Source organism: Nycticebus coucang, chromosome 4 (genome assembly GCF_027406575.1).
Source record: "Nycticebus coucang isolate mNycCou1 chromosome 4, mNycCou1.pri, whole genome shotgun sequence".
Taxonomy (NCBI): Eukaryota; Metazoa; Chordata; class Mammalia; order Primates; family Lorisidae; genus Nycticebus; species Nycticebus coucang.
Window position 1 is genome coordinate 59,319,103 of NC_069783.1, and position 224,269 is coordinate 59,543,371.

Consider the following 224,269-nt stretch of genomic DNA (forward strand, 5'->3'; position numbering starts at 1 on the left):
AACAAAGGTTTTTGCCATGACCACAGTTGGAAGGTGGAAAATCAAGCTGGCTAAGGAAATATTAAAGGACCAACACTCTGACGGGCCCACCCGGAACTGGAGACAATAAAGTCAGAGCTATGCAATGTGCAGCTGAGGTGTCGCCCAACCACCTCGCCCACCACAAGAGGAGAGAGAGAAGCTGTTGAAATGACCCAGGATTAGAAGTTGGGAAGATGAGGGGGTAGAAAGTCAAAGGGGCAGAAAGTTAAGGATGCTGGCAAGAGATGGACCACGGTGATGGAGCCACAGGAGGGGACAAAGGAGATGAGCTCACAGATAAAAGGGGGGCAAAATGGCAGTCTCCATGAAGCTGATGAGTTGATGTGATGGGCTTAAGAGTGAGAGGAAGCAGAAGACCCAGGGGAGCAGTTCTAAGTAACCAGGTAACTTGGAGTATGCCCATGGTGCCATTGCTGAAATGGAGTGCCTGCCACCAACTCCTCCAGTCTGACTAAAGCCAGTCTCACAGCAGCCACAAAGGCTTCCTATGGCTCTGTCCTTTTCATGCCTGCCTACTTTGCTCTCCCCGTCCATCCTGGTCTGCCCTGCATCTTTCCCCAACTCATTCCTTTCCGACTTTCAAGCTCAAGCTCATGGTCGGCATCCTTGACAAGTCCTCACAAATGTCCCCGGTCTGAACCAACATCTCCTCACCCTCTGCCCCATGTCATACCTGTTCTACATCAGTGGTTCTCAACCTTCCTCCTGCCGCAATGTATTTTCATTGTTACGAAGGGATCGCAACCCACAGGTCGAGAACCGCTGCTCTACATCGTCACGAAGGAGATGGGGCTTTCTGTTTCCTCCACTGGAAAATGCATCTGTGCAGAGTAGAAAGTGCAGGCCTGGATCCTCAGGGAGCTGACGTGCTAGGAGAGTGACTTTTTCTCAGTTGGTGCTCAATTCTGAACTAGATCAAGTAGCCAAATAATTAAAAGTGAGCTCCAGGGTGAACCAAGCAGACAGTGAGTGCCTGAGGAATTCTGAGACAAAAACATGTGGGAGAGAGCCAGCCACCGAGCACTGGATCCGAACTGCACTCACCAATACTCAGCACTGTGCAAGGAGGATCTTCCACAGCTTTGAGAACTAAGCCCCAGAGGGTCAGACACTTGGCCGTGACTTGTGTCTACTCCTCCCTAGGGTCTGATTCGGTCTCAAGACTACATTTCAAGAATATTCTGCTGACTCCCAGGCCTCACACAGACTGCTCCTGTGCTAAATTCCAAACCCAATTCCCAACTCGCTAAGACGTCTCTCTAATAGGCCTCTCAAACTTCCCTTACCAAAAACAAACTCCTGATCCGACTCAGCATGTGTTGCTCCCACAGTGGTCTCCATCATGGTCGCTGGTGACACGGTTCCACCAGTCAGGGCTGAGAAACTGACTCCTGTCTTCACACATCCACACACATTCTCCCTGTGCTTCCAGCCAGCTCTGCCATCAAAGGGTGTCTAGATTCAACTGCCTGTTCCCTCGCCTCCAGCACCTGGTGGGAGCCCCTATCTCTCCCCTGGATCACTGCACCAAGCTTCTCTGTCCTCTGTCTACCTGGCTTCCAGAAGCATCCCCCTCCCTCAACTCAGCAGCAGAAACTCTTTTCAAAAGTCACTCTTCTGCTTAAAATCGACTGGTGGTGCCTCACTGCCGAGTAAAAGCAAAAATGCTCATGATGGCCCCCCTGGCCCTGTCTGGCAGTCACCACTCTGATTCTTCAATTAGCTTTATTAAGATACAATTCTCACAGCTCACCCACCTGAAATGTGCACTGGTGTGGCTTTCATTATATTCACAGAGCTGTGTGCCTGTTATCTCAGGGACATCATTTCAAAAAGAAACCCTGCATCCCAAAGTCATCGCTCCCCATCTAACCTCTCCCCCAGCCCCAAGCAGCCTACTTTCTGTCTCTCTAGACTTGCCTGTCTGGATACTTCATATAACCTCGCGGTTTTACCTCCTACTCCCGAAACCCCCCTTTCCTGCACCTCCCTCTCTCCTTCCTTGTGTGCTGTGAACACTCCCCGCACACTCTGTTCTCGGGGCCTTTGCACGGTTCCCAGCCACCCTCACCCCCTCATGCCCACTCTCCTGGACATCTGCAGGACCACACTTTCTCTTCTTCGTGTCTCCAGTCACATGACACCTTCTCAGGAAAGCCTTCCCTGACCTCCACACCAAACAGCACTCCCACCATCCTCTTCTCCCACTACAGGCCCCACTTAATTTTTAAAAGTATTGTAAGTCTAACTCACCTTGTATTCTATATTTCCTTTTTGTTTTATTTTTATCCACACTCAAAAATGTGTTAATCTATATTTCTTTTTTAATTGTTTATGTCCCCTTACCACTTTGGGAATGTCGGCTCCAGAGACAAGGGCTTTATCTCTTTAATTCACTATTGTGCCCTTAGTGCCTTGAACAGCACCTGAAATGCTCTATAAATATTGTCACATGAATGACAGAAATGGAATCTGAACACAAGTCTGTTGAACTTCAAAACTTCATACCCTTCCTTGTTATAACCTGCAATCTGGAGTATGGAGAGAGTTTAAACACATCGTAAAAGTAAAGCAAGTCTAACATCTGTGCCCAGAGTGGTGGCTGTAGATCCTCCCTGCACTACAGAGGTGTCACTGCCCAGCTGTCGGGCATGTTGGCAGCTGGAGGGAAGCTGCACCTTCTCTAGGGTTTCCCCTGGGCTGAGGAGAGCCACCATACCTGAGGCCACTGCCCCTGTCCAGGGCAGCCTGCACCAACAGTCAAAGCAGGAGTTGAAAGCTTGCCCTGCGCGCCAACCTCACATAGGCATCCCAGTCCCATCACTCCTGGTGGCACTGGCTGACACCTTTGTTGTGTCAGCATCAAAGTTCAGCTTCTTCCTTTGTCCAACCAGCTTCCTTCCCTCCCTGCACAGGTGTTGATTCTTGTTTTTGTTTTGTTTTGTTTTTTTTGAGACAGAGTGTTACTCTGTACCTTTGGTACAGTGCCATGGTGTCATAGGTCTCAGCAACTTCAAACTGTTGGGCTCAAATGATTCCCTTGCCTCAGTCCTGAGTAGCTGGGACACCAGATGCCTGCCACAATGCTCGCTCTTGTTCAGGGTGGTCTCAAACTCCTGAGTTTAAGCAATTCTCCCACCTGAGCATGCAGAGTGCTGGGGTGTTGATCTTGAGAGCACTCCCTAGAAAGCTTCCCGTGCACGGAAGTCTGTCATGGAGACTGCTACCTGGAGAACTCAGCCTGTGATGCTCAGCAGAATTCAGCCAGTGGCTTTCCAAGGAGCTGGAAGGATCTTTAGGAAAATGGACACAGGACACATAAGCTGGGCCCCTGGAAGCCAAGCCAACAACCAGAGGGACCAGTCCTACCGGTGTTAGCATAACCCAGCTCATCGTATCCTTCTTAACAAAATACCATGGAAAGGAATAGAAAGTGGTGTGCTGGGTCCACAATCACCTCCACAACTCGAATCATCCTTCGTGTGAGAACTGCTCCATTTCTTGGCCAAGCAGACTTGAACTTGACCTCACCCTGCTGAGCCAAATGTACAGACTCATGAGTCATCCAGGGCTCAGCCAAAACTTCCTCTCAGCTCCTACCCCACACCACCCTAAGGACGGTGGTTGTCTCCATTTCTCCCTTCAGGAGCCTGGCTGCTGAGGGGAGGAGGAAAGAGGAGAAAGTGAGTCAGTCCATCAAGAAACGTCAACCCCAAGGGGGCAGCAGCCTCCCTGTCTGAAGTCTAGACAGGACCAGGCAAAAGTATTTAAATCAGACTTGCCTGTCAACCCTTCAGTCAAATAAGAAATTGGAAGGTGGAGCTTTCCCTAGGGTGAGAGCAGCTTGACGACAGGGATCATTTGTCATTGGTGATGAAAGAAGCCAGAGCTCCATGTGCTAAGCTCTGTTCTGAGCATTTTACAGATTTTCCCTAATTTAATCCTCACAGCACCGTGGTTCTGGTTATTCTCACCTTCATGCTGCAGATGAGGGGACTAAAGCAGAAAGCTAAAGAATGGCCATGGGACTTGCTAAGGCCACTGTACTACACAGCCCGTGTGTGTCATTCAGGGCCTCGGGCATGTTGGGCTCAGTGGGGGCCAGTGTCCCTGTGGCCCTTCTCAGAGCTGGTCACGTGCCCCTCAGGTGAGAGGAATGGCCCCCCAGAAACCTGGGTCACGGAGGAGTGGGTCCTGGAGACTGCAGGGCTTTCTGTCAAAGCCTCCCTTCTTCCTGCCTGGGCCACACGAGCCTTGATTCATGGTACTTGCTTTCGGTTTGGGTGTATCATTCTTTCCAGATTTTTTACTTTCTTTCCATTTGTTCACAAGGGAAGGCCTGCTCAGGGCGGAAACATGGTGTATGAGGTAAAGAAGAACAATGGGCTGTGAGGTGCCCAGTGAGTCTGAGTGTGGTGGCTGTATTGTGGTTCCTGAGCTTCCTCCTGGCAAGATCTGATCTTCAGTGCTGGGCCGATGGAGACATTCATCACTTCCTCCCTCAACAAAAGGTACAAAAAAAGAAAGGTAGTTTTTTTTCTTGCCTGCTGGTTGGTCACCGTGCTGACTATAGCAAGATCTCTGTGGACTTTGATTACTTAACCTGTCCTGCCCAATGCAGGAATTTGGCTGTTGGGTTTTCTCTGGGCGTCTGTAGGTTGTGTTGCTTATTATTCCCAATTTACCCTCCTTGACCAAAAAGGACATCATTCACTTAGGTTCTAGATTTGGGAGACAGATGTATAGGAAAATCCACATTTAGCCACACTGATGTTTCTCAAGCTTTTTTCATTATCACTCTCTCAGGAACCTTGTCAGAATTCTGCCCCCATAATCCCCTTTCCCTAGGACATTACCATAGGTCAGCATATCTGAAAGTCATAAACCATTGTAATACCTAAGTTTATTTTTTGCAGTTTGCACCCACCACCTCCAGTATATGGGGCCAGCGCCCTACTCCTTGAGCCACAGGCATTGCCCACCTAAGATATTTTTTTCACATGATCACACACACACCTTAAGAAACAACGTTTGCCTCCTTAGGGGCAATGGCACCCATTGAGAATACATGAGCTCAACTCAGCAGCTGAGTTCCCACCCTGGCACTTGCTTCCTCAGAGTAGAGCTTGTTGGCTTCCTTGTCTAATGCTGTGTTTCTTGCTCCTGGTTATATATAAACCCCTACCTACCTCAAACTTGAAGCCTGAAGAAATTTTGCTCCTAGGTAATTACTCAAGAGAATCAAATGCATATGACTGCTAGAAGATTATTATAAGAATATCCATAGCAGCATTGTTCATTATAGTCAAAAACTGGAAATAATCCAATGATCTTTTATTTTCTTTTGAGACAAGGTCTCACTCTTTCACCCAGGCTGGATTGTAGTAATGCAGTCATAGCTCACTGCAGCCTTAAACTCCTGGGCTCAAGCAATCTCCTGCCACAGCCTCCCAGGTAGCTGGGACTAAAGGCATATGCCATGCCTGGCTAATTTTTAAAATGTTTTGTGGTGATGAGGTCTCACTATGTTGCCCAGGCTGGTCTCAAACTCCTGGCCTCTAGGGATCCTCCTGCTTCAGCCTCCCAAAGTGCTGGGATTACAGGTGTGAGTTACCATGACCAGCTTAAATGCCTGGTTTAAATGATCTTCAACAAAATAAATTTGGATCTGGTGATATGAAAAAAAAAAAAAATAAAAAAATAAATGATCTTCAACAAAAGAACATATAAATAAATGAGGTTTTACAATGCAATTCTACCAGTAACAAAAAGGAACTAGTTATTGCTATACAAATGCAAAGATAAATTGCAAAGACATAATATAAGTAAAAGAAAACAGATGCAAAAGAGTTTATCCTGTATGATTTCATATCTCTGAAGTTTAAGAACAGGTAAAACTAGTCCATGATGACCATCCTAATAGTTCATAATTCTGGAAAGACTTAGAGGGAAATTGTTTTCTATCTTGCTTTAAGTGGTTATTGCACTGGTATGTAATTAGGTTCAGATATGTGTTCTTACATAAAAATTCTACCTATATACCTAATATTTGTGCACTTATCTATACCTTAAAAGTTCAAGCTAGCCCTCTGAAAGCTCCTTTAAAAAAATTCAGCCAGGAGTGAATGCTTAAGATGCAGATTTCAGTGTCCCATCTAGACACCTACTCTATGGGTGAGACCAAGACTCTAACTCATATCCAAGCCCCCAAGTAATTCTGATGCGGATTATCCTGAAACTACACACTCATCAAGAGTTTCGGGGTGGTGCCTGTGGCTTAGTGGGCAATGCCTGTGGCTCAGTGAGTAGGGCGCTGGCCCCATATACTGAGAGTGGTGGGTTCAAACCCTGCCCCAGCCAAACTGCGACAACAACAAAAAAATAGCCAAGCTTTGTGGTGGGCACCTGTAGTCCCAGCTACTCGGGAGGCTGAGGCAAAAGAATTGCCTAAGCCCAGGTGTTGGAGGTTGCTGTGAGTTGTGATGCCACAACACTCTACCGAGGGCGACAAAGTGGGACTCTGTCTCTAAAAAAAAAAGAGAGAGAGTTTCAGCAGAATACAGTGACTGGTTCCATTAGTTTCTTGGTCCATGTTCCCATTTCATGAGCCTAAAGAATTTGAAGGAAATGGAACACATTGAAAAATATTCCCTGAGAAGCTGTGAGAGGCACAATAGAAATAGACTCTCAAGTCCTATGATTTTAATTCAAATCTGTGTGTAGAAAAATTGGCCCTTAAGAGGGAAGGTTGTGATGCTTGAGGCAAGAAATAGCAAAGATAAAAGCCCTTAGACTAAATAGTTTTTAATTGCTGCAGTTGAGTATTCTGGCTCCAGCTCACACTAAATCACTGTGTAGTGGAAGGCAGACAATCATATTTATACCTTAATTACTAGCCTCTCCTGTTACGAACTTTGTAACTTTGGATAAGTTACTTAATAGCTCTAACCTTCAGTTCCTCTTCTGTAAAACAGAAATAATAGAATTTGCCTTATAAGAAGGAAATACACGGGCGGCGCCTGTGGCTCAGTGAGTAGGGCACCAGCCCCATATGCCGAGGGTGGCGGGTTCAAACCCAGCCCCGGTCAAACTGCAACAAAAAAAATAGCCGGGCGTTGTGGCAGGTGCCTGTAGTCCCAGCTGCTTGGGAGGCTGAGGCAAGAGAATTGCATAAGCCCAAGAGTTAGAGGTTGCTGTGAGCCGTGTGACGCCACGGCACTCTACCCGAGGGTGGTACAGTGAGACTCTGTCTCTACAAAAAAATAAAAAAAGAAAGAAAAAGAAAATGTTTTAAAAAAATAAAAAAAAAAAGAAGGAAATACACAATTTCTCACCTAAAAGTTATCTAGAGATAGGAAATAGGAACCTTTATCCTAGGCTGCTTCTCACATTCTCTCTGCCATCTTTTAATGCTTGTTTCCATCTCCAAGTTCTCACTGTCACAAGATGACCACGGTCACACTAGCTATCACATTCACATTCCAAGCAGAAGCACGAAGAAGCCAAAACTTCCAGCTGAGTCAGGCTTTTTTGTTTGTTTATAGAGGGCTGTGATGTCACAGCCTCACAGCAACCTCCAACTCTTGGGCTTAAGAGATTGTCTTGCCTCAGCCACCCAAGTATCTGGGACAACAGGCACCTGCCACAGCGCCCACAAGGCCCCACTATTTTTAGAGACAGTGTCTCACTCTGGTTCAGGCTGGTCTCAAACTCATGGGCTCAGGCAATCCACCCATCTTGGCCTCCCAGAGTGCTGGGATTACAGGCATGAGCCACCACCATGCTGGGCCTGAGTCAGGCTTTTATAAAGGACTTTCCCCAGAAGCTCAGTTAATTACTTTTGTTTACATTTCATTGTCCACCCTGGCTACAAGGGAAACTGGAAAATGTAGTTTTTTGTTGGGTTCATTGCCACTTCCAATAGCCTGAGGAGTCTGTTACTGAAAAAGAAGGGGCAAGTTTCAGATGCCTTTAAGATGCTCAAGAGTAGATACTGGGACAATATTTGGATACACAGGCCTAGAACCTGGAGAGAGGTCTGTGTTGGAGAATGGCTTTAGGACAGCAGATCTCAACCTGTGGGTCTCGACCCCTTTTTTCCTTTTGTAACAACGTGGCAATCAGGAAGGTTGAGAACCACTGCTTTAGGAGGTAATTGAAGCTGTGGTGTGTGTGAGATCTCTCTGGGAGGGAGTCTGAGGGTCTAGATCAGGCGTCCTCAAACTGCGGCCCATGGGCCACATGAAGTGGTGTGAATTGTATTTGTTCCCGTTTTGTTTTTTACTTCAAAATAAGATATGTGCAGTGTGCATAGGAATTTGTTCATAGTGTTTTGTTTTTTTTTAACTACAGTCTGGCCCTCCAACGGTCTGAGGGACGATGAATTGGCCCCTCGTTTAATTAAAGTTTGAGGACGCCTGGTCTAGATGGAGCCTGGAGGAGCTCCAGCATTTGATGACCAGGTAGGAGGCTGAACCTACCTCTGAGACAGAGGAGAGAGAGAGGCCCTGGGAGATGTGAGGCCCCACCATGGCAGGGAGAGAGCCTCTCTTCAGGAAGAGAATTAGCCAGCGAGGACTGTGGGAAAGAGCAGGGGTAAGGCTGTGATGGATTCCCTGACTCCCCCAGCCTTAGTGCCCTGCCTTTCCTGTGACTGGGTTGTTCAACCTTCCTTTTGTTATAGGAGCCTTCTAATAAATCCCCTCTTTTATCTAAGTCATTCTGCGCCTGTTCCTTTCAACTTTACTAACAGAGGTGAGTTCAGGCCTAAAGCGCACGCAGAACAATTCCATCCACTGTGCCTATGAAGAGAGGAAGCAGCCTGCTGATGGCAGATGTGCCCCAGTTCTTTCCAACCCCTTTGATGGACTTGCTTTGGGGTAGGTCCTAATGTGAACTCTCAAGGTCACACGTGTGTCTGAATGAATGAATGTTTGTGGGATGAGACCTCCACCACAGCCTGCTCACTGTTCCAGCACTCCTGAAGACGCGATTCAGTCCGGGTTGGGTTTGTTTAGTCACTCTCTTCCACTCAGTCACTCTTTCAATGACCCCCAGGCCAGAAGCACCATATCATAGACTTAGACAAAGAGGGGACTATTTTCTAGCTCCTATGCTAAGTAGACCCAAAGGCAACAGATAAACAAGGACAAGGGCTCATTGCTAATTGCTGTGTTTCTGACTATGAGTCTAAAGGGTACATGTCAGCCTATGTCCCAGTGAAAAAAAGTGTTAATCATCCTATATATGGCATTCCTGAATTTTAATGGTACTGAACTCACTATTTATACAGTAATTCAACAAGCAGAAGTTGAGGATTTTCTGTGTGTCTGTTTAGAGACAGGGTCTTGCTCTATTGCCCAAGCTGAAATGCAGTGACGCCTCATAGTGCAGCGCAATCTTGAACTCCCGGGCTCCGTGATCATCTCACCTTGGACTCTCAAGTAGCTGCGACCACAGGTGCATACCACCATGCCCGGCTAATTTTTTATATTTCTTTCTTTAGAGACAGGGTCTTACTATGTTCTCAAGCTGGTCTCAATCTCCTGGCCTCACACAATCCCCTCACTTTGGCCCAAGTGCTGGGATTACAGGCAGGAGCCACCAGGCCTGGCCCAGAAGTCATTACTCAGACCAGTTCACCACAAGAGATCTTGGAGGTGAGCATTTCAACACAAGGCAGTCTCCGCCACTAAGGGATTGTTCTATTCCTATCTATTCTCTTGAGAAGGAACTAGGCAACTGGAATGAAACAGGAAAAGTGACCATTTGATTCAGGAAGGGTAATATACAACACTCCTAAAACTGCAGTATTTTTTTTTTTTTAGAGACAGAGTCTCACTTTGTTGCCCTCGGTAGAGTGCCGTGGAGTCACAGCTCACAGCAACCTCCAGCTCTTGGGCTTAGGTCATTCTCTTGCCTCAGCCTCCTGAGTAGCTGGGACTACAGGCACCCGCCACAATACCCAGCTCTGTAGTATTTTTATTCCAGAGAGAATTAGTTGTAAAAAAAACTCTAGGCTTCTCCTTGGCTCAGGTTTAATCTGACTGGTAGGTAACTGTCCATCAGAGATTATCTGGTCTTGACAAGTCTAATCACCTTGCCTCATGTTAGGGGAACTGATCTCACATTTCACAGCTTTGAAGTCTTGGCTCGCAAAGTTTATGGTATTAAAGCCTTTTTGTTTTCCCCCTCAAGGGCTATGAAGCTGTTTGCTCTAGATCAGTCACTGAATTAAAAAAATTCACCTCCTCTGAATAAACCAATTTACTCCTTGAGTCAACTTGAGTAATTTTCACTTATGTCATTAGTAATTGGAAGGGGCAAAAAAAACCCTTCTCATGTGTAACTTTCAGGTGCCTGTTATCCCCTGATAGAAAAGTAAGAGTTTAGTGATTCATACCAACCTTTCTCATCACAAAGATGCATCTGATAATACGAGGTGGTCCATTATATGCTGCCTACTTATGCCCCTTGAAGGGGTACAGGCTGAATCCCTACCCCCAAATTTCTCCTTGCACTCCACTTTGCACATTAGGCTATCCCAAACTTGTTGGACCCTACCTCATTTAAATGAAAAGTCCCCCAAGAAGAACAGTACCTTTGCCCTAATCTGATTTACAGAGGGCAGCAGGCAGAGGACCGGCTATCTTAGGCTGACATTCCCACTCAGATTTCCCACTAAATATAAAGGGACTGCCTTTTCTCTTCTTTTTTTCAAACCATTGGTGGGAGGAAGTTTTAGAAATTATCTCAGAGGTAGCATGGGAGACAGCATTGTGTCAGTTAAGGGCATAGATACTAGGTTGAGTTGGGATCTGCTACATGCTGGCTGGATGATTTGCGGCAAGTTACTAAACCTCTCAGTGCCTCAGTTCTCACATCTATGAAATGGTATGATAATGGAGCCCATTCTATGTACCTGAAGTATTCACTGTGATGGAGATGGTAATCTCTCTCTATTCTCTCTTTTCTGAGCCAGGAAAAATGAACTTATCCGTGCCTTTAAACTCTCTCCTCTGTCTCTCTGTCTTTTTTTTTCTTTTTTGGGATAGAGTCTCGTTATGTCACCCCCGGTAAAGTGCTGTGGTGTCACAGCTCACAGCAACCTCCAACTCCTGGCTTAAGCAATTCTCTTGCCTCCATCTCCCAAGTAGCTGGGACTACAGGCACCCGCCACAACGCCCAGTTATTTTTTGGTTGTAGTTGTCCTTGTTTGGCAGGCCCGGCCAGATTTGAACCCGCCAGCTCTGGTGTATGTGCCTGGCACCTTAGCCGCTTGAGCTACAGGTGCCAACCCTAATACTAACTTATGGAAATTCCTACAGCCATTTCAGTGGCAAGGGTATGAGAATGGAATTACCCTAAGAAGGAATCTTTGCCATCAAATACAGATTTAGTGCTCAGATGTTACTTTCTTGCCTTTAAAAAATTGACAGCATTTCATGCCAACAGCTCAAAAACTACTTATTTCATTTAATTTTATTACCATGTATGTGGTATATTACACTACCAGGATAACAATACCAAGAAGTTTCTTTTTTATTTTAGAAGAGGACAAACAGGAAGGAAAAACAGGAATTGAATCCCCCTAGCATGTAGTCATGTGCTTCTGTTTCTGAGATCCTCAGTTACAGTGAAGAGGTAAATGACATTTACTTGTGAAGCCAGTGCCTTTGGGTCTCAGTCCCCTTTGAAGTAGGGTATTTCCATTTGGTAATCACTGCTCTAAATATGTCCATAGTATGTCATCATTCTGTTAAACAAGCTCTACACCAAAGGAATTTCCCTGGGAGCCCTGCTTCAGCCATCTCCCCAGCCTCTGGAAGATGTTTGTCTGTTTTTTTCTGAATTTGAGATCTTTGCCACTCTTCAGGGCACTTTCCCAGGCACTGGGAAGGAACAGGCTTGGTCCCCATTCAGAGGAAACAGAGGGTACCCAAGGGCACACAGACAAATCACCCCCCAGAGGCACAGAGTCAGGGAAGAGAATGAGACTTTGTTCATGGACAGGCCAAGGAGTGAATGAGGGAGGAGCAGAAGTGACCAACTGAGACTCTTCCTCCTGACAAGTTGACATTGAATCAAAGAAAGCAGATGGGGCAGGAGGGTGCCGGTGAAGCTGGGTGGAGGGGATGCATTGGTAGTTAGCAGAAACCGCTGGAAAGGAGAGGTTGCCAGAGGAGATGCTGGGAACCAAATGTCTGCATTGTGACTTGGAGGATGTTAGAGGCCTCGGGAAGCCTTGGATACATTACCTGCAAAACAGGGTTACCGATACTTGGGGAAGCGTGTGTATCACACCAGGCTAGCACTTCCGGGTGCTGAATAACCGATAGCAGCTGTGATTACTGCTGGTACTCATCTCAGGAAAACAGGAGGCAGAGGAGACCATAGGCAAAGGGAAACAGGGAAAAAATGACTTAGGGTGAAGAGCGGCCATGGGTCCACAACAGAGATACAATCAAAATGTGACCAGATGGCTTGGTGCCTGTAGCTTAGTGAGTAGGGTGCCGGCCCCATTCTCTGAGGCTGGCAGGTTTGAGCCTGGCCTGGGCCTGCTAAACGACAATGACAACTACAACAACAACAAAAATAGCTGGGTGTTGTGGCGGGTGCCTGTAGTCCCAGCTACTTGGGAGCTGAGGCAAGAGTTCGAGGTTGTTGTGAGCTGTGATGCCACAGCACTCTACCCAGGGCTACATAGTGAGACTCTGTCTCAAAAAACATATATATGACTAGAAGGAAGGTCATGAGATAGTGAAGGACCAGCTAAGGTCAGAGGGCAGGAATTCGGGTCAATCCATTAGTAACTCTGAGATCTTAACTAGTAGGGCTGGGAGTGAGATCTCAGTAGCCTGAGAGCGAGGTGGACATTTCCTGCAAGGTTGCTTGGGCATTCACTTGCATGAAGGAAGTGGTTGATTGCTTTATTTGAACAAAAGCTGGTCTTTTGATCGGGGCTTGTACAACAAAACACCACTCCAGTGCCCAGGATTCTAGAGGACTCCTTGTATTTCACACATCAGCACCAGACAGGTTTTCAACTTTATTTTCGTTATAGTCACTACCCTAACAGCTTTCTGTGTGTGCGTTTGGATGTGGGGTGAAGTACTAATGAAGGAAGAGCCAAATAATTGACAAACAGTGGTTTCTGAGGGCCACCTGCAGAATGCCTTTGAGATGTTACCCTACACTGTTTGCTGATCCTTTCACGTTGACAACTTGAGTTTGCAGTTGACCTGCAAGCAAAAGGAGTGCTCTAGAACAGGGTTTCTTAACTTCAACACTATTGTTAAGGTTCAGAGCCAGATAATTCTTTTTTTGAGACGGAATTTCAAGATGTTGCCCTGGGTAAAGTGCTGTGGCGTCACAGCTCACAGCAACCTCAAACTCTTGGCTTAAGTGATGTTGTGGCAACTGTTCTGTGTATTGTAGGATGTTTAGAAACACCCCTGGCTTCTACACACTAGATCCAGTAGCAGCCCTCCCCACCTCCACTCAGTGGTGACGATCAAAAATGTCCCAGGCGAGAGGGCCATGGTGTCATAGCTCTCAGCAACCTAAAACTCCTGGGCTCAAACCATCCTCTTGCTTCAGCCTCCAAGTAGCTGGAACTACAGGTACAAGCCACAACATGCAGCTAATTTTTCTATTTTTAGTGGAGATGGGGTCTCTTGCTCAGGCTGGTCCTGAACTCCTGAGCTCAGGCAATCCACCCACCTCGGCCTCCCAGAGTGCTGGCATTCCAGGCCTGTGATAATCCTTGATGAAAAACATACCAGTATGCACATATCATCACCTTGAACTCTGTGATGATCTCCCACCCCACCCACTAGCAGCTCTGCAAGGACCTCGTTCCTCAAAACCAAATCTCCCAGTTGTTGCATCTCCTCACCAGGTAAGGAAGAGCTAAATGATTGCAGAAAAAGAAAAGCTAAAAGCAAGAGCTACAGAACGAGAAAGGCATTTCATCAGGAGCAGTTTTAGTTTTATAGAGCCTGAAACTTACACACCTGGGAAGTCCTTTTTATGAACACTACTGCAAAACTATAAACACAAAATCGCTAGGGGTCCTCTTGGGGCTTTGGAAGAGGCTGGGGCTAAGGGAGAAGTATTGAGCCTCAGGTTTAATCAGTTTCACTGATGCTTCTATGCATCGTGCAAACTTGCTTCTTTGCTCAGTTTTCTTCTCTTGCCTGAACTTTCCCCACCCTCAGAATGCTTAACTGGATAACCCCATGAATAACATTCAGTCCAATCTATTTTTCTCTTGTAAACAACTACTTAAGATACTATCCCTTATGTTTCTTTTTTCTGCAAGTTATTGAAGATGAAACCATACTGCTCTCAGCAAAAGAGGTGCAAAGTTGACCCGAGACTATATAAGTAAAGAAACCATCTGGATCTTAATTTCCCAGACTATATGGAAAATGAAATTGTTCTACTTATTAAAATAGCCTTTCTTCAAATTCTTGTGACTTACTAAAAATGACCATTAACATTTTCACTTGGTTCCATTTTGGTTTTGGTCAGAGTTTCTTATGAACTCAGTTTCACTGAGAACCTTGGTGACATTTATCCTTCACTTCCTTTTTTTATTCTGCTGCCTTCTGGGACTGAGGCTAAGGGATGTGTTGCCCTTATTGGCCAAACAGCTTCTCCTTTTGGGTAGGATCTGCTGAGATCCACTTTCTTTTTTTTTTTTTTTTTTGAGAGACTGTCCCACTTTGTCACCCTGGGTACAGTGCTGTGGCAACACAGCTCACAGCAACCTCAAACTCTTGGGCTTAAGTGATTCTCTTGCCTCAGCCTCCCAAGTAGCTGGGACTATAGGCACCCGCCACAAGGCCCGGCTATTTTTTATTGCAGTTGTCATTGTTGTATAGCTGGCCCGGCAGGCCGGTTTCAAACCTGCCAGCCTTGGCGTGTGTGGTTAGCACCCTACTCACTGAGCTACGGGCGCCAAGCCATGTTTTTCCTTTTCAAAGCACACTAATGTTTACTCTCATTAATGTGATGTGTAAGATCCTGTAGTGAGTTCAGTGTGAAAAAGGCTTAGTTGGGAATATACCAGTAAATAAGGTCACCTCCACATCCCAAAGAGGCTTACAGTCTAGTAGAAATGACACGTATATATATATATAAACAATAACAATAAGGAAAATGGTAATAATAATCATTTGAGTATCTACTATGTTCCTTCAGTATTCTGCACTTAACAAAATACGGGGCAGACAGTGATATATAATGACAAAAACAATGTTATCTGAGGCCATGTTAAGTATGGCTGGGGTGTGGGGGGGCCCGAAGGGATTTAGTCAGAGCCCTTGAGGTCACCATGCTTTTATACAGGCACAGATGCTCTGAATCATGGTACACACACATATTTCTTATTAGCCCTAGTGTCGTTCAGGACATGATGCCTCCAAAATATGGCCTCTTAGCGTACTGAATATCTTATGGTGAAAGAATTTGAGAAAATAGCAAATACAGGAAGGTTACTCTCACCTTTCCCCTGCTTTTCTCCCCTGAAGCAGGTCATAAGACTCTCCTTAGAGGGGTATCCTCTCCCTATTCAGATGAAAGAACATCCTTGGCTGGCAGATGGCTCATACCTGTAATTCTGGCACTCCGGGAGGCTGAGGTGGGTGGATTACTTGAGCTCAGGAGTTCAAGACCAACCTGAGCAAGAGTGAGACCCCGTCTGTCCTAAGAATAGAAAAATCAGCCAGCTGTGGTGGCTCACGCCTGTAGTCCCAACTACTCGGGAGGCTGAGGCAAGAGGATTACTTGAGCCTGGGAGGTTGAGGGTGCTGTGAGCTGTGATGCCATGGCCGCCTACCCTGGGGCAACAGACTCTGTCTCAAAAAGAACATCCTTTATCTCCGAAGACATGGAAGAATTTGAACAAACATACATTGTGAAGTCCCCCCAGTTCATTGCTGTTAGACCATACCCTCTTTGTCTAATTTTATTTCTCCATGACTATCCATTCTTCTTCAAACCCAGCTTAACACAAGCTTCCTCAGGTGTTCATTTCCTGTAAGGCTCCTGAATCCTATATACCTTATATTAAACAATTTTGTATGCTTTCCTCTTATTAATCTGTCTTTTATTATAGAGGTCTCCCATGTGAACCTAGCGATGGACGAGGAGGAAAGACTTCTCCCCTGCACCCCCTTATATTCTCGCATAATATTTCAAGCTACTTATTAAAAATGCACCCCTAATATGTGGTTAAAACAAGGGTTAAAACACAAAAATCACTTTAAAGAGAAGGGAAAGCTATATGAGAACCTAGACTAAAAATATTTCTTAGAATTAAGCTAAAATGTAAATGTCCTGGCATCTTAGTTATAAGTTATATAACTTCACCTTCTTTAAAAACAAAACAGATGTGCTTGCTCTAAACTCTAAGAACATCTACATGGCAACTCCTTATTCAAGAGGATGGGGAATGGCAGTAAAGTGCTTTTCCACAGATACGAAAAGGTCTTTCACGTGCCTGTTTCTTACACTTAAATTATTGCCATGTGATGGCCCCTCTCTGGCAGATGAGAAACTGCAACCAAGAATGCACCTCTCTGGGGCTTTAATTCTATCTTTATTGGCCCCTACTCCAAATTCCTTTCAAACGTGTGGATAATTCTAATCTGATCTGTGGGAGAGCGCTTAGAGCAGTGCTTTGCAAATTCTAATGTGAAGGGCGGTGCCTGTGGCTCAAAGGTGCCAGCCCCATATACTCAAGGTGGTGGGTTCAAACCCGGCCCGGCCAAAAACAAACAAACAAAAACCCAATTCTTTCAGCCCTACTATGTAACTAATTATAACCAATTATAACCTAAGAATATGGGGAAAGGGAAAAGGGAGGGGAGGGAAGAGGGGAGGATGGGTGGAGGGAGGGTAATTGGTGCATCTTACAAGGGTACATGTGAAACTTATTAAATGTAGAATATAAATGTCATAGCACAATAAGAAAATGCCAGGAAGGCTATGTTAACCAGTGTGATGAAAATATGTCAAATGGTAAATAAAACCAGTGTGTGGTGCCCCATGATTGCATTAATGTACACAGCTATGATTTAATAATAAATAAGTTTAAAAAAAATTCTAATGTGCCTCTAATGTGACCTGTGGATTCTAAGTCAGCGGTCTGGGGTGGAGCCTGAGGTTGTGCATTTCTAAGAAGCTCTAGGGGCTCAGGCTAATAGCAGTAGTTTTCAAACCTGAGCATGCACCAAATCTCAGATCTGAAGGAAGCCTGGATGGCTCCTCCCCACCATCCTCCAGGGTTCTGGATATACTGAGTACTGGGGTGGGGCTCAAGAATTTGCATTTCTAACAATATCCCAGGTGAGACTGACTCCCCCACGGTCCTCCCCCACAACCACATTTTAAGAATCACTCGCTTAGAACATCCCTCATGTACGCAAGTAGTCCCTTTCTGGCTGTGCATGAAAGTTCGGGGGTACAGAATTCAAAATGAAACAAACCATGTGGGTCTTCTGAGCAGATATTTTATGAGCTTAAGTGAAAAGAGATCCTTAGGCTTCAGATAATAAAGATAAAGATAGTTAATCTTGGCCCGGTTCAAGCCTGTAAGCCTAGTACTCTGAGAGGTGAAGGCAGGTGGGTCGCCTGAGCTCAGGAGTTCTAAACCAGCTTGATCAAGAACGAGACCCATCTCTACTAAAAATAGAAAAACTAGTCGGGCGTTGTGGAGGGCACCTGTAGTCCCAGCTACTCAGGCAGCTGAGGCAAGAAGATCTCTTGAGCCCCAGAGTCTGAGGTTGCTGTGAGCTATGATACCATGGCATTCCAGCTGGGGCAACAGAGTTGAGACTGTCTCAAAAAAAAAAATATATATATATATATGTATGTTCACATTTTCTCTGTGCACAAAACAAAGGGTATATAACACATGTTATCTTACTTGTCATCTAGCATGGGCAGCAGGCTGATGTTTGATGTGTGGTGGAGGAGCCAGCCGTTCCCCCCCCCCGAAGTCCCGCCCCCCAACCTCCCCCTCCCCCGGTGCGTGACACCGGGAGGGAGTGTTGCACTTCTGTGGTCTGCAAAGGTACCTGCATGCCAGGCCAAATCATCTCCGAGGAAACACCTTTACGTCTGGACTCACAGTCGATAGAGGCCCAAGTTCTGCTTCACAGAGCCTGCCAGAAACAAAGAAGTTGAGGGCAGGTGCTAACAATCATCTGTCTCAAGCTAAAGTATCCGAATATAGAACAGAGTTTATCAGCCCTGGCGCACATCAGAAGCACCTGGATGCCCAGGCCCCATCCATGGAGAGTGTGATTAAATTGGCCTGGGGTGACACCTCGCACCCCTATTTCTCTGGGGTGAGAAATAGTATAGATTTGATCTGAGGCAAGACAAATGAGGGACAAAAACCAAATTTAACAAAACACCTATTATCAGATGTATTTTTTTTTTTTGAGACATGGTCTCACTATGGCACCCTCAGTAGAGTGTTATGGTGTCATAGCTCACAGCAACCTCAAATTCTTGGGTTTAAGCAATTCTCTTGCTTCAGGCTCCCAAGACTACAGGTGCCTGTCACAACGCCAGGCTATTTTTTTGTTGCACTTGTCATTGCTGTTTAGCTGGTCTGGGCCAGGTTTGAACCCACCAGCCTTAGTGTATGTGGCCGGCACCCTACCCACTAAGCTGCAGGCACTGCCTCTCAGATTATTCTTAAGGGTTTGCCAAATTGGCTAAATTGGTTTGTGCTATTCTTTAGAGTAGTAGTTTTCAAATTATAGAATGAGCCTGAACCACCTGCAAGGCTCTTTAACACAGCTTGTTGGGCCCACCTGTAGAGTTTCTAATTCAGCAGGTCTGGGATGGGCCTGGGAATTTGCATTTCTAACAAGTTCCTAGGTAATGCTGATCCTTCTGATCCCAGAAGTGAAGAATACTTGTATTTTCTATTTTTTAACTTTCTTTTTATGGGAGCAAAAAAGTATAGACAAACAAATGAAAACATTGAAATCATTTATAATCTATGATAGTCAAAATAAACAGCCTTTATTCCTATACAATAGATAAGCATATATCTAGATTTTCTTTCACAAATTATGACAGTCAAATATAGAACATTTTTGCATCTAGAAAGAAATTTCTGATTTGTGTTGCAAGTTCCTCATATGAAAATTTATACAATAAACTTTGAGTTTAGAATTACAACAAAATTTATTTCTTTTGATAATACCTTAATATTTATAATAAAAATAAACAGCTTTCAAGAAATCTATAGCTATTTAAACAAATGTTTAAGAGGCTGCAGTCATGTTAAAATGCTATTTAGGTTAAAGTCTAGAGATATTATTCTGACCATGACTCTGAAGAAATGTTAAAAATGTGGGCTTTCTATCAATCTACATGGCTTGGCCTATAAGGCTTTTCTATTTATAAAATCAGAATAAAGATCAAGGCCAGGCGCGGTGGCTCACGCCTATAATCCTAGCACTCTGTCAGCAGAAGCAGGTGGATCAGCTCAGCTCAGGAGTTCCAGACCAGCCTGAGCAAGAGTGAGACCCAGTTTCTACCAAAAATAGAAAAACTAGCCAGGCATTGTGGGGGGCGTCTGTAGTCCCAGTTTGAAGTTGCTGTGAGTTATGACGCCACAGCACTCTACTCAGGGCTCCAGAGTGATGCTGTCTCAAAACAAACAAACAAACAAAAAAAAAAAGAATGAAGGTCAAGAGGGACTAAAGGGCCTCAGTGTTTAGAACACTTTTTTCAATTGGGAGAAGTTGAGCATAGCAAAGGTTAAGACTGGTTTGCACCTCGAATTTGCTCATCCCTCACGTGCAGGACAAGAGTTAGAAAACCAGCCCACACCCCCTGGCAGATGATAGCAAAGCTATCAGATGTGGTTGCGTAGTTTGTAGTCTAAAAGATTATATATTAAAAGGAAGACAGAAAAGAAAAAGATAACAACTAGGCCACTACAATCAAGCACAAAAAATAAGAAATACAAATGAGGAGATAACATATCCACAGAGGGCCAGGCAAATAAAAAAAAGGTAAAAGCTACAGCAAATGTTCTAAATAATGAGCTTGAAATTCAATTCAGGAATTGGTTCCTAAGAGAGGACAGCTGGGGGCACTCCCAAAGACCAGTGTCCTTGGTGGTAGTCTTCAGTCACTGAAGGATGAGTGAGAAGCCTGTCCTGATCCTCAGAGCTGCCTGCCAACTGTCCTATGGTGCTCCAGCCTAACAGAGCCCCGTCTCCCCAGCCGTTTGGAGGCACATCAGCGCACCCAGACAGGGTCTTCCCTCCAGGAGGGAGCGGACTCAGCCAGAGGGATAGCAGCACCCTCAGCCCAGCTGTGCCCCCGAGAACACCCATGCCAGGACCCACCCCAGGAATTCTGATTTAATTGGTCTGGGGTAGGAAGTAGGTCATAGTTTGGGGGTTTTGTCTTTTTCTTTAGTTTTTGTTTTATAGAGCCAGAGTCTCAGTCTATCACCCAGGCTAGAGTGCAGTGGAATGATGACAGCTCACTGTAACCTCAAATTGCTGGGCTCAGGTGATCCTGAGCCTTCTGCCTCAGCCTTCCAAATAGCTGGGACCACAGGTGTGCTCCACACCCAGCTACATTTAAATTTTTTTGTGAAGACAGGGTCTCCCTATATTGCCCAGGCTGAAGTACAGAACTCTTCGCCTCAAACCGTCCTCTGGCCATGGCCTCCCGAAGTTCTAGGATTATAGGCATGAGCCACTACGCCTGTTCAGGTTTTCTTTTTTTTCTTTTCTTTCTTTTTTTTTTCCAAAGGAACACGAACTGTGGTTTTAGTTTTATAATCTGGGGTAGTTATTATATCACTTAGCACTGCCCCCAACTGAGAAAATCCATGAGAGATGAAGGAAGATGTCTATCTAGGCAAGTTGTACAGTCCTAGTGCTGAAGAAAGGACCTTAAATGGGAATTGGAGGAATTTTTAAAAATATTCCCATTTTAGGGGTGGCACCTGTGGCTCAAGGAGTAGGGTGCCGGCCCCATATACCAGAGGTGGTGGGTTCAAACCTGACCCCGGCCAAAAACTGCAAAAAAAAAAAAAAAAAAAAAGAAAAAAATTCCCTTTTTATTTTTTTAAATTTATTTCAGATTAATATGAGGTACAAATGATTAAGTTACATTGTTTGAGTTTGTTAGGTAAAGTTCAAGTTATAGTTGAGCCCTTCACCCAGGTGGTGTGCTTTATACCCTTACATTGCGCCCATTAGGGGAGAGCACAGCAATCCTCCTCCCTCTTCCACTAGGTTTGTTTGTTAATTGAAATAAAACAAATAGCCAAAAAAAAAAGTGCACAAATCAGGTGCGTAGCTCAGCGAATTATCACAAAATGTATTTTTTAATATTTGCAAAACTGGATATATCACTATTCTGTTGATGAGCATTTGAGTTGTTTCTAGTTTGAGCAATTACAAATAATGTGATTGCAAACATTTTGTACGTTTCTTTTGGTACGAGTGTGCACACATTTTTCTTGAGTATAAACCTAGGGGTGGAATTACTGAATCACAGAATGAGGTTCCATAGATGCTGCCAAATTTCTTTTCAAAGCAGTTGTACCAATATATACTCTTACTAGCAAAGTTTGTAAATTCTACTTACTCCACAGCCTAGCAGGAAAGCAGTGTTTGTTTTTTGAGACAGGGTCTCCTTCTGTCACCTGGGTTGGAGTGCAGTGGAGTGATCATAGCTCACTGCCACTGTGAATTCCTGGGCTCAGGCCATGCTCTGCGTCAGCCTCCTGAGTAGCTGGAACTACAGGTGCACACCACCACCCTGCCGAGAGCAATATTTGTAAAGATCACTGGGTGATTCTTTTGTGCATCAGGATAAAAACCACTAATGCCATCATATGTCACATGCTTTTCAAATGCCATATGGTTTCACATATGGTTGGAGTGCTGGGGGTTTGAGGAATATAGTATAACATTTCGTAACCACCCAAGAAGCAAACAGGCAGATATATTTATTACCATTTTGTTAATGGCTTAAAGTTAATTGACTTGCCAGAACATGCAGTGATAGTCAGGACTAAACCCCAGGATTCTTGATTCCCATCCCCTTGCTTGTTCCAACACACAGCACCATCTTATTCATTAGATGTCCTGGGTATAGAGGTTTTGGGGAAACCAGATGTCAAGGCACCGTCTCTGTTTTTTTCAGAGTTCTTGTCCCAGGGCTGAAGAAAGGAAAGAAAGCAGAATGACTCAGACTTCCCCTGCCACCAAAGTCTCTGGTCACGGTTATGAGAAGAACACAGCCTCTTCCTTCAAGCAGCGAAACAGAATAGTAACTGTGCCCCAGCACTCTCCACAACGGAGAATGGCAGGTGTCTTCAGGAGCAATATGGCTCCAGCTCCCCTCAGACCAGGTGGACTCTGACTCTCAGCTTTTCCCTCTCTTGCGGGGTGACCTTGAACAAAGAGTTCCATTTCTTCAACTCTCAATTTCCTCTTCACATATGAGGCCAGGCACAGTGACTCATACCTGTAATGGGGAGGTATGCACTCTGGGAGGCCAAGGTGGGTGGATTTCTTGAGGTCAGGAGTTCCAGACCAGCCTGAGCAACAGCAAGACCTCCTCTTCAGTAAAAATAGAAAAACTAGCTGGGCATTGTGGTGGACACCTCCCAGCTACTTGGGAGACTGAGGCAAGATCACTTGAGCTCAAGAGTTTGAGGTTGCTGTGATCTGTGAAGCATGGCACTCTAGCCTGGGGCAACAGAGTGAGACTGTCTCAAACCCCTACCCCCCAAAAACCTAATACGATATACACGTTGTACTATGTATTCAATACGATTTCCATATTCTTAATATCACCAGAAAGAGCCTATTAGTTCTAAATCTTTAGTTTTTCCCTCTCTCGTTGATTTTTCCCATCAATATACAAAGGCAATTATTTCTCTTACATTTAAAAAATCCAACCATACTTTATCATCTGTTTTAGTTTTTCTCTTCCATTTATAAATAAAAGCCTTGAAAGAATTGTTTGTAGTCCCTGTCTTCAGTTCTTTCCCTTGATTCATTCTTAAACCTTTTTCTTTTTCTTTTTCTGAGACAGAATCTTACTTTGTTGCCTTCGGTAGAGTGTCGTGGCATCACAGCTCACAGCAATCTCAAACTTTTGGGTTTAAGCAATTTTCTTGCCTCAGCTTCCCAAGTAGCTGGGACTACAGGTTCCCGCCACAACGCCTGTCTATGTTTAGAGATGAGGTCTTGCTCCAGCCTGGTCTTGAACTTGTGAGTTTAGGCAATCCACCTGCCTCAGCCTTCCAGAGTGCTGGGATTATAGATGTGAGCCACCGCACCCGGCCATTCTTGAACCTTTTCAATGAGACTCTTACCCTCTCCACTCCACTGGCACAACTCTTTTCATGGCCACTACTGGCTGTGACTTTGCTATGTGACAGTTGATTCTCAGTCTTCAACTTACTTGCTCTATCCGCAGTACTGTTTTCTCCTTTTTGGTTCATTTTCACTTGCCTTCCAGCACAGACATCACACTCTCCTTATTCTCCTCTCTCTCTGGCTGGCCCTTCTTTCTTTTTGGCTTGGTTTTCCTCTTTTCTCCAATCATAAGCATGCCTTGGAACTTCTCCTTTCCATCTACCATCATTTCATCAAAAAAGCATCCTCTCTTGATTTTAAATGCCATCTTATCTCCAGCCCCAGCTTCTTCCCTGAGCTCCACACTCATGTATCTGATTGCTTGCTTGGTCTTTCTGCTAGGATATCTTACAGGAATCTAGAAGATTAAAAAAAAAAAAATTTTTTTTTGAGACAGTCCCACTTAGTCGCCCTAGGTAGAATGCCAGGGCATCATAGCTCACAGCAACCTCAAACGCTTGGGCTCAAGCAATTCTCTTGCCTCAGCCTCCCATGTAGCTGGGACTACAGGTGACTCCCACAATACCTGGCTAATTTTTTGAGAGACAGGGGCCTTGCTTTTTTCTCAGGCTGGTCTTGAACTCCTGACCTTAACCAATCCACCCACCTCGGCTTCCCAGAGTGCTGGGATTACAGGTGTGAGCCACCATGCCGGCCTAGATGATAAATTCTAATTCTGAATAACAGAATTCCTGCTCTTCCCCTACACCTGGACCTGTGAAGACTTCTTTTGAGTTCCTGACAACTCCCTTTTTCTAGTTGTTCTAGTCAAAAACCTTGACATTCTGTTTGACTCCTTTCTTTTCATCACACCCTGAATACCAATCCATTAGCAATTTATTTTTACTCTATTATCAAAATACGTCCAGAATCTCAGTACTTCTCACCATCCTTATTACGACTCCCCCAGTATAACATATTTTCTCCTCTTCCCTGGACTACCTGACCCGTCTCAGGCTTTTCCTTCACAGCTGGCTCTCAGCACAGCAGCCAGAGTAATGCTGTAAAGATGCAAATGGGATTGCCTCCCTCCTCTGCTGAAATCACACGGTGGCTTCCCCTCTTGTTCAGAGTAGGTCAGAATCCTAACAGAAGTCCTCCTGGTCTCCCACACACCCCACCCCCTCGTATCCCTTTGTGGCCTCGCCTCCCTCTGCTCTTCCCGATGCTCCTCCTCTCCTGGCTCTTCTCTCACTGGCCTAATCCTAAGCTTGCCAGGCGTGCTCCTGCCTCTGCATCCCCCAGCCTTGTCTATTCTCTTCTCTCTCTCTCTTTTTTAAATATTGGTTTATTTTTTAACTTTTTTTTTCCTTTGTTGCCATTTGGCCAGGGTTGGACTCGAACCCTCCACCCTCGGCATATGGAGCCGGCACCCCACTCACTGAGCCACAGGCGCCACCCTATTCTCTTCTCTCTTAGGGTCTTTATTTAAATGTCACCTTCTCAGTCAAGCTTTCTCTGGCAACCCTTTTTTATTTTTTTCCTAGCATTTCTCACCACTTAACACACACACACACACGTATGTGCTTTTAATTTTATTTCAGAATATTAGGGGGTACACATGTTTTCTTTACATACTTTGTTTTTTTATAGATTGAGTCAAAATTGTAAGTGTGCCCTTCCCCCAGATAGTGTGCGCTGTACCCAGTAGCTGTGAGTATACCACCCCCTCTTCCTTTGTTATCCCATTTACTGCTTATTTTCCCCAGTAGAATGTACAGGGCATGAGAGCAGAGTTTCATCATTTCGGTTTACTCCGACTTCCTCAGCACCTGGAGCACTTGCTTATAATAAAAAGCTTAGTAAATGTTGGTTTAATGAATGAATTGGTCCCTATTCACAAATGAAAAATAAAACAAACCTCCTTGGTGAAAAAGAGACCCTGGGGAAAATCCCCAGAAGTTCTTTGGCCTGAGAGAAAGACAACTCATTTGAAGGGGGAAATAGTTATGGTTTTCCCCTGTATTTCTGAAAGTTCTATGGAACAAAGAGTAGCCTTGCCTGGCCCAGTAATCCCTTTTTAATCCTTAATGTGCCGTAAGGAGAATGCAGAGAAGAGTGGGGAGGGGAAAGAGGTGCGAGCCCCAGGAAGTGGACTCGCCTAGGGTCTTTTCAGCCTAGGTAGATCAGAAGGCTTGTTTTCTATCTGTGTCTGCTTTCTGGTCCCTCCTAGGTTTGCAGCTCCTCCTATCCTGAGAATCCTTCTGCCTGGTTGCATTGCTAACAGAGCTTCCCCTAAAAAATTTCCATCATTCAATGGTGGGGGTTAAGAAAATAAAAAACAACTTACAACCTGTCTAAATACTACTTCTCCCATTAAAGGTAGGAGAGGGTGGAGGGGGGTACTGACTACCCCAGTGCCTGGGGAGGGGCAATTTGCTTCGCTCATTTGTGTACAGTTATAACAGAATGGCCAACCAGCGCCCCCAGCCAGGACCAGCTGGCAAAGGCAGATGAGGCAGCCACTTACCTGGTGTGATCTGAGGGCCTCCAAAGACTCTGTTAAGCAGCCGTATTTGCTGTGCTCTGATCAGGATGGCCCTTCCTTTTTGGTTGCAGCTGTCATTGTTGTTTGGTGGGCCCGGGCTGGATTCGAACCCACCAACTCAGGTGTATATGGCTGGCGCTTTAGCCGCTTGAGCCACAGGCACCGAGCCAGGGTCTCACTCTTGTTCAGGCTGAGCTCAAGCAATCCACCTGCCTCGGCCTTCCAGAGTGCTAGGATTACAGGTGTGAGTCACTGTGCTCACCCTGATGTATGTATTTTTAATTGAACCGTTAATCCTACTCCCTAATTCATGACACATTATCATTATTACTATTACATCATTGGGTGGTAAGGGGCCACTCTTGTTTTAGTCATGTATTTATTTCTTTTTGTTTCCATTTCCCACTCCCACCCTGCATTCCCATTGGCAACAATTGTAATAAGGGTATTTTCTATGCAATGTGGCCATCCTGTTCCTTTCTCTCCATCTCTGGGTGCAATAGCCTATCCAATACAAGAAACTGCTCCTCTGCATACACCTATCCTGTGTCTTTGAAGAGGTCACATGTCCCCCGTGTCCAGGACTGGGTCTAGTTGGCTCCTCCTAGCCCTCACAGGAAGACTAATACTATGTAAAAACATCAACATGGCCCTGCTAACCCTTGAATGGATTTTTGCAAAGATTACCCCACTTTGGACCCAATGTAAACTAAGGGCCAAAATGTGGCTCAGTGGGTAGGGTGCTGGCCCCATATACTGAGAGTGATAGATTCAAACCCAGCCCTGGCCAAATTGCAACAACAACAACAACAAAGTCATTTTCTGTTTTTGTTTTTTTTTGCAGTTTTTGGCCAGGGCTGGGTTTGAACCTGCCACCTCCGGTGTATGGGGCCAGCACCCTACTCCTTTGAGCCACAGGCGCTGCCCTAAAAAAGTCATTTTCATCTCTAAATAAGTCTCTGCCATATCTTATTATGTTGTTTTGAAGCCAATGTCATTCTGGGTTGTATTTTACCTGCTAAAAATGAGCTTGGCATAAATGTTATACAGTAGATAGTCATATATCTGCACTAATTTTTTCTCAGACAACAGTCTGTTTTAAGTTTCTGTCTACCATAGTAGTACTTTGATTATGATACATTCTCTCTTATATTGCAGTTACCTCCTCTATTTCCTGGTAATAAATCATTATGATTGTGATTTTGATTACTTTTTTTTTTTTGAGACAGTCACACTCTGTCACCTAGGCTAGAATACCATGGCCCCAACCTAACCTACTCCAGCCTCAAACTTCTGGGCTCAAGCAATCCTCCTGCCTCAGCCTCCCAAGTAGCTGGGACTACAGGCGCCTGCCACCACACTGGCTAATTTTTCTCTTTTTGGCAGAGATGGGGTCTTGCTTTGCTAAGGCTGGTCTTAACTCCTGAGCTCAAGTGATCCTCCCACCTTGGCTTCCCAGAGTGCTAGGATTACAGGTGTGAGCCCCTGAGACTAGCCATTTCAAATACCTTTGAATACCACATACATGGGTAGATTTTCATTAACTTAAAATTGTTGATTAATCAACTCCTAATTATAGCATCTCAAGTACAGACTTTAAAACGTGGCTGTTTGATAAGATTGTGTGTATGTGAATGTGTGTTACATTTATTTTTTTATTTTCTTATATTTTTTTGAGACAGAGTCTAACTCTGTGCCCTTGGTAGAGTGCTGTGGTATCATAGCTCACAGCAACCTCAAACTCTCAGGCTTAGGCAATTCCCTTGCCTCAGCCTCCCGAGTAGTTGGAACTACAGGTGCTTGCCACAAGGTAGTCTTTCTATTTTTTAGTGGAGACAGGGGTCTCACTCTTGTTCAGGCTGGGTCTCAAACTTCTGAATTCAGGCCATCCACCTGCCTCAGCCTCCCAGAGTGCTAGGATCACAGGTGTGAGCCACTGTGCCCAGCCTGTTTGATAAGATTGTGTATATGTGTGTATGTTTTAAAAAAAATAATTTACCCAACTAAATTATCCTGAGGCTAACTCAAAATAAACATTTAGTATATATTTTAATTTTTTCTTTCAATAACAGATTTAAATCTTAATGTAAGGTAAAAGTGCTTTGTGCCTTGTAGTAATATGTTTTGTTTATAAAATTTGATTAACATTATTGGAAAACAAATATATTAAGAAGGAAAACAAATACTAAGCTATCTACTAGATCCTTAGGAAAATTGCCAAATACTTTTTTCCGATTCCACTTATTTTGGTTTTCCAGAAATTTGGGAATAGGATAAATGGTTTCAGAAATTGTAAGAGTATAGTGCTGGTAGGGGGAAGCTTATCATTAAGAAGTCTCTGGTGGTAATATTTCTGTGATAGTGTAGCCGAAGGTTATTTAATTGAAAAAAGATATCATAAATAAGAGTTAAATCCATGATTTTTTGTTGTTGCAGTTTTTGGCCAGGGCCGGTTTTTTTTTTTTTTTTTTTTAGAGATAGAGTCTCACTTTGTCACCCCCTCGTAGAGTGCCGTGGCGTCATAGCTCATAGCAACCTCCAGTTCTTGGGCATAGGCAATTCTCTTGCCTCAGCCTCCCAAGTAGCTGGGACTACAGGCGCTGGCTACAATGCCTGGCTATTCTTTTTGTTGCAGTTTGGCCAGGGCCGGGTTTGAACCCACCACCCTTGGTATATAAGGCTGGCGCCCTACTCACTGAGCCACAGGCACTGCCCCGGGGGCTGGGTTTGAACCTGCCACCTCCAGTACGTGGGGCCGGCGCCCTACTCCTTTGAGCCACAGACGCCGCCCTAAATCCATGATTATAAAAATTGTGTCTGCAGACCTGCTCTTAGAGGATATGGGCTCTGAGAACTCCAGGGAGAGTCTCCCATCCTGAGAATCAGCGCTGCTCTGTTACCTTTGCTTCCTCACCATTAACCCAAAGTGTGGATTCCTAGAGAACCAAGGGGCTGTCACTGTCTAAGGGAGGGTTCAGACATTTTACCAGATTCGAATGTAAGTACTTGGTCAGTTGGTGCTAAAATAGAGACTGCCAAAAAACAGGCGAACTCTCGAAGTGAAGAAGTGCTTTGTTGCTTCTGCCCTGCTATTTCTGAACATGGAGCTGTTTCTGAACCCGGAGCCAGGAGCCAACTGCTTTGCAGGTGACTGCGTGACTTACTATCCTTTATCCTCTTTCTTGTGCACCAGAGTCTTTCCCATCCTGGGCAGTTGTTGGCTCAGGCTGCATCTGAGTACAAATTAGGGGAATGTGCTCTAGGAGACTGACAGAACCCTACACCCAAGGCACCTGGCCTGAAGCAGGACCGGGCTGCTTGTCCCACTACAGCCTCCACAGCACTGTCCTTCCACCAGTTCTCAAACAAACATGAGCCCCCTTACTCTATAAAACCCACCCCTTGGACACCACATCTCCCTCCAGTGCCTACCTAACGCTCAATTCCCCTTTCCAAGCCTTCAGTAAGGTCACCAGGGGTTCCATGCTGCTAAATCCAAGGAACTGCTTTTGTTCCTCATATTACTGGCCCACTCAGGAAACTGACCTCACTGATCACTCTCTCCTTAAAACGCCCTTTCCCGATCTCTGTGACATCACACACCCCTGGGGTTTCTTTTCCTACTCTCTGGCCTCTCCTTTTGATTTCTTTGGCTGGGCAGCCTCTTTGAAACCACATTTAAATATGAGCTTTGCTCGAGCCTCCATCCTGAACTTCCTTTCATCCCACTCTAGACTCTTTCAGTGACCTCAAATACTATTTCCACAGCCACGGAAAACCTTATTCCTCCATCTCCACATCCACCCCAGAGGGGATGATATTGGAGCCCCACCGCTGGCTCTATCAGTCACCACTCTTATCTAGAGAGCAGCAAATGAGCCGACTGGGGAAGCTGGGAAAGGCTAAGCTCTGGTGAGCCAACCTGGACCACATGGCTGGGTCTGGCAACCTCATCAGAACAGCCTCTGCCTCTGCCCAGGGGAGGCCCTCAGCTGGGCAAGGGAGAGTCAATCCAAGGGGAAGGTACAGGAAGCCTCAGGGTAGATGTACAGAACTACCTGCATTTTCCAATTCAACTTCATCACCAATATAATTTGACATACTGATTCCTGGAGGAGGCCTGTTCCTAATTCTGTTATGACTCAGTGGAGGGTAGATAATTTGTACCTCTACTATCAGACCCAACCACACACATGGCCTGCAAATCAAGAAGGCCTGAGGAACAGGCACAAGGACAGAGCTTTGGGGACTTAAGATCTGCCTGGACAGAAGGATGCTTCAGGGTGGCTGGGACAGGAGGTGTTTGTACTTTAGTAAGCACAGGGTTTCTAGGTCCTTGACGTTTAAAGGACAGAGCAATTTAATGAGACTGATGTCACAGGGCCTCAGCAAACCCAAGCTTTTGCAACCTCAATATACATAGGTCACACAGATTTTTGGTAACTGATAGATCTAAGCCGGTGCACCCAACATAGAGATTAGATTAGTCAGTCACTTAAAACATGCAGAGCTTCAGTGAATAAATTCTTTAGGTATCCAGTAGTTGGGATAATTTTTTGCTGTTCCTCCCATGTTTCTCAGGCAGGAATAGTCCAAAAGAAGCTAAGCTCCATGTGGGTTAGAGCTGAGGTTCTCACCCACTAATGTATACAAGTCACCTAGTAAGCTTATTAAGATACAGTTTCCTGGGTTTCCACCCCCGTGTATTTCTAGCAAGTTGCCAGATGATGCTGATATTTCTAGTCTGAGTACCACTTGAGAAGCACGGGTTAGGGTATATGTAGTATTAGATGTGCAGTTCTAGCCTGAGGTGCATTAAAAACATGGCCTCAGATTCTCTTCCTCTTTATGTTATTTTAAACTGGATCCAGTTTTAGGATGAAGGAGAGAACTGTGGTGGAATTAACCTCCTGAGTCTGTATGACTTACCTACAGACTCCTAGAATCACCATCAAACCACCCACCAGATAGATCGAAGTCCTTTCTAGATTTTGTTACTTGAGCCTGGCCCTTGTTTTGATCAGAGATCCAGATTTGGAGGTTCAGCCACAAAGGGTGGTAGCTTTTTATCAATAAAAAGAGCAATAGGGGCCCTTATGTTAATAAGTGGCGGGCCATCTTTTGGTGGCATTAATGAAAATATTAGTAAAACCAAAAGCTAAGAAGCAATAGTAAAAAGCCTGTGCCAGGAACATATTGTCTCTAGGAATCAAGAAAGAGCTATATTGGTTTAGGACAGGGGTGGGGAAACTTTTCATTTTAGAACAAGGGTGGGGAAACTTTTCATGTGGGAAGGCCCTGTTAATTTAGCTGTAATTAACTAAGGCTGCATTCAAGAAACTTCAATTAGATATAAATATACTTTGTAAAAATCTAACTACTATGCTCTTAATAATTAAAACAATGAAAACTATTTGTTAACTTTTACGTTAACCTTTAAATGACTTTGTTATGTCTGCTTTTGGTTGGAAAACATTTGAATATTTGGTTGCAGCAAGGAGGTCCACAGTTTGAGTTGATTGATGCTCTAGACATGTATCAATAATTTGAGATATTAAAGGCATCTTGATTTGGGTTAGGTAAGAGAATGTAGATTTGCAGCAGTAAGTGGTTGAAAAGCAAGAAAGCATTTTGGGGGCATGTTGCAAAGATGTGGGTATTCTACTATATTTTTCCAAATTTCAATTGGCTCTTCCCTAGCATCAAACAATGACTTTAAAATGTCATCTGCTGAGAGTTCAATTCCATCTGTAATGCCTTGGTGATTATCAACTTGGTGAGGCTGAAATGCTAATTTGAGTATGATGTCATGATTCTCAAAATCTGTGAACCTTTCATTATATTTATATTCTCCAATTAATAGGTCTATAACAGCTGTGTATTCTTCAAACGAGTCACATATATCATGCTGCTTATCAATGACCTATATCATGCTGCTTATCAATGACCTTTGCTAACCGGAGAAAACGTTTATCCAAAATTTCCTTTAGAAGTGTTTTGAAAACACATAGCTTTAGCACAGAGATTTTGCTGTTGCGAGATACAATAAAAAGAAATAAAAGCATTTGGATCTATTAATATTTTTTATCTATTCAATAACCCTTCATATTTTCCTGTCATGGAAGATGCACTGTCTGTACTGACACTCACTACATTTATCAAATTCATTCCAACTTCACGAAATTTATCTTTTTTTTTTTATTATTTAATAGAGTCTCACTCCGTCACCCTGGGTAGAGTGCTATGACATCATCATAGCTCACAGCCACCTCAAACTCTTGGGCTAAAGTGATCCTCTTGCCTCACAGCCTCATGAGTAGCTGGAACTACAGGCTCCCACCACTACCACTGGCTAGTTTTTCTATTTTTAGTAGAGACAAGGGGTCTCACTCTTGCTCAGGCTGATCTTGAACTCCTGAGCCACCGTGTCTGGCCGTAATATTTATCTTAAAAGTTTTTTAAGGTATCTATTCCCTGTGTTCTGTTCACAAGAGTGCCCAAAGTGAGTAACACTTTGTAGCAGAGGAAATCTTCTGTTATGACCCCAATTGAAGTATAAAACCTGGGCCAAGACAGTAATATCAGTTGATTCATCCAAAGTGATTGAATAAAATTTATTTTATTTTTGAAATATTGCATGAAGTCATTTTGTTAAGTTGAAGGCTAATTCATGCTTGCAGGTAAGTTATGATTTCTCCTTGAAATTTACAGTAGCTTACACTTTAAAATGTTATGGGGTCTCGGCATGCTACAACTTTGACAATGCATTCTTTCACAATTTATACATCACTGAATGTATATAAGCTACTTTGTAAGCTGCTTCAGTGACATTATTCCAGGTCTTATTGCTGCTTGAAAGAATGGTCTTTGCTTTAACTTTTTATCTTTTAATTTCTGCAATACAAACATTCACACTTCTCTCTCTAATTTAAAATACTTGTAGTTCTACCATTGGACTAGATGGTTTATCACAGCTCAATTTACAATCGCCAAGATGTGGAAACAACCCAAGTGCCCATCAACCCATGAATGGATTGTTAAACTGTGATATATGTATACCTCGGAATACTATTCAGCCATAAAAAGATGGAGACTTTGCATCTTTTGTATTAACCTGGATGGAGTTCAAACACTTTCTTCTTAGTAAAGTATCACAAGAATGGAAAAGCGAGTATCCAATTTACTCAATGCTAATATGAAGCCCATTGATGAACTAATTCACATCCACACAAAAGAAAAACTCAATTCAAGTTGAGGAGCAGGGAGAAGAGAAGGGGATTAGTGTGCTCCCATGTGATGGGCAGAATGTAAGGGTATATGGCTCTCCTCCTGAGTATGGGACACAGGGACCTTACTTAACAATGTAAAATGTATGCAATCCTTATGAGTGTTATAATGCTGATGAACATTGAATTTTCTTAATGTTGATCTTGCCGTATCACAAAGCAAGCAGAAACAAGATAATATGGCAATTCCCAATCCTCATTAAAAAAACCTGTTTTCTTTCTTCCGCATTCTCTTGGTCTTCTTAACATGATGGGCTATTAAGTAAATGGAATTATAAAATAATGTCAAGCTGTGCAACTACCCACAAATTCTGATTCAAAAAGAAACACAGTACACCATCATCGAAAGCTGATAAGAGAGTGGCATACTTGACCCCCGTACACTCCCGCCAACCAGCCTCATGCGGTAGTGACACCAGTGGGGAAGTTAGAACTAAATCATGAGTTTAGCAGCCGTCAATTTAGCCCTTATGGTTTAATAATATTCTCTTGTGCTGGTCATTTGGGGAGGATTATTTCATTTTATTTATTTTATTCTTTGGGATTTTAAGTATGCTCATTTTAAAAACAAAATAATAAAAGATGAATGCAAAAATATTGATAAAAATAAAAGGATTTGTTCTGTAAAAATTGGATTCAATCAAAAGGTAGCACTTAAGGACCTCGAAGGCCATAGTTGCCCTTTGGCTGCAGGTTCTTCACCCTTGGTTTAGAAACTTTGATCTTGAAGTCAGAATGAGAACAGTGGAGAGAGAAAGATAAATAAAGGAGCCAGACTGATATTAGCAGAGACAGCAGGTTCAGAAGCCTGGGGCTTAGCCTGAGACACTACAACCAATGTCCATCTAAGAATGGGCCTTGCCACCACAGCCATGTAGAGGGAAGGGTTTCCTTTAGAGAAAGGGTCTGATCATGGAAGCCAGGCTAACCCAGTGGGAAAGGTGAAAGGAGATATACTTGAACCTAACTGCTGTCAAAAAAGGTTTTAGAAGCCCTTTTGTGCTAGTTATGACTAGACCAGAAAGGATGAGTAGAGTCCAAAGAATTCTAATAAAAGGTGGAAAGATTTCAGAGAACAAACTGGAATAATCTATATATTTTCTCCACCTTCAGTCAGGGAGTGCACTTCCAGGAAGCTCTTGAGAAGTACCCTCTTAAAAGGTCAGATAAAGAGTCAACACTAAGTTCAATTGGGGAATCACCCTTTAAAGACTGCCACAGTTATACCAGGTTGTCACGCAACTGTGGCCAGATTTGAGGAGGGAAGATGAATATAGAATGCTTCTATCATCACCACTGAGTTTCGGGTCAGCTCAATTATTAATATCATAGGTGGGGATGCAGGCATGGTATATACCTTGAGGGAAGCGACCCAGGAAACTTTTGGAGGGGGACTTTCGGGGAAGGCTACAGGTGAGCCAGGCAGGACAGTAGTAGGTAGAGTCCAGGCCCAAGTTAGATATTGGTCCAACAGGACGATACCATCCAGGAGGGCTAGAGGACAAGATTTGTTTCACCTGTCATGTTTTTGGCAGACTGAAAACTTCCTAATTTCATATTGCTCACTGTGGTAGACCCCACAAAATAGAATCTAAGGAATATATCAGGAAGACAAATGTCTGGACTCAAAAGCAAAAGGAGATGAGGAGGAAAACACTAATCAGTACAGCAAACAGTACTAGCTGACATAGGGTAAGAAGGAAATGATCAGTTGAAGAAGGTAAAATGTTAAAAACTTGGCGGAGTCTTCCTGAAAAGAGAAGTGGAACAACAGAGGCAAATGGACAATCAGCGTCGTGTTCCACTTTGCAGGAAAACACAGCACATAAGGCGAGTTTTGGCTGCCTTTGACACAGATGGAATACTCAAGGAAGAGAAAGGCAGTGCTCTCTGTGGACCAGCACACAGCAGAGATGTTTGTCCTTGCCCAGTCCCGGGCAACACCACCACAGACAAACACATACTAAGAACCTCCCATGCCAGGTGCTGTTCTAGGCACTGGGAATGTAGCGGAGAACAAAACAAAGACCTCTGCTCTCTTGGAACATATATTCAATAGCAGCCTTAGCTGAGGAATCCACTACAAGTGATTCTCTGATTTAAAATGAGAAAACTGCTTCAATAGGCAGGTATCACGAACCTAAGAAAATCCAGACAAAAAGCGATGGCTTATAGGGCCGCACACTATCTGATAATATTTAGGGATTTTGTAACCCACAACTTTGACTGCTTGAACTCTCCCACAACGGGATTATCTACACCAAGGAAATTGGCAAATGCTACAAATTTAAGTTATTTTGTTGTTGTTGTTGTTGTTGTTGTTTTCCTTCTCAGAGAGCCAGTTTAACAGCACACCATTGCAATGGCTACTCACAAGAGAATGCAGGGCTATGTCCTTGGCTTGTCAGGGACTGAGGGGAAATGGACATCAAGGGGTTTTAAATATACAGAATGGGGAAGAAAGGATTCTCCAGTTAAGTTTTGGAGCATCACTGAAAATTTCAAAGTTTTGCAAGAGGCTAGGAGGTTTCAATTTCCAGACATGATATGGTAAACCTAAGACATAATTAACCACTTGATGAAAGACTTCCCTCAACAGTGTAAAGTTCACAGGTCAACAACTACAGAAATGTCAGTAAGACAAGCCTATTATCTGGAAGATGTTCTCTTTTGTATTTTTTCTGTCTTCCCTATTTCCTCAAATCCTGCTGGGACCCTGCCTGAGATGTTAGCTGGTGCCAGTACTATGTATGTATTCTGGGATTCGAAAGACTTTATTTTGGTTGATGAAGGAGATGTTCATATGATTCTTGGCTTTTCATCAAAGGAACCGTTTTCCCTTCCTTAACAGTCCTGGTGGGAGGCAGAAACTATCTTCTTTTATAGAAGCATGAAATGGCACTACTTACCTTTTTTTTTTTCATGGAGACAGAGTCTCACTTTTTTGCCCTCAGTAAAGTGCCATGGCATAACCCACAGCAACCTCAAGCTCTTGGGCACAAGCAATCCTCTTGCCTCAGCCTCCTAAGTAGCTGGGATTATAGGCACCTGCCACAACACCTAGCTACTTGTAGAGATGCGGTCTTGTTCTTGCTCAGGCTGGTCTCAAACTCCTGAGCTCAAGCAATCCACCCACTTCAGCCTCCCAGAGTGCTGGGATTACAGGTGTGAGCCACCACGACCACCCGTCACTCACTTTCCCAACTTCCCTTGCAGCCATCTAATCAAGATGCAGCCATGTGGGCGGCGCCTGTGGCTCAGTGAGTAGGGCGCCGACCCCATATGCCGGGGGTAGCAGGTTCAAACCCGGCCCCGGGCAAACTGCAACAAAAAAAATAGCCAGGCATTGTGGCAGATGCCTGTAGTCCCAGCTACTCAGGAGGCTGAGGCAAGAGAATCACCTAAGCCCAGGAATTGGATGTTGCTGTGTGAAGCCATGGCACTCTACCAAGGGCAATCAAATGAGACTCGTCTCTACCAAAAAAAAAAAAAAAAAGATGCAGCCATGTGACCAAGGCTCTGCCAATGAAAGGTACCCACTCTGAACTTTAAATCAGGAGACGACGATGCACAGATGTGGCCCAGCAGAGAATTCCCTGTGACAGTGGAAGTCAGCTCAGCTGCTGACAACTGTGTCTTCACTGAACTGGTTTGTAGGTCATACTACTCAAAGCCAGGTTTTCCAGTTTTCCCCGCAATTCCCTCAACTATGGATAAATTCCTTCTCTGCTTAAATCAGGCAATGTTGGTTTCTATGGCTTATAACCTAGAATCCAGACTGAAATAACTGGTCTAGCTGCTGTAGGAACCAGCAGATTTGCTCATGTTTTCTAAGTTTCTTGGGTGTGGAGCTGGTGCTAGGATAATCCTCTATGTCCTGTTAACCCTTTAGACTCTAAAAGTAGAACACACAGGAGAATGGCTGCAGCCACCGAGGAACCCCACTCTTCCCAGGCACTGAGTGGGGGCTCTGGAGTGAGGCTGAACAAAATGAGAGTTTGGCTGCTGAAAACTACTCTGTGAGTTTTGATGCCCATGCACAGACAGTGACAAATCCATCATAACTGCAGCCTGGTTGATGAGGCTGTATGTGAATTCCAATTACAGAGAGGCTAAAATGTGAAGGGGGAAAAAAACGCACATCTTAGAATCAGTGAAATACTATAAAGGAAGAAGGCTATTGGAGACAATTTAATTTTATTGGCATTGTATCACAGTCAAATATACTGTCATATGTTTCTATTATCATTTGATCCCATTTCACATCTTCTGGTGAGCCAATCAGACAATACAGCTGAGGAAAGGCGAGACTAGGAAATAGGATAGTGACGAGTTTTCACCCCAAGATACAGTTGGCAGGAATAATTTAATAAAAGACTGTTCGCATTTCAGTCTTCTTTTATTATTATTATTATTTTTTGGCCGGGGTGGGCTTGAACCCACCACCCTGGTACATGGGGCCAGTGCTCTACTCCTTGAGCCACAGGCACTGCCTGCATTTCATACTTCTTGGAGCAAAGGCTAAACCACTCAGCAGTGGTTGGAGGAGGACCCAGGAGCAGTGGCTGGAGGTAACCATCATTAGGATAGGAGCAGGGCAGCAGGTGTCCCCTCCTCACCTCAGGGACATTCACTGCCAGGACAGCAGAGTGACCCCCTGTCCCTTCTCCACCTCTTACTGCCCATGCTGGCTACTTTCTGAGGGTACATTGTCTATCCTTCTGTCTCGTGCTCTATGCCTGGGCAGGCTGACTGCCACCGACGAGGTTCCCTAGTCATCACAGTCCTCTGGCTTCTAGGGGGTTTTCATTGATGGGAAGGAGTTCAGAAAGTGGCAAGAGCAAGTAGATAGGATACTTACCTCCCGACACAGCCCACCCTTACACCTGGCCAATCAGGGCCACAGTCTCAGCACTGGCTTCCTTCCTCTACCACGGTCCTGTTGGGCAGCACCTCTTAACTACAGCCCTCGCAGAATTCCGGTAACAGCATCCTCCCCTTGGTCCCTACTAGAATTTCCCAATATCTAGTTCCTGTCCCTTCTTGATACCTTAATCATTGTCCACACCTCTGCAAATTATCCCTTCAGCTTATCCCTGAAACTCTCTTCAGTTACCACTTGGAATGCACCATCTGTTTCCTGCTGAAACACTCAGTCCTTCCCACAGGGAAGTGACTCAGAGATGGTTTGTGTGACTCTCTCTTCTACTTCTCCTCTCCCTCCCTCTCTGGATGCCTGTTGCAGGCACTCAGTCCTCTCTCCCACATGACACAATCTTACTGGGCCCTGCTCTGTCTTGCAATAGGGAGGTCTGCAGCTGGGGCCAACAGGTGACACCAGGGGGAAGGTATTAAAAAGCCCATTTTTTCCCTACAGATCAAAGCTGCATTCTACAATTGCATTTAACCAATAAAGAAGTAGAGATTTGAGGCCAGGCATGGTGGCTCACCCCTATAATCCTAGCAGTCTGGGAAGTTGAGCCAGGAGGATGGCTCACCCCAGGACTTTGAGACTGCAGTGAGCTATGATGACTCCGCTGCGTTCTACCTGGAGTGTTAGAGTGAGACTCTGTCTCGAACCAAAACAAGTGGAGATTTTGATTTCCAAGATTGGTGCCTATTTACTTTTCAATTGGTTCTGAACTCAGAAAACAGGGGGCATGTTTCATTGGTCCCTTTAAATACCAACAACCACTCTCAAGTTTATATTTCCTGTTTCAGACCCATATAGCCAGATGTCTTATTTCACAAACTGCTCACATTGTAATGTACCCACACCAAACTCATAATCTTTCTCTTCCTACCTCTAAACCCGGGGCTCTTATTTCATTCCATGGGACTATTCTATACCTATTTGCTCATGCCAGAAACCTCACACCTTCTTTTCTTAACCCTTATCTGCATGAATTTTCAAATATTGCATCTCCTGTAAGTGAACAGATCATTCGTCCATCCCATCCATGTCTCTCATTACCACAGGTACACCCTGGTATAAGCCACCATCAACTCTTGTTGGAACCACAGTAGTAATTTCCAGCCATACGATTGCACCTTCCTTCTGCCCTGCTCTCTGACCCAGTGATTTTCACGCAGCGTGCCTCAGCACTCTGGGGAGCTGTAAGAGGATCCTAGGTGTGCTGCGAAAATTTTTAAAGAACATTAATGAAATTATTTTCAAAAAGTTCAAAAATAATTTATTAATTAGTAAGTATATTCTTTTTCTAACTTTTTTTTATCAACAGAATTTGAATGTGCCATGTAAGTTTAAGTGTAGGTTTACGTGTGCCGTGAGATAAGAAAGGTTGAAAAACACTGCTGTAACCATTTGTCATTGTGTCCTAGACCTTTTACATGTCTTAAAATAAAATCTGACCATGATGCTCTCCTGCGTAGAAGTTTCTAGAGCTACCAAGTGTTCTTAGGATAAATTTCAAATGCTCACCATAGCTTAAAAGTCCCTTCAAGATCTGGCCCCTGCCTACCGTTCCTACATCATCAAGGAACATCTTCACACATGCCACTCCAAACACTCTGACCGTCTCTACTCCTTGAAAACACCTTGCTTCTCTGCACCTCAGACCATTAAACATTCCTTTCCAGCTCAGTCTGCCCAGAAAGCTCCTTCAGCTCCCACATTCTCAGTCCAGCCTTCTCATTCCTTGTCCTGGGCCCAGGCCCCGCGCTTAATCTGCATAACACCTGTCACACATACCTGTGTGAGTGGTTGCTCATTTTCTGCCTCTTGCACTAGACCTGAAGCACTTCCAGCATGGGACCCTGTCTCCCTTGTTCACGTGTCTCTCAGTCTCAGGGCCTAACACACATCCTGGAATGTAGGGGTCGTTCAATACACATCTGTTGAATGAGTAATCCTGGGTCAATCATTTTCCCACTTTGAGCCTGAATTTACTTATTAAGTGAGGAGAAAGTGAGGCTATTCCATTGTGAGCATTTTAAGATTTCATGATGTGAAGCACTTCTTTGAACTCTAAAGTTGCTCAGTTAAAGATAAAGTGATTAGGCAGCGCCTGTAGCTCAGTGGGTAGGGTGCTGGCCACATATACCAAGGCTGGCGGGTTCAAACCTGGCCTGGGCCAGCTAAAACAACAATGACAACTGCAAAAACAAAAAAAAAGATAAAGTGATTAAAGAGGAAATTCTTGGGAAATTCTTCTGCAGCTCCACCATCCACCATCCACTGGGAAACACAACATGTGCAATAGGCTTGCAGGTCACAAAGCATCTCTACTTCCAAGAGTCTGCACTCTCTCTCAAGAAAGTTAAACTACAGGCTTGGCCTTATGTTACTAGCTACACATCAGACATGCCATTAAACCACCAAACTTCACCTTAGTGAAATGTCTCAGGATCTGAGGTGCAACCAGGGAAGGGTTTCAAATTGTGAGCTTTATCATCTCATTTGGTGGTGGTGGGTGTTAGTAGAATCATTATATATCATTATAAAAAGTTTAAAAGTCAAATTGAACTAAAGAAACAAAAATTAACCCATTTTTTAGAATCTCAGAGGTATTATGAAACCTCCCAGAAGTCCAAAACAGCTTAGAAACATTCATTCTAGTATAGAATAAATTTTTCTTTTTTTTTTTTTTTGAGATAGAGTCTCACTATGTTGCCTTGGTAGAGCGCTGTGGCATCACAGCAACCTCAAAGTCTTGGGCTTAAGTGATTCTCTTGCCTCAGCCTCCCAAGTAGGTGGGACTACAGGTGCCTGCTACAACACCTGACTATGTTTTGGTTGTAATAGTCATTGTTGCTTAGCAGGCCCTGGCTGGGTTTGAACCTGCCGGCCCCTATGTATGTGGCTGGTGCCCTAACCACTCAGCTACGGATGCCAAGCCAAGTATAAATTCTAGCTTTTTTATGTTATAAAAGTATATTTTTATAGGAAAGCACCTAATATCTGTGAGCCTTAAAACAACAAAAAAATAAGTATCCTAGTGTTTGTTAACTGTGAGAGCCATGAAAGGTGGCATGCTCTTTAGTTTCCCTAGGTTTGCAGGTACTCCCTAGAATGAAAACTAGGCTAAAGGTGGCAGTTATAATAGCATCACTATCCTGAGAGGTATATCACAAGAGGGATACCCTTGGCCTGAGGATTCCCCAGGGCTCTCTGCCCAAGTCCATTGCTATTATGGGTTGAACTGTGTTCCCTCAAGATATGTTCAAGGCCAGCTGAAGTGGTTCACGCCTATAATCCTAGCACATTTAGAGGTCAAGGTAAGAAGATTCCTTGAGTTTAACTTTGAGCCCAGCCTAAGCAAGAGTGAGACCTTGTCTCTATTAAAAATAGAAAAATTATCCACACATGGTGGAGCATGCCTGCAGTCACAGTTACTTGGGAGGCTGAGGCAGGAGGATCACTCAAGCCCAGGAGTTTGAAGTTGCTGGGAGCTGTGATGATGCCACTGCTCTATAGCCCTGGGTCATTGCAGATGTACTTATTATATACAGAATTAGAGTATAACTGGTGTCCTTATAAGAAGAGATGAAACACAGACATAGGCACAGAGAGAAGGCGGCCATGTGAAGATGGAGGCAGAGATGTGAGTTATGCTGCCACAAGTCAAGGAATGCCTGAGGCCACTAAAAGCTTGAAGAAGAAAGGAAGTCTCCTCCCCGCTGAGACTTTGGAGGGAGTAAGGCCCTGCCAACACCTTGATTTAGGATTCTGCTCTCCAGATCTGTGAGAGAATAAATTTCTATTATTTAAAGTTACCCAGTTTGTGGTACTTTGTTACAAAAGCCCTAGGAAGCTGATACATCAGCCACTAGAAATTTATCCCTTTGGAGCAGAGGTTGGCAAACTAGAGCCTACAGGCCAAATTCCACCCACTGCCTGTTTTTGTATAACCCATGAAATTAGAATTTTTTTGCAATCCATGTGATAACAGGGAACACTAACTTTGAACATCAATTAACTAAGATATTATCCCTTGAAAGAGAATTCCATTCTTCTCATTAGTAGACCCGTATTATAAAAAATTGCATTTAATTATTATAGCTTTAATTTCATCAATAAAAAGGTATGCAGTTTGTTCTCTCTCGTTATATGAAAGCCTACATAATATCCACAATCTTGTGGCCCACAAAGCTGAAAATGTTTTCTACCTGGCCTATTACAGAAAAAATTTGCTGAACTCGGCTCTAGAGGAACCTTAGCATCATCTTCTCATTTAGCTGGGGAGCTTCTAAGCAACAGTGAAACATTTTTATTATGATAGAGGCTTTATTTTTTTTAATCTATTTTCATTCTACATAAATTTTTTTCCAACTTACTTCTTTTATAATAACTTCATTGAGATAAATATAACTCACCCACTTAAAGTGCTCAATGGTTTTAGTATATTCAGTTTTGGAACCATTGTTGCAATAAATTTTAGAACATTTTCATCACCCCATAAAGAAATTCCTCAGTAGTCAGGCCCTTCGCCCCCCCCACCCCCGAGTCCTAGGCAATCACTAATCTACTTTCTGTCTTTATGGATTTGCCTACTCTGGACAAAATCTCATATACATTTTCCAGGTTATCTTTCTGTACTTACTTAGATCCTTTTAATCCTTTAAAACAAAACAAGAACTAATACCAGAAATGCAAGCCTCAGGAAGCTTTAGTTTCTCTGACATTCATCATTTCCATCTTGAAATGTAGCCTACAGATTCAGCCCCACTGGCTACATTTCTCTTGCAGAAAAAAAAATTTGTTTTTTTTGGCCATTTGTTTTATTAACCATTACAAAAGACTTAAAAACAGGCTCCGTTTTAATAGAGAAACAGCAGAGTGAAACTGATGAAGGATTAATGTTTTGCTATTTAGAAATTATTTAGGGGGAAAACTACAGAAAATTTTAAAGCAAGAACCCCACAGAAATCCTTGAATCTTGATTGAATATCCTAAGACCAAGAAGCTGGTACCCAGTGCACAGGGGTCTTCAACCTCCCAGCTTGTGGCTTTCTGAATTGCTGAATTATGACATGCCAGAAATCAGCCCAAGTATCTGTTATCATTTGTCGATTATACAAATCTCTAAAATGGGGAGGAAAGTGTTAAAAAGACAATTATATACATAAAATACCTTTGAGAAATATGACATAATACTTAAATATTTCATATTAACTATAGTGTTCTTTCAGAACCAAAACTCTTTTTTAAAAATCTCACTTGACCTCGCCAATTATTTGCTTTTATCACATTATTTGCAACAGGTCTTCTGACTGGAAACCACCACTTCACCTAGCTTGTCAGAGTAATTAGTTATAAAGACATCTAATGGGCCCTTGGGCTCTTTCCTTATTCAAGAGCAGTAGCATGTAAATCACCTCATCTGTCATTCTGGTTACTTATGGCTGTATAACAAGCCACCCCAAAGCTTATTGGCTCAGAACAATAGCAATTATTTTATTGTCTTCTGGTTTCTGTGGGTCAGGAATTCAGAAGAAACACTGGGTGGTTCTGGCCTAGCATCTCTCATGCAGTTGCAGTCAGACAGCTGCAGGAGATGGAAGGGCAAGCCCTGGGAGAACTTGGGATGTCAGGGCCTCTCCACACCATCAGTCTGCCTGAGTTAGTCTGTACCACCTCCTACCCCACAGTCTCAGGATAGTAATGCTTCTCACACAGGCACAGAATCCACAGAACCAGGGAGAATCTGCACTATCTTTTATGACCTGTCTGGAAAGTCACATGGAATCACTCTGCCACACTTTACTGGTCAACTAGTCACTAAGATTTGGCTCAGAAACAAAGGGAGGGACCACAGAATTCACCTCCGCATGGGAGGAGGGTCAAGGAATTTGCAGAAATGTTTTAAAACTGCCACTGTCTTTAGTTTATGCAATAATAACTCCAGCGAGGAACACTTCTCTCTTCACGGTACTTCCTTATTTATTTTTCCCTTGTCATGATCCCTTTTAAGTGTTTACAAATGAAAGATTTCAACTCAAAATATTTTGTTTGGTTCTTATGTGTTTTGTAGCTAGACTAATTCTTGTGCCAGGCCCAAATATTTCCGGCTGTTCTGTTCTGCTCTGCCTACTTCCTGTTTGGTTGACTTTTATTTCCTGTACTCTGTCAAAGGGCTTCATCAAAGTTGAAAACTTCCATTTCAACCTAGGCATTGTGTTCTATTTCTGAATCTGCCAGTGGTCTTGAGCAAGAACATGCATACAGTAACCGTGAAGTGTAATATAGGAAGTGAAAATTAAAGTTCTATGTCTTAAAATTGACAGAATTAAATGCTCAGTTTAAGGAAATACATATTTTATTGGAGGCCATTTTCCAGGGGTTCAGACCTCAGTCAGTTCACCTTGTCAATGGTGAACTGCTTTGGGCTATTGGTCGGATCACTGAGAATCCACACCAAAGTTTTATTTACAAGAGATTACAGATCTGGCTAGGAGGATCTCTTTTAAGGATAGTTCTCTTTCACTTAAGTTGTTTTGGGCTGCAAATGACAGAAGCCTCAACTAGTTTAAACCATAAGGGAATATTTATTATGTCATATAACAAGAAGTTTGAGGAGGGCCATTTCACCAAAACTCAGATTCCTTGTAGTTCTTTCTGCTCTAACATTTCAACACGCTGGCTTTATTTTTAACTCATGATCTTAAAATGTCTTCTATAGTTTACATGCAGACACAGCAAAGTCCAGTGAATTCCTGGGTGTCTCTTGATGAATGAAAAAAAAAAAGTCTTTTTTGCACTACCAGAACAGAATACTGGAGACTAGGTAATTTACCAAGGCTAGAAATATATTTTCTCACAATTCTGGAAGCTGGGAAACCCAAGATCAAAGTGCCAGCATCTTCCAAGGACCTCCTTGGTGTGTCACACATGGCAGAAGGCGGAAGGGTAAGAGCATAGGATAGGTTTCCTTTCAACTTCAAGCCCTTTCATTTGTTTATTTACTTACATATTTTCTGGATCGACAGTGTAGCTTCTGAGCTAGCCCTTTCACAAGGGCTATCTCATCTACGAGGGCTCCACTTTGTGATTTAATTACCTGTTAAAGGCTCTGCCTCCACTATTACACTGGGAATTAGGTTTCCAACACATAAATGTTGGGAGACACATTCAAACCATAATAAAACCCTATCCCAGAAGCTTTCCATCAAACTTCCTCTCATGTCATATTGGTTAGAATTGCATCATTTATCTATTCCTAAATCATTTTCTGGCTCAAGCACGGAATCATCATGATTGATTTAGAGAAGCACATAGTTTTATAGCAATATGAATTATCCAAAAAAAAAAAAAAATCAAGGTTCTGTTAGAGAAGAGAAAGGGGAGAAAAAATGATAGGCAGTGCGTCTTATAATATTCAGTTTAATACAAAAAGAGAAATTCTTCTCTCCTGGAATTCCTAGATCACTGAATGGCATGACAGTTAATATAGTAGCTCAAAGCAGACACTCAGGAATATCTCTCTACCTGTATCTCCCAAATAACTATTCCACAAGTGACTGTCTTAATTCAGGCATTTAAACCTTCTCTCCTCTACATTATTATAATTATTCCCCCTGCCTCTAGTCTTGCACGTCCCACAGCACATCTTCCACACTGTTGAGAGAGCGAGCTTTCTCTCCTGGATTCTCAGGGTGTTCTCATTGGGCCTTGGATGCTGGGAAAATGAAGTTAGATGCCACTTGTACTGTCCACTCTCTCCAACATGAATTTGTTACATGGAAAATTTTGTTTTCTGGCTGCAGAAGTATGAAAGCGTCCTGGTGCAAGGGTGTTCAAGAGACAGATGGGAAAGCAAAGACATTAGAGGTGTTGGGATGGCATCTGCTGTACCATCAGGCTGAAGTTTGGAGCCACAGTAAGGAAGGAGTTAGACCCAAAAGACTAAGGAACTGTATTCGTGATGGATTCTGTGGGACTTGGGCACAGGCAGTCCTATCTGAGGCCTAGCTGACAAAGCTGCCAGGCTGTGCTGGGCAGAAGAAGTCTTCAGGGCTCAGGAAAACAGGAGAGAAGACCCCATGCTCCATGGCATTCTATTCCTCTTAGTTCAGCAAGAATTATCTTGTATTGGAATGGCAAGTCTGTGTCCCCATTAGACTACAAGGCCCTCGATTCTGGGACATAAATTTCTCTGTTGTATTCCTAGTGCTGAGGACAGTGCTTGGCATGAAGTTAAGCATATTGATTAACTTAAAAAACATTTATTAAGTTTCAATTTCATTTATATACACCGCACCCATCACTTATAGAAGCAACATGACCAAGATCATCATATCAAATGTCTAAGCCAAAGAAATAGATTTGAAATATACTCAGTGATGTGAGAGTGTAATTTTGTGATTTATAATACTGATCTATTACTCTTAATAAGTACTACATAAAAATAATAGTGTATGTATATGTATATGAGGGCTGTCTGGAAAGTGTCCAGCCACTATTAATATAACAATAAAATATAACACAGCTGGATACTTTCCAGACAGCCCTCATACACACACACATAAATTTTTGCAGGGGTCTTGCCATGTCACTGAGGCTGATCTCTGGTCTCCAACTCCTGGGTTCAAGTGATCCTCCTTCCCTAGCTTCCCAAGTAGCCAGGATTACAAGCACAAGCTACTGTGTGCCCAGGTAAGGTGTATATGAAATGAAAATGAAAAAATTTCTTCTGGAGTATCCAAAATTAGATTTAATATATTTTGAATCTCATTAGGGTTTTTGATAGTTCACTATAAATATTATTAGATGAAAGTTATGTTTGTCTTCAATCTCAGTTGTTAGATATCTAAATACAACCTTTTTTTTTTTTTTTTTTTTGTAGAGACAAGAGTCTTACTTTATCACCCTCGGTAGAGTGCCGTGGCATCACACAGCTCACAGCAACCTCCAAATCCTTGGGCTTAGGCGATTCTCTTGACTCAGCCTCCCAAGTAGCTGGGACTACAGGCGCCCACCACAACGCCTGGCCATTTTTTTTGTTGTTGTTGCAGTTTGGCCGGGGCTGGGCTTGAACCCACCACCCTCGGCATATGGGGCCGGCGCCCTACCTGTTGAGCCACAGGCGCTGCCCTAAATACAACCTTTTTAATGCAATAACTTAGCTTAGAATGCCCAACCTCCTGGTTATAATTTCCAATTTTCCCACTCCCTGATTATACAAAATCCATTGTTTAACCTGATTAGAAACTACAATCCTTACAATGATTCCCAGTTTCCTATGATATCCATTCTCTAACCAACTTTCTTCCTTATAGACCTTAATATAAAAACTATGTGGTATCATGGAAAATTGTAAATAAGTATAAAATAAACAGTATTACCAAATTTTATGTATGTATAGCATTCATGATTGTAGTTATGTAAAATATGCAATGAAATTTATGTGAAGATATATTCCAAATCATTACTCTTGGATATTTTTTTGCACAGTTGCAGGAATGAGGTCATTTTAGTTGACTCTCACTTTCTCTGCTTTACTTTTTAACCGTGATCAAGTTATAACAGCAGAAATAAATCAAAGCCTTCATATGAAAAATCTCTAGAAGGGAATATATAGGGTCAGGTATGGTGGCTCACACCTGTAATCTCAGCACTATGGGAGGCTGAGGTGGGTGGATTGCCTGAGATCAAGAGTTCGCAACCAACCTGAGCCAGAGTGAGACCTTGTCTCTAAAAATAGCTGGGTGTTGTGGCAGGCACCTGTAGTCCCAGCTACTTGGGAGGCAGAGGCAAGAGAATCATTTGAGCCCAAGAGTTTGAGATTGCCCTGAGCTATGACACTATAACACTTAACCCAGGGCAACTGAGTAAGACCTTGTCTCAAAAAAAAAAAAAAAAGTTTGAAACCAGTCTGAGCAAGAGTGAGACCCAGTCTCCACCAAAAATAGAAAAATACAGCTGAGCTCAGTGGCACAAGTCTGTAGTCTCAGCTACTCAGGAGGTCCAGGCAAGAAAATCTCTTGAACCCAAGAGTTTAAGAGTTTGCAAGTGAGGCAAGAGGTTGCAGTGAGCTACAAGGACACCACTGCATTCTAGCTGGGGTGACAGAGCACGACTCTGTCTCAAAAATAAATAAATAAATAAATAAATAAATAAAAAGAAAGAAAGAAAGAGAAAAAAGAAGAAAAAAAGACAAGATACAATCAATGCCTTTAATTTAATAAGTAGAAGTACTGATTTTTACTTCCCACAGAGGTATTGAATTGAGAATTTTGAGGAAAATCAAAGTCTTAAAAGATACAGAGCCTGCATTTAAGCTAAGCTCTCATATGTTAGCATTTTTATTAGTAAGATGATAGCTGCTAGTGATCACATGAGTATTTTTATATTGCTTTATATTTTAGGTCACATTTTGAAATGTGATGTAACATGGTGGAAAAAGATCCAAACCAACAATCTGGAGGTCTAGTTTCAAGTCTCAACTCAGCAACTAGCTGTATGAATAGAAACAAAAGTACTTAAACTTTCTAAGCCTCATTTTCCTTATGGGTAAAATGAGGGAGATAGACTAAATGATATAGTGTTCCTCCCCAACTTACAATGTAACTATCTTCCACTGAGACATATCAGAGTCATCATCTGACTTTAAAGTGATGACGACTTTATTACCAGTTCTGAAAAATGCAAATTTATAAATCTGAACAAGTAATGATTGGATCTCAGGTCCGTGAGACATCAGATATTACCACTATTATAGAAACTTCCAAGCAGTGCTATACACGCAAAACCAGCACACAATACAATAGGGCCTATATAACATAAATATAATGATTTAAAAGAGAGAAGTTGTTTCTTTCTTTCTTTCTTTTTTTTTAGACAAAGTCTCACTTTGTTGCCCTGGCTAGAGTGCTATGGTGTCAGCTGCTTAGTTCACAACAACCTCAAACTCCTGAGTAGCTGGGACTACAGGCACCTGCCACCACATCTGCATAATTTTTCTATTTTTAGTAGAGACCAGGTCTCACTTTTGCTCAGGCTGGTCTCAAACTCCTGAGATCAAAGGATCCTTCTGCTTGGGCCTCCCAGAACACTAGGAATCCAGGGGTGAGCTACCACACCCAGCTGAGAAAAGCTCTTTACCAATGAATATTCTGTGAAGGTGCTTTGGAGTTTTAATGTACTAAGATTTCCTTTCTTCAGGTGTTCACTAACCTTATATTTCAGTTCCTCAAATGGAAATAGTTGAGTCAAGCAGAGTTCCTTAGAGCTACAGTTTTAGGGATTGTTCCTTTCCCCTAAAGTTTGCTTTAGAAATGGTGGCACATGGACCTGATTTGGACATGAGGGAGAATAGGAAAACCGGATGATGACATGATCTGGGTCTGCTACCAAACCCCAAACTATGAATTTTTTATATATTCCATTTTCCTGAAAGCAACTGTATCACAGTTTTTAGGATTAGAAACCTGGGGCTTTTCTTTGTTTTCCGAGCCACCTTAATTCCTTGTATCTAGTTAGTCACAAAAGCATGTAAATTCCTTCTTCTTTTTTTTTTTGGGGGGGGGGGCTTTTTGTTGTTGTTGTTTTGTTTTTTGGAGACAGAGTTTCACTTTGTCACCCTGGGGTTGAGTGCCATGGCATCATAGCTCATAGCAACCTCAAACTCCTGGGCTCAAAAGATCCTTTCGTCTCAGCCTCCTAAATGGCTGCGATGGTAAGCACCCACCACAACGCCAGGCTAGTTTTTCTATTTTTAGTAGAGATTGGGGGTCTCACTTTGCTCAAACTGGTCTTGACCTCCTGAGCTCAGGCAATCCACCCACCTTGGCCTCCCAGAGTGCTAGGATTATAAGAATGAGCCACTGAGCCCAGCCTTTTGGAGGTTTTTATTTTTATTTATTTATTTTTGGCTGGGGCTGGGCTTGAACCCGCTACCTCCGGCATATGGGGCTGGCGCCCTACTCCTCTGAGCCACAGGCTCCACCCCTATTTTTGGTTTTTAAAAATTGATACATAGGTGTACATATTTTGGGGGGTACACATGATAATTTGACACTCTCACATAATGTATAAAGATCAAAGCAAAAAAAAAAAGATCAAAGCAGGGTAATTGAGATATCCACTAGCTTAAATATTTAACTTTTTAATGCTAAGGCACATTCAAATTAGCCTCTTCTAGTTATTTTGAAATGAACAGATTAATATTATTATTGTTTTTTTTTTTTTAGAGACAGGATCTCACTTTATTGCCCATGGTAGAGTGCTGTGCCATCACAGCTCACAGCAATCTCCAGCTTTGGGGTTTAGGTGATTCTCTTGCCTCAGCCTCCTGAGTAGCTGGGACTACAGGCACCTGCCACAATGCCCAGCTATTTTTGTTGTTGTTGCAGTTTGGCCGGGGCTGGGTTTGAACCCGCCACCCTCAGTATAGAGGGCCGGTGCCCTACTCACTGAGCCACAAGCGCCGCCCCTGAACAGATTGATATTAACTGTAGTCATTTGATGGATCTACCAAACACTGTCTTACCTCTTCTAAGTGTATATTGTACCCATTAATATAACCTCTCTTTGTAATATCTCTTGATTATTTTCCTTCCTCTTCATTTTGCTTCATTTCCATGCTCAATATCCTGGTGTCTTTTAAGGCTCACATTTGTTTCACTGCAATCATCTTTTAGTGAGGGCTTTATCTGCTATCTGATGCCCTGAAATACAGCTCCACCACAGAAAATGTAAGGACTTGCAAAATTTCCTTTGCTTATGAGAGTAAAACCTCCTGGCATTCTAACCCCTCCATTACCAGATTTTGACCTTATTTCCTCTGTTTCCTAATATACACACATAGTAGTTAATATAATACTAGCTGTTACAACGAAGACACCCAAATGCAATGGCTAACTTAACTGACACTTTACTTTCTGAGTTCCAGGCTGCTCCACGCAATCCCTTGGATTCCTTCCATCTCATTTCTCAATCATAACCTCCAGGACACTGTCTTCAATAGTTCAGCTGAATCTGGATCACAGGACATCTTTTTCATCCTCATGAGGGCAAAAAGGAAGCAGGCCCATCTTAAAGGCTCCACCTAGGAGTGAGGACAACACATCTCCTCTTAGGGAAAGCTGGGAGATAGAGCATAGCTGAGCAGCCATGTGTCAGGCTATAATTTCACAGGAAAAGACAAGTCAGCTAGCATTGCCTGCCGTTCACCCTCTGCTTTAATGGTTCTGGTCTCTCCAGTGATTGTATTTTCTTTCTTTCCCACTTCCCTTTCTCTCCACTTACCTAAATGGTATTCATCATGCTTATGTATTACCTCCTGCAGCAAGCATCACAGCCCTTCTCACAGAATGCTTCAGTATGATAAAGAAAAGCAGAAATGATTCCAGACTATTATAAACTAATTTACAGATCCTAATCCTCGTTCTTTGTGAGATGTTTTTCCCCCTTACTTTTGTCTTTTCCAACCTCCTAAGTTATGGAAGTGAATTTCAGGGGTCTCAAACACTAGTCATGCAGTAGTAAACAGCAGAGCAGGGGTGGGGGCCGGTCACTGGCTGAGTCCAGCTATTGCAGCTACTTGTCTTTAGTGGTGGGAGGGACACCTCCTCCTTATAGTCAGTTGTGCCCATTTGAGGATGTGTTTTCCAAAAAGACAGTGTGGCCCAAATTGATGCAAAATATCTACATTAAACTATGTAACAGAGGAAGGGTAGCCCAGATAAAGGGGGTACAGAGGAAGGAAATATGGCTGTTTATTTAGAATTCTCTGGGGGGAAGATATATTGAGAATCTGACGAACAGGATCATTCTGGTTATTAAAGAAGTGTAAGAATAACTGCTTATATACACTGTGTAAGTTTAGAGGAAGTATACCAGTGTCTGAAATTCATTTTGAAATATTTTTTCCCTTTTTTTTTTTTAGAGATGGAGTCTTGCTCTGTTGCCCAGGCTTTAGTTCAGTGGCATAATCATAACTCACTGTAACCTTGAACCCCTGGGGTTCAATGATCCTCTTGCCTCAGCCTCCTGAGCAGCTGGGACTACAGGTAGGTGCCACCCCACCCAGCTAGTTATTTTCACTTTTTGTATAGATAAGAGTCTCACTATTTTGCCTAGGCTGGTCTTAAACTCCTGGCCTCAAGCAATCCTCCCGTCTTAGTCTCCCAAAGTGCTGGGATTACAGGTGTGAGCCACTGTACCTGGCCTAAAATACATCTTTAAAAAATCAGATATTTAATTATCTCTCACCTTCTCTCCTTCATGAGAGGGACCCACTTCCAACTCTCTTTGGAAGTGCTCTAAACTTTCTCTTAATTCTTCCTAAATAAAATGTTACCCTGAAAAATAAATCAGATATCTAAATGGAGAGGCAGAGGGATGGAAAAATGACCAGGTAGGTGATAAGACAAGTATAGTTAAAATACTAGTGGTAGAATCTACTCGATGGGTATCCAGATGTTCCCAGAAAAGTTCTTTCAATGTGGCTGAATATTTCAAAATTTCTATAATAAAACAGGAAGAAAAAAAAAAAACCCTAACATTTTTTAGTGCCTTCCTGTGTCAGGGCTCTCATTTAGTCCTCCCAACAAGCCTGTGAAGTTGGTACCATATTATTACCCACATCACAGAGCAGAAAACAGGCACAGAGAGGTTATGTGATTTGCCCAGTGTCTTTGCCCAGTGTCCCACACTTAATAATCTCAGCCATGCTAAGGTAAGATTCAGATTCTTTTTCACAGCCTCCATTAAGTATTATTCAAGACTCTCTTACTCACTTTCCCTGACTCCTTGTTCACCAAGCAGATTGGCTCTAGACAACTTGGATTAGGAAAGAAGCACCTTAGTCCTAGTGGATGAGCAATATACTCTGTTCACAAAAGAATCTTCTGCTCAAACTCCAGAGCTAAACTTGGTTCTCAACTGGTATGGAAAAACGGACATCATCTACCAGGGATGCCGGGCAGGGTGGCATGCTATTTCCTTTTCGCCTTTTTGTCCATTTGAGCTCCTTGGTAGGCAACAATTAACCTGGGGCCCCACTGTCACCTCCAAGTACTTTCCCTAACTTACTAACACTATCCATTGTTTTTCTGACCCTCCTCCTTTCCCTCATCACACACTCTATTACCACTTGTAAAACTTATTTCTGTTATATAATCATTAGAGTAAAAAAACATACTCAACAGCATTACTATAATTCTGAACTAGTAAAGGCATTTTTAGTTAAGCGACTTTAATAACATTTATTGCCTACACCACTACTGCAATTTTATAGTCTTAAAACACTAATATAGTAAATGAATTTTTCTAAATATACAGGTTCTTAGGGGTAATTTGGTCTCTGCTGAGATTCTTAAGGGGAACATGGTAAGCTAAGTGTCATGGCTGTTGTCTAAAGCAAAGCTTGCTGGGTGAGGTGGCTGTAACCCCAGCACTTTGAGACACTGAGGCTGGAGGATTGCTTAAGGCCAGGACCTCAAGACCCAGCCTCTGTCTCTACAAAAAAATAAAGCAAATCTTGTCAAAGTTGAGTTCTGAAGGACTGAACTCCAAAGGTAGTCTCTAAAAAAATGTAGATTCCGGTTCAGCCCCTGTGGCTCAAACAGCTAAGGCGCCAGCCACATACACCTGCGCTGGTGGGTTCAAATCCAGCCCAGGCCTGCCTAACAACAATGATGGCTGCAACCAAAAATAGCTGGGCATTGTGGTGGGTGCCTGTAGTCCCAGCTACCTGGGAGGTGAAGGCAGGAGAATCGCTTGAGCCCAGGAGTTGGAGGTTGCTGTGAGCTGTGATGCCACTGCACTCTACCCAGGGTGACAGCTTGAGGCTGTCTCAAAAAAAGAAAAAAAAGGAGATTTCAGGGCCCCTCCCCTACTTATTGAATCAGAATTTCTGAGAGCATGATCAAGGAATCTGCATTCCAAACAAGCTCCCAAAATGATTATTACGACCACCAAAATTTAAGAATCCCTGTTTGAAACCATTAGGGATGTTTTGGGAAATCTATGACCAAACTATTAAGTTGTCACAATGATTTTGGGGCACTATTAGCATTCACTGCTGGGTGATAAGGTATGTTAAGATGCCTGCAAGGGACCAGCACAACCAAGAACTGTCCCCCACCATTATGATTTTCTGAAGCCCCACCATTCACATTCATGTAGGTGAAAAACCTACTACAGTAATTTAAGCCTAGGACACAACTCCCTTTTATATATACACACAAAAGATTTTGTGTGTGCTTTTAATATACACTGAATCTCCCAAGAATGCAAATATCGCATTGAGTACAGATTGTTTCATTTAAAAAAAAATTTTTTTTGAGACAGTCTTACTATGTCACCCTGGGTAGAGTGCTGTGGCATCAAAACTCACAATAACCTCAAACTCTTGGGCTTAAGCAATTCTCTCACCTCAGCCTCCCAAGTAGCTGGGACTACAGACCATTAAAATATTTTTTTAAGTTGGAAAACTGCAATTCTTTCTTTCTTTCTTTTTTTTTTTTTGAGACAGAGTTTCACTTAGTCACCCTCAGTAGTGCGCCATGGTGTCAGCTCAACCTCAAACTCTTGGGCTCAAGTGCTTCTCTTGCCTCAGTCTCCTGAATAGCTGGGACTACAGGTGCCCGCCACAACGCCCAGCTATTTTTAGAGGTGAGGTGTCACTCTGGCTCAGGCTGGTCTCGAACCTGTGAGCTCAGGCAATCCAACCACCTTGGCCTCCCAGAGTGCTAGGACTATAGGCATGAGGCAGTGCACCCTGCCAGAAAACTGCAATTCTAACAGCTCACCAATACAACCTGTCAAGCTGTATTTGCAGTACTTGCATTCACAGTGATTCTATGTGTAGGTGCAAACATCTAACAACTTCATTATGTCTTTTAATGCAGTCATTACCAAGCATTTACATGCTGAAGTCAATTTTTAAAAATAAATTGCTTTCTTTTTATTTCTCCTTGATATTGCTGTTAGAGAATTATTATTATTATTATTGTAGAGACAGAGTCTCATTTTATCGCCCTCGATAGAGTGCCATGGTGTCACGGCTCACAGCAACTTCCAACTCCTGGGCCTTGATTCTCTTGCCTCAGCCTCCTGAGTAGCTGGGACTACAGGCACCTGCCACAATGCCCAGCTGTAGAGCATTATTTTTGTTTGAAAATATTCACATAAGATCGTATCTATGCAGTTCACTTCAGGCTAGTAAAGGAGTTGTTACAAATATATGTTGTATAACATGTTATATGTTATATGTTGTATAACAGATTATACAACACACATTTGAAGCAACATATTTGTATATTTTAAAGAATATACCTTAAATGTATGAAATCTTTTTTAAATGATGTATCAAAAAGTCACAAATCCTTCAATAAACAAAAAAATCTGATTAGCAAGTAGATGTGTTTTCAGAAAATGAAAAAGAATGAGAGCTAAGAAGTGAAATTGCTCCATAAGAGAGTTTTTTATTGAAAAAACAAAAGATATCTGCCATTAAACTGAACAATTATAGTGGCAACAAAGTTTCGGAATAAAATCAAACATTGTGGTCCACTATAGGTTCAGAACTAGAACAAATGTACATTCTTTTGGCTGCCTTGAACTTTCCCAGGCAGGCACTTAAGGTGACTGAAGCCACCTAGGGACCTAGAGACATGCTGGTGTGTGTTCAGGGTATGTATGTATGCGTGTGTGTGTTTGCCGGAGGCTGCTGGAGGGGAGATTGAAACTATTTGTGCTCAGACTCTGCAGTAACTATAGGCCAAGGTCGAGGCCTAGTGGATATGAGGGCTCAAACAAGCCTGACCAGAGTTTGGTCAAGCAGAGGGTCTTTGTAACTCTCTACCCAGGTCAAGATATGGAACATTTCCAGCAACTCAGGAGGCTCCCTCAGGGATGCTTCTTGTTCATCTTTTGGTGGATACAAGCACATATTTCTACTGGGTATATATATAAGAGCATTACTGCTGGGTCACAGGGTATTTGTATGTTAGCTTCAGTAGATACTGCCAGTTTTCTAATGCCTTACATCAAATTATACCCCCATAAAAAACTTAAGAGAATTCCATTTGTTCCACATCCTTACCAACATTTGGTACTGTCCTTCTAATTTTAGTCAATTCTGGTGGAGGTATAGCAATACCTCATTCTGGGTTTTATGTACATTTCCCTGATAATTAGCAATACTGAGCACCTTTTTACAGGTTTATTAGTCATTTGGTTATCACCTTTTGCAGAGTACCTGTTTGAGTCTTTTCGCCCATTTAAAAAACTGGGTTATCTATTTTTTCATATTGATTTGCAGACATTCCTTATATATTCTGGATATGAGTATCCAGTTGGGCCCTCTGGAAAGTACATGCCAATATGAAGTTGGCCGTAAAAGAGATTTACTAGGATAACATGTATGAAAGATAATGGGGAAAGAGAAAAGTTATAGGTAGGGAAAATCTTAAGACGCAGTTCTAACGCCTGTGAAAAGAAAGGGGGAAGAAAGGAGATTTGGGTAGAAAGAGAATCAGAATGGAGTGCATCTTTGAGAAAGTCTCAGCCAGTCCATTGGGGAGTTCTGACATAAACAATGTGCATAGAGAAGTCCTGCACTGGCCAGAGACCGCCCTTGTACCACCACTATGCTTATAATTGGCTAGGTGCTTCCAAGGAAATGTGTGGCCTTCACGTGAAAGCTGAGGCAGATACTCTCTGCAAGACTGGTCCAAGCAGAGTATCTCCATGGATGCCACAGAATTCTGATCAGATATACTACCTATGGCATGTGTCTTCTAGTGTGTGGCTTCCCCTTTTACTATCTTAGCGGAGTTTTTAATTTTTTTTCTTTTTTTTGAGACAGAGTGTCATTATGTCATCCGCGGTAGCATGCCTTGGCATCACAGCTCACAGCAACCTCAAACTCTTGGGCTTAAGCGATTCTCTTGCCTCAGCCTCCCAAGTAGCTGGGACTACAGGTGCCAGTCATAACGCCTGGCTATTTTTTGGTTGTAGTTGTCACTGTTGTTTAGCAGACCCAGGCTGTGTTCGAACCTGCCAGTTCTGGTGTATTTGGCTGGCGCCCTAGCCGCTGAGCCTATCTTAGTGGAGTTTTAAACTTAATTTTAATTAAGTCCAATTTCTTTTAATCGTGTTTTTGTGTAATGTTAAGAACTCTTTGCCTGGCTCAGCGCCTACAGCTCAAGGGTTAAGGCGCCAGCCACATACACCAGAGCTGGTGGGTTCAAATCCAGCCCGGGCCTGCCAAACAGCAATGACAACTACAACCAAAAAATGGCCAGGCATTGTGGTGGGCGCCTGTAGTCCCAGCTACTTGGGAGGTTGAGGCAAGAGAATTGCTCAAGCCCAGGAGTTAGAGGTTGCTGTGAGCTGTGACACCACTGCACTGTACCCAGGGGCAATGGCTTGAGGCTCTGTCTCAAAAAAAAAAAAAGAACTCTGCCTACCCTAAAAGTATGGAGGTGTTTTCCTACACTTTCTTCTACAATTTTATTTTACTTTTCACACTTAGGTCCATGATGATCTACTTAAAATAATTTTGGGGGTATGATGTGAGGTTGCAGTCAGATTTCATTATTTTCCATGTAGGTATCAAATTTGTTCCAGCACCAGTTATTAAAAAGATGACCTTTCCCCCCAAAGAATTGCAGAGGAGACTTATGAACAAGGCTTATGAACATATATGTATGTATAAGTCTGTTGCTGGATTTTCTAATTCAGCTCATTGTTCTATTTGTCAATGGATACAAGTAGAGATTTGTCAGTTCAGCCTATTGGAACCTTGTGCTAATACACTACCTTAATTTTTGCAGTTTTACAATAAATTTGAATATATGGTAGTATATGTTATTGTTTTGTTGTTTTTTTCTTTTTGAGACAGACTCTCACTTTGTCACCCTGGGTAGAGTCTCCATGGAGTCAGAGCTCACAGCAACCTCAAACTCTTGGGCTTAAGCGATTCTCTTGCCTCAGCCTCCTGAGCAGCTGGGACTACAGGCGCCCCCCACAATGCCTGGCTATTTTGTAGAGATGGGGGTCTCGCTCTCACTCAGGCTGGTCTAGAACTCGCGAGCTCAGGCAATCTATTGGCCTTGGCCTCTCAAGTGCTGGGATTACAGGCGTGAGCCACCATGCCCGGCCTTATGTTATTGCTTTGTTCTTCAATATTTCCTTGCTTATTTTCAGACCTCTGCATTTCTATATACACTTAAGAATCACCTTATCGATTTCCATAAAATACACACTAGGGGTTCAATTAAGATTCAATAAATCCACAGATTAATTTGGGGAGAACTGATGACTTACACTATTGACTCTTTCGATCTTAGAATATGGCACATCTCTCAGGAGAAGCATTCTAGGCAGAGGGAGAAGCCTGAACAAAGTCAGAAAGACAAAAAACAGACGGCCTACAGATATGAGGCACTCTAAAGCAGTTCAATGAGGCGATAAGGTGTAAAGTGTAAGGCAGGGAGTGCAAAAGATGAGGTTGGAGAAAGAGGCAGTGGCCAGATTAGGAAGGAATTTGGAGGCCATGCGTAAGAGTTTGGATCCAAGGCTAATGAGACCAGATGGTTTTAAAGCATGAGTGGTATCACCTGGCATGCATTTATATAGATGACTCAAGCAGCAAATAGGTGTAAATTTTTTTTGAGACAGAGTTTCACTTTGTCACCCTTGGTAAAGTGCCATGATGTCACAGCTCATAGCCACCTCAAACTCTTGGGCTCAAGAGGTTCTCCTACCTCAGCCTCCCAAGTAGCTGGGATTACAGGCACCTGCCAATTTTTAGAGATGGGGTCTTACTCTTGCTCAGGCTGGTCTCTAACTCTTCAAGCAATCCACCCACCTCAGCCTCCCAGTGTGCTAAAATTACAAGTGTGAGCCAACATGCTTGGCTTATGAATGGTTTTTAAAGGGCACAAACATGTAGACAGATATAATAGTTAGGAAACCATTACAGTATTTCAGGTGAGATATGATGAAGATTTGAAAGAGGACAGTGGCAGTCAAAATAAAGAGGGATGGATTCATATATAATTGGAAAAGCCAACAGGATACGGTGACTTAATTTTGTGGGATACATGGGGGATGATGACAGAGTCAAAGATGGTACCCAAGTTTCTAGCTTGTGTCCAGGCAAGTGGTGATACAAAAAATATGGGAGGAAGAGTAAACCTGGGAGACAAGACGGTAGGTAGGTTCAGTTTGGGATGCCTATGGGTCTCCCACAAGAAGTGTCTAGCAGACAATGAACACATAGGTCTGAATCTCAGGCAAAGATCTGGGCTAGATATATGATTCTGGAACCATAGGAAAATAATGAAAATTGATGAAATCACCAGAGAGGGGTATGAGTTGGGAGATATTATGCATCCCCCTCACACATTCCAATTTTATTAGTTCTTTATTTTCTTTTTCAGGATACTATTGCCCATTGGTATCTGGCTAAAAACCATATCGGAAATACTGTTTACTGATATGGCATATATTATGGGCATTCAGTATAGCCAGATATACTTTCTAAAGTTCTACTCTAGGGCCATGCTTATCACGTTTTCAGTTTCTTCTCTTCCTCAGCCTTCCATTCATTCTTTGCCCTCTACTCTCAGGTTAACTTTACTTCACTTAAAAAAGAAAAAAAGAAAAAGAAAAAAGGCAATTTGACTGATTGTCTTCACAGCTCACAGCAACCTCAAACTCCTGGGCTCAAGTGATTCTCCTGCCTCAGCCTCCCAAGAAGCTGGGATTACAAGTGTGTAGCACCCACCTAATTTTCTATTTTTTTTTTTTTTTGTAGAGATGGAGTCTTGCTCAGGATTGCTTCCTCTTGGCCTTAAGCTGCCTCAGATTGTTGAATTGAATGAAGAACATAAAAGACTGGCTGGGCATGGTGGCTCATGCTTGTAATCTTAGTACTCTGGGATGCCGAGGCAGGTGGACTGCTTGGGCTCAGGAGTCTGAGACTAGCCTGAGCAAGAGGGAGACCCCATCTCCACTAAAAATAGAAAAACTAGCCAGGCATTGTGGTGGGTGCCTGTAGTCCCAGCTACTCCAGAGGGTGAGGCAAGAAGATCATTCAAGCCCAGAGTTTGAGGTTGTTGTGAGCTATGACGCCAGGGGACTCTATCCAGGGCAATAGAGAGACTCAGTCTCAAAACAAACAAACAAACAAATAAGAAAACAGAAATAAAACAAAGACTGTATGTGCCCTTGGGGAAAAATGCAATATGCTATTCTTCTCTATAATACTCAACAACTGGCTGCCTATAAGGTGTAATATTTTCTTTCCAGTATAAGTCCTCAAAAAAACCCAAACAAACAGAATCATTAATTACATTTGCTGTTGGTTTTATCCAGCACATTATCTTTTAATTTTCTTTTTTTCTAAATAAGATTATTCTGAACAAGTGAAATATTTCCACTTTTTATGATGAGCTGAATCTTTGAAAAAAGGTTCAACTAATTAAAAAAATAGTGAGAATTACAGAAAAAGCTTTAAAAAAAAACTATAACATAAATCCATAGGTTAGTCATGTGACAAAAGCAGCCCTGGAAATAAATATAAACATGCAATGGCATTAGTGTGGAGATTTTAACTTAGTCTTTGAAAAATAAAAAACCAATTAGTTCAAAATTCTGTAGTTGTACTAAATTTCATAAGATAAAGTATGTGATTTCATAAACTGGAGTGGTTTTAAGACTAGTCTGGGGTTCTGCAACTAGTACTGCTTACTGTTTGGTCCAGAAGTCCTCAGTAAATAAACATTATTAATCCCTATTAAGTTCAAGGAGCACCTTAAACCAATCTGTTTTTGGAGGTTTAATAAACACATGCAAAATATTTCCCACTCCTATTTGTTCCTTATACTTCCTAAAAGCTTCTTAAACATCTGTGCTCAGTTTGCACTTCAGCTCTGGCATTTGGGAGTGTAGGGTAAACAGGAATCTAAAAAAATTAAAAATTTTCCTGGTGCCACAAAATACAAAGAACATTGCTCTTTGTCATTTAGCAACAGCTTTAGAAAAATTGAAATTGTAAACGTTTTCTCTGTCTCTTTGAAATGTATGTGTATTTTTCAAAAACTTAAATAAGCCTCCTGCCAGTTTTGCATCCACAGGTCTTCCTTGAGAGCCTTGGAGCCATCTCTTTGAAATATAAACATCAAGGAGGTGTGCCCCATCTCTCAGTCTCTATGTTTAATTAAGCATTGGCTTTTAGCTCCAAGTTGTAACTTCCCATTATTTTTCCATTAGATAAAGACAATTAACAGGTATGTAATACCTGGTTATATGAAAGGATGAGATTTCTATTTTGCCTTTGCAATGTCTTTAGTGGATTGCCTGCGATGCACATCCCTGTAGGGTTTAACAACACATCCAATAATAAAATTTGTTTCATTATTTTGTACATTGTGCATTTTGTGGAAATGCTACTTTGAGGTTATTTTCTTTTTTAATCATTTTCTTCTACTTGGTCCTCCAGTTTGGGACCCCTGTCTCAGTCTGATATTCTCCACTCTCCTTCCATAATTATTTTTGGCAATCAGGTACAGAGGAAAAAGCACGGAGCTTTGGCGTCAGACAACCCTGGGTTTAAATCGTGCTTTTCTGTCTACCAGCATTCTGAAGTTCTCTATACAAGCTACTTCTCTGAATCGGATTACTTCACCTATAAAATGAGGACAATCGTACATACTATATGAAGCAAAGGTGCTAAGCAAATGACGGAAACCATACGGGATGCTTTTCACGCACCAACGCTGGTGCACGCCCCCTTTCATCTTCCTTATCTGTGAAGTCACAGGACAGAATATCCACTTCGCCAAATGTGAGCACACCGCGTACTGAAGAGGCAACGAATTCGTAGTGCCGACCTTTTGAGTTTAAAAGTTTCTAGTAGGTAAAATACGCAAAGTTAAGAAAGCCTTCGCAATTTAGATAGAAGGAGGGAAAATCAGACCGGAGGGGGGGCTCCCCGTATGCAAATACAGGAATTACGAACGTACCTCCGCACAGGGCGCACCGGCACGGAGGTGGATATTTGCATGTGCGAAATAGGGAAGGGGAACCACCCATCGAAAACCCCGGCCGTCCTCCCGCCGAGCCCCGAGGGTCGGCCCCGCTCCGACGCCCTCCCGCCCCCGAAGGCGCCCGGGTGGCCGGCCCTCCAGACGTCACCACACCCTGCCGCCCTCTCCTGAACTTTAAAACTACACTCGGAAGAACAACCTGGAGGAGGGGGATTTCTCGGGAGCAGCGGCCTTGTCACGCGCGGAGCCTTCAGCTCCCGGCTGCCGCCGAGCCCGGCGCTCCCGAAGACCCCGCGCCCCGGCTCCGCCGACACCCCCAGCCCCCGGCCGGCCGCGACTCCGGGGGGTGCGCGCGCGGGGGCCGAGCCGGTCGCGAGGTGCGGACGCGCGCGCGCCGCCACGAGGACGCCCCGCCCCGGGGGAAGGCGGTGGCGAAGGGCCTACGTCAGCCGCGGGAAATCCCCCTCCCGCCGGCCGCCCGCCTCCCGGCCCCGCCGGCCCCGGGCGCTCGCCGCGCTCCGCCCCCTGCCCCTGGCTCCGGCAGCGCCCGGCGACCCGGAGCGCGAGAATTCAGGGGGTGGGAAGGTGTGAGCCGCAAGCCCAGAGGAGGGCGGGAAGGAGGAGGAGGCCCAGGGGTGGTCAGGGGGACTGGGGGTCCCGCCGGCAGAGGTCCCTCGGGCTCCTGACTTCTGCGGCCACCTCCGGCCGGGACGCTTCGAGCTGCCAGAGGGACGGCGCGACGAGCGGAGCCATGGCCTCCGGTGAGTGTTCCCGGCGCGGTGGCCGGAACAGCGGCGCGCGCGGGCCCGCACCGCGGGGAGGGCGCTCTTCCGAGGGTCTGGCTGCTCTGACTTTAGGGCGCTCTCTTTTGGCTCTGGAGCGTTCTTGTCTTTGAACTCATCTCATCTGGCAAATAGTCAGCTTGTTAAAAGTTACCTGCTTCGGGGTTTGCGTGCGAAATTAAAGCCGTGCTCTGTAATAGGATCCTATTATCAGAGCCGGAACCTTAGAAATTCCCAACGGCTTGGTTTTTAGGATTAGAGAAGTAAGCTAAATAAAGGAGGATGAGGACCTCTCATATTTAAAAATTGATTGATATTGAAATGGTGGTTTTATGTTTTGGAACAAGAATGAGGAACTTTCAGAACTCGAGCGAGTTCTACCCTTTTTTAGTTAAATTTCGTCAAATGCCGAGAGGTGATTGCGCTCTCGTGCTGACAGTTGTACGAAACGAGGCGCGGCTTTAATAAAAGTCATCCATTGGGATTTTAACATATCTTAAGTGGAAATGTTGCTTCCACAAAGTCGGTAGTTTTTACTGTAAAATAAAAACGAAGCACAAACTTACAGATTTCCGAATCGAGTTTTTTGTTCCCGTGACGGAGGCAGGGAAAGGATACTTTTTAGAATATCCATCCCTTAAAATAATAGGTAAGAATGAATTATTTTCTGTTAATAAATGCTCAGATCTCTGGCTTTGGGAGAAATGAATTGATCAAAAAACAGCTTGCAGGACGAGGTGGAGAGTCTCCTGTTCACAGCCAAGGTTTTGGGCTCTCCGTAGCCTAGGGGAGTAAATTATGTAGACCGGGTTTGAGTTGGACCCTAACTCGGATTTTGGCGAGGTGAATGACGGGCGCTTTCCGGGCTGAGGATCAGCGAGAGCTGAGCCAGGGAAGGCTGAGGGTTTGTTAAATGCTGTGCTGGGAAGCTGAAGAAGGGGCGCTTGCTTAAGCTTGACCCGCATCCCCCCAGCTGCTCGGTTTAGTGACGCTCGGTAGAAGGTTGTTGTCTTAGTCTAGTAGGGAAGAGGAAGTAGAAAGCGTAAAGAACCTACAGAGGGTTGAACAGAACAATGCCATGGCTACTGCTGTAGGCTGAAAAGGAAATTGGGGTGTTTCATATGACATTTGATTTCAGTTTGTCTGTGGCTTTCATGTGAGAATACAAGTGTAGTTAAAAATATTTCAACTTTCCCTTTACCTACTTAAGTGACCCCAAACTTTCAAATAATCCTGTAAATATGTAGATTAAAAGTATGTTTAGATTAAAAGTTACTTCAAATATTTGGTGAATTTATCGGTTATTAGAAGGAGATTTTGTATCAAAGTAGTGAAGAATGGCTAGCATTATACGTAAAATAAGATCAGGCACTTGGTTATTTTCTCAGATGCCCAGACACCATTAAGAGCTCTTGGCTGTTCAATTAAACTTTATTAATATATTGCTTGAATGTAATACTTAACGATTTTTTCACAAAAGAAAACAACCATTTCTATACCGAATATTGTAAAATCCACATGATTTTAAAATGTGATACAATTTAAACTTGTTTAATGACTGTATTTTGTACTGTTGTGAAGACCAAGGATTCCCTAAATAAAAGGGGGGAAAGTCTGAAAGAATGGAAAGTTTTAAAGATTTGAAAGTTGTAGCGTGATTACCTTTTTGTATTTGTTTTTTTAATCTTTTCTCTAGAGTTGTATTAAAATGGGACTATTTTAAATGTAGCAAGCTATTTAAATTATAATTTAGTAGTTTGAAAAAAAGTTTAAAGGAATCTGTGTCCACTTTTCTTAATCAGTTGTAAAGACCTTAGAGAAAAACATTCACTGAAGAAGTTATAAATTCCCATTCTATTTTGAAACAGTAATTTAACCGAAAGTGACAAAAAATGTGCTTAATTGGTTTATCATTGTCTAGATTCTGTTTGTAGTAAGGTAGTTTTAAAACCTCAAAAAGTATTTTTGTTGATTACCAAGCATTTAGGACCATTTTTTTCATTTTTCAGCGGATGTCACATGTAAATAGGTAGATGTGGTATCTTTAATGTAAGAGTAACATAGGTCATAATCTCATAAGCAAAAGTATGTAAGTACCATGAGTAACTGAGAATTAATAATTTGTTTAGGGAAATTACCATGTTTAATAATTTAGTATTTCATGGTTTGAATACTTTTGTTACTTTTTAAAAATTACACCTTGAGTTTAATCTTTTGACATGAATCGTTAGAATAAGCATAGTGAAGAAAAAATGTTGCCAAACCTGTCTAAGGTGTGCATTGTTAGGTAGTCATCACTCATATATACTTATGATTCTATTTTATTTAATATAAGTAAAATTACGTATTTTATATCTGAATTTAAAGCTTCTTTTTGTTTCAGTACAAAGAGTAAAATGGCATTGTGTGGCACAGAGCTCTGTTTACTAGTAACTAGTACTGTCTTTGGTAAACTATGTTTTAAAATTTAGATAATTCATTTTTATTTACATTTCTCTTTGGTATGGTGTGCTATGTAACGTAATCCGCAGTACAGAAAGAAATTGCTTTTGTAAACTGCACTACTTGCCAGCTTTCTGTAGTGTGAATTTTTTCTCTTGAGGAAGGGGGGAAAAAATGGATGTAAGTGTGATGCAACTTATTCTTTCATAATAGAGTTGGAAGTAAGGAATAGAGAAAAGAAAATGATTTCTTTTTTAAAAACTATACACATCAGCCAAATGTTGTTTTAGGAATGCAGCACATGAAAAAGCAGAGATACAGCAATATAAAAGAATGAAGGTGATATATGGTAAACAGCAAAGGGAATGAGTGAGGGAGGAGTCAGATAATGAATCATAATTAGGAACATACAAGGTGTGTACAGTATCTTTCTCAAATAAGATACAAGGGACTCGGAATTTCCTTTCATTCTTTCTCTCATCTGTGTTTTCTGCAGATGATTGTGTATGTAGCCACATGACCCAAATGTTGCTTGGGATATACTTATACTAAAAAAAGATCTGAAATTCATATTTATCTGGGCCTCCCACATTTTTATTTTTAAATCTGGAAGTCTTAATCAACAGAGCTAATTTGGTCCTGCCATCTATTTTTTTTTTTAATTTTTTTTCTGCCATCTATTTTTAATTTAAATACCTGTATTATCTAGAGAGGATTTAAAAATTTCTCTACTTTTTCACCCTGGCAGATAAAAAAGTTTTTTCAAGACTTTTTTTTTTTTTTCTTCATGACAGTAGAATGCCTATTGCCAAAATCTTTAACATTTTAAAATTTATCTTTCAGTGCATACGTCAGTTGAATACTTAATCTGGAAATTCCTTTTCTTGGATTCATAAGGCCCAATTGAAAATCAGTCTGATGTATTGGAATAAACTTTGATTTTAGTCCTTGATAAACCTGGGTTGAGGAAAAAAAGAATGAATTTTATTTTCTTTTTCTCCAAGCTGAGTAGAAGTGACATTTGGAAAAGTATATACTGTTAGATTTATTTGCTCCTTTGGGTCTCAGGCAACTTGTTTCTCAGGATCTCTCTGAGAGAGATGAATTCTAGTCAGCTATTCTCAACTGTGGCATTGACACATCGGTATGACAATTACTTGTGTGCTGTATTGCAAGAAGTATGTTACTGACAATAGTTAAAGTATTTATTCTGCACACAATATACTTTTTTTTTTTTTTGGTAGAGACAGAGTCTCACTTTATGGCCCTCAGTAGAGTGCCATGGCCTCACACAGCTCACAGCAACCTCCAACTCCTGGGCTTAAGGCGATTCTCTTGCCTCAGCCTCCCGAGTAGCTGGGACTACAGGTGCCCGCCACAACACCTGGCCATTTTTTGGTTGCAGTTTGGCCGGGGCCGGGTTTGAACCCGCCACCCTCGGTATATGGGGCCGGCGCCTTACCGACTGAGCCATAGGCGCCGCCCCACACAATATACTTTTTAAATAAATTAGAGCAACTTAAGGCTATCTCTGTAATGTCTTTTTCTCTTCCTTGTATTTGAATAAACTTTTTTTTTGAGTAGGAGAGCAAAAAAAGTTACAGGTAGTTAGAATTGTTTTGTCTAGTTTGTTCATGGCGGGGTCCATACTTGTAACTGAATATTTCCATTACTTCTCTGGTATGCACATTGTTGTTTCCACTTCATGTTTTAGGCCAGTGGTTCTTAATTAGGTGTGTATTAGAATTGCTTGGAAGGCTTTTTCAGAAACATGTATCTAGGCTTTACCCTGGACGATTTCTATTTCTCTTCAGATTTCAAGTGGGGTGAGGACATGTATGTTTTGAAAAAGCTACCCAGGTGATACACACCCATTGTGTGAACTCTGTTGTAGAGATTTCATTGGACCTAAATTCTCACTTGGCTATATCAAGATACATTATCTTCTTGAACTAGGTTGCATTTTAGATTGCAGGTTATATGCTCTGTCAATAATTGTGACTTTACCTCCAGTTGCCTTTACGCTTTCTGTTTTTTATTAAATTTACCTCTGGAATCCTAGCCGTCATATTAGCTAATAGCATTCATAATTTATTTTTCTTATAACTTCATATAATTTTGAACTTTAATCATTTGTAAAGTGAAATAATAGTTACTGTTCAGTTTTTTATGGAGATTCAAGTTAAGAGGAAAATGAGAAGGGTATTTAGAGAGACTTTAAAATGATTACAATAATTAACATGTTTTCAAATACATTTTATGCTGGCTCCTAATTCTAGTAGTAAGATTTTAGTTATTAATGTATTATCTATTTGTGACAATTTCTGCTCCAGTTCTAACTTATTTCAATGTAATTTCTTTTTTTGATCTCAAAAACTCATACTTTATTAGATAATCACTAGATCTTAAAATAGCACTCTTTTTTGCCTAAGTGTAAATAAAGACATATCTTGCAGATATTTTAGTATATTTCAAATGTTATTCTAACCTATATTAGCTTTTTACAACATTGTTTAAAATATAGGGGTCAATCCCAGCTTTGTATAGTATTGGTTAAAGAAAAATATAGTAATCAACTTATTTACAAACAATTTTGAAGACATTACATTGCGTTTCAAAACCGTAGTGATTTGTGGTAATCTTAGTTAGGAGTACTCATTTTCTGTACAGCTCCCTGATTTATATTATACCCTTTATTACTCCTTAGATGACTACGTTTCAGCACTTTCTATCTTCAGGAAGAATGGCTCTACAAAACACAGTACTGAGGAAGGAAATAACTGATGCATTATATAAATGACTTATAGCTGGGGAGTTTCTTAAAATCGTAAACACAGATAAGATAACCAGAATATGAATGGGTATGAGGAAGTCTGAAGGTGTAGCAATTCTAGTGCCTACAATTCACTATTTTTTTTTTTTAGTAGTGAAATCTAATAAGGAGAGTCTGATTTATCATTAATATAGTTCTGTAATGTTTGAATAACTTGCATAAACAATCTTTAGACTTTTATTCATTTAACAAATATTAAATAAATGTGTACAAGGCACTGATGAGCTAGAAACAATTTCTGCCTTCAAAAAGCTTAAAGAGGGCGGTGCCTGTGGCTCAGTGGGTAGGGTGCTGGCCCTTTATACCAAGGGTGAAGGGTTCAAACTCAGCCCCGGCTAAACTGCAACAAAAATAGCCAGGTGTTGTGGTGGGTACCGGTAGTCCCAGCTACTCGGGAGGCTGAGGCAAGAGAATCACCTAAGCCCAGGAGTTGGAGGTTGCTGTGAGCTGTGATGCCAGGCACTCTACCAAGGGTGAAAAAGTGAGACTCTGTCTCTTAAAAAAAAAAAAAAAGCTTGAAGAAATAAAACAAGTAGCTGTACTTTAAGAAGAAAAAAAGACAGTGAGTCTTCCCAAAATTAGTTATTTATAATAATTTCTATAAACAAAATATTATGGTAGTTTATGGGGGGATTATTTCCACCTAGGACAATGTAGAAATTATAGTACCCTGTTACTTAGCTGTTAGTGAGACTTTTTACCAGTTAAGAGCTTCTACAATAGGAAAAATAGATTTCAAGGATTTTTAAGTCCTTGATATGGTATGCTAACTAATTATATTATTTTTACTACTTAAAAATCTTTAAAATATTTAATCTTAAACAACTGCTTTCTGCTACTTTGATTTTTCCTAACGTTTTAAATAGATATACTATCTAGTTTAAAGAAGTGTCATGTAACCAGTGAAATATTTGAATTTTCACTTTAAGTGCTTACTATGAGCCTAGCATTTTTTTTCTTTATTTTTTATTAAATCATAGCTGTGTACATTGGTATGATCATGGGGCATCATTCACTAGCTTCACAGACCGTTTACCAAGTGAGCCTAGCATTTTATTCACACACCCCACTAGTGGTAAAGTTAACCACTTAGCATAAATGATGTCATTCTATATCAGTTTCCCACCAAGACACCTTTAAATAAGCAGTGGGCAGGGATTTATTTGACCTTTTGTTCAACCACACAAATTATTTAATGTCACTTAAAGTTGTCACTTAAAAAATACTGTTGATTTTTAACAGCTATTGAGAGGACAGTGTACTTTTTCTTAAATGTCCCTACAGGAATGTGTAAGGAGGTGAAATATTTGAAATTGAAATGTGAATTTGAAATATTTGAATTATCCAAAGATATATAAATTATGAAATACTCATCTGCGTGCCTTATGTTTTTCAGTAAATCTGACTATTATGAACTTGATTGGGTTATTAAGTTAGTTTTCCCTGGCTCTTTTGTCTGTTGAATAATAAGTAGTAGATTCAAACATAAGGAGTGTGAACCAAACAGAATACAATTAAAAGTCATAGTAATACTTTATTTAGTGACCTAAAGTAGAAACTGTGGAGAAAACATCAGTGATTATTTTATTTCTGAGCCATCAATGATTCTTTAATTTCTCTTAACCCTTATGTTCAGGCTCCAAATACTGTCAATTTTATCCTTCACTACTGTTACCAATGCCATGTTGTAGATACACCCTTATCATTGTCCACATTATGATAGTAGTGTCTAAACTGATCCCACAGCTTTCTCTTTTTTCTTCAATCTGTTCATTGTGACCAGAGTTCTTATTCTAAAATGCCAGTCTTATCATGTGATATCCTTGCATAAAAATATTCATTGATTTCATCACACATAACAGAAATCCTTATTGCTGAGCATGCTTTGATTTTTTTTGGTTCTCTCATTTTCTGCAGAATTTTGTTAGTGCTTTCCTTCTGATAATTTGAGCTGTTTTCCTTACTGTTCTGTAAGGTCCTTTAGAATAGCAGTTGTGATACCATCATAGTTTGTTTTCAAGAAAGCATCTGAAATAATAACAGATACTGTATGTGTGACACTTGGTAAGAATTTAGTACTTGTGATCTCTAATCCTCACAGCAATGCTATTATTTCTATTATTAGTGCTATTATTATGCTCATTTTATAGAGGGGGAGACTAAGAGATTTTATCTATCAAGATAGAGAGAACACATGAAAGAGAGAGAGAGAGAGAGAGAGGGATATAGGCACACGTGGGGTCTTGATATGTTGCTCAGACTGATCGTGAACTTCTTGCCTCAATTGATCTTTCCACCTCAGCTTTCCAAAGTCCCAAAGTGCTAGGATTATAGGCATGAGTTCTGTGCCTGGCCTAAGAGATTTTAATAAAATTTCCACAGTTTTACTGTTAAAAGTGACTGGGATTCTAACAGCTTCTTTCCCATGCTGTTGTGATAAGGCCCCCTGTGTTATGCTTTCTGAATATTACATTCTTCCATGATAAGACTTAGTGAAATGGATATGTAATTGTGGGAATTTAGAAATCACTAAACTGATTGAGGGAGGCTTTTTTTTTTAAATGAACTATATCTTTATGCCCTTAAAATAAAAACATATTGTTAACTACAAGCACAGTTGAGTGTCTTTTTTGAACTTCTGTTTCCACAATTTGGATAATAAAAGCGGGTAAAGATGTTTTAAACGGCTTTCTTGACAAATAATTAACATACAACAAATTGCACATGTTTAAAGTATGCAGTTTGATAAGTTTTGACGTATGTCTACAACCTTGGAATTATTACCACAGTCAAGATAATTAACATATCCATCATTCCCCAAACTTCCCCATCCACCCCCAAACTTCCCCATCCATCCCACACTCCTATTCTTAGGCAACCAGAAATATTTTCCTTTCTATCCATAGTTTATTCTGAGGGTGCTATTTTGAATTATCTTTGTTAATATAAAGTAAATAATCTTTTTTTTTCTCTATTGTGTCTTATACTTTAGAAAAGGTTTACATGGGACGGAATAAAAATTCTGTTGAGCCTGAAGTCCATTCCGGGGCTTGTTTTGATATGCTGGATATGTCTTTTAATAATCTAGTGGAGAAATAAGAAACTTACATATGCTTCTGCAAGGGTTTAAATTCATTTTTATTTTCATCTATCATTAAGCGTCTAATGTAAAATCAAGCAGTTAAATATATTTTACTCGCTTTGGGGGTATAGTATTGTGCTTCCGAATACTATCTTCTTCACCCTTCTGGGGGAATCTTAAGGGAAGCCTTTCTGCTTGATCTCACATGGGTACTGGACATCTTTGAGGTGGTTATGGCGGAACTTCATACCGGCTTCAGCTATAGATATTAAGCTATATAGTGCTATCAATATGATTTAAGGACTTGTGTTATTTAAGGAACTCAATTTGAATGAGGAAACAAGGCGTTTCTCCCACCCAGTCTCCATGATTACATTTTAACCTTGTTACTTAATGTTGGGAGGAAAAATCTTTATTTTTAGTTAGCAGTTTTGAAAAAACAAAATTATTAAAATTCATTATTATTTCTATACTAATCTTACTGCCTGCTCTCTTTTAAAAAAATTTCAGGTGGATATAATCCATATATAGAGATAATCGAGCAACCCAGGCAGAGGGGAATGCGTTTTAGATACAAATGTGAAGGGCGATCAGCAGGCAGCATTCCCGGGGAGCACAGCACAGACAACAGCCGAACATACCCATCGATCCAGGTAACGGACCCTTCTCCTGTGTCTGTCTCCTAGTTGCTCGTGTTGTAGCTATAGCAATTACGTCAGTGAGCCAGTTCCTTCAGAGTTATCACAGTCTTTTCTTCTTAAGTGATGTGTATTACATAGATGTCCAATGACCTTTCATAAGTACAATCTGGGGTCTTCCCCACTGCAGATAGTCATATTATGATTGTGTATTAATTTAAGTAGAGTGATTCACAGAGCTTCGTGCGCATTAGCATCTGTGCACTGTGTTCCCTTTCCTGGAAGACAAAGCTCATGAGGGGAAAGCATTTCTCCTGGAGGTAAGTGGTATTATTCTGTAGATTAAACATGGATTTAAGAATTCAGTCAGAATTCTTCCTACACTCCCTTGGTTAGTACAGGGACTATGGAAAAGAAAAACATTTTTTTTCCTTTTTTCTTATCTTTATTTCCTGCAACTGATACTCTGGGTCATTGACTGATTAGAAATGTTGCCACACTTTCAATCTACTTTTTTCATATTAGCATAAATTTTTGAAAGTTTTTGATCAAAAATGACTTTAGTAAATATACATATGTTTATAAGATATACTGTATTTATAAACTTTTTCAGCTGGGCGGGGTGGCTCACGCTTGTAATCCTAGTCTAGGAAGCCAAGGCGGGTGAACCTGAGCTCACAGGTTCGAGACCAGCCTGAGCTAGAGTGAGACCCCATCTCTACAAATAGTTGGGCGTTCTGGTGGACACCGGTAGTCCCAGCTACTTGGGAGGCTGAGGCAAGGGCCCAAGAGTTTGAGGTTGCTATGAGGTGCAACACCACGGCACTTTACCAAGGGCTATAAAGTAAGACTCTTGTCTCAAAAAAATAAATAAATAAAAAATAAATATAAACTGTTTTTCATTTGGCCTTTAATAAATGTTTTTATCCTTTAAATGCCAATTATAGGCTGGGCACGATGGCTCATGCTTGTAATACTAGAACTCTGGCAGAGGCAGAGGCAGGAAGATTACTTGAGGTTAGGAGTTTGTGACTAGCCTGAGCAAGACCTCAACCTGTCTTTACCAAAAAGAGAAAAAGTTAGCCAGGTGTGACGGTGTGCACCTGCAGTCCCAGCTACCTAGGAAGCCAAGGCAGGAAGATCACTTGAGCCCAGGAGTTTGAGGTTGCTGTGAGCACAGGGACAGAGTACAGATGAGGCCACTGTACTGCTGCACTCCACCGCAGACAGCAGAGCGAGACTCTGTCTCAAAAGAAAAAGCCAATTATAAACCCAGTGACAAAGTGGATTTTGAAAAATGTTACTTAATCTTTTATTAAGAGATCTTAATTCACTCTTTATAAACTAGATCATGTACAGAATTTATTCTATAGAGCTGAAAGAATATTGCTAAATTACAAAATAAGCCAATGGCAAAATTATATATTGAATTCCAAATTCCTATTTTTAACCACATTTTTGGCAATAGTATGGATTTGAGTTATCCAAGTCTTTTATTTAAATGTTAGAATGTGTGAGATACTAATAAAAAGTGAATAAGGAAATACTATTCTTTCAGGGGTTTTTTTGTTTTTGTTTTTGAGATAGAGCCTCAAGCTGTCACCCTGGGTAGAGTACTATGGCATCACAGCTCACAGCAACCTCCAACTCCTGGGCTTAAGTGATTCTCTTGCCTCAGCCTCCCAAGTAGCTGGGACTACAGGCACCCACCACAACGCCTAGCTTGGTTGTAGTTGTCATTGATGTTTTTGCAGACCGGGCTGGATTCAAACTCGCCAGCTCTGGTGTATGTGGCTGGTGCCTTAGCTACTTGAACTACAGGCACCGAGCCTATTCTTTCAGTTTTTTTAGTGATTTTTGTCTCTTCTTCATACTCAACTTACTCTATATATAAATAAAATGTTTCTAACATCTACATCCTTCCCATTCCCAGGGTCCTGAACACTTTATAGCTTGAATTCCATACCAGCGTATTTTATAATCTTGAGTGATTACCTTTCATCCAAAAAGGCAATAAATACTTCTTAGTTACTGTTCAGATTATGTTTAAATTCAGAATTATGGATTTTAGAGCTGTCTACCTGGGAAGCCCTCCATTGTTTCTTAACTACCTTTCTTGTTTATAGTATGCTGGTTTTTATATTCTCTGCTTCTTGCAAATTTACTAGCTTTCAAACCGAACATTACTTCTCAGAGTGCCCTCTTTTCTCCCCCCTGTGAATCTCTCCTTTTTGATGTCAGTGTTCTAGATGTACTTTCTGTGTGACGTTTACTCTTGTTAAACTCAACATGATTTATTGCCTGTGGCACAGTGAATATTTGGGATATACTTAACTGATTAACAAATATTTTTTTGAAATGAAATGTCACATACTAAGTACGATGATCATATTTGTGTGCTATTATTTCCAGCATGGCTTAAATCTATATCTGAGGAATATTTATGTTATGACAGTTCATCTGAGAACAAGGTGTTCCATGGCTTAACATCTCAGTATTTACTTTTGTTGTATGATAAAATTTGGGTATAATTTTACTTATTTTTAAAAGAAAATAAGCAGAGTTAGTTGATAATGACCAGTTGAATATTTAGAGCAGAAAATAATGTCAGGGACCTGAGAGGTAAGTTCTTCTGGTATCCTCTGGAAAATTCCATCTAAACTGCAGTTGCTGGTTAATTGGACTTCAGCCAGAGTTAATCACCTTATGTAAATGGAATTAATTTGATAGATCGATTTGTAATAGATTATGGGTGATATATTTAATTTCCTCATTTTTTCAGATTATGAACTACTATGGAAAAGGAAAAGTGAGAATTACATTAGTAACAAAGAATGACCCATATAAACCTCATCCTCATGATTTAGTTGGAAAAGACTGCAGAGATGGCTACTATGAAGCAGAATTTGGACAAGAACGCAGACCTTTGTTGTAAGTGCACAGTCACAGACCTCTTCAGGAGTAGGATAAGCCTAGGATGCTTTGTTTCCTGTTTATGACCGTCTGTTACTTTTTAGCAGGATAAATTATTTTCTCATGCTACTTCTAGTTATTATAGCATATGTTTCAATTTTTTATCATTTACATTAGAAACTACCCTTTTGCTCTTTGTCAGTAGACATAGCTTATTATGGTAAGAAGAAATACTTCTTTATCATTACAAAAAGTAAACAAAAACTTAATTTATGCTATGATTTTCTTTCTCAGTGTCAACAATTTATGAAATAAATTTTACTCTCTCTTTTCATTTGTAGTTTCACTTAAAAGTTGCTAGATGTGAAAAAACTGGAAAACTCCAGAATTATTTTGAGAGGGGCTGGTTATAAAATTAACATATTAATACCACAGTGGTTCTAGTAGAAAGAAATAAAGAATAAAGAAAATTACTTCATGTTAGTGAGGTTACCAGAAAATGAGTCTATTCATCATGTTAGTGAGAATAAATTAATAAAATCTTTCTGACAGGCTGTTTAACAACTACATAGCAAAAGCCTGAAAAATAATGAATGCTTCTTTAACCAGCAATTCCACTTCTAGAAATTTATCCTCAAGAAATAATTAAACATGTTCAGACATTTAGCTATAAGACTATGTATTGCAGCTCTGTTTGGAATGGCAGAAAGTGAGAAGCACTCCAAATAATTAACATTGGGGAATAGTTAAATAAACCAGTACATTTATGCCATGTGCTACTATATTGCCTTAAAAATAACATTGCTAATATGTCTACTGATATGTAAAGATATTCACAATGTTTTAGATAAATGACATAAGTCTTATTTAAAGAGAATCTGTGAAGAATGGTCTTATTTTTATTCAAATTGATACATATGGTAGTATATATACTAAAACATGAATAGTAGTTGTCTGTGGATGGGTAGGATTGTGGAGTCTTTTGTTTTTCTTTAACATTTAATTTATAATTCATTTATGTAATGAATATGTGCAGCTTTGGGGGGAAATTAAACTAATTAGAAAAAGTTAGTAGTCTCCTAACTAATGGTTATATTACTATTACTCCTATTACTAATGGTTATATATTAGTAATAACCATTTAGAAAAAATGCTTTAAAAATGTTTCTCTTACAGTAACAGCACAAAACATAAAATATCCACTAATAGACATTTGGTAAATATTTTCTGTCTATATCTCCTAATCTCCCAATAGCATTTTACATTATTGACCACTCTTTACTTGAAACATTCTCATTTCTTGATTTCTGTAAGAACAAACTTCTGTTTCACTTCCTACTTTTTCCTGGCTATTTCTTTTTTGTCAGTTATAGGCAGTTTAATTTTTGGATGACCTCAGTTGTTGTCCTAATAATGCCCTTAAAAGTTGTTCCACCTCTTCCCCCAATCTAGAATCTCGTTAAGGAACACATGTATTTAGTATTATACTTAACGTGAATGACCTGAGTGATATTTTCACATTAACATGAAAGATCTAAGGCAGGAAATCTACAGAGTTGATGTCGTATCATTCTCAAAATAGCCCTTCAGGAGACATGTGACATTGTTTTTTTCCATTTTGGTGATATTATTGGCATTCTATTATAAAGAAGAATTTTCCTTCCTTCTCCTTCTCCATTTAAAAATTATCACTGTAGGCTTGGCGCCCATACACAGTGGTTAGGGTGCTGGCCACATGTACCAAGGCTGGTGGGTTTGCACCCGGCCCAGGCCAGCTAAACAACAATGACAGTTGCAACAAAAAAATAGCCAGGCATTATGGTGGTGCCTGTAGTCCCAGCTACTTGGGAGGCTGAAACAAGAGAATTGCTTAAGCCCAAGAGTTTGAGGTTTCTGTGAGCTGTGACGCCATTATCACTCTACGGAGGGCGACATAGACTCTGTCTCAAAAAAAAAAAAAAATTATTGTAAACTCATGAATCCATATATTTAACGTATTATAGTTCATTGCTGGTGTTATTATTTTGATTTTCAAATTGACCCATATTGGACCAATGCAGACCCCTTCAAACTGTGCCCTGTGTCCTTCTGATATGTTCCCTTCTTTCTTTGAGTACTTTTCACTTTCTGACACAGCAAAGTGTTCAAGACTTAGGCTTTTTCTTGCTCCAGGCCTGAAGTCATTAGTGGGGGATGGTATTTGATCTCCTTGCCTTCTTGACATACTATCTTTAAATGTCTCAAAAGCACCTCAAGTAGAATATGTCCCAAAACAAGATCTTACCGTGATCATACTTCTGTCCTCTCAGAGTTGGTCTTCTTTCAGTGTGCCTTGCTGGTTGCTATAAAAGCCCCATAGGTGTCTTCCTTGACACTCCTCACCCAGGCATACACATTGAATCTTTTAACAGGTACCCCTGCATTGCTGGTGAATCTACTCGCTTTACTGAGCAAATCCATCACCACCTCACTACATTTGGGCTGCTGAAATAGCCTGACTGATCTTCTTTCATCAACCCTTGTACCTCTTCCACTCAGTCTTCCTCCACTTAAGCCAGAATGATCTTTTAAAATGCAAATTGTTATCTTCCTGCTTAAAACACTTTAGAACAGTGGTTCCTAATGCCGTGACCCTTTAATACAGTTCCTCATGTTGTGCTGACCCCCAACCATAAAATTATTTTCATTGCTACTTCATAACTGTAATTTTGCTCCTGTTATGAATCGTAATGTAAATGTATGATATGCAGGATGTATTTTCATTGTTACAAAGGGGTCGCGACCCACAGGTTGAGAACCGCTGCTTTAGAGGGTTTACGTGTCTCTTAGAATAAGGACAGCACTCCTTCTGTGGCCTGCAAGGCCCACCTGGCCCACCTCTATTTCTAGCTTTACGTTGTACTGTGCTTCCCTTGTCCTCTACACTCTAGTCACAAAAGCCTGCCTTTACTTTCCTCTGCTGATGATACTTTTCTGTAGGGCCCTTTGCATAACCTGTTTCTTTTGCCTGGAAGTCTCTTTTCTCTCTATTCATAGTAAGTATCACTTCTTACAGAAAGCCCTCTTTGAATTGATCAACTCTCTCCCATCACAAGTTCCTATAAGGTCATGTAAATCTCCTTCCTAAAACTCGTATGATTTCTGTTTAGCATTTTTATGTGTGTGATTATTTAATACCTATCTGCTTCACTAGACCAGAGGTTAGCAAACTTTTTCTAGTTTCTAGCCTTGTAAAAGGCTAGATAGTAAATATTTTAGGTTTTGTAGACCATATGGTCTCTGTTGCTCAGTTCTGTTTTTGTAGCATGAAAGCAGCCATAGACAGTATGGCTATGTGTTCCAGTCATGTTTTATTTATAAAAACAGGCAGTGTGCTGGATTTGGTCCATTGGTTATAGTTTGCCAATCCCTGTACTAGACTGTAAGCTCCGTGAGGGAAGGGATTACATAGCCTCATTATTTTCCAGAAATTTTTGGTACATAGTAGGAGCCACAGAATTTGGTGAATGACTATGAATGAATGAATGATTGATTCAGATAATCTCTGTGATCTTCGGTTTCCTCATGTCAGAATTTCAGAAATTTCTAACATTTTGTGAATAATTATTCAGATAAAATAAAATCAAGTATTGTATAAATATATTAAAATGAAGAAGTCTTTAAAATTTTTTGTCAAAGAAAAAGAACCAAGCTAAGATCCTTTCAAGGAAGTGGAATACTTTTGAGGAAAAGGATTATAGTTGCAGGATCTGAAGAAAAGATTAAGAATTCAAGATTTGTTTTTTAGTCATTACAGGCAGAGGAAGGAAATGTCAAAGATATTTTAGGTGCTAACAAAATCACAAGTGCGGTGACCATGAGACAGCATAAGCAGAGAGAGGCAAGCAAAGCAGCCCCTCGTTGCAAGTACCCTGTGAAGTTTGAACAAATAGTAATGTTGTGATAGTTGAGTTTTGCTTCCTTATTCACACCCACCCAACTTTACTGATGTCATGGTTTTTCCATGTGGGAACAAATATGACTGGTGGTGGTGGGGGAGTTCCCCCTGTCCTCATCTCTACTACACATATGCAAAGTAGTAATATTTGTAGCTATTGAGAACTTTTCCATAAATGACATTTTGAGACTTACTAAATATTGTTAGTATTAAACCTCTTTCTAATAAATAAAAACTTCAGTACTTTTTTACAATGAGTGATTATTATAGTTTCATATGATATGGTACAAAGCATATTCCACTGCTGTTAGCAGTGAAGTCAAAGCTCAAAAATTAAATCTCTGTGGGTCTAGGCAGGCAACCTAAATGAGAGGAGGGATTATGTGAAGGGGATTAGCTGGGACTGTAGCAAACTGGAGAGCTCTGCATAAATGGGACTACAGATGTTCAGTCCAGGACGCTTGTCTGTATGTCAGCCTGGTATTGCCAAATTGTTAAAATGTTTAAGAGAAACCAGGAATGTTCATATGCAGTTACCTGATTTTTATTTTTTTTATTTTTTTCTGTTTTTCTATGTTTTTAATTTTTTATAAAATGTTAATTAACCTCAAAGTGACTAAGCAATTTTTAAATGTAGGTTTCATGATCCTTTTGACTTCGTATTTTTAAATGGAGTCATTCATCTTCAACACATGACCACTTTCAGAATCCATGAAAATCTTATTTGAGTCTTGATACCTGTAGCTCAAGCAGCTAGGGCACCAGCCACATATACCAGAGTTGGTGGGTTTGAATCCAGCCCCAGACCCACCAAACAATGATGATAACTACAACCAAAAAAAAAAAAAAAAAAATAGCCAGGCATTGTGGTGGGCACCTGTAGTCCCAGCTACTTGGGAGGCTGAGGCAAGAGAATCACTTAAGCCCAAGAGTTTGAGTTTGCTGTGAGTTGTGACTCTACAGCACTTTACCCAGGGTGACAGCTTAAGATTCTGTTTCAAAATCTTGAATTATGTTTTCCAAGAGAGAGGAGGGTTCTGTACCAGTCACCCTTGAAAGTTTTCATACAATTTTAGAATCACATTTGCAGGAATGAACATTTCAGAGGGAACTGGTGTCATCTGGGCCTGAGACACAGCAAATGATGGAGCAAAATTGTGGAAGTTGTTCACTATCTTTTGTGTGTCCTGAGTGAATGAGTCATCTGAGCACTGCCTACAGGAGTCTACTGAGCCAGACTGTCTAATAATTACACTGAAATTCCAATCTGAGCAACAGAATGGAGTTCGGACCGTATTCATGGCTTCAAAAGGCTGTTGCTTCCTTCTCCAGCCTCCCTACTATCAAACTGCCAAACGAGGGGCAGTGGCTCCGTTCAGCCAGCGGGGACCCGAAGCCTCTGACTGTGAGTCATGAGGTTACTGCAGTTACCTGATTTTTAAATGTTTTGTTTTTTAAAAAAATTTTTTTAAATTTTATTTAGAGAAAGGAAAGAGAGAGGAGGAGAAAAGATGAGAAAGAATGAGAGAAGAGAGCAGAGAGAGGGAAGATGGTGGGGCAAGAGAGTGGCGTGGTATCCCAAAGAAAGGAAGAATGCCCTAATTTTTAAATGTTAATAACCTCTACATTTTTTTCTTTTAATGTAGGCAGCACTCATAGGGGTTTGGGAAAATATACTCGTGGGCTTCAGCCTGTGGACGTCTTTTTATGGCTTTTGCTTTACATCATCAAATATACAGATTTTATTGATTTTATTATGAATTTGTTTAGGAGATGAATTTTAGCTTTTTGGTGTGCCTTTCCTGATAATCTCTATCTACTTTGGTATATGTGATATGGCATATTAGTAAGATGTAATTATAAGATACTATATGTAAAAGTGATATAATATGTACTATTTTTCTTTTTAACAGTTCTCTTAGAAATACAGCCCCATGTTTTTACCCTCTCATCTTTATCACACCAGTTGGTGGTGTATTCATGTTCTGATGTATCCTCTGACAGCACAGTGACTTTTCACTGTTAACCTGAAAAGTTGCAGTCTGGCTCAGTAGACTCCTGTAGGCAGTGCTCAGATGACTCATTCACTCAGTGAATGCCTGATTTCTCTACTATTCCTCATGGTTAAGTAGAATGCAATTTTGAAAGTTCTGTTTTTTTCTTCTAGTTTTCAAAATTTAGGTATTCGATGTGTAAAGAAAAAAGAAGTAAAAGAAGCTATTATTTCAAGAATAAAGGCAGGAATCAATCCTTTCAATGGTAAGTATGTTTGGTATAATTATTTCTATTATTTGGATATTAACTTACTGCGTGACTTCTATTTATATCTTGAACCTGTCTTTTAAAAGTTATTTATATCTTTAACCTGTATTCACTTTTCTACTTGTTGTCTTGTACCCATATCTGAGGGATGAAGGTATAGTATTTAAAATCAACCTGTTAAAAATATTACACATACAAAGCTTTCTGGTATCAGTGGAGAGTGTTTTTGTTTTCTATAAGAAAAAACCTTCTCAAAATGTTCTGATTTTCTTGCTCAATCTCATCTGTTGGATGCTAAGCGTGATCAGGCCTGGTTAGTACTTGGATGTGAGACCACCTGGAATACCAATGCTGTAGGCTTAAAAAAAAAAGTTCTGATTTCTTTTTTTTTTTTTTGTAGAGACAGAGTCTCGCTTTATGGCCCTCGGTAGAGTGCCATGGCCTCACACAGCTCACAGCAACCTCCAACTCCTGGGCTTAAGCGATTCTCTTGCCTCAGCTTCCCAAGTAGCTGGGACTACAGGCGCCCGCCACAACGCCCGGCTATTTTTTGGTTGCAGTTCGGCCGGGGCCGGGTTTGAACCCGCCACCCTCGGTATATGGGGCCGGCGCCTTACCGACTGAGCCACAGGCGCCGCCCAAAAAAAAAAAGTTCTGATTTCTTTAAATGAGGCCTTCCTTATGCCACTTCCAGTAGACAATATACATCCCCCTTTTCTGAATGTTGAATAGGTACTGTATTTATAAGGTATTGTAACATATTTTACTCAAGGGAATATTCATCAGCAAAACTTAATTATAATCCCAATGTAGAAGTGTGGAAATAGTAGAAACTACACAAAATATTTCATAGTGTATTTGTGTATATGGTTATATGTTTACTGTTTAGCAGATTTTATTGGTGATAGACTTTATTAAGCATTTATACTTTTGGCCGTATCTGGTGTGGCACCTGGTACTTGTAAACACTTTATATTGGTTGAGTAGATAAATGACAACCAAGCTAGAAGCTGGCATCCTGTACTTTCAGTAATCTTCATTCTAGAGTCCTCTGCAGCTGCTTAAATTGCGTTAATCAGGAATTGAGTGACTATAAGGTTTTCAAAGATTAGATTTCTTTGTCATATTTAAGACATCCTTATATTGTTGGTTTGTGTTTTTCCTGGATGTTTAAAAATAATTTAGGAAAAGCCAGGCACAGTGGCTCACACCTGTAATCCTAGCACTCTGGAAGGCCAGTGTGAAAGGGTCAATTAAGCTCTGTCACCTAGGCTGGAGTGCCCTGGCCTCAGCTTAATTTACAACAACCTCAAACTCCTGGGCTCAAGTGATTCTCTTGCTTCAGCCTCCCGTGTAACTGGGACTGTGGGTGCATGCCACCACACCCAGCGAAGTTTCCTATTTTTTGTAGAGACAGGGTCTCACTCTTGCTCAGGCTGCTCTTGAACTCCTGATCTTAAGCAATCTTCCCACCTTGGCCTCCTAGAAGGTGGGAAGTGCTAGGATTACAGGTGTGAGCCACTATGCCTGGCCCACTTTGAGCTCTTGTGTGATTATTTCCTTAGGATAAATTTTCAGAAGCAAAAAATTTCTGGATGGAGAGTATGCTCACTTAAAATTTTGATTCATTGCCATATTAAAATGAGAGACTTAAAGAGGCCATCCCTATCTAGATACAATATAGAAAAAGGAGATTATAAATAATGGCCCTCATTTATTAAGTGCTTCACGTATGTAGGGGAGTAAATGTAACTGCTTTATTTACACTATTTTATTTAACCTTTGAAACAATGCTGCTTTACAAAAGAGAAAGCCGAAGCTTTTGTTACACAAGTGTCCCAAGTCATGCAGCTAATATAAGCGACAGAGTTAGAATTAAAACCCACGTCTCCAGTGGTCAAGGCATTTAAAAGGAGGTGCTATCTGTAGAAGTTTTTTTGTTGTTATTGTTGTTGTTATTGTTTTGTTGTTGGCATTCCACAACTAGGCATGATGTTAATAATAGACACTCATATGGAGCTTAAAATAGTTGCCATAGATAGTAAGTGATTTACATTTTTTACTTCATTTAATCCTTATAACAACCTATGAGGTAGGTAATATTTTTATCTCCATTTTATAAACAAGAAAATGGAAATGTAGAAAAGTTAAGTAATTTGCTCAAGGTACGATAGCTAGTGAGTGGTGAAGTTAGGATTTGAGCACTAGCTAGGATTTGTCTGGCTCCAAGGTCATAGTCTTTAACAACTCTGGTATGTTGCCTAGATGAATATTGATTTGGGGAAGGAACAGTCTTTTCAGCTGATCCTTCACAGTATTAATGCTTTCTGTTGTTTAGTTAATACTTTAACACTCATTCCCTCTCCTCCCTTTTGCTGTCTCTCTAGTTTAGGAACTCGTCACCTCATGATTTGAGTTGTAGTTTTTTTACCTTACAATAATCTTCTTAGAATAGAGCTTTAGCATATTATTATGATCAAGAACTTGAAAGGACATTTTATATAGCTTAAAAAGTAAATGGCCCTACATTCAGTGTCATCCACATACAGCTCCAGATATCTAACTTACCTTCTCTTTCATTGTTCCCCCTCATGAATCCTTCACCACGCCAGAAACACTGTATTGTCACCCTCCCTGACCATCTCAGTGCAGCCCTCTCCCTTCTCTCACTGTGTAAGCTCACATCATTTTTACCTGAACCATTGTTCAGGTTAAAACTTGTTTAAACTTGTGTTCTTATCTCTATTTTTGGTCGGTCTCCAAGCAGTGTATACACTCATTTCAGAATTCTGTTTATTATCCTTCAGATCTCCAAATAAACGAAAACTTTCACAGTAGTTCTCAAATTCAACATACAAAGCAGTGTACTTGCTAAGAACATAGATTCCTGGCCATACTCCACTGATTTGGTAGGGCTAGTATGAGTCCTGGGAGTCTACATTCTAACAAGCATCTAGATCAGTGGTATTCTTTGACTGTAACCCACAGTAAGAAACATTTCTCAGCTCTATCTACACACCAGCACACCTACCACACCCTTACTACAATAATCCCCTTACTATATGCAGTGCACTTTGTATTCTATTCCATTCTTTTCTTTTTCATTCCCTTCCTGCCTTTCTTCCTGTGTTTCTTTGTTAGTGCTTTTTCAGTCCATTGAATTAATTTTATTTTTATAATATCTGCCTTAGATGATTCTGATACATGTGATCCACGGACCACACTTTGGGGAACTCTGATTTACTTGCCAAGATCAACTTCTCAAGCATGCTATTCAAAGCCCTTCATGATCTGATCCTTGTTTTCCGTTCCAGTAATCCTCTCCCTCAACTTCCTACCCTTCCTTCTCCTACCACTGAGTGCACATATGCACATTTGTTTTTGCCATTCTGAACTATTTGCACTTTAAGGAAAGCTGTGTTCTTTCTCACCACTATGCTTTTTTTTTTAATTAATATTAAATCATAGCTGTGTACATTAATGCGATCATGGGGCACCATACACTGGTTTTATAAACAGCTTGACACATTTTCATCACACTGGTTAACATTGCCTTCCTGGCATTTTCTTAGTTATTGTATTAAGACAATTATATTCTACATTTACTAAGCTTATATACCCAGAAGACCAAAAATCACATTATAACAAAGATATTTGCACCAGAATGTTTATTGCAGCCTAATTCACAATTGCTAAGTCATGGAAAAAGCCGAAGTGCCCATCGATCCATGAATGGATTAATAAATTGTGGTATATGTACACCATGGAATATTATGCAGCCTTAAAGAAAGGTGGAGACTTTACCTCTTTCATGTTTACATGGATGGAGCTGTAACATATTCTTCTTAGTAAAGTATCTCACGAATGGAAGAAAAAGTATCCAATGTACTCAGCCCTACTATGAAACTAATTATAACCACTATGCTTTTATATTTGCTCTTCACTTGCATGGAAGACCCTGATCTGCCTGGTAAAATTTTCCTGCTCAGCTTTCAAATTTGAATAAGGATCACATTAAGTCTTCTTTTACTTCCTAGGCAGAGCTAAGTAGTCCCTGTTTCCCCAGAGCACTTGTACATATTTCTAGTGTGGTTTGCTGCAACTTTGTTTACATGTTCCTGCTTTACTAAATTGTGAGACTTTGAAAGGTGAGGAGTGTGTTCTGTGTATCTCTCTGGCACCTAGCCCAGTGTCTGGCATGTGCTAAAGGCTTAATTAAAATGTGTTGGAAGAATAAATGAATGGATGAACATGCCTTGTTTGTACTTGTCTGCAAAAAATGTTCAAGTTGTTTTCCTTACCCCAAATGTCCTGAAAGCCCTCTGAGTTTTCTTAACACCAAGAAAATATTCTCCTAATTATACTGTTTGTTACTCATCCATTAATCGTGAAAAGCTTTGTGACATGTATTGGATCATTTCATTCTCCTTGCAGACAGGCTCTGTGTTGTTTACATTTCTGTTTGTCACTAAACATGTATTTGTATTAGTTACATAAATATCTATCTTTACAAGTAGGTGCTGTGAGCTGTTGAGTTTTCTACCTGCACACAACTGGTTCCCTGTCTTAACTACTCAGCCGTTCATTCCTTCAGCAGCTTTTTACTTCATTTAGCCTTAGAGTCCTGGGTTGTTCTAGGTGCTTGGGATAAGTCAGTGATAAAACTTCTGTCTTTGAAGAGTTTATATGCAATGGAGAGAGACCAACGATTAGCAAATCTATAAAACAAGTAATTTATATAATGTATTAGACAAAGTGCTAACAGAAAAGGGAAAAAAAGCAGTATAAGGAGGCATGAATGCTGTAGCTAGGGGACAGGTTATGAATTTAAATAGGATTATTAGAATAGCTTTTATTCTATATTCTGACACAGTTTTTGTAACAGAAACATGTATATTATTTTTTTCCTAGAATATTGAAATAAGACCTAGTCTATTTCAGAGGTTTTGTATTTCTCTTACCAAGCAAAATAAAAAACATCTAAGCACTCTAAAAAAACTCAAAACACTAAAAACCAACTAAAATAACCTGAACTCTACGGTAGAATTATCTTCTTTCTTTGATTGTTTTGTTATTTGAGGAGTATACTAGATGTATGTATTCTATCACTTACAGGAATTTGTTATAGCTAAGTTGGCATTTTCTTAAAGATACATCACTTCACATAGAAAAATGCTACTGGTAAAGAATTACAAGAGACTAGCTGACTTTGTTTTTGTGTTATATTTTTATGACATTAGAAATAAGGGAATTAGAAATATTTAGTAGAATAGGATCTGCAAATTCTGGTCTACAGACTATTGTTATCTGATTGTGACAGTCTGTTTTCTGAAAATCAAATACGAGGCAAAAGTATAAGGAATTATTCCTACTTTGCATAGAATCATTTTGTGTACTCCCTTATTTAGTATGTTTTAAGCCAGTCCTTATCTTTCTTGCCATTAGTTCTTTAAAACTAAAGAACTATTTCTTGTCAGTGGTGATATACAGCAGTCTAATAGTGTCAAACTTGTGGCTTCATGTTTATTGTTCAAATTGTCTCATGTGGCTCGGTGCCTGTAGCTCAAGCGGCAAGGGCACCAGCCAGATACACTGGAGCTGGCGGGTTCGAATCCAGCCCAAGCCCGCCAAACAACAATGGCAACTACAACCAAAAACTAGCCGGATGTTGTGGTGGCACCTATAGTCCCAGCTACTTTGGAGGCTGAGGCAAGAGAATCGCTTAAGTCCAAGTGTTGGAGGTTGCTGTGATGCCATGGCACTCTACCCAGGGTGACAGCTTGAGACTCTGTCTCAAAAAACAAACACACAAACAAAAACCAAATTGTCTCATGTATGGCACTGTCAAAACTGAGTGAGGAATTTAATAATCAAATTTTTACAGTATCTGGTTAGCTATAACAAGAGTGGCAGAGAATTATTACTGCAAAAGCTGAAAAATTTTTAAAAATTATTTATCATTTTCTAGCTATGTATTTGAGTAATGACATGCTAGGAATTTTACACTTGATCTTAGCCAAAAGGCCGAGAAGTGATGCTGCTAGGAATTTTAATGTGTGGTGATTCAACTCCATGGGATGTCTAAACACTATATTAAATTCTGTGCAAAAAGATTTATTTTGACAATAAATAATTTGCAATTCAGTTGTATTAGATATTTTACTATTTTTCCATGTTTAAAGGACATTGAGTTGTTACAAAAGCAGAGGACTGTGTTATGTAGTTGAGTGTGGGAGAATTACATTTTTTGGCAGTCTTGATAGAGAATACAGTTTAATAAGACAAGCAGTCTCTAACAAAGATTCTCCTCTCTGAAGTCTCGTTTAATACAAGAAAATAAGAGCCTTTCTCACAACTGAAAACTTGAAGCTTAAAAAATAAGAATAAAAAAATGGCCCGTGTATATTCTTCATTCTTCATTCTTCATTGCAGTCAGCGTTTTTCAAACCTTCTTTCATTAGCCTAGGTAGAACTTAGGTACTTTTTGATTTCAGTCTTCCTTGAACATATTCTCCTTATGACACTTTTCATGTTGTATTATATGTTTTTAGTTTATGTACCTATTTCTTATCCAGATACTCATCTCACTAAGGTCAGGCATTGTCTTTTCTTTTTTTTTGAAACTGTCGCCCCTTGGTGGAGTGCTGTAGCGTCATAGCTCACAGCAACCTCCAACTCTTGGGGTTAAGCATTTCTCTTCAGCCTCCCAAGTCACTGGGACTACAGGCACCCACCATAACACCTGGCTATTTTTTGTTGCAGTTGTCATTGTTTAGCTGGCCCAGGCCAGCCTCAGTGTATGTGGCTGGCACTGTAACCACTGTGCCAGGGTCACCGAGCCCAGACATTGTCTTTTCTTATCTATATCTAACACTTAGTGTGTGGTAAATACATTGAAAGGATGAGTAAATTAATGACACATTGCTGGGACCAGTTACCTTTTGCCTGGTACATACACAGTCAAATGTTAACTTTTATTATTATACATATAGGATAGTTTACACATTTTAGGTAATAGATGTGAATTAATTATAACTAAGCTTTATATTTTTCTTTAAATGAGAAATAATTCTTAAAATTATTAGTCCATATATTTTATATTTTTGTTCTGTTTTTATATCCTAGTATAGTTAACAGTGTCAATATTTTACAAATGTCTTACCTTTAGAACTACCCTATTTCCTCGAAAATAAGACATCCTCCGAAAAGAAGACCTACTCACAGGAAAGATAAGACGTTCCCTGAAAATAAGACCTAGCGCGTCTTTGGGAGCACACCTTCATATAAGACACTGTCTTATTTTCGGGGAAATGGGGTAGTAGATATTATAATTGATTTAAAAATTTAATTCCTACTTCCAACAGAAATACAGCATGATAATATCTTTTTGGTTAAAAATGAAATTCTCATTACATGCTGATTTTAGAGATAAGGGGTAATATTTATTTCTACAGGTAGTTTGGATGTTTAAGGTAAAAAGGAAGGAGAACAACTGTAAGCTAGTGTTTTTTTGTGTGTGTGTAGAGACAGAGTCTCACTTTATGGCCCTTGGTAGAGTGCCGTGGTGTCACAGCTCACAGCAACCTTCAACTCTTGGGCTTAGGCCATTCTCTTGCCTCAGCCTCCCGAGTAGCTGGGACTACAGCCGCCCGCCACAACACCCGGGTATTTTTTTATTGCGGTTTGGCCGCCACCCTCTGTATATGGGGCCAGCGCACTACTCACTGAGCCACAGGTACCACCCTACCTAGTGTTCTTTTGAAATTGTAACTAGTGTAAGAGGAACATAAGACAATTTGGTCTCACGCTGCCTTCAGTTAGATTTTACATGTGTTACAACTGAGTATCATTTCTCAAATTACAGGATAAAACATCATGTTTTATATTATGGAATGTAGGTATCTAATAAAAAGTCTAACAGCAAGCATTTTTCTAAATGAGGGAACAATCAGAAGCATTAGCTTTAAAGTTAGGAGTAAGAAACTGAGGCATACTTTTACCACTTAGAGTCAGCGTTCTAATCAAGATTATGACCAGTGCAGTGAGCAGTGTATTGTAGTAGATACTGTAACATGTGCAGTGACTCACCCCCTCCCCCAAAAAGCAAGGAATGAGGATTGAAAGTGAGGAAATAAAACTGGAGCTATTTGAAGCTATTATTTACAGTGGAAACTCCAAAGGATATACAAACATGTTATTAAGATAATAAGTTTAGAAGAGTAAGCAGATATAAAATTAATATACAATTCAGTCATATTTTTATCAGCAGCAAATAACAAGATAAGATTAAAGCAAATATTGTCAGAAAATGTAAAGTACATAGAAAGAAATCTAAGAAATAAGATTTCTAAAAATAAAAAATTAAGGAAAATTGTAACATTTTGAAATTATAGAAAACAGCTATATAGGCTTGGTGCCTGTAGCACAGTGGTTATGTTGCCAGCCGCATACACCAAGGGTGCCAGGTTCGAACCCGACCCAGGCCAGCTAAACAACAATGACAACTACAACAAAAGATAGCCAGGCGTTGTGGCAGGCTTCTGGAGTCCCAGCTACTTGGGAGGCTGAGGCAAGAGAATCGCTTAAGGCCAAGAGTTTGAGGTTGCTATGACCTGGAACACTACAGCACTCTACCAAGAACAATATAGTGTCTCAAAAAAGAAAAAGAAAACGGCTATATAAATGGAGTAGTATACCATGCTCTCTGATAGTAATATTGTGAGGATGCCATTCTCCCCTAATTGACTGATAAATTCTATGTAACTGAAAACAGTACCCCAGCAAGATTTGTCATTAAGTACAAGATAATTTTAAATAAGAATAGGAGGATGCTTTATAGAAGAACAGTGAGGAGACACTGACCTTATCAGATAGAAGTGTAGTGTAGTACTGGGGTAAGGATAGACATGTCAATGGACCAGTGGAGTAAAATTCAGAACCCAGAAACAGAGCTAGGAATATATGGGACTTTAATGTATGACTGGGTGGCATATTAAATGAAGAGGAAAGGAAGATATCGCTGATAAATGAAGTTGAACAAAATGATTATTTAAGGATTCCCTATCTCACATTATAGTATACAAAAATCAGCTGAAAATGGACTAAAGACTTTAGTGTGAATCAACATTGTAAAAATTTGTGATAAACTATATTGGTAAATATATTTTAATCCTTAGGGTATATAAAGACAAGACACAAAGCGTTTTCTATACAACATTTGATAAATTTGATGTTATTTTTTTTTTTCACTCTGTGCCCTGGGTAGAGTGCTATAGCATCATAGCTCACAACAACTTCAAACTCTTGGGTTCAAGGATCCTATTACCTCAGCCGCCCAAATAGCTGGGACTACAGGTACCTGCCACAACACTCAGTTTTTCTGTTTTTAGTAGAAATGGGGTCTCACTCTTGCTCAGGCTGGTCTGGAACTCCTGAGGTTAGGCAATCCACCTGCCTAAGCCTCTCAGAGTATTAGGATTATACATGTGAGTCCTTGTACCTGGCCAATAAATTTGATGTTATTCTTAATTTCAGTTTATTATTTTTTCAGTTTTAGAATTTCTTTGGTTCTTTTCTTTTTTTTTATTAAATCATAGCTGTGTACATTGATATGATCATGGGGCATCATTCTGGTTCTTTTCTTTATAGTTAAAAGTTCTCTCTTAAACTCATCTTTTAACTCTTTGTATATATTAAGTATAGTTGTTTTAAATCGTGAATCTGAAAGTCATTATTGGATTCTTTGCTATCTGTTGTCTATTGTTTTCTTTTTTTTTTTTTGAGTCTAGTGAAGTGAAGCAGTGGGGTGAAGAAGGAACAAATGTTTTCTTTTTTAAAAAAATTAATTTGTCTTCTCTGTCTGGTTATTTAAAATTGAATACCAGATATTTTGTATGAAAAATTAAAAGAGTTGGGCGGCGCCTGTGGTCAGTCAGTAGGGCGCTGACCCCATATACTGAGGGTGGCGGGTTCGGCCCCGGCCCTGGCCAAACTGCAACCAAAAAATAGTCGGGCGTTGTGGCGGGCACCTGTAGTCCCAGCTACTTGGGAGGCTGAGGCAAGAGAATCGCTTCAGCCCAGGAGTTGGAGGTTGCTGTGAGCTGTGTGAGGCCACGGCACTCTACCGAGGGCCATAAAGTGAGACTCTGTCTCTACAAAAAAAAGAAAAATTAAAAGAGTTTCGGCCTTGGTGCCTGAAGTGTGCACTAGAGTGATGATGTCCCCCTGCAGAAGATTTTCTTCTGACAGGTGGCTAGGTGCACTAGCAACCTTAGATCACCTAAAATCAGTGAATTTAATTTAATGGAACATTGTTTAGTGGAGTAGAAGGGGCATTTATTGTGATTATCATGTAAGATAAATACTTTCAGTGCATAAGAGAGGTGTTAAGTGCTGCACTGATTTATAGAGAGGATCCATTTCAGAGAATGAGATTAGACTTTGTAGGAAAGAAGCATTGAGCTGAGTCATCAGCGTTATGCTGAATCTTGCATTGTGTAAAACAGGTATCAGACATGATTCCTGCCAGTCAGTAGTTTTAAACCATGTTGTACAGAGACAAAATTAATTCTGATGCAGTGATAACTATATTTCCCCACATTAAGAAGATTTAAAGCAAAATACCATAAAAAGGATTTTTTGAGAAGTAGGTAGAACTTCTTCCCTTTGATTGTGTGACTAAATGTTTTTATTTTCATTCATTCGTTTATTCATTTGAGACAGAGTCTCTCTCTGTTGCCCCAGGCTAGGCTGCCATGGCCTCATAGCTCATAGCAACTTCAAACTCCTGGCCCATAATCTCAAGCTCAAGCTGTCCTCCTGCCTCAGTCTCCCAAGTTAAGTGCTAGGATTATATTCATGAGGCCAGGTGCCCCTGGCCAACTAAATGTTTTTAAAGTTTGGTTTATTAACTGGTTTCTTTGTTTTCTTTTTAAAAGTATTCATTTATTTTTCTTCTGTGTACCATTTTACATCAACTTTTGAATCTAATAAAACCCACCCCAATGTATCCATCCCATGTACACACAACAACAATCCAGATATGAAACATTTCCATGACTGTCCCAAATTTCCTTGGTCTCCTCAGTCAGTTCCCTCCCCAATAAACTGCTAATCTGTTTTCTGTCACTACAGATTAATCTTTTCTAGAATTTTATATAAATGGAATCACACAGTATATATCCTTTTGTGTCTTTTTTTTTTTTTTTTCTCAGCATACTGTTTTTGAGATACATCTATTTGGGGGTACATATCCATAGTTTGTTCTTTTTTAGTACTGAATTTATTTATGACTGTGCCACAGTTTGTTTATCTACTCACATGATTTTGTTTTTAAACTTGTCAGGAGCATTCAGCTACTAATTTTTTTTGCATATTGATTATTCATCTTTGGAATTAAGAGACACTAGTATCTTGAACTCCAAATTTATACTGCTGTAAAAATTGACTTTGATCTCTGATTGCCTACATAGCAGTGCTGATAAAGTGTGCTGCCCTCATTCAGGGGTTGATAATCATAACATTCTGGCCTTCTAGTTGCACAAATGTGTACTTTGAGATGATAGGCTTAAGAATGCTGATACTGGGATAATTTTAGAAGTCATATCTACTGAGACTATGAATATTGTTCAATAAAAGTAGTACAAAATACAGGCCAGAGCGGTGGCTCACGCCTGTAATGCTAGCACTCTGAGAGGCCGAGGCAGGTGGATTGGTTGAGGTCAGGAGTTTGAGACCAGTCAGAGCTAGAGTGAGACAGATCCCATCACTACTAAAAATAGCCAGGCATTGTGGTACATGTCTATAGTCCCAGCTACTTGGGGAGCTGAGGCAAGAAAATCGCTTAAGCCCAAGAGTTTGAGGTTGCTGTGAGCTGTGTTTGATGACACAACCAAATTCTACCCAGGCTGACTGAGTGAGACCCCATCTCCAAAAATAAAAATGTCCGGGTGCAGTGGCTCATGCCTGTAATCCTAGCACTCTGGAAGGCTGAGGCAGGTGGATTGCCTGAGCACACAGGTTCGAGGCCAGCCTGAGCCAAAGCGAGACCCCATCTTTAAAAAATAGCCAGGCAGTGTGATGGGCACCTATAGTCTCAGCTACTTGGGAGGCTGAGGCAAGAGACTCGCTTAAGCCCAAGATTTTAAGGTTGCTGTGAGCTATGACACCAAGGCACTCTACCCAGGGGGACAAAGTGAGAGACTATCTCAAAAAAAAAAAATTATCATTTTTTATTAGTTATTGCCTGTAAAACTAAGGAATTTGGACTCTGTTTTCAAATTTAGTATTTCAAAATTTAGCATTTTGTAAAATAAAATTTTCATACAATTTAATATGTGCATTTCATGCCTTTTAAAAATATGACTGTGTTATTTATTGCTACAGCTTATTATATTTGAAAAGCAATACTATTATCTTTTGAAACTGGAGGGTTTTTGTTTTTTCAAATGTCAATTTAACAAACTTTTTTTTTTTTGCAGTGTTTTGGCTGAGGCTGGGTTTGAACCCACCACCTCTGGTACATGAGGCCGGTGCCCTACTTCTTTGAGCCACAGGCACTGCCCACAAACTTTTTTTTTTTTTTTTTTTGAGACAGTCTCAAGCTGTCGCCCTTGGTAGAGTTCTGTGGCATCACAGCTCACAGCAACCTCAAACTCTTGGGCTTACGCGATTCGCTTGCCTCAGCCTCCCAAGTAGCTAGGAGTACACATGCCCACCCAGCTATTTTTTTGTTACGGTTGTCATTGTTGTTTAGCTGGCCCAGGCCAGTTTCGAAACTGCCAGCCTTGGTGTACGTGGCTGGCTGTGTAACCACTGTGTTACGGGCGCCGAGCCTCATCTCTAATATCTTGATCTGAATTTTAGTAAATACTCCTGTGTATGCCATTTTTTTTTTTTTGTATTTAGCATATGTAAAGTGTTCTATACCAGTCAGTTTTTAAAAGCCACGTAGACTCTGGATTTAATTACCTGAGTTTCAATTTCTACTTCCTAGCTGTGAAACTTTGGGCAAGTAATTTCATCTGTTTAAAATCAGTTTATCATTTGTAAAATGGGGATGAAAATAACTTTTTTTTCCCAAAAAATAATTCGTATACAAATTTAGGAGATAATTCACAGGGTCCTTAACACAATGACTGAACCAAATACATATTTGCTGAATGAATGAAGGCATGAACGCCTCTTCTTTGTTATGGACAACCTGCAACCATTTTTAAAAATCGTTACGTCTATTTGAGATCTTTCTTCAAATCCCAAATGATTGGGATAGTTACTTCCTGAATGTTGCTATAATTTACCAAATACTGTTAGACAGTAACTACTTGATTATAATAATTATAAAAGGCATTCTTGAGATTGTGTATCACTTTGGTTTTGTCAGTATGTATTTGAATGTTACTCAAGGTTGTTGGCTAAAATGGGCAGGGAGGAGGATTTAGCAGGGTTTTAGTTCTGTGTGAGTATTTTGCTTTCTTAAAAAATATGTACTATTCAGTCCCTGAAAAACAGCTGATTGATATTGAAGATTGTGACCTCAATGTGGTGAGACTGTGTTTTCAAGTTTTCCTCCCTGACGAACATGGAAATTTGACAACTGCGCTGCCTCCTGTCGTCTCTAACCCAATTTATGATAACCGTAAGTACTGTATTTTCTTATATTTATAATCTTAGCTTGTTTGCTTAATAGTTTAAGTTTTTAAAAAGTATTATCATTAGAATATGTTCATTAGGCTTGGCGCCTGTGGCTCAAGCGGCTAAGGCGCCAGCCACATACACCTGAGCTGGCAGGTTCAAATCCAGCTCGGGCCCGCCAAACAACGACAGCTGCAACCAAAAAAATAGCCGGGCATTGTGGTGGGCACCTGTAATCCCAGCTACTTGGGAGGCAGAGGCAGGAGAATCACTTGAGCCCAGGAGTTGGAGGTTGCTGTGAGCAGTGATATCACAGCACTCTACCCAGGGTGACAGCTTGAGGCTTTGTCTCAAAAAAAAGAATATGTTCATTATAGGAAAAATTCAAACATTAGAGAAATATTACAAAGAGTAGTTCTCCCATAATCTCATCCTCCACATAGAGTCACTGTCCTCAAGTGCTTATTTTACCAGTTTGTTCTGCATATATATATATAGTACATTATTGTCATTATCAGTCATACAATATAATTTTAGCAACTTAAAAAAAATCACAGATACATGATTGCAAGAGGGACTTTACCTAACAATTGCAATCAGTGTAACCTGGCTTATTGTACCCTCAATGAATCCCCAACAATAAAAAAAAAAAAAAAAAAATCACAGATCGTTTTAAAGCATTTTCCCTTAGCAGTAGATCTTGAATGATTTTTCTTTTCTTCACCTTATTATTTTCAGTGGCAGCATATAGTTGTATCATAATTATAATAAATCATTGTCCTATTAAAGAGCATTCAGTTTGTCACTTTTTTCTTTTTGCCCTAACAAATTATATTGCAGTGAATATGCTTATATGTGCATATCTTGTGCAAACATTTCTCTAATGTATTATAAGTTTCCATTAGTAGAAATGTAGGCCAAATGCTAGATCAAAGGATATGGATGCTTATAATTTTAATAGATTATAAAACCAATTGTGTATGACTCTACTTGTTTTACATGTAGACATAAGGCTATAAAGGTACCTCAGAGTATCCTTCCTCACAAAGAGCCTTAAATGCCAGGGAGAATTATTGGAATCATATTGGCCAGATAATAGGAAGTATTAAAATTGCATTGCCATAGGATATGGTCATGATTTAAGAAGATTAATCTGGTCATAGTGTGTAGGATGGAGTGGAATAATCAGAATTTAGAAGCAGGGAGATTTAATTAGAAGGCAAATGATCACCTAGAAATGAAGTCACAAGGCTCTAAACCAAGTTAGGTAAAGCAGTTTGAAAGGAAAGAGGCAAATGTAGATGAGTAACATGTTTAGTGTCCGTTATCTGTGCGCTACAACTTTTATCTATTCTGAAAGTAGTTTTTTATCTCTTCTATAAGTGGTATTCCTCCAATTCTCCCCTTCAAAAAAGAACAAAATAAATTACTAAGGTAGCAACCCCCAAATCCTTTATATTTAGGTGCTCCAAATACTGCAGAATTAAAGATTTGTCGTGTAAACAAGAATTGTGGAAGTGTCAGAGGAGGAGATGAAATATTTCTACTTTGTGACAAAGTTCAGAAAGGTACTTGTTTTGTTTCATTAATTTCTAAATTATTTTAGATTAGTAGAATCATTTTACTTCATTTTCTCATTGTTATCTCTTTGGTTTCTTATTTACTAGATGACATAGAAGTTCGTTTTGTGTTGAATGATTGGGAAGCAAAAGGTATCTTTTCGCAAGCTGATGTGCACCGTCAAGTAGCCATTGTTTTCAAAACTCCACCGTACTGCAAAGCTATAATGGAACCAGTGACAGTAAAAATGCACCTTCGGAGACCTTCTGACCAGGAAGTTAGTGAATCTATGGATTTTCGATATCTGCCAGATGAAAAAGGTATGACATTTTCATGGTCATGATTTATGTACTTCTTTCAAAAAATTTTTTTAAATATATACAGTATATCTCTTAAAGTTGGTCCTTCGGTTTTCTTTGTACGATCTAATTGAATACAGTCATGTGTGTTCGTGATTTACGTTTCTTTTCTTGGACATTTTCAGTTGCTTTTCCCTTTATGCTCGCTGCATCTCTTTCTTAGGGAAGAGGTTTGATTCATCTAGAAGAATTTTAAAGTAAACTGTTTATCAGAATTTCTGTTTCCTGTTTAAAGATCTATTTTGTCCTTATTATGTCTATGCCCTCTTTAAAGATGGGAAGCTTCACAACTCAGAGAGTGGTTTCTATTAACTTCTTATCTCATTAAACCTTATTGCATTAGTTGGCATTGTTGACTTATGTGTTATAAGACAACAAGATGAATATTTTAAACTATATTTTACTAAGAGAAAAATACCCTTTGCTACTGATTTGGGACATACTTACAATACTTAAATCCACATTATGTACATTTATTTGAAGCATTTTTTGTATATTAATAAATAACCTGTTAATAATGGAAAGGAAACATAAGCCTATGCTGATTCACCTGCTCTCTTGGTTTCTTTCTAATCAGATACTTATGGCAATAAATCAAAGAAACAAAAAACAACTTTACTTTTCCAGAAACTGTGGCAGGATTGTGGTAAGATTATTTTGGATTGATTCATATTTAAACAGATTTTGTTTTATTTGCTTAATTCAGTTTTTCAATTTTAACTGATAATATTATATTCCAAATTACATTTAATAATGAAAACTTTATCCTAACAGTCAATTTTCCTGAGAGACCAAGACCTGGTCCTGTAGGATCAATTGGAGAAGGAAGATACATCAAGAAAGGTATTTTAACTCACGTATAGCATTCCTTGTAATCAGAAAGACCAGTGCTTTGTATAATATATTAGAATTACTAGGACTAAGTAACTACTTCTTTGATATTTTCTTCTCTATAATTTTTTTCATGCTTTCAATATTAAATGAATCGAGCTCAGGCTTTGAAGACTATATTGAAAAAAACAGATTATGTTTGGAGGATTTATTGGGTTGTGTATTTTTTGTTTGTTTGTTTTTTGTTTTTATTTATTTATTTTTTTTTTTGAGACAGAGTCTCATTTGTTGCCCTTGGTAGAGTGCTCTGGCGTCACAGCTCACAGCAACCTCAAACTCTTGGGCTCAAACTATTCTCTTGCCTCACCTTCTTGAGTAGCTGGGACAATAGGCACCCGCCACAATGCCCAGCTATTTTTAGAGATGGGGTCTAGTTCTTGTTCAGGCTGGTCTCGAAACTGTGAGCTCAGAACCTGTGAGCTCATGCAGTCTCCCTGCCTGGGCCTACCAGAGTGCTATGGGATTTATTGTTTTAAAAATTACATTGTGCGGCCAGGTGCAGAGGCTCACACCTTGTAAACCTAGCACTCTGGGAGGCCAAGGCGGGTGGATTGCCTGAGCTTGCAGGTTCAAGACCAACCAGAGCCAGAGCGAGACCTACTCTTTAAAATTAGCTGGGCATCCTAGCGCCATGGCTCAATTTGTCCGTAACCTCGCAGAGAAGGCCCCAGCGCTTCTCTTATTTGCAGCCTCGATTGGCCACATTTTGGTACTACGCCAAGGTTGAGCTGGTTCCTCCAGCCCCTGCTGAGATCCTTAGAGCTTTTCAGAGCCTGAAAAAAATAGTCAATAGTGCTCAAACTGGTAGCTTCAAACAGCTCACAGTTAAGGAAGCTGTGCTGAATGGTTTGGTGGCCACTGAGGTGTGGATGTGGTTTTATGTTGGCGAGATCATAGGCAAGCAGGGCATCATTGGCTATAATGTTTGAAAACCAAGCTTTAACATCTGATTACATGTGACTTATTTGAGAGGACCATGTGTGATCAGACTGTTACCTGAATAAAATAAAATGTGTCCAAAAAAAAAAAAATTAGCTGGGCATTGTGGCAGGCACCTATACTCACAGCTACTTGGGAGGCTGAGGCAAGAGAATCACTTGAGCCCAGGAGTTTGAGGTTGCTGTGAGCTGTGACGCCATGGCACTCTACCGAGGCGACAAAGTAAGACTCTTGTCTCAAAAAAAAAAGTTACCTTTTGTTAATATGGTAGTAATTTTACTAATTATACTGTGTCATGGAAGAAATAGTTTAGATTTAGTCACCTATAAATAAAGTTGGTAGAGTACAGTGGTGTCATCAGAACTCATGGCAGCCTCGTACTCCTGGGTTCAAGCAATCTTCCTGCCTCAGCCTCCTAATTAGCCAGTCCTACAGGCACATGCTACCACACCCAACTAAATTTTTCTTATTTTTTGTCAATGGGGTCTTGCTATTGCCCAAGTCAGTCTCTAAACTCCTGGCCTCAAGCAATTCTCCTGCCTTGGCCTCCTAAAGTGCTCTAGGATTATAGGAGTGAGCCACTGTGCCTGGCCTCCTCTTACATTCTTAAATCAGTGTTTTTTTCCTTTTTTAGTGTGTATGGCATTTGTATAATATGTAAATATAGAATTAATTTTTTTTTTTTTTTTTTTTTTTGAGACAGAGTCTCATTATGTTGCCCTCGGTAGAGTGCTGTGGTGTCACAGCTCATAGCAACCTCCAACTCTTGGGCTTAAGTGATTCTCTTGCCTCAGCCTCCCAAATAGCTGGGATTAGTGCCACAATGCTTGGCTACTTTTTTGTTGCAGTTGTCATTGTTGTTTAGCTGGCCCCGGCCAGGTTTGAGCCTGGGTGTATGTGGCTGGCGCCCTACCACCTGAGTTACGGGCATCTCCAGAATTAATTTTTTATAACTTTTTTCTGACTGAATTTCGTCATATCTTAGGATCATATCTTAATTTATCTTAAAGGTTATTTGTGTTTGTCATCATTCCTAATGAGTGTTTTCTCCCTCCTTACATTTTACCGTAAAAATGACGAGTTTGAGATAATGTTTGCTGTTTAGATTCCTATTGATTGAGATTCTCATATCTATCTTTCACTTTTTAGAAATACCTTTATAGAGCCTCAGATGCTAGATTTTCATATTTAACTTGAATGAAATTATATCTACCAAACTAACTTGCCAAAGCCATCATTTTACCTGTGTTTATAAAACAGCGTATGTCACAGAATTCAGTTTTGGACTCATAACTTCAGTTCATCTTAAATTATTTATTTGAAATCTTACATTCGTTTCCTTAAAATTTTTCTTTATTTGTGTGTTTATGCAATTCTAATTTAGAAATAATGCTTTTTATAATTTAGTTCATTTTAATTTTGTGAAATACATTCCTCCCCACAGAATCAAACTTGTTTTCTCATGGTGCGGTTTTGACAGAAATGCCCAGGCCTTCAGGAGTTTCAAGTCAACCAGATTCCTACTATTCTTCACCTGTGTCCATCTCAAGTGGATCGTCCCATCATTCTTCAGCCATACCCTCAATGGTCCATCAGCCTTCTTCCAGCTGGTTATTAGAGGCATCTTCCACCTCACGCTCAGTCAATACAAATCCACTGAATAGTTTTTCAGCAGGGACACTTTCCTCTAATTCACAGGGTACCCCCTCATTCCTGGAAATACCTGGAGTAAGTAATTTAAATGCTTCAAATCCTTGCATTTATAACAGTACCGATGACCTAGGCAGAATGGAAACATCCATGTCACCTGCTGACTTATATGGTGGTATTTCTGAGGCCAGCATGCTGCCTAATTGCTCTGTGAATATGATGACAACCAGCAATGATAGCATTGGGGAGACTGATAATCCAAGACTCATGAGCATGAATCTTGAAAACCCTGCATGTAATTCAGTGTTAGACCCGAGAGACTTGAGACAGCTCCATCAGATGTCCTCTTCCAGTATGTCAGCAGGCACCAGTTCTAACACTCCTGTGTTTGTTTCACAATCAGATACATTTGAGAGATCTGACTTCAGTTGTACAGATAACAGCATGGTAAATGAGTTGGGACCATCAAACAGCACTAATCCAAACAATCATGGTTTTATTCAAAATAGTCAGTATTCAAATATTGGCACTATGCAAAATGAGCAATTGAGCGACACCTTTCCATATGAATTTTTTTAAGTATAACTTGCAAAATTTAAATCCTTTTGAATGTTTGCAATCATTTTGATATGACCCATATAGAAGTAGCATTTTGGCTGGGCATGGGGGCTCACGCCTGTAATCCTAGCACTCTGGTAGACCACGTTGGGAGGATTGCTTGAGCTCAGTAGTTCAAGGCCAGCCTGAGCAAGATTGAGAGCCCTGTCTCTACTAAAAGTAGAAAAATTAGCCGGGCATTGTGGCAGGCGTCTATAGTCCTAGCTACTTGGGAGGCTAAGGCAAGAGAATCACTTGAACCCAGGAGTTGGAGGTTGTGAGGTATGATGCCACAGTACTCTAGCCTGGGGCAACAGAGTGAGACTCTGTCTCCAAAAAAAAAAAAAAAAAAAATAGAAGCAGCATTTTATATTTGTCCAACAGTATGATACAGGGTTTTTTTTGTTTGTTTGTTTTGAAATAGTCTCAAGCTGTCGCCCTAGGTAGAGGGCTGTGGCGTCACAGCTCACAGCAACCTCAAACTCTTGGGCTTAAGCGATTTCTCTTGCCTTAGCCTCCCAGATACCCAGGACTACAGGTGCCTGCCACAATGCCCGGCTATTTTTTTGTTGTTGTTGCAGTTGTCATTGTTGTGTTAGCTGGCCCGGGCCGGGTTTGAACCCGCCAGCCTTGGTGTATGTGGTCAGTGCCCTACCTACTGAGCTACAGGTGTCACCCCAGGGTTTGTTTTTTTTTTTATTGTTTCCTTTTGAGGGATGAGAACCCAAAAACTTCTTTTTCAGGGAAGAAGTATAAAACTTAGAGTGTTGTAGAATATAAAATTAGAAATTGTTATAGAAAGAAAATTCAAAAATAGAAACTTAAAAGGGCTCTGCTTCCTTTTTTTGAAAGATACAAACTGATAACTGAGTAGGGTGTGAATTCTCTTGTTAGAGGTCCTCCACATTTCCCAAGGACAGAAAATATTAAGCTTCCCATTTTTCCAAATGTGCTTTTTTTGTACTTCTTTCAGAATATATTAATGTAGTCTTAGTTAAATGAATTAACTGATATTTGCTATGAAGCAAATTTAAGGTAAAACCTGTAATGGCTATGTCATTGAAAAAATCAATTCCTTATTATTTTTGAGGCTCATGGGCCAAGGTTACCCCTAAGGGGTTTTCTGAGGCTTCTTGGAGTTTCTTGTAGAGATGTAAATCACAATTTTTTAAAAATGTTACACTGGACTGAAGGGTGTTAAAGTGAGCTTTCAAGGTATGGGAGATTTTCTACATTTGATACTATTTAAATTCATACCTTTAAAGTTGCTTATGATTTTACCTTTGAACTCTTATTTTTTAAGAGAAAGACGTTTCCTTGGACTTCTTTCTTAGATGCCATCCTTCCCTGTGATCTCATAAAACTGCCTGTTTGATATCTTTATCTAGAAATCTAATTAAAGCTCAAACTCAGCATATCTAATACTGAGTTTTTCATCTTTCCTTTCCTACTTGCTTCTCCGTCAGTCTCTCCAACTCAGTAAATGGCAATGCCATCCTTCTATTGCTCAGGCCAAAAACCTTCGAGTGATTCTTGATTTTTCCTTTATCTCCCATATCCATAGTCCATTAGTAGACCCTGCCTTACAAACGTACCCAAAAGAGCCAACCACTTCTTTGGCCTCTACTGTTTATACACTATTATAAACCACAATCAGCTCTTGTCTGGATTAAAGCTATAGCCTTCAGAAACCTCCTTATATCCTTATTCTGGTGTTCTACAGCCTGTTCCCCTGAAGTAACCAGAGTGCTTACTTTTCAAACAAGTCAAATCATATCATTCATCTACTCAGAACCATCCAGTAGCTTCCCATCTCACTCAGAGTAGAGGTCAGAGTTCTTAAAAGGAGCAGACTCCCTGCCGGCCTCATGTACCAGCCTTGCCTCCTTCCTCATGCAGCTCCAGGCACTTGGCCTTAGTGCACCGAGTGTGCTCCTGTGTCAGACCATTTCCTCTGCTTTGACTGTTCTCCCAGATACATGTACAGCTAGCTCCTTTCCATCCTTCACGTCCTACTCAGCTGTTCCCCATCAAGGCCTTCCTGGACTATGCATCAGCATTCCCTATCTACCCTGTTTTATGTATGTTTCTAGCATTCTGACTTTACTCAGCATTTGCTTGTTTGTACTGGAGTATAAGCTGCATGAGCGCAAAAATGTTTGTGTTTTGTTTACTGTTGAATTTCCAGCTTGAAGAATAGTGTCTGCTTCATATGTACCCAGTAAATATTTATTAAACATTTAAGTATTACTAATAGAACTTATTTTTGTTTGTTTGTTCTTTTTTTCTTCTTCTTCTTCTTCTTTTTCTGCAACAGGATCTTGCTGTGTTGCCCAGGCTGGAGTGCAGTGGCCTCATCATAACTCACTATAGCCTCAACCTCCTGGGCTCAAGTGATTCTCTGATTCTCTTGCCTTAGCCTCCTGAATATCTGGGGCTATACGGTGTGAGCCACCATGCCTAAGCTAATTTTTTTACTTTTGTAGAGCCAGGGTCATGCTCTTGCTTCATGCTGGTCTCAAATTCCTGGCCTCAAGCAATCCTCCTGCCACACCCTTCCAAAGTGGTAGGATTACAGGCATGAGCCACTACATCCAGCCAGAACTTTGTTTTTTGAAAGAAACAATAGCCTTAATTACAGGATGTTTTATTTATTTGGAACATTGGGTTTATATCAAAATCATGTACAGTTAAGTCCAGGATTAATAATGGTAATCCAAATTATTTGAAAGCAAAATAATACCAGTGGCAAAATGGTGGTAGAATCTTAATTGGGATGGAATGTCATGATGCTGAGTAACTAATTAAAGACCTAGTTCATTTTACAACTGGAACCTACTCTAAATGTTGAGCTCATTCCTAGTTAGAAACAGAGTATCATTTCACTTATATAATGTCCAACCAAACTATAAATTTACATATACCAGTCAATTTAGTCAAATTAGGGAATGTGTGAATGTTATGTAAATAATACTGTGGCCGGGCACAGTGGCTTATGCCTGTAATCCTAGCGCTCTGGGAGGCTAAGGAGATGGATTGCTTGAGCTCAGGAGTTTGAGACCAGCCTAAGCAAGAGTGAGACCCTGTCTCTACTAAAAATGAAAAAAAAAAAAAAAAAACTGAGGTAAAAGGATCTCTTGAGCCCAAGAGTTTGAGGTTCCTGTGAGCTATGACACCACAGCACTTCTTCCAAGGGCAACAAAGTGAGACTTGGTCTCAAAAATAAAAATAAAAAAATTGCTGCGTTGAATGATGCTGGGAAATAGGAGAGCAAGGAAGGCTATGTTAACCAGTGTGATGAAAATATGTCAAATGGTCTATAAAACCAGCGTATGGTGCCCCATGATTGCATTAATGTACACAGCTATGATTTAATTAAAAAAAAAAAAAAAAAAACCACCTTGGGTCAGGATAGTCCAGGAAGCAAAAGATTAAAGACCCCTAACTTAGTGCCATTAATATTTTTCAGAAATTATGATTTCAAAAGGAAATATTTTTATAATGTAAATTTTAAAAATCATAAGCATATAACATTCTTTAGTAGAGCTTAAGGGGGAAAGAAAAACCTAAAGGCATAATTTCTTTACTGTTGAAAATATGAACCCAGGATGTGTCCAGATGGTGAATTATTATTATTATTTTTTGAAGGCAGCATTTCATAAGTTTGTATCAGTTAGCACTGATGAGATTAAACACTGGCTATTAGAATACCTAAATGAATTTTTTTTTTTCGAGACAGAGTCTATGTTGCCCTCTGTAGAGTACTGTGCTGTCACAGCTCACAGCAACCTCAAACTCTTGGGCTTAAGCAATTCAAGATCTTGCCTCAGCCTCCAGAGTAGCTGGGACTACAGGCATCTGCAACAACACCTGGCAATTTTTGTTGTTGTTGCAGTTGTCATTGTTGTTTTAGCTGGCCCGAGCTGGGTTCGAACCCGCCAGCCTTGGTGTATATGGCTGGCAGCATAACTATCATGCTACGGGAGCCGAGCCTGAATTTCTTAACTAAATAAAGGCTGACTTGCTTTTCAGTTTTTTCCTGTGTAAGCTGAACTAACATAAGTGGTATATCAGTTTTTCCAATGGATTTTTCATTTTTCAGTGCTATTTACTGACCTTAGAATTTATTTTATAATTTAAAATGAATTTGGCAACAAACTTCTCCTCCATGTCTAAATGTACTTACACTCCCACATGCTCATATGACACCCACTTTTGGTTTCTGAGGAAAAGACGTTGTCCTTTTCCAAACTCTACTGGTGCCTCTTCGGTTCTCTTCTGTTCTGTTTGTCCTACACTCTGGTTGCCGTTTTGTGCTTCCTTTCTTTGTGGAAATGTGGTAAATGTCTTCTCTAGTCTAAAAGGAAAAACAATAGCAAAACCCTTTGCTGCCACCCTGGCCCACCTCCCCTTCTCACCTGACTCTGAAGTCCCTCCAGCCTCCATTCCCTCACCTCCCCGTCCTGCCTGAGCCTGTTGGTCTCTGTCTCCAGCCCCTCCTGTTTTCTTATGATGTTCTGGCCTGAGACCACCCTCTTGTCAAATGGAGTGTCTTTGCCCCTCTTCACTCTGCTTGGCCTTTGAAAACTCCCTGTCAGGGTACTGCTCTGGGGTTTCTGTGGCAGACAAGGTTTCTCTCTGACATTTTTGTGCCTCAAGTCTCAACCCCAGCCCTCAATATGTACTCTTCCCAACTCCCACTAATCTCATCAGTGATTTTTCTCTCACACTACCTGAAGGCCATTATAAACTGGCTCCTTTTCTGGCGTTCTTTACTTTTCTTAATGGCATTACCATTTACCTGTCACCCAAGATATCTAATAGGGGCCTCAAAATCATCTTTTATTCTCTCTCTCCCTCATGCTCATACCTAACCAAATCTTTTTGAGTCTGCCTCCTCTTGAATCTTCCCTTCTTTCATTGCTGTTGCTTTCAACAATAATCTTTTCAACATGCTGTAGTAAAAACTCCCAATTTTCTTTACCTTATTACATAGCATTCCTTGAAAAAAAAAAAAACATTCCTTCTCAGGCCTCCGTACTCTTAACATGTTACCCACTCTGCCTCTACTCCTCTCCATCTAAAACACTTAATCCCTTAAGATGGAACTTCTCTGTGAAGGTCCGTCCTTCTACCCTAGCAGAGGGGTAATATGCCCCAGTATCACACAGTTCATCTCATGGAATTAAAGTCATGTGTTTGTCGTATGCATCTTTCTTTTTTTTTTCTTTTTCTTTTTTTTACAGTGGATTGTTTTGTATTGATATCTCATTTATCTTTGGGACTCCAGCATCTAGTACAGTCCCTGTCATAGTTGGTGCTGAATAAATGGTAGCTGTTATCAGAGAGGGAAGGTGAAATTGACATAGTATTGTAAAAATGTGGATAAGGATATGATTTTTATTTTATTATTTTTTATTTTTATTTTTTATTTTTTTTTTGAGACAGAGTCTCACCCTGTTGCACTTGGAAGAGTCCCTTGGTGTCACAGTTCACAGCAACCTCAAACTCTTGGGCTCATGCAATTCTCTTTTCTTAGCCTCCCAAGTAGCTGGGACTACAGGTGCTGGCCATAATGCCCAACTATTTTTAGAGATGAGGTCTTGCTCTTGCTCAGGCTGGTCTTTAACCTGTGTGCTCAGGCAGTCCACCTGCCTCAGGCTCACAGAGTGCCAGGATTACAGGCATGAGCCACCTTGCCCAGCAAGGATATGATTTTTAAAGGTAAAAGTACTTAACCTTTAAAAATTGCAAAACACTGGCATGAAAGCAGCTTCCTTCACCTGCTGTCTCCCTTTTCTTTCTCTCTCTCTTTTTTTTTTTTCCCTAAAACTTTTCTGTTTTTTTGTAGAAACGGGGTTTCACTATGTCACCCAAGCTGGTCTTGAACTACTGGCCAGAAGCGATCTTCCCATCAGCCTCCCAGAGTGCTGGGATTATAGGCATGAGCCACCACGCCTAGCTTTCTTTTCTTCCAAAAACAGTCCTGCATCTCTTTGAGATTGAAAGCAGCTCTGTTGAGAATAGTGGTGTCAACTGAATTAGGTAGAAATTCAATAGTTTTAGGTTATCTCAGACCCCTGACCTTGCCTTATGCACTTCCTCAGCACCTTACCCTTGCATGACTCTCCATTATTACATTATTCATGTAATCAATCATATGTCACACTTTTTTAATGTCTGATGTGCAAAGCGCCATATTAGGTACTGCAGTTAATCAGAGGTGAATGGGACACAACTCTTGCTCTGAAAGATACCCGTCTTTCTTTTGAAGGATAAGACATATAAAGGAAAATGCATAAAGTGAACTAATTTTAAGTGCACAGCTTAATGAATTTTTACTTATATAAAAGCACCGATGTAACTACCATGTTTAGGCACCCCAGAAGTTTCCTTCATGCCCCTTTCCAATCTCATCCTTCTCCTCTAAACCATTATTACGATTTCTGTCATCAGAATCTACTATTTTAATGGCTTTTTAATTTTGGTAACTGGGTTTCTCTATTTACAACTATAGTGAAACAGCTGGGTTCTCAATTTCTAACCTAATATTTCGGAACAACTAATTATAGTTTTTGTATCAAGAGAGACTTGGAATTGGTGATCCAGGCTGCTTAGCAGCACCAAATAATTTGTTATAACATAAATCAACTTTTTAAAGGATTACCACATGCTATTAAATGGAAAGAATAAGGTTTTTTAGTCAGAGAATACCCAGCCTACCTACCTCATGGGGCATACTGACTTGTGAAAGAATGCGTAAAAGGGAACACTGTAAATTGGGCTAATTGATTATCAATAAACCTGTGTCTATCCTAAGGCTAATTAATCTCTAATCTCTAATCCAAATGCTTTTTCTAGTTATCTAAAAGACAGTACAGGAAGAAAAATCATTATGAATTAGATTCTTTATTGAGAACCCTGATGTGGATTTCTCTTTAGAGTGATTAGCTATTGCCCAGATCTGGAGAACTTTCTTTGGCCTTATTCTTTCCAGTACCATTTCCTATTGTATAGTGAAGATATGGTTAATTAATTAATGGTTAATTAATTACTTCAATTTTGAAATTCTCAGATTCTCAGTTCCTTTGCCAAAGTAGATTATGAATTGGGAGTAGTTTGACTCTTTTCCTAAAAGTGAATCTTATCTTAGCTAATGAAGTTGGTCCTGAAAGGTTTCTTTCTGTTTTGTTTTCAGAGATTGAATGTGAAAAGATTAAAATTAGAATACTTTTTTATCACGTTATAGAAAATTTCACGCTATTTACCACGATAAGTCCAGAAGTAGGTGGCTAATGAGAGATAATTATATGGGTTGTTTGTATCCAGTTTTATGCCTTATTTGTCTAAGACTTAGTCAAATTAATATTTTTATTAATATATCTTAGTATAGTCAAGCACAAGCTTAACAGTGGATAAGAGTAAACCTCAGTAATCATGCCTGCATTTTTTTAATGCATGCAGAAAGCACAGGTGAAAAAGCACCACTCATGTCCCCACTACTTCCATTAAGAATCAAAATACGAAAAATTCAAAAATTAATTACTCCATTTATTCTAAATGTCCATATCTACTACTAATTGTCTATTTAAATGTCAGAATTTATCATCATTCTAGTATTCTTAGTTTCTAAGACTTCATTTTACTGTTGGACTGTGAAAAATTTAAAGAATTACAAATTTCATTGAATACCTATGTGTGAAGAGTAACAGTAATTAGTAATAGTAACAGTAATCATTCATCTTGCCCATTTTTCTTAATTATCTAATCAAAACATTATAGATAAGTCAATCTCATGACACTTCATTGGTGATGCTGATTTTTTACTGGGTAATTAGCTAATAATGTTGGTCACTATTTCACAGTTAGGTAGCTTTAAGATGACATGGAAAGGAAAACACAACGCTTTTGGATAATGAGCTTTCTGACATGGATTGTTCAGACCATGTGAATCATTTAGAGATGATTTGTTTTAAAAGTATGCACTTGAAAATACTGTTGGTTTGATGAATCCAAATCTTAGCAGACTAGCAAAATCCTATTTTTTTTTTTGGTTGTTTTAAGTATTTTTATATGCTTCTTAATAATGGATGAATTTGGAGGCAGTGATCGAAGTTATATTTTTAAAGTTCTCAAGTACTGTATTTAATGTTAAGCTTGGTTAAGATACAAAAGTTTTTAAAATGTCAAGATGCTTTTATTGTACAGAATATTTTATTGCCTTTGTAATGTCTTTGTATACAATGATTTTTTTCTTGGTAACATAATAAATGGAAAACATTCTAAAACCTTTTGTTAAAATCTTATTGCTATACTTTAAAAATATCCATCAGATTTTCTTCATATTTATAACATCTTTCTTACAGGAAAAAGTAGTTTTCGTTGCTTAGAAACATTAGGCATTTTTATGGAATGGGATGTCTAAACATACCATACTTGCGTGTGTAACTGTCCTTTGAAATGATAATTTGTAGAGTACTGAGGTACCTTTTAAAAAGATTTCCTTTCCTTTCCTTTCCTTTTCTTTCTTTTTTCTTTTGGCTTAAATAACATGAATTTATTTTCATAGTCCTGGAGGCTTGGATATTCAAGATCAGGGTGCCCTTGAGGTCGGGTTCTGGGGAGGGCTCTTCCTGGCTCTCACATGACTGCCTTCTCACTGTGTCCTCATGGGGGAGAGAGAGAATGGTTGAGCTCTCTGGTGTCTCTTCTTTTTTTTTTAAATTTCCAAAATTGTATATTGTGTACAACACGATGTTTTGGAATATATGTATATACATTGTGGAATGGTTAAATTGAGCTAATTAATACATGCATTACTTCACAGAGTTATTTTCTGGTGAGAAAGAACATGTAAAATCTACTCTTGGCAATTTCCAAGAATACAATATATTGTTATTAATTATAGTCATTAAGTTGTATAACTTCAACTTATTCCTAACTAAAATCTTATGTCCTTTGACCAACATCTCCCCAACAACCCATCATACCCCCACCACTTCATTCTTCTCTGAGTCCAACTTTTTAAAGAGACTTTATTGTGAGACCATGCAGTTGTCTGTCCATGTCTGACTTATTTCATTTACCAGAATGTTCTTTACGTTCATCCATGTTGTCACCAATGACAAGATTTCCTTTCTTAGAATTGTATATACATACCAGTTTTTTTTTGTTTGTTTTTTTTTTAAGAGTCAGGGTCTCACTATGTTGCTCAGGCTGGTCTTGACCTCCTGGCCTCAAGTGATCCTCCCACTTCAGCCTCCCAGATTAGATTAAAAACATGAGCCACCATGCTCAGCCTCACACTTTCTTCATGCATTCCATCCATTGACACTTAAGTCAATTCCGTATCTTAGCTATTGTGAATAATGCTGCAGTGAACATGGGAGTGCAGATATCTCTTCAACATTGTGATTTCATTTCTGTGGGATATATATACCCAGTAGTAGGATTGCTGAACCATATGGTAATCTATTCTTAATTTTGTTTTCTGTTTTCCATAATGGCTGTACTAATTTACATTCCTACCAACAGTGTGCAAGGGTTCTCTTTTCTCCATATCCTCGTCAACATTTTCATCTTTTTGATAATAGTTATTCTATCAGGTATGAGTCAGTATCTCATTGTGGTTTTAATTTGCATTTCTCTGATGGCTTATGATATTGAGCATTTTTAAATATACCTTTTGGCCATCTGTTTATCTTCGAAGAAATGTCTATTCAGGTCATTTGCTCATTTTTTAATCAGGCTTTTGGTTTACTTGGTATTGAGTTGTTAGAATTCCTTATGTTTTTGGATATCAACCCCTTATCAGATATATGGCTTACAGTGTTTTCTCCCATTCCTTAGGTTGTCTCTTCACTCTGTTAATTGTTTCCGTTGCTGTGCAGAAGCTTTTAGTTTGATACAGTTCCATTTGTCTACTTTTCCTTTTGTTGCCTGTGCCTTTGGGATCATACCCTCAAAATCATTGCCCAGACTGATGTCATAAAGCTTTCTCTCTCTGTTTTCTTCTAGTAGTTTCATAGCTTCAGGTCTTCCATTTAAAAGTCGTTTCAAGTTGACTTTTGTATATGGTGTAAGATGAGAGTCTAACTTCATTTTACTGTATATGGCTAACTAGTTTTCCCAACGCTATTTAATAAAGAGACAATCCTTTCCCTATAGCATGGTTGGCACCTTGGTCAAAATTCAGCTGGTTGTAAATGCATGAATTTATTTCTGGGCTCTCTCCATTGGTCTATGTATCTGTTTTTCTGCCAGTACTATGCTGTTTTGGTTAGTCTAGCATCATAGTAGATTTTGAAATCAGGTAGTGTGATGCCTCCAACTTTGTTCTTTTTTTCTCAATTCCTTGGCTATTTGGGGACTTTTTTGATTCCATATAAATTTTAGGATTGTTTTTTCCTATTACTGTAGAAAATATCATTGAAATTTTGGTAAGGATTGCACTGAATCTGTAGATTGATTTGGGTAGTATGGATATTTTAGCAATATTAATTCTTATAATCTATGGACATGGGATAGCCTTCCATTTAATTTTTCTCCAATTTCTTACATCGGTGTTTTATAGTTTTTAACATAGAGATCTTTTGCCTCGGTTAAATTTATTTCTAAGTATTTTGTTTTCTTTGTAGCTATTGTAAATGGTATCATAGTCTTGATTTCTTTTACTGATAGTTCACTGTTTATACAAATACTACTGATTATTGTATGTTAAGTTTGTATCTTGTAACTTTACTGAATTTATTCTAATAGTTTTTTTGGTGGATTATTTTGGGGTTTCTATATATGAGACTGTCATCTTACAATCTATTTCTCCTTTCCAAATTTGGACACCTTTTATTTCTTTCTCTTGCCTAATTGCTCTGGCTAGTACTTCTAGTACTATGCTGAATAGAAGTCGTGAGAGTGGTATACCATGGAATATTATTCAGCCATTAAAAAAAGATGGGGAGTTTACATCTTTTGGATGGAGCTGAAATACGTTCTTAGTAAAGCATCACAAGAATGGAAAAATAAATATCTAATGTACTCCATACTAATATGAAATCAATATATAATCAATTATATGTTCCTAAGAACAATAAAACATGACTATAGTCCAGTTCAGGTGTAGAGGGGAGCAGAAGTGGGGAGGGGGCAGGATGTATGACAGAAGGAGGGAGAGCATAAGGCGGGATCTCACCTAATGTGCACATTGTGAGGGTGTATAACACACCCCTGGGTGAGGGGCTCTTCTACAATTAGAACTTTACCCTGGAAGTGAGAACAATGTAACCTAAATACTATATACTTGTATTAATTTGAATTAAGTTTTTTTTTTTAAAAAAGAAGTTGAGAGTGGAAATCCTTGTTTTATTCCCGATCTTAAAGGAAAGCTTTCACTTTTTCAGTGTTGAGTATGGTGCTGTGAGTTTGTTACATATGGCCTTTATTGTGTTGCCGTACACTCTTTCTATACCTAATTTGTTGAGCGTTTTCATAATTAAAGGATGAATTTTGTCAAATGCTTTTCCTGTGTCTGTTGAGATGATCATATGGTTTTTGTCCTTCATTCTATTAATGTGGTATATCACATTTACAGATCTGTGTTGAACCATCCTCGAATCCCTGAGATAAATCCGCCTTGATCTTGGTGAATAATCTTTTTAATGTGATGTTGAATTTGGTTCGTTCCCTGTTGAAAATTTTTGCATCTGTGGTCATCAGACATACTGGCCTGTAGGGTTGCTTTTTGTTTTTTTTGTTTGTTTGGGGTTTTTTATTGATGTTATGTCCTTTTTATAGAGGAGGGAATTACAAATAAGGGAAAAAACTAGAATAAGGTTGGAATTGGAAGTACTGGTATAAACTCTCATAGCTTTCAGTAAATATAGATTCAAAGATCTATAGATGTATGTGTAGTGTGGGATGTGTGTGTATATATAATTATTTTTGTTCCCCAGCTCCGTTCCATGAGATAGCTTGAGAGCATTAATGCCACAATAGCAGTAAACACACTACCCATCCCTTGGTTTCTAAATACCATTTTCCCCTAAAAGAGACCAGATTTTTTTAGAGAAATAGTCCATTCCAGGGATAGTACAGAAATGAAGATGAGCATGAAATGTGCTTTTTATTTTTTCTTGAGACAGGATCTCACTCTGTTGTTCCAGGCTACCGTGCTGTGGCATCAGCTTGGCTCACAGCAACCTCAAACTCCTGGGTTCAAGAAATCCTCTTGCCTCAGCCTCCCAAGTAGCAAGGATGCCCACCACAATGTCCAGCTAATTTTTCTATTTTTAGTAGAGATGGGTTCTTGCTTTTGCTCAGACTAGTCTTGAACTCCTGAGCTCAAGTGATCCTCCTGCTTTGGCCTCCCCAGAATGCTAGGATTACAGGCGCGAGCTACCTCGCCCAGCCTGGAATGCCTTTTTGTATTATAAAGCAAGAACATCCTCAGAGACTGATGGGGGCACATCAAAAGGACACAGATACCAGTCAAAGGGGCTTCCACTGGCCAAATTAATTAGAAATCAAATAATGTTAACAAATTACCAGGGCGGCACCTGTGGCTCAGTGAGTAGGGCGCCACCTGTGGCTCAGTGAGTAGGGCGCCGGCCCCATATGCCGAGGGTGGCGGGTTCAAACCCAGCCCCGGCCAAACTGCAACAAAAAAATAGCCGGGCGTTGTGGCAGGCGCCTGTAGTCCCAGCTACTCGGGAGGCTGAGGCAAGAGAATCGCGTAAGCGCAAGAGTTAGAGGTTGCTGTGAGCTGTGTGACGCCATGGCACTCTACCCGAGGGTGGTACAGTGAGACTGTGTCTCTACAAAAAAAAAAAAAAAAAAAAAATTACCATACATCAAATAAAATAGTAAGCCACAAGTCCACAGTGATATGAATAAAGGGGAGAGAAGGGAAAGGTCTACCTTTTATTTATTCATTTTGGAGACAGAGTCTTACTTTGTCACCTAGTCGAGTGCCATGGCATCATAGCTCATAGCAACCTCAAACTCCTGAGTTCAAGAAATCCTCTTGTGGCTCAAAGGAGTAAGGTGCTGGCCCCATGTCGGAGGTGGCGGGTTCAAACCTAGTCCTGGCCAAAAAAAAAAAAAAGAAAGAAATCCTGTTGCCTCAGCCTCTCAAGTAGCTAGGACCACAGGTACCAACCACAATGCTCTGGCTATTTTTAGAGACAGGGTCTTGTTCTTGCTCAGGCTGGTCTCCAACTCCTGAAGCTCAAGCCCCTAGCCTCGGTCTCTCAAAGTGCTCGGATTATAGGCCTGAGCCACTGCACTCAGCCCATGGAAGCTCAACCTTTCAATGGAATCCTAACCAATTAATGTATAAGGAATGGTGGAATTACAAACTCTGTATTTGGCAATCATTGTGGTAACTGCCAGGTGAAAATCTTCCATGGATGCTAAAACTAGTGAGTGAAAGCTTGATGGTCTCTCTACTGGATACTTACACAAACAGAAAAAGGGTAACTATAAAAGTGGAGAAGCCCAGTGGATAATAACTTAATCAACCGATTAAAGCCAAACCATCAGAAACTGGGCAAATCAAATACTATGACATCTTATAAAATGCAAGAGGAAGGTAACATCTCTCCTGTGATATTCTTGCCATAAAGCAGTGGTTCTCAACCTTCCTAATGCTGCGGCCCTTTAATACAGTTCCTGTGGGTCGCGACCCACAGGCTGAGAACCGCTGCCATAAAGGTATAACCTGAATCTAATAAGAAGGAAACATTAGGCAAATCCAAATTGAGAAACAGTTTACAAAATAACTGGCCTGAAATCCTCAAAAATGTTTAAAAAAAATAAACAAAAAAAAGGGCAGGACATGGTGGCTCACAGCTGTAATCCAGCCCTGGGAGGCCAAAGCAGGAGCACAAGTTAAGCCCAGGAGTTTGACAGCCTGAGCAACACAGCAAGACCCCCAAACTTTACAAAAAGAAAGGAAAAGAAACAGCTGGGCATTGTGGCTTGCTCCTGTAGTCTCAGCTACTCGGGAGGCAAAGGGATGATGGGATGATCAGCTCAGCCCAGAAGCTGGAGGTTACAGTGAGCTATGGTTGTGCCACTGAACTCTAGCCTGCGTGACAGAAAGAAAACCTGTCTCTTCAAAAAAAGAAAACTAAAATAGTTAAGTAAGGAAAGTCAAATTCTTCCAGATTGGTGGAGACTAAGGAAACATAACTAAATGCAAATTGTGAATACTTGACTATTAAGGACCTGGGTGAGACAACGGGTGAAACTTGACTGGATTCAGTGGATTAGATAATTCTCATATGCTAGTGTTAATTTTGTGATTCTGATACTTAATACTGTTTTTAAGTAGACAAATGTCCTTGTTGGTAGGAATTATATGCTAATGTCTTTGGGATGATGAGGCATCACTGCCTCAGTGGTTCAGGGAAAAAGATTCTTTTTACTTTTCTTGGAACTTTCCTGTAAATTTGAAATTGTTTTAAAATAAAAAAATTAAACATAGAATTATGAAAGTAATATTTTTTCATAAGAGGGTACTGCTTTTTAAAAAATCAGAAAATCTTATGTCAGTTATCTTAAGTGGACTTAAAAATCAAAGAATAGAGCTTCACAAGAAAAGATCTGCCATAGTAAGATGCTTTCCTCTTACAAAATGGAAATTTGACTTCTAAGTTTACTTCACATAGCTTGCAAATGTAACCATTTATCTTACTTGGAAATTTCTCATTCTGTCAACTTTTTTCCTGGACTCTTCTAGGTATTTAGAGTTGATATTTTTCTTAACATTAAACCGCAGATTGTATTTGGGACAAAGAGATACTAAGAAGTACCAAGGGCGCTTTCTCTGGTGTTATGAAAAAGACTTCTAATTTAAACAAACCTTAAAAAAGGAAATCATTAAACTAAAAAATGTTTACATAGGCAAAAGGGAAACCATAGTACTCTCATTACCTGATGTTCCTGGTTCCAACCTATGTTTCAAAGTTACCTAAATGTTTGGAACAAGTATTTACAGCTAATATTTTCTTTTCTTGAAATTTTATATAATCTCAGAAGTTTAAGGAACAGAAGTCTTCTAAGTTTGCTAACGAGCGGTTTCTGATTTTCCATGTTGCAGATCCATTGGCTTCAAAGCTGAGCCAAAAGAAACATGCAAAAGTCTCCTAAATTAATTAAATCTACTTTGTAGTAAAATTTTCCCAGAAACTGAAAATCATCCACACAGAAGTTCTTACCTTTTAAATCAAAAGTTTATTTCTGTTATCCCTTTCCTACTTTCTGACATTGAAAATAGTGAAAAGATTTGCTGTTATTCACATATGAAACACCTGGTTTCAAAGTGGATGGCTGACTTCATGTCAATTAAAACCATTTTCCTCACATCTAAAGTAAATTTTAGTGTCTGTAAACTATGTTTAATATAGAGATGGGAAACAGTGAGTAATCCAATACCATCCACCCCACATATATTCTAAAAAAATCCCTCTAATACTTGAATTAGGGTGATGGAAATTATACTCAAATCTAAAATTTTAATAAGGCTCCTTTCTGAAACTTTCCCCATTTTCTTTAGGTTTAGCCCATTTAATGAGTTTCCTCTTTATAACACCAACTTATGATTAACAAAAGGTAGTTACATGAGATTGTATGAAATATATTTCAGCTATTTTTTGGTAAGCTCCATGATTTGGTATCTAAATTCCAAAAGTCAGTGCTCATGGTTATATGAGTTAAAATGGAAATCTTAGGTGTCCCGTCCTTATGCGCTTAACAGTAGCGTTTAGTAGAAAGACCCCAGAGACCAAGAAACTTGGTCTGTAGTTCTAGTCCTAAATGTAGACATAACTAACAATTTTAGATAAGCATTTAACTTCTACTCTTTGGTTTCCATATCTGTAAAATGGAGATAATATCCTATATACCTTAATAAGATATCAGGATGTTTATAATTGAATATATTTAAGTACTCTGAAATAATCAGTTTACCTTTGTTTGGCAATATTATTATTATTATTTTTTGGCCAGGGCTGGGCTTGAACCTGTCACCTCCGGCATATGGGGCCAGCAACCTATTCCTTTGAGCCACAGGTTGCTGCCCTTGGCAATCTTAATTTTTCAAATTATTACCCCTGGGATTGAAGTTATTAAAGGCACTTGTTTCTCCTTATTTAAAAGTTTTATGGTGATCTCTTATCATAGTATGTTCTTTCCACTTTTCCTCCAAGGGAAAAATGTGTTAATAATTGTAGATTGTCAGAATAGTAATTTGAGATCATTAAGATTTATGACAAATCACATCCAAAAGTACTTATATTGGTAATAGCTTGTTTGAGGCTTACTAGGAAAAATAATTAATGCTGTCGGATTTTCTTTGCTATCTTCGAGCATCATAGGCTACTGTATAAACTAGATATAACTTTTATTCTGATAATTTAAAAAAATTTGAACATGATTTTAAAGATGGTATAACTCTTATGGAGGGAAATCTTGCTGGAAGAAATTACAGCTTCTCAAATTAATAGAAATGTTTGTGTAACTCTCTATGTGAAAGAATTAAGTAACATGATTTCATTATCCATAGTGTGGTTTGTGAGGGTGAGAAAGGGAATGAGAAAAATCATAAAACATCCTAGGAACAATTTAACACAAAACACACATATGTATATAGATCCTGAGATGTTACAACAAATTTTAAAAATGTATAGATCAACATGATCCAAATGGTTTCCAAGTCACCATTTGTGGGTAAACGACCATTTTACACTGTGTGCTCCATGGATGTCCACATCATCCCAGGGAAACCCTGCTCTTTGTCTCCAAATTTGAAAGCTAGTCGTCCAGAGCAGGTGGCCAGTCAACATCAACAGACTAGAAGGGAGAAAACAAGTCAGTAAAACAGATATCACTGTCCTGGTAATCATGTGCAGGTAATGTTGTATAAATTTAATAGTTTTGACATAATGTAACCAAAGAAAGTGCATTTGAAGAAAAAAGGTATTGAATTCCACAGTTAAAGACTCAAATCCATGCTATAAATTCTGGGGTCTGAGAACTTCTGAAATTAAGTACCAGTATTTGGTTTCTCAGCTGGTTATGAAATTGTGCCTTGTGACTGGTAAGATAAATTTAAAATTTTAAAATATTGTTTACGGGTAAAGTAGCAAACAGTAAATTAGCTATATGTTTGCAAGGAACATAAATGAGACCATGAATTTGTTTTAAAAAATAAAATACTAAAGACAGTCCCTCCCTGCAATACAATGTTCCTGTGAGATTTTGTCAATCACCTATGAAGGTAAGTAATGCTATTTGGCTTAATGTGAAAGAGCATAACTTTGGCTGAATTCACTTTGCAAATGTACATTCCACAGTAAAAAGGTTTACCTCAACATCCAGCTCAAGAATGTCTGCAGTCACATTCATCAGAGAGCCAATGTTTGGCTTAGTTCTCCCAAAGTCTCCATGTACAAACTCTTTGATGTAGCTGGAGTTTGTTTAAGGAAAAAAATGAAGATAGCGTGCAGTACCAACTGTTTGGTGAGTTTTGATAAGTGAAAGGGAAATAATAAAGTAGAAATATTACTAAAGGGAGGTCATTTCTGAGCTCTGAGTTGCGTGTTTTAGAAAATAAGTTACAGCAAGCTGGTTCCTACGCTAGGCTAGTGGCCAACATCAAGACCTGGGACTTATATTTACATAAAACTTACCAAAAGTCATGACTTCCTTTTTTTCTTAGCTCAACTACAAGTGCCCAGATTTGGGTATGGATTTTTTAAATTACCTATAGTACAACATTTAAAAAACAACTATTTCGGGCAGCACCTGTGGCTCAAGGAGTAGGGCGCCGGTCCCATATGCCGGAGGTGGCGAGTTCAAACCCAGCCCTGGCCAAAAAAAAAAAAACAACTATTTCTTCTTTCTCACAATTTCCCTTTAATCATCTTTCTGGTCCCATTTTTTTAATAATGGCAACTGGCATCTGCCAGATGGTAGGGTCTATAGGATCACATACAGAGTAACCTCAGTGATACAGCTTTCCCTGTAACATGACCCAGTGGCAACAGGATGGAAGAGACAATGAGAATAATGATTTAGTCTCACGGAAGGCCCTTCAGAAGGATTATCAAAGGACCTATGTTCTAGTATTTGCTAATGTGGTTAACAAGAGAACTAAGTGATTTTTCTCTTATGTCTTATATCTCCTTCATAAGTCTTTAAATTTGGAAGTCAATGACTAATTTTGGAGCCTGTTCTTAATAAGATTATTATTCCTTACACAGGACTCTATTGCAGCCTTGACAGTAGTTATCTAAAATAACATTTTTGCCAACATTCAGTAAAAACACAGCATCATGTTGTGTTACCTATAAACCAGCATTTAGTATAAAATGTTTAATAGAATTTGAATCAGAAAAATTTATTCCCAGATGATAAATAAATCAACACTGTAATAGGTTGATATCTTCACTTTATGATCGTTTACCTTCATCAAATGTTTTGACTCAAAACGTAAAACTTGGAGTTTATGGAGTTTAATGGCTTTTGGTGATTAAAACTTGCTCTTTTTCTTATATATATAAATACATCATTAGTTTTATACCATTTAGAACATGTTAATCACTTTATACTATTGGATCACAAAATAATATAAAACCAAGAAATAAAAAGTAAGAATACCTTTGAAAAGTAAACTAAAGCTAAGACTTCAGGAGCTCCCTGATATACTTTAATCAGCAACTCAGTTCTGATACAAAACTTCACATGACCTGGAACTTACCAATACCATACAAGTCAGGTTAGGGTATAAACAAATTATCGGCCATGGACTGTGGATATGTTTAACTCTGATCTCAGCCTTTCATTTATAACAGTCAAAACTCTGCAGTCTTTGAAAATGGCTCAGTTGCCGGCATAGTATTACTGTCAACCAAGTTTATGTGGCTCAAACAAAGGTTATGTAATCTGAAATGTTTTGTTTTTTACACAAGGCATATAAAGAAAGAATATTCTCTGTCGTACTGGGGCAGTGGCTGAGTACGGCTAAGATGAGGATGTAAAGTAGCACCATTCCCATCTATTGCCTGCATTTAGTCATTTGGGGCAAGTGGTCGAAATGCTGAAGGAACCTAAATATGGAAATGAACATATGACTTACAAAAAATATAAAAACAGCAAATGAATCAATCAAAAGTATTTTCTGAGTATTTATAATGTGCTCAGCACTGTGTAAGACACTATAATTATGTGAAACAGAGATAACTTTAAAGCTGACAATGAATTGACTGTCAACCCAGGGTTTAAAATGTCATTTTGAAAAACAGATTTAATGGGAAAAAACACCTCAAACCAAAAAAAAAAAGGATTATACTCCAATATAATCCTTTCCCTAGTATCTCTTAGACCTGATGGAACCTATTTATCTAGGGCACTATTAACTCTTCCAGTAGGGTTCCGGCTGCAAGGCAGAAGGGGGAAGGATACGTTCCAGCTTGCGTTTTCAGATAGAGGCGGAAATGGTGGGCATCCACGTAGTGTGTCTCCATGAAGTGAATGACCCGAGTTCTCACAGCCAAGGGTCTTCGGTGAAGGACTCGTAGAGGAGTTTTCTGGTCAATCTTTAGGTCCTAAAGATTATGATGCACAACCACAGAGTTAGAGCTTTGTCACCTAGTAAAGCCTGTCTTAGACTTCCTTTGTCATCCAGAGCTTACTACAGATATCTTATTAAAGGACGTCATCTATCATTGTGAGCGTAGAAACTACCTAATATTACAATAAATTGTATTCTCTTAGGTTCAAACTGTGGGATTTATCATGATCTACCCCATAATTACTCATTCTTTGTGCCCTAGTAGGCTCACCATTAAAAAAGGGCCTTGAAGTCAATGGTCCTCGAAGTCTGTCTGGGTCTAATATAGAACAAACTGGTTAGATGCCTGCAGTTCCATCCTGCCCCTTACCTCCGCAGGGCTCTTGTAGAGGGCAGTGTTCTTACCTTTGCTTTCTAGCCCAACAGAATAACCTACCAGTGGGGATTTCAGGCTGGGGAGAGAAATAGTCTCATTGCAGAAGATAGGACATCAGCGCTTGTCCATACGAGCAGTTTGCATGTTTTAGAGAAAGTATACTTGCTCGGGGGCTAGATTTTTTGTTTGGAGGGGTTTAGTTATACAAAGGATATATCTAGAAACACTGCATCGCTAATAAGGATGACATTTCAATACAATAATTACAAATAAGTGTGCACAATAAACCAGGACCTCTCAATATTTATTATCCTAGCTTGTGAATAATATTAATACTGTATGTCTTTTATATTTCAGATTTTTTAGGGACGCAGGTTCTTTTGTTTTGTTTTTTTGAGACAGAGTAACCCTGGATTGAGTGCCATGGTGTCATCATAGTCCTAGCAACCTCAAACTCTTGAGCTCAAGTGATCCTCTTGCCTCAGCCTCCCTAGTCAGCTAGGACTACATGTATGTGCCACCACCACACGTAACTAGTTTTTCTATTTTTAGTAGAGTCAGGGTCTCACTCTTGCTGGTCTCTGAATTCCTGGGCTCAAGCAATCCACCAGCCTTGGCCTCCCAGGGTGCTAGGATTTCAGGCCTAAGCCACCATGCCCGGCCTCCCACCCCACCTGAAATTAGTCTTTATTAAAGATTTTTCTTTATGTCACAAGATACAAATTCTTTTTAAAAAGTGGTTAATACTGCAAAAGGTCAATAATTCCAAATTTTAAAAATAGATATTGGACTTAACTAGAGATGTAGGTTCTTAAGAACTGAATTCTCTGCAGTTTCTTGTTGGAACAACTCTTCCTACAGGATTAGTGAATGCCTGAAGGAAAGGTTTCTGTCTGGTCTCCCACCTATCAAGTTCTCCAACAAGAAAGAAGGCAAGTTCTGACAAACACCACATTTGAAAGTGTGTGATTGCTTTTATCAGCAGTGATTCAGTGGCCCTTCCCATCTCTGTGGTTTTTATGATTCCGTATTACTTTGCTTTTAGAAGCATTTTGTTTTGATGAAATAAGCTATTTCCACAAGCTGTCTTTTTATGGCCAGAAGGACCAAAAAATCAAGGACAAGGCTGAACTCTTAAGAAATCTACTAAGACATGGCCTCCACTTTAGAGTACAGCAATAGCTAGCTAAGAGTGCTCTTCTTCCCACACCTTTCTTTACTTCTAGCGCCCTTCCTAGTACTCTGACCCTGAGCCAGTGGGTGGAAACACCAACTGAGCTGCTATACTGCTGCCAGCATAACACTCAGATCAACACACACACTCACATCTTTTTTGGTCGGTTTTTAGCCAACAAAAGGAAACCATTTATTTGAACATTACACTCTGCTGTTCCCATACTGCTGAATTTTCAGAAATATGCACATGTACTTTTTTTCTTAAAAGTAGGTTGCTCTTAAAAAAGAGGGGACAGGTAGTAAATTTGAAGTGACTTTTTCTTAAAATGGGGAAGTAGGTCAGTTTTCTGTTTTTTTTTTTTTATAGGAATATTTAGAAACTATGAAAGCATTATTAGAAATCAGCTAATTGTGTCTGTCTACTTGGGTGTGGACCCTTAAAATAGACCCTTTCACCACTTAGTCTGTACCTATAAAAATCATCTTTTAGTACTATTTCTCAGTTAGTTCAATGGCTGCCCTCAAAGTGTGAATCTATTTTTTAAAATCAGTTTATTTTCTCCCCATGATATTCTCAATGACTTGCATACATGAGAGGGAATATTATTTCAGAATCTGTTTTGAAATCTTAAAGATATCTGTCCATCATCCTAAAGGCTGAAAAGCCAAAGGACCTTAGATAGAGAACCACGGAAGCTGAGAAGTGAAGGGCCACTGTAGGATAGTCAGACCCACATTTTACAGATGCATTTCTCTAAGCAGGTGAATGACTTTTATGTCATCACCAAAATGCTCATAAACACTATTCTGCACTTCACTTTTTTTCATTATGTCATGGGTGTTACTACAAGTCACAGGTGTAGACGTACCTATTTTTTTCTAACACTTTACACATATATACACACTAATATATTAAATAGGATCATAGGCCATTTCTGGTTTGCAATAGCTCTATAATATTCCAGTTTATTCTATCATTTTCTTATTGAAGGATATTGTTTCTAGTTTTTGTTGATTTTGCCACTTTGAACAAAGTCAATAAACATCATTGTGTATGTATCCTTATGAATGGAATTTTATTTCTATAGAACAGATTGTCAGTAGAAGACCAATATATTTTAAAATTTTATGGTCATTGCCCCATGTTCCAAAAAGATTAGAACACTCTGCATTCCTATTGACACTGTGTGCAACTGTCTTTCTCCTCCCTGCCAATCCACTGAGGTATCAATAATTTAAAGGGAATAAAGCAACGACTTCTAGTTACTTTAACCCAGAGGTGGTGGAACATCTTTTCAAATGATTCTTGACCATTTATAGTTGCTCATTTTTCAGCTGCCTGTTCATATCCTTTGTCCATTTTTATCTATTGTGTGTCTGTATTTTTCTTTATTTATTTTTGAGACAGAGTCTCACTACATAGCCCTTGGTAGAGTACCATGGCATCACAGCTCACAGCAACCTCAAACTCTTGGGCTTAAGCGATTCTCTTGCCTCAGCCTCCCAAGTAGCTGGGACTACAGGCGCCCGCCACAACGCCTGGCTATTTTTGTTGCAGTTGTCATTGTTGTTTAGCTGGCCCAGGCTGGGTTCGAACCCGCCAGCCTTGGTGCATGTGGGTGGTGCCGTAACCACTATGCTAGGGAGCCAAGCTGGTGTCTGTATTTTTCAAGATAAGAAACCCTATTTATGGTATCTGTTGCCATAGAATTTGTTTTCTTCATAATCATCTGTATGTATATACAGACGTGTGTGTTTCAAGCATACCATATCATCCTCTCTATTCTCTATATCCTATTTTTTCCCCCTCTTAGCACTTATTAGGAACATAATTTTTAATGGTTGGATAGTAATAGTCCATTGTACCGATGAGCCATAATATTAAACCAGTCCCTCTCAGTAGGTCCTCTAGATGATTAGAAAATATTGCCAATTTAAACAACATTGTGCTAACTATATGTACCTTTGTGCCCATTTATACACATTGGTTGCATCTGAGAGTAAATTTTCTTTACAGAAAGAGGTGGAGGCAGGTGACATGCTCATGTGAAGGAAAACTTAGTGTGTGCCCAAATGTATGTGCTTTAGGTGTACGATCACATTTTATTCATGTACTTAATCTCATCATCAATTCTATTAGATAAGCCTTATTTTATATTTGTTTTTTACAGATAACCAAATATTATAAAGAGCATTGCTGAATATTTTCTATGTGGTACCCAGCAAAGTTTCATGGGATTTGAAACTAGGTATCACAGACCCCAAAGCCCATGCTCTGTAACTTGCTGGTAATAAACTATAAGATAATGGATTCTTTTATAGGCAATAGAAAAATAAAATAAAGGATAAGAGCACTTGGACTACCTTTATTTCATTTAGGAATTCAATGTCTTTCTTCTGTATTGCTTTATTTGTCCATATTAAGGCACTATAGGTCTTGGTCTTTTCTTCTTCGCCTTCTTTCATATGTCCTATTGCCTCTCTAAACAGAAACATAAAAAAAATTGTCTGAATATGTTAAATACATACAAATTGCCCCAAATTTCTTTCTTTAAAATAGCTTTAAAGACATATAATTTATATATAATTTCCCCATTTTAACTGTCTAATGATTTCTAGCATGTTTTCAGAGTTGTGCAGCTATCACCACAATCTAATTTTATAATTTCATCACTCCCCAAAAGAAACTTCATATCCATTAGTATCACTTCCCATTCTGTTTTTCTCCCCATCCCTAGCCAACTACTAATTGACTTGCTGTCACTATAGATTTCCCTTTCTTTTTTGTTTTCTTTCCTTTGTTTCCTTACTTTGTTGCCCTCAGTAGAGTGCTGTAGTGTCATAGCTCACAGCAACTTCAATGCGCTCAAGTGATTCTCTTGCTTCAGCCTCCCAAGTAGCTGGGTACAGGTGCCCACCACAATGCCCACCTATTTTTGGAGACAGGGTCTTGCTCTTGCTCAGGCTGGTCTTGAACTTGGGAGTTCAGACAATCCACCTACCTTGGCCTCCCAGACTGCTAGGAGATTTCCCAGTTTTAAACATTTTATATGAAATAGAATCATACAGTATGTGGTATTTTTTGTAACTACTTTTTTATTGCATAATGATCTCAAGTTTCATCCATGTTGTAGCACGTATCAGTATTCCATTCCTTTTTATTACCAAATAATATTCCTTTATAGAGCTATACCACATTTTGTTTATCCATAGATATTTGCATAGTTTCTATTTCTTTGCTATTATGAAAAATGCTACTATGAACACTCACATACATGCCCTTGTGTAGACGTATGTCTTTCATTTCTCTTTCAAGTATAGTATCTAGAAGTGGAATTGCTGAGTCATATGGTTACTTTATGTTTAACCTTTTGAGAGAAATTGCCAAACTTTTCCCAAGTGGTCACACTTATAATCCTACCAGCAAGATATGGGGGTTCCAATATCGCCACCTTCTCCCCAGCACTTGTTATTTTCTGTCTTTTTGATGATAACCACCCTACTGAGTGTGAAGTGGGATGTCATTGTGGCTTTGATTTGCATTTCCCTAATGACTTACGATATTGAACATTTTTTCACGTGTTCATTGGTTATTCATATATCTTCCTCAGAGAAGTGAATACTTAATCATTTCCCCATTTTTATTTTGGTTGTTAGTGTTCTTTAAATATTCTGCATATAATCCCCATATTAGATATGTGATCTGCAACCAAAATTTCCTTTCTGAAATCATCTCCAGTGAGTCTATCCTTACCTTGTGACGAGCTGCAAGTCACGTACTTGGATTTTGTTAGAAGACTTATTAATTTTCTGTAGTAGCAGAAAAAGAAAAACAATTAGCACTCTAGCTCAGTTAGAGAGTTGCAGAAACATGACGATTTCCATGTCATGAAGCGGTTTACCTGCTGAAGTTCCTTAATTTCTTGTGAAGTGAAATGTACTCTATGAGGATTCACCAGCTCAATTGCAAAGGGCCTTCCTGGCAGCACACACCCCGTCATGAAACAGAAACGTGTTGATGGAGTTAACATTTGGGCTAATGCAAGAGCGTTAGGAGGTGTGAAAAACGGGTTGAGCTCTAGAGGACTGAAAGTTTAGTGACATGACTACATCTGGGGAAGGGAAGCATGTGTGAAAAGAATCAAGGGGGTGGGGGTTGGGGGCTGCTAACCCCCAGCACAGGCAATATGTGAAAATGACTTTTCCCAAAGGTCCTTAAACAAGCCTGTGTTAATTACAAAATAAAATTCAAATAACCACTAATTAACTCGGTTACACTTATGTAACATTGTCACATGCAGCAATGTCCTACTGAAATCCATCCCCCTACCCTAATCCACTAGGGAAATGGAAAGGCTGTGATCTGTGAGAGGAAGGACTACAAATCTCAAATGGTTCTGGATTAACTCTCATCATCTTGTAATGCAACAAGGTGAAAAAGAGAAATGCAGGCTAAGAGAGTAGAATCACTTTTTTTTTTTGAGACAGAGTCTTATTATGTTGCCCTTGGTAGAGTGCTGTACTGTCATAGCTCACAGCAACCTCAAACTCTTGGGCTTAAGCGATTCTCTTGCCTCAGCCTCCCAAGTAGCTGGGACTACAGGTGCCCACCACATCACCCGGCTATTTTTGTTGTTGTTGTTGTAGTTGTCATTGCTGGTTAGCAGGCCTGGGCCAGGTTCGAACTTGCCAGCCCCGGTGTTATGTGGCCCGCGCACTAACCACTGAGCATAGGCGCCAAGCCTAGAATCACTTTTTAAATGAAGATGTTCATTTTTAAAACTGTACCAGTACCTCTGAAATGTTACTAAATGGAACAATTAATAATCAAACTTTTGAAAATAATCGGGCCCTTTGTTGTTAATACACATAGAAGTCCCTTATAATCTACAGGTATATAAAAAGAATGGCCTATTAAGACATATGTCATACAATTTATATAGTAGCTCCATAATCCACAAAGTTTCCTATCTTGGAGAAGCTTGGGGCCCTGCTCATTTTGGTTTTGCCTAAGTAACTACAGTAAGCCTGCTGTCTGGAAAGGGTGATAATAGTAAAGTTAGTTCTAATGAGGTGATGCTGCTACAATCTTACCATTTCCTAATGTTCTCACATCTACATCTTCTCTTCCAGAGGATGAAAAATTAAAACCTTTAGACAGATAAAGAAAAAAAAAAATCAGAGACATAATAGCCCTAAGACATATTTGTTCCTAACCTTTGGAAGAAACCCAATTTAAGGTCTTGAACAATCTACAAGAGAATCCCAGGGGATAGTCATCATTCTACCTTTAATCCCACTCTCCACGAAAAATAGTAATGATAATAATAAACACCATTTATTGAGAACTTACAGGAAACTGGGTTAAAAATTGTGTATATATTATTTTATTTAATCCTTAGTATAACATTAAGAAATAGAAATTAAATAAAAGAACATCAACCTTCAGAAAGGTAATTTTCTTTCTTTTTTTTTGTAGAGACAGAGTCTCACTTTATGGCCCTCGGTAGAGTGCCATGGCATCACACACAGCTCACAGCAACCTCCAACTCCTGGGCTTAAGCAATTCTCTTGCCTCAGCCTCCCGAGTAGCTGGGACTACAGGTGTCCGCCACAACGCCCAGCTATTTTTTTGTTGCAGTTCAGCCAGGGCCGGGCTTGAACCCGCCACCCTCGGTATATGGGGCCGGCGCCTTATCAACTGAGCCACAGGCACCACCCCAGAAAGGTAATTTTCTAATGATTAAATGGCAAAGCTAGGTGTTTCTGATGTCATAGTCAGAACTCATCATCCCATGTCACAATTCCATGGAAAAGCCAAAGGCAGAGCACTATTTGGAGGAAAGTCCCACCACCACCACCACTATAAGCTTATAGGGAAAACTCATTGTCTTTATTTCTTTCCTTAAAGCAAAACAAAACAAAGAAAAACATTTATTTAAGATTAGAACTTTATAAAGAGGAGAAAAAAAAGGTTTGACTCTAAAAGCAAATTCTTTATATGTATAATCAAACCTAAACTGAAAGCCACTGGCCGGGCGTGGTGGCTCACGCCTATAATCCTAGCACCCTGGGAGGCCAAGGTGGGTGGATTGCTTGAGCTCAGGAGTTTGAGACCAGTTTGACCAAGAGCAAGACTCCACCTTTAAAAATAGCTGGGCATTGTGGCGGTTCCTATAGTCCCAGCTACTTGGGAGGCTGAGGCAAGAGAATTGCTTGAGCCCAAGAGTTGGAGGTTGCTATGAGCTACGACTCCACAGCACTCTACCCAGGGTGAAAAAGTGAAAACCAGTGCACACTCTAAGATAAATGGGTCATCACAGACTAAAAGCTGCAAATATTGGAAGAGAAAATGGTTAAATTAAACAACAACAAAAGTTACACAGCTTTCATAGATATAGAACTAGGTCAGCCAGGTAGGGAGTAGGATTCTGTGACTACGGTCCCACAGAATCTTCTATTCTGTTTATACTCTAATATTATATTACTAATAAACCTATAGCAATATCAGCCGCCTTGAGTCAGAACTAAGAGACTCGAGATGTAGCATTAAAGATGGAAGGCTATAGCTAAATGGCACTTGGGAAGCTGAAGATACAGACTCCCTGGAGGCTATGGTGTGTCCTATCCCTGCCAACCTCCAGCTCCTGATCAGCCATGTCGGGGAACCAGGTGGTCCACAGCAACTAAACCAGAACCCATGACTAGAAGGGGTGAAAAGGACAAACAGACCTCAAAGAGTTAAGCCTACCAGTTATGGCTAACTCAGGCCAGAAATACTAAATTCATAAAACAGCCCATAAAATTTCCCATAAATTCCAGGCTATCAGTAAGAAGGAAGTACAGAAAGCCAGGCTCTTGAGAAGGCCACAGAAGCATAAAATCCAGACTAAGGCAAAAGGGGTATTTACCATATCTTTTAGAAAAATGAGAATTAAGGAAACTTCCTTGGATCCTAGTAAGGAAATGATAAAAATGTGGGGGACAGACTTTAAACTTTATTAGTGTACAATTAAGAATAATTAGCTGACAAAAAAGGAAAAGGAGCCACTGCCCTAAGTATTAATAATTTCAAACTTGGGCGGCGCCTGTGGCTCAGTGAGTAGGGCACCGGCCCCATATGCCGAGGGTGGCGGGTTCAAACCCGGCCCCGGCCAAAATGCAACAAAAAAATAGCTGGGCGCTGTGGCGGGCGCCTGTAGTCCCAGCTGCTCAGGAGGCTGAGGCAAGAGAATCACGTAAGCCCAAGAGTTAGAGGTTGCTGTGAGCCGTGTGACGCCACGGCACTCTACCCGAGGGCGGTACAGTGAGACTCTGTTTCTACAAAAAAAAAATAAAATAAAAAAAATAATTTCAAACTTAAATTCAGCTTAAGATTTAGTTGAGTTTTTTAAACTCACATTATGCTTTGCATTATCCCACTAAAAAACAAAATCTAGGTCAAGAATGGTCAGAAACTATAAGCGGTTCAGCTGAAATGCAGTGGCCTTTGTATGCAGGGCACATAGACAATGGGGCTGAAAGAAGAGCAGAGCCCAGATGATGAAAGCCCCAGAATCCCAGAAAATCAAATTAAGTACTTTGGACTTGATCTTGTAGCTAGTCATTGACTGGTTTTTTAGCAGGGAATTGACATTTATCAATAAGTAAAATAATAAATATATCAGGGGAAAATTTTTTGACACATTTATTTTAAGAATGTGTCAAAATTTATTACTCATTAACTTAGTAATTAGCAAGTGGATCATATGTTTCAGTGTGAAATGACTGAGAAACAAGTCTATATAGCCCACGTAGGGGAAGGACCATTTACATAAGTAGCTAAGCCGCTCCGTATAATACTGGCTTATTATATAGAGCTATAAAATTTAAGGGTACAACATCTAGAAGCATCTTCTCAGAGTTGTCAGACATGAACCATTAATCAAAAGTAATAAGTAATATTATCTGAGAAGTACAAACTTAAGCAAACTGTTGCTATTAGTTAGGGGTTTCAAACAAGGTTTCCTCCCCTGACAAGGAGCCGTTAGCACGGACACCCAGAGGTGTGCTTTTCCTCAGTGGTTCTCAATAAATTACTTCAGCACACATTTCAGATGCTGAACACATAATTTGCTTTATTTTCAGCCTGGGGACAATTTTTCCTCCTCAAATGGAAAAATGACAACAAACCACCTTCATGAAAGACTGCAAGGGGAAAAGCATAGCTCTGAAAGAGCCCTCTAGTAGCCCTGGGGATAATAGGAGATTCCTTGGGAACAGTCTGAACTGAAGGTTTCTTGAATCTTCTTAGAGAAAGAGAGTAAGGTAGCCCCAAGAAAAATGTGAAAGAAACTTTTTTGCTAAAGCTTTATTTCACTTCTTTATAACTTGCATAAGTCTTATGAGATAACCGGTTTGTAAATACCAAATTAAGTAAATGCTCATGGCAATAGCCCAGAGTCTTTACTGCTAAGATTTTGGAAAATACTAGTTTGCTGAGTTACTTCTATTCACTAAACAGTTATTAAAGACCATTTAAAATGAGTGCACCTTCCTGATAGGCTACAAATTATAAAAGGGATATGGTTTGAAGTGCTTCTCTTTCCTCTGGCAAGACAGAGAGTTGGAAGGAATGGCCATATCTCATCTAGACCATCTGCTTGGCATTCTAAAGCACTCTGTCTTAAGTCTTCTAAAGAGAGGGATGGATATCTAGGTGGGCCCTCAGAAAAGGTTTTCTAATTATGCAAGGAGCCCTATTCCAAACAGTGACATCACTTACTGCCTGCACTTATTCCTGACATGGAACGCGATTTCCTGCAATTGAAATCTTAGTTCCTTTCCTCTTATTTAATCCTATGTGAAATCACAAAACTTTATGCTCCCTTTGACTTGAAAAGCCTGTTGAGACAAGGGAAGCAAAGGCTGTACAGGACCTGAGTCATCCCACAAACTTGCCTCATTAATACCAAGGAAATCAAAACCTAGTATGTCTGCTGTTAAGTCTTTGTAAAACGGTTGCTATTGATCTGTCTTCTCTAGGCCTGAACTTTATCCCAAGACAGAAGCAGACATTTGTCAGTGAGACTCTGGAACAAGAACTAGATGAGGAAGATGTATTTTAATTTTCCTCATATTCCTCAAGAAGCCGAGGCTGAGATGTGCCAAGGTCAGGGCTTAGGTGCATTCATTTAAAAGTGTTTCTCACCACTGTTTTTAATTTCCCCAGGAGAAAGTCATCCTGAGAGAGGAAAGGCAGACATTTTTGGATACCATGGCTGAAATCTAGCCCAGGCCAGAGGCACTCAGGACATGATGATGATCCCTGTTCCTGGGAAGCCTACAGCCAAGAGACCCACACTTGGTACTAAATTTTTCCTGCCACCCCCAAGAAATCTATTAATGATAGACAGTATATGTAAATATGAAAATTACGTGCTGGGCATGGTGGCTTATGCCTGTCATCCTAATACTCTGAGAGGTTGAGGCAGAAGGATAGCTTGAGTTCAGGAGTTCGAGACCAGCCTGAGCAAGAGCCAGATCTCATCTCTACTAAAAATAGAAAAAAAAATAGCTGGGTGTTGTGGAGGGCACCTGTAGTCCCAGCTACTTGGGAGGCTGAGGCAAGAGAATCATTTAAGCCCAAAGAGTTTGAGGTTGCTGTGAGCTGTGATGCCCTGGCACTCTACCGAGGGCGACATAGTGAAACTCTGTCTCAAAAAAGAAAAAAAATTAGCCAAGCATGGTGGCATATGCTACCCCGCTACTTGGGAGGCTGAGGCACAAGGATTGCTTGAGCCCAGGAGTTTGAAGTTACTGTGAGCTATGATGACACCATTGCACTCTAGCCAGGGCAACAGAGTAAGACTGTCTCAAGAAAAGAAATAAAAGGACATTTGCACTAGACTGTTTATCTCAGCTCAATTTACAATCACCAAAATGTGGAAACAGCCTAAATGCCCACCAACCCAGAAATGGATTAACAAGCTGTGGTATATGTATTCCATGGAATACTATTCAGCCACTAAAAAAGATGGAGACTTTATATCTTTTGTATTAATCTGGATGGAGGTGGAACATATTCTTCTTAGTAAAGTATCACAAGAATGGAAAAGCAAGAATCCAATGTACTCAATTCTACTATGAAGGCAGTAGATGAGCTAAAATGGGGGGGAGGCGGTAAGGGAATGAGGGATGGGGGAGAAGGGCGAAGGGACAGTTCACGGTGTATGGCACACCTCTTAGGGGCAGGACACAATTATAAGAGGGACTTTACCTAATAAATGCAAGCAGTGTAACCTAATTCTTTGTACCCTTTCTTTGTTTGAATCCCAAACAAGAAAGAGAGAGAAAGAAAATTATAAAACTTACTCTCTGCTTTGAATACTGTCAAGAGATGATATGAAATCAATTCTTCCACTGAAGATTCCAACTTCCTTTCTCCATCAATTATCCAAGGAGTTTGTGGTAGATTTCTGGAGTACTTATTATATCTCCCTGCCAAAGAAATACCAGGTAGCCTGGATGAAATGGTGTGATTAACATAATAGAATAAAAAGAGGCAACAACTATTTAATGAGTGCCAAAGTTGTAGTGTTACGATATAAAACAAGATCTAGCTTTTTAACTAACTTACAATCTAATTTGGCACATAGGCACATAGTAATTACATAAAACGATTGAAGTAATGATAAAATAGATGGTTAAGACATGATACGAATGTGAATTTGGAAGGAATGCTCAATTTATGTATTAATCTGATTGGCTAAATTACATAATATTACAGAATGCACTAAGGATTAAGAAAAACTATTGCTGTTTTTTTTTTGAGACAGAGTCTCACTAAGTCGCCCCCGGTAGAGTGCTGTGGCATCACAGCTCACAGCAACCTCAAACTCTTGGGCTTAAGCGATTCTCATGCCTCAGCCTCCCAAGTAGCTGGGACTATGGTTTTCTGTAAAAGCAAAAAACTATTGCTTTTACACCTGATTAAAAATGCTTTCAATGTAATAGTTATCGGTAATAATGTATTCCAAAGAATCTAAATACAGGAGATTTTGAATTTTTTTTTCCAGTAAAAAAATCCCTAATACAACATGACTCACTGCTTTATGAATAAAGATACACTAAGGCAGGTAGCTTTCATTATCCTACAGCAGGGTATCATAGTCAAGGCTAAAGAACAATTTCATTTTAGCTATTACCATGTAAAACAGCCGTAACTTTCAAAACAAAAACTGCCTGCTAGATTGCCTCCTGGGAAAGTCAACGCAACTTTTTTTTTTGGTAGAAGCCAAGGAATTCAGGGGTGGGGAACCTGCAAACTTAGAGTGTTCTTTTTCAAGCACCAAAAAGGCAACAAAAGTTTAGTCTTGTCTTTCTCTGCTGCATCCTTTTCAATAAAAGGGTTTATGTAAAATTTGGATTCAGTCAAAAGGCAGCACTTAATGACCGGGAAGACTCAGGTTTCCTGAAGGCCACGGGTTCCCTTTGCTTTATGTTATAAAATATCCTTTATGCTGCTTTCTCTACAACAGTTTTGGGTCTCTGCATCCACCCATATTTCTACTTGGCCATCTCTAAGGAAAGCTGTTAAAACCCAGGAAGTATCATTCCCTTTGACATAGCATCTTAAATAACAGATCTCCTGACTGATCCTTAAGAATGCCTATACAACCCAAAATAAATTTGGCTAATAGCTCTATTTCTCAAAAGAGTAAAGGAATCAGAACCTAGTAACAACAGGAAGAATAGAACAGAAGGAGTCAGGTGAGTTTTTCAGGAAGGAGAATAAGTTCACAGTGTCATATATTCTAGACTAAATATTTTACCAGCCACAAAAACAGCACCATGAGCACATTGAATTTCAAGAACAGTGCATACAGCCTTTGGTGAGTTTGGAGGACAAGGAAACTGCCTGTAAAACAAAATAAATTTTACAGCTACTATTTTCCAGACATAATATTGAATCACAAAACTAAGATGAATCAGCATTGTCTGAGACACACACAGCCTGAGTCTTTCAATGACTAAGCCTCTCCCTAACCTTTGGAACAATAAGGGTCTTTCAGGCCTCTGGATTAGCACTTATACAGATGAGAGTGACAAGGCTCTGCTACTACCTTTCAACCTCAATCTTTATATACGAAGTGGAAACCTTCTTAAACTCTTTAACCATTTTGCTATCCATGGTCACTTACTGTTAACTGCTAGCTTACATGATCCTTTATCTTTTAGGTAAAGTTAGTGCATGGTTAGAGACTGGTCATACGAGTAAATTCCACTCATAGGAGGGTACTCTACCATTTTTCTCTCTTTTTCCTTTTCATTCCAACTATAACCTTAGGAATCAGACCAGAGAGCCATAAAAGTGGTATATGGCAGAATATGCCCTTTCAGCTAAGTTTAGGACAGACAGGAAAGAACAACATATGGCTTTATTCTCTGTCTTCAATCTAAGAATTTCCAAAGCCATAGATTGGAGTCTACCTGTATATGACCAGATGTGGATTTAATCCCAAATGCATGGCTTGAAAATTTCATAAGTTTTCCCAAGATGTCTTGAAGAAGAAAGCAGGAACAATTGCTTCACTGAGACTCGTTTTAGTCATTAAATATATGAAATCCTCCTTATAACATCACTGAAATTTATTGAAAGATCTTCTAGAAGGATAACTGTAATGTTTTATTTAGTAAAATGAGTGCACTGAGAATTAAAATATAAGATTTACTGCATTTATTACACTTCAGCATATTTGAACAGGTAAACAAACTCAAAAGCCACCTTCTCCCTCTTCTAAAGATGGACAACACTACTAAGAAGCATGGGATTAGAAATGGAATGGGATTAGCACTAGGCTGGAGCATCAGGAAATCTGGCTTGAAGTCCACTCTATTATCTAGTTGAAATCTCAGAAAAATCAAACCCCACTTTGGATATTAATATCCTCTTCTAAAAGATGAAGGAGTTGGACTTGATTTGTAAATTTAAATATTAATTTTGGCAAACATTTATTGAACACCACTGCATGCCAGGTACTGCACCAGGGGCTGGGGATGTAACAATGGCTAATGCATAGTCCTAGCCTCTAAAATACATCAAGTCTTGTGTTAGAGATAATCCAGCCTTCTCACTACCATTCCCTTGATTCTAAAATTCCATGATGCTTCTTTGTTTCTATACTTCTACTTACTTGCGGAAATCCTCTTCTTTTATTTTATTCAAAGCTTTCATAACTGCCATTCTAGTGAATACCGACTATATAGGATAAAATGAAAAGACACTTTATCACCCAGATGAGAAAACACCAATGGTGCAACATAGAACATGGTGGGAAAAATTATATCATTTTACCTCCTTTAAAGGGAAAATACTTAACAGCTTGAAGAAAATAAATGAAACTTAACCATTCATGTCAGCTCTGCAGTTGGGATACCTCTGTAACCCTTCTCTTCAATATAGTAGTCTATGTCTGTATTAGCAGGTGCATTTAGCAGAACAGGTCTCCTTCACTGTATTCTTTTTTTTTTTTTTTTTTTTTTTGAGACAGAGTCTCAAGCTGTTGCCCTGGGTAGAGTGCTGTGGCATCACAACTCACAGCAACCTCAAACTCTTGGGCTTAAGCAATTCTCTTGCCTGAGCCTCCCTAGTAGCTGGGACTACAGGCACCAATTTCTAGAAAACGCATATTAGATGAAAGTTTAGAACACTGATGATGTTTACCATGGATTTCCTCAAAAGATGTAATGTGGAGGATAAAATCGAAAAGCTGAATTTCCCCAAATGGGTAATAGTAACATCATTGAAACACTGGTTCCAAGTTTAACAACATCAAGGGAACACGCCAAACACTGACACAACATGAGGATGTTTCTATGCGCTGACTTCCTAGCCAGAAATAAAGGTTGAAAACAATTGAAAGAAAAATAAATACAGCAAATCAAAATATTTCAAGATTAATTCTTAATAGAGATGGCCACATTTCTAATGCATTGCCTTTTTATTGTTAATGTGAATATTCTGCTTAGACTAAACTCACTAAAGAAGTGAAAATCCTTACCTGTTTGTTTTTGGCTGGCTTGAAACAATCCGGGCATAACGTACCTCTAAAATAAAATTAAAGTTAAAATAAAAGGTTAATGAGTTTATTTCTGGGTAGAATAACTCAAATATATTTTATATAGTATGACTGCTAAACTCAGGACACCAGGGGTAGGCAAAAGGAATTCCTGTAAGAGCTGCATTAATCTTCCTAGGAAACTTATGTTACAGGGCACATTTTAAACTATTAAGACATGACAAGTTCTGAAATGCACATTAGAAAAAGAGGCAATACAATTTTCACGAACACCAAGGGGCATTAACAATTTTACACAATTGACAATTTACAATGGCAACTTACAGGAAGTGGCAATCCTCAACTGTCTCTGGGTGAGCAAAGACCACACTCACTTCAAACAAGCTCTAAAAATTATAAAGACAGTTTAAAAATGAGCAAAAGGAAACTACCAACAACTTAAGAATGGAGATAGAAATTAACTCTCAAAAATTGGCTCAGAAAAAGTGACAAGAAAAACTCGAAATACTACTGCTTTCATATCAGCTTGTTCACAGGGAAGCTGTAAAGGAAACAGTATTTATTTATTTTAATTTCTACAACTCAGTCACTAGTGATCCTACAAAAAAAGTTCTAAAATAAAATTTTTAATAAATTTGTATGATTTTTGGACCAATATGTAAATTAGGTATGAAGATGAATGAGAATTCAGAGAATTAGAAAGAGATAATAACTGAAAGAAATGAAGTATTGTTCTGTCTATACTATGATTAGAATTATTAGCACGGCAAAAGACCATTTTAGTCACATTCTTAAAAACTATATGAAATTCCTTTTCAAAGTACTCAAATCTCTTAGTGGATTTGAGTTTTAAAAAAGAGATCTTAATGTTTTGTTTTAGTACAAAAGTGATATACATAAAGTATAAAATAATTGAACACAGAATGGTTTTTCAATCCCACTCCACAACTATTAACAATTTTGGTGTTTTTTTTCCTAGCCATTTAATGAAAACATATATATATATACTTTTTGAGATACTATGCATACTTTTGGAAAACTGCTTTATTTAATATTACATCATGGATATCTTTTCAACTCTAGGAACTGTTGGACAGTTAAATTGTAGAAACTTTTTCTGTTATAAAAAAATACTGCAATGAACATACTTGTATACACAATTCACATTCTATATACTTTTTCCTCCATGGAGAATATATAAAATTATACATTGAAAAACAAAAAGCATACTATATTAAAATTTGGTCCTTTTTGAGTTCTGTTTATTGATTTTTTTTTAATTTACTGAATTCATTGGACTGTCAGTAACCCTATTATCTACTCTAGAATCATAATAATGAAAACCTTTTTTCTGTTGTTCCTTATTCTAATCAATAAAACTAAAATTAATAACACATTCCTATTATTCAAGAAAGCTTCACTCAATTTGAATCTATTAGACTATTGCATATTTTGTCTTCTATTTTCCCTTCTCACTGATTCATCATGTAAAATGATTTGTACTTCAAAACTGAAATTTGAGCTAGAAATATTTTGCATTGATGGCTTCTCAAATTTCCACAGTACTTTCATTACCTCATTTCCTCTTCATACGATCTGTGGTTTTATTCTCTATTCTCTCAATATTCAGTTTAAAGAACAGTCAGAGCATATTTTTACTAATAGAAGGAAATACAACTACATCATTCAGAATGGTGAAAAAAACTATTTAGTTTTAGAAGATGGTTTTGTGATTTTACTGGAATAGTGGTATATAGGATATTCAGGGAATTTCCTTCAAGCAAAATGATGAAGCAATGAGGCAATACAATTAAAATCTAATTTAAGATGACCTGGGAATATGTTCTGTTTTCACACACAGAAGCATGTCAAGCTCTTTCCTAAAGTTCCATCCATTCCAGAGACTGGGGCAAGGTCTGCTGTGGAAAAACAGAGTGTTCTTGTTCTAAAGATACTACCTAAGAGTGAACAGTGGGATTTGAGATACCAAAAAGGCAGGACAGAGTGAGCCCACTCTCATAATCCAAAATTAAATAGTCTAGAGTTGACTAAACACTTGCTCATGGTTATTTATATATTGCTTTGTATCAGTAAATCTGTTCTTTCAATTAAACTATAAATACATTAAATGCCAAAATTCATTTCTAACCTTTTAAGGTCAATTATGGGACACTGCACCTGTTACACTAATAAGTGCCTTGGATCACAAAGAAGTCATTGGGGGAGAAAAAAAAAAAAAAAAGAAGAAAGCCTTTAACCTCAATTTAAGACACTTAGGAATTAACATATTAAAAGTTAAAAATTCTCCACTGGATTATTTTAAAAAGATTCTTTTGGCTAACCAAAACTCTCCCATATACTGAAGTAAAACTAGCAAAATCAGAGAATGAAATTAACAATTCTGAGGACCCAATACCTTTCCATCAATGGGAACACCCAGTTCCTCTGAAAACAGGGGGTGAGTTATCCATTTGTAGGCTTCTTTTAGCTGAACTATATCATTTCTTCCCAGCGACAGACTCTGCTTTCTGAATAACATAAACATTAATTCACTGACATGAAAAACTTCACTTTTTCTATTAAAGGCAAGAATTTATGCAATTATTTAAAAATATTGACTGAATGCCTACTGCATGCCAGGCACTATTCTACACATTAGAAAGCAGAGAACAAAACAGACAAAAAATCCTTATCTCATGGACCTATATGCTAGTGGGATTATAAAACTACTTTTTTTAATGGCATATGAGACCATTTTTAAAGCTCCAAAGACAAAAACACACTAATGGGTTCTTCTGAGCTAGAATTGTCAGATTCCAGGATTTATAATCAAAGGACAGAAAGATGGAATAGAGATGATTATTTATTGCTCGCAAACTATAAAACTGTATATTATAATCCATATTAAAGTACTTGCATTTCCCCTCTTACTGAAAATGAGGCTTATTTGGGGGAAATCAATGTAAAAGCTATGCTTTTAAAAAAAAAACTGCTGAACAAGAAACATTAAGTCCTAAAGTATCAATGCTCTGAAATGTTCATCAATGTACTATCAGATAAATTTCTGAATAAAAATCTGATATTCCCCCAAAATCTACTCATAAGCCAACAGTGGGAAGTCTCCATTATGAGTTCTTGCTTTTTAGTTTATAACCTAAAATTGTGACAAAAAGGAACTTGAGGTAAGAAGAATAAAAAACATGCTTATGGTAACACTAAAATTGCTCTTCTCTACTAAGAACACTGGGATATTACTAATAAACCCACATCATTCAAAAAATTAAAACTTCAAACAAGCTTTATGGCTATTTGCAGGGCTGCTTTAAAAAAAAAAATGTTAGGGCCAACTTGTGAATAATCCCTCTTAATGCCTGATTTTCACTGATAAAAAGTACTACTTACAGGCAATATCCATTGTAATTTAATTCTTCCAGACTGGAAGACACTAGTTAACTACAAGTAGAAAATAAAAAGTAATTTAGCTAATGGCTAAATTTAATTGATGAGGAAAAAAAGAATAAAGATCAATGTTCCTCTAAAAATGCAAATTAAGAAATAGTTCATCTACCCACTCTGTATCCAGCTGAGAATATAACTGGGTATGAAGAGTGCTTTCGTATACTTTGGGATTATGGTCTAATAATGAAATACCCAGATAAGCTCTGTCTGACAAATAACCAAATTATAATACTTCTCTACATTCAAGAACTTCTTCAAATATGAAGTGTTTGGCTTTCATAGACTGCTTCTAATTCTCCAAATACCTGAAACATTTTAAGTATTTAAAGGACTATCCTGATATTGTATCGACAGTTTAATTTTTCTCTTTTTTTTGAGACAGAGTCTCACTTTGTCACCCTTGGTAGTCATGGCATCATAGCTCACAGCAACCTCAAACTCTAGGATTGAAGTGATCCTCTTGCCTCAGCCTCCCTAGTAGCTGGGACTACAAGCACCCACCACAACGCCCGTCTCACAACAGGTTAACTATTTCATGATGTTTGCACAAAAATGACATCACCGTTGAAAGTAAATAATGTACCAGAATACATTGTAAAGGATAAAAAATTGAAATGAAAATACAAAAATGAAAACTATTTTAAAACTTGTTTAGCTTTTTCAAAGTCCAAAGGGTTGCAGAAAAGCCAATCCTAAAAAATGAGTTAAAACATTACTCATCAGGTATTTAAGAAAACTGATATTTTAAATCCTTCACATTCTTTGAAATATATTTAGAACATCTTAGTCCAGTTAAAAAATTCAACTACAGGTATTTTTTCCTCTCGATTAGCAGACAGCTTGGAAACCTTAGCCTTATACTTAATCCTAAAGGATTAGTAGTCATGAAGATAAATTCAGTCCCCGTTTACTACTTAGTAACTTCATTTCTCTCCTCTCTGTCAGATAAGGACTGATGAGAATGTCAGTTGTAATCATTTTTGCTATAGATATAACCACTATCCTAAAGAAAAGATGAACCAGAATATGCAAAGCAATTAATTTCTTCCAAATTCCCTGAATCAATCTTTAAAGGCAATTCCTCCACAATCTTTTCAACCCAGAATGTATGAGGGACAATGAAGGAAAAAAAATCAGTGTTCTTTATGTTTTCTGTTCCAGTATCCCTTTATCAATCAGGATCTTTTGGAAGAACTAAGCTTAGTTTAAATTTTTTTGATAAGGAATAAAAACAGTAACTCATAAGCAATGTGGATGTAAACTGGAAACATTTAGAAAAGAGCATTCTCTGACTAACAAATTTGTAAAAGCACAGTATCAAATTTTGTTATTAACTCAGAATCATGCAGCTATGAGGCTAATTTGATAAAACCTAACTAAGCCTCAAAACCTTTGATAAATATGTGGTTATCATCCTTTTAAAAATGCAAGTGTGAAATACAAAACAAAAAAGGTCAAATTAACTACTTTTTCTGTAAATCACTTACTCAAGTATGCAATTCTAATATAGAAATCTATACTTTTTTCTAGACTTTTCTCTCCAGAATATGCAGGAACCTCCAATAGTTATATAGCTCTTTTTATATTGTATAGAATTTTTAGTTACAAACTACAAAAGGCTCTAGAGAATTACAGTTGTTTTATTAAACTCAATTGGCAATCAAATCCTGGCTTAAAAACATGAGGCTATTTAGAGACTTTGTTTTATCAAACTTAGTGTGAATATTCATGTTTCATTGAAGAAATATTAATTTTTTTTTTTTTTGACAGAGCCTCAAGCTGTCACCCTGGGTAGAGTGTTATGGCATCACAGTTCACAGCAACCTCCAACTCCTGGGCTCAAGCGATTCTCCTCCCTCTGCCTCCCAAGTAGCTGGGACTACAGGCGCCCAGTACAACACCTGACTATTTTTTGTTGTTGTTGTTGTTTTTTGGTTGCAGCCATCATTGTTGTTTGGCAGGCTGGGCTGGATTCAAACCTGCCAGCTCAGGTGTTTGTGCCTGGTGCCTTAGCCGCTTGAGCCACAGGCACCGAGCCAGAAATATTAATGTTTGATTGATTATACAGTACCACTCCAGACCCTGGAGGAGAAGCATATCATATATATATATAATATTAAACACCATATGAGATTTTTAAAATCCAAAAATTCTAAATTCCAAAACATATTTGGCCTCCAAAGATTTCAGATAACGGATTGTAAACCTATGTTTTCTACGTCTTATCTATATACAAACTCATTATTGTTCGGTCTTAACTAGGATCTTATTTTTTATTTTTTATAGCATAGTTCTATAATTTAGTTTGTAAGACCAATGTAAAATGTATTCTTTTAAAATAACTCCCCAAACTATATTATATGAGTACCTAATAATGCATATAAAACATGTACTTACATTCACATTAAATCAAAACACATAAAATGAATTTGCTTTAATGGACTACTAGCATGCTATGCAAATAAACTAATTAAACAAGGTTGACACCTACATTTATATAATACATCTAGTCAATTTCTCTAGTAGCTAGTGAATTTACTCTAAAAAACAGATAATAGCAGAAGTACTTTAAGAATCAGCCCATATTTAAGCAGTAGTAAAAATTCCCTACCTAAGTTACTTACCCCATTTCCTCTTTTACCAGCAACCATGCAGCATGCTGTAGACAATTTAGTCACACCCAGAAAGAAAAGAGGGGAAAATGAGTGAAATTAAGTCCCAATATCATTACTAAGTACTTAACTAATTTGCTAACCAAACTCCCCTTTTTAAGAGAGGAGTCAGTGTTCTGAAATGTGGCAATGACTTCAGTCTCATTTAAAATCAGAAATGAGGTAAGATTTCACACTGCAATGCTGGCTTACTAAGGCCTAGGAATTCAATAGGGTATCCCCTCCCCTATAGATTTCCACTTCTCATTAATGAGGTATGAGTGTTTCTTAACATGCAAAGCTTCATTTAAAATATCTTACTATTTCATGAGGAAAGCCCAAAGTGACTTGAGTACATAATTCCTAAAACATAAAATTGAAGGCCCCAGGTTGTTTTTGCTTTTTAAATTAAGGCTAATAGATTTTTAATCTATTTAGTTATGATATCTACACTTAAGTGTTCAAAAGTAAAATGTAGTAATGCCTACAATTCATTTTGAAATACAACAAAAACTAAGATGATCGATAAGTGGATGGGTAGGTATATAATAAGGCAAATAGTTTTTAAAAAGTAACAATTATAGAATCTAAGTGGCCACATAGGTGTTCACTGAGAATTCTTTCAGCTTTTCTATGTTTGAAAATTCTCATCATAAATATTGGGAAAAACATTCTGGGAAGGATTAATAAACTAAAAAATTGCTAAAATGAAGACAATAACATTTACAATCACAGTTGTTATGAGGATTGCATGAAATTTATGTAAAATGCTTTGCACAGTAAGTGTATAATACTAAGATTTCTCAGTTTTCCATTAGTCTGTCACAGTTTTAACACATGTCCTGCCACATTATAAAACATCTGTAAACACGACAGGAATACATTTGTATACATCAATAAAATACCACATGTAGTCTTTGCTCCCACGTCATAAAAATTGCAGTCATTATTATTCACATCCACTTAAGACATGGCTTAATTTAAGTATGCTAGCTCTGAATTCATCCTAGAAAAACTGCTATTACATACCTCATTGCTGAATATCATTACTGTCACTGTCAAAGTACTCCTCTTGGGAAGCTATGCACCAATGCTAGTGCCTAGTCCACCCTTCAAAGCAATTTTGGAACTCTTTCTGGAATAACCATCAGAGCTGTCATCATACAAGGTTTGACCCATTCCTTCATATCCTGAAACTCCTCCGCCATAGGTAACTCTGGAACTTCCCTCTTCAATGATATCTGAGCTTAAAGAACTATCTGTTTCTTCTTTGAAGGACCATAGACTCTCTTGTCTTCTCTCAGTGACCTTTCTTTCTCTCCTTTTGAGGCAAACGCTCATCTCTACAGTCACTTGCATATGATGGCATGGGGTCTGCAATGTACCCTTGCATTCCCTGGTTATAAAGATGGGCAAAACTGGAGATTGCCCAGGGAAACTGGATAACCATATAGAATGTGTGAAATTAAATCAAACACCTTCAGTACCTGAGACTTGCTAAAGGGTTTTTCCTTCCTAATCCTCTGCAGGCTCCCTGCTCAGCATGCCAGCAGGTTGGACAGAACCAATCACACAGCAGGGGCCAGAAGACTGAATCCCAAAGAAGTCAGTATTGCTCAATTATACAATTTTTACCACATGTTAATAATGCCTGGATCTGCTTCTGGCAAGGAAAATGAAGTATATTTCTCCCTCTCAGGTCACCAAGATAATTTAATAAATGTTCTGTTCCTTAGTCAATGGAAAAAATTCATTCTCTAGAGTAAGCAATTAAATTCTTCCTCCCCAATAGAACAAAATGGCATTAAAGTTATAAAGTATAATGTAATCAAATTTGATACCAGAGGCAGCAGTCACCTCCTGAAAATTCGGAAGCACACAAATTATTTCTTTTTTATTTTTTGAGGCAGAGTCTCACTTTGTTGCCCTCAGTAGAGGGTTCTGGCATCACAGCTCACAGCAACCTCAAACTCTTGGGCTTGAGCAATCCTCTTGCCTCAGCCTCCCAAGTAGCTGGGACTACAGGTGCCCACCACAACACCTGGCTATTTTTAGAGACAGGGTCTTAGTCTTGCTCAGGGTGGTACTAAACTCCTGAGCTCAAACAATCCACCGGCGTTGGCCTCCCAGAGTGCTAGGATTACAGGCGTGAGCCACTGCCCCCCACCTGGAACCATACAATTTAATCCTGGACCCTGCCTTAACTCTGAGAATTTTAGGCAAGTTCTAAATAGGGCACTTGAATAAGTGCTTTGCTAACGTGCTTGTGTACACTGGTAATAATCTCACACACACACACACACACCATAGACTGGAAGGTCTATGACTGCCGTTGGCTTTTGAGCTTAAGAGTTCTGAGCTAGAGGTTCATCTATCACCAATGAGAGTGAGTAACACAGAGACTAGGGATTGAGGTTGATTGAAGAAGAGGTGGCAGAGGAAGGGGAGAAAGAGAGAAAGTAAAGTGTTAAAAATGGCATGTTGGTGCAGAAGAATAAAACAGGATCGCTATCTCTTGTCATATACAAAAATTAACTCAAGATAAAGAGTTAAGACCTGAAACCATAAAAATTCTGGAAGAAACTGCAGGAAAAACTCTTTTAGACATTGTCCTAGGCAAAAAAATTATGACAAAGACCCCAAACACTAATAGAGTAACAACAAAAATAAATAAATGGCACTTAATTAATTTAAACATTTCTACACAGCAAAGGAAATAATCAACAGAATAAACAGACAACCTACAGAATGGGAGAAAATATTCACAAACTATACAGCTAATATCCAGAATCTACAAAGAACTCAAACAAATCAGCAAAAACAACAACAAACCATTAAAAGGTAGCCAAAAGACATGAACAGAGTTTTTTCACAAGAAGATATACAATGGCTAATAGGCCATTGAAAACATGATCAACATCACTAATCATCAAGGAAATATAAATTAAAACCACAATGAGATATTACCTAACTCCAATGAGAATGGCTAATGGCACACAAGCTACTTGATGTGTACTATCACAGCAAATTGAACATAGAAACAAATATAAAAATCCAGCTACCTTCTATTAAGACATATATTAAAGAGAGTTGCAAAAATCTACCACAGCATATTCTTTCCAAAAATGTTATTTATGGTAACATGTTATTACAGGTTGTTCCAAGAAAAAAAGTATGTAGAACATATATGTTCCATTAAAGCAAACAAACTGAAACCATGTGATATGTGTATTTCCTTTATTACCAAAATATTACTCCAGGAAATGGAGGGTAGAAAAGAGGAAGAGAGAAACTAATTTTACCTTTGTTTTTTCTTTTTTTCTTTTTTTGAGACAGAGTCTCACTCTGTTGCCCTAGGTAGTGTGCCTTGGCTCACAGCAACCTCAAACTCTTGGGCTTAAAAGATCCTCTTACCTCAGCCTCCCAAACAGCTGGGATGACAGGCATCCGCCTTAACACCCAGCTAGTTTTCGTAGCTGGTCTTGAATCCTAAGCTTAGGCAATCCACCCACCTCAACTTCGCAGAGTGCTAGGATTATAGGCACAAGCCACCAGGCCCGACTTTAATTTTACCTTAATGCACTAATAAGTTGTTTGACACTTTCAGTAAGCACAGACTACTTCTGTAATTAAAAAAAAAGTTTAATGTAATCTTGTGAATCCTTTTGAGAAACTTAAAAATTATTTTATGAACTCACAACAATCACCTGAGTTATCTTTTGTATAATAGAAAGTTTGCTAAAATGAATTACATCTCAATTTATTATCAAATCAATTAAACAAGAAATTAAAAATAATATTAGGGCATAAAAATGTTGAGGTGTTACATTTATTTACTTGTGTACTATTAGAAGAACCCTAATTTAAATATTATTTAATAGGTTGAGATCTATTTTATTTTAAAATGCACTATATTTCTAGAAACCTTGATTCACTACTGCTTAATTCTGACCAATAAAGAAACAGAGGAATAATACAAAATCTTTGGGCTGAGAATAAATTTTCATTTCTGAAAAGTTACAAGCTTTTTGAAAGTATTTCTATGAGGAGCTTGTGTTAAAAGTAGTATTTTTCTACTTTCTTCCTCTTTATTCTCAATGCCTTTTTTGACAGGGTCACATTCAATGGATTTACTCTAGATTGTGTCCGCAATCATTTACAAATAGGCTAAGAGGATTAGAACACCTATTGCAACCAGACTTTGATAACTAAAATGTTATTTGTATTTTTGCATCAGGAAATCTAAAGGAAAACGCATTAAGAATACCTCCTAATTCAGAATGTGTGATGTTTGGAATAGTGATGGGAGGAATTTACCTGTCTTCAACAAATGCTTCCTTCATAGACCGGACAGATTAATAACACAAACTAAACTTTCAAGGGCAATGCTTTTAGTGTATAAGAAAAAAAAAAAGTTTTAAAGGACTCCCATATACATTTTTAAAGACTATATAATTAACATGCTAATTACAAATTTGTTTTTATCTATTCGTTAAAAGATATCCCCAAGGATCCTTTTAAGCTGAAATTTGAGTGAATGGACTCTGTTGACCTAGTTTGTTACTTCATGTATTTGAAACTAATAAAGCTCTACTTGTTTTAAAATATTCTATATTTTACTTTTATCAATTCAAAGAGAACAGTTAATATAAACCTTGTTACCCAAAAATGCAATCGCTAACTTTAGAGGTGTTGTGGTGATAGAATGAACGCTTTGTAAGATGTAAAATGTACACATCAGCCCCTATATATCACAATCCCATTTTTTTAAAAAAGGATCGTTCTAAAAATTAGAGAATTTTATTACAATGTGAAAAATAGGTTATATGTCAAGTTATTGATATTTGGGTCTTTCTACATTTCTTAAAGCAATGCACTAAAAGCTTCAAACAAAATCTTTCAGATATAAAAGATACACTCCTATGATCAGGTAATTGTGCTTGCCGCCTCTTTTTCTTTCCAGGGACTTGCCTAAGTAGTACCAGAACTAGAATGGGAAGGAGGTCATGAACAACCCTGGGGAAAGTATAAGATTCTGAGACAGAACTGGATTCAAGTTCTCTTTCTTAATTAGGAGAAAGTTATTTCCGGCAAATTAAGTACCCCTTTGTTGCTTGTTTCCTCATCTATAAAACAAGAAGAATGAGGTTTCTTATATAACTGGAAGCTAAAATGAGATATTCTGTATAAAATGTTAATTGTTTTTATAATACAGGTCTCCTAACTCCGTTTAGTAATTCAAAAGATAAGCTACTTCTTGAAACCAATTAAAAAGGGGATTTCCTCAAGGCTTGCCCCCTTCTAAATTCTCAGTTCTAGTTTTTATCTAAAAAGTTCAAGGAAGGTAATATTTATTAAATTTTTTTTTTTTGCAGTTTTTTGCCAGGGCCAGGTTTGAACCCACCATCTCTGGTATATGGGGCCGGCGCCCTACTCCTTGAGCCACATGACTCTGAGAATGGAACAGTATCTGCAGTAGGCCAGTTTCTAGCTATGAATGCTTGCTAACAGGTATGCAAGACATACAGCCAAATGACCTAGGCAGATTTAACCACATATCCAACCACAAAGTGCAATAAGACACCTGGGAAAGGAGAAAGGCAAGGGCCTCTGGACCTTAAATCCTATCCAGTTTAAATACTGCCAGTATTTTTATTAAGATACCTTGATGTAATATTTGCAATGAAGGAAGGAAGAAAGGGAGAAAGAAAGAGAAAGTATTAGAGAAAGTAACAAAGAGAGACAGAGAAAGAAGGAAGAAGAAAAAGGAACCACAGATTTCTAAAAATAATTTGGTGACAACCTGTCTAAAGGCAAGGTCTAATGACATAGCTTTGGTGTGTGGGAAATTTTAAACAAAGATCTGGAGAGTGGCAGTGTTATGAGGTATTCATGTACCACCTTCAATTGTATATAATATTATGTAAAAATAGAAGTTAAAATAAAAAATAAAAAAAGACCTAGGCTCATGAGATGTCAAAAAATTATTAAATATAATCATGAGACTAATTAGTAATGAATTTTTTTCTGCTTTTCTCTTCCATCTACCACTCCATTATATAATTTAAAAAATTTACAAACATTCTAAGGGTCACTCTTAGTGTGAATTGCCAAAAAGAATATAAAGTCTACTATAATTTTTTTGATGTGGTTTCTCTTCATAGTCCTGATAGGGTCAAACCCTGCCCAAATAGGGTGGACTCGCCTAAAGAATCAACCCCCTTCTCTCCAACCGGATGTCCCACCTGGGAAAGGTCAATGGGCCAACCCCCACCATTATAACAGATGTCCAACCCAGGAAAAGGAATGTCCTGACTCCCACCTTTAAAACCCCCATCTGCGGGCGGCGCCTGTGGCTCAGTCGGTAAGGCGCCGGCCCCATATACCGAGGGTGGCAGGTTCAAACCCGGCCCCAGCCAAACTGCAACCAAGAAATAGCCGGGCGTTGTGGCGGGCGCCTGTAGTCCCAGCTACTCGGGAGGCTGAGGCAAGAGAATCGCTTAAGCCCAGGAGTTGGAGGTTGCTGTGAGCTGTGTGAGGCCACGGCACTCTACCGAGGGCCATAAGGTGAGACTCTGTCTCTACAAAAAAAAAAAAAAAAAAACCCCCATCTGCCATTGCCCACATGTGGATTTCTTCCCATTGGAGATCCCACCCCACCTGCTCCCAGGTGGAATAAAAGCCATTTTAATTGCACAAACCAGGACTTCATTCTCCTTCCGTCTCATGCCTCAGAATAGTCTTTTATCTTTGGCTCCTTTAACCTTTCAATTCTTCCTTATAATTAATTGGTAAAAGAAAAATTAGATTGGGTAGATTTCCATTAGGGTTGTTAGAGTGCAAGATATTTCTAACCTTACATATGGAAAAAACAAGACGGCACACTTTGGTCTTGGTAATTTGCTTAATATAGTAAATAAAAATATGTAATTACAATGAAAACTAAAATGAGACAAATGCAAAAATAATACCTTAAGAGTAAAGAAATACATCTGGACTTCTTGGAAAAGAGGGACGATCAAACTCAGATATGCACTTTTGCTAAGCCTCTAAAACAACAGTAAAGAGATTTGCTAAAAGTGCATAAAATCCAGGATGGAGACAGTTAGAATGTTGGGAATAGCAATAATTTGGAAGCCGGAAAGAAGGTAGAACAGTGGTGAAGGACCTAGAACTCCGAAAAATGGAATCCTAAATTGGCAGCAGGGAAAACTGATTCTCCATCATCAGCTAGTTTAAGGAATAAATACCACTAAAGAATTCTAGAAATGGGGAGGACAGAAAGAGGAGGAGGGGGAGGATGGTGGGAAGGTTAGTGATAATACTGAATGAGTATCAGGTAATCAATGCACATCATAACACCCCAGCGTCTCAGAAAACTTAAATCCTGACTAGGAACTGATTTCAACATAGCAACCATTTTACATTATGATTCTGAATTTAAGACTAAAAGGGCTGTCTTGACACCTTTGTAACTAGTTCATTATCTCATTTCCTTTTATATGCTTCATGACTATATTTAAATAAAATATATTTTATTTTTTCCCCACTAAAGTTAGTTCCCCTCACATTATCTCTGCCCATCTACTCACAGTTAACATTTAATAATCCCTTTGAGATAAACTGAGATTCCCCCCCAAAAAAAAGAATCAAGAGTTTCAATCATATCCAATACTTCAAGTTACTTATATGAATAGCTTTCAAATTATGACTTAATGAAAACAATATATGACTCTTTAATTTGCCATATATATTTTCTTTTCTTTTTTGAGACAGGATCTCACTCTGTCACCCTCAGTAGAGTGTCGTGGCGTCATAGCTCACAGCAACCTCAAAATCTTGGGCTCAAGGGATTCTCTTGCCTCAGCCTCCCAAGTACCTGGGACTACAGGTGCTCACCACACGCCTGGCTATTTTTAGAGATGGGGTCTCGCTGTTACTCGGGCTGGTCTACAACTCCTCAGCTCAAGTCATCCACCAGTCTTAGCCTCCCAGAGTGCCAGGATTACAGGCATGAGCCACGGTGCCCAGTCTTACATATTAATTTTTAAATAAAATCCTGGCCCTCTTCCTTCTTCCGGTACCTGCTCTCTTGCTGTGGTTGCTCTTGTTGTGGTGTGTGGCCAGCTAATCTCTGACTCACTAATTGTGAAATTAAAAGCTACAAACAGTAAAAAGGAAGTAGCACTGTGAAATGACAATCCAATGTTCAACTAAGGTCTTTTACATTAGAATTGTATAAATTATGAGTGTCCAAACTGGCTGAAAGATATTTATCACATAAAAAAATTGGATAACTATGCATAATAAAAATATTGGGAAGGAGAAAGATATTCAATTTTTCTTAGCAAAATCTCCCAACTAAACATTTCCAACTGGGGCCTCGAATGATGTCTAGTTTAGGAAATAGATTCTACTAATATTGATCTAGTGTTAATATTGGTGAGGAAAAATAGACCAGTTTTATTTAAAAGGGAAGACCGGTAAAAATAACTTTTTTTTTTGTAGAGACAGGGTCTCACTTTATCGCCCTCGGTAGAGTGCCATGGCATCACAGAGCTCACAGCAACCTCCAACTCCTGGGCTTAAGCGATTCTCTTGCCTCAGCCTCCCGAGCAGCTGGGATTACAGGCGCCCGCCACAACGCCCGGCTATTTTTTGGTTGCAGTTTGGCCAGGGCCAGGTTTGAACCCACCACCCTTGGTATATGGGGCCGGCGCCCTACCGACTGAGCCACAGGCACCGCCCATAACTTCTTATATTTGAAGCAGTAAAATCCAATTTTATTTATTTTTTTTTTAATTAAATCATAGCTGTGTACATTGATATGATCATGGGGCATCATTCACTAGCTTGGAAGGAAGAAGAGCAGCTGCAATACTATCAACACTTCTTAACTAACAAACCTGGCCTAAAACTATTTTGCTAGTCCTTCCTTTTATTTAAAGGGATGAAAGTAGGGTGGTGCCTGTGGCTCAAGGAGTAGGGTGCTGGCCACATATGCTGGAGGTGGCGGGTTCAAACCTGGCCCCAGCCAAAAACTGTAAAAAAAAAAGAAAAAAAAGATACATTTTTTAAAAAGGGAAGAAAGTAGTAGTATGTCTTAGGAGGTTTCTGACAGGTGGATAAGGAAATTGGATGTGTCTGACTTTAGGATAGCTCTTGCTACCTAGCCTACTCTTCATGGACATTTTTATACATCCATGACAAAGGATAGCCTAATTGGCACACCACTCCCAATTAAGGGATTTTACCATCATAATTCATCATCACACACACCATGCACCAATATTCTTAAGATCAAAGGAAAATCTAAAGTAGCTCCTTGCAAAAATGACCAAGAATTCCTACATTTTAAGTTATGTGCTGTAACAAGATCCTTAACTCAAAACATCTTTTGCACTTATTCCAGTAATCTAATAAAACCTGAACACAAATGTGGTGGGAAAATGCTAAAAATTATCATTTTATTACCAAAGTTACAGTTACAGAGAATCAAAAAATAAACCTGGTGGTTTATCATCACTCTGGAAAATTATCACACTTGTTAAAATATTATGGGAGCTCTGGTTCCATATTTTGACCAAGGATCCTTTCCCTAACTTTGAAAATACTGCACCATTGGAGAAAGAGAATACCAATAAAGGGTGGCGCCTGTGGCTCAGTGTTTAGGGCGCCAACTCCATATACTGAGAATACCAATAAAGGTCAAAACCTAGGCTAAGTCCCTCCTAAAACCCCAAAACATAATAACCTACTTTTGAAACCAGCCCAAATCCCAAGGTAGGCAACATGGCATAGCAATAGTTAAAAGCAAAAACTCTGGAGTTGGATAGATAAATCCCAGCTCTGCTGTTCATCAGCAGTGTGACCTTGAGCTTCAATTTCATCATCTGTAAAATAGGGATAACAGCACCATTTTAAGGAGTTGTGATGATTAAATGAGAAAGCACATGAACACACTCTATCACACAAACGATAAATGGTAGTGGCTTATTTTCCTAAGAAAGGGGTTTTATCTTGATGTTTCTAAAACATAACTACACATTGTGGTGGGATGGCTGTTTTACACAGAAACTATTACTTTATATGCACATATACATACATATATTTTGTATCATCATCATTATAAATGATTTTTCAAAAACAATCATAATTCAGTAGGTTAGAATTTTCTAAGTTTAAAACACAGTGGTGTTATCAGAAAAGAGGATAGTTGAGCTGATTTCTCTATGCAAAAAGAGAAACCCAAACCTGAAATAGCCAGAGTCTAAACTAGAACTTCCCTTTTTCCGAACTTAGTCTACTAGGCACAGCCCTAAAAATTAACAGGGAAATAAATGTTTGGTGAGGATCTCCACAGTTGGTAGGAAGCAATGTGCTTTTATGTTGCATTTGATGAAGAAACGGTTTTAAAGAAAAAGGATTTGTTCCATCTTACATTCTTTTAAATTCTGTTACATTCCCATTTTTACTGTAAATTTTAAAGATGCCAGATGTGACAATTCACAAGACTAAGACTATACAAATTTAAAAAAGAAACTTCAAATTTTTAACTTTATCTCATGTCCTTAATGTGTCCTGCTATCTCACAGTTACCTGCACTGATGGGTGAGTGTAGGTGACCCTCTCTTTTTTCTCCTCCACCCATACTTAGCTGGGTTCAGGCCAAGAAAAAGGCAATGCCATAAACAGATACATCCTTAAGCATTTAAATATATATCTGAATAATGTGCCAACTGTATTCCTGAACCAATCAATATACTTTATAATACTGTGGTGGTCTTTAGAATTACTGTGGTGGTCTTTAGAATTAGCCTGACTTCTAGTCCTGCTTGACTGTGGCTTCCTACTCCCAGGAATGTGATTCCTTTCTCCTTGCTGTGTGCCACAGTGACCTCAGGGGTTGTGTGCTTGTCTTATTTTTGTATTCCCTATGCCTATACCCCAATAATGAGTTATAAGATCTCTTCAATATCTGCTTTGAATACCTGATAGCTGGACTTTTGATTGCCCACCCTAACCAGGTCTTGAGTTCTATATAGACCTTGACTAATGTCACATCATTCAGTCTTTCTCCCTTGGAACACATCCCAATTGTGTATCAAGTCACAGAATCCTGAACCTGCACCCATGTCTAGTCCCATGTTCCCCTGATGAAGCAGCTCTGCCTGGGTTCATCATTCTAGTGATCTCTTGAGCTTTAGTTATATTCCTGAGTGTATGGCTTAATAAGGTGAGTAGTTAAGATGAGCCAAAGTAGCAGGGATGGAACGAAGTCTAACCAACTAACCTAACCAAAAATGGGTTACAATTCTAAAAACTCCTTAGTAAGCTCAGAAAATACTTGTCAAATGAAGTGGACACTGGGTTGGTCTTAAATGGTGGGTGAGAAAGAACAAACATGGATTTAGGAAGGGTGATTGTCATGAAAAATAAAAATCAAGAAAATATGTGGCTCACAGCTATAATCCCAGCACTCTGGGAGGCCAAGGTGAGTGAGTTCAGGAGCTTAGGAGTTTGAGACCAGTCTGAACAAGAGCAAGATCCCGTCTCTAAGAAATAGCCAGGCATTGTGGTGGACGCCTATTGTCCCAGCTACTTGGGAGGCTGAGGCAAGAGAATCACTTAAGCCCAAGAGTTTGAGGCTGCTGTGAGCTGTGATGCCATGGCACTCTATTGAGGGTGACAAAGTGAGACTCTGTCTCAAAAATTAAATTAATTAAGAAAATAAAAATGGACAAAAAGCAGAAAATATACATACTCAATCAGTTAAGTTAATGATTGAAGACAGCCAGCTCAGGACTGCACACACAATATGAACCTAAAGTGTAGGTTCTCTATACTTGAAGTCAAAGCAATTCTGTCAAATTCTATTCTATGAACTAAATATAATTAGAAAAAAATTTATACTTTAGAAAAAGTAAGTATATCATGTTCTTCCTAAAGAAAATCTCTGTTACCCTGAAAAAGGAAAAGTAAACATATCAATCAATAACAGAGGGGGAAAATTACTTAAGTATCCAATTAAGAAGCATCTTGGTGACTTTAACTAAAATAATTGGCAAGTGGAGGGGAAGGGAAGGCAGGGAAGTTAGTTGGGAGTTAGTTGAAGAGTCTCTACAAGTGTGAGCATTATTTTGAGTATGTGCATTTTTAGTACAAGGGAATTCACTGCTTTCTTTAAATTCTGAGTGAGATCAATGATCTCAAACTAGTTTTTAAAAAAAAAAAAAAAAACCATAGATTTAAGTAAAAATCCAAAGTCTTTTGAACACTCATTTGTCAGAATTTAAGAAAAGTCAATTTCTTGGGCCAGGTGTGGTGGCTCATGCAGCCACTTTGGGAGGCCAAGGCAGGAGGATTGCCTGAGGCCAGGAGTTCAAGATCAGCTCCGGCAAGAACAAGACTTCCCTCTCTACCAAAGTAGAAAAAAAATTAACTGTTTGTAGGGGTGAACACCTGTAGTCCCAGATACAAGGGAGGCTGAGGCAGGAGAATAGCTTGAGCCCAGGAGTTTGAGCTTGCAGTGAGCTATGCTAATGCCAATGCCAATGCATTCTAGTCTGGGTAACACAGCAAGACCCTGTCTCAAAAAAAAAAAAAAAAAGAAGAAGAAAAAGAAAAGACAAACTTCTTAAACTAAAAAGGCAACTTACAGAAATGATACTGCTTTTATCCTTAGCTAATTTTCTGTGTATAATTTGTAGTACTTAAAGCAAAGCATAAAGGTAAACTATATTATAAATAAAAGGAAAAAAGTTTTTATTTGACAAAACTCCAACCACATCAAGTGGTTGCTCAAGCATGTTGAGAAGCAGTTGTTTCATTGACTAATGTAACATTTAAGAGACAATAATATCCACTAAAGTCAATAGACTGAGCAAACTGTTTCCCATACTACCCAGGAGACGGAACTGATAAACCAAACTGATAGTACAATATTGCCCTCTACTGGACTTAACTAGTAAAGATAAACCTCAAAGAATTAAGATTCCAAGTATTAACTTTTAATCAAATGTTCTTTTCTCATAAATGTAAGTTTAGCCTAATAGTAGCATAAGTCTATGGTGGTTTGAGTGTGACACTATAATATAGAAGTTTAGAGAAATCAATCATGAATATAAGGTAATGTAAAAAATAACCACTCTAATAAATAGTTTTCTTAAAATTATATAGAATCTTGGAGTTGAAAAGACTTAAGATCTCTAAACTAGCCAACCATATAGTGAACACATTCCTTCTATATATTTCTGCTAAGCACAGTTGGAGATACTCCATATCCATGGGTTCCACCTCTACAGATTCAATCAACCATGAATTTAAAAAATATTTTTAAATATTTTAAATATTTTTATTTTTTTAATTCATGGGAGGGGAGAAAAAGCATCTGTACTGAACATATACAGAACTTTTTTTCCCCTTGTCATTATTTCCTAAACAATACAGTATACAAATTACTTACATAGCATTTACACTGTATTAAGCATTATAAATAATGAAGAGATAATTATTTTAAAGTATATGGGAGTTTATGTGTAGGTCATATGCAAATAGTATACTATTTCACATAAAAGAGCATCCATGGATTTTGGTATGGGAGCAGGTCCTGTAACCAAAGCCCCCCAGATTTTGAGGGACAACTGTAGTTGCTCTGCTTTGGCTTAAAAAATCTTGGCAATTGAAAACTTACCATCTCTGGAAATGATCCTGTTCTGGATAATTCCTTACAGCTGAAAGCTATTTCCCTCTTGATTCTATCCTTGCAGGAGTCTAATCTCTCACTTATAAGAAAGTCCCTCAAATATTTAAAATTCACCTGAATCATCTATTCTCCAAATTAAGCAAACTCTAAGCTGTTTCAGCATGACTCCTGTAACCAGGTTTCCATCACTCTGAATATACTGAATCCTCTAAATGTCTATTCATTTTCTATTGCTGCTAAACAAATTATCACAAATTTATTATCTTAAAGTTCTCTAGGTCACAAGTCCAACATAATATCAGCAAGGCTACATTCCTTTCTGGAGGCCCTCCAGGGTAAACCGGTTTCTTTGCCTTTTCTAGCTTCAAGAGGCCACCCACATTTCTTTGCTCATGACCTTCCTCCAACTTCAGAATGAACATTACACCTCTCTGACCACTATTTCATAATCACATCTCCCTCTGACCCTGACCTCGGCCTAGAAAGGTACTTTTAAGAACTTGTACTTAGTTCCCTCCTGGATAACCCAGGATAATCTCCCCAACTCAGGGTCCTTAACCTTAATAATCTCCCCAACTCAGGGTCCTTGCCTTTCACACAGGCAAAATCCTATTTTTCATGTAAATTAACATATTCAAAAGTTCCAGGGATTCGGGCATGGACTACAAAAATGCCCTCCCGTTTGTTCTTGTTCCTTTAAAGTAGAATGTGCCATCAAGCATGTCACTCTGAGAATAATCAGTACTAAGTAAAAGGTGATCGTCACCTTCCTCATTCCAGATACTGTATTTCTAGTATCTCGACTAAGATCTAAAGAGTTTATGTATATTAGACTCTTATTTCTTATTGTCCAATTATCTGCTTGTCTTATTATCTACTTCTTAAGTGAAATATCCAAACCTTCTCTATAAACACAGATTCTAAGCCTCTCTTGCCTCATCGGCTTTTTTTTTTAAACCTGAAATAAGTACTTATGTTTATTCTTATTAAATTTCATCTTGCTGGATTTCCTCTATTCTCAAGATCTTTATGGATTTTAATCCTAACACTCAATCTATCTGCTATACTCTCAACTCTGGGTCATGCACACCTATGCACACTTCTGAACACATCAGAAATCTCCCTGAAGTTCAGTGATCCTTCAATTTCAACGTGTAGGGAAATCATCAAGGAGCTTCTATGCTCTATCTCTAGAGACTGTGATTTAGGAGATCTGATACAAGGCCCACCAATCTGTTTTCTTTTCCTTTTTTTGAGACAGAGTCTCATCTGTCACCCTAAGTAGAAAGCCATGCTGTCACAGTTCACAGCAACTTCAAACTCTTGGGCCAAGCAATCCTCTTGTAGCTGGGACGATAAGCCTATGCCACAACGCCCAGCTAACTGATCTGTTTCCAATACCTTCCCCCAAGTGAATTTCACATCGCTAATCTGCAGACATTTAGAGAAACACTGTCCAACGTGATATTAGGTGTTAATCAGTTCCTTTTGAGCATGGCCAATCTGCCACAGTCCAACCATTTTCATGTCCTGCTTGTGTTTCCTGCCACTCTCAAGATGTTACCATAATAAAGAAACCTGGTCAAAACACTTGCTGAAATCTGGTCATGCTGCCACTACAGGATTTCCTGCTCTACCAGTCCTGCCAGGAAAGGAAGAGATGATGCAGATGTGATTTGTTCTTAGTGAACCTGCTTAGTGTACTGAAAACCAATTCTTTTTACACTCAGTGCCCACAATTCACCCCTCTAATTCCTAATTCCTAATCTAGAATCCTGCCAGACTTTCAGGATCAAGCTCACCAGCTGGTAGTTAACAGATCCAACTTTTATCACCTTTGGAAAAATGGACAACTGTATCTGTCTCCAGCCATTTGGAAAACATGCTATTTTTAAAAAGCCCTCATAGATGACGGATAGCTACAAATTCTTTCTGAGTCTATCCTGGAATGTAATTCACCCAGGCTCAAATGTTTGAACCGATTTAGAGAAGTTTCACCACGTGGAGCATTCATTCTTTCTTATCAATGATCATTCTACCCTTTTCAGTATAAAGATCATTTTCCTGGATAAAAGCAAAATAGGATTTTCAGAGTTCTGCTTTGTCAATATCAGCAGTGTAAAACAAATAGCAGACTCATCCCCCATTTCATTTTTTCCTTGCTCAAAACATATCTGTAAGTGCCCCAAATCTTCCTAGCAATTATTGCAAGCTTCTATTCACTAGCGGTTTTAGTTTTCTGGTTGCTGTTCTTATAGATCTAAGCCTCTTTCTTCCATCTGCATTCATTTGACTTCATCTTTCCTATATTTCTTTTGAAACTAACCTCAAATTGAACTGTTGGAGTCATAGGTATGCAGGAGTTCAATAGGCTTCTTTTTTCTTACTACTTTAGAAATTTTCTAAAGTAAGAAGTCAAATACAAGGTGGACATAAAGTTCGTGTGCAATGTACTACATTAAACTATTTTAAATTGTACGCCAATTTTATGTCCACCCTGTCTGTGTGTATATCTATATACACATGTGTACACATATACACACACATAAACATAGAGAAGTAGAGAGAGGGAGGGAGATCCCATATTTCTTCTTCATTGGGATGTATTTTTCCCCCTAAAATTTCTTTTATTCATTGGGATAAGCTGGTTTGAATTAAAGTGTGAATTGAACATTTCTTGACTCTCCCAATCCTTTCTATCTTCCAGTGTAGACTTATGCCTTTTTTTTTTTTTTTTTTTTTTTTTTTACTGCCTTCTAAACTGTTTGAAATCCAACTATCAAGAGTTTAGGATATTTTCTAATTATGCTTGTTTTTCCTTTCCTTCAGGAATACAAATGTAAAAGGTTATCAAGTTTTAATTTAGGACTAGATTAGTTCCCCTATCATCCTTCAGGACAGTGGTTCTCAAAGTGTGGTCCTTGTAACAGCAGAACCAGCATCACCTTTGAGCTTGTTAGAAATGTAAATTCAAGGGTCATGCATGCTAGCCACTACTGTCGAAGAAGAAACTGTTCCCAGCCCAACATTTTCTGATAATGTACTAAAACGTGATTTCCATCAAGTGACCAGACACTGGGAGTCCCTCATACTTCTGTATCTATTACCTTTGTACATCTGCAAATCATCAACCTGCCCCTTGGCCAGATGACCCACAGTATACTTCTACTCTTCTATTCCTGGTTTCTCTCTTTGATGGTCTTCAACATCTTTTCACTCTCAGGATCTCAAATCTCAGTACAGGTATTATAATTTCTTACCATATCACACTATTATATCTTTCCTTTTAGCAAACCAAAGCCTTATAAATAAGACTTATCCTTCCACTGTTACATTCCGATGGTAAGTCCAAACCTAGAAAGTCACGGTGAGATATTTATTATTCTCCCTTATAATCTCAACTTTGTCATTCAAATTTTGCATGCCCTTATACTCTGTGGAGACTGAGCATTATATCACACTACTTTCCATATTGTTGTCTTTTGTGAATCCCCGGATACTTCCTCTATTTATTCTGTACACCATGTCTTACTTGATGTCTAACAATATTTCATCAATTAATCTGCTTATTTGTTTCCTCCTTAGCAATATTCAGTTTACACATAATACTGTCCTAATCACCTCAGCTAGTTCTTAGGAAAACACTCTCAGGAGATAAATTTCATTCCTCCTTTGGTATTCTCCCAAACTCAGTAGAAAATGACAATTATACTAACTGCAGATTTTCCTTCCTAAGCTTTTAAATGCTTTTACAGTGATAATAAACAAAACCTATGACTATAACCAGAAAGAGATTGGGAGGACCAGAAATACGGATGGGTTAATAAAATTTTACAGTTTAATTTTAAAAAATACTTTACTTGAGGTAATTATTACTCCTTTATTTGGTTCGTTTGCAAGCAGAAACATAATAAATGCCATTATATTGATAAAATATTACTTGCTTTAAAATCAATATATCTGGATCAGAATTTACTTCTTAGAAGTGGAAAAAACCAAATTATTCAAATTTAATCAATTGTACATTCCACTCTGAATGATGAGATAACTAGCACCAATCAGCTCCATGTACAGTATACTGTTTGCATACATGTTCTACCCTTAGACAAAAGTTAAAAATATTTACAAGATCTAAATTAAAAGCTATAATGTAGAAGATGATACTAGAGAAGTTAGAGAATTTATACTAAAAATGCACAAATACTCTGAAGATATGTATAACTAATTAAATTGGGATGTGTAACAAATAGTTTAAAGAGCAACTTGTACACAGTCTGACTTGAACAGCATATCTCAACTCCAAAGACATAGTAAAAGATGACAATAAAGCCAACAATCCCATATGTCAATGGGCAAGAAACATGAACAGAACCTTCTCTAAAGAAGACAGATGAGTGACTAATAAACATATGAAAAAATGCTCATCATCCCTAATTATTAGAGAAATGCAGATCAAAACCACCCTGAGATACCATCTAAGAGATGGTATCTGAGATACCCAGCAAGAATGGCCCACATCACAAAATCTCAAAACTGCAGATGCTGGCGTGGATGTGGAGAGAAGGGAACACTTTTTTTTTTTGTAGAGACAGAGTCTCACTTTATGGCCCTCAGTAGAGTGCCATGGCATCACACAGCTCACAGCAACCTCCAACTCCTGGGCTTAAGCGATTCTCTTGCCTCAGCCTCCCGAGTAGCTGGGACTACAGGCGCCCGCCACAATGCCCAACTATTTTTTTTTTGGTTGCAGTTCAGCCAGGGCCAGGTTTGAACCCGCCACCCTCAGTATATGGGGCCGGCGCCCTACGGACTGAGCCACAGGCGCCACCCAAGAAGGAACACTTTTACACTGCTGGTGGGACTGCAAACTAGTATAACCTTTCTGGAAGGAAGTATGAAGAAACCTCAAAGCACTCAAGCTAGACCTCCCATTTGATCCTGCAATCCTATTACTGGGCATCTACCCAGAAGGAAAAAAAATCCTTTTATCATAAGGACACCTGCACTAGACTGTTTATCGCAGCTCAATTTACAATCGCTAAAATGTGGAAACAGCCTAAATACCCACCAACCCAGGAATGGATTAACAAGCTGTGGTATAGGCGGCGCCTGTGGCTCAGTCAGTAGGGCGCCGGCCCCATATACTGAGGGTGGCGGGTTCAAACCCGGCCCCGGCCAAACTGCAACCAAAAAATAGCCGGGCGTTGTGGCGGGCGCCTGTAGTCCCAGCTACTCGGGAGGCTGAGGCAAGAGAATCGCTTAAGCCCAGGAGTTGGAGGTTGCTGTGAGCTGGGTGAGGCCACGGCACTCTACCGAGGGCCATAAAGTGAGACTGTCTCTATAAAAAAAAAAAAAAAAAAAAAACAAAACAAGCTGTGGTATATGTACAACATGGAATACTATTCATTTCAAAAAAAGAAGACTTTAAAGCCTTTGTATTAACCTGGATGGAAGTGGAACACACGTTATTCTTAGTAAAGCATCACAAGAATGGAGAAGCATGAATCCTATGTATTCAATTTTGATATGAGGATAATTAAGGATGCAGTGGGGGTGGGGGAAAGGGAGAGCAGAGAGAGAAAGAAGGAGAGAGAGGTGGGGAAAGGAAAAGCAGAGTGTGGGGCCTTGGTTTGTGCCACACCTTTTGGGGGTAAGACACGATTGCAAGAGGGACTTTACCTAACAAATGCAATCACTGTAATCTGGTTTTTTATACCCTCAATGAATCCCCAACAATAAAAAAAAAAGATGGTGATAGAAGAAAGTAACAAAATATAATATAAAAGAAGATCACAAAGGAATATATAAACTTAATTTTTTGAAGAAATCGGGCATGCAAAGAATATACTGCATACAAAACTGTGTATTTCTTGAATAATATTCTTAGGAAATGAATGGGTAAAAACATATTGCTCACTAATGCAAATAAAAACATTGAAACATACTAAACTGTGGAAGTCATTAATTTTCCCTTTTTTTTTTTTTTTAAGACAGTGTCTTACTCTGTTGCCCCCAGCTAGAGTGTGGTGATGTCATACCTCACACCAACCTCAAACACCTGAACTCAAGCAATCCTCTTGCCTAAGCCTCCCATGTAGCTGGGACTACAGGTACCAACCACAAAGACCAGATAGTTGTTCTATTTTTAGTAGAGATGAGGTCTGGCTCTTGCTCAGGCTGGTCTTGAACTCCTGAATCAGGCAATCCACCTGCCTCTGCCTCTCAGAATGCTAGGATTACAGGAGTGAGCCACTGTGCCCAGCCTATTAATTTTTCAATAATTAGAATAGTCATATATTTCTGCTAAATAGTTTACTAGTTACAAAAAGTAGAGTTAAGCAGAACTCTACTATTTTTTTTTTTTTTTTTTTTGTAGAGACAGTCTCACTTTATTGCCCTTGGTAGAGTGTCGTGGCATCACAGCTCACAGCAACCTCTAGCTCCTGGGCTTAAGCGATTCTCTTGCCTCAGCCTCTCCAGTAGCTGGGACTACCGGCACCCGCCACAACACCCGGCTATTTTTTGTTGCAGTTTGGCCAGGGCCAAATATATGGGGTCAGCACCCTACTCACTGAGCAACAGGTGCTGCCCTTTACTATTTTTTAAAAATAGTATCTTCAGCTGGGCACAGAGGCGAATGCGTATAATCTCAGCACTTTGGGAAGCCAAGGTAGAAGAATTGCTTGAGACCAGGAGTTTGAAACCAGCCTGGGCAATACAGCAAGACTCTGTCTCTGCAAAAAATTTAAAAAATAGGCCGGTGTGGTGGCATGCACCTGTAGTCCCAGGTGCTCAGAACACTGAGGTGGGAGGATCACCTGAGCCTAGGAATTCAAGGTTGCCATGAGCTGTGATCAGGCCACTGGACTTTGACCTAAAAGACCAAATAAGACCCTGTCTCTAAAAAAATCAAACAAACAAAAAGTCCAGCATCTTTGATTTCTAATGTAGACTATAAGTATCTCATAAGTACTCAATAATATTAAATTGATATCATTAAAATCATCATATAAGTGATAAAATGGACAATTTTTAATGTAAAAATACAAGCTCTGAAAGGGTTTGGTGATAAGATATATAACCACATTCACAAAATATACTTCTAATTCCTATTTTTGTTACTTAAGCACTGCAACTTTTTGTGAGTCACTTAGCTTTCTCTCTACCAAAATTGGAAGAGAGACCTAAAGCTGACCTATTAGTGAGAAATGCTTTGATGATTGACCAGAAAATGCCTCTATTTATAAACCCAATATATTGTTATCCTCATCTCTTTTATTCTTCCATTTGCTCCGTTATCTTGTCATGAACAGAGCTACTACTTAAAGTCATTCCACTCTTTTTCGCTTCCTAGCTCTTTTTTTATCTTTCTATCCAGGTTCAACAGTCTGTTTTTTTGTTTGTTTTTGAGAAAGCTTATTAAGCAGTCACCCTGGGTAGAGTGCCATGGTATCATAGCTCACAGCAACCTCCAACTCTTGAGCTCAAACGATCCTCTTGCCTCAGTTTTTCTATTTTTAGTAGAGACGGGGGTCTCACTTTTGCTCTGGCTGATCTCAAACTTGTGAGCTCAAGCAATCCACCCACCTTGGCCTCCCAGAATGCTAGGATTACAGGCGTGAGCCAGTGTGCCTGGCCCAGATTCAACAATCTTCAATCTATTTGGGGCTAATAAACATGCTCATCCAAAGAAAATAATGATTATAAAATAATCATTATAAAAATGATTATAAAATAATTATTATAAAAATAATAATGTACTGTTCTGGTGATACTTTGAGATTGCTAGTGGAAAGATACCTCAAATGTAAATGGATATGTTTAGAATTCATGGTTGTAATTTGAGATTATGGATTTCTCACTATACTTCATTTAAAAGTGTTCAACAAAGGTAGCTTTTTATGTTTTCATGTCAGTTTTGACACATAAGAAGGTTATAGTAATGACTACTTTTTTTTGCTTAAGGAAAAAAGTTAAAATAAATATGAGGCTATTTATTTTAGCCTCCCCCTTTTGTCATTGACTAGAAAAGGTGCCATCTTTTCATATTTTACTCCACAGACTAAGAAGATTCATCATAATTGAAATGATCCTATCCTAGGACTACTATAAAAGGCACATATCCTCTTCAAAAGATCTTTGGAGACCTGGTCAAATCTCTTTTACTGACCATGATGCCTCCCACAGAGCTCAACACATACATGCCATTCAATGAAAGCTTTTAAAGAAGATGACGGCCCTCACAAAGTAATTTTAACCGACAACTCCTTTATTCATCCATTCACTCAAAAAGTTATTTATGAAGCCGCTTCAATTAGTACACAAAATGTAAAAAATAGGGTAAAGAATATTTCTATAGTCTCATTTTTTAAGAAATTCCTGACATTCATTTCACACATGCTTGTACGTGTGCAAAGGATCTTACCTCTCTTACTGATAGCTGTGGTGGGAAGGAGACTGAAAATACCAAGTTGGTGAATTCAAACCCAGAGGCCTCGACCTTCTGGCACACCTAAAAAGGTATTACAGATATGTGAATTCCTGGGAGTTGCTGGAAATATTACTGTAAAAATTCATAACGTCACAAAACTTCTAAATTTTCACATCTGATTGAGGAACTCTCACAAACATCCTGAGATTAAATATTTGCTTCCTATGACCTCAAGGACTATTATCTCATGGGACCAAAAGAGCCAGGACTGACACCTGCAGAATAATCTGTATCAAAATAGTTTTTATTAGGTCATCTCATAATTTTAAGATGTCTTCAAATAACAGAAAGCCAATCACAGCACTCTTGACAGTAGGAAACAAGAAGCAAGCCCATGTTAATTCACCTTCTATCAGGCTGTACCACTTGTCTTTTCTAGATAATAATAGGTATGACTAAGAAAGAACTGTTATCTAACTCCTTAGTTATGTTAAACAGCAAAAGGAAAACTTATATTTTTCTTTAATTATATAGCACCCAGACCTGAAATACATGAAAAAACATTTTACCAATTTTCAGATACATTAATAAAAAAATAAATTTAGTCAAAACCACCCTGACATAGCACCTAACACCAGCAAGATTAGCCCATATCACAAAGTTGCAAAGCTGCAGATACTGGCGCAGATGTGGAGACAGGGGAACACTTTTGTACTGTTGGTGGGACTGTAAACTGATACAGCCTTTTTGGAAAGAAGTATGGAGAATCCTCAAAGAACTCAAATTAGACCTCCCATTTGACTCTGCAATCCTACTTCTAGACATCTACCCTGAAGAAAAAGAATCATTTTATCATGAGGACATTTGCACTAGATTGTTTATCACAACTCAATTTACAATCGACAAGATGTGTAAACAACCTAAATGCCCATCAACTCAGGAACGGATTAACAAATGGTGCAATACTATTCAGCCATAAAAAAAGCTGCTGACTTCACATCTTTTAAATTCCCTAGAAAGCTATCCCAGATGGAGTTCAAACACATTCTTCTTAGTAAAGCATCACAAGAATGGAGAAGCATGAATCCTATGTACTCAATTTTGATATGAGGACAATTAATGACAATTATGGTTATGGGGGGGGAACAGAAAGAGGGAAGAAGGGAGGTGGGTGGGGCCTTGGTGTGTGTCACACTTTATGGGGGCAAGACATGATTGCAAGAGGGACTTTACCTAACAATTGCAATCAGTGTAACCTGGCTTATTGTACCCTCAATGAATCCCCAACAATAAAAAAAAAAAAAAAAAAAAAAAGAATGGAAAAGCAATTATCCAATGTACTCAATACTAATCTGAAGCCAGTAGATGATCTAATGCATATCCAAATAGGAGAAAAAAACTCATTTCAAGGGTTAACAAGGAAGGGGGAGAGGGTGAGTAGCTTTCACTGAATGGGCACAGGGTCGGGGGTGTGTGGCACACTTTCTGTGTGTGGGACATAACCACAAGAGGGACTCTACCTAACAAAATCAAATATTTTGACCTGGTTGTTTGTATCCTCACATTAACTTAAAATAAACATATTTAAGAAAAAAATAATTTCAGATTAGCATGCTTTTGTTTTTTTAAAAACATTAAGAAAATATCTTCATGATCCAGTTGTGTGAAACAAGTTTAAATGAATGACATTGTTCCTTTTCATATAGAAATTCTTGGTCTTAAGACTGAAAATCTCTATATAATTGTACTTGTAACAAAAAACATGACATTGGGCAGTGCCTGTGGCTCAAGGAGTAGGGTGCTGGCTCCATATACCAGAGGTGGTGGGTTCAAACCTGGCCCTGGCCAAAAACTGCAAAGAAAAAAAAGAAAAAAACATGTCATTTACCTTTTTAATGAAATCTTTCTCACAGAATTCTTGAAGAATTCCTAGGCATACATTGCATACATTTAAATTTGAGTTCTCAGAAGCAATAACAGAGAGGCTTCCCTTTCCATTTTGATTCAGATTATCAAGTCTTTTGTCTTCCAGTTCTTGTAGTCGAATTTTCTTGGGTGGTGGGTTTGGAACTTCTAAAATTAATTCATCTTTTTCAGTTTCCAGAAATTTCTGTAGTTCATTGAGCAACTCCTGGAAAGTTAAAAAAGACAAAGTAATAATCCTTTCACAATACCCTTAAGCCTTTCTGGGTAAGATGAAAGTGAAAATTAGGACATATCACAGATTTGTATAATGTTGATTTATACCAATTCTGGAGCAATTAATTTATTAGTCAGCATTAGCTTTCTAGGGAATTTAAAAGAGAATTACCTAACTCTTATATGTGTGGATATTTTTTTAGAAGAGCTCCATGCATTTAGAAGGAGCTAAAGTCTTACATCTAAGGCAGAAAGTCTCCACTAATGAATTTATTAGTTTTGTTTGTAGTTCTGGTGCGAGGATCATTTGCTTCATTTGCTTGCTAACTTCACTTCAGTTGTAATCATTAACATATATAAAAAGCCTTGAATTTCCATCTTTGCTAGTTTATTCATAACTTCACAATCCCTAAAACCTCACAAGTGTAATAGTATGAAATCTGATCATTGATAGTGGGGTAGAAGTCTAAAAAGTATTAAACAAGGTATACAGATGTTGACAATACTGAGATCTGGCATCATAATTACAAACCGTTTATATGTATTTTTTGAAAGAAGTACTCTACTACATTCTGGTTTGCCTAATTTCTATAATTCCTTGTATTAGAATGCAAAAACTGTATTCCTTTGAAATTATTCTCATAGTCCAGATATTCCGTTCTTCTAAACACTCAGAGGACTTTTCCTCTGTTTCATCTAAATTAGACAGGTTTATTCAGCTGTTGAAAAAATATCTATTTAAAATCATTCAGATTACAATTTATTGACTCTAAATGAAAACAATGTTTCACTCAAAACAAATTTAATTCATTTTATTGATAATTAGTTCTTCTGTTTCAACAGAGAAATATACATACATACACGTACATTTGATCCACACAAATGTTTACTGTTACCTAAGATGTGTAGTGTCAGTATAATATAGCACACATGTAGATATACATATATTTATATGACTAGAACAGGTAAAAACTTGAGAACATTTCCCCAAAAAGTCTTCAAATATTCTTATATATTTCTTTACATAAAATGAAATTTAAAGTTGGTAACAGTCTCTTTATATAATACGTATTTTAAATCTTAAATATAGAGATAGATTATAATGAGTACGAAAAAGTATATGAGGGTTACACAAAACTAGTCTTATTGTAGTAATACTGTGTATAAATGAATGTACACATATATTAATTATCATAGCATATGTACCATTTCCAGTCTTTAAAGTGTTTCCACATACTTTATTAGATATTGTCCCTTAAAATCCTGTGAGGTAGATGTTATCATCATTCCCATTTACAGAGAAGTAAACTGAAGCTGGAAGTTGTGGAACTGGGATTCAAATCCATGTCTTCTAGCTCCAAATCCTAGGCTTTGAATTCAGACAGATTGTTCAAATCCTAGCTTGCTCACTTAATAGCTGTGTAACTTTGGGCAGGTTGTTTAACCTCTCTGTGCCTCAGTTTCTTCATCTGAAAATAGAGACAATCATAGTGTGTACTTACCTAAAAGGTTATTATGAAGATTATGTGAGAGCTTGACATATAATAATGCAAAGTGAATACTGGATATTATTTCTAAAATAATAGAAACAACTAATTATGTTTTTAAAATGTCTGCTGTTGCCAACTCCTAGGCAATTTTTAAAATTATAAGAAACTGAGTATGTATATGTGTATACACACTGTTTACACATGTATATTTACATATAGATTACTATCTGCCTCTGAAAAGAACATCACTATTACAATCAAACATGTTTCATAAATATTATATATCTTATGCACAGTCTTTTAAATGTCAAAGCTCTCTGTATATTACCATACATGTCAGAGACCTCTGTATATTACTTTTGTTATTAATAGTAATAATGATGATAAGCATTTACTTCTAGAGGGTTCCAAATACAAATGGTAATGTGGAAAATAGAGAAAAACAACAAAAAAGCAACCATATCCACAGTGTTTCCACTTAACAAAAGATACCAAGACTATTAACCCCTCCTGTTATATCTTACTAATATTGGTGAGAAGCAATACTTTGTGATATTCTGTTTAAATATCCTTTAGGAAAGGTCTATACAAACATTACTAGGGAATTCCTCCACAAAGATCACACTACACTAAATGTTAGATGTAATCACTTAAGAAAGAACTTATATTTCTGAGACTAACTTTTTTAAGGTAATGGAAATCCCAAAATTATCATTACCAATAATTATTTTCTTATAGTTTTTAATTTAAAGAGTGGTGAATATTTACCCTCAAAAGTGTAGGTATTCACTATAAAACATTGAGAACCTCTCTTAACTTAAAAAAAAAAAAAAAAAAACCTTAAAATACCTCATATGGAAGTTTGTAAGGTGCATGGAAATCCACACCACAGAATCTGAAGACACATCTCGGGCAGGTGCCAGTATTGAGCAACAACCGGGCCACATGCTTGTTTTCCTCCATCAGTGGGATCATATTGAACAATTGTAACTAGAAAGAAAAGTGAAACTAAGGAGCAGCTTCTATGTTTTACTGTCACAAATAAGCTATCACTTTTAGGGATTAAAAACCCTTCTGAGATCGTGACCAGCCTGAGCAAGAGTGAAACCCTGTCTCTACTAAAACTAGAAAAATCAACTATGCTGGTACACACCTGTAGCACCAGCGACTCAGGAGGATCATTTCAGCCTATGAGTTTGAGGTTGCTGTGAGCTACCAGCACTTGCAGTGAGCTACCACCACGAAGCCACTGCATTCTACCTGGGGCAACAGAGCAACACTGCTGGTCTCAAAAAAAACAAAACAACAATAAAAAAGCCTGGCTTTTATTTGAAAAACACTATTTTGTACTCTCTAATCATGCCCCTTTCATAATACACATATTCTAAAATATAAACTTGAAGTTATATTATGGATCTTTGTAAAATAGATCAGGAAAGGTTTCCAATTATCAAGGAATTTAGTTTAGCATCGTAGATTATCAAGAACATTAATATAAGTTGATAAAAACATAAAAAATGGTTGCCTTTGAGGGTAATGAAAACAAAAGTACAAAGTGAAATTCTGCTTTTTGTTTTGAATCATTCAGTATTGAGAACACAGTTATTAACTTTTTCTATTAGAAATTAAAATTGATTTTGCTAGAAAAAATAGATCAGTAATAATTGATAATGGTTGACTAATAACAGTTTAGCAGTCAAGTATTTAAAACAAATTGGTGAGTAGTTCTAAAAACATCAACCTTAAGCCTGAGCGAGGCAGCTCTTGCCTGTAATCCTAGCACTCTGGGAGGCTGAGGCAGGTGAATTGCTTGGCTCAGGAGTTGAGACCAGCCTGAGCCAGAGTGAGATTCCCATCTCTAACCCAGTTACTTGGAAGGCTGAGACAAGAGGATCCTTGGGCGCAAGAGTTTGAGGTTGCTGTGAGTTATGATGCCATAGCACTCTAACAAGGGTGACAAAGTGAGACTTGTCTCAAAAATAAATTAATAAATAAAAATTTAAAACATCAACTTCACTTTGATAAAATAAAGGCTAACTGGCAACAATTAGCAAAAATGAGAAACATCTGCTCTTTTCATCCATGGGTATCCAACAGAAACTAAGTGCAAAATATTTGAAGGAAATTATTTGCCTAAGTTGCCAATTTTTGCAAGTTGAATATACTCACATTAAAAAAATACTACATACAGAAAGGGAGGAAACCCAGTATATCTCCTATTGCCAGGAAGAAAGGGTACTAAAAATTCAAAGTACCTAATCAATCTATGTTTGGCAAAAATAGATCTGGACCAGGCAAGGTGGCTCACACCTGTAATCCCAGCACTTTGCGAGGCTGAAGTGGGAAGATCACTTGAGGCCAGGCCAGAAGTTCCAAGTTGCAGCCTATGATCACAGCCACTGCACTCCAGCCTGAGAAACAGAGCAAGACCTTGTCTCAAAAAACAAACAAAAACAAAAAACAAACAAGATAAAACCCCACACAAAAAGATCTGATTAGTGACAGTCCACATTACCTTAAAATGAAGAACTCGAGCTATTTTATAACTATGATCACAAGGCAACCTTGTGGCATGGCACAACTGTGATCATGTAAATAAAAGACAATGGCACCTTTTAATTTGTGCAGTTTCATAATTCAGATGAAACTTGCTTAAAATTTGTGGACCAGTAAAACTCTTAACAGCTTACAATGAAGCTGTGATTCTTAGTCTTTTCCAACCCTTTAAAAGTCACTATTTACTTCAAGTTTCTAAATATTTGGGACCACCTACCAAGAGAAGTAGATCCTTGACTGACATAAGGAGACAAGCATATATCAATAGAACTTTTCAACATAAACATCAGTTCAGCTGCCAATACCATGAAAAACAGGTTGCCTCCAGCTGGGTTCTAATTCAGGTGAATAGTGAGTCAGCAGGGAAAGGAAGAGGAGAAAATCGGGCTTCTATGGATACACCAGTGATAACTTTTTTTTTTTTTTCCTGAGACACATCCTCAAGCCATCACCCTGGTTAGAGTGCTACCCTGGGTAGAGTGCTACGGCATCACAGCTCACAGCAATCTCCAACTCCTGGGCTCAAGCGATTCTCCTGCCTCTGCCTCCCAAGTAGCTGGGACTACAGGCGCCCACCACAACACCAAGCTATTTTTTAGTTGCAGCCATCATTGTTGTTTGGCAGGCCCGGGCTGGATTTGAACCCACCAGCTCAGGTGTATGTGGCTGGTGCCTTAGCCGCTTGAGCCACAGGCACCGAACCACCAGTGATAACTTTTGAGATACTGGGACTGGGAAACATTTAAGATTGCCTAGGTAAATTTGGGGTCCAGGGTATTTTCAAAAAAGTATACAGAATATTTGGATAATGTCCTCTAAATAACAATGCTCTATGAGGTCAAGACAGTATTTGCAAGTGTTCTGAATCCCTTTCCCCAGCCTATTTAATCTGTTTGTCTAATGCAAAAAAGAGATTGAGATTTTGTGAGGAGCTAAATTCATATTAAGGTGCTTTCCTGACTACATTCCCCTCACAGAGAAACTATTTATGTCTTACTCATTATTTTGTTATTTTTTTCCTCCTCCTTTCCATTAATTAAGGTCAAGGATTTTATTTCTATCACAATTAACCTTTAACTCAAAGAGAAATAAACATACCCTCCTCCAAGAAACAAATCAATGTGTAAGTGCTTGAAAAGGACACTTTGTAGCGAGTATTTCCCCAGTTACATTGAAATTTATGCCCGCTTTTCTTTGGTTAAAGACTGAACGGGCCTGGCCCAGTGGCTGAGGCCAGCAATCCCAGCACTTTGGGAGACTGAGGCGAAAGGTTCACATGAGCCCAAGACTTTGACACCAGACTGGGCAACCTGGCGAGAACATCCACATCCACACCCACCCCACACCCCTAGCCCCTGTCTTTACAAAAACTTTAAAAGGAAATAAAAAATGGCTGGGCGTGGTGGTGTGCGCAGGGAGGTAGTCCCAACTACTCAGAACATTGAAGTGGGAAGATTGAGAACAAGGCTTCCAGGTTGCAGTGAACTATGATCTTGCCACTGCACTCCAGCTCGGGGCCACAGAGCAAGACTCTGTCAAAAAAACCCAAATAAAAATTGGAGAATTTTTATCTCTCCAATAGGTTCACTAGAATAAAGGCATCATGTATGGTCAATAAATAACACATTAGCCGCATGCAGTGACTCTCTCCTGTAATCCTAGCACTATGGAAGGCTGAGGTGGGTGGATCGCTTGAGTTCACCAGCTAGAGACCAGTCTGAGTAAAAGTGAGACCCTGTCACTCCTTTAAGAAAAAAAAAAAAAAAAAAAACCTGAAAATCTGAGGCAAGAGGATCGCTTGAGCCCTAGAGTTTGAAGTTGATGTGAACTATAACGCCACAGCACTCTATCAAAGGGGGCCAAAGTGAGACTGTCTCTAAATAAATAGCTAAATAAATAACACATTACAATCTCCTGGCTGAGGTTCCCAACCCTGTTGAATATTACGAAACCTATTCTCAGGAATTTGAAGAGGTCTGGGGGAAAAAAACCCTCTTGAATATATGTGTGAAATAATTGAGCTATGGATTTACAAACTTCTCAACATCATTTTCACTTAGCAACAATCTAGCGACTTCGCAAGCATGTTAACATTAAAAGGAAGACATATATTACGCCTTAAATTTAGTTGTTTCATTTTGATGCAATGTAAGGATTTCGTAAAACATCCGAAATCAGTTGTTCCATATTTTATTTATCTTTTAAAGCAAGCCCCGAGAAAAGTATCCCACCTTGTTAGTTTGCCAATGCTGGTTGCGGTAGTTAAGTTTTCAGACTTTTGTTTACGTGTTGGTTTCACAGAAAGAACAAGTTGCCACAGAACCGCCTATGTGTCAGGGTCCCTACTAGATTGAATCCCTTCTCCACAAATCAGCGATAACTAGCCCAGACTGGTTTACTGAAGAGTAAGGAACATTCATTCCACCTGCTGGACGATTACAAAAACCACTCACGGAAAAGGAAGGGGAAGGTATGAGAAAAACCACCAAAATGACAGATTGACTCTCACATCTTGAGATTTTTTAAAAAATCTCTTTCTATATAGAAGGTTGCAATTCATCCTGTAGCACGGAGGCAGCGTGTAGATTGGGAAGGAGGCGCTCACAACTTCTTTGGGCTCCCGATACACTAAGCTATGGAATTTTGAGAAGTTCATCCTAAAATCTAACCTCCAGCCTCTGGCCAAGCACGCCCTCCCCACTTCGGTCAGGTCCAAGAAACTTCCCACTCACCCAATAGGAGATAAACGGTCCCCTCCAGCCCTACCTTCCAGCATCCAGTCGGTACCCCCACAACCTCAGACCTGCCCGCCTCACCTTCTCCCAAGACGCTGGAGCCTGAGATTTAACCCCTTCTGGCCTCAGAAGGAACAGGGAAGACTAAAGACAACGCACCTATTGCGTCTACCAATTCTGTTCCCCAAGGAAACGAGAGCTTTAGAACGAAAGTACCAGCCACCTTGCGCAAGGACTAAGTGAACATCCCAATACCTGTTTGTAGGGAAATCTGTAAAAACTGCCTGGGTTTCCGCCTTACATCCCACTTAACCTGCTAGTATAGGAATGCGTGGGTTTTGCTCCAGGCCTGACACTTCGCGTCTCAGAGAGCTTCCGCAGAACTCTGATGTCTAGGCTATTGTAGTCGCTAATAGAGATATCGATGAGTCCTTACCATCGGGTTTAGAAAGGAAACACTTTCTGGGGCAAATAAAAACATAGCGTTTTCTCCCATAAATTAGTGGCATTCTCCTGATTCCTCGTCCCTGGTCACAGCTCTGAGCAAAGCACCACAAGTCCTGTCCTAACTGCAGGGATGTGCGGAGTGGAGGACTCGGCATTCTACCTACTGAGCCTGGCGCTCAAGCTGCTTGTGTACTCGGGCCTAGGAGCAGGAGGAGAGAGGAGGTGGAGGAGATGGCGTCCCAGCCGCCACCTCCCCCGAAACCTTGGGAGACCCGCCGAATTCCGGGAGCTGGGCCGGGGCCAGGACCCGGCCCGACATTCCAGTGAGTGTGGGATTCTTCAGGCTGTGAGTTTGGTGGGCCGGAGGGGGGCTTGCCCGGAGGCGGTTGAGGCCGTTGTTGAGGGGAGGTATTATCCCCTCCCCCCTCAGTCCTTCCCCAACGTTGGGGATGGGGGCCCGAGGGGGAGCTGGGGCTCTTACTGTGAGGATTTCGATGCCTGAAAGCTGTTTCTGACCCGACAACTTTAGGCAGCGAACGTTCGGGAGTTCCTGGGTGTCTCTGGGTCCCAGTGTTTGGAAGAAAGGGTGGCAGCTTTCTGCCCCTTTCTGTTTGCGAGACACTGAGACAACTTTCGGTCTGTAGCACTGGGGAGCGGAGTTTGCCCAGCCTCGGCACCAATAAGGAGCAAAGTCTTTGGTAAAAGCTGTTATCAGTCTCTCGTGAAGTTGGTGAAAGCTCGAAAGGTTTTACGCAACTGGAACCCAAGCCTATACGCTTTGTGTTCTTTTCTAGCATAATTCAGTTGATTGTTTCGAATTTGGAGACGCAACTTTAAAGCAGAAGGTCTGAATTTCAGGATTCAGATGGCCTGTGTGTGCAAAATAAGTGTATTTTTCTGAGGCCTATCGGGTTTTGTTTTGTTTTAATTAGTATCCAATGGTTCTACAATTTAACAAGGTTTAAAATATACAGAGATAGAAGAGTTTCATAGCCTCATGTATTTTGTGTTTGATCTAGACATCTTAATTCACAAGAGACTCGAATGTTAAATCACTTGAGGTTATCCTAAGGCTTAAAAATCTCAGATTTATTGGAGCATACTGACGTATTCGGAAATCTTTTATTAAACGTTAAAGTATTTTAACACAGTACTTAAGTTAATAATGATAAAGACGTGACAAATAACCTTTAATGAGTCTGTTAGGGCAGGATGACCTTTTCTGTTACCTTTTTATGAGTGTTTTCCCTTTTTTAAATTTGGACTGTTGGTTGGACAAGAGGTTTTATTTCTGTTTATGTAAACTTAACCATTTTCCCACTTTTTTCATTAGGAACTATTTAAAACACATAGTGATTAATAGTAAAATAATACATGTATTCACCACTCAACGTTAAGAAGTATTAACATGTGCTAAATTTGCTTCAGATTTAAAAAAAAAAAGGTAAACATTCCCATTCTTTCTAGTGGTAACTATTCCTGTTTTGGTGTTCAGTGCGCCCAGTGTTTTAATATTTTAATACTTACGTTTGTGTATATTATGTATATAATATTTAAAACTTAAAAACAACTATGGATAGCGCCTGTAACTCAGTGGGTAGAGCGCCGGAAGGTGGCGGGTTCGAACCTGGCCCCAGGTCAAACTGCAACAACAGCAAAAAAAAAAAAAAAAAAAAAGGGCCGGTGGGCGGTGCCTGTGGCTCAAAGGAGTAGGTAGCTGGCCCCTTATACCGGAGGTGGCGGGAGGTGGCGGGTTCAAACCCAGCCCCGGCCAAAAACTGCAAAAAAAAAAAAAAAAAAATGGCCGGGTGTTGTGGCGGGCGACTGTAGTCCCAGCTACTTGGGAGGCTGAGGCAGGAGAATCTCCTGAGCCCAGGAGTTGGAGGTTGCTGTGAGCTGTGACGCCACTCTACCGAAGGCGATAAAGTGAAACTGCCCCTCTACCGAGGGCGATAAAGTGAAATTCTGTCTCTAAAAAAAAAAGAAAACAAAACTTAAAAACAACTAAATAAATAATTTGTGTATTTTTTATATTTTTCTCTTTTTCTGTTGTCCACTTTTCTATTGGCTTATCAATTTGTAAGAATACTTTATTGTTGATAATCCTTTTAAAATTTTTATTTATTTTTTTTTGTTTTTATTAAATCATAACTGTGTACCTTGATGCATTTATGGGGTTCAGTGTACTGATTTGATATACAATGTGAAATGCTTACATTGAACTGATTAACACATCCATCACAGTTATATTCTTATCTTAATAGTTTTGAAATGTGCCATTGCATCATGCACATTAGGTGAGGTCCTCCCAAATATCCTCCCTCCTCTGGCCTCCCAGCTCCCCAGGATCTCTCTCCTCTTCCCCTCTACTTTCTGGACTGTAGTTATGTTTTACCATTTGTATGAATGTGTAGGTGATGATTATATATTGATTTCATAGTAGTATTGAGTACATTGGATTGAGTACATTGGACTTTTTTTTCCATTATTGAGATACTTTACTAAGAAGAATATGTTCCAGCTCTATCCAGGTAAACATAAAAGATGTGAAGTCTCCATCTTTTTATGGCTGCTTAATATTCCCTGGTGTACATATATCACAATTTGTTAATCCATTCATGGGTCTGTGGACCCTTGGGCTGTTTTCATGTCTTGGCAATTATGAATTAGGCTGCAATAAACATTCTGCAAATGTCTTTATTGTAAAATGATTTTTGATCATCTGGGTATATACCTAGTAGAGGAATTGCAGGATGGTAATCCTTTTTTGTTTGTGTATGTTGCTAATATCTTTCACTCTATGGCTTATCTTCCTTGTATTTATGTTCAGTTTTTTTGTACAGACGTCTTAAATTTTGTTTTGTTTTGTTTTGTCGGGTTTTTTTTTTGGCCGGGGCTGGGTTTGAACCTGCCACCTCTGGCATATGGGACTGGCGCCCTACCCCTTCGAGCCACAGGCACTGTCCGACGTCTTAAATTTTAATACAGCCAACATGGTCATGTTTTTGTTGTGCTTTTTGTCATCATTTCTACCTAGATCAGGAAAATTTTCTGCAAATGATATTTTCCTTTAAATGTTCTGTTTTTTGCATTTATATCTTTAATACACCTGAAACTGACTTTGTTCTACAAAAGACAATGTGAAGTATGGAATCTAATTTTTTCTATATGGAAAACTAATTGTCTCAACACTGTTTATTGAGTAGTCTATTCCATCCTAGCTTAGAATGCCATCTATTTCATATCAAGTTTTCCTAAACGTATGATTCTGTGTTAGTCTATTGGTTGGTCTATTTGTCTATTCTCTAGTTGTTGTAATTACAGAGTTTTGCAACGTTTTGGTATTTAGTATGTCAAGAGTCTCCACACATTGCAGTTCTTCAAAATTGCCTTTGTTATACTTAACCTTTGTAAAAAGGCTTACTGGGCTAGTTACTATAACTTTGATAATTTATAGATCAAGTGTCTTTCCATCCACAAATATTATATAAATTACAGTTGGTGAGAATTTTGATCATCTTTTTTTCGCCTTAAATAATGTTTTGTAATTATCTCTATGAAGTTTTTTTCCCCAGCCTTTATTTTTTATTCTTAGGTTCTTAAATTTTCCACTTGATTATTAACTGATGTGTCAGAATGTTATTGGTTTTTAAAAGCTATATAAATATTATGTACAGCATAATGTCACACTCTTAATTTGTTCCAATGGTTTGGTTTAAATTTTCTCATGTTCTATGTAGACAATTCTGCCATTTGCAAATAAGCTAGCAGAGATAGCTAGCATCTTTGTATTGATCCTGATTTCCATTGGAACGGTTCTGAAGTCTTACTTTTAAGTATGACGTTTGCTTTTTGTTTTTGATAGATATCCCACCAAACTTCTATTTTTCTTTTCTTCTTCTTCTTTTTTTTTTTTTTTTTTTTTTTTTTGAGACAGAGGCCTACTACATAGCCTCGGTAGAATTTTGTGGTGTCACAGTTCACAGCAACCTCAAACTCTTGGGCTTAAGTGATTCTCTTGCCTCAGCCTCCCAAGTAGCTGGGACTACAGGCAACCACCACGACATCCGGCTATTTTTTTGTTGCAGTTATCATTTTTTGGCAGGCCCGGGCTGGGTTCGAACCCATCAGCCTCAGTATGTGTGGCTGGTGCCCTAACCACTGAGCTATGGGCACCAAGCCCAAACTTCTTTCTAACTTGCTCAGATTGTTATAAAGAAGTGTTAAATTTTATGAATGGCTTTTCTGCATCTGTTGAGATAATTATATGTATTTTTTCTTTAATAGAAAAATGCGGTTTACTGCATTAATTAACTTTCTAATGTTGAGTCATCTTTGCCTTTCTGGATGAACTATGCTTAGTTGTGACTTTTTTATGTGCAATCCTAAATTCTCTTCTAATATTTTGAGATTTTATACACACCCACACACCCACACATATATATGTGTTCCTAGGTCAAATTGAAATTTTCTTTCTTTGTACTATACTTAAATGTGATATTTATACCTTTGTAGGTAGACTGTCTTCTCCTTAGTAACAAAATTTAAGATTAAATTTGATACTTCGGTCTTTTATAGTTTTGTTATGCGTTATTAGATCTGAAATGTTTGATTTTGAATCAAAAGTTTACTTTATTATATTTTAAACAAGAAGCAGCACCATTAATCAAAGTATGTGACTAAGCCATCAACACAGTTTTACCATTTTAACAGCAGCTTGTGTGTGCCACTAGCAAAAAAGCCCGGAGAGGGAGTGGCAATGAAATCGCGAAAGGTGTTTTCTACAGCTTTATTGAGAATTGAATATTTTGCCTTGCAAGAATTAGTCCAAAGCCTATAAGAAATGGTGGTCAGTTGGTGCAAAGTCTGGTGAATATGGTGAATGACAGAGAGTTTCCAAGTCCAGCTTTTGTAGTTTGAGCAGAGTTGTTTGTGGGCCAGCATTGTCTTGCAAGAAGATTGGCCTATCTCTGTCACCCAATCTTGGCTACTTAACCACAAGCATCCTCATCGTTTTGTACAATTGGTTGTAGTAGACATGTACTATGATTGACCAAGTTTCATGAAGCTATAGTGAATAATACCAGTGCTGGATCACCAAACAGACACCATTAGCTTTTATTTATGACTATTCAATTGTGTACTGTGTTTCAGGACTTCATCTTTATCCAACCATTGTGCCAAATGTTGGCAATTGTCAAAAAGAATCTATTTTCATCACATGTGACAATACTATGTAAAAATGGCTTGCCTCTATGTCGTGACAGCAAAGAAAGTCAAGCTTCACTGCGATTTCTCTTCTGACATTTATTTGATTCATGCAGAACCCATCTATCCAGCTTTTTTACCTTGCCAGTATTTCTAGTGGTTCAATATTGTTGGAATAGTAATGTCAAACCTTGCTGCTAGGGATGCTGGTATTTTTGAGACAGGAGTCTGCCAGCCTCATTTGCTGGCAAATTAATAAACTTCTCTTTCTTTCTAAAAAACAAACAAACTTGCTGCTAATTCACACTTAGGTTGAGATGGATTCACTTCCACTTACAGCTTTCAGTTCATCATTAGCCACCTATGTCTTGTCACATCACCCACGTGGCTCTTTTTTTTTTTTTTTTGAGACAGAGTCTTACTAGCCCTCAGACTGCCTCAGACTGCCATGGTGTCACAGCTCACAGCAACCTCAAATTCTGGGGCTTAAGTCATTCTCAAGTAGCTGGGACTACAGGCATCCACCACAACGCCTGGCTGTTTTTTTGTTGCAGTTGTTCTTGTTGTGTACCAGGCCCAAGCCAGGTTCAAACCTGCCTTGGTGTATGTGGCCAGCACCCTAACTACTAACCTACGGGCGACAAGCCTCACATGGCTCCTTTTCAACATTAAAATCACCAGAACAGAACTTCTCAAACTATTTATGTACTGTACACATTAGCCACATCCTTCCCAAATACTTTGTTGATATTTTGAGCTGTCTTTGCTCCATTAGTTCCATGATGGAACTCATATTCAAAAATAACATGAATTTTTACTTATCCATGGCTTCACAAAAATTATTCTTAAAAAATTTTGAAAAATAGTCACAAGCCAAAATGTGCATTTGGAAGAATGAGGATGTTCCTTCACAATAAAATTTTAAAAAGAAAACATGAAATGCCAAGACGAAATGTCAGAGATATCAACTATCAAATTTAGTACTTAAGGAAATTGGACATTTCATACTTAATAACCCAGTAGATTTGAATATACAGACACAAACAAATATATAATATTCTTCCTCCTGCTCAGGCCCCATAGTATTCATTCTAAGGATTTATGTCTTTTTGTAATTCAGGAAAATTCTGGCCAGTTATACCTTTAAATATTGTTTGAGCACTTTTCTTTCCTGTATATTCTATTAAACATATCAGGAATAGTTTCTGCTATAAGTAACACTGTCTGACTTACTGTGTTGGACTATAAAGACATTTATTATTAGCAGATCTGCTGTCTCAACAATGAAACAATCTTTCCTGTTTTTTTTTTTTTTTCTTTTTGGTGCTTCTATCAACTTTCTGACAGTGATCAGCCATCTCTGTCTTATTCTTCCTCCTTTAAAAAGAATCTCCTTCCCCTCCTCCCCCGCCCATCTATTTTTAAGATTTTTCTTGGCTTTAGGTTTTCAGCAATTATACTTTGTTAAGCCTTAATGTGGTTTTCTTTGTATTATTCTGGGTGGAGATCTGACTTTGCCTTTAATTAATTTCTGAAAAGTTCCGACCATTATTTCTTCAAATACTGGTTCTGCTAATTGTTTCTTTACTCCTTCAACTCAAATCATACAGAAGCCTTATATTTCACTGTACTTGTATCTTACTCTCTATTCTGTATTTTCCCTTTGTTTATTATGCTTCATTCTATGTATTTTCTCATGAACTCTCTTCTAGTTCACTGATATTTTTCTTTCAGTGGGTCTGATCTGACCAGTCATTGAGTTCATAGTTGTAGGTCTGTTTCTTTTTGGTTTTAGAATTTCCATTTGGTCCTGCTTCATAGGGTCTGTCCTCTGTTGAAAAATTCCAATCTTGAGGGCGGAGCAAGATGGCAGCCGAGTAACAGCTTCCTTGCATCTGGGCACCGTGAGTCTGGGGAGATAGGACTCCAGGCGTCTCTGGCTGGTGGGAACTGCCTATCATCACTCCTATGAGGATACAGGGAGTCAGCGAGAGACTTCTGGACCCCAAGAGGAGGACTAAATCCGTGGAAAACCGGCAAGTGGTCGCGTGTGTTCAATCCGTCTAAACCCGCCCACAACTTCCACAGGCACAAGAACTAAAAGAGCAAGAGGAAGTGAAAGGAAAATTAGGGCAAGGAAACAGATAAAAGAAATCACTCATGAGGAAGAATCAGCAGAAAACTCCAGGCAACATGAAGAACCAGTCTAGAACAACCCCGCCAAGGGACCATGAGGTAGCTACTGCAGAGGATTCCACCTATACAGAAATGTTAGGAATGACAGAAAGGGAATTTAGAATACACATGTTGAAAACAATGAAAGAAATGATGGAAACAATGAAGGAAATTGCTAATAAAGTGGAAAATAACCAAAAGGAAATCCAAAAACAGAATCAAATAAGAGATGAACGATATGAAGAATATAAAAAGGATATAGCAGACCTGAAGGAACTGAAACAGTCAATTAGGGAACTTAAAGATGCAATGGAAAGTATCAGCAACAGGTTAGACCATGCAGAAGAAAGAATTTCAGAGGTAGAAGACAAAGTTCTTGAGATAACTCAGACAGTAAAAGAGGCAGAAAAGAAGAGAGAGAAAGCAGAACGTTCACTGTCAGAATTATGGGACTTTATGAAACGTTCCAACATACGAGTTATAGGAATTCCAGAAGGGGAAGAAGAATGCCCCAGAGGAATGGAAGCCATACTAGAGAATATTATAAAAGAAAATTTCCCAAACATCACCAAAGATTCTGACACACTGCTTTCAGAGGGCTATCGGACCCCGGGTCACCTCAACTCTAACCGAGCTTCTCCAAGACACATTGTGATGAACGTGTCCAAAGTCAAGACAAAAGAAAAGATTCTGCAAGCTGCCAGGAGTAAGCGCCAGTTGACCTACAGGGGCAAATCCATCAGTTACCGCAGACTTCTCTAATGAAACTTTCCAAGCAAGAAGACAATGGTCATCTACCTTTAATCTACTTAAACAGAACAATTTTCAGCCCAGAATTCTGTACCCTGCTAAGCTAAGCTTCAAAATTGACGGAGAAATCAAATCATTTACGGATATACAAACATTGAGGAAATTCGCCACAACAAGACCAGCTCTACAGGAAATACTTCAACCTGTTCTGCACACTGACCACCACAATGGATCAGCAGCAAAGTAAGAACTCAGAAATCAAAGGACAGAACCTAACCTCCACACTGATGCAAAAGATAAAACTAAGCAATGGACTCTCACCAAATAAGACGAATAGAATACTACCACACTTATCCATTATCTCAATAAATGTTAATGGCTTGAATTCCCCACTGAAGAGACATAGATTGGCTGACTGGATTAAAAAACACAAGCCATCCATTTGCTGTCTGCAAGAAACACACCTGGCTTCAAAAGACAAATTAAAGCTCCGAGTCAAGGGTTGGAAGACAATTTTTCAGGCAAATGGAATTCAGAAGAAAAGAGGAGTTGCAATCTTATTTTCAGATACATGTGGATTTAAAGCAACTAAAGTCAAAAAAGACAAAGATGGTCACTTTATATTGGTCAAGGGAAAACTACAACAAGAAGACATTTCAATTCTAAATATTTATGCACCCAATTTAAATGCTCCCAGATTCTTGAAGCAGACCTTACTCAGTCTGAGCAATATGATATCTGATAATACCATCATAACAGGGGATTTTAACACACCTCTTACAGAGCTGGACAGATCCTCTAAACAGAAATTAAACAAAGATGTAAGAGATTTAAATGAGACCCTAGAACAACTATGCTTGATAGACGTATATAGAACACTCCACCCCAAAGATACAGAATATACATTCTTCTCATCACCCCATGGAACATTCTCCAAAATTGATCATATCCTGGGACACAAAACAAATATCAACAGAATCAAAAGAATTGAAATTTTACCTTGTATCTTTTCAGACCATAAGGCACTAAAGATGGAACTCAACTCTAACAAAAATGCTCAACCCCACCCAAAGGCATGCAAATTAAATAATCTTCTGTTGAATAACAGATGGGTGAAGGAAGAAATAAAACAGGGAATCATTAACTTCCTTGAGCATAACAACAATGAAGACACAAGCTACCAAAACCTGTGGGATACTGCAAAAGCAGTTTTGAGAGGAAAATTCATCGCTTTAGATGCCTACATTCGAAAAACAGAAAGAGAGCACATCAACAATCTCACAAGAGATCTTATGGAATTGGAAAAAGAAGCACAATCTAAGCCTAAACCCAGTAGAAGAAAAGAAATATCCAAAATCAAATCAGAGATCAATGAAATTGAAAACAAAAGAATCATTCAGAAAATTAATGAAACAAGGAGTTGGTTTTTTGAAAAAATAAATAAAATAGATAAACCATTGGCCAGACTAACTAGAAATAGAAAAGTAAAATCTCTAATAACCTCAATCAGAAACGATAAAGGGGAAATAACAACTGATCCCACAGAGATACAAGAGATCATCTCTGAATACTACCAGAAACTCTATGCCCAGAAATTTGACAATGTGAAGGAAATGGATCAATATTTGGAATCACACCCTCTCCCTAGACTTAGCCAGGAAGAAATAGACCTCCTGAACAGACCAATTTCAAGCACTGAGATCAAAGAAACAATAAAAAAGCTTCCAACTAAAAAATGCCCTGGTCCAGATGGCTTCACTCCAGAATTCTATCAAACCTTCAAGGAAGAGCTTATTCCTGTACTGCAGAAATTATTCCAAAAAATTGAGGAAGAAGGAATCTTCCCCAACACATTCTATGAAGCAACATCACCCTGATACCAAAACCAGGAAAAGACCCAAGCAAAAAGGAGAATTTCAGACCAATCTCACTCATGAATATAGATGGAAAAATTCTCAACAAAATCCTAGCCAATAGATTACAGCTTATCATCAAAAAAGTCATTCATCATGATCAAGTAGGCTTCATCCCAGGGATGCAAGGCTGGTTTAACATACGCAAGTCCATAAACGTTATCCACCATATTAACAGAGGCAAAAATAAAGATCACATGATCCTCTCAATAGATGCAGAAAAAGCATTTGATAAAATCCAGCATCCTTTTCTAATTAGAACACTGAAGAGTATAGGCATAGGTGGCACATTTCTAAAACTGATTGAAGCTATCTATGACAAACCCACAGCCAATATTTTACTGAATGGAGTAAAACTGAAAGCTTTTCCTCTTAGAACTGGAACCAGACAAGGTTGTCCTCTGTCACCTTTACTATTCAACGTAGTGCTGGAAGTTCTAGCCAATACAATTAGGCAAGACAAGGAAATAAAGGGAATCCAAATGGGAGCAGAGGAGGTCAAACTCTCCCTCTTTGCTGACGACATGATCTTATACTTAGAGAACCCCAAAGACTCAACCACAAGACTCCTAGAAGTCATCAAAAAATACAGTAATGTTTCAGGATATAAAATCAATGTCCACAAGTCAGTAGCCTTTGTATACACCAATAACAGTCAAGACGAGAAGCTAATTAAGGACACAACTCCCTTCACCATAGTTTCAAAGAAAATGAAATACCTAGGAATATACCTAACGAAGGAGGTGAAGGACCTCTATAAAGAAAACTATGAAATCCTCAGAAAGGAAATAGCAGAGGATATTAACAAATGGAAGAACATACCATGCTCATGGATGGGAAGGATTAACATTGTTAAAATGTCTATACTTCCCAAAGCAATCTACCTATTCAATGCCATTCCTATCAAAGTACCTACATCGTACTTTCAAGATTTGGAAAAAATGATTCTGCGTTTTGTATGGAACCGGAAAAAACCCCGTATAGCTAAGGCAGTTCTTAGTAACAAAAATGAAGCTGAGGGCATCAGCATACCAGATTTTAGTCTGTACTACAAAGCCATAGTGCTCAAGACAGCATGGTACTGGCACAAAAACAGAGACATAGACACTTGGAATCGAATTGAACACCAAGAAATGAAACTAACATCTTACAACCACCTAATCTTTGATAAACCAAACAAGAACTTACCTTGGGGGAAAGACTCCCTATTCAATAAATGGTGTTGGGAGAACTGGATGTCTACATGTAAAAGACTGAAACTGGACCCACACCTTTCCCCACTCACAAAAATTGATTCAAGATGGATAAAGGACTTAAATTTAAGGCATGAAACAATAAAAATCCTCAAAGAAAGCATAGGAAAAACACTGGAAGATATTGGCCTGGGGGAAGACTTCATGAAGAAGACTGCCATGACAATGGCAACAACAACAAAAATAAACAAATGGGACTTCATTAAACTGAAAAGCTTCTGTACAGCTAAGGAGACAATAACCAAAGCAAAGAGACAACCTACACAATGGGAAAGGATATTTGCATATTTTCAATCAGACAAAAGCTTGATAACCAGGATCTATAGAGAACTCAAATTAATCCACATGAAAAAAGCCAACAATCCCATATATCAATGGGCAAGAGACATGAATAGAACTTTCTCTAAAGACGACAGCGAATGGCTAACAAACATATGAAAAAATGTTCATCATCTCTATATATTAGAGAAATGCAAATCAAAACAACCCTGAGATATCATCTAACCCCAGTGAGAATGGCCCACATCACAAAATCTCAAAACTGCAGATGCTGGCGTGGATGTGGAGAGAAGGGAACACTTTTACACTGCTGGTGGGACTGCAAACTAGTACAACCTTTCTGGAAGGAAGTATGGAGAAACCTCAAAGCACTCAACCTAGACCTCCCATTCGATCCTGCAATCCCATTACTGGGCATCTACCCAGAAGGAAAAAAATCCTTTTATCATAAGGACACTTGTACTAGACTGTTTATTGCAGCTCAATTTACCGTTGCCAAAATGTGGAAACAGCCTAAATGCCCACCAACCCAGGAATGGATTAACAAGCTGTGGTATATGTATACCATGGAATACTATTCAGCCATTAAAAAAAATGGAGACTTTACATCCTTCGTATTAACCTGGATGGAAGTGGAAGACATTATTCTTAGTAAAGCATCACAAAAATGGAGAAGCATGAATCCTATGTACTCAATCTTGATATGAGGACAATTAATGACAATTAAGGTTATGGGGGGGGAAGCAGAAAGAGGGATGGAGGGAGGAGGGTGGGGCCTTAGTGTGTGTCACATTTTATGGGGGCAAGACATGATTGCAAGAGGGACTTTACCTAACAATTGCAATCAGTGTAACTGGCTTATTGTACCCTCAATGAATCCCCAACAATAAAAAAAAAAAAAAAAAAGGAGAAAAAAAAAAGAAAAATTCCAATCTTGTCTTTTTTCCTTGAGTCTATTAAGCACAGTTGTTTCAAGTCTGTCTAATAAGTCCATCGTTGGAGTCCCATGGAGCTCTTTGTATTGTGTGCTGTCCCTTTATTTAACGTATCATTTTGTCACCATATAAGCCCAATTATTTTTTAATGAGAGCTGTACATTGTATGTAGACAATTTTAAGGTGATTTGAGGCCTAGGGATATCTTCTTCCAGAGAATTTTAGTTTTGGCCTCTGGCATCACTTTAATCGAGTCAAGGATTTAAAACTGGGGTTTTAGATTAGGAGCAAAATGGCAGCTGAGTAACAGCTTCCCTGCAACTGGGCATGGTGAGTCTGGGGAGATAAGACTTCAGGCATCTCTGACTGGTGGAATCTGCCTATCATCATCCCTTTGAGGATACAGGGAGTCAGCAAGGGACTTCTGGACCCCAGGAGGAGGACAGGAACAGTGGAAAACTGGCAAGTGGTTGCGTGTGCTTGATTGAACTAATCCCGCAGGCAGCTGTAAGTACAAGCAGCAGTGAGACTGCAAACCGAAAAGGCCTTACTTGTGAACTGTTTTGGTGTTTTTGGACTTGGCACTCAGTTGAACTGCCTTGCAGAGAGCTTGAGCAGGAGTGCGGAGAACTTTGGGCATTGTCTAGGGCCCCAGACTGAGCCGCTGAGCCGGATGGAGCTAATAGTGTTTGGCTGTGGGCCGCAGGGAGCCATTGTGAGAGAACTGCCCTGGCAAAGTTCTGCACTCAGGGTTGCAGAGCAAGGATTGGCAGGAGCTACTAACCTAGTGAGAAGCCTAATAGCGGGGACTGAGCTGCCTTACAGCCTTAACCCTCAGGCAGAGTGAGACCGGTTTTGGCACACTGGAGCCTCAGGCTGTTGCCCTGGGTAGAGTGCCGTGGTGTCACAGCACATAGCAACCTCAAACTCCTGGCCTTGGCACCACCTGGACCTCCATAAAAGCTGCACAGTGACCCCCAACCTGCAACCCGCACCCGCTGGGCCTCCTCATGCCCTGACCAGGAACTGCAGGAGCTGCGCAACACTGCGTCCTCCCTCCTGTACCCTCCCTGCCTCCACACCAGCCCACTCATCCGGCCAGGGACTCTGGTAGCCGAGTGCTCTCCAGAGCCCTCCCTGCCACTGCACAGAGCCCTTCTCCTGGCCAGAGACTTCTGGAGCCTTGGGCCCTCTGTGCCAAAGTCACTGGGTGCCAGGCACTCCCAGAACCATGTGCACCACCTCCTGCCCTGTTGCTGGATCTGGGTGTGTCACACTCCAGAGCTGCTTCCACAGCCAGAACTCCCTACAAAGATCCAGCAACAATAGAGTTGGGGTCTCATCTTGGAGAGACACCTCCCCAACTCTGAGGACAGCCAGAGGCAACAGCGAAAAACAATCATGAGGCAAAATCAACAGAAAAACTCTGGCAATATGAATAATCAGTAGATCAACTCCCCCAAGGATCAATGGGGCAGACACAGCACTAGATCCCATCCACAAACAAATAGCTGAGATGTCAGAAATCGAATTCAGAATCTGAATAGCAAATAAGATCAAATTAGAATTCCAAGCAGTAACCCTTTTGGTTACTTGATATCTCAAGAATTCAATGAATTCAAAGACCAACTGACCAAAGATTTTGATACATTGAGACAAGAAGTTGCATCCCTCAAAGACCTGAGAAACACAGTAGAATCCATCAGGAACAGAATGGAGCAAGCAGAAGAAAGGATTTCTGACATTGAAGACAAAGCTCTCGAACGCTCCCAAACTCTCAAAGAGTAAGAGAAATGGAGGGCAAAAACGGATCACTCTTTCAGAGGGCTCTGGGGTAATTCAAAGAAAACCAATATTCGTCTTATAGGGATCCCCGAAAGCGGCAAAGTGGCTTCACAAGGCGCAGAGTGTCTTCTCCGAGATTATGAAGAACTTTCCAGACATGGCAAGAGATTCTGAAATTCAGATAGCAGACAGTTTCAGAACTCCAGCACAACTCAACCCAAATAAGACATCCCTCAGACACATCATAATCAATTTCACTAAAGTTAATATGAAGGAGAAAATTCTGAAAGCAGCCAGAAGAAAGAAAATCATCACCTACAAGGGGAAGAATATTAGAATAACTGCAGATCTCTCTGCTGAAACCTTTCTAGCTAGAAGAGGATGGTCATCTTTAAATCTCCTAAAACAAAATAACTTTCAACCCAGGATCCTGTACCCAGCTAAACTGAGTTTCATTTATGACGGAGAAATTAAATACATTAACGATATTCACATGTTGAAGAAATTTGCCATAACTAATCCAGCTCTCCAGGATATTCTCAGACCTATCCTCCATAAAGACCAGTGTAATCCTACACCACAAAAGTAAACCCACTCAGAAAATTTTGATCAAATTCCAACTTCTACAGTCGCAAAAGAATTAAAAATATCCACTGGACTCTTGAAAGGCTTATCAATATTCTCAATAATGTGAATGGTTTAAACTGCCCTCTAAAGAGGCACAGGTTGGCTGGATACAAAAACTCAAGCCAGATATCTGCTGCATACAAGAATGTCATCTTACATTGAAAGACAAATGTAGACTCAAGGTGAAGGGATGGTCATCTATACTCCAGGCAAATGGAAAGCAGAAAAAAGCAGGCGTTGCAATCCTATTCGCAGATACAATAAGCTTTAAACCAACTGAAATAAGGAAGGATAAGGGAGGACACTTCATATTTGTTAAAGGCAATACTCCATATGATGAGATTTCAATTAATATTTATGTACCCAACCAGAATGCACCTCAATTTATAAGAGAAACTCTAATAGACATGAGCAACTTGATTTCCTCCAGTTCCATAGTAGTTGGAGATTTTAACACCCCTCTAGCAGTGATGGATAGATCTCCAAAAAGAAGCTAAGCAAAGAAATTTTAGATTTAAACTTAACCATTCAACATCTGGACTTAACAGACATCTACAGAACATTTCATCCCAACAAAACTGAATACACATTCTTCTCATCAGCCCACGGGACATACTCCAAAATTGACCACATCCTAGGCCACAAATCTAACCTCCCCAAATTTTAAAAAACAGAAATTATTCCTTGCATCTTCTCAGACCATCATGGAATAAAAGTTGAACTCCGTAACAACGGGAATCTGCATACCCATACAAAAACATGGAAGCTAAATAACCTTATGCTAAAGGATAGATGGGTTATAGACGAGATTAAGAAGGAAATCACCAAATTTTGGGGACAAAACAACAATAATACACATATTATCAGAACCTCTGGGATACTGCAAAGGCAGTCCTAAGAGGGAAATTTATAGCACTGCAAGTCTTCCTCAAGAAAATGGAAAGACAGGAAGTTAATTTAATGGGACATCTCAAGCAACTGGAGAAGGAAGAACATTCCAACCCCAAACCCAGCAGAAGAAAAGAAATAACCAAAATCAGAGCAGAATTAAATGACATTGAAAACAAAAGAATTATACAACAGATCAATAAATCCAAAAGTTGGTTTTTGAAAAGATCAATAAAATAGATAAACCTTTGGCCACCCTAACCAGGTAAAAAAGAGTGAAATCCCTAATTTCATCAATCAGAAATGGTAATGATGAAATAACAACAGACCCCTCAGAAATTAAAAAAATCCTTAACGAATACTACAAGAAACTCTGCTCTCAGAAATAGGAAAATCTGAAAGAAATCGACCAATGCTTGGAAGTTCACCACCTATCAAGACTTAGCCAGAACGAAGTGGAAATGTTGAACAGGCCTATATCAAGTTCTGAAATAGCATCAACTGTACAAAATCTCCCTAAAAAGGAAAGCCCAAGACCTGATGGCTTTACGTCAGAATTCTACCAAACCTTTAAAGAAGAACTAGTACCTATATTACTAAACCTCTTCCAAAATATAGAATTAGAAGGAATACTACCCAATACATTCTACGAAGCTAACATCACCTTGATCCCTAAACCAGGGAAAGACCCAACAAGAAAAGAAAATTATAGACCAATATCACTAATGAATATTGATGCAAAAATATTCAGTAAGATCCTGACAAACAGAATCCAACAACACATCAAAAAAATTATACACCATGACCAAGTGGGACTTATCCCAGGGTCTCAAGGCTGGTTCAACATATGTAAATCTATAAATGAATGCACATAAACTAAAAAATGAAGATCATATGATTCTCTCAATTGATGCAGAAAAAGCTTTTGATAATATCCAGCATCCCTTCATGATCAGAACACTTAAGAAAATTAGTATAGAAGGAACATTTCTTAGACTAATAGAGGCCATCTACAGCAAATCCACAGCCAATATCATATTGAATGGAGTTAAATTGAAATAATTTCCACTTAGATCAGGAACCAGGCAAGGTTGCCCGTTGTCTCCATTGCTCTGTAACATTGTAATGGAAGTTTTAGCCATTGCAATTAGGGAAGAAAAGGCGATCAAGGGTATCCACATTGGGTCAGAAGAGATCAAACTTTCACTCTTTGCAGATGATATGATCGTATATCTGGAAAACACTATAGGGATTCTACTACAAAACTTTTAGAAGTGATTAAGGAATACAACTGAACTATAGTGCAAGAATATGGGGAAAGGCCCAAGGGAGGGGGTAGGTTAGGGTGGAGAGAAGGTAATAGATGGGGCCACAGCTACGGTGCATCTTAGAATGGGTACAGGTGAAACTTACTAAATGCAGAATACAAATGTCTGCATACAGTAACTAAGAAAATGCCATGAAGGCTACGTTGAACAGTTTGATGAGATTATTTTAGATTGAAATAATTGGAACCAGCACATTGTACCCCTTGATTACACTAATGTACATAGCTATGATTTAACAATAAAAGTAAATAAATAAATAAAAGTCATGGATCACCCAGTATGGTGATTCACGCCTATAATCCCATCGCTCTGGGAGGCCAAGGCAGGTGGATTGCTTAAGCTCAGGAATTGAGACCAGCCTGACCCGCCTCTACTAAAAATAGAATAGCTGGGTATTGTGGTTGACACTTCTAGTCCCAGCTACTGCGTAGGGGTGCTGAGGCAAGAGGATCACTTGAGCCCAAGAATTTGAGGTTGCTGTGAACTATGACACCACAGCACTCTACCCTGGGTGACAGAGTGAGCCTCTCTCAAAATTAAAAAAAGGAGAGAGAGACAGAGAGATTGTTCTACTTTAGAAGAGAAGGAGTAGCTAAAACCATCAAATGTAATGTGTCAATTTTAATGGAATTATTGTTTATAAAATTTAAAAGATATTTTGACTTTTATAGCTCAATAGTAAAAACAATAAGAAAGACTAATTTTATTTATTTATTTATTTTGTTGAGACAAAGTCTCACTATATCACCCTTGGTAGAGTGCAATGGTATCACAGCTCACAGCAAACCTCAAACTCCTGGGCTTACTGATTCTCTTGTCTCTGTCTCCCAAGTAGCTGGGACTACAGGTACCTACCACAACGCTCGGCTATGTTGTTGTTGTTGTTGTTGTTGTTGTTGTTGTTGCAGTTGTGATCGTTGCCCCAGCTGGCCCAGGCTGGGTTCGAACCCGCCAGTCTCAATGTATGCAGCCGGCGCCACTAGAAAGACTAATTTTAAAATGGGTAAAGTATCTGCATAGACATTTTTTTCAAACATTTTTAAATATGGCAAATAAGCACATAAAAAGATGTTCAACACCGTTAGCCATCAGGGAAATGCAAATCAAAACAACAGTGAGATACCACTTCACACCCACTAAGAAGGCCATTAAAAAGATAATAAATGTTACCAGTGTTGTGGAGAATAGGTTGAATGTGTAACCCAGCAATTTCACTTTTGGCTACATACCCAAGAGATGCGAAACATGTCCATACAAAATCTTACATATTAACTGTTTGTAGCAGCATTATTCATGGTAGCCAAAAAGTGGAAACAGCCCAAATGTCCATCTGCTGGTTGATAGATAAATATAATTTACCAATAAAAAGGAATGAGGTATAGTTGGCCTTCTGCATCTGTGGGTTGAGTCAACCATGAATTAAAAGTATTCTGGAAAATAATGTAACTAATCATATGTATCCTCATGTTAACCACCCCCCCAAAAAAAATGTACTCTAGAAAAATATTGCATACTGAACTTGTCATTATTCCCTAAACAGTACAGCGTAACAACTATTTATATAACATTTACATTGTATTTAGGTATTACAGTAGAACCTCCATAGTTGACTACCTCCCCATATTGACCACCTCCTTAAGTTGACCTAATTTTTATGGATCAGACATGCACCACATATACATATTGGTATGGTAGGCCTAGTTCCTTTGTTGAGCACCTCTGTTACAGTCCTTTTGAGTGGTCAACTTGTAGAAGTCCTACTGTGTAAGTACTCTGAGATGATTTAAAGTATATGAGAACATATGCATAGGTTATATGCAACTTTTATATTGAGGACTTGAGCATCCATGGATTTTGGTACCTTAGTTTGTGTTGTTATAAAGGAATACCTGAGGCTCAGTAATTTATAAAGAAAACAGATTTATTTGTCTCATGGTTGTGCAAGCTGTACAAGGACCATAGCACCACCATTTTCTCCAGATGCTACTTCCACTTAGGAAAGAAGGTAAAAGGGAGCTGGTGTGAAGAGATCATGTGTTGTGAGAGGAAGCACCACAGAGTGAGGGAATGTGGAGGCTTTTTTTAACAACCAGCTCTCATGGGAACTAATTAGAACTCACTCACCTTCTTGCCACAAGGAAGGGCATTATTTATTCATGAAGGTTCTGCTACTTGCGACCCAAATTGCTCCCTTAGGTCCCACCTCCAACATTGGGGATCAAATTTCCTTTTGGAGAGAATCTCATCTTGTTACCCTAGGTAGAGCGGCATGATGTCATAACTCAACAGCAACCTCAAACTCCTGGGCTCAAGCGACCCTCTTGCCTCAGCCACCCAGCTGAGTACTACAGTGCCAGCCACAACGCCTGTCTGTTTTTAGAGATGGGGTCTCTCTCTTGCTCAGGCCATTCTCAAACTCCTGAGTTCAAGCAATCCACCTTCCTCAGCCTGCCATAGTGCTAGGATTATAGGAGTGAGCCACCTCACCCAGCCTGGGATCACATTTCAGCATGAGGTTTGGAGCAGGCATGCGTTAAGGCTATAGCAGCATCCAAAGAAGATCAATCCCTTACAAATACCAAAGGACAACTGTACTAATAATACAAGCTACAATATGGATGAACCTTGGAAACATGCTAAGTAAAAGAAGCCCGTCAAAAAATACTGTGTATTGTATGAGTCCATTTACCATAGATCCTTGTTGTTTGTGGATTCTATATTTTTGAATTGGCCTCTTCACTAAAATTTATTTGTAATCAATCCCAAATCAGTACTCCCAAGCACTTTCATAGTCATTTGTGGATGTACATAAAGTAGGGAAAGATTTCAGTTGTCTCTCAGCTGAAGATGAACAAAGAACACCCTGGCTGGTTATTTCAGCTTTCATGCTGTAAATAGGTGTCCTTTTCATAGTCTTATTTAATGCTAGTTTTTTCACATTTTTGATGATTTTGCTGTTTAATATGACCCCTAACCATAGTGCTGGAGTGCTGTTTTGTATTCCCAAGCACAAGACGGGTGTGACGTAATTTACAGAGGGAATATGGGTGTTAGGCTTTGTTCAAGTGCAGCTTATAGTGCCCATGGATTAATGAGCTCATATTGTTAGTGAGTTAATAGCATACATTAAATAAAATGTCTTTAAACAGAAACACACATAAACAAGTATATATATTGATTGGTTGATGAAAATGTGACACAGGAACCCAAGTTTTTATTTCCCCTGGGAGCAGTGATTCACTATTTGCTAATTCTGAGTTCACAGTCACTTTCTAGAGCATAACTATCTTAAATAACCAGAATCAAATACATGTGAAATATCTAGAATTTCTGACAGACTTACAGAGACAGAAAGTATATTAGTGGTTGCCAAGGGTAAGGGAAGGGGTGAGAAATGGGGTGATAAAAATGTTCTGGAATTAATTATAGGATAGTTGCACACCTCTGTGATTATACTAAAATCTATTGAATTTTAACCTTTAAAATGTTATGGAAGGTGAATTTTATCTCAGTAAACCTGTTTAAATGCATTTGAGGGAGATGGATACGTTTTGAATATCAATTAATATACTAATTTTCAAAGATAGTGGTATTATGGTTTTGTATGAAATGTCTTTATTAGGAAATGCATGTTGAGGTATTCAGGGGGTAATATATGGGATGCAGCAAGGTGTAATTTAAAAGTAGAAAAGATAAATAGTCCTATAACTTTTAAATCAGTGCATGTCAAAATATTTGCATTGATGACTAATACTTTTATAAAATACAGTAAAAACATAGCAGTATCAAATTATTTAAACCCTTATCTTCTGTACTTTTTTTAGGCAGACACAAATGGTTTACAAACTAGTACTGGTCCACAGACCACAGTTTTGAGTGGCATGGTACAAAGAGAAATTGAATTCATAATTGAAATCTTTCCCACTAAGAGAATTACAGCTCTATATGAGTTCACTGGTGAATTTTACAAATGTTTAAAGAAAAAATAATTATACAGACTTTTCCAGAATATAGAAAGGAAGGAAATACTCCCCAATTCTTTTTAAGAGTCCAGAATAAGTCTGATTAGCCCAGGATAAGCCTGCTTAGCCAAATTTGACCAAGGTATTATACAGTAAAAAAGTTACAGGATATTCCCCCCTGTGAACTTAAATACAAAAAATCTTCAACCAAATACTGTATGGCAAACCAAATCCAGCAGTATTTTGTGGCCTACTTGGGTTTATTCAGGGTTTAAGCAGGGTGGCTTTAACATGTAAAGACTAGTGTCATTTATCTTTCTAAGAGAATGAAGGAGAAACAACATATAATCATCCTGGTAGGTGCTAAGAAATCATTTGATAAGGTTTAGCATTCATTTTATGGTAAAAATTCTTAGCAAATAGCAATAGAAAAGGAACTACTACATTTATAGCAAACCTACAAAAAAAATAATAATTCATAGTAACATTGAAATTTTGCCTTTTGAGGTCAGAAATGAGGCATGGATGCCTTCTATCACTTCTTGACAAGGTGTAATACCTTAATAATTAAAGCTGTAAAACTGAAGAAATAAATAAACCTATTGTAAATGCAAATCCTTAAGATTCTAGAATATCCAAAAAGAGGATCCAGCCTGGGCACCATGGCTCACATCTGTAATCATAGCACTCTGGGAAGCTGACATCGGTTGATTGCTTGAGCCCAGGAGTTCAAGACCAGCTTGAGTAAGAGCAAGACCCTATCTCTACTAAAAATAGAAAAACTAGCCAGGTGTAGTGGCACACACCTATAGTCCCAGCTACTCAGGAGGCTGAAGAAAGAATATTGCTCAAGCCCAAGAGTTTGAGGTTGCTATGAGCTGTTATGGCCATGGCATTCTCCCCAGGGTGACAGAGTGAGACTCTGTCTCAAAAAACAAAAAAAGTATCCAGAACAAGATTGCTGGATCTAAGGGCCATATACCAAAAAATTATTTATACATAACAGCAATAAAGTAATTCTAGAAAGACACTATTTACCATAGCATCGAAAAATTATATATAGAATAAATCTAAGGAAAATCCTCCACATGCTAAACTATAAAACATTACTGCAACTTAATAAAGTTATTTTTTTAAACATTGAGATAAATCTTTAAAGACCTAAATAAATGGAGTATTTATTACATTTGTGGATTGAAACTGTCAATATTATAAAGATGTTGATTTATTTCAAATCTGTAGATTCATTGTAATCTCAATGTCAAAAAGGGGGCATGGGGGAAGCAGGGTATAAAACTTGAATCTCTGATGGTAAAATTTATGTGGAAATGCAAAGGGTCAATAGCCAAGACACTCTTGAAGAAGAAGAACAAATGTGGATGGACTGACTTTATTGGATATTAAGACCTCTTATAAAACTATAATAATTAAGGCAGTGCCATTTAGGCACGAGGATGAACAAGTACCTAATTATAACTAACCTTGAGAAAATGAACAAGTGTCTTTAAAAAAGAAACCACAAATTGGAAAAAATACAGTCATGTACTATATAAGGATGTTCAGTCAACAATATCATATATGACATTGGTCCCTTAAATTATAACGCTGTATTTTCACTGTTTCAGATGCATAGAAACTTAACAGTAACTGTTACAGTTGTCAACAGTATTCAGTACAGTAACATGTTATACAGATTGTAGCCTACCAGCAATAAGCTATACCATATAGCCTAGGTGTGAGGTAGGCTATGCCATCTAGGTTTGTGTAAGTACACTCTCTGATCACACAATGATAAAACTGCCTAACAGCCGTTTCTCATAACATATCCCCACCATTGACACATGACTGTTCTAATAATGCCAGGGTAAGTAACAGTTCAGTCAGCTATTTTATCTTACTCATTCGTCTTAACAATGAGATTCTAAGCATCTGAATATGAGACTATTTCGAACTCAAAACTTCTTCAGCAGAATCTTTCATAGCACTAGGTGTGTAGGAGGGGTTTAATAGTTACTTTGAATTGAATTTACTGTGGCATAAGTAACTATTTTAAATATTTTTTGGTTTTAGATCTGCTGATTTGGGTCCTACTTTAATGACAAGACCTGGACAACCAACACTTACCAGAGTGCCCCCACCTATTCTTCCAAGGCCATCGCAGCAGACAGGAAGCAGCAATGTGAACACTTTCAGACCTCCTTACAGTTCATTTTCCTCCGGATATGGTGCCTATGGAAATTCATTTTATGGAAACTATAGCCCGTATAGTTATGGATATAGTGGTTTGGGCTATAACCGCCTCCGTGTAGATGATCTTCCGCCCAGTAGATTTGTTCAGCAAGCTGAAGAAAGCAGCAGAGGTGCATTTCAGTCCATTGAGAGTATTGTGCATGCATTTGCCTCTGTCAGTATGATGATGGATGCTACCTTTTCAGCTGTCTATAATAGTTTCAGGGCTGTATTGGATGTAGCAAATCACTTTTCTCGATTAAAAATACACTTTACAAAGGTTTTTTCAGCTTTTGCATTAGTTAGGACTATAAGGTATCTTTACAGACGGTTACAGCGGATGGTAGGTTTAAGAAGAGGCTCTGAGAATGAGGACCTGTGGGCAGAAAGTGAAAGAACCATGACTTGCCTTGGTGCTGAGGACGGAGCAGCTAACTCAGCAAAATCTTGGCCAATATTCTTGTTCTTTGCTGTGATCCTTGGTGGTCCTTACCTCATCTGGAAACTGCTGTCTACCCACAGTGCTGAAGGAACAGGTAAGGAAACAAGTGGGTTCAAAAACCATATTACAGTCTCACATTTCATGAGTGTATTTGTTAAATTAGCTTTCTTTATATTAACTTGTATTTACTATTCCAATTGAGTTATATTTTCATTAAGATCTTCAAAACTAGAAGAAGAATATGTAGCAAAAACAGGTTTGCTAATTTATGTATTATCAGTTCATTTTAATTATAAGCATTACCTTACTGTTATCAAGGTACTGAACTTGGTGATATGGAGCGTATACACATATACATAGGGCATAATCCCCATCTTTCTATAACTTATTTGGGCATATGTTAAGACACATTATAGGTATTTGTAATGAGGCAGAAAGTATGGTAAGGACTATGATAGAGACTAAGAAGGTTTCTTCAGCTTTTTAAAAGAATTTTAACTTTTAATTATTATGGGTACATAATAGTTCTGTTTTTTTTATTTGTTTGTTTGAGACAGAGTCTCACTTTGTCACCCTCAGTAGAGTGCCATGGCAAAGTAGCTCACGGCAACCTTAAACTCTGAGACCAAGAGTTTAAGGTTGCCTCAGCCTCCCTAGTAGCTGACTACAGCCACCCACCACATTACCTGTCTAATTTTAGAGACGGGGTCTCACTCTAGATCAGGCTGAACTTGAACTCCTGAGCTCAGGCAATCCACCTACCTCAGCCTCACAGAGTGCTAGGATTACAGGCATGAGCCACCGCACCCAGCCTAATAGTTCTGTATTTTTATGTGGTACTTGTGATGCTTTGATACAGGACTACAATGTAAATAAATCAAACCAGGGATATTGGGGTATCCATCACCTCAGGCATTTGATATTTCTTTGTTAGGAGCATTCCAATTCCACTCTTTTAGTTACTTTAAAGTACACCCTAACTTGTTGATTATATTCACTTTATTGTGCTATCAAATATTGTTTATCTGATCCAATTGTCTAACTGTATTTTGCAACCATCCCCACTTTCTCACCCCATCTCCCTTACTTTTCCAGCCTCTGGTAACCGTTATTTTACTTGCTGTATCTATGATATCAATTTTGGGTTGTTTGTTTGTTTTTGAAACAGAGTCTCTTTTGCCCAGGCTAGCGTGCCATGGGGTCATCATAGCTCACAGCAACCTCGAATTCCTTGGTTTAAATGATCCTCCTGCCTCAGCCTCCTGGGTAGCCGGGACTATAGGTACCCACCATAACTCCTGGCTAATTTTTCTATTTTTTGTAGTAGAGACAAGGGTCTTCCTCTTGCTCAGGCTAGTTTTGAACTTCTGAACTCAAGCAGTCCTCTCTCATCCTCCCAGAGTGCTAGGCTTCCAGGTGTGAACTGCCAGCACTCGACTGACATTAATTGTTTTTAATATTTAGCTCCCAAATATGAGTGAGAACGTGCAAGATTTGTCTTTCTGTGCTTGGCTTATTTCACTTAACATAATGCCGTGGTGTTTGATTTCTGGTTGTTTTGTGGTCGTCTCTTTCCTACTTCCCTCCTGTCTTCCCTTGTTCAAAGTGATTTTTCTCTGGTAGTGTGTTGTAATTTTTTGTTTTTCATTCTTTGTATATCTGTTGTAGGATTTTTGATTTGTAGTTTCCATGAGGCTTTGAAAAAAACATAACCAAGTATTTTAAACATATGATAGTTCTGCTTACAAAGAGAACTTAACAGTAACTCTACCCTTTAACTCCATTCTCCCTGCTTTATTGTTGTTTCCATCTATATCTTTTTATACTGCCTCTCAAAATGTTATTTTTGATAGGTTTGTCTTTTAGTCTTCCTATTCAAGATATAAGTGGTTCATGCACCTTAGTTACAGCAATAGAGTATTCTGTGTTTGTGTCCTGTTATCAGTGAGTTGATATGATTTCTTATTGTTCATTAACATTTTTTTCTTTTAGATCAAAGAACTCCTTTTATCTTTTCTTGTAGGATAGATCTGGTGTTGATGAAATCCCTCGGCTTTTGTTTGTCTGGGAAAGTCTTTATTTCTCTTTCATGTTTGAAGGATATTTTTACAGGATATAATATTCTAAGGTTAAATTTTTTTGTTACTGTTTTGTTTTTTTCCTTTAGCACTTCGAATTTGTCTCCTAGCCAATAAGGTTTCTGCTGAGAAGTCTGCTATCAGACATATGAGAGCTCCTTTATATCTTATTTTTTCTCTTTTCTTGCCTCCTTTAGGACCTTTTATTTATCTGTGACCTTTGGGAGCCTGATTATTAAATGTTTTAAGATGGTCTTGTTTGAGTTAAATCTGTTGGTGTTCTATGATCTTCCTGTATCTGAATGTTGATCTCTTTCTCTATGTTTATTTCTTTGACTAAAACTTCCACCTCAGCCTCTCTTTCCATCTCCTTTTTAAGGCCAATAATGCTTAGATTTGTCCTTTTGAGGCTATTTTCTACATCTTGTAGGTACTTCATTCTTATTCTTTTCTCTTTTTTTCTCTTATGACTGTGTTTTCAAATATTCTGTCTTCAAGCTTGTTAATTCTCTCTTCTGCTTGGTTAGTTCTGCTGTTGAGAGACTGATGCATTTCTCCATTTGTCAGTTTAATTCTTTTTTTTTTCTCATGTTCCTGAACTCCGTATAGCAACAGCAGAATGGTATAAGTCAGCTGTGCAAGAGAAAGAGCCAGGAATTCTTTTGCACTAGTCAGTTTAATTCTTAAGCTCTAGAATTCCTGCTTGGTTTTTTTTTTTTGGGTGGGGGGTTTAATGTCAATCCCTTAAATTTCTCTGATAGTCTTCTGATTTCCTCCTTTTTTTTTTTTTGCAGTTTTTGGCCGGGGCTGGGTTTGAACCCGCCACCTCCGGCATATGGGGCCAGCACCCTACCCCTTTGAGCCACAGGCGCCACCCGATTCCCTCCTTTGTGGGAATAAAGGGAATAACCTGTCTTACAGGTTATTGAGCTTCTTCAGGACAGCTATTTTGAATTGTCTGAAAGGTCACCTTTCATCCCAGGTCATCACTCTGGGATTGGTCGCTGATACCTTATTTTGTTTATTTATGGGGTCTTGTCTTTTTGTATTTTCTTGATGCTTGTGGATGTTCACCAGTGTATGAGCATCAAAGAGTTAGGCATTTCTTTTCATCTTCCCAGTTTGGACTAGTTTGAACTAGTTCGAACCTTTCCTTCTCGAGAAGGCTTTTAAGCTACTCAAATAGAATTGAGTATTATGGTCTAAGTTTCTGGTCACTATAACTGTATCAGCACTGGGGCTGCCCCACATCTAGTAGTGCTATGATTCTTTCAGACTTCTGGTGAGTATGGGTAAGATACAACAGAATTCTCTGGATTACCAGGCAGAGTTTCTCAACTCTGTTACCTTACTCTGTGCTGGGCTGCTGGAGTTGGGAAAGGAGTGATGTTGGTATTCCCTAATAGCCAGCAGGGCCAATCATACCTGAAGACAGCCCAGTCTCACCCAAAGCCAGTAGTGACCATTGCCTGGCTACTTCTGATGTTTATTTAAAACCCCAGGACTCTTTCAGCAGGTGGTGAATTCTGCCAGGACTGGGTTCTTTCCTTCAAGGCAGCAGGTTTCCTTATGGCCTAGGATGGGTCCAGAAATGCCATCTAGGAACTAAGGCCTGGACTCAAAGGCCTTAGGAGTCTCCTTGGTACTTATTTTGCTGTAGCTGAGCTAGTACCCACGTTGCAAAATAAAGTTCTCTGAGTGTTTCCGTTTCCCTTCCTCAAGTGGAAGGAGACTCTTACTGAGCCATGCTGCCTGTAGATACAGCATGGGGAGGAGTGACACGGGCACTGGCTTAGCCTGTGTCACTACTGCCAGCTGCTGGAGTCTCACTTAGTCTTATGCACTCAAGTCCACCAGCTGCAAGCCAGGAAGCCACAGGAATTGCCCAAGGACTATATCCCTGTGGTCCAACAAATACGAATTTAGTCCAGGCTGCAAAGCTGCTCCTTTTCTGCCAGTGGTGGGGCTAACAGAAACTCAGGCTCCAGGGGGATAAGATTTTCCTCTGGCTGATCTGGTCAGAATGTTCCCTCTGTGGCATTGGCAGAATTCTGTCCTTGCTGGTTTCCCTGTGCCGTAGTGTCTTTTGAGTTTCAATGCAAAGTCCCACAGTCACTTCATTTTCCCTCCTCTGGGCACACATTCTTTTTCCACTCAGCATGTTGGCATGGCATTGCTGGGGGTTGAAGGGATAGGAGAGGGGTGGTGTAGGCAATGCAAGACTGTTTTTTCTCCCCTCTTTAGTGCCTCTTTTCTTGATATGTTAAAACAAGATAGTATGATTGCTCACCTGATTTTTGTTCCTTGTGAAGGTGCTCACTTGCGTGGACAGTTGTTGAATTAGGTATTGATAAGGAGAGACCATCGCTGGAAGTTTCTGTTCAGCAAACTTGCACCATTCCCTTCCTTAGCCTTTTTTTATATGTTTTGTGTATTTTTGTATCATTTAATTGTTTCAACTACCCAAAGAGATAGGAATTATCCTCATTTTACAAGTTACAAAACTGAGGTTCAGAGAACTTATTTATCCAGTGTCACATCTTTGATGAATCAAAACTATAAATAAAACCAGGACTTTTTGAGTGTTAAGCCCATATTCTATCAACTAGTACAAAAAGGGTTTGGGTTATGTTCACCTGCATATTTCCAAGATCTGACAACCAGCTTGGCACATAGCGGGTACATGCATAATAAATATAATGCTTCTGCATCAAACTGGATGAGAAATAATGAACTAGGGTGTGTGGGGAGCAGGATTGATGTAATAATAGATCCAGAGGGTGTAATCACAGACCAAATGTTGTATGTGAAGGGAAAGAAGGAATTGACATGCCCTAGTCCTTTCAGTTTAGGTTATCAGAGATAATGTTTTATTCATCAATTCAAGAATTTGTTAAGTGCCTACTACATGCCAGTCACAGTTATAGGAGCTAGAGATATAGCAGTGAATAAGACATATTTTAAAAAGTCCCTGGCCCGTGACAATTTAATGGGGAGAGACAGTCAACAAGTAAATAAAATATATAATAAGTCAGAAGATACTAAGTGCATAGGAAGAAACATAAAGCAGGGAAGAATGTTGGGGAGTACCGGAGTAGAAATTGGGATTGCAGTACTACATACAGCATACATAGTATAGTCAGCAAAGTCCTCCCTGCAGGAGATGAGGAATCATTAGATTTGGCTTTTGGGGGTCTTCAAACTCTGGCAAGTAATTTTGGTAGAGTGGAGAAGACAAAAGCTATAGCAAGGGATACGGGGTAAGTAATGTCAGAAGATGTGGATAAAGAAAAGATTAGCAATGAGTGGAAGGAGAGGAAAAAAGAATAGCCTATTTGAGTGACTGTTGATATGGTTGTTACTGGTTTTGTTTTGCCTTTTTTTTTTTAATAAAGTAAGGAGATCTGAGAATGTTTTTAGGATAAAAGAAAGAAGGCAGTAGAGGAGTGATTGTAAATGAGGAGAAGACAGAGGGGAGTTAAATGATAAAGAAGTTTTCTATCTCTCCTATTGTAAGAGAGAAGGTGATCCAAGGAACCAGGTAAAAAGGAGGAGCAGTTCTTTAGCTGAGGCAAAGTAAGAAAAATGTAATGATAACAAAGAGGTGTTTATAAGAAGTGAAATTGAGGAAGCTTATTTACAAAGAGATGGCCAACATAGTATTTTTAAATATTTTGTAAAATTTTGTAACAAATATTTTGTAAAGGTACATTTAGTTAACAATTTCCTATTTTCCTATTTAGTTAACAACTTCCTATGGAGATTTTAGGGGCAACTTTTGGGATACCCTGTAATATGGATTATTTTGTTATTAGATGGCCGAACACTGTATGTATTATGCATGATACCATAGCTGTGTTAAATGAAAGTAATACACATCAACATTACCAAACTGAACACTTGTCATAGAAAATCAAGTCAGAATAATTAGAAAATTTAAAAATGGAAATCTCATCACAGCCGAATTTCCTCATCAAAAAAAAAAAGAAAGAAAAAAGAAAATGTGTTTGCAACTAAATAAATTTCAGAGAGGCTTATTTGTTAGACAAGCAAGGAAAGTTATTTACCAGTAGTGATTGCATTAGCCAAAGAAATGTGTCCAGAGAAAACAACTTGCTTAAGATTGTTAGCCTTTAAGAGAGAACAGTTTATTGAAAAGTTGAAGGCATTTGGAACACCATAGATAGCCAACTTAAAACACAGCAAATGATTTGACTGTTTTTCCTTGGCTCATCATGACCCAACAGATACTGATACTTGCTGTGGTTTGAATATGTCTCCCAAAGTTCATATATTAGGAAGTTAATCCCCAATGCAACAGTGTTAAGAGGTGGGACTTTTTTTTTTGCAGTTTTTGGCTGGGGCTGGGTTTGAACCCTCCACCTCCAGTATATGGGGCCCACGCCCTACTCCTTTGAGCCACAGGTGCCGCCAGAGGTGGGACCTTTGAGAGATGGTTAGGTTAAATGTTATAGCAGGCATGGTTTCATTATCAAAAGGGTGAATTTGTTATGAAAGTTAGTTCATTCTTCTTTGTTCACATTGTCTTGTCATGTGCCTTCTACCATGTTATAACACAGCAGGAAACCCCTTACCAAATGTGACCCCTTAATCTTGGACTTCCCATCTCCAGCACTATGAATAAGTAAATCTATATTGTTTATAAATTACCCAGTCTGTGGTATTCTGTTATAGTGCCATAAAATAGACTAAGACAGTACTGCTCAGTTGTTTGAGGGGTCAGTGATGGATTAGAATTGGCTAAAGAATTAGCCCCTGTGAATAGTTTGTATGGTATGACTGCAGGCACTGATATTTTCAAAGCAGTTGAAAATACTAATTCAGTACAACCTTAGATGGGATCTGATAAGATGTATTGCAGCTGATGGTGGCAGAAATAAAGGTGGAGCAGAAGGCTTAGTTTGACAAAATTTACAAAGCTTTTGAAAATACAGGGAGTTTTTTTGTCTTTTTTTTTTTGATACAGGATCTCTCTCTGTCTGTCACCCAGGCTAAAGTACAGTGGTGTCAGCATAGCTCACTACAACTTGAGACTCCTAGACTCGAGTGATTGTTCTACCTCAGCTTCCCCAGTACCTGGGACTACAGGTGCTTATTACCATGCCTGGCTAATTTTTTTTGTTTTTTTTATAGAGATGAGGTTTCACTCTCTTGCCTGGGGTGGTCTCAAACTTCTGGCCTCCAGCAGTCTTCCCACTTTGGCCTACCAGTGTGCTGATATTACAGGCTTGAGCCATTGTACCCCACACTAGTTTTTATTTATTTAAGTCTATGTTTATTCATTATATTACTTGTCAGCAGGTACATTGCAGAAAATACTCTGTAATATGTTATTGTATCAGTAGTGTCAAAGGCAAACTTTATTCACTCTATGACAAAAGTAAGCATTGTCAATTTTATGAATTTTTGTCAGTTGTAGAAGCTGAAGATCAAGACTTGCCCTGTCACACAGCAGTTCAATGACTTAACAAAGCTTAAGTTTTATTTATTTTTTTTTTTTTAAGATTGAGACCAGAGCCGGGCATAGTGGTTCACACCTGTAATCCTAGCATTCTGGGAGGCTGAGGCTGGTGGATGGCTTGAGCAAGACCAATACCCTGTCTCTAAAAATAGCCGGCGTTGTGGTGAGCGCCTATAGTACCAGCTACTCAGGAGACTGAGGCAAGAGGATTGAGCCCAAAATTTTGAGGTTGCTGTGAACTATGACACCACAGCACTCTACCAAGCGCAACAAAGTAAGACACTGTCTCAAAAAAAAAAAAAAAAAAAAGACCAAAACTAAAATTTTTCTAAACAGAACCACTTTCAACTAGTACTATTAAACATTCTTAATGGCTTTGGAAATCAGATTTTGCTGCAGACTTGGTTATATTTTTAATGAATTTAACCTAGGGAGGGGCCTGTGGCTCAGTGGGTTAGGCGCTAGCCCCATATACTAAGGGTGGAAGGTTCAAACCTGGCCCCCGGCCAAACTGCAACAAAAAAATAGCCTGATGTTGTGGCAGGCGCCTGTAGTCTCAGCTACTCAGGAGGCTGAGGCAAGAGAATCACCTAAGCCCAGGAGTTGGAGGTTGCTGTGAGCTGTGTGACACCACGGCACTCTACCGAGGGCGATAAAATGAGACTCTTAATCTTTACCAAAAAAAAGAATTTAACCTAAAACCATCGGTACTTGTATGTAACAGTATTTATATGTAAACCTATGATTCATAAAATTATTTTGACAACAGCTAACATTGTTTCAATCACAACTAATATCAGTATCACACTGCTTCATATACCTCCTAGGCTGGCAAAACTTAAAATAAGACGCGATGTCTTCCTTCCTGTACAAGTTTACAGGAGATGTATTTTCCCTGCTCAAACCACAATGCCAGAACATTTTTTGGACCTCCATGCAAACACAAAGGAAATTTCCATATTTCAGAATCCATTTAACTGTGCAGTTGAGGAGCTTCCAATTAATCTTCATTTGAAAATGATTAATCTACAATGTAATGACATAGCAAAAAGCAAATTCCAAGAGAAGAATTTAATAGAATTATATTTTAGTCTGTTAATCTTCCAAGTAATGAATGTGCTCAATTAAAAGCACACACTTACTGCGCGCCTCCCCAGAAATGATTGGCTTAATATTATTACCATAGAAAGAAAAAACAAAAACAATAAAAGCTTTTGATGCCAGACATACCTTTAAAAAGCTGCTGATGAAAAAATCTTTTCTCATGTAGAAAGAGATTTCAGTTAAAATAATCAAATGAGATAAGTTAAAGTTTCTGGCTTTTTTGTTTATCACAGTTAAATAAATCTGTGTTAAAAAAAAAAAAAAAAGCACACACTTACAGAAGTGAAATATCCTCCCCCAGAATATTGCATCGAACTGCTAAGAAGTAGACCTGTATTAGTAAAAAAAAAGGATTCAGTTGTTACATTTAAAATTTTATCAATAATAAAGGGAAAAATTTTTCTCATACTATGAGTAGCTATGCAATATCCTTTATTTTATCTCTTGAACTGCAAAACCTAAAATATTTACTATCTAACCCTTTAAAAAAAAATTGCCAACCCTTGGCTTAACATAAGGGAACTGGAAGTTGGAGTTTAGAGAAAAGGAAAAGGTTTGTAATATTGGAGTGAATGTTTGATTGATTTAACATAGTGTTAAAGATTTACTTGTCAGGGGAAGACTTTTGACAGATATAAGATTTACTTGTCAAGGGAAGACAATTTATTTTGACAGATAAATTTATGCAGTTTGCAAATAGCCAATGAAATGTCTGCACTTTTTTACATTTTACTAACCTCATCTTAATTCCTAATTTGGTTTATAGGCAACATCAACTGGGCAAGTGGTGAGGATGACCATGTAGTTGCTAGAGCAGAATATGATTTTGTTGCTGTATCTGAAGAAGAAATTTCTTTCCGAGCTGGTGATATGCTCAACTTAGCTCTCAAAGGTAACAAATTATGAATAAATTGGAATTACCTGTGAATTTTTAACATTTAGAAAGGTAATGTTAAAAACTGCGACAAAGGATGTTGTTCATTATTTGTGGTGGTTACTAGAATCTTTAGATTTCCAAATTTGAGGGAGTCAGGGAAAATATCCCATCAGAGTTGTTGCAATAATTCTTTACTGAGATAAGGAAAATCCTTGTTTATGTAGTCTCTTCTAAACTCAGAACACATGAACTTCAAACTCCATTAAGCCCAACACAAAAATATGAGGTAAGTACTAAATGTAACAAATCTAATCAACCAGAGGACTCTAGCATCATCTAAGCATCCCTGTTTGCCCTTGATAACTGGGACTAATACTACTTTTTCTTATTATTTGAATAGTGTTTACTATTCTATTCAAATAATGGAAATTCTATTATAAATATTTTAGGGATTATTGTTATAAAGGATTATAGACCCTCAGCAAGAAATTTGTACATCTCAGGTTTATTTTTGAGCCAAGTCACAAATAGTTTTTAATGCCTCCAGGCAAGAATGACCTTTTCCTAGTAATGATTGTCAGGATTTTTTTTTTTTTTTTTTAATGAGACAGAGTTTCACTCTGTTACCCAGGCTAGAGTGCCATGGCATCAGCCTAGTTCACGGCAACCTCAAACTCCCGGGCTCAAGTGATCCACTTGCCTTTGCCTCCCCAGTAGCTGGGAGTACAGATGCCTGCCATAATGCCCAGCTAATTTTTTTCTTTTTTTAGTAGAGATGGAGTCTTGTTCTTGCTGAGGTCTGGAACTCCTGAGCCCAAGTAATCCCACCTGCTTTCACCTCCCAGACTACTAGGATTACAGGTGTGAGCCACCATACCTGGCTACAATTTTGTGTGTGTGTATGTGTTTGTGAGGATTCAGATTAATCCCCCCAAATTAACATTTTGTTGATAAAGGTATTAGTAACCATAACAGTTGTCCTTTATAGAATGCTTACTATGTACAAGGTACTATATCCTGTCCTTGTTTTACAAGGAGACTAGACTGTTTTACACACTAAGACTCAGAATGAGTTAAATTGTTTAGTATCACAAAGCTAAGGTGTCGTAGAGCTGGAATCTGAATCTAGGTTTGTCTGACTTCAAAGACTATGCTGTTAATCACTTTGGCTTTTTCATGGGAGTATCTATTAATGGGAACTTTAGCCTTATTGGTTTTAGTTACTCTACATAAGGATAATACCTTCAACGTTCTGAGCATTAATTTTATATGTAAATAATTGAAAATTATGCATCAAAGCCGGGCGTTGTGGTGGGTACCTGTAGTCCCAGCTACTTGGGAGGCTGAGGCCAGAGAATCACCTAAGCCCAGGAGTTGGAGGTTGCTATAAGCTGTGTGACGCCACGGCACTCTGCCAAGGGCAATAAAGTGAAACTCCATCTCTACAAAAAAAAAAAAAAAAGAAAGAAAATTTTACATCCAAATTGCTAAATCTCTGCCTCATCTCTTCTGACATAAAGCCTAGCTTCATATGGGTGCAGTGGCAGAAGGCTAAGGCAGGGGGATTGCTTGAGGCCAAGAGTTGGAGGCTATAATATATTACATGCTTATGAATAACCTCTGTACTCCAGCTAGGGCAAAATAATAAGACCCTACCTCAAGGAAAAGAAAAACCTAGGCTTTAGGTATTATATTTGTGTTTTTCTTTTAGTGAAAATAGTGGTTTACTACTTTGGATTTCAAAGAATGATTTCTTTTTAAGATTTATTGTTAGGGACAGCTAGAACCCAGATAATTAGTTTTAATCTAGATTAAAAATAAAGTCAAGAGTGGTTTCTTTTAATTGTAGTATTTTACTACAACTAATAATACCTCTTAACACTTTGGCCTCTTCGCTTTCCTCCATTGCTCTAGAAAAGTATGTTTGAGCATTTAGAACAAAATCATTCACACCCATGGTTAATTTAAGAGTTTTATTTTTTTCCTTTTATTATGGCATATTAAACATTTTTAAAAAATATTCTGCCTAAATCATAATATTGAACTAAAATTGTATCTGTTGAACAGCTTTTTGAAGACATGGATAAAATAGGAGAAAATGGCAGAGAAAATTGTTATGTTAAGTAATCTTTCTCACTCTAAGCTTAAGAGTATTATTTTTAATTTTTTGTCCTGTAGTTAGAGATACCTGGGTTCTTAAATTTTTTTGCCCATCTTGAATTAAAATTAGCATTCACTATCTATCATCAGGATGTTTATTACAGTCATTTGGGATGAATTTTATATTTTGGCTGAAAGTATGTAAAGAAAGATGATTACAGGCAGGGCACAGTGTAATTCTAGCACTTTGGAGACCAGCCTTAGCAAGAGCCAGACACCCATCTCTACAAAAAAAAAAAAAAAAAAAAAAAATAGAAAACTGAACCCAGGCACAATAGCATGCCCCTGTAATCCCAGCTGCTTGGGAGACTGAAGCAGGACTTTAGTCCATGAGGTTGCAGTAAGCTATGATGATGCCACTGAGGTTGCAGTAAGCTATGATGATGCCACTGATAAATAACTGTCTTAAAAGTGTTTCCTATACTTATTTCTAACTTAGCCTGTTGAGGAGGAATGAGATGTTCGTTCATTGAATTCCAATTTTACTATGAAAGACATTGATGTTTTCAGTTTTAAGAGAACTGAATCTCCTTGTCTTATGTATGAACCAACTAATATAAACTTTATTTTCAAGGTAGAAGAAAATATTCAGGAAGTGTAAAATAAAAAATATAAAATATAAGAATGGACCCTAAAACAGTTAAGTTTACTCAGCATTTGATTTTCAGTACACATGCATGTACTGTTTGTTTATATATTATGTAACACAAACTTTATGTAATAAATTTTACTGACAATATTCTGTTGGCCCTCCAAAGAGTATGTTCTAATTACAAAGCTGTCTTTTTTTCCAATCAGAACAACAACCCAGAGTGCGTGGCTGGCTTCTGGCTAGTCTTGATGGTCAAACAACAGGACTCATACCTGCAAATTATGTCAAAATTCTTGGTAAAAGAAGAGGTAGGAAAACGATGGAATCCAGTAAAATTTCCAAGCAACAACAGTCTTTTATCAACCCAACACTGATTAAAGGAGCCACAACTGCTGATTCTTTGGAAGAACAGGAAGCTGCCTTTGAATCTGTTTTTGTTGAAACTAATAAGGTTTCAGTTGCACCTGATTCCACTGGGAAAGGTGGAGATAAACAAGATCTTTGATAATCTTTCATGTTTGCCTGCAGAAAATTATTTCTCTCAAGGAAGTTAATATACAATCCAATGAAAACTTTGTTATTGGCTATTCCAGGTGTTCTGCTGCTAGAAATTAAAGTTAAACACTAGGATGTTGGTCTGGTGACCTGGTCACATTTTACAAGTTATTAGACCATGAGGACATTTCATCTAAACATTAAGATTATGAAAACTGCCTTTGTTTTCAACTTATTTAAATCCCTAGCTTTATTGGAAGAGTTAAGATTGATGAACTATAAAATGCATAGTTTGCTACAGTAGGGATCACTAATCCTTTTTAAACTTCTAAATTAATTGACTTGGAATACTCAGAAATTGAGTGATAACATAAATATGAGAACAGGCAAAATGTCTAATTTTTTTTACATCCTTAAGTATTGAATAATAAAATTTTCTGATCTCTGTTATATGCAGTGTTGGGTTTATGTTTTCATCCACAATTGATGCTATTATCTTTTATTGTATGTTTAATAATTTATCTTGAAAAAGTCACCAGAAGCATTCTGAAAGAGATGGTTCTAGAACGATAGAGTATTTAGCCCCAGTAATTTCCCCTACTATTAAGTCTGATATTTATCTTTCTTACAAATTATTTCTATTTCTTTTGAGGATCATATAATTCTTGATCTCTACAATCTGACTAGTTTTCATCTTGGACAAATTAGGATATATGAAAGGTTTACTTTCAGGTGGTGCCTGTAGCTCAAGCGGCTAAGGTGCCAGCCACATACATCAGAGCTGGCGGGTTCGAATCTGGCCTGGGCCTGCCAAACAATGACAACTACAACCAGAAAATACCTGGGCGTTATGGCGGGCGCCTGTAGTCCCAGCTACTTGGGCAGCTGAGGCAAGAATATCGCGTAAGCCCAGGAGTTTGAGGTTGCTGTGATGCCATGGCACTCTACCCAGGGCAACAGTTTGAGGCTCTGTCTCAAAAAAAAAAAAAAAAAGTTTACATTTTCTCCAAGACTCAAGTCCTCGGAGTGTGCACTTAATGCTGTCAGTTCTAGAGTAAGGGTTTTTAATATTTTCATAGATTCTGCTTTTACTTAGTTTAATTGTAAAATTCCATATTTGGGATATTCTTTAAACATTGAAAATATGTCCCATTGGACACATTTCTTTTAAATTTAGTTTTTACTACAGAACTGTAAATGAAATGCTCAATTGCCATCTAACATATCATAATGCTATTTGATGTATTGCTTGTTTCCTAATGATTTTAAATGCAGTTAACTTTCAGTGCACTGAATATTTCCCCCCAAAATTGTTGTGATTATACTACAGGAATACAGGTTTATAAAGATACATTTACAATATCATTGAAAACTTTGAATTACTTGATAAAGACTGTGATTTAATATTTTTTTTCTTTCTTGTAGACTTTATATTCACCAAATAAGTAATTCTAAGAACCGTTTGGACTAAAACATACAGAACTTTGCTAAAGGCTTCTTTTGAAATGACAATATAATAAGTAACATATTTAAAATTGAAATCTTGGCATTGTGCAGGAAAGATACTGTAAAATTTATCTTAGGCCTATTTTTCTAACACCCACATATTAGCCTTCAAGTTCAAGAAATAAAGTTTCTTATATGTTATTTTTCACTTGTGTTCTACAATTAAAGGTTCTTTGATTTGTTAGAGAACAATTCATGGAAATTTTGTTCCTAAAGCAAATTTTTGATAAAACATTATTAAATTTGGCATTGAGACATCTAAATTGAATGCTGGAAGTAGCAAAGTAGAAGTGAAATATTAAGTCAGCACTATTTAGGTTAGAGAAGATTAGTCATAAAGATAGAATTTGTTACTACTATTAAAAATGTACAGGGAGGGAAGCGCCTGTGGCTCACTGAGTAGGGTGCCAGCCCCATATACCGAGGGTGGCAGGTTCAAACCCAGCCCCAGCCAAAGTGCAACAAAAAAATAGCCAGGCGTTGTGGCAGGCGCCTATAGTCCCAGCTACTTGGGAGGCTGAAGAAAGAGAATCGCCTAAACCCAGGAGTTGGAGGTTGTTGTGAGCTATGATGCCATGGCACTCTACCGAGGGTGATAAAATAAGACTCTGTCTCTTAAAAAAAAAAAAAAAATGTACAGGGAGAAGAGTATTAATAATGGCACAGAGTAGATGATAAATCAATTTCACTTTTCTAAGAGCGTTTATTGTTTGATAAAATATGCTAAATTACAATATACATTATCTGGTAACTGTCTCTGAAAATTTCCTTTCTATTCTAACAGTTTTAGAAAATTTTTTAGCTGAATTAAACATGCTATTCAAGATTCTCATCTTATTTTTAGGAACGTATTTAAGAAGTACTACTTCATAGAAATTACTAACTGAAATCAGAACAAATTTATTTTTAATTTTTCTGATTGTATTTTATCACTTCAGAAGGGAAAAGGTAAGAAGATTATAAATTTTCATGTTTCAGCATTTGATTAAGTAAAGTAGTCAGTCATTGTGTCATAATTACACGTTTATTTGAACACAACTGTACTTTATCTTTTTCATGGAAAAAAGAACAGAAACTGCATGCAGTTAAATTTTTATTCTTAATAGTTTGTACAGTTTTACTGGAAAAATAAAAATATGTTGAATTTGACATTTTGGGGTTGAGCACAGTGGCTCAAACCTATAATCCCAGCACTTTGGGAGGCTGAGGTAGGAGGATCACCTGAGGTCAAGAGTTTGAGACCAGCCTGAGCTAGAGTGAGACCCCATCTCTAAAAATAGCCAGGCGCTGGGGCAGGCGTCTTTAGTCCCAGTTACTTGGGAGGCTGAGGCAAGAGAATTGGTTAAGCCCAAGAGTTTGAGGTTGCTATGAGCTATGACACCACAGCGCTTTACCAGAGGCAACAAAGTGAGACTCTTGTCTCCAAAAAGAGAAATTGACATATTTAAAGATAAACTCCAATTCTTACAGGATTGGAATTAATACAAAGTCTCTATTTTTCTTCATAACATTGTGTTAAATCAATGTATCCTGTTTCTTTGTGATTTGAGGAAAATATTATGTTACATTTATATAAAAATTACCTACAGATGAGTTAAAGAAAACCTCAAATCTAGATGTTGAGGGATCTAGATTCTAGTCTAGACATCACTACTTTAATATTTAAGTTTCATTATTTATTTTTTCAGTTTCCTCATTGATAACCATAGAGATAGCTGCTACCTCTGCCTCAAATGAGAGTGCTTTGGAAACACTGAAAAATGTATGTGTGCATATCACAATGAAAAAAAATAAGATGTTAGGACAGTTTTATGTTTTATTTTTCCACGTATACTTCTTAATTCTATAAACATTATCACAGAGTCTTATCAATCTAGAATTTGAGATTCACCCATATTTACCTCATAATTTAGTTCATTTATAACTTTGCCCAAAATATAATTTAAAATTATTTTACTAAAAAAAAAAAAAAATCTATATGTATCTATCTATCTATATATGTATATAAATCATTTTACTGAATACCAGAAGAACCTAACTTAGAAAAACACTTGGGATCACACCTGTAATCTTAGTACTCTGGGAGGCCTACATGGGTGGACTGCTTGAGCTCAGGAGTTCGAGGCCAGCCAGTGACCAGCCAGAGCAACAGTGAGACCCTGTCTCTACTAAAATTAGAAAAAACTAGCCAGGCACGGTGTTAGTCCAAGCAACTTGGGAGGCTAAGGCAGGAGAATAGCTTGAACGCAGGAATTTGAAGTTGCTATGAGCTATGACACCATGGCACACTACCCAGGTCAGCAGAGTGAGACTCCCTCTCAAAAACACACATACACACACAGACACACACACTGGAATATTTGTTCAACACAAGAAATTTTGTTTTCTTAGTATTGTCTTAAAATGTCTATTTACATTATGTAGTTTTTTATTCAGTTTGTCTTATTTGGGGACATAAACTATTTCTTTTAAGGTTAGCTAAATCATGAATCCTATGGGGTACTTACTATATTATGATTATAACTTTTCACATTTCAAGAAATAATGTTTAATCTTACTTAAGTCTTTTTTGAGACAGTTTTCATGGCATCATAGTCCACAGCAACCTCTCTAAAAATGTCCGGCTATTTTTAGAGATGGGGCGGGGGAGTCCACAGTCTACCCACCCAGGCCTCACAGAGTGCTAGAATTACAGGTGTGAGCCACATGACCAGCTCCTTAAGTCTTAAAAGTGCTTATGTAAAATAACTGTTTAGTTTTTTAAGGACCTCAGGTGCTCAGAACTGAATCAGTCCTTAACCATACTCTTCATTAATGACAGCAATATTGTCGGTCCAGAAGGCATTCCTTGTGTTTTGTTTTATTTTACCTTAATAGTTTTCATTCATCTCTTGCCTCCAATTCCATACTCCACATCCCTTACTTAATATTTGTTCTTCCAAGCCATCTTCCATAGTTTGAGTATATTTCATTGAAAGACTATGTAACATTTTGTATAAGATTTTAAATTTTATATAAACAACATTGTGTTACAAGTTTTATTCTGCACGAGTCTGAACTGGTTGCTCTCTTTTTCTGGTACATGACTGTTATCCTGGGTTGTCTCTCCATTTTCTGTAGGAGTCCATATCTGACACCTGACACTTTCTTGATTTACTCCCTTGGAGAGGTAGAGCACATCTTTAAGGAGTTTCTAGAGAGAGAGTACAGAATAGGTAAAGTCTGAAAATATCTATAATTATAGTCTTGATCTGAATAGCAGTTTGGGTGTAGAATTCTGCCAGGGTACTGCTTCAGGGGCAGAGTCCATTAAAACCTGTGGATGTGGCTGCTACTGAGTGAAGAAATACAAAGTTAGAAATGACGAGAAAGAAAGAGACAAGACACACAGGATTTTCCAAGGTGGAAACCCAGGGGACCACCACCTGCTTGTGGGTTTCTGATGGTGGCCCTGAAAGCTGTTTGCTCATTACCCCAAAGGGTAAGCTGAGAAAAGTAATAAAGATGCTAGCAGTTTCTCTGAATGAGCATATCAGCTCCTATTGTTTCTATTAATCATTCATTTTAAGGGTCTGAGCAGCCTTGAGAAATTTGAATACTGACCCTTGTGTGTGGGCAGCCTCCTGTCTGTGGTCACACACATAGATTCTTAGGGAGGTGTTAATCTCCACTAGTTCACTGTGGAGTAAAACGCCACTGGTGTCAGTCTCCTCTGAAGAATCGGGGAGAGAGGGTCTTCCTCTGATAAGGAATATAAGCCCTCCTACTCATATTTCAGGGCTCAAGCTGTTCCCTTGATCTCTGCCTCAGCCAAATACATATCTCCACAATGGGTATTTCCATTGACTGTTTAATGGGCCAGAACCGGCCTAGTTAATGTATCTTGCCAGGCCTTGCCACAGCATCTTCTGTGGCCATTATTACTTCAGAATGTTTATGGACCCACCAGGGTGTTAGTAAGCTGTATCCTCAATAGGTTAGAGCTCTAGGAAAAGCAGGAAACTTGCTCAGATAAGAAATGTAGGGCAGCGCCTGTGGCTCAGTGAGTAAGGCCCCGGCCCCATATACTGAGGGTGGCGGGTTCAAACTCAGCCCCAGCCAAACTACAACAAAAAATAGTCGGGTGTTGTGGTGGGCACCTGTGGTCCCAGCTACTTGGGAGACTGAGGCAAAAGGATCGTCTAAGCCCAAGAGCTGGAGGTTGCTGTGAGCTGTGATGCCACGGCATTCTACCAAGGGCAACAAAGTCGCCTGTGGCTCAGTGAGTAGGACACCGGCCCCATATACCGAGGGTGGCGGGTTCAAGCCCAGCGCCGGCCAAACTGCAACAACAACAACAACAAAAAATAGCCGGGCATTGTGGCGGACGCCTGTAGCCCCAGCTACTCGGGAGGCTGAGGCAGGAGAATCGCCTAAGCCCAGGAGTTGGAGGTTGCTGTGAGCTGTGTGACGCCACAGCACTCTACTGAGGGAAATAAAGTGAGACTCTGTCTCTACAAAAAAAAAAAAAAGAAGAAGAAGAAGAAATGTAGCAGCGGTCTCAGCGCCTGTAGCACAGTGTTTACAGTGCCAGCCACATACACTGAAGTTGTCGGGTTTGAACCCAGCCCGGGACAGCTAACCAACAATGACAACTGAACAACAACACAAAAAAATAGGTGGGCGTTGTGGCGGGCGCCTGTAGTCCCAGGTCCTTGGGAGGCTGAGGCAAGAGAATCACTGGAGCCCAAGAGTTTGAGGTTGCTATCAGCTGTGATGCCACGGCACTTTACCAAGGGTGAGTGAGACTCTGTCTCAAGAAAAAAAAATGTAGCAGCAGCAGGTTTAAAGGTAAAGTAGCTGACTTTCCTTTGTTGCAACTCACTCAGCTTTTTAATTTCTCTCTTTTTCTAGTGGTGTCTTCCCTTGCTAAGAATGGGGTCTTCAGTCCCCATTCTGCCTGCCAAATTCCAAGTTGGCCATTGCTTTTTAAAAATATAAAAGGATCTCTGTTGTTTTCTGGCTTTCTTTGTACCTACTGAAAAGTCTGTCTGAAGCCATTGTGAATTCCTTTTGTACGGGACCTATATTTTATATTTGTTTTCCACTCTCTGGAAGTTGATAGGATCATCTTTGATGTTTAGCAATTGTAAATTTTACAATGTGACTTGGAGTGGGTGTATTTCCGTACATTGTGCTAAGCACTGAAAGCCCATTAAGGTTAGAGATACATATTCTTCAATTTTGGAAACATCTCGATTTTTTTCCTTTGCACATTGCTATTTTAATAGCATCCTTTGCTAGTCTAATAGAATCAGTAGCTTTCCTTATCTACCATGCATATTGATTATAAGTAATTTTGTTTTGAAGTTTCTATTTTCCTAAGTCACTTTTTGTATGTATGTTTTATCTCTGTCTTTCATGATAGAGGATCTCAGTTCTCTGGTATTCTTGGTTGCTCGCTTACGTTTTAAGATTAAGATACTGGACAGCTAATTGAAGGCCCTGAGCAGGCAGGTAGGAGCTTGTTGGCTATGAATTTTGCTAGTGTTACACCTAGTTTGGAGGGTATAGTATAGGGTTTGCTATTATTTCCCTGTAGTGAACTGTTTGTCCAGTCTTAAGCATTGTGACTCCACAAACTTACAAAATGCTCACAAAAACAGACCAGAAAGCCCCTTCATTGCAGGTAGACAGATCCAGTGGGACAGTGGAGAGGGGGCAGAAAACCACAATTAAAATTTCTTCTTCCAAACTCACCAGTCATCTAACTCACTTCTTCCCTGAAGAAGCAGTTAGTAAGAGAGCGAGGAGGAGGAAGAAACAGGCATCAGGAGTGTTATTCTAGGGAAATACCTCTATAAGTCAGATTGAACAATGTATTAGATTGAAAATAGGTTGAAAGTAAGTTTTTTAATGTCTTTATATTTGCATTTTTTGTCTTGCTATTTCAGAAATGAATATATATAGAGAGAGAGAAAGTCTCACTTTGTCACCCTTGGTAGAGTGCTGTGATGTCATAGCTCACAGAACCTCAAACTCTTGGGCTCAAGTGATCTCTTGCCTCAGCCTCCCAAGGACCTGGGACTGCAGGCACTTGCTACAACATTCAGCTATGTTTTTTGTTTGTTTGTTTTTTGAGACAAAAATCTCACTTTGTCCCCCTAGATACAGTGCTGTGATGTCATAGCTCACAGCAACCTCAAACTCTGGGGCTCAAACAATTCTTTTGCCTCAGCCTCCCAAGTAGCTGGGACTACAGTCACCGGCCACAATGCCGGCTACTTTTAGAGAGGAGGTGTCCCTCTGGCTCAGGCTGGTCTTGAGCCTGTGAGCTCAGGCAGTCCACCCTCTGTGGCCTGCCAGAGTGTTAGGATTACAGGTGTGAACCACACCCGGCTATTTTTTAGAGACAGGGTCTTGCTCTTGCTGGAGCTGGAAGAGAGGAATATATTACGAAGTTCCAGTTGTTGATAGCTTCCCATGGTTTTATAAGTTGTTACTTCACTTATTTCTGCTACTTTATTATAAGCTGTATACTTAAACTTTTATCTTTTTTCATTTCCCAATCTTACTATTGGATAGATCAAATTTTCTTCTATAGGTTTAGAAGCTAGGAATTTTGCTTTTTTTCTTTTAGTGGTTACTTCTAACCCTTAGTCATGTATTGCTTTTCTCTCCCAGTGTTTAAAGTTACCAATATCAGGATCTTAACACAAAAATGTTAGTACACTATTATCCTCCCTAGTTTGTCCTCTAGACATTTCTCCCTATTTTCCCCAGCCCTTATTCCCCTGTCAATGTTGGTATCACTTAGAATTTTTATTCTTGATGGTTTATGATTTTTTATTTTTAATATGTGTCTATTTGAACAAATGCCTTATCTGAAGTTATTATTTATCCTTAATTCCCATGTTTTATCTGTTTATTTGGATTTTGAACTATCAAAATAGTATAGTTACATGGTTTTAAAATGTCAGTCTATGATTTTACAAAAAGCATAAAAGGAAATCGGCAGGTCTCCTGCCTCTCTCTGGAGCCTGGATGCCAAAAGCAACCACATTTAACTTTTTCACTATCTGTTCTCTCTCTTTTTTTTTTTTTTTTTTTTTTTTTGAGATAGTCTGGCTCTGTTGCCCCAGCTAGAGTGCTTGGCATCCTAGCTCACAGCAACCTCAAACACTTAGACTCAAGTGATTTTCTTCCCTGAGCTTACTGAGTATCTGGGACTACAGGCACCCAATGTGATGCCCAGCTAGTTTTTCTGTTTTTAGCAGAGACCAGGTCTCACTCTTACTCAGGCTAGTCTCAAACTCCTAAGCTTAACCAATCTACCTGCCTTGGCCTCCCAGAGGGAGGTGAGCTACTGTGCCTGGCTTTTCTCTTTTTACTTTTTTATTTCTAAATAATTTCCTCATCTTGCTATTTTATTTTATTTATCAGTTTTAGAGGTTACCTGTTAATACCCCCCGACCCCAGTAGAAAATATGGCTTCCCCGTATCCACCTTCCTAACATAATATTTTAACTTAAACATTTTTTTTTTTTTTTTTAATTTGGCCGGGGCTGGGTTTGAACCCACCACCTCCGGCATATGGGACCGGCGCCCTACCCGCTGAGCCACAGGCGCCACCCATTAACTTAAACATTTTTAATAGTGAAAATGTTTCATTATTGTGACCATGTAAAGCTACTTGGGAGGCTGAGGCAAGAGGATCCCTTGAGCCCAGGAATTTGAGTCCAGCATGGGTAACATAGTGAGACAATATCTCTTTTAAAAAAAAATTTGTTTCTGGGCAGCGCCTGTGGCTCAGTCGGTAGGGCGCCGGCCCCATATACTGAGGGTGGTGGGTTCAGGCCCGGCCCCGGCCAAACTGCAACCAAAAAATAGCCAGGCGTTGTGGCGGGCGCCTGTAGTCCCAGCTACTCGGGAGACTGAGGCAAGAGAATCGCTTAAGCCCAGGAGTTGGAGGTTGCTGTGAGCTGTGTGAGGCCACGGCACTCTACCAAGGGCCATAAAGTGAGATTCTGTCTCTACAAAAAAAAAAAAAAAAAATTTTGTTTCCTCTCTTACTGTTGTTGGTTTCTTATATAACTTTCTGGGTTTCCTGGTATTAATATTGCCAGTTTTCTTCACTGACCTAGTTTCTGTGTACTATACCTGGTTGTGGTGCCTGATGCTTTCAAATGCTGGATCCTTTGAAGAGTTTAGCAGTATAGTCTTAATTGTAGAGACCCTGTCTTAGATGTAATTTCATCTGCTCTGCTAAATAATTTTCCTCACATTCATTTGCTTTGTGACTCATCCTGGCTGGGTGCAGTGGCTCACACCTGTACTCCTAGCACTCTGGGAGGCCAAAGCAGGTGGATTGCTTGAGCTCAGTCAGGAGTTCAAGACCAGCCTGAGCAAGAGTGAGACCCTGTCTCTACTAAAAATAGCAACACTAGGGCAGCACCGCTGGCTCAAAGGAGTAGGTTGCTGGCCCCACGTGCCAGAGGTGACAGGTTCAAACCCAGCCCTGGCCAAAAACTGGAAAAAATTTTTCAAAAAATTAAAAAAATTAGAAACACTAGCTGGGCATGGTGGTGGGCACCTGTCAGTCCCAGCTACTTGGGAGGCTGAGGCAAGAGGATCGCTTGAATCCAGAAGTTTGAGGTTGCTGTGAGCTATGATGCCCTGGCACTCCCAGGGTGACAGAATGAGACTCTGTCTCAACAAAAATTTAAAAAATAGGCTCAGTGCCTGTAGCTCAAGCCGCTAAGGCACCAGCCACATACACTAGAGCTGGCGGGTTCAAATGCAGCCTGGGCCTACCAAACAACTACAACCAAAAAAAAGTAGCTGGGTGTTGTGGCAGGCACTTGAAGTCCCAGCTACTTGGGAGGCTGAGGCAAGAGGATCACTTAAGCCCAAGAGTTTGAGGTTGCTGTGAGCTGTGACGCCACAGCACTCTACCAAGGGCAACAGCTTGAGGCTCTGTCTCAAAAAATAAATAAATAAATAAAAGTAAAAAAAAAAGACACCAATCCAAAATCCCTAGGAAGCTTTCTAAGTCCCTTCTGATTCATCAGAGGAAAAAGCAGTTATGTTTATAATTATGTAGTTTTATGGGTTTTTTTTATTAAATTATAGCTGTGTACATTAATGCAATTATGGGGTACAATGTGCTGGTTTTATATACAATTTGAAATACTTTCATCAAACTGGTTAACATAGCCTTCACTGCATTTAGTTTTGTGTGTTTTTTGTAGGCCATGGTAATAGTCTGAAATTCTTTGAAAATTGGTCATTCCTGTATGATAACTTGGAAACTAAACTAGTTAATTGGAAAAGCCCAGTCTTTAACCGTTGTTAATGATAAAATGTGTTTTTCCATTTATATGTGAAAACACAAACTTTTAAAAGCTAATTAATCTCTTTTTTTGGTCCCTTGAGTCATAAAATTAATAATGTGAATGGCTAACACATTTTTCATTGGAAACTTGTTAATATTCATCGAGTTCAAAATGGATCAAGATTTTCCAGACATTTCTGGGACTAGAAAAATAAGATTGAGATAAGTGGTAAAGTAATAAAGGTTATTATTATAAACCCCAGGTAAAGAAGTCTTTCTATATTTTCCCTGTCTCTAACAAGCAACAGTATTTTCAAGAACAATGTATTCACTTACCACATTGTTAAATGTGGAGCCAGAGCTGTGTTTGAATTCCAGCTCTGCTACTTTCTCGTTTCCTTAGCAAATTTAACCCCTGTACCTCACTTTACTCATCTAAAAAATGAGGATGATAATCATACTTTATTGAGTTGTTGAGAAGACTCTCATAATGTTGTGTATTATGCATTTAGCAAGCACCTGGTATATTCTAAGGCATCTCTCTACATTAATTTTTGTTTAAAGTGATAAGCACTATTTAATAACCATGTTAACAAGATACAGGAGCTATCTTTAGGGATTAAAGCCCTGCTAAGGGGATCAATTGGAACAATAGCGATGACAGACATGTTCTCAAATAGTAGTCTATTAGAAGAATGAGAAATTCTACCTCTTTCTGTACTCAGATGGGGAAAAAATATTTAGAAGTAGAGTTGGGATGCCACAGTTTGGGGCATAGAACTGCCACACACATGTACACGTACAGAAATGACACTGTGTAGGACTTAACACTCTCAACACTTAGCATCTAAACTTAAGTGGGTATTACAAACAGGGACTTCCACATTTTTTTTTTTTGAGACAGTCTTATGACTTAGTTGCCCTGGGTAAGTGCCATGGCATCATAGCTCACAGCACCCTCAAACTCTTGGGCTCTAGCGGTTCTCTTGCCTCAGCCTCCCAAGTAGCTGTAACTCCAGGTATCCGCCACAACACCTGGCTATTTTTAGAGATGGGGGTCTCGCTCTCGCTTAACCTTGTCTTAAACCTGTAAGCTCAGACAACCCACCTGCCTTGGCCTCCCAGAGTGCTAGGATTACAGGCATGAGCCACCGTACCCAGCCTAGACCTTCACTTCTTAATAGTAAAAAAGTTCCACACTGGAATATAACCAGCAGAGACACTTAGAAAATGAACATGGTCCTGAACACACGCCATTTTAATTTCTTACCTTGAAGTAGATGAAAAATATGCTGATAACTTTCTTTTACTTTTCCACACTAATTTTGTTGTTTTGTACAACCCTTTGTCTTTTTATGGAGAAAAAGGTTTAATCTTAATCATGTTCTTGGGTAATGTTTAGTAGTAGCTGGAGTCTCAAAAGGCATTTGCATTTATTTTAAATGCCTTCTATTCATAAACATCTTCCTATTTTTTTTTTTTTTCAGTATTTCATTGTAGTTAAAATGTTTCCAAAGCTGCACAGGGTGGTGCATGTAGACATGCATTTCCCCCGCCTGCCTTCTGTGGAGTGTGGAAGTAGGAGCCAGAATTTTACAGCCATTTCAGATGCCGACCCACAAGTTGGGTGTCAAAAATGACAAAACAGCCCTACCAGCCCTGGACCACCCACCTCTGTAATTTAAGCAAGGAATAAACTTGTGTTATATTTTTGGTCTCCTTATTAAAGCAACTGTACTAAGACTAATAGAGGAATAGTTGAGCTTATGAACACAAAAGGGTTAGACTCGGTGAGGAGGGGGAATTGGATGGAAGCCTTTAGGTGAAATTGTCCATCTTGCCTAAAGAACAGTAAGAAGGAACATCTGTACAATTCTTTGTACAGATTCTTCCTTGGGCAAAAGTCTTGAAATCTAATTTGACTTGGACAAATCACTTGTCTCTGTCTTTGAGTCTGAAATTGAAAAAATCAAAGAAGTTGACCTCCCCAGAATCATCTCTAGCTGTCATTTTATAAATTTTTTATTGTTCTAGGAAAGAGAGTGATGAGAAAACTTGAAACACTAGTATCAGAATTGATCTCTCACAGATGATCAGCACAAAGTGTCCCAAAAGTTGCCCCTTAAGCAGTGGTTCTCAAACTTCCTAATGCCGCGACCCTTTAATACAGTTTGTCATGTTGTAGTGACCCCCAATCATAAATTATTTTCATTGCTACTTCATAACTAATTTTGCTACTGTTATGAATTGTAATGTAAATATCTGATATGCAGGAGACCCCCAAAGGGGTTGCGACCCACAGGTTGAGAACCACTGCCCTAACGTCACAGATGCATAGGGACAATGGGAAATTATAGCTAAATGTACCTTTATTTACAAACTATTCATTATAAAATTTTACAAAATATTTATACAAAATTCTCTACATGTCGGCCACCTCTTTGTAAAATTTTGTAATGAATAGTTTGTAAATAAAGGTACATTTAGCTACAGTTTCCCATTTTCCCTATGTATGGCAACATTGGGGCAACTTTTGGGATACCCTATAGTATTGTGGATCAACAACAGGAACAGATATTATGGAGTGGGTTCAGTTGCAGAGTTCTGTTCTCTTCAATCTCTGCAAACAGGTTAATTCTTTATGACGATTTATCTTGAACCTGAGTACTATACTATGTGAAAGGAGAAAGGAGAGAAGTAGAGGGCAAGCAGCTACTCTTCAAGAATTGACTAATCTCTTTGTGATATAAAACTTGCCTACCTCTAAGATCTTTGTGGAACAAAAATAGCAAAATATTTGCAGTAAAGTCACTGTTGATAACAATGGAAAAAAAATTGACATTCTGGGGGCGTGAATAGGGCGCCGGCCCCATATGCCGAGGGTGGCGGGTTCAAACCCAACCCCGGCCAAACTGCAACAACAACAACAAAAAAAAAAATAGCCGGGCGTTGGGGCGGGCGCCTGTAGTCCCAGCTACTTGGGAGGCTGAGGCAAGAGAATCACGTAAGCCCAAGAACTGGAGGTTGCTGTGAGCCGTGTGACGCCACGGCACTCTACCGAAGGCAGTAAAGTGAGACTCTGTCTCTACAAAGAAAAAAAAAAAACTGACATTCTGTACTGTGAGCATTTAATGTCTACTTAATTACTAGATCTCATTATAGTAATTTCTCATTTGGATAAGGCCTCCCTTTTTTTTTTTTTTTTTTTTTTTGCAGTTTTTGGCGCGGGCTGGGTTTGAACCCGCCACCTCCAGCATATGGGGCCGGCGCCCCACCCCTTTGAGCCACAGGCGCTGCCCAAGGCCTTACTTTTTCTGTCCTTTCTGAACCTAATATTTAATTTTGGTTCTCAGAATAGACATA

General features: G+C 39.1%; 3 protein-coding genes and 2 pseudogenes across 15 annotated transcripts; 3 read left to right on the top strand and 2 right to left on the bottom strand.

Annotated features, from left to right (window-relative positions):
- The first annotated feature begins 62,666 nt into the window (after positions 1 to 62,666).
- Positions 62,667 to 109,001, top strand: REL (REL proto-oncogene, NF-kB subunit). The gene is made up of 10 exons (XM_053589629.1): positions 62,667 to 62,974; positions 71,863 to 72,005; positions 74,773 to 74,921; positions 81,008 to 81,099; positions 94,598 to 94,738; positions 96,198 to 96,302; positions 96,402 to 96,614; positions 97,231 to 97,299; positions 97,428 to 97,496; positions 99,928 to 109,001. The coding sequence occupies exons 1-10, from the start codon at positions 62,965 to 62,967 to the stop codon at positions 100,710 to 100,712; spliced, it is 1,776 nt and encodes a 591-aa protein (XP_053445604.1). The 5' UTR covers positions 62,667 to 62,964; the 3' UTR covers positions 100,713 to 109,001.
- Positions 86,989 to 87,138, bottom strand: LOC128585014 (uncharacterized; annotated as a pseudogene).
- On the top strand, positions 98,176 to 98,561 carry LOC128584594 (ATP synthase subunit g, mitochondrial-like; annotated as a pseudogene).
- Positions 109,002 to 117,116: 8,115 nt separating the features above from the next.
- On the bottom strand, positions 117,117 to 173,438 carry PUS10 (pseudouridine synthase 10). Of its 13 annotated transcripts, none has more exons than XM_053589425.1 (19): positions 173,334 to 173,438; positions 170,098 to 170,198; positions 168,637 to 168,777; positions 166,047 to 166,289; positions 164,153 to 164,239; positions 141,996 to 142,030; positions 138,329 to 138,440; positions 136,237 to 136,298; positions 135,895 to 135,940; positions 135,028 to 135,092; positions 133,666 to 133,751; positions 132,206 to 132,331; positions 126,947 to 127,003; positions 125,755 to 125,831; positions 125,607 to 125,662; positions 124,217 to 124,334; positions 120,192 to 120,334; positions 118,095 to 118,194; positions 117,117 to 117,578 (listed from the first exon to the last, which is right to left on the bottom strand). In XM_053589425.1, the coding sequence occupies exons 3-19, from the start codon at positions 168,760 to 168,762 to the stop codon at positions 117,540 to 117,542; spliced, it is 1,578 nt and encodes a 525-aa protein (XP_053445400.1). In that variant the 5' UTR covers positions 168,763 to 168,777; positions 170,098 to 170,198; positions 173,334 to 173,438; the 3' UTR covers positions 117,117 to 117,539. The 13 variants fall into 13 exon arrangements, with proteins under 13 accessions (XP_053445400.1, XP_053445395.1, XP_053445399.1 ...); XM_053589420.1 differs by lacking the exon at positions 170,098 to 170,198 and adding an exon at positions 172,575 to 172,771 and having other exon boundaries at positions 173,334 to 173,432; XM_053589424.1 differs by lacking the exon at positions 173,334 to 173,438 and adding an exon at positions 173,160 to 173,214.
- A 272-nt stretch (positions 173,439 to 173,710) lies between these two features.
- PEX13 (peroxisomal biogenesis factor 13) lies at positions 173,711 to 210,539 on the top strand. Its single transcript, XM_053589544.1, has 4 exons — positions 173,711 to 173,848; positions 196,699 to 197,393; positions 206,730 to 206,855; positions 209,799 to 210,539. The coding sequence occupies exons 1-4, from the start codon at positions 173,757 to 173,759 to the stop codon at positions 210,095 to 210,097; spliced, it is 1,212 nt and encodes a 403-aa protein (XP_053445519.1). The 5' UTR covers positions 173,711 to 173,756; the 3' UTR covers positions 210,098 to 210,539.
- The last annotated feature ends 13,730 nt before the right edge of the window (positions 210,540 to 224,269 follow it).

Coding starts and splice junctions, on each gene's coding strand:
- PUS10 (XM_053589418.1), bottom strand. CDS start 170,587: ATGTCAGTCAAGGATCTACTTCTCTTG. Junction 138,441..141,995: donor CTGGTAAAAGAGGAAATGGG/GTAAGTAACTTA, acceptor TATGTTATTCAG/AAAGCAGAGTCTGTCGCTGG. Junction 118,195..120,191: donor CTGAAAACGCAAGCTGGAAC/GTATCCTTCCCC, acceptor AACAAACTCCAG/CTACATCAAAGAGTTTGTAC.
- PEX13 (XM_053589544.1), top strand. CDS start 173,757: ATGGCGTCCCAGCCGCCACCTCCCCCGAAACCTTGGGAGACCCGCCGA. Junction 173,849..196,698: donor GGACCCGGCCCGACATTCCA/GTGAGTGTGGGA, acceptor TTTTGGTTTTAG/ATCTGCTGATTTGGGTCCTA. Junction 206,856..209,798: donor GCTCAACTTAGCTCTCAAAG/GTAACAAATTAT, acceptor TTTTCCAATCAG/AACAACAACCCAGAGTGCGT.
- REL (XM_053589629.1), top strand. Junction 97,300..97,427: donor GAAACTGTGGCAGGATTGTG/GTAAGATTATTT, acceptor TTATCCTAACAG/TCAATTTTCCTGAGAGACCA. Junction 97,497..99,927: donor AGGAAGATACATCAAGAAAG/GTATTTTAACTC, acceptor TCCTCCCCACAG/AATCAAACTTGTTTTCTCAT.